General features: G+C 39.9%; 39 protein-coding genes across 67 annotated transcripts; 16 read left to right on the top strand and 23 right to left on the bottom strand.

Annotated features, from left to right (window-relative positions):
- Positions 1 to 7218: 7218 nt before the first annotated feature.
- Positions 7219 to 8057, bottom strand: LOC128258621 (uncharacterized). 2 transcript variants are annotated; one of them, XM_052990328.1, is made up of 4 exons: positions 7911 to 8057; positions 7695 to 7856; positions 7511 to 7636; positions 7219 to 7448 (listed from the first exon to the last, which is right to left on the bottom strand). In XM_052990328.1, the coding sequence occupies exons 1-4, from the start codon at positions 7971 to 7973 to the stop codon at positions 7371 to 7373; spliced, it is 429 nt and encodes a 142-aa protein (XP_052846288.1). In that variant the 5' UTR covers positions 7974 to 8057; the 3' UTR covers positions 7219 to 7370. The 2 variants fall into 2 exon arrangements, 1 of the variants encoding a protein (XP_052846288.1); XR_008267979.1 differs by lacking the exon at positions 7219 to 7448 and having other exon boundaries at positions 7507 to 7646; positions 7695 to 8046.
- A 4218-nt stretch (positions 8058 to 12275) lies between these two features.
- On the bottom strand, positions 12276 to 13220 carry LOC128258616 (cuticle protein LPCP-23). Its single transcript, XM_052990324.1, has one exon. It carries the CDS (start codon positions 13154 to 13156, stop codon positions 12329 to 12331), a length of 828 nt encoding a protein of 275 aa, XP_052846284.1. The 5' UTR covers positions 13157 to 13220; the 3' UTR covers positions 12276 to 12328.
- A 1233-nt stretch (positions 13221 to 14453) lies between these two features.
- On the top strand, positions 14454 to 15301 carry LOC128258618 (cuticle protein 76). Its single transcript, XM_052990326.1, has one exon. It carries the CDS (start codon positions 14533 to 14535, stop codon positions 15238 to 15240), a length of 708 nt encoding a protein of 235 aa, XP_052846286.1. The 5' UTR covers positions 14454 to 14532; the 3' UTR covers positions 15241 to 15301.
- A 1123-nt stretch (positions 15302 to 16424) lies between these two features.
- On the bottom strand, positions 16425 to 19638 carry LOC128258617 (protein late bloomer). Its single transcript, XM_052990325.1, has 6 exons — positions 19518 to 19638; positions 18313 to 18429; positions 18076 to 18255; positions 17883 to 18017; positions 17137 to 17316; positions 16425 to 17088 (listed from the first exon to the last, which is right to left on the bottom strand). The coding sequence occupies exons 2-6, from the start codon at positions 18412 to 18414 to the stop codon at positions 16960 to 16962; spliced, it is 726 nt and encodes a 241-aa protein (XP_052846285.1). The 5' UTR covers positions 18415 to 18429; positions 19518 to 19638; the 3' UTR covers positions 16425 to 16959.
- On the bottom strand, positions 18674 to 19396 carry LOC128258620 (uncharacterized). The gene is made up of 4 exons (XM_052990327.1): positions 19272 to 19396; positions 19049 to 19216; positions 18868 to 18990; positions 18674 to 18809 (listed from the first exon to the last, which is right to left on the bottom strand). The coding sequence occupies exons 1-4, from the start codon at positions 19332 to 19334 to the stop codon at positions 18732 to 18734; spliced, it is 432 nt and encodes a 143-aa protein (XP_052846287.1). The 5' UTR covers positions 19335 to 19396; the 3' UTR covers positions 18674 to 18731.
- On the bottom strand, positions 19080 to 20260 carry LOC128258622 (uncharacterized). 2 transcript variants are annotated; one of them, XM_052990331.1, is made up of 5 exons: positions 20121 to 20260; positions 19904 to 20071; positions 19720 to 19845; positions 19518 to 19654; positions 19080 to 19216 (listed from the first exon to the last, which is right to left on the bottom strand). In XM_052990331.1, exons 1-4 carry the CDS (start codon positions 20181 to 20183, stop codon positions 19586 to 19588), a joined length of 426 nt encoding a protein of 141 aa, XP_052846291.1. In that variant the 5' UTR covers positions 20184 to 20260; the 3' UTR covers positions 19080 to 19216; positions 19518 to 19585. The 2 variants fall into 2 exon arrangements, with proteins under 2 accessions (XP_052846291.1, XP_052846290.1); XM_052990330.1 differs by having other exon boundaries at positions 19095 to 19229.
- Positions 20261 to 29187: 8927 nt separating this feature from the next.
- On the bottom strand, positions 29188 to 32776 carry LOC128258644 (pickpocket protein 28). The gene is made up of 6 exons (XM_052990363.1): positions 31990 to 32776; positions 31056 to 31316; positions 30792 to 30996; positions 30463 to 30733; positions 30147 to 30405; positions 29188 to 29627 (listed from the first exon to the last, which is right to left on the bottom strand). Exons 1-6 carry the CDS (start codon positions 32538 to 32540, stop codon positions 29381 to 29383), a joined length of 1794 nt encoding a protein of 597 aa, XP_052846323.1. The 5' UTR covers positions 32541 to 32776; the 3' UTR covers positions 29188 to 29380.
- A 1455-nt stretch (positions 32777 to 34231) lies between these two features.
- On the bottom strand, positions 34232 to 67300 carry LOC128258120 (probable basic-leucine zipper transcription factor Q). 2 transcript variants are annotated; one of them, XM_052989542.1, is made up of 9 exons: positions 66992 to 67300; positions 44108 to 44559; positions 43927 to 44034; positions 41225 to 41303; positions 38690 to 39573; positions 36647 to 36784; positions 35830 to 36290; positions 35587 to 35772; positions 34232 to 35270 (listed from the first exon to the last, which is right to left on the bottom strand). In XM_052989542.1, exons 2-9 carry the CDS (start codon positions 44250 to 44252, stop codon positions 35184 to 35186), a joined length of 2088 nt encoding a protein of 695 aa, XP_052845502.1. In that variant the 5' UTR covers positions 44253 to 44559; positions 66992 to 67300; the 3' UTR covers positions 34232 to 35183. The 2 variants fall into 2 exon arrangements, with proteins under 2 accessions (XP_052845502.1, XP_052845501.1); XM_052989541.1 differs by having other exon boundaries at positions 35587 to 36290.
- LOC128258121 (uncharacterized) lies at positions 36948 to 38216 on the bottom strand. Of its 2 annotated transcripts, XM_052989544.1 has the most exons (2): positions 37895 to 38216; positions 36948 to 37831 (listed from the first exon to the last, which is right to left on the bottom strand). In XM_052989544.1, the coding sequence occupies exons 1-2, from the start codon at positions 38144 to 38146 to the stop codon at positions 36974 to 36976; spliced, it is 1110 nt and encodes a 369-aa protein (XP_052845504.1). In that variant the 5' UTR covers positions 38147 to 38216; the 3' UTR covers positions 36948 to 36973. The 2 variants fall into 2 exon arrangements, with proteins under 2 accessions (XP_052845504.1, XP_052845503.1); XM_052989543.1 differs by having other exon boundaries at positions 36948 to 38216.
- Positions 50012 to 50936, top strand: LOC128258122 (serine protease 1-like). The gene has a single exon (XM_052989545.1). It carries the CDS (start codon positions 50043 to 50045, stop codon positions 50823 to 50825), a length of 783 nt encoding a protein of 260 aa, XP_052845505.1. The 5' UTR covers positions 50012 to 50042; the 3' UTR covers positions 50826 to 50936.
- LOC128258124 (uncharacterized) lies at positions 51935 to 52787 on the top strand. The gene has a single exon (XM_052989547.1). It carries the CDS (start codon positions 52278 to 52280, stop codon positions 52743 to 52745), a length of 468 nt encoding a protein of 155 aa, XP_052845507.1. The 5' UTR covers positions 51935 to 52277; the 3' UTR covers positions 52746 to 52787.
- On the top strand, positions 54593 to 57161 carry LOC128258123 (ras-related protein Rac2). Its single transcript, XM_052989546.1, has one exon. The coding sequence runs from the start codon at positions 55306 to 55308 to the stop codon at positions 55882 to 55884; it is 579 nt and encodes a 192-aa protein (XP_052845506.1). The 5' UTR covers positions 54593 to 55305; the 3' UTR covers positions 55885 to 57161.
- A 23829-nt stretch (positions 67301 to 91129) lies between the features above and the next one.
- On the top strand, positions 91130 to 93738 carry LOC128258078 (carboxypeptidase B). Its single transcript, XM_052989472.1, has 3 exons — positions 91130 to 91408; positions 91793 to 92683; positions 93408 to 93738. The coding sequence occupies exons 1-3, from the start codon at positions 91341 to 91343 to the stop codon at positions 93703 to 93705; spliced, it is 1257 nt and encodes a 418-aa protein (XP_052845432.1). The 5' UTR covers positions 91130 to 91340; the 3' UTR covers positions 93706 to 93738.
- Positions 93739 to 94984: 1246 nt separating this feature from the next.
- LOC128258392 (probable G-protein coupled receptor Mth-like 6) lies at positions 94985 to 96357 on the bottom strand. The gene is made up of 4 exons (XM_052989978.1): positions 95847 to 96357; positions 95688 to 95793; positions 95447 to 95623; positions 94985 to 95373 (listed from the first exon to the last, which is right to left on the bottom strand). Exons 1-4 carry the CDS (start codon positions 96312 to 96314, stop codon positions 94985 to 94987), a joined length of 1140 nt encoding a protein of 379 aa, XP_052845938.1. The 5' UTR covers positions 96315 to 96357.
- A 504-nt stretch (positions 96358 to 96861) lies between these two features.
- LOC128258075 (carboxypeptidase B) lies at positions 96862 to 98505 on the bottom strand. Its single transcript, XM_052989468.1, has 3 exons — positions 98386 to 98505; positions 97423 to 98319; positions 96862 to 97366 (listed from the first exon to the last, which is right to left on the bottom strand). Exons 1-3 carry the CDS (start codon positions 98463 to 98465, stop codon positions 97057 to 97059), a joined length of 1287 nt encoding a protein of 428 aa, XP_052845428.1. The 5' UTR covers positions 98466 to 98505; the 3' UTR covers positions 96862 to 97056.
- A 359-nt stretch (positions 98506 to 98864) lies between these two features.
- On the bottom strand, positions 98865 to 101054 carry LOC128258077 (carboxypeptidase B). The gene is made up of 3 exons (XM_052989471.1): positions 100899 to 101054; positions 99403 to 100305; positions 98865 to 99203 (listed from the first exon to the last, which is right to left on the bottom strand). Exons 1-3 carry the CDS (start codon positions 100970 to 100972, stop codon positions 98906 to 98908), a joined length of 1275 nt encoding a protein of 424 aa, XP_052845431.1. The 5' UTR covers positions 100973 to 101054; the 3' UTR covers positions 98865 to 98905.
- A 73-nt stretch (positions 101055 to 101127) lies between these two features.
- On the bottom strand, positions 101128 to 103475 carry LOC128258076 (carboxypeptidase B). The gene is made up of 2 exons (XM_052989470.1): positions 102428 to 103475; positions 101128 to 101467 (listed from the first exon to the last, which is right to left on the bottom strand). The coding sequence occupies exons 1-2, from the start codon at positions 103402 to 103404 to the stop codon at positions 101161 to 101163; spliced, it is 1284 nt and encodes a 427-aa protein (XP_052845430.1). The 5' UTR covers positions 103405 to 103475; the 3' UTR covers positions 101128 to 101160.
- A 665-nt stretch (positions 103476 to 104140) lies between these two features.
- LOC128258074 (carboxypeptidase B) lies at positions 104141 to 110191 on the bottom strand. The gene is made up of 5 exons (XM_052989467.1): positions 109335 to 110191; positions 106051 to 106726; positions 105278 to 105388; positions 105042 to 105196; positions 104141 to 104540 (listed from the first exon to the last, which is right to left on the bottom strand). Exons 1-5 carry the CDS (start codon positions 109430 to 109432, stop codon positions 104249 to 104251), a joined length of 1332 nt encoding a protein of 443 aa, XP_052845427.1. The 5' UTR covers positions 109433 to 110191; the 3' UTR covers positions 104141 to 104248.
- A 3894-nt stretch (positions 110192 to 114085) lies between these two features.
- On the top strand, positions 114086 to 116381 carry LOC128258069 (carboxypeptidase B). Its single transcript, XM_052989456.1, has 2 exons — positions 114086 to 114764; positions 115297 to 116381. The coding sequence occupies exons 1-2, from the start codon at positions 114228 to 114230 to the stop codon at positions 116278 to 116280; spliced, it is 1521 nt and encodes a 506-aa protein (XP_052845416.1). The 5' UTR covers positions 114086 to 114227; the 3' UTR covers positions 116281 to 116381.
- On the bottom strand, positions 114764 to 120806 carry LOC128258061 (nuclear valosin-containing protein-like). Of its 4 annotated transcripts, XR_008267936.1 has the most exons (10): positions 120529 to 120805; positions 120215 to 120338; positions 119312 to 119638; positions 119204 to 119254; positions 118813 to 119150; positions 117503 to 118750; positions 117110 to 117442; positions 116818 to 117042; positions 116579 to 116753; positions 114764 to 114774 (listed from the first exon to the last, which is right to left on the bottom strand). XR_008267936.1 is itself a non-coding variant. In XM_052989448.1 (9 exons), the coding sequence occupies exons 1-9, from the start codon at positions 120583 to 120585 to the stop codon at positions 116682 to 116684; spliced, it is 2772 nt and encodes a 923-aa protein (XP_052845408.1). In that variant the 5' UTR covers positions 120586 to 120806; the 3' UTR covers positions 116481 to 116681. The 4 variants fall into 4 exon arrangements, 3 of the variants coding, with proteins under 3 accessions (XP_052845408.1, XP_052845407.1, XP_052845406.1); XM_052989448.1 differs by lacking the exon at positions 114764 to 114774 and having other exon boundaries at positions 116481 to 116753; positions 119204 to 119251; positions 120529 to 120806; XM_052989447.1 differs by lacking the exons at positions 114764 to 114774; positions 120529 to 120805 and adding an exon at positions 120396 to 120528 and having other exon boundaries at positions 116481 to 116753.
- A 531-nt stretch (positions 120807 to 121337) lies between these two features.
- Positions 121338 to 126469, top strand: LOC128258067 (ceramide phosphoethanolamine synthase). Its single transcript, XM_052989453.1, has 4 exons — positions 121338 to 122202; positions 124315 to 124818; positions 124890 to 125056; positions 125412 to 126469. Exons 1-4 carry the CDS (start codon positions 121617 to 121619, stop codon positions 125934 to 125936), a joined length of 1782 nt encoding a protein of 593 aa, XP_052845413.1. The 5' UTR covers positions 121338 to 121616; the 3' UTR covers positions 125937 to 126469.
- A 286-nt stretch (positions 126470 to 126755) lies between these two features.
- LOC128258083 (akirin) lies at positions 126756 to 131426 on the bottom strand. The gene is made up of 4 exons (XM_052989483.1): positions 131075 to 131426; positions 128876 to 129238; positions 127947 to 128303; positions 126756 to 127878 (listed from the first exon to the last, which is right to left on the bottom strand). The coding sequence occupies exons 2-4, from the start codon at positions 129111 to 129113 to the stop codon at positions 127868 to 127870; spliced, it is 606 nt and encodes a 201-aa protein (XP_052845443.1). The 5' UTR covers positions 129114 to 129238; positions 131075 to 131426; the 3' UTR covers positions 126756 to 127867.
- A 351-nt stretch (positions 131427 to 131777) lies between these two features.
- LOC128258070 (SH3 domain-binding glutamic acid-rich protein homolog) lies at positions 131778 to 136879 on the top strand. Of its 6 annotated transcripts, XM_052989458.1 has the most exons (6): positions 131778 to 131833; positions 131925 to 132170; positions 133144 to 133548; positions 134667 to 134744; positions 134975 to 135032; positions 135087 to 136879. In XM_052989458.1, exons 2-6 carry the CDS (start codon positions 132126 to 132128, stop codon positions 135911 to 135913), a joined length of 1413 nt encoding a protein of 470 aa, XP_052845418.1. In that variant the 5' UTR covers positions 131778 to 131833; positions 131925 to 132125; the 3' UTR covers positions 135914 to 136879. The 6 variants fall into 6 exon arrangements, with proteins under 6 accessions (XP_052845418.1, XP_052845419.1, XP_052845417.1 ...); XM_052989459.1 differs by having other exon boundaries at positions 131788 to 132170; positions 135093 to 136879; XM_052989457.1 differs by having other exon boundaries at positions 131788 to 132170; positions 134975 to 135038; positions 135093 to 136879.
- Positions 136773 to 140638, bottom strand: LOC128258062 (translocation protein SEC63 homolog). The gene is made up of 4 exons (XM_052989449.1): positions 140196 to 140638; positions 138766 to 139475; positions 137440 to 138694; positions 136773 to 137312 (listed from the first exon to the last, which is right to left on the bottom strand). Exons 1-4 carry the CDS (start codon positions 140317 to 140319, stop codon positions 137134 to 137136), a joined length of 2268 nt encoding a protein of 755 aa, XP_052845409.1. The 5' UTR covers positions 140320 to 140638; the 3' UTR covers positions 136773 to 137133.
- A 543-nt stretch (positions 140639 to 141181) lies between these two features.
- On the top strand, positions 141182 to 144011 carry LOC128258066 (uncharacterized). Its single transcript, XM_052989452.1, has 7 exons — positions 141182 to 141410; positions 141464 to 141651; positions 141714 to 141848; positions 142223 to 142752; positions 142814 to 142903; positions 142962 to 143131; positions 143200 to 144011. The coding sequence occupies exons 1-7, from the start codon at positions 141307 to 141309 to the stop codon at positions 143816 to 143818; spliced, it is 1836 nt and encodes a 611-aa protein (XP_052845412.1). The 5' UTR covers positions 141182 to 141306; the 3' UTR covers positions 143819 to 144011.
- A 1144-nt stretch (positions 144012 to 145155) lies between these two features.
- Positions 145156 to 148239, top strand: LOC128258064 (uncharacterized). The gene is made up of 7 exons (XM_052989451.1): positions 145156 to 145388; positions 145449 to 145618; positions 145681 to 145815; positions 146183 to 146721; positions 146783 to 146872; positions 146931 to 147100; positions 147152 to 148239. The coding sequence occupies exons 1-7, from the start codon at positions 145285 to 145287 to the stop codon at positions 147990 to 147992; spliced, it is 2049 nt and encodes a 682-aa protein (XP_052845411.1). The 5' UTR covers positions 145156 to 145284; the 3' UTR covers positions 147993 to 148239.
- Positions 148240 to 148629: 390 nt separating this feature from the next.
- Positions 148630 to 151070, bottom strand: LOC128258068 (protein ST7 homolog). The gene is made up of 2 exons (XM_052989454.1): positions 150620 to 151070; positions 148630 to 150555 (listed from the first exon to the last, which is right to left on the bottom strand). Exons 1-2 carry the CDS (start codon positions 150756 to 150758, stop codon positions 149081 to 149083), a joined length of 1614 nt encoding a protein of 537 aa, XP_052845414.1. The 5' UTR covers positions 150759 to 151070; the 3' UTR covers positions 148630 to 149080.
- A 658-nt stretch (positions 151071 to 151728) lies between these two features.
- LOC128258060 (uncharacterized) lies at positions 151729 to 155362 on the top strand. Its single transcript, XM_052989445.1, has 6 exons — positions 151729 to 152993; positions 153050 to 153531; positions 153601 to 154289; positions 154346 to 154556; positions 154619 to 154765; positions 154824 to 155362. Exons 1-6 carry the CDS (start codon positions 151883 to 151885, stop codon positions 154974 to 154976), a joined length of 2793 nt encoding a protein of 930 aa, XP_052845405.1. The 5' UTR covers positions 151729 to 151882; the 3' UTR covers positions 154977 to 155362.
- Positions 155363 to 155609: 247 nt separating this feature from the next.
- On the bottom strand, positions 155610 to 158268 carry LOC128258063 (uncharacterized). The gene is made up of 2 exons (XM_052989450.1): positions 158118 to 158268; positions 155610 to 158025 (listed from the first exon to the last, which is right to left on the bottom strand). The coding sequence occupies exon 2, from the start codon at positions 158018 to 158020 to the stop codon at positions 155762 to 155764; it is 2259 nt and encodes a 752-aa protein (XP_052845410.1). The 5' UTR covers positions 158021 to 158025; positions 158118 to 158268; the 3' UTR covers positions 155610 to 155761.
- Positions 158269 to 158370: 102 nt separating this feature from the next.
- On the top strand, positions 158371 to 175082 carry LOC128258079 (cAMP-dependent protein kinase type I regulatory subunit). Of its 6 annotated transcripts, none has more exons than XM_052989476.1 (6): positions 168204 to 168341; positions 169347 to 169479; positions 173240 to 173599; positions 173808 to 174182; positions 174253 to 174389; positions 174918 to 175082. In XM_052989476.1, the coding sequence occupies exons 2-6, from the start codon at positions 169471 to 169473 to the stop codon at positions 175000 to 175002; spliced, it is 966 nt and encodes a 321-aa protein (XP_052845436.1). In that variant the 5' UTR covers positions 168204 to 168341; positions 169347 to 169470; the 3' UTR covers positions 175003 to 175082. The 6 variants fall into 6 exon arrangements, with proteins under 6 accessions (XP_052845434.1, XP_052845433.1, XP_052845437.1 ...); XM_052989475.1 differs by having other exon boundaries at positions 174250 to 174389; XM_052989474.1 differs by lacking the exons at positions 168204 to 168341; positions 169347 to 169479 and adding an exon at positions 158371 to 159035.
- LOC128258082 (histone-like protein 18C) lies at positions 159176 to 160271 on the bottom strand. Of its 2 annotated transcripts, none has more exons than XM_052989481.1 (2): positions 159850 to 160271; positions 159176 to 159788 (listed from the first exon to the last, which is right to left on the bottom strand). In XM_052989481.1, exons 1-2 carry the CDS (start codon positions 160129 to 160131, stop codon positions 159417 to 159419), a joined length of 654 nt encoding a protein of 217 aa, XP_052845441.1. In that variant the 5' UTR covers positions 160132 to 160271; the 3' UTR covers positions 159176 to 159416. The 2 variants fall into 2 exon arrangements, with proteins under 2 accessions (XP_052845441.1, XP_052845442.1); XM_052989482.1 differs by having other exon boundaries at positions 159176 to 159785.
- Positions 175083 to 177011: 1929 nt separating the features above from the next.
- On the top strand, positions 177012 to 178392 carry LOC128258081 (uncharacterized). Its single transcript, XM_052989480.1, has 2 exons — positions 177012 to 177479; positions 177546 to 178392. The coding sequence occupies exons 1-2, from the start codon at positions 177170 to 177172 to the stop codon at positions 177923 to 177925; spliced, it is 690 nt and encodes a 229-aa protein (XP_052845440.1). The 5' UTR covers positions 177012 to 177169; the 3' UTR covers positions 177926 to 178392.
- Positions 178393 to 179038: 646 nt separating this feature from the next.
- LOC128258084 (uncharacterized) lies at positions 179039 to 179842 on the top strand. Its single transcript, XM_052989484.1, has one exon. It carries the CDS (start codon positions 179277 to 179279, stop codon positions 179496 to 179498), a length of 222 nt encoding a protein of 73 aa, XP_052845444.1. The 5' UTR covers positions 179039 to 179276; the 3' UTR covers positions 179499 to 179842.
- Positions 179843 to 180009: 167 nt separating this feature from the next.
- LOC128258071 (COP9 signalosome complex subunit 3) lies at positions 180010 to 182652 on the bottom strand. 2 transcript variants are annotated; one of them, XM_052989463.1, is made up of 9 exons: positions 182483 to 182652; positions 182126 to 182374; positions 181793 to 182058; positions 181538 to 181732; positions 181296 to 181472; positions 180691 to 180822; positions 180448 to 180630; positions 180318 to 180385; positions 180010 to 180259 (listed from the first exon to the last, which is right to left on the bottom strand). In XM_052989463.1, exons 1-9 carry the CDS (start codon positions 182535 to 182537, stop codon positions 180244 to 180246), a joined length of 1341 nt encoding a protein of 446 aa, XP_052845423.1. In that variant the 5' UTR covers positions 182538 to 182652; the 3' UTR covers positions 180010 to 180243. The 2 variants fall into 2 exon arrangements, with proteins under 2 accessions (XP_052845423.1, XP_052845424.1); XM_052989464.1 differs by having other exon boundaries at positions 181796 to 182058; positions 182483 to 182651.
- A 470-nt stretch (positions 182653 to 183122) lies between these two features.
- LOC128258073 (zinc finger protein 583) lies at positions 183123 to 185050 on the top strand. 2 transcript variants are annotated; one of them, XM_052989465.1, is made up of 4 exons: positions 183123 to 183504; positions 183561 to 184086; positions 184143 to 184523; positions 184579 to 185050. In XM_052989465.1, the coding sequence occupies exons 1-4, from the start codon at positions 183206 to 183208 to the stop codon at positions 184711 to 184713; spliced, it is 1341 nt and encodes a 446-aa protein (XP_052845425.1). In that variant the 5' UTR covers positions 183123 to 183205; the 3' UTR covers positions 184714 to 185050. The 2 variants fall into 2 exon arrangements, with proteins under 2 accessions (XP_052845425.1, XP_052845426.1); XM_052989466.1 differs by lacking the exon at positions 184579 to 185050 and having other exon boundaries at positions 183561 to 184090; positions 184122 to 184397.
- A 140-nt stretch (positions 185051 to 185190) lies between these two features.
- On the bottom strand, positions 185191 to 244618 carry LOC128258058 (uncharacterized). 9 transcript variants are annotated; one of them, XM_052989438.1, is made up of 24 exons: positions 244013 to 244618; positions 243799 to 243961; positions 243258 to 243731; positions 242692 to 242848; positions 242432 to 242626; positions 242248 to 242361; positions 202150 to 202857; positions 198863 to 198999; positions 197106 to 197293; positions 196928 to 197031; positions 196612 to 196857; positions 195733 to 195863; positions 194367 to 194549; positions 193200 to 193229; positions 189515 to 189706; positions 189035 to 189444; positions 188761 to 188976; positions 188368 to 188701; positions 188044 to 188310; positions 187801 to 187984; positions 187537 to 187743; positions 187274 to 187475; positions 187113 to 187206; positions 185191 to 185745 (listed from the first exon to the last, which is right to left on the bottom strand). In XM_052989438.1, exons 7-24 carry the CDS (start codon positions 202844 to 202846, stop codon positions 185716 to 185718), a joined length of 3852 nt encoding a protein of 1283 aa, XP_052845398.1. In that variant the 5' UTR covers positions 202847 to 202857; positions 242248 to 242361; positions 242432 to 242626; positions 242692 to 242848; positions 243258 to 243731; positions 243799 to 243961; positions 244013 to 244618; the 3' UTR covers positions 185191 to 185715. The 9 variants fall into 9 exon arrangements, with proteins under 9 accessions (XP_052845398.1, XP_052845400.1, XP_052845399.1 ...); XM_052989440.1 differs by having other exon boundaries at positions 243795 to 244618; XM_052989439.1 differs by lacking the exons at positions 243258 to 243731; positions 243799 to 243961; positions 244013 to 244618 and adding an exon at positions 242895 to 242973.
- On the bottom strand, positions 242688 to 244462 carry LOC128258391 (probable G-protein coupled receptor Mth-like 6). Its single transcript, XM_052989977.1, has 4 exons — positions 244459 to 244462; positions 244013 to 244392; positions 243258 to 243510; positions 242688 to 242848 (listed from the first exon to the last, which is right to left on the bottom strand). The coding sequence occupies exons 1-4, from the start codon at positions 244460 to 244462 to the stop codon at positions 242688 to 242690; spliced, it is 798 nt and encodes a 265-aa protein (XP_052845937.1).
- Positions 244619 to 245753: 1135 nt separating the features above from the next.
- On the bottom strand, positions 245754 to 246495 carry LOC128258325 (uncharacterized). The gene is made up of 2 exons (XM_052989884.1): positions 246026 to 246495; positions 245754 to 245968 (listed from the first exon to the last, which is right to left on the bottom strand). The coding sequence occupies exons 1-2, from the start codon at positions 246105 to 246107 to the stop codon at positions 245793 to 245795; spliced, it is 258 nt and encodes an 85-aa protein (XP_052845844.1). The 5' UTR covers positions 246108 to 246495; the 3' UTR covers positions 245754 to 245792.
- LOC128258388 (uncharacterized) lies at positions 246418 to 246706 on the top strand (the record flags this gene model as incomplete). Its single annotated transcript, XM_052989976.1, is given in 2 exon segments — positions 246418 to 246492; positions 246494 to 246706. Coding segments are annotated over 2 exon segments (288 nt in total), but the record flags the coding sequence as incomplete, so codon positions are not given.
- Positions 246707 to 250812: the final 4106 nt, after the last annotated feature.

Raw genomic sequence — 250812 nt, 5'->3', positions numbered from 1 at the left:
TGGCAAATAATTTAATGCGAAATCATGGCCGGCCACGCCCCTGGGCGGCAGTGTGTTGCACATTTAAAATGCAATAACCGGATTAGATTGTGTTGTTGCCATATCGGCATGTCCTTTAGCCGCACTCCATTGTTGCATGTTACTCTGGTATTTATAGAGTTTTAACGCAATCGCAATTTCGGTTGACATTTTGCGCTCTCGGCCATTTCCCCTTTCCCATTTTCCATTTTCCAACTTGCAACCAGCCTCTGGCTGTCGATAGACGTCTACAGGTAGTACGCCCCCAAAAGTACTTCCAAACTACCCCCAAACTCCATTCAAAAAACAGACATGAGTGCCCCATTCCTCGGCTGTCTGCTTTATGAAAAATGCATTTTGTCTGTCGTCACTGGTCCATGAAGCGAACTGCGGCCGTGTGGCTAATATCATTTCATTTGGCTTTTGAATTCATTAGTTGAAGTTCATATTTCACTTGGGCATTGGCAAATATATATTCAAGTGGCTTAAATAAGTCGCCCTTATTGGCCACTAAACGTACAATTGAGGCCTTCATTTATTATGCCAATTCAGTTTGGAGAGCCATCCCATATCTGATGTATTGAACAGTTTAAGAAGAACGCTTTAAATGTTGTTAAAGTCAACATATTGCCATTGCCTATCCATTTCTTACTAAAGTTTAATAAATAAAACAATTTTAGCAGCAAATAATTTTTTGTCTGTAGAAATGTCTTGATGTAAAATGTTAGCAATACCTAATCAAATCAAGTAGAGTGCTAGTCAAGCCTGAAATATAATTCCCCTCTTTACCTACTAACCCATGTAATAAATTGTTTCTCTCAGATTGTTAAAAAAAATCTCTACATCCCTGTCCATATCGAAAAACTTTTAAGAATAAATCTCATAATTTTGTATGCCTTCCATCAATCACAAATTTGACACTTGCAACACCTGTGGCTGTGTTAGCCGCAACATCCCTGTATTTTGTCCTTTTTTCGGGGTAGTATTGATGTTCGTACAAATTAAACTGAATGCAAATAAGTCAATTTCGGTTGAAACATGAAGCGAAATTAATGTGCTACAAAATAAATACGACAAGATAAATGTTTTTGGCACTGAGCGGGTGGCAAGAAACAAGATAAACTGATGGCGGAGTATCTCACGGATGTGTGGGTGTGCTAATAAAAATACACGAACACGAGTCCTGCGACGCGTCCTTGTGTAATGTGTGAAAATCGCTCCTGGCTCTGGTGTGGTGTGTGTGAATGTAGGTGTGTGAGTTCGGCACGTTTAGCATTTCAAAAGGCGTATTGTTTATTTTTTTTCCTTTTCTCTTGTTTTTCCACATTCAATGTTATTTATCTGCGTTTTTCCTACTCGCCAAGCGCCTCCGATCTCTTCTGCTTTGTAACCCAAGTTCACTTTCGCAGTTAACTTCTTTGTAGTTTCGTTTGCTCATTCATTTCCCTTTTCCCACATACTCGTACACATGAAAAGTTATTTTTTCGTCCCACAATGAAAATGAAAATGGGTGTGCGGAGAATAAGCGCGAGACTGGAAAACTTGTCACGTGATAAACTCGGAAAGCAAAAGAATGTCACGTACTAAGAACGCAGCGACAACCTTTGCCACTTAAAGTTTTAAGTCCGCAGAACAGAAATATGTTTTAATTCCATAATCAGCTTGCACTTGGCCAAAACCCAAAATCAATTCCCCATTGTTACGCTTCTGTCCTCAAAAAAAAAGAAAATCCCAACACACTTTCGGGTATGATAAATGCTGGTCACGTAGATTTTAGTCCCTTGGAAAAGTGGGGGACAGCTGTTTGGGTGCACTTAGCATTGCTACATAATTTCTGATGGCGTCATTTTAAGAATTATGAATGCCACGTGACTTCTGCTGGGCAAATAAAAGAAACCGGAAATCAGGCAACAGGATTTTTCTGTGTTAAGCTTAACCGGAATAATCGGACTTTATAATAGCTGAGTCAGTGTGAAAGTAGGAAATTGGTATAGAAATTTTTATAATTGAAGGTAGATTTACATAAATATACATTTTTTTAAAATAATATAATATATATAGTTGAATTTTAATATATAAATACAACATAAGGTAATGGTATTTTATAAATTTTAAACATACTTAAATTAATTAAGATTTTTATGTTTGTTTCAATGGATTTTATACAGTATCAATTTAACTAAAGACAATGTTGTAAGCAGAAAGATATTACAAATTAAGACAGTTTTGCAAATGTTTCAAAATTAAAAGAAATTTTATATATACGTTAACAAGTATTCGCCAGCGATTTCAAGCCAATGCCTTTAGTTTCTCCGACTCGCAGGTAAATTGTAATATATATCGTCTGGGTGAGGGAAGCCACCGTCGGAAAACACCTCGGTGACCGGTCAAAGGTGTCACACATAAACCATTCAATCTGACAGTCAACTGGGGAGATACAGATACGACCAGGCACCGGGAGCGGGATGTAGTGATACAGCAAAGCGATAGACAATGACAATGCCCAACGTTGACCGCAGTCAAACTTTCGATTTTACTTCGTTAACGTGGCGAGTTGGACACGTTTCCGCCCCTCCGCTTACCTTTTCGTGTTCCGCAATTTATTTTTTCTGCACATTTGTCGAGAGGTTTCCCTTCGCTCCATATTCATTTCGGTGGTGCAAATTGCGCACGAAACATGCGAGTGGTGAGTGCACAAAACCAATTTGTAATAAAGACGACGATGGCGAGGAAAACAGGGAAAAAACGCAGTGCCTTCAATTCATTGTTCGTTGTTGTTGCACACGGTACTTGGAGATTGTGAGGGTATATTGCGTTTTGAGGAATCACAACCTTAGTCAGATATATTCTTTATTAATTGGCTTAAAAATTTATATCGTTTCTCGCGGGAATTATTTTAAATAAAGTATTTTTCATTCAATTTTAAATAATACTATAAGTGCATTCTGCGTATGACAAGTCGTAATAGAAATGGAAATCGTAAATAGATCATCAAACTATTTTTTTACAGAAGTCTTGTTTTAAAATATATTTTATATATATTTAATATTTTTTCGTATTCTTAGCTATACCGCGGAACATTAATTTGAGTGGGATTTTTACTCAGGAGCACACCATTATTGTGGAAAAGTACAATTGCATCGTGGAAATTTGAAAAAAAATTTTATTCCTGTGTTTTCGATCTGCATAATTTTGATTTACAAAAAAAGTGAATTAAAAACATCACTAAATTTTCTTACTGAACTTTAAAGATTTTTCCCATATTGTCTTAAAAATTTAGTCACAACCGAATCCTAATACATGGAATATTAGAAAACAAAACTACCGATTTGTTTTTCTGCCTGAAATGTTTAATATATTTTATAATATTTTTTGTAAGAACTGGTAACTTGAAACCTAATAAAAGAATAGGTTGGTTGTGCCAAAAATGCTATCCTTTAAGATATTTTATCTTTCAAGCCTTTTCTTTTTATTACTATTGTTTTTAAACTAATTTGTATGCAATGTAAATCAAAGCTCCGCAAGGGAAAACGGTAACCGGGTATCCTTAAGTCGAAAAGCCTGACTTCTGCATTATAGTGGCTAAAGGATAGGTGTCTGAAATGGCTTGGATGGACGTTGTGGGATTATGCGGCATCAGAAGATGTTGACACATCACGCAGTCGCCCGGGCATTTGAATGTTTTCAATTAACTTTATGTAGATAAATAGCAGCAACTAGCTCCGTTGGCTGTGTTGTCTGAGCTGGCTTTAAGGACGGCCAGAAGGACGCAACAAAAATGAAACATTGCACGGCTGTAAATTACGCCAGAGGTGAGGGGAAAAGGGGGGAGCTGGCGGAAATTGCATTATCAGCGTCAAAAGGCAAAGGATTCCCCCCATTTGGTGGCATGTTTTGCCGCCGGCTGCTGCCGCTGCCACTTCCTGCCCGCGGAGACAATGAGTTGTGATAGCACAACTTTTGCAGCGGCGTCGCGCGTTGCTCGTTGCGCATAATTACCGTTATGGCGGAATGGGAGCGGTAGCAGTTACTTTGCCGCCCGCCCAAGACTGATGAGCTGTTTATGACTTGACGCTTTCGCAGTGCATTTAATACCGTTATTGTGGCGCATTTGTAACTAGCAGTTAATAACGGTGCACCTAGGAAAAGGATACTTAAAAAGCTTTAAAAACACAATCTAACTTCGATAATTTAAAAATAATAATAATAATAATAATAAAAATAACAATTTAGTAGTCCTCAAATTTAATGTCTTAAATTTTAAAAACATTTTTTGTTATGTTTTAATTCAACAACTTATAGCTTAAAAATTCAATGTTAAAAACAATCATAAAATAAAAAATTAAAAAAAAAAATGTTAAAAGAACTCTTAGGAGAACATTTTATATTTTATAATAATAATAATATTAATGCTTTATTTACTTACGATATTTATACAAAAAAAATTGCTTTCAAAAATAAAAGTTTTTACCCATTACTAAATTAAATTTAGTACAAATATTGATTTAATTTTGTTAAAAACTGTATCCGTTTAACCGTTTATAAAAGTAGTAATCTTAAACAAGTTAACCTTTAGATCTGTAAATGCTAATATACATTTCTTATTTCTGTATTGTTTTTGATAGGTCAACAATGTATACTTTGTAAGAAAATGTATTATTATAACGCCAAAATGTATCATATTTTTTTTTCTCTATTCTTGGTGCAGCTGCAAAATGGATTACGTTCGCTGGCCATTGTTCATTCCGTTTATATGAAATTTTAATGAATTGTAAAGCCAGGACATCTTGGAGCAGCACACATGTGCTGCTGCTTCTCTATCAGACAAACATTATCGCAGTCTCCACTTCAAGTTCAATAAAGTTGAGTGCCTGGCACAAATGGAAATTTTACGCATACCCATCGAAGTGAAAGGGAAGTGCGGGAAAGTGCCCTTTAAAATCACTTTATTACGTCGTCGTGTGGGAGTATTTTTTACCCCCAATGTCGATGCGGACACATTTGTTGGGGGCGACAATTTATAAGAAAATTCCTATCGAACTTCGGCATCGTTGGGCAAATGTCTTTCGGCCGATAAAAACGTACCCGGCACGCGCTTTAATCATGAAAAATCATATTGAAAGCGCCGCCCTGCAAAGGCTGATAGCGTTAGGCGTTCGCCAGCTAGTGGGCGTGGCAGCCATTAAATGAATATTTCAACAAATTTGCTTTTACAAGTATATTTAAGAGCAGGCCAACGAGACTCACAAGTCCACACACAAAACAGCTGCACAATTTCCGTTGAAAACTTTGCACTGCAAAGTTTTTGTGTGCGACTTTTGACAACAACAGGAACCGTGAGGGGAAAAGTAAGTTTGAGAGATGATTGGATTCGGAATACCCTATTCTTAATGTTATTAAAAACAACTCATTCTTTGAGTATATTAAAATAATAAAGTTGGACTTAACATTCATTAGTTTATTTAACATATGATTTGAAAACTTGAATGTTTTATTTTGGGACAGTGTCAAAGAAAAGCCTTACATATTTGTGAAATTTTTGAATCTTAATTTTTTTTTATTTATTTAATAAAAAATTGTATTTATATATTTAAAAAACAAACTTTAATTTCTGTAAAATTAGGCAACAAGTCTTTTTGATAAGCTCGTTTCAATTTTATCAATCCTTGTATTTTAATTTTCTAAAATGTCAGTAATACCTTAATTATTTTAAAAAAGAAAAAAAAATTTGTCTAAATTTTTGTTTTAGTCATTATGCCCGGCAGTGTATACCCTTCTATGACAAGTTGGAAGTTTCCGCCGCATGCATTTCAATTGCGTAGCCGTCGCCGACGACATTTACATGGCAAGTCATTGGCCAAAGTGTCCCCCCCACTGGTTTTCCACCCAATGCCGTGGAAAGCGACCGCCGCCTGCACAGTGTCTTACATCTCTTTGACTCTAATAGATTTTAATCAGCCGCAGGATATGCGACTGGACGACAAGGACAACGACAACGGCAACGACAACGTCGACGACATGCTGTTATGGCCCCGAATCGCTTGGAGACAGTCAAAATTCCAGCCCAGAATCCGATGAGAATCGCCGGGGGCTGATCAGGCCTCGCCTTTAATTACGCCAGTTGGGGAATTAAAAGAAACGAAATACATATTTTTCGGCATATCTTTGTTCGCATTTAAATTAGAGACCACCACGAAAGAGTGTTTTGTTTTTAGCCAAGGGCTTTGCGAATTTCTGTGTAAAAGTGTCAGTTTAGAGAGCGTTTTTCCACACAATTTCCCGGCCAAACCTTCGGGGCTGCGCACACACACCTCTAATGAGCCCCTTCACATTTTTGAATCCTGCTGCATTTTCCAGCACTTTGACACGTTCCATTTTTCCAGGAGGGTGTATGCTTTTATTTGCGTAATTGGCCAAATGCTGAGTGATGTGGCCAGCGACTTTATGGCTGAACAAATTTAATGCCCTTATCGGCATCCGTTCTTGGCCATAAAATGACCCGCATTTTCACCCATTCCATTTCCGTTGCCAATAAAAGTGTCAAGCGAAATGCGTGCGTAATGAGCATCGGACTTCAGGCCAGGACTTCTCTGCCCTGAATTCTGACCGACTGGCAAAAGTGTTTTAAAATGCAAAGTATCGTTATTTGTGCGCATCGTTAAATTTCATTTAAAGCTGCGGAAACGGAGCCAACCGATGACCCCGGCGGGGGTCACATCCTGCGTCAGTTCTGCCCGCGCTTATCTTGTCATTGTGATCTTTATTGGCTGCCATTATCGTCCTGCGGGTGTCCATAATTCCGCATGTAATTTGATTACCCGCACAACCCACAAATTGTCACGCCCGCCTGATATCAACAACTTCATCGGTACTTTGAATTCACTTTCAGGGGGTAAACTTTTAGTTAATGTGGGAAAATAAGTATTTAAATGAGAGGCTTAAAGCGAATAATAAAAACGAAATGATTTGTACTTTGTCAGTACTTATTTATTTAGTCCAAAAAATAACAAGGAATAATGAAGTGAGACATTTTATTTATTAATTGCTTATATATAGAGATTCCATCAAATTTATTTTTATTCAATTTAATCATTTTTGTTATTTTCAAAATAAAATTCAAATTCAAATTTAAGACAGACTGATTATTGAATTTTTTTTTGTTAATCCAAAGAAAAATATGGAAATGTAAACGCTTAAAATTTGAGAGCCAAAAAAAATTAAATGAAGATAATAATTACTTGAGTGGAAACCAGTCTATCAAAATGTAATTTGTGATATCAATACTAAATCGAATTAAATTCGATGAGTACCAGCATAGTTACATTATTAATATTATCATTGTTGGGCATATACTATTGATCCAGTTGGAGCTGTTGAGAGAGCATGTGCAGCCGCATACAGAACATGACAGTCATAACCGTACATGTTATCTGTAATGGACAAATACTGGAAATATAGGACTTGATCTATAATATTGCCGACTTCCTATTACCGAGAGCGCCGTGTTGAGCTGGAACCATAGGTGAGTGATGGTTTTGGTTAGAATATCCTCCAGATTCCCACACACTATCCAAATGACCACCCTAATCAGGCAGAACGCCACCAAAGAGAACATCAGCTAAAGACATCTGCAAATATTAATGTTAAAGATCGAGAACAACGTGTATGTGTCGCACCATCCTTATTATTTTGATCCTTTCCATCAAAACGCCAAATATTCCGACGGTCAAAAAAACCAGCACAATAAGGCACGCCAATATGTTTAGGCATAGAATAAACACATTGGATTTTGATTTAAAGTTCGTAATGCTGTATACCATTTCCATGATAATTATCGCCTGCGGATTTGGTCATGCACATTCGATCATCGAGCACCTAGGTATCCAACTCACTATGGTCACGGCCAGCAATAACAGAAGTGATATCTTGAGTGCTAGAGTTGGACAATTGCACATACTTATGAAAATATTGAAGAATTACGAAACAGATGACAACTTTTTCATGTCTCAAAAAATTGTTCAATTTCGAATCACAGATATGATTACCAGTGTTTACTTAACTATGGACACGACGAAAATTTTACAATCATAAAGTTAAAAATATATGTTTAATTAAAGCATACTTTTAATAGAAAATATATAATGTATATATATAAAGTTTAATGCAATAAAATGCTATTATAGCAAAATTTTAAACTTTATTTCTCTGTCATTGATATTAGTTCCCCCTTCTTTCAAAATTTTTTAAAACAATTTTTAAGCACTGAAAGCGTTTTTCAATATGTTATAAATGTCATTACCTTATAAGATCTTAATAAGCAATTTCAATCAGTCAGTATGATTTACCTTACTTAAAATACATCGTACTATATGGAATCACACCATATCTCAAAAGACCCAGACCACGACAGCTAAATTGTCATATCATAACCCATTACTTGTTCTGTGGTGTTTATAAAAATGTCACAACTTTTTCAACTTCAGCTAGTTATTTACAAGTGCTAAGCCGCAAGATGTTTAAGTGGTGGTAAGGGGATGGGCCGGAGGTCCTTGCAGTCATGTCACATGTGTGTCGGAGTCACAGGGACGACAAAACGGCCACCAGCAATGGCAATGCCAACATCAGTGTTGACAATTTCCAGTTGAACGCACAAAAGCCGGGACATCGTCCCCCATCCTCGGGTCCTGTTTGTTGTTTGTTGTTTGCCGTCTTGTATCTTGTATCTGGTATCTGTCCTATGTGTCCTGCCTCTCTGCTAAAATAATCGCCACAATAATCTGTCAACGACAGCTGCTGATGTCATAAAAACCTTTTGAAGATGTCGTTTCTGGAGTCCTTGCTGGGGCCCACAAGTTCCCCCGAACAGGCTAATGATAATTTGCCACATTTAACACTCAAACCAGCCGCAGCAACAGGACCTCCTGGCTGCGATAAAATCATTGATGAAGCCAAAAGCTAATTGAATGTTAATCGCTTGGCATTGACATTGCACGTGGCAGCAAAAGACGGGGTGGAGAAAAGTCACGGAAATCCCATGAAAAAGGAGAAATAGAAAACCCCCCCAATTTAAACTTTCCACAGATGTTCTCCGATAAAGCTCAAAGGTAAGCAGTCAATTTGCATAAAGTGATGATAAATCAACAGAAAAAATGACCTTAAAGTTCTTTTTTTCCTCAACTGCACGTATTTGTTTCGTTACGCAGAGCAAATAGAATACAAACAGTCTTTAAATTAAAAATTAAAATTTAATCTACCTCAGGATGCGTACCAGTTGAAAATGGGGGAATTCGGGATGGCTTTTTTCTTTGTCTGCCTCCATGACCTATCGCGATGGAGGGTCTGTTTTTTTTTATTCTACTTCTGCTCGAGTTGGTATCGTATTTGATTCAGAAGTAGTAAATTTTTTAAAAATTGTTATATAAAAAATAAACTTACAAAATAATACTATTTTTGCCCTATACTTTCAATATTTTCATGTATTTTTTCGGGGGTTTCTTTTTCAGTAAAATTGTTCATATGGGACGTAGAGGACTTGTTTTTAAGCTCTATCAAAAATGAGAAGCTTGTGGCAATTATGATTAAATGTTAAGAAGCACTGGGAAAATAATAGGAAAACTAAGCTTAGTTTACCAACTGTCCAAATAAATGTTTTTGAGAGTTTCATAAAAGCTAATAAGACTACTATACAATTTTAGAATTCCTATAAAAACATGGTCAAAATTTAGTGTGGCATAGCTAAATAAACTTATTAAAAAACTTTTAAACGATTGGTCTGCAATATTCCAAGGTTTATTTGTGGCTTTCGATTCTACTTAATATATATGCCAATTTATTTTTAAAATAAATGCGGTCACTTGTCGTCCTTAATTTTTGGTGAAAAATGCGAAGGCTTTTTGCACACTGCTGTAATTTGCATAAAAAAATACCATGAAAAACAGTAGGCCGAAAACAAGGCAACGAATTTGCATTTTCTGCTGCCGAAATGTTTCAATTGCATTGCATTCAAAGAGCGACTGCCGCTGACAGAAGTCACATTAAATGCAGTCACAGTCCTGCAGTTATAGTCGTAGTTACGGACACAGAATTCGGACCACGGGACGGCCTTTTTGTGGTTCCGTGGAGTCAAAGTTGCAATAGAAATGCTGGCGTAGATGCAAATTCAAACAGAGGGGCACAACAGCCACAGCAGATGCATCAATTGTCTAATTGTTTGCCGAGACAGAGTCGTCAAAATGTCCATCAAAATGCGGGGAAAGGGGCAAGGGTGCAAAACCCAGTATGTCCTTGCTCGAAAAAAAAATGTACACAGCAATATTAATTTAATAATCAATGGAATTTCATAATGTAAATATTAGGCCTTGTATGGTTTGGCTTTCCGAAAATGTTTGTTGATGGCAACATTTAATTAATATTTTATCTAATCTAATTTTATTTTTCTGTCTATTAGGAAACGAAAAAAGTTTTTTCTTGATATTATAATTATATATATATAATTATATAATATATTTATGTATATATATATATATATATATATATATATATATATATTTATTAAAATTAATATTACAATCATTTTTTAAAAAGATATGCTAATACTCATTTTTTCATGTGCAACTATGGCAATAGGAAACTGTGTCTGTGACGGCGTCTGGAGTGTCATGCCCGGCATGGACCCGTGGGAAAGGTAAATTTGATTTATGACCTATTATGCGTCTTATGTCCAGCCATAATTTAATTATACCAGGACACACAGCCGGCCAGTCAGACAAAACACAAAATACCAAACAGCAAACCCACATTGTCTGCAGTTTTTCAGCCACACACACACAATCTGCCACACATAATGCTGTTATTTAAATCATGAAAATTCGCTTAGCTAAATTGCATTGCAACAATTGCAGGGTGGAATTGGACCTGCCATTTTCCTCCTTGTCCGTCTCGTTTTAGGGCAAAAACTAAACCGACAGTCTCAAGCCGAAATGTAAATGTAATTAAAGTGCAGTTAGGCTCCATTTTTGGGGGTGTATGAGTGTGCTTGGCATGCGGAATGAAATTGAAATAAATTATTGACTAATTGTCAACTCAGACGAGGACAATCTGGCACATTTTGGCATTTGGCATTTGGCATGGGGCGTATGCGCAATCAAATCGCAAATCAAAGCTCCGGCCAAGAACAACAAATGCATCTAATTGGGCTGACAAAAATTCCAAGACTGGGGCCTCGTTCTATGCTTTTTGGACACGTTTTCATTTAATTTGATTGTTATTGTCTGGCCTGTCAGGTGGTCTAGGGGGAATTTAGCAGCTCCATTGCATGTCTAATTAGTGTCATCCCGTTAAAAAGCTAAAGAAACTAAATAATGTAGTAGTAAGTAGTCTCACCTTATTTTTGTTTGATTGAAAAATAATTTAAAAGGGTACATTAGGGTTTGTTTAAGTAAAACAAGTTTAATTATTAATATAGTATAATGTTTTATATTTAAATAAATGTATATAAGTGTATATACATATATTTAATTTAAACATATAAATGACTTTGAGTTTGTTTTAAAATAATTTCCAATTATTAAAGTAATGATCACTAACTAGTCTAACAAAAAAAATGTATAACAATTTTCTTTGCAGTAATTCTTATTCTGCTCCCAATTGAGGGTCTTTTTATAACTTTCTCTATTTGTTATTTGATTGTTACCTCACTTCTTGTATCATTTACCTTTCATTTCGCAACTCGAGCGTTGTTCAAGCAATCCCGCTAAAATATCACTGTCAAAACACACGTTTGATCTGTTGAACTCTCCCTCTTTGCCGCCTGTCGATGGATCCAATTGAACCCATTAAACTCGGGCCCATTAATGTATCACATATCTCTACGAAAATGTCAAGATTAAGCTTCGGGGGCCAGCGTGTAAGCCATTTATGCGGCGTTGCGGTTATGCGAGCATAAATATTCGTTAATTAACTGACAATAATTATAACAAGTGTACAATTGGGCCGAAAGGTTATGGATTGGGGAAAGGTGTGCGAAAAAAAATATCAAATCCAATTAAGAAGCCATAAAACACGACATGCCACGCCCCCGCTGCTTATCACAAAGCCGCTTACCCCGCCCCCACTTAAGTTAAGACCTCACCGAAGGCCGCTTCTCAGCCGTGATGTGGCAGAAACAGAAACAGAGACAGAAACCAGTCTGGCCCATTGTTCCCCGGAAGGTCTAGTCTGCTCAGCTCATGTTTAATTTGCAACAATCGATCTCCGTCTTTATTGACCACCAAACATTAACAATTGCTTAGACCAAAAGGCCAAGACTCACTTAGAAACCCCAGTGGGTTCCGAATCCATCGAAGCTCATGTGCGACACACTCTCGGCGGGCGAGTAGTGAACCGTCTGGGAGCTGCCATAGCTGGACACGCCCAAAGCTGGGGCATTGTGGGTGTAGGTGGTGGCCGAGGGTCCGTGGTTCACGTTGGTGGTGGCCAGTGGTGCGGCATAGGACACGGTCTTGGCCAGAACGGGAGCGGGAGCGGCATAGACTGGAGCTGGAGCTGGAGCGGCATAGACTGGAGCTGGAGCGGAGTACACGGTCTTGGCCACAACAGGAGCAGGAGCGGCATAAACCGTCTTGTGCAGAACGGGAGCAGGAGCGGCATAAACAGTCTTAGCCACAACGGGAGCAGGAGCGGCATAGACAGTCTTGTGCAGAACGGGAGCAGGAGCAGCGTAGACCGGAGCATGGGCAGCATAAACTGGAGCTGGAGCGGAGTAGACGGTCTTGGCCAGAACCGGAGCAGGAGCAGCATAGACGGTCTTCTCCACGACAGGAGCAGGAGCATGGACCAAGGTCTTGGCCACAATGGGAGTGGCCTGGGTGTACAGCGGTGCGGCATAGGTGGTCTTGGCAATGGCCGGAGTGTAGACATTGTTCTGGATCCTGGTGTCGCTCTTCCTCACACTGGAGTACGGGGTGTCCACCGCCTTGGAGTAGCTCGAAACAGTGCCGGCAAAGGAGCGCACCACATCGTGCTGGGTGGAGGCCACGGCATCCACCGACGGATTGGCAATGGCCACATGGCTGGCCAAGAGACCGGCATTGGCAACGGCAACCAGGGCGCACAGGGAGATAAGGTAGCGGAAGGCCATGGTGAAGCAGTGGGATGACTGGACTTTTTTTTGGACTCGTAGAGCTGTAGTTGAAAGCAGGCTGGCTGGGCTGCGACTGATGCTGATTTGGCCAAAATGTTGCGGCTTTTATACGCCTCTGACGCGTGCCAGTTTCTGTTGGTTTTTCGGTGATTTGTTCGTGATTTTTTGGCAATTGAACGGCCCACAATGCGATGGCAGTTCACCTGCGTAACCGCTTGAAAGCCAATTTGCAGGCATAAATTAAGCGCGGTAATTAGGTTTCGGAGTGGGGCCCAAAGCTTCAGGGCCCCCGTGTAAAATTAATAACAATTTGCCAAATAAAAACACACAAAAATAAGCAAGACGAAGATGTGAAAAGAGAGCAGAATTTGCGGCGGTAAGAAGCATCCCAAGTTGGCAACACAATTCAATTTGGAGCAGCGTCAACTTTGGTAATTTCAATAAATATTCATCATGCGCCCGTGAGCAACAGAGCAGGAAAATTCATTTTCCAAACTTGGTCGAAACAAAAGGAAAACAAACGGGAGCACAACTGCAAATAAGACGAAGTGTTAGATGCCCTCTTCATCTTAATTTAGTTGTTAAGTTTTGGGTGATCCACTGAAATATGTATATTAATGTTTTAGTCAATACTCGGCCTTGTTTGCTATTGTTTTTATGGATGTATGATATTTTTTGTTTGGCTAAACCAATTTCGCAACCACCTTTGTGAAACCTACTAGAACTTTCTGACTTTTGATCATTAATTTCAACTTTAGAAGGGCACAAAAACTTCTCAGCTCCCCCTCAGAGTAAAAACAAACAAAAATCATAAACAATGGACTGGTGCCAGCACCCCAAAGTAAAACCGCTGACACCCCTGCTGATAAAGTTGACAGCAACAAGGAACATCCCCCTATTGAGCGGTTGCCTGCCTCATATTTGCTGCTCGAGTAGAACTCAATTTAATGGAAAAGAACGCCGGAGAAAATAAAAGTTTTTCGTTGGCTGCCTCTGGAAAATTTATGGGCTGCTGATAGTATTCAAAATAATTCACTTTCCTGATGTCTGATATCTAAAACCCAGGGTGTGGGGCACTTGAGCTGGCCTCCAGTCGCGACGGAGGCAGCGAAAAGAGCGCAGTCATTTGTCGACCCATTGAACCAGTTTTGGGGCTTAGGCCTAAGTCAATCTGTCATACGGCCGCACACACAATAATTTGCCAGTTGGCCGTGAAATTTGGCAAGACATTTGCGCGCTTTTTGGCTATAAAAACCGCCGATTGGCCAGAGTTTAGCATCAGTAGCCACTGCAGCTCACTACAAACATCAGCAACAGTTTTCTGTTTTCTGTCCTCCGTTTTAATTTGTTAAATTAAATATTCAATCCTAGCCATGGCTTTCAAGTACGTCCTGCTGTCCTTCTGCGCTCTGGTGGGCGTGGCAAGTGCTGGCTACCTGGCTCCGGCCACCACCACCTATGCCGCTGCCTCCATTCCGGTGGTGGCCAAGGTGGCCCAGCCGCACTACGACGCGGTCGGCACCACCCAGCAGAATGTGGTGCGCTCCTTCGGCGGCACTGTGTCCACCTACTCCAAGAACGTGGTCACCCCGTACTCGAGTGTCAGCAAGGTGGACTCGCGCATCACCAACAACGTGTACACCCCGAAGACCCTCTACTCGGCCCCTGCTCCCGTGATCACCAAGTCCTTCTACGCCGCTGCTCCAGCTCCGGTGGTGGCCAAGACCGTTTATGCCGCTCCTGCTCCCGTTTTGGCCAAGACCGTCTACTCCGCCCCAGCTCCAGTTTACGCCGCTCCTGCTCCCGTTTTGGCCAAGACCGTCTACTCCGCCCCAGCTCCAGTTTACGCTGCTCCTGCTCCCGTCTTGGCCAAGACCGTGTACTCTGCCCCCGTGGCCAAGGCCGTCTATGCTGCCCCAGCTCCAGTTTACGCCGCTCCCGCTCCCGTTCTGGGCAAGACCGTCTACTCCGCTCCTGCTCCGGTTTACTCCGCTGCGCCCGCCGCCTTCGTGAAGTACTCGCCCGCTGCTGTGGTCGCCCACGCCAGCTTCGATGGATTCGGTTCCCACTGGGGCTACTAGGGTGTGATATCCCAACCTTTGTTGACACTTTGTTGATTTGTCCGTACGAAATAAAAACAGTCGCATTGTAGCTGCGTAGAACACGAACTTGCTTTTAAAGTAATTACAATTACCTTTAATTATAGGTGTGGGTGGTGGGATAAATGATGTGCAGATGGAGACCACTAAGGTCCAAACACGTCATGCTTATTAAAGTGTTCCATTTTTGTTAAAGAGAAAAAAATCACTCTAAATGGCATAATCAAGATCCGTTACCTAACAGTATTCACAGCATTCAACGAAGAAAGAAAGCAACCTTCGGAAAGTTTTTATAACCATCACCCTATAGCAGAAATGAAATACTAATTGTTCTTTAAAAACAAATGGTAGTAAATGAAGTGAAATATTTTTTCTAAATCTAATTAAGTCTCAGAGTGCATGCAAATGTCTAAAAACAATGAAATTACCATTAATTTTCTTTTATTTACAGATTGTTTCCATAACAGATAATTGAAATACGACGGATATAGGTAAATTAACTCGATTGAAATTAGGATACCCTCTGCAAAGGTATACAATACCCATTCCTTCTTATTTTATGATCGTATTTTGCAATATATTCCCCATATATAAAGTATTTGCCACCACAACATAAAGTAACACTTTCACCCTTTTAGTTGCCTTTAGCATGCCATTTGTCTAGTGTTTAATGGGCCAAATGTGTGCCAAGAAATTTTCTGGCCACTCCAAATCCCTTAAAACCCTGGGCACTCACCTCGAAACCCCCTTACATTCTGCTCTTCTATTTGAACTCTTTTTTTTTTGTTGGTTGGCGAGGGCGCAAATATTTAGTGTAAAACTTTCTGTTTGTCTTTGTCGGTGCGGGGTGCAACAAAAAATTGTTGGCCAAAGTTTAATGAGCCACATGACCCTTTGGCCTCCGCCTCTGACTCCGACTCCGACTCCGTCTTTATGTCATATCCCCCCATCCATAAACTTTGCGATGGGTATTTCAGCAGCTTGACCAAAGTGTGGTTGTTGCTGCCGTTATTGTTATGGCGGCTAAAAAGTTTGCCCAACACCCAAGCACACGCATAAAAAAGGCATTAACGATGTGGGCCGGAGCAAACTATTTAGCCATAAAGTTGGTCGTTCCGCCGGACAATTTTGTATGCATATTTTATGGATTTTCAAATGCTGCAAAATTGTTTTCCACGGCTAGAATTTAATGTTGACAACAATAAAATTTATGCGCGGAGCGAGGGGCATAAAAAGAAAATAAACTCCGGCGGATGGGTGGTGGATTTGTATCGTCCTTGAATACATTCTGCTTAACTGCATTTGCATATTGTCCGGATTGGAGTCCAATTCCGTGTCCAAATCCCCGGCTGTCCCGGCATTTGCAATACTTTTTCAATTGCCCGACATGCTTTGTTGATTTCTTTATTGGCTCATCCATATGCATGCCATCGGACGGGATTCTGGACATTGGATTTGCGACTCAAGTGTTTATCGTTATTGATTGCAGTCCGTGAAATATGACGATGGCCAGCAGCGTCCAATTTGTCTAGCACGTCAATGCCAATACCCATTTCCAGGGCGGGGTGAAATGCAAACCGAATCCAAATTTCAATCCCACATGAAAGTCTGCCGCTTAAGCCCCAGACGGAGCTGGGAAGTAACACTAAAGTCCACTTACTTTCGTCTCTTTCGGATTACTCCCCAACTCCGTATGGAACTTTAATCCGCACTTACATCACTTTCATCACCATAGACTTCGGTGGTACGCACGGACCACAGAGTGCGACGTCGGATCTCGCTCCTTATCAGGATAACTAGGTACACCACCAGGACCAGGACTAATGCGTACTGAAATGACACTTAAACTTGGTCCTGCATTTTGTGGTAGCGACTGACCTGAATTAGTACAGAGATCACCTGAATGATCGGCACGATTGGTGGCTTTAAGGAACGGGTGGAGCAACCAGCTTTGTACAGGTCTTCAGGACTTCCACTACGATCCTTGTAGCAGGATAGGGGTATCATCTTCTCAAGCAGCACGTAGTCGCCGGGTCCAACCACGCCGCAACACTTCGACTGTCAATGATATGATATATGCTACTGTATTAACAGGGAATAAGCAATGATATAAGCAGTTTATTAAAGTTTTCTTATAACAAAGTAAACCTTATTAAAACTGTTGTTACGAACTAAAGTAAATAGATATTTAAAAATTAAAAAGTTCTTAAGAATTACACCGGTAACGTAGTTACAAAAAAATATTTTTTGCTTTGATTTTCATCTACTGCGGTTTTTAGTTAATTTATATATGAATATATTTTATTTTTTTTTTTAATTTTTCAATTGATTTTGAATTGATTTTAAAATCTGAAAATTTATTTTAAATGTAAACCATGCATTTAAATCAAGTATTTTCAATCAATTTTAAATCAACTATTTGAAATATATTATTTTCCTCATTAATAAAAATATTTAATTATTAAATATAAAATATTGAATTCTATACTCTTATATTTATATTTTCTATTACATTATTTTATTAGAGTTGAAATATAATTTGTTTGTTTTATGATTATGATGATTTTTTCAATAGTTTGCCTAATTAAATCTCCTAAATTAAGATAAATTAAGAAAACTCTTACATGAAACTCAAAGAACTCCAGGCTTTTATCGTTCATCCATAATCGAAGTACATCGGTTATAGCATGGTATTCCTGTGCTAACAAAATAGTCAGCATCATCTGCAACCATGTGGCCAAGAATAGAATTGTCACGTACTGAAAAAAACACATCTCGCAAATAACCTTCGTACAAATTTTTTTACGTATCACTCACAATGCGCAATCCGCTGGATAACTCACTTACGACCAAGGGTAGCGCCACGATCAGCAGTGGAACCATTAAAATAGACAGGAACATCGCTATAATCATATAGGTCTTGAACAAACACATCCAGCAACCAATGTGCTCCTTAAGCCTTTGATAATATACATAAGTATCCGCAATGGTGAAAATCTACTGGTTGGCGGTTTCCCTCAGTACTTTCCCCTTTTATAGTATTCTACCACTTACGAAATTGACAACCCAGAGGAAGTAGAATACGTATCGGCAGATCCTCAGCTTCAAGTCGTGCCACCGCCTACGAATCATTGACGACCTTCGTGAATCCGCCATACTTATCCGTATTATCTAAAAACAAATATCGCTAACAGTGTGTTTACCTAGAATGACACTGCATCCACAGGTATAACGACTTTAAAATCAAACGCATTTTATTCGATTCACATGAAGTTTCAATAGCAAGAAATATTTCTTTAGTTCGAAACTTGCTATACCATTTCCGTATGTCCAACTGCTGCCGCTAGTTATTTTCCATATAAACTTATCTCTGAACAATGATAGATATCGATGATGACACTGCAACCTAAATTTAGGCGGACTTAATGTAATGATAAGACATTACCCTTTAAATCTGAACTTTTAGTCGACATTTAGTTAGCAAAATCTTCGTCGATGGACAGGTCATGTAGACGGATGTAGTACAATATTATAAAGGCCATGCATAGAAACTGTTCTGAATAAAATTGCGGATTTATTGACCAAAATAACTACGAACTACGGACATACCGAAATAAACCAGCACGCAATGAACCAGGAATGAGCTGCTGTCTTATCGGGGTTATCAATAGATACATTCACAAGTAGGATGATCAGTTTGGCCAATATGTAAAATATAAAAAAATAAAGCACCTGAAAGTACATAAAAGTATTTAGCTTACTAATTCAAGTCTACATTAATCGGACGTACAACGTATATAATCAGCACAATTTTTCGGATGGTCGCATACATTAGGGGAATAAGAGCAACCGTTATGACTATAGACAGCGCTAGGCTTATAATTAAAATAACCTGGTTGGAGCCCTTCACCTCATTCCAGATAGAAATGTCTTTTGCTACTTGAGCAGCATTAAATCCCTGCGGAAGGGGTCTATATTTTGCAGATAAACATATTTAAGTTCATTTATCTCACTGCGGTTATAGGTATTAAAATCAAAAGTCCGATTTTGAGTCCCAGCGTGGGACAAATGCACATTCTACTAAACAGATAATTTTAAAATTTTTGCCTATATTGGCAGAACTGACACTATTCTCATGTAAAGAACTAAAAAAGATTTTTTGAAAAATGTTATTAATTCATTTTTTACTATTTATGTGCGAGAACGTAAATATTTTAAGCATGCTCTAAAAAAATTATAAAAAAATTGTATGTACTTACCAATTTTTATGACTTGTTGATAAATGGAACTGCATAATAAAAAAAAAGTATTTCAACCAAATCGCAGCTTAATCGGATTGTCTTAAGAGCTCTTTTAACCGAATCGAGAAACAAAGATTTGAGAGCATGCAGAGAATCTGTTTTGAATTGAAATATTGGTTACTGGCGTTTAATATAGTCTAATACACTGAGTTGTCCATACGGTAAATATCCAACAAAGAATAAACCAGAAGTGGGCGGCTGTCTTTTCAAGGTTTTTTTCGGTGGCTACACACACGATAAAAATTATGCTTTTTGCTATGCACTTCAGTATTAAGACCACTAGTGACTGAAAATTTTACCAAACAGTTGGTGTATTGATTATGAATGAGCTCAGTTAGACGTACCACGTTTAGAATCAATGCATGGTGTCGAATTGCCGCATAAATTGCGCCTAAAAGGGAAAATAGTATAATTACGCATAAGGTTATACTTATAATTAGAACAATATGATGATGCCCCGTCAGTTCATCCAGCAATGTGATGTCTTTTGCAACTTGTCCGGCATTAAATCCCTGCGGAGATGTTATAAATAACTATTCAAACAAAATTGTGTATACTCACAGCGGTAATAGGTATAATTATCAAAAGCGCTATTTTAAGCCCAAACGTCGAGCAAAAGCACATCTTACTACAAATTGAACACAGTACAAATTTTAAATTTTTTTGAAGCTTAAATAACTGACAATCTTTTCATGTATTCATGTGGCATCTAAAACAAATATTTCAATTGTTTATGAGGGGCATTTATTGACGGTGATTAGTTTCAGCGTTAAAAACCTTTTCAAGAGATTTCTGGAATTTGCATAGATTTATTCAGCATCACAGCTTTTGACCGCGCTTGGTAATGAAAAGGCGTTTGCAGGAGGAAAAACTAGAACTAAACCCACACACGTCCTTGCATAGGAAGATGCCATGGAATTTTTTAATCAAACAGTTGCCATTAATTACTGCAAAATTCTGTAGCCACATAACAGACATTTTTTCGACAGCCAGCCGCTAGAATGAATGAAAAGAAAACAGGATGCGGCGATGGCAAGCGCTACCAAGTCCTTTTCCGTGCGGATGTTTGTCTGTGTGAGAAAGTATCTGCGAGATGGTTTTCTGGGTGGGAATGTGGGGATAAAGCAGCTGAGAAAGGAATGCCAAGAGAACCAACCGCAGACCCGCCGCCAAAAGAAGCAGCAACTAAAAATCAAGTTAGGTGCAAACGAGCGCCCGTCAGCGGCAGGCGTTCATTTACTTGGCAAAAAGAATGGGGGCGTGTCGCGGTTGCGATTTCGTAATGAATAATTTATAATGCACGCCGCCGATGGCTTTTATTTTAGTGAGCTCTTAGTTGAGATTAAAATTTTGTGGCTCTCCAACCAGGCCGAATTTAAGTTCATGCCTTACAGGATTCGCCGGCTGATAAATGTGTGTGGGTTGGTGTCAAGTGCACGCTCGTGAATTCAATTTGATACACAAACTGATTTATCGACTCCCAGCAGTGGCAGTAGCAGCATATCCTTTACACTTGAAAATAAAGTTGAACTTTCAATTTAAAACAACATTTTAAAACTGTTTTAAGTGAATATATTACGCGTATATTTTATAAAATAAAACAAACTAATCTGTGGTAGAAATGCATAAAGCTAATATTATGTTTGCATATAAAAATGTAATTGTTTTATGTTATCTAGAAATAAAATATAAGTTTTTGTAGTACAGTAGGTTTCTAAATGGATTAGCCAAATATCCGAAAATATTATTAATTTTTAATAAAATTATAATATTTCAGTGAATGTATAAGATATATATTTTTTCTTCGATCAAAAACTATAAATGCTGCTGATATAGGTTTTATATGTTCTTCTATTTTAAAGGAATAGTTAATTCAAAATTTAACATTTTGTTTTGTAACGAAAACTTCCTACTGACTTTCCATGCTAAGTAAATGAATTTTTTGAGTGCATCGTTTCAACTCAACTGGCACACGCCATTCATAAGTCAGTTGTCGTCTGTGCGAGTGGAGTCGAAAGTCGTAGACGATAAAAAATTACATACACTTGTAACTGGTGTCCTCGGGCCCGAGTCCTTGCCGGTTCCACTACTCCGGAGTTATGTCCGGGTCCCGACTTTGCCTGTGCTGCAGCCTCTAACAAGGTTAATTTGTTGCGATCGCAGTGCTCTGTCATTTATCTTCGCTGTCAGCGGCAAGTCCTCGCATTGAACGCAGCTTCTGGCATCGTTCTAATTTGAATTTAACAAGCTCACTGAAGGCGGGGTTGCGGGCATGTGAGGATGGGTGGGTCCATCAGACCATCAGTCTATCGGGGAGCATTGAAAATTAAAAATTTATTGCCGGGCGGGGTGTCAATCATCGAAGCCATCATTCAGTTCAGTTCAGAAAGTAATAAAGTAAGGAAGACAGTAGCGAGCGACTCGAAAAACAAATGACTTGGGATGATTTTTATTATAAGATACCCTTCAAGCGTACAATACAAATTTTAATCTTCAAAATCCTTCAGAGATCAAACCATGATTTTCCGGTACAGTTGGACCCTTTTATTTAGAAGTTACACTCAAAGTTGTTTACTTTTAACGCATTTTTTTAATTTTTTATATCCAATTCTACTTAACTGATTTTAGTCATCGATAGCTTTTTTAGAAGAAATAGAACGTTCTTCAATTTTCAAATTAAAAAATGCAAAAACTAAAATCCGACACCATAAAGTATATTCTTAAAGAATAAAAAATTTGTAGGCAAAAGTCTAATTATTAATGTTTTATTTTTCTTTTATTCTTGTCAATAAACTCTTTAGTTCTTCAAATAGCAAGTTTTCCTTATTTTTCTGTATTAATAAATATTTTTTCACTATTCATTCATTTTTTTTTGAAGCCACAAGCTCCGTTTAAAAACTTGTATAACCCAAAGCGAGATAAAAAAAATCTTGCTGAGCATTCTGCCACACAGTTGCAGGCACACATACTTCATCATCATCAATCTGCGTTTGTGAGTTTTTAGAGCACCCTCATCCATCCTGTTCCCTTTTTAGCTACCCCTCTCTTCACATATCCCTTTCCAGGACTCCACACTAACCATTGAACGTTTCAATTTCACTTGTTGGCTTCGATTGTCGCCTGTAGTTCGAAGTTGGGGTAACAATTGAAAGCGACACTTTTATGGTTTTCAGATTTGTGTGATGTTTCCTCTTTCACCCAATTTTACCGCACTCTATTCTGTTTTTTTTTTTTTTGTCGACGCTAACGTTTTTCCCTTACTCTGCTACGTGCTTTATTACATACGAACTCCCTTCTAAAGCGTGTGTTCTAATTGAGAAATTCTTTGGCAAATTGCAATGAGTAACCAAATGCCTTTAAGTATTTTGCCCTCACACTTCCAAAGCATCGCACATTAGTTTCTATAATTTTATTTATAACGCAGCCAAGGTCTCGGGCTCTTATTTCTGGTAAATAAAATTTTGTTGCATATATTGCGGCTTCAAATGGCAACCACAAAAGTGAATGAAATCGTAAAATTCTGACCGTGCCAGACCGCATCCACACCCAGTGAGCTAATAACGTTCACTCGAAAACCGGATGCGCCGCAGACCCGCCATTGAAACCACGGCTGACCCCTTTGTCCAACAGACTTTACTTAGTTTTTATGCAGAGAAAAAAATTAAACAAAATTGTATTCACCCTTTTATGATCATGTTAAAAACAAGAAAGAAAGCAAACTTCGGCAAGCCGAAGTTCATATACCCTTGCAGCTATTGCAAGAATTAAACATTTTTGAAAACATTAAAATTATGATTTACTTTCGTATATGTTTAAAAACATTGAAGCTATGATGATTTGCAGCTCAATTATTTGATAGTTATTTTATATATTTTTATTATTTCTAAGGGAGCTATATGATATAGACGTCCGATTTTGATAAAATTTAAACCATAATTCTGAAATATTTAACCATTGCTATATGTCGAAGAACTAAACAAAAAATTAAAAAACAGAAAAGTTATAATTTTTTTCATTTATTTTTCCGATTGTTCCTATGAGAGCTATATGATATAGTCGTCCGACTTTGATGAAATTTAATCCGTAAATCGGAAATATTTAACCATTACTAAATGTCGAAGAACTAAACAAAAAAATAAAAACAGAAAAGTTATAATTTTTTTTCATTTATTTTTCCGATTGTTCCTATGGGAGCTATATGCTATAGTCGTCCGATCCGGCTCGTTCCGACTTATATACTACCTGCAATAGAAAGACAACTTTTGGGAAAGTTTCATGCAGATAGCTTTAAAACTGAGAGACTAGTTTGCATATAAACGGACGGACAGACGGACAGACGGACAGACGGACAGACGGACATGGCTAGATCGACTCTACTAGTGATGCTGATCAAGAATATATATACTTTATAGGGTCGGAAACGTCTCCTTCACTGCGTTGCAAACTTCTGACTGAAATTATAATACCCTCTGCAAGGGTATAAAAGAGCGGATTTAAGGTTTATATAACAATACAATCAAAAACTTAAAATGGAGCATATGGGTATTCTTTGAAATATTATTCGTCTAGGGTGAGGCAGAGATTCAGTTAATTATTAACGTAGATAAATTAAATCTAAATAGGGTTGATAGGTGTGATTTAATTGTGCAGCCTTGTGCCCAATACGAATCTTATTGAATAAAAATAATGTAATATTATTTGGTAAAATAAATAATAATCATAATTTAGAATTAACTGAAAATTTAGTTTTCCGGAAGTAGTTAACCGAAAAAGAACAAAAAAAACGAACTTGTATTTTGTATCAACTTTTTATCAGTGTAGCCCAATCTAAGCTTTCAAAAGAGCGTGTGTTCCGGGCTTGTATGCATTGGCATTTAAGTGCCGAAACAAATTTTGGAAAGAGCTCGCAGCCAGAACGTCTAACATAACCTCAATTTGTATGCGTTCTTTCTTCCATTTGGATTGTTTGTTTGCCTTAGTCTCTGGGAATGTCTAGTGCCGTCTCTTTCGGCATGGGATTGCAATTGCACTGCCACCTCTTTCGCTCTTTCATTTTTCAAACCCGCAACCCCAACCACTGTCCTTGTCCCGCATCCGCGCTGTGTAAATATTTGATTTTTGCATTAAAGTCAATTTGCTTTCATGATTCCGTAATTCATTGTTTACTCACGCCAACTTCTATTACGCCTTCTGCCGTCCGCTTTGATTGTTTATTTTTATACACCCTCCGTCCCCGCAGGCACATGGGGTTTGGGAAGACCTTCAGTCCCGGTATCCCGGAATCCCGCATTTCCGCTGCACTTCCACATCCACTTCCATATCTACATCCGAATAATATCCACAGACACCGACACCAGACCGGGCTCGGCGATATCCGCATCATCTTTGTTTGTTGCTCGCAGCCAGGATTCCTCCGCCTTTTGTCTGCCCTCGCCCCTTTTTCCCTGCGATTCCCAGCCACAATCCGAAATCTCCACCAGACCCATCCAGCCTGTTTTAATATGCGCACTCAACGTTAGAAATTAAATCTGGCTCTCAAATGTTATTTGCGCTTTTCGTTTATTTATTTATTTATTATTTGCTTACGCGGCTGCCAGTTCTGTTAGGCGGCCGCCTCCTTTGGTCCTTGGTTCTTGGTCCTGGCCCAGTTTTCATTAGGTAATGCATAATAAGCTCGAGAACTTGCGCCACTGAATTTAATTTATATTATTTTACTCTGGGTGCAGATTTTTTGGGGCTGGTCCCAGGAAAAAGCAATTATAAAACTGAATATGAATGGCAATGTGGAAAATTTCGGTTTCAATTGTTGGGACCTTAGAAAATGGGATTAGGTTTGGATTGCTGCATAAGGGATGTACTTTGCAGATTTAAAAACAGTATGGGAATGCGATGTCATCTTTTGAAATTATCAGAAAATACAGAATATATAAAACTAATTAATAAGAAATTTCAAAAAGAATTTTTAACGTTATGCTGAAATCAAAGATCTTTAAAATATGCAAAATGAATTAAAAACTATTTAATGTGTGTAATGTTCTTAACAATTAAAAGAGAATATTATTTTACTAATAATAGTAAAAAATTTTAATAGTATGCTTGTGTTTGCCTTAAATATAAAACATATTTGTATTTAAATGGCAAATCTCAACCAGAAATAATAAACAATGTTACAAGCAGTTGCAAGCTTATGTCCTGACACTATTATTTTCATCTTATGACCCACTTACCATCAACGATTTTATGTTTACGCTGCTCCACTCTCGGCATCGCCATGAACCACAATGGGGACTCGGCGGAGTCAAATCAATACGTCGCACCATCAATATCCTTCAGCTATCCTCCGGCATCCTTCGTCAGCCATCAGCCAACAGCCATCGATTGCCATTATTATAAGAGGCGCGTCGCGTGCAATTTTAACGAGCTTACGCATTTTATCGAAGGATCTGGAGGAGCTGCAAAATAAACCCAAAGACCCTGTCATCGCGTCATCATCAAGCGGACGATGTGGCTGCAGTAAAAAAGAATCTAATTTAGTGCGCGGTTTGCATACAAATTCAATGCCAATACCAATACCGCAGCGAATCCTGCGTGACAATGAGGCTATATGTGTGGGAATATGGGGTTGGTTAATTCGCAATTGGTGTCACGATATACATTGATTCGCCATTTCGCTTATGCATTTTTCATTAATTGTCTTGTCCCATCTTGTCGCAGTAAATTGCCAGGAATCTCTGGCTCGCTATAGCAATTTAATCAAAAATTCTAATTCGTATCCCAAAGTTGGGCACAAGTTTTTAATGACTTTTCCAACTCCGGCCAAAGTTTTAGACGCGCAACAACTGCAATTACTGCAATCGATTCCCGGGCTCTGGGATCCGGGCTTTCCTGTTTCCAGGCTCAGGTGTTGCTCCACAGGACTTTCCAGGACTTAGACACAACAGCAAACAAAACAACGTTGAGCGCAAACCGCTAATCGTGTTACACAAAACTTCGCCTCCAGAGGCAATCGAGTGCGAAATTCCACATACGCCCCGTGTGACGTGGCGATAGCGAAGGCATTCAAGTCATTTCCGCTTAAGCAATCAGTTCGAGGCAGCAGTCGTCACCCCGATCCCCCTGCAACGCCAGGTGGGCATGGGCCTGGGCCTGGGCCACCACTTGACATGACAGCCGCGTGCTGTTGTCGCTCCGCATTTGAATGCTTGAAAACGCCGCAAAACGCTGCTCGGCAAACCGACATAAATACAAACAAACATGGCTGCCTGGCGGCCACTTCCTCCTTTCCTCTGGCCATAAATTGCCGCGGCTTAAACCGTGTAGTCTGAACTAGGAAAAACTTCGGTAAAGTTGAGAGAACTATTTTTATATTATTTGGTACAATTTTATAGAACAAAAAACTTTTATATTGGATTTAATTTTACAAGCTTTTATTTAAATACCAAAAAATTAGCTTATTTCAGGGGCCAAGCAATCCTTTGTGTGTACAATACTGCATTAAATTACGTTAACCTCATTAACAATAACAAGTAACAATTATTAAGCACTTAAATTATTTTAATTTGCAAAACAAATAAAATAAAATATAATAATCACAACAACTTATTTTGTCATTTGTCATACACGAACAATTGTATCTGATCTTAATTTACTTTATTGACTAACGCTTACTTTGGTAAGTTATAAAATATATCCATAGGTCTATTGAATGTTCACTTAAATTTGAGGTGTAAAATAACACGTTCTACCATGCAACGTATATCTCTAATATTGTTTGATATTCACAGGAAGTTTTTGACTTATAGACCGGAAACAGGAAACCGGAAATTTAAAGCCCTGCCGCGTAAATCAAACGATTGCCCAATGCCGCCCGTCGTTTACTTTGTTATTTGATGTTGCTATGCAGTTGAGACTTTTTGTTGCTCCTGCCAGACACTGCGGACAGTTTGAGTTGCATTGTGCAAAAGTTTAATTACAATTTGTACTTTTTTTACGTGCAATTTCAGCAAAAAGCGAAGAAAACTTTTTATTGATATTGCTCGCGAGTGCACAATGCCCCACCGACCTCCGGCTCAATGTCAAGTGTCATGTTATCCCGGACTTATTCATGTCTGCCATCACATCACAAACTCAACCGGAACAGGGCAGAAATTACTTGCAAATTGATTACTGACACTGCCAGCCTCGACTTTGAGTTGCTTTTACTGCTTAATAGTCGATGTCACATTATCGGCGTCTGGACCGAGTTGATAATATACGCAAAATTCCCAAGCGACAGATACTCAAAAAAAAACAAAAGTCAGTTTCAGCCATTCATCTAGAGTTGATAAATGAAATAGCAAAGTATTTGTAAAGGTTCAACAAAGGACAGTAAAGTATACAATAAAGTATACATTTAACATTTAAGTTAAGACAAGTTAATTTAATTTTAACATGATTTTTACAAATGTATATTTTTAACACTACTGAGAACAAGTTTTTGCAAAGTATAATTTTATTTATATTATACGTTAAATATATATTGGTAAACGAGATACAGGATATAAATTCAATTATAAAACTGTTCATATTTAAGTGTCAATTAAAATCTAGTAAGGCAGTTTAAAATTATTCAGTCACTGTTTTTAAATTTATTTAAAACTCATTACTTAGAGAATATTCTTTGCCAATATATGATGTTTTATGCTATATTAGTTCTGTTTGCTAAAAAATTACTCATAAAAGTTATTGAACAGCCTTACAATATATTGAAACCACCCTAGGTCTGTGAGGAATCAATAAAGCCCTCGAGAGAACCTTGGCAGCCATCAACGAGAAATTGTCATAAATTCATTTTTATATGCGAATCAAATTGACAGGCACGTAAAGTAAAAAGTGGTCCACAAGAGCCACCAGTCGGTGGAGAATGGAAAGTGCCAAAGTGCGGACACGGATGCGGACTGCGGACTGTGATTCCGTGCGATGCACTCGCCGCGTATGGGCATGAAAATTTCATTAGGCATATGCAAATGTGTCAACTTTATTTGCAATATTTCGACACATTTCGACACTTGTTGCCGTAATAAACTGGCTGTATATTTCAGTAGTTTCATGGCACAACGAAGGGCACAACTGTTGCGCAAGTGTTGGTGAAAAATTCGTGGGGCTCACAATGCACACAGCACACAATTGAATTAAACTAAATGACAGCCATTTTAAAGTCTACTTTGTAGCGACTGCATTAGCAGTAGTGCCTGGGTTGGGTGTGCATAAATTGCTGCTATTGTTTAAATATTTGCCAACATAATTAACTTAATTCAATTGGATTTCCATTAGAGCCGCACGCACAACTTGAACGAAGGAGTGCAGCGTTTGCCTCGGTGTTTGCCCAGCCAAGGTATCCATCCCCCAGACCAGGATGAGGATATCCTCTGCAGTTTCAAAGGATTGGCATTGGCGCTGCATAACGTATGAGCTGGAAGATGAGATGCGTAGCTCCCCTTTGACTTTGTCTACGACTTCGATGACGTTGTCTATTGACTTTCCAAATCGAACCGAATTGAATCGCATCGCTTCGAAGGCAGCAGCAAATCACACAATAAAATAATTGATTCCATTTCAAATGCACACACAAAGAGGAGATTTGGCAGTATGCGGGTCGTATCGGAACAGACAGACAGAGGACTGCATTTAGACTGCCGTCTAGTGCTGAGTACAACTTTATTTTCATTGTTTGCAGATTTAACATTTAACGCAACACAAACACGGAGCAGCAGAGTCAGCTCGACTTTGACCCCCAGTGCAGCACTCTGTGTTATTAATGGGTTGTGCAGGAGGTCCTCCGATTAGGCATCCTTGTTGACCGCCTTCAGCAGCTCCTTGCGCGTCTTGCGGCGCATCCTCAGATTGGAAATGAGCCGCACTGTGCAGAAGTATATCAGCTCAACTATGCTCAACATGGAGACACCCATGAAGAGACCAAGTAAGCCACCACAATTGGCAAGGAAGTCGGTGGTACCGTAAAGCTCGGAGCGCCGAGAAGTCAAGAACTGGGCCTCCTTGAAGAAGATCGATACTCGGGACATCTTCATTCTACGGGAAATAATTGGTAAACAGGGAGTGATATGCTTTATTTGAGGCCATCCTTAATATTAACGAAATCCTTAACTAAGCTAGGAAGGCTGCCTTTCATAAAGCAATTTATTTCATATTTTACTAAAATAAATGGAGCATTGAAAATAACTATCTGACTCTGAAATCAAAATTGTCTATATATTATTTAAATTAAAATCAAACTGGCTGTATATTTCAGTATATTAAACTGTATAATGTGAAAAATTTTATTTTCAAATTTAAAGTAGCCAAACAATGCAGTGATTGAAAACCAAAACGAAAAACTTTTAAATTAATTACGAAATATTTGAGTTTGCTACGTTTTTACCATTGTATATGTCTGTTTGTCTGTCCGTCCGTATAAAGCTAGAAATTTGACATATAACAAGCAGTATCTAGTTATATTTCAAAAGTTTGTCATGTCACTGGGACATGTTTGAAGTCTATGGGTTTAAACCAAATTTTTTTGAAATGTCTATTATATAATGGCCGACTTACCCTTGTCTCTTAGCATGCTCCTCTTTGCCCTCCGGCGTATCTCGATTAATCACTGTTTTGTAGTCAAAATCAGCTTGGGAGATTTCAGCCTCGTAGGCGATAGATGTGCATGATGGTAGACAATTGCACTCCGTTTCACCCCGAGAGTTTTCCCCTGAATTTTCCAATCCCTGGGTAAATTCCCTGAGTAGCAGCTCGTCTTCCGCTTGGTTATAGCACTTCAAGCTGGCATCACCACAAACAGGCATATTGACATTGCCTATAACCAAACTAATTAGAAAAAAATTTTAAAAAAACATACCTGGATAAAACTAACGTGGCATAGAGAACTTGACGCAGCCGCACTTGCTCAAAGTGAAATTAGCCAGGCACTCCAGTTCGCAATTACTCTGCGAATAGATGTTAAAGTAGCGCAGTTCTCGTTCCTTCTGAAAATAACACTGCCGCCGATTGGGTTCATAGTGCTTTAGACCATCCGAAGTGGTGATGATCTTGGGACGTATGGAAATGAGCACTTCCTGGTCAAAGGGTATGCGGAAATACTGCTTGGACACTTGGGCCACATCTCCAGGAGTGTGTAACAAAATCTACAATTTATTATTTTCAATTTATAAACTTCGTAAGGGAAGCTTGGTAAAATCCCACCTTGAAACCCTGAACGGGACCACGGCACAAGTCATCGAAATCGATCTCCGCACCACCCATAAATAGATAAAGACCAGCTCGAGATCCGGGACCCAAAACTCGATTGGGATATGGTGATGTATCAGCACTGGCGCTATAGCCGTCCTCCACATTCCAGTCCATGGATAGACGGTTCTCCTCGCGGAATATAAAGTCTGGTATTATGCTGCCACAGTGTTTCTGTATCAGAATATTAGTTCCTCTTAACGCAAGACCCATTCTTACCCTTCAGCTCGAAAGATCTCCGCTGGACTAAGTGAGTTGAAACTGTAGCAAACACCATCTTCAGTCACAAATTTGTGGAAAATTTCATTGCATTTGATCGGGGAATTTCGCCACTTGCAATTGAGATAGGTGTCATCGAAATGAGGAGATACCTCCGTCAGGGCATCGATGATCTCCATTCCCCTTCTGGTTTTGTTTCCTATGTTAACATCATGCAAGTGTGGCTCACAAACCTGTGCCACAGCGCCATATAATCCCTTTCTGCAGTAAAAATATAGGGATATACATGAATAGTTTCTTACACTTAAGAAAGCCAAATTACCTTAGTTTTCAGATATAAAAATGATGATTATATTCCATACATTTTACAATTTTTTTTTTTTATATATATTTTAAGTTAATTTTTAGAAAATGCAAGGACTACCCTCATCAAGTTTTTTCTTAAATTTTAGGAAATTACATTAAAGTCTTTTTTTATTTTGGTGTTGACCGAGGTTCGATTTCTCAATGTCAAGATAAGGTTTAGGCTCGTAAAATGTCAGACATAGTTAAGAACAAGATAAATTGTTTTTAAAACAAAGCTAGCTTTTTAAATGTAATGTATATCTGACGCTTGCTTAGTGAATATATTATCAAACAATCATCAGTATCATCATTATTATCAAAGAACATCGGTCAAGACAAAAACTGAATTGTTTACGATGTTTTAGCTTAGCAAAAAACAGACAAAATCTCTGTAAGGAAATCGTACTGGCAAGTCAAAATTTACTGTTCTTCGTAATTTTCTGACTAAAAACGTTAACTAGAACATTGCAATTTAAACAAAAAACCAGACCAAATCTCAAATAAGAAATCAGAATGTGTAAAGAGGCCTAAAGATATTTTTGATTTTGAGAAATCGGCCCTGAGAGTAGGTACCAGTGCCTCAACTTACTGCTTATCGGTCAGTTCCAATATGCCACTGACATTATTCCCGAAATCGCGGAGCTGGTGATACGAATCCGTGAAGTTGAATATCCCACGGCGAGTCTTAGTCTCCGGACAAACGGTGACGGAGGGAAAAGGGATCTGCCACACGGGCGTGGACTTCTCGGCGAAACTGACAATCACCGGATTGTTGTTCCACTTGTCCCAGATATTGAGGGTCAGCTTGACGCAGGTGAAGACCGACAGGACGAGGACACTGATCCAGAATAGTCTCTCCAGCCAGGGTCGCTTCTTCTCGCCCAGATACCGGATGCCATGGATAGTCGTGTAGTCGCAATACTCGTGAATGATGGCCTTGGCCGCCTGGAAGCCGCTGCCGTACTTGATCTGCTTTTTGGTGTCCACCTCGTCCTCGCTGTCGTCGGATACGGTTTCGCGGAATGCCGGCGCCATGCGGGCCATCAGAGCGGCCCGCTTCCACTGGTTGGCGGCCGAGGGCAGTGGACGGACCGCCACCTCGTGACTGGGCGTATGGGGCTGTGTGCTGTCCGTCGACATCCGGTCCGGCGTGCTAGAGGTACGTTGACTAAGTCAGCGCTGCGCACGCAAGACTCCGGCTTTTATATACGCCGTGCGGCGAGGTGCGGCTGTCCTGGGAGCTCCTCTTTGGATGGTGGAGAGCCCCTGGAGGATTGCGACTGCGGCACGCATACGATTCCACGTATTTTCGGCGTGGGTAGGTGGCGTTTTCGGTGGCGCTTTCAATTACTTCATTTCGCTAAGCTGGCGTAATTTGCAAGCTCGCACTGGAGTCCCCGAGTCCCAGGGGCTTGCGAAAAACCCTCCAGAAGCCCCCCTCGTAATTGTCAACTCCGACCCTGTGTCCGGCTAAATGTTACCTTTGAGCCTGCACTAGGCGAGGCATTCTAATTAGCCAGCGCGCACTTTAAGCTCGCCAAGCCCCGAGTCACCATCGCCACATCCTCCACTGCCAGTGCGGCACCGCGACAGGTGCAGCCGAATGGCCGAGACCAAATTGAAAACGGCCACTTTCCGGCATCCCGGACTTATGCATTTTAAATCCCGGCCTCCACTCGACGCCACTTGACTGCCGGCGCTTAGCTCGACCTCGAAACAAAATGGCAAGCGACTGCAGACGCCGACAATGTCGAGTCAAATCCTCAGGTCAAACACGGTGCCAAAACGGAAGTCGGGGAAAACTTTTATCAACAACTTGAGAACACCCTCACCAACTATTAAAAACTTTAAGTCTTTACAGCTTGTGGAACTATAGCTAAGCATTTCTTTAGCTTATAATGTTAAATAGTGTGCCTTGATTTATTTTAAATATTTTACATACACACAACCGGTGTCATTCTATTGGCGCGGCAAATAAGACAGAATGAGCGGTGGGGTTATTTATCTGCTAGCACTGGCCAACTTATGAATAATGATTTGTAAATAGTGGTGGATCGAATACATTTTTTAAATAAAATTATCTAGCTATAAACAATGAATGTTTCGTTTAAAATTTAAAAAAAAATTCCATTAATTAATAAAAATTTACAATACTCATATTTTAAATAAATATTTTTGACGATTTTTCCGTCATCATTAATTTAAGATAATGAAAAAATTTACACAAGGTCAAATAATCAAAAATTGCAAAGCAGCAAACACAAATTAAAAGGTAAAAAAATCACTATTTCGTCAAAAATAATCAAAAACGTTGCTATAAAAACATTCCGCTGCTAATATACCCTTTAATAAGAGTACAGAACAAGTCCAATGGCCAGCGGCAAGGACAAAACAAAAATAAAACTTCGGCAGGGAACACCGCACAACACGATGCGACCATTTTGGTTGCGCATTTTAATAAAGTGAACTGCATTCGGGGGCATTGTGTCTAATTTTTGAAGGACCTGGTGCCAGCGACCAAAAAGGAAGAGCTCAACTCACCCTTTGTTGCAACTTTTCATTATTGTGACGTTGTGCCTTTAACAATGTTGGCATTGTCCTTGCACTTGCTGTTACCTTTTCCTCTTGCCAGCCGTAAATATTTACACACTTCTTTGTCTGGCAGAGTCTGGCGATCGTCATTTATTTTAATGAGCTGCGAAATAGAATTTCTGATGCGTCGTCGAAAATGAAACTGAGAAACGTGGCTTGATTTAAGAGAATAAGTTCAGCAAATGCTTTCCCCTTCCGGCGAAACCCAGTAAAAGACTCAATTGATTATATATCTGCATATATATTTTTTTTTTGGTATTCCCATTTGCATAATACATTTCTTTTGTTGGTTTATATGCTTTAGCTGGAGGACATTGAATTGAATGTTGTTACTGTTTACAAATGGTTTGCTTGGTAAGTACATAATACGTTGATTATCCTATTTACATAGCCGCTACTTTTGATATAGTTGTTACAGAATATGGTCGCTATTAATATTACGCATATTTGATTATGATTCTAGATAATATAGCAAGTTTATCCGAATTTGTTTTTGAAACACCTGTTGTCACTATGCTACTTTTGATATACAATTTGCGTGGGCTATTTTTGCTTTCGACTATGATTAAGTTATTCCGTAAATAATATCCAAAATATAAACATCGGTTAATTAACAATGACCTTATAATTTCATAATTTGTAACCTTGTAATTGGTATTAACTATATACAAAGCTCGATTACCGTTCAATATGCACCACCTACAGGCGGTGACAGTTTAAGCTTTCCATAATTTTACCTATACGTTCACTTATGCAGTTTTGAAACCCAAATAAATACTCCCGTTTGAAACGCTGAACCCAAAGGACATGCAAACAACACAAACACAAAGGCGTTTACAATTACAATTACAATTACGAATACAAATACATTACATATAAACGTACACATGGCTGTAATTGATATAGCTACCGCGCAGTACACCATTAATGGCTGCTCGTATTTCATATCTATAGCTAATTTAAAATGATATGTTTTCCGTAATTATTCGTTATCCTTTCCACTTGTTTTTGTTTTTTTTTCTTTCTTTTTCTGACCTCTCAGCCTTCCTCCAAAGTTAGTCTGTTACAAAAATACTGAAGAAATTGCACTTTTATCGGATTACGACAGCACAAAACACCACTCCAAAAGGCAGCCCTTTTGAGCCGGTTTGCCCTGCTCAGGGGCATTTGACCCTGTCTTCGACCTTTGACCTATTGTGGTGCGAGAGCCAGGCTCAAGCTGTTCGACATCAGGCTCAAAGCATTGGCAGTGGGTGCTGCGGTTGGCCCTGACGCTTCCTGGAAATGCAAGAAAAAGGAGTTCAAGATGTTTAAAATTGGAATTCATTTTAGGATTTTTGAAAAAAACTCTCTATTTAAATCTTAATCAAATTAAATATACTTTATGTATAAGTAGATGATTAATTGAAAAAGTAAAAGGACTAAAAAAATACGCAAAAAACACAATACAGGTTGTTTTTTAGTTTTCCACAATATTTTTTTGATTTAAAGTCAATTTAAAGTATTGTGCGAAAATAAACTTCATAAAATAAAATAACTTGTAGATTTGTATAGGTAAACTTAGTTTAACTCGCAAAGGATCATCCATACTCACAATGCTTAGAGTGCGAACAATACAGGCCCGTGTGGCCGGCGGCTCATCCGCCTCCAGGCCGGGAGAACTGCCCCTTGAGGAGACGGAACCGTTCAGCAACTTGCCGTTCAGATCATCGGAGTGATGGGTCTGCTGGGAGCTGCTCGACATGCGGCCATCCAGCGAGAGATCATCCCGGTGCTGATCCTGCAATGGAATCGTTAGGGAATCTGTGCCGGGAGAGTGGATGGCCATATCACCCACCTCCTTGGGACTGGGACTTGGGCTGAATTTGATGTCAAGGCAGTTGCTGTCCATGTCGCTGGCAGTTCCATTTTCAACCGATCCCGATGCCATAATGATGCCTGTTCCCGAGGGCGACATATGCCCGTTGTTGTTGCTGCTGGCTGTGGTATCGCTGTTGTTGTTGTTGTTGTTGTTGTTGTTGCTAATTTTGTTATTGTTATTGGGCTCCTTGTTAAGTGCTGATGAGGCTGGCATCTGCAGCTGCTTTGTGGCAGCCTCATCGGCGGCAATCGTTGCATGTCCATTCTCCACGGTTGCCATTGCAGTTGCAATGTTGCCGTTGCTGTTTGCCTCATCATCGCCCAGCTCGTAAATGTTAACCATATGTGCGGCCTGGGCGTGGACCATCAAATCCCAGGGATTGGCGAACGCATCCTTGCAAACGGCGCACAGCAGTTTGGCGCTCGTCGGTGGCGTTTCTACATTTTCACAAGGGCAACATGCGAGAATTAATTAGTTATTTAAGTTGGAATTTGCAGAGGGCAGACATCGGAGGCTCTGGCGCATAAATAACTCAATTTTAAATGCATTTGCAAGCAGCCGCAGGACTTGAATCCGCACAGACATCCTGCTGAATGCTCGAATGCCGGCAGATGTTGCTGACTGGCAAACAGAGGCCTCCAACTCACAATCAGCCTTAGACAAACACTTTGGCCGGCATCGGGGTTTGGGGCAAAAAGTGTTTAACAATCATAAATTAATTGCCAACAGACAAGTTGCCACACACCCACACTCAAGCTCGCAGCAAAGCTTCAAAAGCGACCCGCCCACTTACTTGCACTTGCCGCAAAGGCAACATCCTGGCACTTGCATGTGAACCTCAGCTTGCAATAACTTTTCTTGTGGTCCAATAACTCAGACAGCTCGCCAAAGGATTCCCGGCAATTGCCGCAGATTAATGTGTCCGGATTGCCTGTAAATATGCAAAGAGAATAGCTCTTAAAAACGTGTTGCACCTAAGAAAAAAAACTGGAAAAACCAATGAAAAAGTTCTAAGCTTAGTTGCAAAAAAAATCTGTTTAAATACTGTAACTTAACGTCTTTGTTTCCCCCTTCTCAAATACATTTATTTAATTTAAGTTTTTAAAAAATATAATTATTATTAACTTGATCGTATGCTAATGGGCCATATTTTAAGCTCAGCCTGCAGGAGTTGCTTTCTGTCCAGGATCTTATCCTTTCTTCGTTTCTGTCGACTTTGTGAATCCAGTTTTTGATCCTTTAACTGCGAAAAGGGCATTGGAAATGGAGCTGCGCCCTGAGCTCGTTTTCTGCGATATCTCAGTAAGTTGGTAATGGCATTTATACGCAAATCAGGCTGAATAACGTGCCTACCACTACGATGTTGTTGATGCAAGGACTTTGACTCCTCGGTTTCATCGTTTTCAATATTCAGCGAAAAACTTATGATATTGGGAGCCTTTGCAAGGGATTGCTTCAGTGGCTTGGTGCAACAGGGTAGCTTTTTTGTTGTAGATTTGGTTGTACGAGTCGTCCTAGGCTTATGAGTTGTGGACTTGGCGATACTCGGCTTGGTGGTCTTTGTTTTGGGGTTCACTGTAGGTTTCGGCTGAGTTGTGGTGGTCTCCTCGGCCGGCTTGTTCTTAACATCCACGGAAACTGAATCTTCCTCCTCAGTTTTGTCGGGTTCCCTTGTGGTTTCACAACCATCTGCTGGCGGCTCAGCATCGCACAGTTCTTTTCCCACACTTTTATCCGGAGCACAGCCCGCCGATTGCCCCTGTTGTTGCACCTGTTGTTGCAGCTGCTGCCGCTGGCCAAAAAAGTCGGACAACTGTTGCAGCAACTCCAGTTGCTCGGCAGTGGGTGGTGAATCCAGTGAGTCTTGTGCCTCCAGTTGTGGTGACTCCTGCCTTGTTGACAGAGGAACAAAGGGCGGCTGGAAGAGGTGGGGCGCCGGAAACTCCTGGCTATATCGATTCAACTTGACCTGCGGCATCTGGGAGTGAACAAGGGATCTGTGAGCTGGCGGACAGTGCCTCAGATTGGCGACGTGCTCAACCTGAATCTCCTGCTGCGGACTTTCGAGATGCTGTTTATTCTCCAATTGTGGCGTATACCTCATGCCGAATCTGATTCCGGAATTGGACTGCTTGTTGGCCAGCAGACTGCTCTTCAGGCTGAGTATTCCCTTTACGTAATCCGGCGGCAGGCGCTGTTGTGGCGGGGATTGGGCCAGGGCGACACTGGATATGGCTGCAATGGTTGCGAGTAAGGCGATGACAGCTGCACCTCGTGCTTCACGTTGACACATTTCTCATTTTCAGAGAAGTTGTCGACAGGCGACAACATTTTTGACACCTCAAACCAGGTAAACTAGACGGAAACTTATAGCTAAACATTGTTAAGAAAAACAAATATATTAATATAAAAAACTTTAAAAAAAAATAATAATAAAAAAACACGATAAAAATAATAAATCAAGGCGTTTATGAAACCTTCTTCACACGATCTGAGTTTTAATTTTCAACAATGATATTATTCTTCTAAATATTTTCTAAGGCTTCTAATATTTTAATTTAAATTTAAAACAAGCAAACATTTTTAGTAACCAATCTCTTACAAAAAGTATATTAACATTAAAAAACAATCATTTTTCACCTGACTTTTTAAAGTTAAGTAATTAGTACCTACTTTACGTAACAACAATTTTACAACCTCTTAAAAGCTTACTACCATTTTTTTTTTGATTTGGTCAATCCCTAGATGAAACCACTGACAATCATTAAAACATACTTTTCAGGTTTTATCCCCCAATTTTTCAGCATCCCTTGAGCAGACTCAAGTCAATACTCACTGTAGACTTTGAATGGTCCCCACTGCTGATGCAAACTTAATTGCTCCTGAGCATGTTGCTGCTGTTGCTGAAGCTGCTGCTGCTGTTGTTGCTGCTGCTGCTGTTGATGTTGCTGCATCAATTGGCTGTGCAATTGTAGTGGCGTTGCCGCCTGATGAGGCTGCGGTTGCTGTGGGGACAATGCCAGAGTCAACGGTTGCAGCAACGGCTGCTGATGTTGCTGTTGCTGTTGCTGCTGCTGCTGATGTTGCTGATGCTGGTGATGGGTGGCGAAGGCGGCTGCGGCTCCAACCGGATACGGCTCGCCGAGCGCCGTTTGATTAGCCATTATTGCTGGCTTTGCATTTTGCGGCGATGTCGTCGCCTGGACAGCCACGCTGCTCTTCAGCTGGAACGCGAATGGCTGCTGGTGGTGCGGATGGTGAGGATGTGGGTGGTGCTGCTGCTCCTGTTTGTATTGCGACCAGTGGAGGGATCCTGGAGCCGCCGTCGCTGTTGTCGCCACAGCCGCATTGGAGAGCAGATTCTGCTGATGCAGCAGTAATTGTTGCTGCGGCAACAAATTGGCCATCGCCGCCATAGCAACGGCAGCCACCTGCTGCTGGTGCTGCTGCTGTTGCTGGTGATGTTGCTGCTGCTGCTGCTGCACCTGCTGCTGTTGCTGATGGACGGCGGCTGCCGCTGCGGCGGCCACCGCTGCCGCACTGTGATGGTGCTGGCCGTGCTGCTGCTGTTGTTGCTGCTGCACGGCCACCGCCAGACCGCTTCCGTTGGTCATCAGACGCTTCCGCTTCTTGGCCCGCACTCCGTTCGAGCCGCCCCCACCAACGCCACCGCTGCCCCGCAGCAGCGCCGAGGAGCAGTAGCTGTCGTAGAAGTAATCCCTGCACAAAGAGAAATTTAAATGTATTTTAATCAATATTTTATAAATATAATATTATTAAAAAAAAATTATTCTTATTTTTTGTATGTTTTTCTGTTTGATAACAGTATTATAAGTGTTTATAAAATATAATTCAAGTTGCAAAAATTAAAAATTAAATTAAACTTATCCATGATTTTGTGTCAGTGTGTCAATAAGACATTATATACATAGATAACCCGTTTAGGTAATTGTGTATCATTTTGGATTATTGGTGTTATCTGACTGAAAGGAGTCTTTTAAAGAAGGATGACTTACAATGAAATACAATTATCACAACGCTTATTTAATATTCGCTTTTATAGTTCACACATTGATTAAAGCAAACTAAATAGATTTAAAGAATATTAAGAGTTTTTTTTTTTAAATTAATGTCATTTTACAAATAATTTTATTTCAATGCAATTTGTAATCCTTTGTTTTAATTTGCTTTATCAACCTTTCCCACTTGTCCAGATTCACTCGAAAATGTGGACACCCTCTCATTAACTGCAAGTGAACAGCCTGCCAACTGTTGCCCGACCCCTTTGTCAGTCAGTCACTTCCTCAACCCGGCCATCAGTCCGTCAATATTTGTTTAGGCTGCCATTGCCGCCGTTTGAATTGTCATTTGGCAATTGTGTTTGTGTTCTGGGCCTCCCGTTGGGTTATGTTGCCAGTGATTGATACAAATGCCGGAACAGGACGATGGCCCGAAACCCCTCTGGTAAGGCCAACCAATTGTGGTCAGATGAGTGGGTGAGTGGGCAGATCCTGGCCAAGAGGAGGGGAACAACAATTGTGGCTTTTTCGGTCAGTTTGTGTGTGGTCAATGGGGCGGGGAAAAGGTGAGCAGCCGTTTAATGACAAACACGGGAGCACCTGGACATATTTGACATAGTTGAGAGTGTGGGGGGCTGACATGTTTGCGTTTTAATTACAATCAAGTCGATGTCAGTTGGGTTCCAGTTGTGTTCCTGGCCGATGATGTCCCTTTTAAAGCCAACGCATTGCGCATTTCGTTTCGGCGTCATTAAGCTTAAATTAAATATTTCCACACGAGTAACGAAGGTCTGGAGCTCAAGGCCCGAATAAATTGTGAATGTCGCTCAGTCATCATTAAGGCCGCGCCACGACAAAGACAAACAAGTGCACATGTCAGCGCCAGGACATTATGGCATACATTGCAACTGTCACTCACAGGATCCACAGGATACTCCCATGCAGTGTGTGTGTGTGTGTGTGTTGATGTGTTGACGCAGCACTCGAACACCGACTGACCCTCTCTGGGGCGAAAAGTAAAACCGAAATGGAGACGAGAACTTGGCCTGAAGTGTTCCGGTTGGGTGCAAAAAACCCAGCTAGCCGTTGACAGCCAAATATTTTATGCCGGACGGGCGTTGAAACAAAGGGCGACCCCATCGCCTGATGAATGGTTCCTTATTTGTTTATTTATTTGTTGTGCGGACCCCAGAAAACAGCCGAGAAAGCCACCCGTTAAATGATATGTAAATAAAGTCTAAGCGAATGCCACATGGCGGCGTTAAATTGAGCAAAGTAAGCTTTTAGATTAAACTGAAATGAGCCAAAAATTGACTGGAAGTCCTTGGACTAGAGTCCTGCGTAAGACTCACCAATCGTTTCCGGTCTTGCTCACATTCTGCCGCTTTCTTCCGATCTGATGCGCTTTCGGTTCGGCCACCATGTTGACATCTGCAAAGGAAGGAATTTCAAAATGGAAAATTTTTAATAACAAAAGGCAATCTGTTTTATGTCCCGAAAATATAAAATACAAATTCGTAGTCCTTTGAAGTCATTGTCTAAGCAGTACATAAAAAGCTACGAAAGACAAAGGCAGTCCTTTGTTCTCATATTCCTTTCATTATGCAAATGAATGTTCGAGCTGTAAGTGATTAAAAATGTTTTGTGTTTTTTTTAATGTGCATGTCCATTGGCCAACTGCATTCCATGGTTAATTCAATCTGGCTACACACCAATCATTAATCTTAATAAAAGAGCGCCAAGCCCGGAATTGTCAGTTCTTGTTTATGCATAAAAAACCATGTTGCAGAGACTTAAGCCAGAGATAGTCGAAGTGTGTATGCTCTTAAATAACAAGTATATATTGTCTTGCTTAGATTTAAATAGCTTAAGCAATTGCAGTTAAACTTTTTTTGCAATATTGTTTTTGAATTATATTAAGACTTCTGTCTATTTACCTAAAAGGGTATTTGTGATGGCCAACCGTATTTGATTTTCCATTGAAAAGGGTGCGACACAGGCTGTTTATGGCTAGCTATTTGCGGGAGGAAAGAATTTGGGGAAGGGACACCCATTCGCAACCCAAGCAGCTCGTTCATCATAATTCATGACAAAGTTTGAAGTGCGACGGCTGTGCCTTGGAAAATAAGAGAGGGAAACCAAGAGCTATCTACAAATTGGTGGGTTCGGTAAAAAAAAAATAAAAAAAAAATACAAGAAAAAAGAGGGCGTGATGGCTTTGCCACTTTCTTTTCTCAGCTCTTCTGTTTCGTTCCTGGCTTTCTCGTTATTTGTGCTTCCTTTTTCCTGCCTCACTGTCCGATTGTTGGGCTGGCAGGCTATAATTAAGATTAAGGATAAAAGCGTAAGAAGGATTTGCACAAGTTTCAGTCGACCAGCAAGCCAACACCCCGCTTTTCCCCCAGTGTAAATCTCTTTAGTTGTGCTGGCCGCATTTTCCAGCGCTTCAAAGTCAATGGCGCGTAGCAATGAAATATTACGCCGGCCACTCCGTTGTTGGTTCTCTTATTCCTAATCAGTGGAATTAGCATTTCACATTTTGCAGTCCGCATTTGCATAAGCGGGATTCATTTTTATGAGAGCTTCTGCATTCCGCTCTGTTCGCCGGCGAAGGGGGCGTATGAATATGAAGCATCCGCAGCGTTGCCGCCAGCAGCAGAAAAGCATCATCAGCCGACACAGAGCACTAAGTGCATTAACTTGTTCTCCACACGAGACACGCACTGGAGAAAGCAAAAAAGAAAAGAGGCAAGCGAGACTTGCAGAACCGTCAACATGGCAGCTGCAACTGGCGTTAAATTATTTCATTAAACGCTGAGCGGTGAATGCCGAACGACTAGACTGTCAGATAGTCAGGGAAAATTCACAGATACAAAAGACAGTCGACTGTCTGGCACAACATTGAAATTTCATTAAAAGTATCGTGGCAAGATTTATGTCGGCCGCACTTTAAGTTTTTGCGGCCGGCAGCGACTTCCGCCCGTCGAAATACTCAGACATTAGTAGTGGGGTGCCCAGAGATATAGCCACTACACATGCCAGGATCGGGGCTCCTTCATTACCATTGCTTACTATGTAAGCCGTGAGCCGTGAGCCGTAAGTCAGGACAGGCCAACCCATCTGCACCGCCCGTTTTTCCCGGCGCCTTTGTGGCTTTTTTTCGCGCGTTTGTTCGATTTTAGTGCAACGCTTCCGCTGCCGGCGGCCATTAACCTGACGACTCCACTCCGCCCAACTCCTTTTGGGCCCACGTAACTGGCGATATCCCACGGACATGCAACGAGGGTTAAGGTCTGGAATGTCTAAGCAAAGCAGCAGCCTTCGTTAGCGAGGATTTTAAGGCGCACGCCAGTCGCACAGTTTTAAGACAGCTTTTTGCCCACTGTTAGCTGCATGTGAAATATTAAAGCAGTGACTGAAACACTTGTTAAATTAATTATACAAATGTTATTTTTCAACAATTAAATATATTGAAAAATTACATTTACTATCATAAAAGAGGACAAATTAAAATACGATAATAATAAATTTAAAAGGGTTTAAATAAAATTGAGAAGCGTTGTCTATCCAGGAAATTATTCTTTTTAAATCTTCTTCAAAATACAAATTTTATTTCTTTCTTTAAAAATTCTACATTTCATTTAAAAAAAATATCCAATACTAAATAATATAACCCTTAAACATTATAGTTTTATTTCTATACCAAGGAGTCAAAAACTGCAGTCTAAGACCTATTTAAAACCTTTTAAGCCACAGAGGTTTGTTTTATGTTTTCGTGGTAATAATACTGATCTTATTGATAAATGTGTCATAGTTTAGTTTCTATAATATTTTTTTGGATGTATATAGAAAGCAACTGCCATTAATGATGATGTTTCTGATGTTTTCTAAAATTTTAATTAATTTCATACTGATATTTTCCTTGAACATTATTCAAAATTGGGAGATTTACTAATTTGTCGAGGCTTAAAATATTAATTTTATAAAGTGTCGCTAATCATATTTTCAGGTCATCTATCCCACGCACCCTGGAGTAATCAAAACTAGAACTCACCCAATGTCTGGCTGAGAACCGTTTTGCCATCCTCGCCGTGGCAGGCGTTCCGGGCATCGAACGGATTGGTGAACTGCACAAAGGCATAGCCCTTATGCATGGAAATGCCTGCGGGAGACGCAAAGCCAAACGTGTATTAGGGATATCTGGGACTGGACTCGGCTGGATGACAAGGACTTACCCGCGAGGCGGCCATAGATCTGGAACATGCGCTCCACGTCCGTTTTGGAGCACTGGAAGGTATTCAGATTGCCCACAAAGATGCGCGAGTTGACCGCCTGCGGATCCTGCGAGTTGGTCTGGTTGGACAGCTTGGACAGCTTCATGGTGGCTGTCGAGGACCCCAGTGGCGTCGTCACAGGACCTGCCAAGGACACGGGCACGGGCGCAGCCGCGGCGCACGTGTGTCCAAAGTACAAGAACGCAATCCTGTTGTCCTTGTTTTTAACGCTGCGTTTTCCTTTTTTCCCCTTTTCCCCTCTTTTTTTTCTGTGGCTTAGAAGCGGCTTTTGTCGACGGCTTATTGCATTTGCAGTCGGATTGTTTTCCCCCCGAACTCCCCAGCAGATTTTTCACTTTTTAACGAATCCAAAACTGTGAGCGGCCGCAGATTGTTCGGTATCGCCGGAAAATCTGCAAAATAAGAGAAAATCGGCATCGTACAATAAATAAAAATCACATTCGCATTTTGTTTGTTTGTCGTCGCAGGGCTTAAAATCAAATGGATATCAACGGGGATATCGGTTTCCGTCCCTTTATTTGTGTTTCATTTATATATGGGCGTGGGATTTTGCGTTCTCTTGTTGGTTTTTGTGTATTTTAATCTTAACGCAAGGCAATTAAAATGCAAAAATGCCTCTTTAATTGAAATTAAATTTTTCCACAGTCAATACTAAAATCTGTTTTAAGATGGTTGGTTAACCATTGCAATGGCTATGCAAGCTGTTGGGTTTCTTAAAATATTTGTAAATATGTTATGTTGGTAAGACTTTGTAACATTTTGTGAGCACTAAATAATTTGAAAGCGATATACATTCTGCCATTTCCCTGACGCTTACAGATATTTCCTCTCGTTTTTATTAGCTTCATCCCTAATTTTCTCTTCATATTTATGTTCGTTTGCTTTTACTGGAAACATGTTTTGTGCTTGTTATTAAATTAAATAACTTTTAAATGGCTCACGCATACAAGGACTCGCCCAGTTTCACACCTATTATCCTTCCTTTGAAAATGGAGGCAAAGGAATAACAAGGGGGAGGAGGTGGCGAAGCAACAACAACAACAAAGAAACTTTGTTCTCGCTCGTGTAAAAGTGAAAAATTAAGCGTTTTTATTGCGCTTTCGATGGCAACAGTGCAGTGCCTCCTTGTCTGCCACTCTGCCTCTCTCACTCGCACCCACCAACACCACCACCACCACCATTGTGGCACCATGTGTGTTGAATGTGTGTGCGTGTGTGGCTCCTTTGCATAGTGTGCGTGTGGGGATGTGGGTGATAAAGGGCATTAAAATGTACAAAAGACGTGCATGAAATAAAAATAAAACATGCAGCCATAAAAATAAAATACTCGTGTACTAGCAAATTGTTAATGTGATTTTTATGCAATCCCCACCCCAATAGAATTTATTGCGGATTTATGGGCGCGCCAGTTGGTGTTAATTGTGAAAGCTTTTGGCGCTTCAGTTTGAATCTAATATAAGGGGAAAATAGCTACTCGAATGTAGAAAAAATAAAAACTCACTTGATATGAAAAAATCATGCAGAATGTTTTTATATCTTTAGGGATCTCAGTAGTCTGATACTCTTTCTATTGAAATTAAATAAATACACTTAATAAATAATACATTTATTAAACCTAACAGTTAAGTACAAAACTTTTAATTCCCCTTCTTCAAATATTTAGAAATCATACACTAGCATTTTTGTGTATATTAAAAGGGACAATTAATAAAATAATAAAAAATCCTTGTTAACTCTTTAAATAGTCTCTTAAGCCTTTTAACATTTACTTATTTTAATATTTAGAAATCAACATATTCGCGTATGGAGGAAGTCTATTATTTTACCTGCAGCATACAGTTTGTAAATATTCATTGATCGGTATCTACATCTATCCCATCAGCTTTATTAAAAGCGTTTTCGCATTGTGTGGCATAAATCAAACGGAGGAACCAGAAAAGGAGTCACGAGGAGTTGGGATATTCATGGCTTTGGCTGCATTGTGCGCCAGTTATGAGTGAAAGGCTCTTTATTTATTATAATGGCATTCCTGCCTGCCAGTCTTCTGTCTGGTTTTCATCTATTCATTCACCCATTCAGGCATTCATTCACTCATTCAACGGTTTCCATTTTTGTGTCGCATTGTCCTTGCAAATGAAGAACTACGCCGCTGGCAAATGCACAGAAAACAAAACCAGCAGATGTGTCAAGTTGATAAGTTTGAAATTAAACAAATAAATTTCTTTTCACTAAAACTCTAATCGACTAACAGATCAAAGTTAAAACATGTATGCAGATATTACAGTGCAACATAACATGAGATAACTGATAAGAGATGATAACAAATGTTTTGTAAAATATAATATATATTATGCAATAATTTTTTTATACATAAATAGCTAAAAAATAGTTTAAGATTATTAGATGGATATAGGTGTTTAGTAGATGTTTATCTTTAAGATTATTAAAGGACATACAGGAATTCCTTTTGGTATTTATTTTTATTAGCGATATAATTCAATTTATTTTATTTTTATATGTGGCGAACACATTCTTTGCCATGCAGATATTCTTTCTCTGCAATGATATAACAGCTTCCTTGAAGGCTGATGTTCGTCATTGTGAATATCCACAAACAATAGCAACAACCATAAGGAGTAACAATCCCTCCCTAGTGAAGTCGTATTGAATAAACGTTTGAATATGCAACAGTTTCGGTGGCCTACATTTCGGGGCTGTCGGCATATTAATGAACGCAACTTTAATTAAGACAACAATAACAGCAGCTGACGTATTTAAGGTGACTGCGTGATCCTGTGGCAGTAGAACTTCTCGAGAGCCAGCAAGTGGTTAGTTAACTCGGCTTAATTATAATTAACTGCACTACGGAGCGAGTCGACAGTCCAAGTTCAACCGCTAGAAAATGTGCAGAAATTGCCGTAGTTCTCTCGTTCGCCCATTTCATTCCGTTTTCGTTTCTCCCTTCCCCTTTGGAGTCCTGCAGCCTTTTTAGGCCCAGGACAAAGGCTGCCACCGTTTGCACTTTTATTTTCCAGACGCCTGAGCGCAAAAGTAAATTAAGAGGCTTCGTGGCAAGTGAGTAAGTAAAAGTCGTCGCCGACTAAACTTCAGGATGCCACCATGGGAACCTTCTTGTGGGCACATGTGAGCTGAACTTTATAATTGAGTGTGGAAAAAGGATTCGGAGTCCGAAAAGGCCGGATATAAAATGCTCTTAAAAATTGGTAGCCCTTCCGACGAAACTACATTTATTAGGCCCTTTTTAGATACATTTATATTTAAATTAATGCAACTAAATCTAAATCAAACACCTCTTGATAAGGTAAAGACACGATAGCAGCTTCCCATAATTCTTATATCAACATTTGTGACGAAAGACATATTATTGCTTCCCTTTAAATATGTATATACGTTTGTTATATAGAATGCAAAAATAACACAAAATCGTTTATGATTACTTACTTTTCGTCACAAAATTGAAAAACAAAATTTTGTTTAAAAAAGTTCAATCGTCACTAGTCATGGTGTGTTTTAGTTTGATTGAGATTTAATTGCAACACCTTTGTAGGAAACTCAGTTACTCGTTAAGTGAACCATTTGAAATGTTTGATATGCGTACTACTTAGCCCAGTCAACGGACTCTCCCGCCAAAGTGCTTAATTACTTTTGCGGCATCCGCTCAGGATCGGGATGCCTAATGCCCCGCATTGTCTACGGCTTAAAGTCAACGACTCGGTGGACTACATTTCGGTGCTTCTTTTCCAAGTATTTTTCTCTCCCATTTTTCCCATCAGACGTGCTATAAATAATGCAGCAAGCCATTAAGCTGGCGAAGTTGTTGAAGTTGTTGAAGAGCCAACGATGCGATGCTGTCAGGATTATCGAAGCCGAGCGATCAAATGTCAAAGGACACATTTCGTCACCACGCCTGTTGCTATTTACTGCCTACCTCGTATCATCTTGTGTTTTCATTTTCCATCCGTACATATGTTTATATGGCAGACAACTTTTCATTTCAAATTGCTCGGGGCGAATGGGGTGGTGTTGATGGCAACCCTAATAGCGCAGCACAAAAAATGAATAGACGTCGTGGCCCATTGAAAGCCGAAAAGTCAACAAAAGACGGCTCACACCCACCGATCCGGGCCAGATAGAGCGACAAATAACCCCAATTGAAAGGGGGCAAGGAAGGCCAACATGGAGGAGGAATGATGATGATGCCATGTGTGTATTGACAAGCCAGCAAACAACTTTATTCATAAGCAGTCACACAGGACGAAGTCGGTCCAGGATGTGGCAGACCCGCAGACGTGACCCCGAACAGAATCCGATCCGTAGAGCGTGGATTGCATATGCATGCACTGCGAAAATCATACGCGTATTTTTATATACCTATGAAAATAGTAGTAACTAACCATTCTAATTCGACATTGAAATCTTAAAATTGAATACCTACTCATCTTCAACACATAGATTTTGTATTAAAAAAAATATGATTTCCAATCAAAAACATAAAATAAACTTTATTTCTGTTTCATCAAATTTTGTTTTAATACTCAACTTCCGAATATTACAATACGAAGTTACAGAGTTCTTTATTATACCCGTTACTTAAAGAGTCAAAATTTTCAAATTTTTTTCGATTTCGAAAATATTAAGTTAAACCATAAATGTTTAATTTTTTAGTATTTTCCACCAGAAGGGGTCTCATAAAACCCGATCATTTTTAGGAGGCAGCTCTATATTTAAATTTTTAAGCCAAGTTTTGGGTATCTATTAGTTGGGGCTAATCTAACCATTTAAATAAATTGTGTATACTTTTTTAAAGGAAAACAATACGGGGTATTTTTCTGAGTGCATCATCGTGTGCCCAGAGATGACTTCACGTCTGCTGGCGATAACTCTGCTGACTTTATGGAACTCGGACCAGACCAGACCGTTGTATGAAATGCATACGTTGTACTGAAGAGTTTAAAATTCCGTTAAGAACTCAACATTTTTGATAAGCGGAGAACGTGTCACCACCCGATCATTTTTGCATTGTGTTTGCTGTTAATTTATCGTAATACACAAAGCGATTTGCAAAAGAGTGAGTGAAAAAAAGAAACAAATATTTAAATGTATTTACAGGCGTATTAAGTGCCAACTATTTGCATAAATAACAAGAAATTAATAACAAACACACGGCGCCATGGCAGCAGTCGCACAAAAGTTAATAATTGCTGCATGTCAACAGGCTGTGGAAATGGGTGGAAAATGCTACTGAAATGTGTACCACATATACATAAATGAAAAATATGCCAGGAGGTGGCGGAAAAAAATAAAACATTGGGCTGGAATACCATTTTATCACTTGACAGTAAATGCGTTTTATTGCGCTGCTCATTAAATAAATTAAATTTACAAACGAATAAAGTGAAACGGGAAAATCGGAAAAGCATTTAAACAATTAAATCGCCAAGAAGTTCCTACTTTAAGTTTCCAAGTTAGCCACTCTGCGGGTATTCACATGTTGATCATTTCAAAACAAAAATGTAATTGCTGACAGACACTTGTATTGAAAACAAAATAAATTAAACACTAGATTTTTTCTACACTTGAACAATATGATAAATTGAATTGGAAAATTCTTAAGTTAATTTAAACCTCTGTCTAAATTCAAACTTAAGACTAACTGCAACAAACGGTGCAATGTGAGAAATACCTAAGATGCTAAATTTTAATCCGTGAAAATTGTATCGGTCATCCGTTACTGCCAAAATAAATTGTTTTGACACAGACAAGTTGTTTTTAAAAGCTTAAAAGAATTAGAAATTTATTTAGTCTGTATTCGTAGTGATTCAGTTAAGTATAAGAAAAAACATATTGCTTAACGATGAAGATCGTCCTTATGTTGCTAATTTTAACATCCCTAGTTTTTGTCAGTGCGGGCGAAAAGAAGGCTAAGCCTAGAATCTACGGCGGCTATAGTGCCCAACCCTTTACAGTGATTTACATGGTTGGAATCCTCGTCGCAGAAAGTTATAGCTCTGCAGTTGAATTTGGGGCCGGTACAGTGATTTCGAACCAATGGGTCCTCACTGTCGGGTCGCTTCTCAAGTATGAGTTTGTTGAAGTCCACACCGGCTCACGAAGACCATGGTGGGGATGGAAAATTTTCAGGGTCTACAGTGAAAACTATTACATCCACCCAAACAAAAAGCACGATCTTGGATTGCTTAAATGTCCGTATATGAAGTTTGACAAACGATTGCATCGGGCACTAGTTCCAAATTTGATGATACGAGATTACCGCTGGACAGGAAATTTGACCTTGGTATGCGGTTGGGGAAAAACAAGTAAGCACTCACAAATTGAAAATTGGCTGAATTGCATTCAAGTGAAAATTATATCAAACACTGAGTGCGCAAAGAGTTATCCCCAAGTGGAATCATTTAATGTCTGCACCTCCGGAGCCGGCAATAAAGGCGTTTGCGAGGGGGACATCGGCGGACCGGTAGTCACACTGGACGGCAGGCCCACCTTCGTCGGGGTTATTCATCTTATGCCAGGAAATTGTAAGGGTGAACACCCATCGATTCACATACGTACCAGCGATCATCTTAATTGGATAAAGGCTCAAGCCAATGTACATTTCCCTAGTCACTTTGGAGACTGATGATGTTTTAAAGAATCATAAACTCAAATATTTTTAAGATTTTTGGCACTAAACAAGCAAATTTATTTACGAAATTTATTTTTTTGGCACTTAACTAAATAAATTTGTTTCGTTTTTATTTAAATTTAATATTATTCTAAATATTTTCACCATAATTTTTTTTAATTGTGAGATAATCCTGACTATCCACTTTAAGCCAGCCTAAAAGTATACTGTACATTTTAAACTGGCACCATTCTTACTTAATTTGATAATTTGTTTCGTTTGTAATGTTATAATTTAATGCGATTTGGGTATATTACATGTAGCCGATTTTCGCACAACCGTTAAAGTGTTAAATTTATTGTTATTGTAGCCTCTGCTCGCAGTTGCAGTTTCAGTATTTGTTTTATTTCGCTCTTTTCGGTTCAGACTGCGGTTCTTTAGCGCGCATTCATTCATTATCGCCAGTCCTCATAATATTTACGCGCATGTATGTGTGTTTATATATGGTGTGCGGTCCGCCTGGTGTGGCAATAAAAATGGCTTGAATATTTTTCAGTTTGTTATGCATTTTCCTGCCACTTGGCAGCAACAACAATTATGAATAACTCGCTGCATAATGGCCTGCAAGCTGTTCCTATGGAGTTTCTGGATCGATTACTGGGGGGCGTGGGTGTTCGCTGTACCGGGTACATATACATATATCACTTCGCCAATTACGTGGCAAAGGGAACTGAACAGGGAAGTCCTGGCAGTCCCGACGACAGTAATCAAATAATTGTTGCACTCGCTGTCATTCGTATCGCTCTTTGGCTTTAATTATTTGCACAATTTTCCACTCTGTAATGGACACGTCGTAATAAGGATATGCGAATAATGGCCTGAATATGCCAACGATTACCCGATTAATTCAAAGCCGCTTATTGTTGCATTTCTTTGGAAACCGTTTAATGTTTAATTTTTTAAATGATATTGTGTTTCATGAAGTTATACAAATTTTGTTAATTTTAAGTTGAAATTGGTTTCTAACTTTGAGTTTTTTATAAACTATAAAAATTAAATTTTTATGACAAAGTAGTCGGGAATTTAATTTCGAGATGTGTCATTGGGGCCTGTATGTCAAAACCACCAGTTTCTACACTGATTCTAACACGAGTACACTGGTTGAGATCCCCAACTAAAAGTGATAAGTTACAAATCAGGCCATACCAAAAACATTTTTCGTTTTTATTTTCAAAAATTTTAATAATGACGTATTGTATGTGTTTATAATTTCATAGAAATACGAATAGAAATCCTTGCACTCTTGCTTACGATACACATATATGATTCGCGTTGACTAAACAAATCGTTAACAGTGCTGAAGTGTTTACTTTTATCCAAACTACGATCCCAGCTTTTTCGGTTAAAATATATTTGGGTGTGCCGTTTTTCTTTCGTTCAAAATTTGGTTCTATTCCTGGCTTTGTCATGGTCAAGGACATGTGCACTGGTTCCAAGACGCCAGTGTTCATCAGCCACTGTGCCCCGTACAACTTTCTGAGGGAATACCGCCTAGGATGCGATGATGGCAAAATACCAGCGAAGACCCTAATTGAGGAAGCCGTTAACGCCTGGCAGGCACTTGATTCCCAGGAGAGGTCCTTGTTCGAGGAGGCCTCCTATCTACCGGCCCGATTCGGTCAATCCTCCAACTCGACTGTAAAATTATACAATGATGTTCTAGCAGCCCAGCAGACCATTGTGCGTCGGATGCCCAGTACTCGCAGTCTCCGGAAGACCTCTCAAAAGTCCAAAAAGATTCGGAGCGGTATTGCCAAATCGCATAGGACAAAAAGTAGCAGAAAATGTGTGCAGCCAGCAAGTTTTGATGACGACCAGTGTTCGGAAGTTATTGGGAAATGTTGCGGCCAATATGAACTGAACAACTCGAGATAATTGTGAAGAACAGGAATGGAAAATATAGGTACACTACATGAATTTGCAGTTTTTTTTTTGGGGTTTCGTGTTTTGCATTTTCAATAGTCCAAAAAAATATTATTTGGTTTTAGTTGGCTTATTTAACAAATAAACTTTTAAAAACTTCATGTATTCTCTGCTCTGTGCTGAATTACATTATTTTTGATTATTCCTCTGTGTTCCTGCAAATATATCGTATATATCGTAGAATAACACAAAAAAAAGTGTAATTTGATAATTTATATGAAAATCGACTGTTATTCTTGCGTTGCTCCTCCTTTAAAATGCTTCCATTGCTTTTTATTGCCCCTGATCTGTAGATAACCTTGCGCCTCCCACCCTCTTGAAATCGAATACGAAATCGAATGATTCATCCACACAGAAACAGAAACATTTATTTCATTTGAACGGACTTTCATTGGCGATTTAATTGTTGAGGATTTTTAACAATAAATTCCATTAAAAACTTTTTGAAAATGTATATTATTGAAATTAATAATCATGCTGGTTATTTGGATTGTTGAAGAGCAAATTTTGTGGCGCCTATTTAATTATCCAATTACAGCAGCAACATCAGCAGTGCGAGAAATTAACTTAAACGCGGAAATATTTGCCGGCGGCGCTTTAAACATTTCGATGTGAAAATCCATTCAAAAAAGGGCGTAGCTAGGAGGAGTGATGGAGGCGGTATAAGCGGAAGCCAAAACACAAATACAACAATTTTCAGCTATCGTTTTTGGCTGAATGCGGATGCGCCGGATTCGGTTTGGGTTCTGTTTTTGGTTTTCGGGTTTTACTGTCGATATTTTACGCTGTTTGCCGTTGTTATTTGTTTGTTATTCCTTCGGTTTTGGTTTTTGCCAACACACGAATTATTGTGGTCCATTAAAATAGTCAACGGTAGCAAATATCGTTTGCCGTCGCCTTTAGTGATGGAAAAGTTATTTTTTTATCCACTATTTGGTACAAGTGTAACCTAAAAGACAATGAAAACAATTTGACGAAACAATTATATATATATATACCTGATTTCGACAATCTTAAATTTTCATTTAATTCTTTTTTTTTTTTTATTTATAATTATGTTCAAACCCGATTTTATTTTTGTTAACATGTCAAGTTTGGATGAATCGCAAAAACTTTTTAACATCACAGGAATATCTGAACCTAATAATTTTTTAAATATTATTCACAAAAAGTTTGTTATTAGAATTGATAAAAAAAAATATATTTATAAAAATAACTAAAAGGTGCTTACATATAAGATATATGTAAAAATATATAGATAAATAAAATATCTCACAATATCAGAAATATATAAACCCAGATAAGGAAAGTAAGTACCTTAGTAGGTACTGCACATCTCTAAAAGCGGTGCCAATTATTGAGTGAAAATTGGCTCAAAATAACAGGCGAGGGCAGGGAATTTCGTGGAAAATCGGCGAACAAATATAGAAAACTCTACAAAAAAGACCAAAGCAAGGTCAAGTAAAGAGAGCGCTCCTCCCCCTCCCCCTCCCAATCGCTCTCTCTCTCTCTCTCTGTAATCACAGTGCTCAGTGGATTGCCACGACTAACGTCACTGTAGGAATGACTCATTATGGCCCGTGACTAATGTATGGGGAGGCCACTGTTCTCGCTCTCTCCCTCTCTCTCAGAGATCTTTGTGTGGGAGAGAGTGTGCGCAAAGTACTTTACTTAGGCGGCTGGCGTTTGAGAGCGAGCGAGATAGCCATACTACTAGTTGCCCTCAAACAAGTCGAGAGAAAACTACAGTAGAAACAAGAACAACAACAACAACCCATTGAGCGGCCAGCAGAGGCAGAAATTTACTTCAATCGCCGCGAAGATTTCACAGCGTTTGGGCGTGTTTTTTTCGTATCTGCTCAGCAAATCCACATATGCGGGGCTTAATTAATTTATAAATACATATATAAATACAACCGACAAACAGGAAGAACGTCGTCACAGTTGTGCATTCAATCAGGAATATTGATTGAAATACTCTCGCGATAAACTAAACTCCACTTCCAATTCGCATCTCTCTCTTTGTACCTGTATCTGTGTTTGTGTGGGAAACATTTGTATTTGTGCGTGAGCAAATTATTGTATAATCGCCAAAAAAAATAATAAAAGCAAAAACGCCAACGCGAGAACAAAAAGCTACAAATCAGAAATACTTGCTAAGCTACGAAATTAAGCAAAAAAAAAATTGTATGACTAAAATTTGTGTTTAATTGTCTGGAACCTAGTAATTACTCCTAAGCAACTGCTGAATTTCTTGATCATCAAATACAAAAAGTTTTAGAGCTTCAGAAAATTAAATAAGATTTAGTAAAACTTCAGTGAAAAAAAAAACTTGTTGACCTACTGAATTTAATGATTACCAGTGATTATAACAAACTACCTGCTTCAAAACCATAAAAAAAAAACAGTTGAGCTTCTGGAAATCGACAGAGCCTGCAGGTCTACTGAAAAATCCTCTGCATAAATAAGCCCCTTCAGCTCCTGATTTCATCGATACCCACTACACTACAAAATGCAGGCCATCAAGTGTGTGGTTGTGGGCGACGGAGCGGTGGGTAAGACCTGCTTGCTGATCAGCTATACGACCAACGCCTTTCCCGGCGAATATATACCCACCGTGTTCGACAACTACTCGGCCAATGTGATGGTGGATGCCAAGCCCATAAATCTGGGACTCTGGGATACTGCGGGCCAGGAGGACTACGATCGTTTGAGGCCCTTGTCCTATCCCCAGACGGATGTCTTTCTCATCTGTTTCTCACTGGTGAACCCGGCCTCCTTTGAGAACGTACGGGCCAAATGGTTCCCGGAGGTGCGTCATCACTGCCCCAGTGTTCCCATAATCCTCGTGGGAACCAAGTTGGATCTTCGCGACGACAAGCAGACAATCGAGAAGCTGAAGGATAAGAAGCTGACGCCCATTACCTATCCCCAAGGATTGGCGATGGCTAAGGAGATAGCCGCGGTCAAATATCTGGAGTGTTCGGCTTTAACCCAAAAGGGGTTGAAAACGGTCTTCGATGAGGCCATCCGCTCGGTGCTGTGCCCCGTGGTTCGAGGTCCAAAGCGACACAAGTGCGCCCTGCTCTAAAATGTTGAACCCACCAAAAAAGAAAAACAGAGAGGAAACTCCAAAAACTGGAGAACAAAGCGCAAAATTCTGTGCAAAAATTTCATATTCATTCGCTTTGTTGGGTTTACAGTTACAGATAGTGTGAGTGTGAGGGTGTATCTGAGTATGATTGGGGTGTGAGTGAGGCGGCGCGAGTGTGTGTGAATGAGTGAGCGTATTTTTGTTTTTATTGTCAGCTTTATGTGGGGGAGCAGCAGCCAGAAAAGGGGTGGGGTGTCTCTGGGGGGCAGATCACGCATAAGCAGATACACACATAAACATATAAGTATGATATTGTGCATACACGGGAAAATAAAATTATGGAAGAACTTATTCAACTCAAAATTAAGTAAAATCTTATTTACCTATGTGTAGTTTTCAAAACGATTTTTACCTGTAAGCTGTTTAAAAGTTTACAAAATATTTACATGGATGGGAAATTTTGTTTGGTATAAATATTTAAATCGAGTTGAATATAAGTAATACCATATTTAAACAATAGAATGTATTAAAAATTTAAATAGATAAAAGCATTTGCCTATCGCTTTTGATCAAATAACGAAAATTAAATTTTCTGCATTTGGATTTAAGTGAGTTTGAAGTTTGTACAAACAAAAAAATAAATTAAATATCGAAAATAAATGTAGTCAAAACTATTATAAGATTTTAATGAACAAACATTTAAAATTGTATGTTAAAAAACAAGTGCTTTGTTACAAAACAATTTTGTTTCCTGTGTTTGTGCACACGTTTGCGTCTAATGCAAAAAGAACTTGCTCAGCGAAATGTATGACAAATAAAATTAATTGTATATAAATCTAGCCGATTTAAAGCCTTCAGCGCCCCAAACACAGTCACTATAACCAGAACCAGATAGCTCTTATCTGGACGGGGAGTAAGACCCAGGCAAGGCCCCGCCTATGGCCAATATCTGAACAATCGAACGGGGAATCGGGGAATTTGGCAAGCCGACAAATAACTTTCATTTATATAGTTTTTAGTGCTACGTGTGAATGTGAGTCTGATCAATGGTCTTCCCACTCAATGCATTTGCCTGGACTTGATTTAATGTATACTAAATGCACATTTAGCCTCTACTTGATGTTAATTTATATACTGATATTTATGTTAAACAAATGCATAAACTTTGCCAAAATGTTTTTATGAAAGAGCAAAAAATATTAAAAAAAAAAACTTTATTTATATTAACACATAATTTACCAATAAAGAGTGTAATATTAATCAACCAAAATAAACGATTGTAAAAACTAAATACAACAATGTCGAATGAATAATGTTGGCAGCATAGTGCATTGGCGATTTATGGGGCCAATGAAAGAAAATTGTCGATGCTGAAAGGTCGCTAGGATGGCATTTAACCCCTGAACTGCTGCATACTTTTTGGCGACTGCGACAAATTCAACACGCATCACGACTTTAATCTTATCTGCCGCCGCATTTGTCACAAATTTTAGATAATTATTTCCGATTGCCGGAACCGGCCGGAAGTTGGGATTTTCGGACCCAGTTGACTAAGCAATTTGCCAGGTCTAATCATATACAATGGGCTACATCATATTTTGTTATTTCTTTATGCTCCGCTTTCGACCAATTCTATCTATACTTCGATTGTCATAATGAGCCAGCTGTTGATTGATTGCCCTGGGCAGTGGGTGGTTGGGCGACTCTGCGGTTGCCGTGTGTCAGTGGCTCGTTAGTGGATGGCCCCCACACTGTTGTGCTCAGTGTGAATTTGACAAATAATTACATAAGACAACCTGCTGTGCGAATTTTGCCAACAAACAAGTACCCATGCACATCCCCATCCTCCCGCACATTTCAATGGCCTCTGATGGATGTTTTACCCTCCCATCCATGGTGGTTTTGTCTGAGACGCGACGAATCGCATAATTGACCCACATTTTGAACAAACACCGCGGCCAGCAATCAAAACAGAGAGCCCAAAAAGATAGACAGACCTATGAAGTCAATTTAATTAGCAGAAAAATTTGGCTCGCATCGAGAGCTGCTCCTCTAGAACTTGCACTTTTGGCGCTACAATGCGTCGAAAAAGAATCTGCTGAGTGAAGAAGCGTTGACAGGCGTGGAATGTGCGGCATGTTCAGTTACAATTACCCCACCACATTGTATGGGAGCACATTGAATCCGAATAACAAAGTATTCAAATAGTTGGGATATAATGCATAAATTGTTTCAAAAGGGAAGTTTCTTTTGTTATAAACTTAAGCAATGCAATGATCATAGCAAAAATGTATATCTGTGCTTTGCTAGTACGATCAATATAAAAATTACCAACTCTAACACATTACATATATGTAATAATATAAATTTTTTAAATTCAACCAACTAAAGAGTTTGCTTTCGTGAGTCATGCTTTGTTTTTCCCAATGCTAAATTATTAAATCGTTTATCTTACTTCAATTCACTTGAATTGCGAATGCTTAAAAAATGTTACAAAAGAGGAATAATTCATATTCTACAAAATATCTTAACTTTAAAGATTCAAATGAAATTATCGTATTTTCTTAAATGCGTAATTTTTCCCCAATAAACAAAAACGTTTGAAAGATTACATAAAAAAGTCAATCTGAATTTATCTCGAATTCTCTTTAATTTCAAATCCCCAAACACAACTAGAGTTTTCGGATGTGTGCGGGATTATCCCCTGATTATTCCCTCACCCAATCGAGGTGGAAATATGCAGAATGGCCAATGCGGAAAAAAGGACAACTGCTGTGCCATGCAAATCCATTGACAAGTGTCGCATAATCATGCCCCATGCCAAATGTAAATGCAAATGGCCAAAATGCTAAATTTATGCACTGCATGCGTGAAATTAAAAGGTTCCCCGGCGGACTTATAGTACATTTTGGGCCTGATATTGGACCAGGTCCTCCAATATGCCCACTTTCAAGCGGTTAACAATTTGGCTAAATCAATTATACGCACGGCGAACAGCGCGGATTCGAGTATTTTGTGTTTCGTTGGGATTTTCAGCTTAATTGAGAGATTTCCACGGAAATCGTGGCCGTCGAGAAAGCCCAAAAATTTAATACGAAAATGGCTGATAAAATTCCTCGCTGCCCACAAATTTCGTACAAAATGCCAATAAAATACGCTCCAGCGCAAAAATTCCATGCCACATAAGAAAAAGGTAAATTCAGGTGAGGCCGGCGGCGGGGCATTTTAAAAATATTTCACACTTCCGGAACGGCAAAGTGGGGGTCTGGAGGATGCTCCACCTGAACCTCGGATGCCAACAGGATATGACAAGCTCGGCCATGGTCTTCCACCTTTCAGACAACGTTCACCAGCCAAACCTGTCATCTATTTTCTCAGCAAATTTTCAGCGGCAACTTCCTGCCAGAAAACACATATCCAATTATGATGCGAATACGAGTTGCAAACGGAGGATGGGCGGATATGCTGAGTATTCCAAGCTGCCAAGCAAAAAAAATTAATTTGTGTGCTGTTGCTGATATTGTTTTTGGCTGTTCATGGAAAAACAGAGAACTGGTTCATGAAAAATGTAGGACAAACCGATTTTATGATACAGATGATGATACAGAGAGCACGCAGTGTAGAAAAAAATAAACTTTGAAAATCATAAAAAAATCAACAAAGCTGATATTGCAAAAAAATTATTAACAAGTAAAATCGATTAGGAAATTTTTATTTTATTATTTGTTTGTTGGGATGTTGATAACATTAGTTTATATTTTGATTTAGAAAAAGAAGAGGAAACTTAGGGAAATATTTTTTATCACAAAATTAAAAACCGTTAAATATATTTGTTTAAGCTAAAATAAATAATTTTAGAGAACGACAGGCCATATGGAAAAAGTCTGTATGAAAATGATAATTTAACATTAAGCCGTTGAATATTTAAATGAAACAGCACTCGGAATGCGAAGGGAACAAACAAAAGCATAAGGACACAATTGATATGGATGGCCAACAGGCAGGACAGGACATTCGATGGACAATGGCGAAAGGAGCGATGCCAGCTTGTGGCGTAGCCAATATCCGTTGCAAGGATAACGCACTCACACACGCCGGCGTGTGTATCTTCCTTGGACTTGTTATTGATAATCTTTGTCATGGCTCGACGTGAGCATCGACAGCGGCTAACAAAAAAGTATAGAGATAACGGCGTGGCGTGGAGCAGGCAAAATTATGCAGTCAACAAAATTTTTATGTTAAATTGATAGGGCTTACAAATAAACAAAATGTTTATTTCATAAGCTAATGATAATTATAATTGGGAAAATTAAACATTTAAAATAGATATTACTTTTAAAAGTATATTATTTTTTTCATATTTTCCAAGCACTTTAAAATATCTTTTTGTTTTAAATCAATTGAAATAACTTAAATTAACATATTTAATATGCATTACATTATTCTTAAGTTTTGCTTAATTTGGTAAAAATTCAATCAAGGCAAATTGTAATTAATTTTAAGATTTTTATGTTGTAAACAATTGATGTTACTGTAAATACTCGTTCAAAACACAAATTGCACATTCGAAATACAATTTAATAAGGGTTTCTTAGCTATGCTTAAGTTATTAATCAATAAGTTTCCGATAAACCATTTCAAGGACAATAATGAAATAAATAAAGAAAACTTAGAATTCTGAAACTTAGAATTTGAAAAGTATTTTAATGTAATAGTTCCATTTGTTTTGGTAATATTTATGGATATGTATTGTAAATGAAAACAGGAATTATAATATTTGTAGGCCCCAAAAAAACATTTTTTTTTGCCAGTGTATACGAAGGGCACCGGATGGCTGGTCGCAGGAGCCGGCCGGCGGAGTAATGAACTGCGGTAGGACCAGACAGGCGACGAGCCTTGTTTGTCCCGCCGATCGATGCAGCTGGAGTCGAGTCGAGTCGAGTCGAGTGTATTAAAAACAAAGTCACACTGTGTGTCCTGCATCCTTGTTCGCTGCCAAAGTCAATGAACAGCGACGTGCGACGTGCAACGTGGGCCGGCTACCAGGATATGAAGCGTGTGCGAAAGTTTTCCACAATTAGGATACCAGAACGCCGCTCCTCCCTTTGGCAATAAAAAAGTTTAAAGTTGCGTTTAAATATGCATTCCATAATTCATGAATTCAGCACGGAGCTTTGATTTTTTCCAGTCAACGCCGACAGCAACACGTTTCCGCCATTTTGTTGGCTGGCTGGCAACTTGTTGCATTTTCTGCATTTGAATAGTGAGAAAATGCGGGGTGGGGGCGGGTGGAGAAGTGGAAGGAAAATGTTGACATCCCGAACACGTTGAAATTTCCGCCAGACAACGAACGATGCCAGAAGCTGAAAACTTTGCCAGTCTGACATTTAAATCGCCCGAATGCGTGTGTATTAGATTGCAGGTGTGCATTCTGTATTTGAGTGTGATTCTATGTGATGCTTTTCATTTTCAATTAAATACAATTACATGTCCAACTGTCAGCTTTCAGTTAATAATGAACTAAAAAAAACATAGGCCAAAATCCCCCAATGGGTGCCACTTAGAAACGCCCCAGGTAGTTCTCAAAAAGCATCCGACTTTTTCGCTTCACTCTATTTTTGACCACATCCCTCTGTAACACAGTTCAAAGATTTTTCCTATTCACTTGCCTGTTTATCTTTAGCTTTTTAAAAATATATAAACAAAACACACACCGTCACGGCTTGGTTTGTATTTACATTCGCATAAAATAAATGTTGGGTAAATAGAATCACTGGGTGATCGAATCAAATGAAATCAAATGAACTTACTTTTTAATATAATTTCCTCACTATTAACGTATCTAGAGCAGACAAAAATTATTCACCCTTGGCGCAGATTGACATTAATTGTTTAAATTGAAACGGATACGCCCGGCTGGGCACCGGAATTCTTATAAATTGTGTTCTGGCACAGGCGAATTCCATCGAAGGATTTACGCATCGCCATTCTGGGTTTCGAAGAAATTTGACTATGGCTGGCTATGAGTTCGGAAATTTACTGGAAGGGTTTAAGTCATTACATTATTTGCTAGAAGAGACTAATTCGATTGCACCAAAAGTAGAAACATAGTTTATTTTTATACTATTGACAATATCTTCTTGATCATTGCCTCTTCTTGTCTTATTATTATTCTCAGACAAATTTTAATCACAAGACAACCTCTCGTAAATTGTCACCTACAGCCGCCAAGTGCTTAAATTATTCAAAAATGTTTCGCCTCCCAAAAGCTCATGCATTTGACGTAAATTTCGGGGTTCCCCGCGTCCTTTTTTTACGTAACTGATGTCTCCAAGGACACTTTATCATGGCTCGCGAGGCTCAAACAATTGTTGCAAAGGGAGCTCAGCGGCTAAGTGGTTTTATTTTAAATCTTTCACGTTCAGCTCGGAGTCGAAAAAATGGGAGCGGGAGCGCGGAAATCTGCAGCCTTATGACAACAAGTTGCTTTCAAAAACTCAACAGTCGCGACAAGTTGTAAGCGGAATAATTTGGTTTTTCGGTTTTTCAGCTCTCTTCATTTCGTCTTCTGTTTTTCTGTAGCTCAATTGTTTGGTAAATGTCAGTCTTCATTTGTCAGCTACATCCCAAGTTGGCTTAAGTGGCTTCGTTGTCGGCTGGAGGATACAGATATAGCAGATTTATGTATAAGAAGCGATGTGCATCATGGGACTAAGCTTTAAAGGTTTTCCACTTTGCAACGCCTCTTTTGATGGACATTTAAAATTACATTGAAATTGAAAAATTTCCGGGGAAACACTTAAATTGGATTATTCTTGGGCGGAGCTAATACGAATCCTATAAATATTTAGCACGACTTTTCAAGGACTAATTCGGATTAATTTATCAATCGATTCGCCTTGACACGAAATGTCAGACTATGGATTTATGGCCCAACATTACGAGCTGCCTTGCTAATTATTTAGCTGTGTTTCGCCTTGGCTTTTACCCACTCGATAACTCGCTGCCTTTGTTTCTTGGCAGTGACTCGAGCTGGAATCAATAAAATCCGGTGGCACATGAACCCAAACACGTAAACCCCAAAAACAAAAGCCTGCAAATGTGCATGGCATCAGCCCAAAAAGGCCAAAACAACAATAACCAAAACCGAGTGAAAGTGAATTTCACGCCATAGGCTAAAATGATTTTCCGGCAGGAAGGCATCAATCAGAGCGAAAAATACTTCGTTCTGCTTACTTATTTATGCGTCCCTGGCGTATGCGTATTATTTCAGCTTTTTATTACAACCCCATTGAATTCGCAGAGCTGCATAGTTGACCCTATAGCTCTTGATATGAATATTTATTCAGTCTAATTTATTGAATACATTACAAGTTGATCAAATTTGTTTGCTATTGTTTCTTCGAATTAAAATGTTTTATAGCTGAACTTATTATGACGAAAGTTATTTTAAAGGTTAAACGAGTAACCTTTATATCTTTAAAAGGTTTTCTTTTTCACTGTATTATTAACCGGCAATTAGTGCTGTCAATAACTTCTGCTAAATAATAGATTATTTTTATCATCATAGAACATTTTTGATTATTTTTCTGGAACATTTTAATTTAATTTAATTTTAATTTTTTGTTAATGCTAAAGTTTTTTAATCATTTCTGAGCTGAAAATAACAAATGTATTTATTATTACTACAACCTCTTAATATTATAGGTATAAAGGGGTTTCTTAAACAGCATTCAAAAAATTATTTAAAGTAAAATTGATGACAATGGAAAAGGATTTACATCTTGAACCGTTGAAATATTTCAAAAGCAATTTAAGTGAGGTAAAGTTTATTTTTTTTTTTTTCGTTTAAGAAAAATAACCCCAGACATCTGTCCCACAAAGGAATGCTAATCAAGTGGGAAGCCGGAGCAATGAAATTATCGACCGATTTCGGATTTAATTTCCCGTTCTCGTATTCGTGTTCGTGTTCGCGCCCCCTAAGCTCCAATTGAACTCTTTTGGTCTGAAACTCGCTTCCTCGTTGCTGCCAGCCAAATGGAGCATGTAAATGCTAACCACTGGAATCCAACACCCACCTTAATCCACACCAAGGCAGGCGACCTTGTGGCAGGGGGGGTGGGGCCATCTTGTTTAACTCAAACAGCAATGGGCCATTTGCTGTTACATTAACCCACTATGCACAGCTCATAAATTAGAAGGCTCCTCAACACCTGCGAATTGCAGTTGCAGATGCATCAGCGCCCCCGGGCAGATGGCTTAAATTTGCTCGGAATTTCACCCCGACCCTCCAATAAACACGGATTTTCATTTTGACTGCAGAAAACGTTAAATAGTTTTGTGGTTTTTGGCTGTATAGATGAAAAGTTAATACGGGTGCAGCCTTTGATGCGTCAGCTGCCCAAAATCTCAATGGTCAACTCAGCACTGAAAAACTATGGTGCTGTAGGGAAGACTAATTTTATTAAACAAATATTAATAGTATTTAAATAATCAATTAACAAATTTAATTTTGCATAAGTATTTAAACGTTAAAATATTTCCGTAGCTTATCCAAATATTTATTCTTCCCATTGGAACTAAATATATTTCTAAATTTGTTATTATAATTTTTCAACCTGAAAAATAAACCTTTTATTCTGTGAGTATACTCCGACATTTTCTACGCAGTAGTTTAGGTAACTTCAAGCTAGGTGACGACGACGAAGTTGTTGAAACTTTTATAATATTTTTACAATTCTGGCGGGGCAAGGTCGATGAAATCAAACATAAGTTAAACTACTCGTATAAATTAGAGGCACATAAATAAACAAGATCGAGATGAATAAGTTTTGGAAGCTGTGCACATGTGACCTGTGAGGCAATCGAAAGTTGGAGCAACTAAAATGCTATAAAGTTTTTCACACGCCAAACGCCGAAACATAAACTATGCGTATATTTGAACGAATATCCCTCCGAGGTATATGGCCCAATATTTGTTTGAGCAATCGTCACCTGTAGATCGCCAAGAACAATGTCTAGGTACCATTTCTATCTTTTTCCATCTGCTTAACATGCTGGTCTTATGGGAATTGCCATAAAAACATTGTCAATGAGGCGTAATAGGTTTTTAATAAACCGAACAGCAGCAGTCGCCATTATTCAGCTGGAAGAGGAAGGACTTCACAGGAATCCCCATATCATCGAACTATTCAACGCGGCGTGGCAATAACCAAAAATCGAATAGCCATAAATGGGGGAATTTCTAAATAAATATGTGCCGTAAAAAGTCAGCCCCCTTCTCAATTTACCACTGTGTGTTTAACAACATGTTAACATGCTGACTATTGCAATGAGCTTTACGTATGCGGGCGTGCCCGTAAATCAGGCAATCGACTGTGAGCCGCAAGCCAAACATTAACCCCGGAAAAGCCCCAATCCATTTCCCACAGGAATGGGCCTTTTGCGGTTTGTTTGCCCATAATACAATTTAACTTGCGGTTAAGCGCGCGTTTGCATTTGGTTTGATTACCGAATCCGATTTTGGGTTTAGTTTGCCCTTTTTAGGCCACCTAATCAACTGGCTTTCACAGAATATTATTATTTTAGGAAGGTTTTTTTGTTATTTTCTAAGTTACTAAACATTCAATATAACATGTCTAGTATATTAAGTATTATGATTTTTTTTTAAGTTCTACAGCCATTTAAAGAAATTGTTTTAGTTCCCTTAAGTAAACAGCCAGCGGATTCTCGGGAATAGGCGGTTATTATTATGAAAAGCTTATAATTAATAAGATCGTCTATAAAAGAATGAAACACATGTACACTGGTATTTAACTTTCTTAAGAACACAATTTATTGTTATTATTATTTTTTTAATGAACGCCTTACGTTTCCGGGTAATAAAATCATGTTGATAGCAGTCAAATTTTAATTTATTTACTTTACCAATTCTTTTAATGGCAATCGGAAATTTCAATACTCTCGTATTCAGAGGACTTTTAAATTCCCTTATTTTCACATCAGGCTATAATTTCTTTTATTTTTGGTTTAATGCCCTTTTCCTCATAATAAATTATAATTATTTTATTTATTATTAACACATGTTGTTTTCTGATCTCTAAAATTCAATTCTACATAATTTGAAATGTTTTAATTTCTGTGTGAACAAATTTTATAGAATCTACAAATTTGTGAAAGAAAGAAATTTTCTTCCGATTCTGCTCATTTATCTCTCCACTCGGCCTGTCTGTCTAGTTATTATGCTGTTATTTATATTTCTGCGCGAAATTCTCTGTGCCCCCAAATGTTGCACAATTTTCGAATTTTGTTTTGTTTGTGTTTTTGTCATCAAACATGTTGCGTGTTTTGCCGCCGTGTGCAATTTAAGCGATGACTGGGCTCAAGGGGGTGCAGAAATGCGGGGGGCTGAAAACTTTTGCCACGTAAATGATTTGTTTTGTCAATTATTTTGTTAGCCAACATGCAACTACGGCAAGTTCTCAGCTGATAACATCAAAACAAAGGATCGCCCCAAAGGAATAACTTTTCGGTCTGCGATTTAATTGAGAGGCGTGGCCGGGCAAATTGCATCAAGATAAACAAACAAATCCAAATTCGGCCAGTTAGGAGACGGAGTTTACAAGCCTCAGATTAAATGTCTGATATTGTCTGATTTTCCGCAGATTTTATTAAGTGCCGGGGATCGCTTGGGATGGGTTTGTCTGGGGCATCTGTTTAGACGAGTGAGTCCACTTGCATAAATATTTATCGCACTCGCCGCCAGCTGATTATTTATCGCCACCAGGCCAGCCTGACGCAAGATTAAAAAATAATGAAACACATGTGAACTCGACTCTCTCGATTTTCAAATTAAAATTATTGCACATTTGCTATCCAAGCGGCTAACAAAAATAACAGAAAATCAGAGTTATGTGGATGGAGAACCCGAAAAATCCGCAACTGAACAGGCAATTGAGTGATGGATTGGCATTGGCCCCACTACCATTCAGTTTTTCTGTTTTTTTATGCCTTGTCTTAATTAACATGCGCGACATTCTGTTATTTTTTGTGACATATTTTTAGGGTCTGACGTTAGAGTACTAGATATTCGGGGGGAAATTACCTTGAAGCAACTGGAACACGAACAATTTAAAACTCACACTCACTACAGCACTAACAATATCTTTGGTTAATTCATTGGCGAATGATGCGCCTGGCCAGAGAAATAAATTTCCCAATTTATTGCACTAAATTTGTGGCACTAATTGCACTTAGCCGCAATCGCGATAACTCAAAATAACACACGCGGCACTCAGGATTCCAAATAATCAGAAAAATATTCAAAACACATAGAGAGATCTTTTGAAATTCTTTTTTAGCGGACTCTAAAGCGCATATGACCGTTTCAGCGTGCGGGCCGTTGCCAACTGAATCGGTGGATGGGAATCGGGAAATAAAGCCAGCCCCGAATCGTCAATACAAGGCTCGTGTATCTTTCGGATTTTCCGCTCGTTTTGGTTCGCGTGTCTGTCGGGTTTTACTTCGTGTGGAAAAGCCGGCAAAACAAAATGTAAATAACAGTGGGCAGGGGGGTTTATTGGGGGATTGAGTGGGTTGAGAAGCCGGCTTTTGGTCTCAGTGTTGAGCTTTGCAGATTTTACGCCTTACGACCAAACGTCAGACGAATGGATGCCCCCTGTCCCCGATTACACCCATCACCCACCGACTATCACCCCCACTCTTCTGTTTGCTTTGCGGCTTTTCGGGGTTGTTAGAGAGTGTGCCTGTGTGTGCGAGAGTTTGTTTGTAGATACTTCGGCTTGCCCTGCAATTGGCGGGAAAATTTGTGGATGCTATTCGCAGAAAGCCTTTGAAGGTATCAAAATGTTAAGAATTTTTCAAATCCCTTATAAATTGTACAAAAATATATTACAAGTTAACCCAGAGAAATAATGTAAACTATTTTTAATACATTACAGTACCTATTTATTTTGAATACTTTAAAACCATTATCACCTAACCTAAAACTACAACAAAAAAAAATACCTAAGTTATACATTTATTATATTTCTTTCATATTTTGACCAGTATATTAAACTCTTACTTAAATAAATAAAACTATTTGGATTGTTGCATTAAGAAATTCTCTACGAATTTACGCTTTTAATTAAAATTATAAAAATGTAAATACCTATACATTTTTTGTTCATTAAAAGATTGTTATAATTCCAATACATTTCTAGCATTTTTGTTTTCTATTTAACTGACACTTTATATAAATCATCACCGTTAATATAAATAGAGGTTTTATGACGCTGCACGAAGTATTCCAAACATTTTTTATAAGTTTCACAACTATTTTAATAATTATTTGTTGTCTAACTCACAATCCACCATGTCAACATGTTGCATGCGCAATAAATGTTGCCAACACACATTGCTCATGCGCCTTGTTGTCCCATTCGCCGAGTTCTTCGTTGTTTTTCTTAGCCTCCCCCATTCCTCCCACCAGCACCACTCCCTGAACACCCCTCTGGCCCACCAATTTCGAACACCATAGCCTATCCCAACCAACACGAGCGACCGCCTAACGCTGCCAAAGTGACAACCTTTCAGTTTTATCGCTCCTACATAGCCATGGTTTGTATGTTTGTCAGTGTGTGCTTGCCAATGTTTGCGAGAGTGTGTGCGTGTGTGTGTATAAATAATGTAACAGTAAATTAGCGTGTTTGACACACCGTGGGCGTGGCCAAACGGTGCGTGCGTTGAACAATCTCAATCAAGTTTATATTTGTAATTGCGAATAAGTAGAAGATAAAAGGATACACTGGTAATGTCATGACCCCAAAGAAAAATCACTTCTTACAGCTTTGTTTTTAAAAAATTAAATCAAGAAAAAGTGGTTTATAAATCTAACAGGAAGGAACATGTACCAATTTTTATTGAGCGTATCGCGCTATAAAGCTGACCGATTTGTTAGAAAGCAAACCTTTTTATGCATATTTTGAAACTTAAAACGACCTCGGGGAAAATGATTTGATTTATTGCTTATCTAAATAAGGATTTTAGTACATTTTACATTATAACTTTTAACAACTATACGTGTCTTATATATGTAGTATGCTGTTGATAAAAAATTTTTTTTATTAATTTTGTGAACTTGAATGCATTTAATAACCTATAACTAGCTATGTACATCACGAATGCTATGAAAAAAAAAATGTTCACTTGAGCTACATTATTTAATTATGATTATTTTATTATTTTGGCACAACTCAACAAAATAATAAGCAGATAGAAATATTTTTCGTCTCATTAAATCGTAAACCAAATGATGTGACTCAATTAAGAATCATTATATACCCATTCGTTTGATTGAATCAAATTATTTATGTATTTTTCATCTGTTCATAAAATCGAGAGGAAATTATTTTTATATTACCGTCCCTGGCCAATTACAAGTTGCAACAACAATGAGCATCCGCCGCTGTTTTTCGTTCAAGATATACTGAAGCCTAAATAAAAATTGAACATTGGGAAAATCCTAAGAAAAAAAAATGGGGAAATAACAACACCAAAAATATTTTAAACGAATCGACCAATGTATACTCATTAATATAGACTGAGTGAAAAGAGTCTTCGATTAAGAAAATTAAAAATTTATATAATCTAAAAGGAGCGCTTAAATTCTAAAAATCACATTGTTAGTATTCCCAAAAATACAGTATATATAAATAAAATCTTATAGTCGAAAATCAACAAAAACTAAAAGCAAGCAAGTAAACAAGCGGACAAAGCAAAATGTGCACTAGAACAATAATTAAAAGTCAAGTAGGAGCGGTATGAGAGGATAAGAAATACAAAACATTCTTCCGACTGCTTCTCCCCTACCAACTAGATCCATTTCGTAGAACATCGAATGGGCCAAGACGTAAATAAGATCGTCTTCCTCTCGTTTTTGGGGGAAATCTTGAGAGTCGCCAGCAGGCGCCACCAAAGGGCACTCGGTGAGATGACGCGATCGCAGAGTTCGCCTCGCATCTCACTGATCACAGACTTTTCGCACCTGTACAAATCAGTTGTTGTTGCTAATGTTATTGTAGTGTCTGCTGGCCAAAACGTATTTTTGGTTCATTGCCAAACAGGCGAACAGCAAAAAAGCGACTGAATATCCCAAAAATGATTATGGGTAGGAGTGAATAAGTTACTTGTGAGCATACAAATTTTATTATTTTTTTTATTTTCTATGTGTGTTTTATTGGTTAATATCTGTATTTTATATATATTCCCCGAAGGTATATTTATTTTTAAACATTTTGTATTATGTTGCTTCCTTTTTTCTGTCAGCATTTCAATTTTAATTTTTCATATTTGATTCTAGTAGCACACGCACACGAAACGCACTGTACTTATGTCTAAAGCGTTGATGCGTGCAAGTCAATAATTTTTTATGCACATTCATTCCCAAGAACTAATTTAGTTTTCTTGACTTTATTTATTCCTTTTGCTTTATACAAGCCTTATCGTTGTTGTTTATTGTTGCTTTGGCCCGCTGCCGTTAATAACATTAAACTTCCTCAAACAAAGAAAGCAAATCAAGGATTATTTATACCCAATCTTTTCATGGGGGTTAGTGATGATATTAGTTATATTTATACTATAAACATTTACATTTATTTAGTAAAAAATATATTTTTTGTACACTAAATGTATTTGTATAAAAGTTAATATATAATATTTATATTTTTTTTAATTCAATATTAATTACAAAATTTCACGCAATAATAAGTAGAATAAAAAACATGTTTTTAATTACTTAGCAGACCTAAGATAAAACCAATTAAGCAACAATCGGCCAATGAACTTCCCCTTACAGCCAAATTGCCTTTGAACATTCTCCAGTACGATCTACTTCAGCACGTACAATAAATCTGTCTTTTATCTGCCTCAATTAATACGTTTGAAACAAAACCTCGGTCAATTCGCCGCATTCTGTCCCAAAGGGATTTCGTGGGCCGTGACTTCTTGGTCAGCTGGGGGACAGCGATTCTCTCCGGGATTCCCAAAGTGCGGTATGTTTGTGCCTCCACCATTTATGGGAAGAATTCGACTGTAAATTGGGCAACAGTAATTCATGTCGTGCGCTGAAATATGCGAAACATTTTTAAGACTTAATTGTTATGACTGTAAATTATACTTGGCGGTGATATATGGTCTCTTCAATGGCGCGATAATCATATATTTTGAATGACTGAGTGGATATTAAATCTTTTTGAAAACGCTTGTGCAATTTTGTATTGCTTTCTAAATTGTTTTTGAATTTAATAGTATAAAAGGGGAAAAATGATTGCAGCTTCTGTAAATGTTAGCTGTGGTTTATCTTTAGAAAAGTACAATTATTCGAAACTTAGTTAAATAAAAAATCAAATATTCTTTTTATATTGCATATTGTATATTAAAGAACCTTTTTTCACTCTTGCATAAACATTTTTCTAAACATACTATAAACGTTTCGTAATAATTTAGTCAACATAAATTAAAGCGGTTTCTTTAACATTAAGGTTCTTCATATGCACAAATGTTAATCCACGAACACATCCATCTCAGCTGGCTTAGCATTAAACCCATTTGGCCTAAATGGATTCCCGTTTGCCTTGATGAATGCATTTTCCTGACGGCACGAAAGCCAAGGAAATATCACTAACGAAAGTCATTCGAAATAATTGCATAATGAATAGGCGGTACAAAGAGTGGGGTCAGCGGGCTCCATTCCTGTTTCCGTTCCGGTTCCAGTTACCCCAAATGTTCTTGCTGGCGAGCTGCGTGTGGTTAATCAGTCCGATTAATCTACGCAGGACGAGTGCAAGTGTTTTTGCGAAGACGGAGGACACGAGCCAGCGAGCGGTTGGTCCCTGTTGATGATAATGTTAATTTGCACATAAGTTGCACGTGTAGCGGAACGGGAGCAGGTCTCCGGATCAAGGGTCTCTCCTGCAATTAATTTACTTTGGCAGGACATGCGACCGCCTGCTGGGTGGAAGTGGAACCCCAGGGGGTGTGGGTGGGTGTCCTTGCCTGCTGGCCAGCTCATTACGGCAGCCAGGGGCCATTGTCATATGGAAAGTCTTGGCCGGATGACAATGTGAAAGCCGCATTTAATTGGCATTGGGAATTCGCCGGCGTTGGTAAAAGAATGGAGTGGAATGGAAGGAAAATGACAGGCCAACAAACGGAGAAACGACAATGACTCCGCTTTTGACTTCGACTCCGACTCCGGCTCCTGCACTTATACGTGTCCTCCTGCAGCGCTAGTCACAGTTGGAGACTTTTGATTGGCATGTCCTAAATACGGACAGTGCGTGTCACAACTGCAGTGCTCTAGAAAACTGTATTCTCATTCTCATTCTAAGAGCCAGTTTGATGTCAGAAAAGAAATCTTAAGATCTTAAATTAAGGTAAAAAAAAATTAAGTAAACAATTTTTATTTAAAAAAATAATAAAAAAATTAAGATTTAAAAATGAATGCCTGAGTTTTAAAAATTTATGATAATAATTTCAGTACATATGAATAGAAAACAAATTTGTATATATTTTAAACATCATTCATCAAAATATATAAAATCTGTCTTAAATTATATTAAATATATATATATATATATAATTATATATATACAAATTGTTAAGAAATATGCCCAAAAATTACCTCGACGTGTAGTGAAAACTTTTTGTTGAGTCAACGCAAACGGAAGTGCAAATCACGAGTCTTATTAAAAGTTTATTTTTGATCATTAAGTGAATAATGCAAATAGCATAATGCACGATATATGCGAAGCTTGAATATTTGGTCAGGGGCGCAAAGGGAGGGGGGCGTAAAAATAATTTGCATTTCATTTAGCCGACAAAATTTTTAAGTAAATTCTGTGGCTGCGGAGAATGCGGATTGTTCCTAGCGATTCGGCGGAAATGACGGCTATAAAAGGCAACTGCCGTATGCGGGATACGTGTAGCTAAACAACCGTAAAATATATGCGTACCCCAGTCATTTTGCCACCCCTCACGCACGCACAGTAAAGACAATTAGTGTAAGGAAAGCGCGCCTTTGCCACACCCCCTCCCTGCGCCCACTTCGTGACTTTTGGCGCTTCATGCAGGGTATATTTGGCTTCCTCCTGCAACTTCTCAAAAAAATAAACCCACCCTCCTCCTTTTCACACATGAACATTTCTTTATTTGCACAATGTGAGCTGAACGAAAGAAATAAGGTGCGGCTCAGGCCATAAAGCGAAATTAAATAAAAAAATACTTACATAAAAAGCCGAGAGAACAATTCAAATGGGGGAAAACCCCAAAGACAGCACCGTACTGACAGGAGATTTAATTTTCGTTTCTCAAATGTGGTGCGTAATTTGCCTGTTTTGCGTTCCTCATTTCGAATTGAGTTTATTCTGGGACCTAATTAAATGCTTTGCTTTAAAATTGCTATTACGAGATTGTGGCTTTGCTTTGGTTACATGTACATTGAAAAGAACAATTGGATTTCCTTCAATATGAGTGTGTGCATCTCCAGGGCGAGCAAACTCAACACAAATAGAAAACTCAATTAAACCGTTTACATAGATAAAATAGAAGTTAATTGCTTGAGAATGTTGACTTTAGAGAAAAGCGTTGAAAGTGTGAATTTAAAATATAGTTTTATATAAACTATTTTAGACATAAAAAAAATGTGTAAGAACGAATATGTATCTTAGAAAAGTCTGACATTGCAATATAAACTTTTAAACACAAATGCAAATAAACCAAAAAATGAATCTAGCTTCATCACGCCGAACCTTATATTCTTTTAGATAACACAAATGTAAAATGTTGTATAAAACGACTTAAGACTAAAAAAAACTCTACTAGTGCTGTTAATCATGTCTCTTTTACTGTGTTGCAAGATATAAAATAATATATATAGAAATTATTTTTGCAATAAATTAAATATTAACTTTGTAAATTGGAGTCGGTAAAATTGAGATTTGAGATTTTAAGATAAGCCGATTAGTACCCTTTTTTATTTAAGTTAGCCTAATAGAATCGGCATTGGTAGTTTGTTAACAGGTTCAGAGAACAAACATTTAAATAAAATCAAAAACAAAAATTCACTTAACAAGAAATTATTTCACTTTTTTTTTTAAATAAAGAACTTATTCCAAAATATACATATCTTGATTTATAATATAGCTCAGACAGCCTGAAATGAGTTTGCCAATTATCCAAGCATCATCTATTACCAGATCCCAGACTATCCCAGCACGTCATTGCCACCTCATAGCAAGTGGTATAAGTCCCAAGGCTTAGGCCAAAAAAGTGCTTCAAGAATTAATGAATTCCCAGAACTTCTCCCTCTTAAAGAGAACTGCCTGTAATCGAATTAGTGGAATTAATTTTTGATGATATTGAAATTAGTTGCAGGCAGCACCACAAATTTCAGGACCTCGATCTGGAGGGGGTATTATTTGCGCCTCAGGGGGTTGGTAAATTATATGCGGGACTCGAACTACAAAACACTTTGGGCTGTCCCGCATTCCTCGATGGCGTGTGTGGGTGCATAAATTTAGTTTGACATCCCGGGCGCTGACTTTTGGCCCGTCGCCTTTCATTGTGCTCTTTTGGACCACTTGATTCTGGCATGTAGGTAATCCCCTGTCCTCCAGTAACGACGGCTTCCACCTTCATTATTAATGACTCTTCGACATGTGTGTCAGGTTCGCCAAGTTTTGTTGAAAAGCAATTTTATTTACTTTTATTTCGTGCCGTTGCAACAGAAACTGCTATTGCCTACTGCTACTATTCCTGATGATATTCGATTTGTGCTTATAAATGGTGGGCTGCTATGTGTCATGTTATTATTTATTGTGTGCTGCAAATTAAATGCCAAAATACGTTGAATATTTAATGCAGGTCTGCTTAAAGTTTTCCCTCCCGCACCACCACACATGAGTTGGCGTTGAAGTTTCTGAATTTCGCTACATTTCCTACATTGTCCTTGTCCTTGGGGCGCCCGCCCAGTTGCCCAGTCGCCCAATCACCCAACCTCCCATCCGCCCACAAGGACATGATAGCACTCTAACTACAGGAAAAAGAAAGGAACTTCGAAGGTGCGAGGGAGAGCGCAAGTGTTTGCATGTCAGCGAGTAATAAGCACAAGGGCCATAATAGTTTTGCCAGTTATTTTATTTTTCTCTCTCCCCAGAAGCATTTGCGCCCAAAATTCCGCCACGATTACGCGGCCCTGACTTGCAAGCCTCCAAGAGCCAACTGCTCCTACTACAGATAGCACAAATTTTTATGAAAATAAAAAAAAAATAAAAAATGTAATATTTTAAACTTTAAAAACCATAACCAAAAGTTATTTCACAAAATAAAATGTTTTATTTTTTCTCTAATTTGGAAAAAAAGTATATTGTCATCTTGTTTATAGTTCTAAGTTGAACGTTATAATAAAAGTCCGATTTGATTTGGTTTTTAAAAAGATTTTTACAATTTGACAATTTTGTTATAATTCAATTTTTATTGACATAATAGCAAGGGTAAAAAAACTAAAAATAAAGACACAAATTTTAAATAATAAAATAATAACAATAAAAACATATGTGGCTTAAGGAACTGTTGGTACTGACAGATACATAACCTTGTTTTTTACTGCTGGTACTTACAGATATATGTTATTGTATTTGAATGTATTTAAGGTAAATCAATTTAATTGATGGGTATGCAATAGTTTTTCTGTGTAGACTAGACCAAGTCGAGCAGGCCAGGCCAAAAGAGAACAGACGCCTCCACCTCGTTGAGCGTCTTGGGAGGCAGACATAAATGTTGGACATTAACGGGTAATTTTCTTGCAATTTTGTAGTCGTTAGCGTTTTGTGGCAAGGACGATGACGACGCGCCGCGTTGACAACAGCAGGCAAAAATTTAATTTTCACAAAAATGTTCGCCACAATTCGCATAAATTGTGCAGCTAATTTTGGATGGCGGCAACAGGAGCAGCTGCATCCGGCTGAGGAGATTTAAAATAAATACACTTATTTAACTTAGCAGCTTTAAAGCGGCGGAGTGGCAAAAGCAATTCCGAATGGAAATCCATTAGCGGCGGACAAATTTGTAATTTCCGCTGCTGGGCACACGCACGCATGACATCCAGGGCACAGCTGGACACTCGCCGCCCCCTCATCGCTGTTTTTGAGGTGTGTTCGGTCAGGTAATTTCATTTACCTTACTCATTTAGCACGTTTCTTTGAATGAGGGTCGCGACAGGGGGCGGTGGGTGCCGGTGGGAGGTCCTTTTCCGGCTGTTTGCATGATAAAAATCACATACACTCCTTAAATTTCAACAGCACGCGATGTCGGATGATTATCCTTGAACCAAAAAATAAAAAAAAAAAAAAGAAAGGGAAACAGCATGAGAGGAGCGCAACCCACACCTATTCCGTGGCTTGGCCTTTGTCTCCTTTCTCGGCCAGCAGACACTCAACCTTTTTGACTTTCCTGATAGAAATTAATGCTCTGGCTTTGTCCTCATAAAATTTTATTTGGAAATGTCTGCTTTTCATTTGCCCAGCACACGCAAGCTCCTGAAATCCAGCTTTAAGCAGGACGTTACTCCCCCTTTCCAATGCCAGCCACTTTTTAATGAAATTCCATAACCTGGTAATCAAAATCCAGCACCCGGATGACCTGAAATATGCCCCTCACTTGCCAGAGTGTCGCCAGAGCGGCGACAAGATTGAACGGAAGTTGTAAATTATTCAGACTCATACTTTTAATTTAGGAACCCAGAAAATTGCTCATCTCAAAAGGTTTGGACCAAATACTAACATTTTAGACCATTAAAAAACCATGTTAATAACATAAGAATATTATAATGAACAAAAAGTATGCTTTAACTTAGGGCATGACACAAATATTATGTAAACTAAAACTTAATGTTTTGTTTATTTGAGGGAAATTACCTTTATTTGTATTATCCCTTTTCTTTAACCAAAGCTAGTTTTAAAAGCATACAATTCTTCTGCTTCCGTGTAAGTTTTAAATTTATAAAATAAAAATCAATTACTTGTAAAGCTCATCACACTTTCTAATAACTCGATGATGAAGCGCAAGCTAAAGCTATCTTTATTTACTTTGAAACTATTACACTTTACTTGAAATATTTACAACAATTTACATTCTAATGCAAGCCAAATTTGCTGCAAATCGTACTTCAAATTAAACTAACTCCATTCCAAGCCATAGCCTGCCAATCTGCAATCTGTTTCCACCTCAGAGACCAGCTCCGCTGGGTTTTGTGTCCCCGTTCTAGGCTCAGTTTAATTTACATTTATCCACACGTTTAACCAGTTTGCTGCTCCCCGACTCCAGGTGGAGTTCATTTGCCTAGTCTGGGTCTGGTTCTGGGTCTGAGTTCTGGTCCGACTTTTGGTCCTGCTCCTGGCCAGAAGTCCCCGTGGTGCCTTGGCACGCAGACACACACTCTCGCACAAACAGGAAGCGCCTGACACCGTACAAAATGTTAAACACTTTGGCAACATTTGCTTAAAACTTTTGCCAGTCTCTGTCTATCCACACCGAATTTCCAAGGGAAAGGGATTTGGAGGGGAAGCGTGTGCTTTCTAGTTGCGGTTGCTACACACAAAAAGTCACCCGGCACTATGCAGTTAAACCAACAACAGCAGGTGCAGCAGTTGATATACACTGGGAAAAAAAAAACGTCTTAGTTCATGACTCGGACTGTTGTTTTGTTTTTATGACTATGATTAAAATGTTTAAGGTTTTTTTTAATTAAATAATGACGTTTATCTAACTCAGTAAGCTTTTATATGTAGGAAGTACTGCACCTTAAGTTCAATAATTTTTTATGAATTTATGGTTTTTTATGGTATGTTAAGTATTTATAGGGATACCAATATATTTTTTGGCTTAAGAATCGAGTAGTAAGGGCTACTAAGCTGACATGTTTTAATATTTTTTTATCTTTTAATTATTTTGTTGTGAGGGGGTCAGCGAAATGATAATCTGTGATTATAAAGGTAGGGAGGGGGTTTCGGATGATGATTACAAAATCATGCTTTTTTTGAATGGTAGACAATGGTAAAGTTTTTTTAAAAAAACTGTGTTTTGAAGTGTACCGAAAGCAATCGAAATTTAATCTTTAAGTACGCAACGATTATTTTAAATATTTATAAATATAGGAATTCCTTTGTTTTATTAAAAAAATATTTTTTTAAATGATGATGATACGTTGTCGTACGGGGGGAAAATGATTATATTTGATCATGCGGGGGGAATAAGGGAGGTATCAAAAACCGCCAAAATAGACCCTATTAAAATATTTAGAATTGATTTAGGTAAAGTGTAAGCCAAGAGATTTAAAGTGGAAACATAAATTGAGTTTAAGTAATTAAGTCATACAAATTTTGTGCTACTTAAAAAAAAGCTTATAATTTTTTCCTAGTGCAGCTGCTACAACAATGGCCAAAAGGTAAACGTGGCAAACAAAAGGTACGCCCGGAAATGGCAAAGCTGCTTGACTACAAAAACAACAGCAATGAGATCCTGCAGCAGGAATAGGAGAAGGGAATCAAGAGCCTTATTCAGGAGCTGGAACAGCAGACGGCACTTGGCCACTCATTGTCGGTCGCCATGGTGAATCCTCAGGTGTTTTGCGCACAGTTTACTACGTTTTTCATTTAACCAACATTGGGTTCAGGTCGTTTGTCCTGCTTTTTCCTGGCTACTGGATCCTGCCGCTTTGTTGTTTGCTGTTTGGTTTGCGGTTGCCGGCGGACAGCCAACGACACCTCTTGTTGTCCGAGCATAATTAAAAATTCACATAAATTTAGCTTAGCGTTGACACACACACATTCTAATTGGGTTAATTATGTGTCGCCTGGACCTTAAAAATGTCAGCCAGTCTGTGTGGATTGCACGTGTGTTATGGTAGAGTTGTCAGCTTCATCTGGACAAGAGCCGGGTTCCAAGTACATTAACAGCAAATTATGGTGTCGCATATGAGGTTAACGAAAGGGAGTTTAAGAGAGGTAAAAGCATTACTAGTAAGTACATGATGTTCGGGGAAAGTAAAATGGCACACATGTAATCCACTGACAAGTAACACTCTTATTTTGACAAATTATGTACTATTAATTACAGCTTGACCTCACCTAATCCCCTTTCTACCTGAAAAATAATTCCGTTTATATTAATTTAAGCTTAAAAACATTTTCAGCTTTATATATGTCAGTTAATTGATATATTTAGCTAATCTTCTATTTATATATCAATCATAAGCTTTTAGCTAATTAGAATTATTAGTATTATGTTTTGGTACGAGTAAGTAAAAGATATAAAGTCTATAGATTATAATTTTGAACTCACCCACAAATAAATGTATGCTTTGTGAAGTGATTTACTTTCTGTATACAATTTCCTAGTCCAAGTCCTTTAACCCTTAATGCTGATCCACTGTTTCATGCTTAATTACACATACGCCCCGTTTGACATGCTCCGGACGGTTGTCCGTTTTTATGCCCACCTTGTTGCATAATTTAGGCCACAATTCGGCTTGCCAACGGCTTAAGTAGCCAGAAAAGTTTTTATGTGCCCGGGTCTACGTGTGGGGTCCCCAAAGACCAAACCTGAAAGCAGGCAATAAAACAGATTTAAGTCTGGAAAATTACATGAAAAGTGTGACAAGATGGCCCATAAAATAATGAAACATAATAATAATAATAATGCGAGGGCTGCAACTAATCCCAAGGAAACGCTCTTTGACACTCGAAGAAAGCAAAAAGCGCACAAAAGTATGCAACATATAATGGCAAATGTCAACAGCTTGTGAAAGAGGGAAAATCGGGAGAAATGGGAGAAATGGGGGACTGGGAATGGAGAAGCCAGCCAGGGCGAGACAAAATTAATTACTCGACGAGGAAATGTAATTACGAAAATATTTAGCCCAAGCTCAGCGGCATGCCAAGGCAACAAAATGCCATTTGTCAAGCGGTGTCCCATCGAGCAGATTTCTTCGGGTCAGGCTCGGGGGTAAACCTTGATATCCTTGATATTTCCGCGAGTGGGTGTGTGAGTGTGTGTAGCCAATAATATGCCGCATACCGAATTTAATGATTTATGAGACACGGCAATTAATCAAATTAATCAAAATATCATTAAAGTTTGGCGCAGTGCAGCAATGCCTTTTTAAATGGCTTCGGAATAGATTTCATTTGGTATCCTATCCCCCACCATTTCTCATTTTATATCTCGTCACTCTTTCATTTGACATTTGTGCGTGCCATATGCACATTAATTCCGCACAAGCAGAACTTTTCCGGACGGCGTGTGGAAAAAAGTTTACTTTATGGCCCACTTATTCCAGAGGCCGGAACGATGCGGTTTTCCTATAGCGCCTGTTCTGCGGTAATTATCCACTCACCGTCGACCAACTTGCGCAATTGCGTTTCTATGTAAATCCGTTTGGACGGGAATTCGGAATAGGAACCGCTGTTGCAATCGCCATGTAAATGCCAACCGATGGCCTCGTTGGATCTCTTTGAATAAAGATCCTTGGGTTAACTTTAAGGATTACAATAATTTTTAAATTTATAGATGTTATTTATTTGTTTAGCACTTGAGAACTTATAGCACTAGCTGCTGGGGTCATCAACTATTTATACTTAGTTCAATTAGTGTAAATTCACGCATTTCCTGATTTTAAATCCAAATAGAACTTGGTTACTCCTATAGTTTTAGGTTTTTGGGTCTTAAGCAATTTTTTATTTAATTTCAACGGGAATGTAATGATTATTACAAGTTTACTAAATTTCTAATATTTGCATCTGAAGGAAAAAAAGGATATTTTATATAAGTTTAAGTAAGTCAAATTAGATTTTTAATTAAAGGTGACTTAAATGAACGAATTGATTTATATCTGGTTTAGAGTGCAGTTACTTAAGGTTACTTATATGATCAAATAGTTTTAAATCTGGTTAAGAGTGCAGTACGGCCATTTAATTAAAATCAATTAATTATATATATAAAATTTATCGGAATCACAAAACATTTCCGGACTAGATTTATGTAAAAATAGTTTTAAATTTCGGTATAAATCTAAATTTCAAACAATTCAAAACCGAGATCTGCCGTTCCTTAAGGATTTCACCCGCGAAGTATGCCACAAAATCTTTTTGTTCCAGCCAGCCAAGCCGAGAAAATTCAATTCAAGCTACGGCACGGCTGATGGCTCCGATGGTGATGGCCATGTCTCGCTTTCAGTGTTGACAGCTCCGCTGACATGCTGGCCATAAACAAGGCCAATGCCAGAGGGAAAATCATGGGGATCGGCGGGATAGGACGCAGACCGAAGGGCTTCAGTTTGGTTTGTGTGCTGCCGCCAGCATTAAACCGCAAAATTTAATTCCCTTATCAGAAAGTGACAAGCGTGCGTAGTTAATGCAATTTTGCAGCGCATTTAACATGACATTACTGCCGTCGAGGATGAAGGAAATCTTTGTGATGACGGAAAAGAGAAGTACCAAAACTACACAGAAAGACAAATAAAGCAAGAAAACCGGATAATAAACGTCCCTGAATATGTTGTCTCTTAAAAATAATTGCATTATTATTCTCCGGCAGATTAGTTGCTATTTAACACTTAAAGTTAGTTTAACTGCAACTCTGCTTAAAATATTTTGACATTATCTGCTAAGCCATATTATACATTTTAGCATTAAAAATATATAGTTTTAAAATTGAAACAAAATGCTTTATGTGCAAGGCTTCAAACAGACCGATCCGCAGGGCATTTTCCATTATCCAACGGAAGTTGTTTACTTCCAGGATTGGTTTTTTCACGGCTACATTTCTTCTTTGTCTTCAGCCTGAAAAAACCGCAAAATGCGAAGCTAAAACTTGCCCACTTTTGGGCCAAATTACAATTCCGCTGATTGCATTGCCCACTCTAGCCAGGATTTTCTTTGGGTTCCAGCTGAAAAGCGCCTTCGGCTCATTCACATTTTCCACGCGTTATTCACACTTTACGCCTAGATTTTGAGCGCCATGAATCCTCCAACTGTTTTGCATATTTGTGTGTTTGATCCTTGGTCCGAATTCCAGAGTCCGAAGTCCGTAGTCCGTAGTCCGTAGTCCGTAGTCCATGCTCCCGAGTCCTTAGTTTGCCGTGCTGTTGCTGTTTTTGTTTCGTTTGGTAGTTTTGCATTCATTGCGAAAGAGATAAAAATAATGAACATACCAAAGGCAAAGTCGAATGGCGAAAAAAAATAAAGACAACGAGCAACTACACAGAACTACAGATAAAGCTTCTCCTGATCCGCCAACGCTAACTTCTAGCCCCCATCCCGTCCACTTTTTGTATGTGCGTGCCACGGACCTGCGATTCAGCAAAGTTTTTGTTAGCTTAGATTTATGTTCACAAAATGCATACAGGTACAGTAAGTGCCATTGTGAATAAACAATAAAAGGTTTTATAAAAACCAAAAAGTCTTGACTTATTCTTTATTCTTGCCAAGAGTAAGGGACCCAAAATATTTTTTTACCAGAATAGGTTCTTGAATCCAAAAGCAAACTAGTTATCTAATTTATTTTTCAATTTTCCCATATTAATAATAATATGTTTTTCTCATCAAAGAAGTCTTTTTGTTTGTTTTTTAAATAGGGTCTTTTAAAAACAGTTCTTATGATCCTCAATTCAAAATTTTAAATCTTTTATAAAATACAAACATTTTATATAATTTTTGTGGTTTGTATTATTTTAAATTCCTTTAACCCATGTTTTCCAGTATTTCTATACGTAAGCGTCGCCTTCAGTTTGAGTGAGAAATGGGCGTAACCCAGCTGCCCAAACACTGTTTTTCCCCGTTTTCCTGGGCGCCGTGCATAAGGCAAATTGCTTGTAAGTTCAACTCGTATTTTGCATTGTGCCTCACTTCCGACAGTTAAATTAAAGCCATTGTCTGAGTTGGTGTGGCCGTTAGTTAGTTTTGTGCGCCTAACGTAACAATTGCCCGGCATTTTTAACTGCAACAAACCGCTGGAGCAGCAACAACAACAACAACAACAGCGAAACCGGAACAGGATTAGAACCAAAAACAGTTGAAATACGACAGCGAAAACAATTTGTTAAGCTAGAAGTGTTTTGCAAGCCTTCTTGAACAAGTTCCTCACCCCTTTCCCAGGGAGAATTTGAAAACTGAGTAGGTTTTTGTGATTGGGGAGGAGTTTTTGGTTTGTAATTTGGTTTTGGCCATGAAGTGTGGACTTCTGCTTGCGGTTTTAATTAGTCAAGCGCGCGTCGAAAGAAAAACTCTAATCGAGCGCTGAAAATCTTATTGTGGTCTCTGCATTAGACGGAAATTACATTGTTTAATTGAGGAAAGATAGAGGAAATATATGTAAAATTGTAAATTATTTAGATCTAAGATTTGAGGATCACATGGTTTTTAGGCCTTAAATTATTGAAAATCTCAACATGCTTTCAATTAAAATCGTGCTTTTACTATGTTACAAAAAATATTTCATGTTTTCCAAAAATGAATTTATTTTTGTTTCTATTTTTTTATTTTGTTTTGACACTGTAATATCAACACCCAAAAAAAAATTTCATAGAAACTAAACTATAGTTACTCGAATTTTTACTAAGATGAGTGATAAAATAATACCACGAAAGTATTGGATAAAACTTATGCGGTTTCAAACATAAGTTTTAAACTCTTCGGTGAAGCTAAAAAGTATGGGGGTTACATTATTTAGTATTAAAATAATACTTTTACTTTAATACTATATTTACTGTAAAAGTAAAGTTTTTTATTAACTTATACAAAATATTCACATAAATAATTTAAGTAATTCGTATTTAATTGCATAAATATATATTTCATATGTTGGACTATTAGGATCTGGACCTCGTCTTTGACGCAACGTAAAGCCCACTCAATGAGTAAAGTAAACTTTAAAAAAAAGATTAATTATATGGTAGTGGCACAAGGCGGTTACAAATAAGGAGGTTAGTGCTTGGGGCCGCACCCCACCACCCATTAACCCACCAAAAGCACCACCCACCGCAGACTGCCACCACGATGACACAGAAAGTGTTGAGCTGCAAATGAGGGAACAATGCGGCCAAAAGCATTGCGATAAAAAAAGAAAAAAGAAAATGCCAAGTGGAAATGCTTCGAGTGCAGGCCATGCGTGGCGCAAACAAACTCGGAAAATGCAAAACGGATGTGTAAATAATTTAGACGAGTTGCCAGCATAACCGGGGAGTGTGTGTATCTTTTTAGTTTATGTATCATTAAAAAATACTTACAGCAAAACAAAGAGAGAAGAAGCGGAGCGTAATGAAAGGCAGTGGGAAAAGCGGAAAATGTGCCATTTGCCAACTGCAAGGCAAACAGACTCGAGGTCCTATCCTAAAGGATATATGTGTACATTACATACATGTATATAGTAGTTTCGTACTTTCCCGGAACGTGCGAGAAATGCAATAATTATATGCACACAAAGACACAAACACCCAATGTTACTTGTTACTAGTTACTTTTTTGACATGCTGCAAATTAAACAGGGGCAAAAAAGGACAAGGAACGGAAGGAAGAAAATGGGAGAAAGAAGGAGAATGACGGTTGCCGAACTAAATTACTTTTTGCAGCAACTGCATACAATCAAATGCAAAGGGATTAAAAACCAACGTGTAACTTGTAACAGCGATATCACCTCTAGATATTGCACTGACAAAAAATTAAGCTACAATAATCTACACTTCACCACATTCAGTGCTGCCAATTTTTAAGCAGTAAAGCTAGATAATGTTAATAAAAAAAACCAAAAAAAAAACAACTTTATAATTTATTTAATTTTGTTATATGAAATTGTTCTGCTATGGCCTTCAAAAACAACCAGATTAGACGGGAAAAAAGCGGAATTGGCAGCCATTTTTAATCCAACATTTACTAAACACTTTTTAAGACTTTTAAAAGTTTTGTACTCTCTAAATTTTGTTAGCCAATAATTTTAGAAAATAAACTAAATCTAAAACCTTTAAAACTTCTTATAACTTCCAGTGCACTAAATTCTCAGTTGCGGCGGCTTGTCAGTCTGGATAAAGAATGTGGGGGCTATCCAAGTGGGTACGACTGGGTGCAACCTGCAAACCTCCGGCGGAATTTGCATACCTGATGCTAAAAAACTATGTTAATGTGTGAGCTATCCGGGATTCAGGATTGTGGATTGGTGTTAAAGTTGGAGTTGGCAAGCAAGTCGCAGCCCAAAGGAGAACCAGCTGTGAGTCCGTCGGCGGGACAAACCGCAGACATTGAAAGTGTCGCCCTCTCCGTTCGTCTGCCTGTCTGTCTCTATAAATCTCTACGGATGTGTTGTTAACTGCCGCCGGGCTCCTGAATCACTCCCCTGGTTTTTCCTCCTCTTAGACGAGCACAAAGGGGGCGTGGCAGGGAGGCGCCTCAATTTGCACGCTTCGTTATTCAATTAGACACTTGGCACACAAACGGCAGCGATTGGCGAGGAGAAAGGGCGACGGGAAGAGCACTGACTACAAGGGACGCATAATTTTGATTGATGGCCCAATAATGGCGGTGATTTATCATATTTGCATGCTAACATTTAAGCCAACCAATGGCGGGTCTGCACTTGAAGCCAGCCAGCGAATATGTCGGAGAACAAGCTGCAAACTATAATTAAATTTAACCCCATCAATTCAGATTTTGTTTGATATCATTGAACTGCCTTTAAAATTGTGTTAGAAATTTAAATATAAATTGAAGAACTCTATTATAATCTGAACAAGTTAAGTAATTTACTTTGACAGCATATATCATTGTAACTAATCATTTTGCGAAAAATATTTAAATAAAAAAAAGAGAAAACATTTTCTAAAAGCTTTTTTTCTTTTATACATCTATAAATTAAATACGCCTTAATTATGACAACCACATTAGGCTACCACAAATCAAAATTGATTAGATGTTTTTATAATTAGACTGAAAGAATGATGATCAAATGTAAAACTCCATTAGTTTGAAAATTAACAGACAAAAACTTACTTTCTGGCATTGGCCACCGAAAAGTATGCTATACAACTGATCAGATGACACCAATACAAATACTGCAACTGTAATGTGTGTGCTAATTGGTCTTTTGCTCTCTGCAAACGAAAGCGTTGCTTTAGCAACAGCCACGTGCTGCTGTGGCTCCTGGGCGTATACGCAATATCTGTAGTTTTTATTGCACTTTCTCCGTATGTGTGTTTCTCCACTGCAGCTGTATGTCTATAAAATCCAGTTTAAGCCGCTTTCCTACCTGCGAAATGTATGAAATTTTTGCAGCCACTCAACAACACACGCACACAAAACCAGCGACAATGCGACTCACACTCACGCACTAGTACACAAAGAAAAAATTCATCTTCTTCTTATTTGTTAAGATCAATTTGTGATTTATTCGTTTTTATAAATTATTATTATATTATAATGCTTTTTAAAAACATTTCTAAATTTGAAATGAAAAAAAACGGATCACAGAGTTATTTTAAAAAAAATGAATAAATGAATACGACAAAAAAAATAGGAGAACATAACTAATTTGTACTTTACATAGATTTTAGAACAAATAAATACCTAATATAATCATAACACTGAATTTTAATTATATTTAATTGAAAACAAATGTATCAAAATATTCAACACAAAATCTATGCAAATAAATGAAAAATAATATTGCCTGTGCTGGAATACAAAAAACCAAAAGTGAAATGCATTTTTGCCAGCAGCTTTAGCTGCTGCCTGTGGCTTTGCCGTCGGCTTGGGACGCTGGTAAACACTCAAATCCAATTAAATTTAATACGACTTACTTGGCTTTGTTGCAGGCGCATGTGTGACAAAGGGAGCGAGGGGAAAAACAGAACAACGTGTGCCGTTTGTTTGGCATTTGGTTGCTCTCGTTCTGGTTTTTCTTGTCGATTTTTTCATTCACGTGTTGTTTTCATTTATCCTCTTTTCTGTATTTTTCTCGTTGTACTTTTTCACAGTTTTTTAACTAGTACTTGCAGTACTTCCGGACACGGACATATTCTCGATCTGGCTTAAGAACTTTGTTGGACAGCTTTAGATGATTAATTGAATAATTTTTAAATGGCTATTAGATATTAGGTTATTATTATTCTTGGATATATATATTTTCCTATATATTTTTGGATTCATAACAAGAAAACAAATATATTAAGGCCTTTCATAAACTTACAATTTTAATTAGGTTAAACACGTACACATAAATTAAAATAATTTAAGTAGAGGGCATCCCTTAGTCGGAAGGCTTTAAATAATTCTTACCTGTTTTGTAATGATTTTACGGCATCTGCTTTCGTTCGGTATACCCAAATGCTTTGACTTAATTAAAACAACATTTGGCAAATAATGTTGGCCCCTTCAAGTAAGCTTAAGAGAGCTAATTGAGTTTTGCCAACGAGACGGAGATTTTGGTTCTGCGGGAAGTTGATAAAGTCAATTCGCCGTAAACCGGATACCAAAAAGCAGTAACAAAACATGAGGCAATTAATATTTCTCCGACTGTCAATGAACGATGCAATACGATCGGGTCTGATTTGTTCAGTTTGAAAGGGGTTATTTATGCAGCAACTTCTTTCCGGTTGTCGTAGGACAGGGTGCAGCTGGCATTATAAATATGCATGAGCTCTATAAACTGCTTGGAATATGCATAGAAGTGTGTAACGTGTCAGGAGCTGCAATCTATGTCATATGCAAAACAAAGTCCTCGGAGGAGGATACACTAGTGGTGTCAGTCGTACATTTTCCACGAAGTCTACAAAAAAGTCTTGTTTTGCAATTGTTTCAGCTTAGAAGAATTAATTAAAAAGACATTACTGTTCAAAATACTTTGATTTCAAACATTTTTTATCACTTTTGTTTGTTTTAAAAGAAAAACAAGAAAGTATTATTTCATGGATTCTCCTTATTACTTAATTTTATTATTTCCCTGAGTTAAAGTTGAACACGTTTTGCAAATTCATATTTTCGAGTATTATATTTTTTGTATTTTATTTTGCAATTTTTTATCCCAGTCCCTTTAGACTTTCCAGGGTGCGTGAGCCCACTCTTTCACCGTTTTGGGGCACCGGTTTTGGCACTTTCCCTTTATTTACAGCAGGAAAATTGTTTGGTGGATTTGCGGCCAGCAAAAATGGTAGCAAAAAGATCAGGCAGAGCGCAATCAAAAGTCGTTTCATCTTGAGACAGATCGAACAGACAAGTAACTGACAATTGAAAGGCGAATCGGTCTTTTATACGAGCGATTAAGCCGCCGAATACATTCGAACAAAGCACTGCTTCGGGGCCAGTTTGAGTTCTAAATTTAAGTGGAAATCGTACTCAGCGTGGATTTCCGGCTGGCAATTAAGAAAATTGGCCAACACAACGGTGGCTGTGGCTGGCTGGCAACGACTACATAATGGATTGTAAATATTTGACACCTGCCACCCACTTAACCCCAACCCCTCGATGTGGCCTTAATCCAAACGCAAAACAATGCCAACAATTTACTCTGGCTAAACTTCTACCCTCCAAGTTCTTCCTCCAATTACTTTTTGCACGATTTGATTTTACATTTAACGATTTTTCGCACTTAATTAGAAGCCAGTGTCGATGTCAGTGGCAGGCGGAGGCGAAGGCGAAGGCAGCCAGCCGAGGGGTTGCCATGATTTGATTAAATGTGAAGATGAATTTTAATTAAATTCCACCCCAAGCCTTTGACTTCTTTTGGCTCACCCTTTGCGGCCAAGTTTTTGACACTCAACACCCTCGAAAATGTTCGCCATATAATAAAGCAATAAAAGCCGCAAGTTCATGGCAGACTTAGTCATCGTAATTTATGCAAAATGAAAATTAAAGATCCGCAGCGCAAAAGTTTTTAATGCAAATGACAGACTAATGAATTTCAAAAACTACTTTACAAGCGATTTGCCTCTCGATCTTGGCCATCAATTTCAATTAATAGGTTTTAAACCCTGACTGTCATCAATCCCTGCAGCAAATAGTGAATAATTTGGCATAATTTCCCTTAAATGGGCTGCGGGATAAACAATGGCACTTTGTCAAGGCAAATAAAGCCAGCTGGAAGACTTTAGCTAAAGTTTTTGAAAACCCAAAAAGTAAACACAAAGGAAAACAAATACAGCCGAGCAATCACACACTCACTCATTCAACAAATTTTTTACGGGCAGTCACATACAGTCCACAAAAAAGTACAATATGGGCAGCAGCTCCTGCCAACAGAGCGAATACTTAATTCGCTTTTTCTATAAATTGTTCACACACGCATTCTCGTCAAAGAATATATTTTATGTGTTATATTAAATTTTTATTGAAAATATATTGTTTAAATGATAAATAGTGGGATTTTTAGCTATAAAATATATTGAAATTTAGAAATTTAAGCATTTAATTAGTAATGGTTTTAAAATTTGCTTATAACCTTGAGTTGTGTGTTTACTAATTGAGTAATTTTTTTCCCTTTTTTTAGCTTGAATTGCCATAAATGCCATTTAAGCTTTAAAAGAGAGGTAATCATATTTGCTTGATAGAACTATTCTATGTCCAATTAATTATGTTCTCCTGAGTTTTAGATGCTATTAAGGTAATCGAAATAAAAAAAGCAAGGTCTTTTTATTTTGCAAAGTTCTTCTTCAAATGCCCTACATTATTCGTGTTTGATTTCAAAGTTTTTAAGATAATGCAACAGATTGAAATATAAATCAAAGATACCCATCATTCCGAGGGAATATGCAAACTTTTCCAGAACTTGGGTTGGGAGGGAAAATTTAGAGGTGGAGAAGGAAGAGGTCCTGTCGCTTCCAATGGGCCATTCAAAATTACGAGCCAACAGTTTCCGCAGTGTTTTTTGTCATTTCCATGCGCTCATTGTCAGTTTTAAGTAAGCGACTTCCCCGTTGTTGTTTTTGCAGCAGCCAAAAAGTTTTGTGACCAGAACTCTGCCTACAAATGCAGACAAATATGGAAAAACTCATGAAATGCAATAAATTTTCAAATATATTTTGTGTGCGCGGCAGCAGAGTTTTTAGTTTGTCTGTTTGTGATTTTTTCTCCATTTTTTGCCGTTCAGATTGTTGGTTAGTTTTCTATTTTTTGCAGGCCGTGTATAAATTTTCATTGTGCTGAACTGCAAACTTTTTTTTTGGTGCAGTGCACAGACCGAACTGATAAAGCTACGTTTCGCAAAAAAACCAATTCAAATACCAAAAAAAAGGAGAGAGAGATAGAGACTGCGACTGGCGCACTCCAAGAATTGACGAAGTCTCAGGCTAAAAGAACCATATAAATCAAATGTTGATTGCGTAAAGTCAGAAGACCAAATTTACGAGTCGCTCCAAAGCCAACCAAAAATAACAGATATCTGTGGACGATGACAAATATGAATTTGATTTAAAACTAGCTGCAAATAGTCAAGTTGTGTTTTTTGATAACATGTTTTTAAAAAAACATATTCCGATCTTAAACGTAAAAAAAGTTAAGTATAATTGAAAGGAAAATACGTAAAACAAATAATTAAGAAATATAAATATAATGAGCCAGTTAAAGTTAATTTTTTTCTTTTTTTTTTTTCATTTGTAAAGTGCTTATGGTAACTAATTGACTTACAAGTCTTTTTCTGTAATTTACTTTTTTTATAATTAATAATTCTTAACAAATTAATCATTTCTAAAATAGATGACATTAATATTAATTTGTTGATTAATATGCGTTTACTTACTTTCCATTTTAAAATTAATTAATAATTTATAATTATTTGATAAATAATGTATGTTCAATAAAATGTTTGCCTTTTTGATGAGCTTCAGTGACTTATTAAAAATTTTTTTATAATTAATAAAAGTGTGTTAAAATGTTTTAAAATACCTACAATGGATGAGAATAAATAATTCTACATTTTGAATATCAAATTTTTCAAATTTAATTTCCCTTTAAAGCTTTTTGATTTCTACTGATTTTCAATCATTCATTCAGATTTTTTACCAATCCTCAACGTTGAAAGTCATGACTTAGTCGGATGAAAACATTTTTACTACGAACCTGCCTGTCACCCTTGTGTCAAAGACCGTAAATTTGGAGCGATTTTCTCCACAATTGCCCCGTCGCCCGGCGAAGACACAACAACAAACGAAATCATACATCACCCTTCTTCTGGGCAACTGATAGTGCTGATAGCTACTCCATTCCGATCGCGTTCTTCTCCGATAAGAGGACGAAGTGGGTGTTGGGCCGCAAGCGATCGGTGATTCGACTTGGCTTGGCTGGCTATATAAGCCAGAACCCAACGGTGTGGGCGTCATTAGAAGCCCTGGGCCAAAACGGAACGGAGCGGACTGAAAAATGCTGAAACTATTCGCACTGGTGCTGCTGCTGAGCGGCGTGGCATTGGCAGCCGACCACTACGACGGGTGAGTGATGGCAATCCGAATAGTTTGCACAATGCACGAAACTTTGGACATGTTTTCTTTAAAAAGTGAAAAAGTAATAGATAACTTCAATTAAATTAACTGAAAAAAACAAGTCATATAAAAGCCCTTTACTTAATAAATGGTGCAAAAATAGCTTTAAACACCATTGAAAATGGCTTACAAACACTTTTGTATTTTACTTTTTTCGGTAATTTGTTTGATAATTTTAAATAACTTAACAAAAATTTAACATGTTTATACATTTTTAAATAACAAATAAATTAAAACACTATAAATAAAAAATGTAGTTTTTCCCTTTTTTATTTTCTTTGCCACTTTCAAAGCAAAGAACTTCTTAATTTTAAATAATTTTAATTTCTAAAGCTACAAGATCTACGACATCAATACCCGAAATGCCTTCGAGAAGCAGCTGCTGCTGCGTTTGTCGAGCAACGAGGAGTACGACTTCTTCGATCTGCCCCGCTCCCTGGACGCGCCGAGTCGCGTGATGGTGAAGCCCGGCGATCAGGAGGGATTCGAGCACCTGTTGGCGAAGTACAACGTGGACTTCTCGGTGCTCAGCGAGGACTTGGGAGTGTCGCTGCGTCAGGAGCGCGAGGACAACCAGAACCAGAGGCTTATGAATCTGCGGTCCGCCGGACGCAGCATTAGCTTCACCGCCTTCCACCGCCACGCAGAGATCAATGCCTATTTGGATGAACTGGCCGCCGCCTATCCCAGCCGAGTGTCCGTGCAGGTTGCCGGCAAGTCGTACGAGAAGCGGGACATCAAGACCATCACCATCACCAATGGCGATGGCAAGACTGGCAAGAATGTGATCTTCCTGGACGCCGGCATCCATGCCCGTGAATGGATCGCTCATGCCGGAGCCCTGTATGTGATCCACCAGCTGGCGGAGAACTATGCTGCCAACGCGAACCTGCTGAAGAACTTCGACTGGGTCATCCTGCCGGTGGTCAATCCCGATGGCTATGAGTACACCCACACGAGCACCCGTATGTGGCGCAAGACCCGGAAGCCCATCACCAGTGCCTGCTACGGCACCGATGCCAACCGCAACTTCGACTTCCACTGGGGAGAGGTGGGCGCCTCCAGCTACTCCTGCTCCGACACCTTCAAGGGCGAGACGGCCTTCTCCGAGCCGGAGACCCAGCTGCTCCGCGATCTCCTGCTCGGCCTGAGCGGACGCGGCAAGTTCTACCTGACCCTGCACTCCTACGGCAACTACCTGCTGTATCCTTGGGGATATACCTCGTAAGTAACACCGTTTAATAACCATTCATAGCTTTATTTTATGTTAGGTGTGCTTGACCAACTGTAAATATGTTAAAGTATTTTATTAAGTATCTATGAGCAAATCACTTGCTTTATATATTCTAGAAAGCTTTTATTTTACATGAAAATTTATACAAGTGTTTTATAGTGAAATCCAATCAACTTGATATGTATAACCAGCTTAGTTGGTTAATATCTGTCTATCCGTTCGTCTGTGTAATCACCCACTAAATGTACTTTTCTGCAACTTACTGCATACAAAAAAGAAATTCATAACCCGAAAGTATCAAAAAAAGACTTATGTGATTTTGCCTACAGTTTTAGACTCTTTGGTACACAGAAAAAATCGCAAAAAGTTTTATTTGTACAAACACGGTTGAATCATTTAAAAAAGTAAAACTGTTTATACAAATTTAATTTTATTTAGTGCTTCTAAAATGCTATGTTTTACTTTTTAAAATGTTTTTGCCTTTTTTTGGCACTTAAAACGACGAATTTTAAAGTTCTTTTTTCTCTGTGTACAGAAATGAAACTTAAAAGTATATGGTAATATTATATTCATCAAAACATAATTTTTACGTTTTTTTTCTTTGGGTGTAAATTTTAAAATATTGCACAGACAAATGCCAAAGCTTCTAATTAAGACTAAATCGTATACCGAATACTCCCCGACTTTTCTCTCATCCATTCAATATTTTCGCAGGGCTCTTCCCAGCAGCTGGCGCGACATTGATGAGGTGGCCCAGGCTGGAGCGGCTGCCATCAAGAGTGCCACCGGGACCAAGTACACCGTGGGCAGTTCCACCAATGTTTTGTATGCGGCTGCCGGCGGTAGCGATGACTATGCCTTCGGAGTGGCCAAGTTCCCGGTGTCCATCACCATGGAACTGCCTGCTGGCGGTACTGGGTTCAATCCCAGCACCAGCCAGATCCAGTCCTTCGTGGCCGAAACCTGGGTGGGCATCAAGGCCATGGCCCAGAAGGTTACCGAAAAGTACTAGGCGAGTGCAATAAACGCAATTGATATTTCCTAATCGCAACGTCTTCTTACTAATTGGGAATTCTACTCCCGTTCTTGGCATTTTCACGCTTGGTAAGATAGGCGGGCGTCCCATCGGGAGGCCATATCACTTGACTTGTGACATTGACACACTGGGCTAATTAGAAGGGGCACTCCACTCGGGATTCTTCGGACTTATCGCGGCTTGCTAATTGACTTCATCAAGTGCGGTGGATTTCAAGTGGTACCCTAGATTATCACCATTACGCAGAAAAAGACAAATCAACTATTTTTGGCTTACTTTAAAAAGTGGAATTAAAATAACGGGTAGATAGATTTCAATACTTTTTTTTTGTTGAATAGCCTTAAGATTGCCGTTTATTTGTAGAAAACCACTTCGTTCATATGAGAGGCTTTGCTGTAGGTCATCCGATCGACGCAATTTTTCAAAAACAATTGCGATGGTAAGGTTCTCAATGGCGACTATATTCACGTGCTTTAGGTCACTTTGGATGGTTGACTTATGTAAGAAGAGTATTTCACAGTGGAAAGGTAATTTTAAAATATTTAAATATTTTTGCTCTAATAGTTACTGGTGCAAATTAAATCAAACTATTTTGTTTTCCCCAGATTTTTAAGTTTTTTTTTTTTTGCTGAACCATGAAAGCAGAGGAAGTGAGACTGTTATATTAATTCCCAGTGAATCTAACCTCAGGCATTTGGCACTGCTTTATTTTGCTAAATATAAAAGAAATTCCGTTGAAGTCGTAAAATTGTCTGACTGCATTTATTTAACTTAACTTATGTTTTTCAAAGTTTAATGTCTTATTAAAATGGAGCCAAAGGTAACATTCCTTAAATAGGTTTTCAGCTTAATTGATGATAATTCTTCAAAACCCTTTGAGATTGAAGTTTGGCTAGCAGGATGTTTTGACTCTGTGAAATTCGACAACTGGTTCCTTTCTCTCATCCCGATTTCTGGTAAGACAATTATAAGATTAGCTGAAGCACACAACTTAATTTTTATTGACCCACCTGTTAATGAGCCCTTTAAGCGTTCTGCCCTTAAGGACGAACAGCAAGAAAATAGGTATCCCAAAGGCCGCATGATAGTAGTCGGATAACCAAAGGACATCGTAGGCTTGCATTATACAGAGAATTAAGTCCAGGCTCCAAGTCACTCCCAAGAGCGTAGTCAGCCGCAGCCACATTACAAAACTTTAATCGGAATAAGAAAATTATGATGATCAGCAAACTAATAGAAGTTATAAAGCCTTACCTCATGCACTTTCCAGAAAGAAAGGCAACCCTTTCTTCACTTCCCTCTCTTTATTAAGGATAGTAATTGATGTGAGGATATAAAGGGATGTATTGAAGATGGTCAGGATCAGCATCGGTCCATAGAAGTAGATTAGAGTAAGCCAATCCGGGTCTTTGATCGTTACAAAATATTGGTTAAGATACCATGTTTCTTTCTTCCGTAAAACATTTATTACAATGATAACTCCGGTCAGGACAGCCGCAGTGTTCCACACAAAAACGTTGTAGAACACGAAAGGAATTTCCCGGTAAATCTTACTTTTGTCACTCCCAAAATCCTTCCACAACTTATGGTTTAAGACAAAAAACCAAAGAAATGAAGCCAACCAGAAGAAGTGTGTTATGTAACCTGAAAGATGTTAAAAACGTATTTGCCTGACTTAGTTTTAAGTTTAGTTTTTAGTTTAAATTTAACAACTTACAAGCTGGTGAACGAAAGTTGTCCAACAAATTCCAAGCATCCAGCATCCAAATGAAGCATTTCATGAACATGCAAATGAGGCAGCAGATAAAGCACTTGCCAGTCAGATTTCGAAGTTTTTTCACGTATAGATATGCAGAGATCGTGAGGATATAGCATATCATTGAAGTTACGGCGACTAGATAGGGAGAAATAATGAGAGGTAAAACCTGATGAAATTTTTAGAATTTGTATTTTCTTACCCTCACGCACCCCCGCTCGCAACTTCGTTAAAACTGAAGACATATAGGTAAGGCTATCCCCTTTGTGTAACGTCCAGTTGTAGTCTTTGGATAGGGCGGTTCCGTTCTAGGAAGAAATTTTGATAGTAATGTGAAGCAGATAAGAATTGCAATAAAAACCTTTAACACAGTATAAGGAAACGGCCCCAATCTGTTCCTCTCCTCGCAGGACTGGTCCCTTAATACAATCAGTTGTGAGACATCGGGCAGCTCCTCCACCGATTGATTTTTGAGGGTTTTACTCAAGTGGAGACGGGTAAGGAGAAGTTCCTTTTCGAGGACATCGCTGCACTTGCCGTGGGCCAACATTTTTCCGTTGGGACAGCAGAACCGAACGCAAGCCTTCAAGTGACAAACACAGACTCTTGAATGCTCTTTTACTAGCTCTTTTTTTCCGTCCGCCCGCAGCTTAAAGTTGTAATTTCCCTTCGCCATAGCAGATAGCCCTTTAGACCCTAAAATATCCTTAAGTTGGTGATCCGCTCCATCCACCGTATCGAAGTAAGAGCAGTTTGAAATTTCTGCCCTTGACGTGCTCACGATCATAAGAACAATTAGAGAACCGAAAAATTTCTGTGACTGCCACATTTTGGGGCTTGGAACTTCCTATGCGGAGAGCAAAAATCGACTGACCCTCCATAAGCTCAGTTCACCAATATAAAAAGCTTTTGCTCCAAGTATTTAAAATTTAAAACGAAGAAACTGAGTCAGCCTTTGGGACTATAGTCTCTGCTGTGCTGAATGAATTTGGTAAACTCACATGGGAAACCCACTTGAGATCCAATGCCCGCATTCTGGTCTCTCATAAAGTCTGATACAAGACGCTGATTGCGCTTTATTGACGTCATTGTGAGCAACACTTGTGATTAGAAATTCAAAAATAGGCGTCCAGGGAGTTAAAAACTGATTATTAAACATAAAACTAATGAGTGAATTGCGCTGGTGCTGGAAACCAAATTAAGTTGTGGGATAACCACAGTTCACACAAAAATGTTCTTTAAATAACAACTCTGTTGAATAAACTTTCTAAAAAATACTAAAAAGTCAAGTAATTTCTCTTGGCCTTGACTTTTTGAACCGAATCAAAGAGAAGGGTAAACTTAAAGTCATGTAAAAAATAAGGTTACATTTCGTAGCTCAGTGTATTTACAGTTATAATCATATGAATTGCTCTTTTATCTTTTGACACCGTTTGCTATCCTAATAAATGTGTGATTGCTAAAGTTTAAAAAGACGTTATCTAATCGACAAAAACCAAAAATTTATATTGCATTGCACTTAATAAGTTCCAGATAATTACTAAGTCGGTTTCTTGTAATTGAATGCACTTTTAGGCCAGGGGATACTTTTGAATAACTCTCCGTGCCATGGCCGCAATGCCCACCCAGGTCTCCTTGACCAAACGATCGATATCCGATGCCGGGGGATCAAATCCATCCTTGCCACCGAATGGTAGTTCCATGGTGAATGAAATCGGGAATCCCGCATTAAAGGCATAATCATCACTAGCTCCAGCAGCCGCGTAATTTATGGTAGTCGTAGAGGGTCCAAACGTGTAAATAGTGCCTGTGGCCTCCAGAATAGCTTTTTTGCCTTCTGCAGCTACCTCATCTAGATCGTCGACGGTATCGGGAACAGCGCTAAAAAATATATCATTAGAGATAACTTATGAAAAGGGAACAAAATTGGAACTCACTCGGTCCAGCCCCATGGATATAGGATTAGCGAGCCATAGGAGTGCAATGTAAGATACATTTGTCCTCGATCCGCGTAGCTATGGATGAGATCCCTCACCACCAGAGCCTCCGGTTCGGAGAAAGGTTTCGGTCCAGCGTAAGTGTTATCACACGGATCCTCCGAGGCGCCCGCCTCGTTCCAGTGGAAACCAAAGTTTCGATTAGGATCGGTACCGATGCAATCGGAACTGCTGGGTTTCCGGGTCTTCCGCCAGAGACGATTGTCGGGCAAAGTCTGGGTGAACTCATAGCCATCGGCGTTGACCACCGGAAGAATAACCCAATCGAAGTCCAGCAGGAGATCCGCATTGCTTTCGAAGTTCTCCACCAGCTCATTGATTAGATGAACCGCAGCTGCCGGCGAGATCCATTCGCGAGCATGGAAGCCGCCATCCACGAGGATCACATTTTTATTACGCCGTGCATCACCATTAGTTATAGTCACGGTTTTCAGCCACCGACCCTCGTAGCTTTTGCCCACGGGCTTCACGAAAACCCGACGTGGATTGTCCCTGGCCAAATCCTCGATATACTGGTTGATTTCATCATGAGTGTAGTACCTTTCCGTACCCAATCTTCCATTGTAGGGGAACCACTGACGCAACATCCGGTTCGTTTCGAATTGGCGGCTCAAGGTTAGGCCCACATTCCGGTTGAGAACGTCATAGGCCGCATTGTTCTCAGCCATCAACTTTACAAAGTTTACCTGCTCGTCGGGATGGACCATCACCTTGGCTGAATTACCACCTTTAAAGCCGGAGAACACCTCATAGTATGACTCATTCTTAACCAATTCGGAAATAGTAAGTTCTAAGGCTGCAGAACGAGCTTTACTAGACACCTCGTATACTTTGTAACTAAGAAAAGAAATAAGTTAATTATAAAGTATAATTTACTTTATATAGTTTTTTTTTAAATAATACCCATCGTATTTGTTGGATTTCTGTAGTCCAGCAGACAAGCTCAGATAGCTGAGTGCCAGCAAAAGCCACCAAACTGTCATCTTTCCAAGTCGCAAGCTAAATGAGCAATACAAATTTAAAAGGCATCAACTTTCGTTGATAGTTCCCCGGCCGACAACTTCGAATCGTTATCAAGAAATCGAACTATATGGATGGTTGTAAAATCAAGAGAAATCGATCGACGAATCAGATTGTCGGCACAATAAAAATAACATGCAATCTAACAGCTTGGTTCCCAATTACGTTTTCCTAAAAATTCTCCAAGAACTAAGTGAATTTATTCCGATTTTGATTGATTGCTTATTTGTTTAACCATCAAAAAGTTAGAGATCAAAAAGATAAATTAAATATATATTGAGCGTAAATTGGTAGTAATTCTAGGACTCACTATATCACTATAAAAATTGACTTTTATAAAAAATAAAAACAGCAAAAGTAAATTAATATTAATGGCATTTTATTGAAAGCTTATGATATGATTTTAGTACATCTCGATTAGCTTCTCGGCCATGGCACGGATACCGATCCAGGTTTCGGTGACGAACTCATCGATCCGGGTGACTGGAGGATTGAATCCGATCGAGCCAGCTCCTGTCAACTCCATGGTGATGGAAACGTTGAAGCCGGCGTAGTAGCCATAATCATCACTGGCTCCAGCTGCAATGTATAGGACGTTGGTGGAGGATCCGTAGGTGTACTCGGTCCCAGTGGCGCTCTTAATGGCTTCGGCTCCAGTGCGGGCTACTGCATCCAGATCTTCCCAGTTTTCGGGCAGATCGCTAAAGAAGAATAAGTATAGGTAAAAGCAATTGTAAATAGTGCAAACAAAACGTTATGGGAAAATTTTTGATTTTTAAGTGATTTGTAATGTACATTGTTTCATCTTAAGTAAAAATAAAAAAATGAAATATGTATTTAAGTGGAATCCTAAATACTCTATACAACAAAAAATTTTGGTCTTCAAACTGGTTGACTTACGAAGTCCATCCCCAAGGATACAGCAGATAGTTTCCGTAGGAGTGGATGGTGAGGTACATAACGCCCCTGTCCGCCAGCGAGTGCATCAGATCCCGGACGACAATGGTCTCCGGTTCGGAGAAGGCGGTTGGGCCGGCATAGGTGTCCGCGCAGGGATTTGAGGAGGCACCCTCCTCGTTCCAGTGGAAGGCAAAGTTCCGGTTGGGATCCGCTCCGTAGCACGTCCGTCCGGCATACTTATACGGCTGGCGGGTCTTGCGCCACATGCGAGCCGTGGTTCCGGTCTGGGAGTGCTCATACCCGTCGGCATTCACCAGGGGAAGGATCACCCAGTCGTAGTCCTCCAGCAGATGGGCATTATCCTCGAAATGCTCCACAAGCTGATCGATGACATAGAGAACCGCCGCCGGAGAAATCCATTCCCTGGCATGGAAACCGCCATCCATGAAGATCAACTTCTTGCCGGCCTTTCCATCGCCATTCGTGATGGTGATGGTCTTCAGGACTCGCTGCTCATAGGACCAACCCACGGTCTTAACGTACACCCGCTTGGGAAAACGGTTGGCCAGGTCATCGATATAGTTAATGATCTCCTCGTGAGTGTAATAGCGCTCCGTGCTCAGGCGACCCTTTCCCGTGATGGGCGCCAAAAGACGCTGCATCTGCCGCTGGGCAAACTCCTCGGCAATGGAGGCTCCCAGGTTGGAATTCACTAGGGTGTTGTCAATCTTCTCCCCCTCAACCAACTGCTGGAACTGCTCCAACTGGTCAGGACTCACGATCACACGAGAATGATGTCCTATCAGGCGACTCTCGCTGATGAAATCAAATCCCTGCAGGCTGAGCTGGTGCAGCAGTTGAGCCTGGTCAGAATTCGAAGGAGTAACCTCGTAAATGCGATAACTAAAATAAGATTTATAAGGTAAATATTAACGAAACATAATTATTACAAAAATATTAAGTAATTAGAAAACTTAAATTCTCTTTTTTTCTTCCTTTTCTGTAATCCAAAAGTCATCAAATCGGGTTAATCAAAATTAATAAAATTTCGTTATTAAGTTTGTAGTTTGTAACATTTGGAATTAATAAAGTGAAGCAATCTTTGTATTTTTCATATATTAATGAACAAATTGGGCACATCCCTATAGGAAACAATTTAAAGAATTAACTACTTTGTTTGCTAACTGTGATTATTGCTTATAATTTCAAATACCTTATGCAATTTCTTTCTCGAATAATAGTAATGTTTTGCTTTATTAAAGTATATTTTTTCTTTCTATGTATTATGAGCAGAAGTTTTAGTTTTCTTTATAACTTCTTCTTATAGTTCCGAAATCCAAAAAAACGTTCTAGCAAGTCTCCGTGTGGCACTTCGCACTTTTATGATTTGTGGGCGTTAGAGTAGGCAGGGCACCGTTTTAAAATAAACTTTCGCTGCTTAGGAAATACTAGAATCTACTCTACGAGCACCTCTTTTCTTCTAACCCAGTACTTACCCCTCATAATCGTGATCGGCGGCCACTAGAGTGGCGCCCAAGAATAGTACTAGCAAACCCAGGGAGAACTTCATCTTGGCACAGACTAAGCAACCGCGTGGCAGCGGCGATCCACTTAAATAGCTGCCCAAAGCCAGCCGGCCACATATCTAATCGGCAAATGGATCAATAAATAATAAACCACTTCAAAACTCCCGCACGAGTAACCCGCAAATCAGAGCTGGCGCAATTCGTCGCTAATGTCTCTTTATTTACAGCCCGATTACGCCGGATAGGACCTTATCACCTCCGCGGCCATGGCCCGCACTCCCACCCAACTTTCCGTGACCAATCGCTCGATGTGGGAGACCCAGGGATCGAATCCCTGGAATCCTGCCGCTGGCAGCTCCATGGTCATGGCCACCGTGGCATTGACCACGCCCAGAGCAAAGTCCGCCGTGTCGCCCGACGTCGGATATAGGACGTGGTAGGTGCTCCCCCAGCTATATATTCCGTTCGTGGAGTGGACGATCGCCATGCCGCCCGCATCCGCCACAGACATCATGTCCTGGTAGCGTTCCGGAAATTCTCTGGATAAATAAAGAAAGTAGTTATTGATTAGACGATATAAGTATTTGTTCATACATTAAAAAGAACTGTATTTGAAGAGAAATCGAAGAAACATATTTAACCATACTTCGAATACATATTTTTTAAATACTGTCAGAATGAACCCAGAAAAACAAATTGATCTAAATGCTAAATAAACTTAATTATAAATTGTATGTATATTAAGTCATGTTTTTCCCAAATTGTGTGGCCTTAGCTAACCTTTTAGTTTAGTTTATTTAATTTGTTATGCCTAAGTGTAGTATTACATTGGACATACAATATTTTACTAGATACATTAAATTAATAACTTTTAAAAAGACTTCATCTTTAAGAATTACTCATCGAAACTTTCCAGAGTTTGTACCTAATACATAAAGGCCAATAAATAAAAATGTCAAGTAAGGGCTTTCTTACGTTAGCAAAGTGACAAGTCGATGTCAGTTTGCAGGTTTGTTTTTGTGCAGATAAAGTCAATGGACATTTACGTTCCATAAATAATATCGTTATCGGTTACAAGAGATAATCAAATTTATTGAACTGTTAGGCGCAACCAAAACAAAATCATTGGTCACAGTCTAAGATATACACTACTTTTATTATGATGATTTCCAATGTTTTAGTAACCCTTTATTGGTAAATATCAACTAAAAATCTCTTAAAAAGCCAAATAAATAAGAATAAGGTAAAATCGAAAACAAATCAATGCAATCTAAATTTTTTAATTATAAAAAAAAAAGATTTCAAGGAGTGAACTGTGCTATCTTTTGTGAACTTTACAAAACTGCAAAGCCTCCTAACTTTGTTCTAAATAAAACCTTAATATCTTAGCATTTCCGCATTACTTAATATCCTTTTGGGTATACTAACATCAAAAACTTATTTCACTTATATGTACATTTATTTCGAATGATCTTTAAGCAAATATATTGTAGACTTACCTGGTATATCCCCAGGGTAGGAGGAAGTAATTGCCGTAGGAGTGCAGTGAAAGATAAAAGTTAAGACGTCCCCGGTAATTGAGCAGAACATCTCGCAGGACCTGCGACTCGGGCTGGTCAAAGGGTCGCTCTCCTCGGTAAGTATCCTCGCAGGGATCTGAAGAGGATCCCTCGTCGTGGCCCCACTCGTAGCCGAAATTGCGGTTGATATCGGTGCCAACACATTCCGGATTATTTGTGGGGCGACGGGTCTTCCGCCAATAACGCGAATCGGTGTGAGTATATTCATATCCATCGGCATTCACCACTGGCATTATCACCCAGTCGTAATCTTGTAAGAGCTCCTGGTTTTCCGAATAGTTATCCAACAACTGTTGGATGATGTAGAGGGCCATCGACGGCGATATCCATTCCCTGGCATGCACGGTGCCATCGATTAGGATCACCGGCTTGTTCCGCTTCCCGTCTCCGTTGGAAATGGTCAAAACTTTAAGGGGTCTTCGCTCGTAACTCCATCCAAATTGCTTTACCTGAACTTGTTTGGGAAACCGTTCTGGTAAACTATCCAGGTATTCGTTGATTTCCGAGTGGGTATAAAATGCTCCCAGGACATCGATGTGTGGCATTTGGATGATCTCTTTTCTCTTTATGTTCTCCGCTCGCTGGGCCTGCACAAAGGGTGCCAGATCAGCAATCAGCATGCGATGTTCCAAGTGATGGCTACTAAAAGTTTTAACCGAACTATCAACTTCTTCAGGCGGAATCATTACCCTTAGGGAACTATCATTCGAATTCCGATAGGTCCCCAGAAAATCCCAAAGTGGCTTTTCCCTAGACAACTTTCGTATCAGATTCCGGTCTTCAATTCCGTGAGGCTTTAGCTCGTAAACCCTGTAGTCCTTGTAATCCTGCCAAGCGAACAAGACCAAGGGGTGCACCAGCAGTAGAGTTAGTAATCCCAAGAGCGACGCAGCCATTATTGCCCGAAAGTCCGATATTGACTGAGTTAAAAACGGGTTTCAGGGCTAATCGCCTTACCCATTTTTATCACTTTATTGGAGACGCTGCCGCCTACGGCTACGGTGCCAATAAGCCGCACCGTTTATATGCTCCAGTTTATGACTTAGACCAAACTAAGTTGTTCCCCTTCTGTTTTTCAGGGGCCGAAACAGCTGTAAAAGAAACTAGTTCCAGTTAATATAACAACATAAATGTTATAATGCATCAACAGATCATAAGAAATAGTAACAAAAATAATAATTATGGTTTTTAAAATTATAACTAATTTTACCGAAAGTAATATAACATGTATTTCTTTTGTATATTCTAAGCTGAAACCACTTTTTGTATTGTTTTGTTGTACACAATATAAACAACGCTTTCCAAAATACAAAAAAAATTTAAGTTCAACTTTAAGTAATGACTATAAGTCTGTTGACCATTAACCATTTAAAGTAAGGATTAAAAGCTTTGAAAACATTTCATCACAAATTTAAGAAATTAAAAAATCACTAAAAACTACGAATTTTCTTAAAGTTTGTTTTAAGTCTTCTTCTTCTGCTTAACTTTTTTGGGAACCAACTTTATATTAATTGAATTGTTTTTTTTAATTATGAGTGGAATTCAAAGAATTATAAGAAACTTATAAAATATCGGAAAAAAGGCTTTTAACTTTTTCCTTTCAGTTAATACAAAAAATGTTAAGTCCAATTATTGGTCAATATTCATCTCTTTAATGCTTAACAACGAGGTCACTAATTATTTTAATTTTAACAAACAATAAATTCAATTGCTTAAACAGCTTAGGAAATACGGGAGCCTCTAGTAGAGGCTCACATGCCGGATGAACTCGATGAAGCCGGCGAACGTCTCCTTGCAGACGTGGATGATGTCGTGGGCGGGCACGTGGAACTCGTCACCGGGCAGCTCGAGCGTGTAGGACAGTGGGATTCCCAGGTTGCCGTAGGCGAAGTCGTCCAAACTGCCAGAGGCTTCATACAAAATGGAGGCGGAGGTGCCCGTGGTGTAGCGGGTGCCACGGTACCTGCCGATCTGGTTGGCGGCCCTCAGAGCAACTGAACGCAGCGTTCCCACGGTGGGTGGTACGGTGTTTCTACACAAAGGGAAAATATCATTAAATATTAAATAAAACATTCTTTCAAAACCGGAAAAATAGCATTTCTGTTTACTTTATATATGACGACTGGTAAAATATCACTTCAAGTTTAATTCAATCTACAGAAACATTAAAACATTTTCACTATGACTGTACTTCTAAATTTAATGAATATTTTTTCCGCAATTAAAAAAAATAGTTAAATGTTACAATTATGACTATTATTTCTAAATCTCCAATAATAAAGAATTAATCTTCAGTTATTACTCGATTTCAACCTCAGTTTTTCGAGCAGTGCAAATGAAAAAGAATTAAATGACTGCAATGGCAGAAATATTCGGGTTTAATTGCTTTTAGCAAATAATTGAAAAGTAAATTGAATTTCTTTCCGGGCCACCCGCTAGCCGGGCCTTCAGCCACAGCCGCCGGGGATTTTCGGACGTGAAACATGGACATGGACATGGAAATCAGGGAGATTTGCTGCCCGCCCACACTCACTTCGCATAGCCGTAGGGATAAAAAATGAATTTGCCAAATGAGTGAACATCCAGGCTGAGTTTCACACGGTTCCGATTGAATTCCAGATATCGCACCACGGCCGAGGTCTCCGGCTCCGAATTGGGCGCTGTTCCTGAGTAAACCTCCGAGCAGAGCTGTCGTTTTGGATGGAAAGGATTCGGGGGTTTACGTGGGTCAATGGCGAAGGTCAATGTCGGGGTCAACAAGTGGCTTACGTTCTGGCTGGCGCCCTGATAGTTCCAGTGGTTGCCAAAGTTCCGGTTGATGTCCACGCCGGAGCAGGAATGACCCGCATAACGATGACGGTTCTTGCGCCAGAAACGGTCCTACAAACGATTTGATTTAAATATTTGTTATTTTAATTTCATCCTAAAAGTTTATGTAATAACAGCAGTTCTCTATTTTTAAAATGAAACCTCTCACCAAGGTGTACTGTATTATTCTTGAACACAAGTGTCTAGGAATTCTTAAAATAATCATAAACACATTTAAAACACTTTTAAAATGTCACTTCCCTTTGAAATAATTAATGTGTTTCCCCTCATTTTCGTATGAATACTTAAAACATTTACGTACTTAAAGATAAATGGACAAGTCTCTTGCAAATATACAAAAACATCACATAGGCTTTGCATTATTCATAAAGTTATTAATTCATATTTCAGATAATATTTATATTGCTTTCATTTTTTACAAAAAAAAACACATTTTAATGTTCTGTTGTCCTTGAATAAACTGTAATAAAGGCCATAAAATGTGTGCATAATATTTTAAAAATTAAATTTTGCCAAATTATCTGGAATAATTTTCTATTAAAAAAAGTTTAGAGATTTTTAATTTGGAGCTATTTGTAGGATGATAGGGAATTGTTTAATGTTAAAATACAATTAAAAATATGAATTACAGTTGTTTTCGGCAATAATTATTAAAAAAAAGCATTTAAATTTTATACACTTTGAAAATTTTTTTATGTTCCATTATTACATACCGTGGAGTGGGTGTATTCATAGCCATCGGGATTGACGAGTGGCACCAGGAAAATCTCCACATCCTGCAGGACCCTTGTAAAGGCTCGCAGATTACTGAGCAGTTCGTAGGCCAAATAGAGGACCGTCTGCGTGGTGATCCACTCCCTGCCGTGGGTGGCTGCCTGGATATAGGCCACTCGACGAGGTCGTACCCGGCTGTTCAGAGAAATCGAGAGGGCGGCTATGTGACGACCCTCATTGGAGCGACCCAGGGACTCGTAGCGACAGTACTGCGGATATCTGGCGGCCAATCCGCTCATGAAGCTGAGCACCTCATGGTACCGCGGATAGTGCGAGAAGAATCCGCGGGCCTGCCGACGAGCTCTCCGACGTGGACGTTCCGCCTGCTCGCAATCCTCCAGCTGGCACTCCTCGTACTCCCCATCGAAATCGTCCTCGGCAAAGGAACTGTTCGCCTGCAGGGCGGCCATCAACTCCATCAGTGGCTGCATCTCGTAGTTCACTCCCAAACTGGACAGACGCGCCTCGAACTGGCTCTTCCGCTTGGGGCTCACTGTCAGCACGGAGGAGTTCCTGGTCAGGAGCCAGAAGTCCAGCTCCGCGTCGTTCGTCTGCAGATCCACCATATACCGGAATGCATCCTCGCCACCATGTTGCACCGTGTATTTGGTGTAGCTAAGATCATAAAATATTAAAGTAATTTTTTAAGCTTTCAAGTAAAATTTTGCAAAGATATTATTTTAATGGGTAAATAAGACCCATTAAAATATTGTAGTTGGAAATATTTCAACATTTTTAGCCTTGAGTTGATACTACTAATATGTTTAAATCAGCACCTAAATATTATAATTTAAAAATGTTAGATGTATCTAACAATATATATTTTAATGTTTACTTTTAAATTCCTGGTGTAATTTGGTATTAACTGCATTCCCATTTTTGTCTTTGTAAAATTAATCCGTATAAACTGTTATAAAATCCAATAACAAAAATTACAAATTAAATAAAATATTTTAAAACTATTTCTCTACGACTAACGGGCTTAAATATGCTTGAAATTTAGAACACTAAAATATTTAGTTAAGTCTTATTCAATTAGAGCATAACTAACTCATTTATTGTGCGGCAATACATTTTTTATCACTTATTTAAGAAGATAAAGTGTATCTGATAGGTAATTTAAAGCCACAATTCGTAGTGAGTATGTCAAGGTTGGGGAATCTGTTGTTTTGAAAAATATGTGTTAATTAATTCATTGTAGAGATACGTGATATTCAAAAAAATAAATATTTGCATCCAGTTGACAGGCATTTAATTAATCTAATGGCAAAACATTTGGCTAGTTTTTGGCAAGCCCTTTTTTCGTATGTGTATGAGTGTGATATGCTTATTAGCGGATCATAATTAACTGATACCACGCCAGATAACAATAATCTAGTTGCGGGAAATCCCGATGATTGCTCCACATGTCTCAAACTAATTGGACAACAAATTAATTTATGGCTCGCCCTCGCCTGGCGTCAAAATGAGTTGTTGATTCATAAATTTATGCAAAGCGACTGCTGGCCGCTGTTTGTTGGCTCTTTGCCACCTCGCACGAATCGGTGGCCAATTTATCATCTCTTGAAATTCCACAACGGAAAACACACACAAAATACAAGAAATAATGAAGCAACACCAGTCTAAAGTCCCTGCATATTCATCTTGTCTGCATTATGGAATTGTGGGTGGCAGGGGGCATATGATATGGTATTATATGGCAGTCAAATGCTAATCACGTGAGACGGACAACGGCGTTCGATGATCATTTAAAATGGTACCCAGCTGTTGGTTAAAATAAAATAGCCAGCGCATTTTTCATCTTTTACATCTATGAATTTGTTTTCGAAAATTTCCCAAAGCATTTTTAACCAAATCAGAGCCTATTGTCCGTTGAAATTCGACCTTGTGAAATCTGATAACACTCTGCATGTATAGCTTTATATTTTTGAACTTGAAAATGGTGATGAAATCGCTGGCTTGCGTTGATCGGAAGGAAGCTTGTAATTTAGTCACGGAATTCCAGACAGTGAGTCTGAATTTCTGCCCCCTACAGCCACAAAGCCCTCATCCATCACTCATACGCCACATGGAACAGGCAGACAGGAGGGGGAGTGGCATGTTTGGCAAACATTTCGCACTGCGATCGCTTGGCAACTACAAATTGTGCAAATTATCAACGGAATTGTTGAATGTACAACTGTTGGCCATTGACCAAACGACAAAACGTTTAGCATCGCTTATTATGACGACTTCTAATCACGGCCAATGACCATGGAATCAGCAAACGGAATAGAGGAAATGTTAAAGTAAAAACAAAAATTGTTTAGTTTACTTAAAGATTAAAAAAACAATGTGCTACTAATTATTTTATCAGACTTACATACAATACATTATTTGTTTATAGAAAATCCATAGACATTGCTTACATAAGAACAAATATCTAGTCTGTTATTTGAAACTTTTATATTTATATATATTTACATTTGATGTATCTGTTAAGTATTTCAATAGAAAAAGACTTTAAGAATGTAAACTCTATATTTTATAAAATAAAAGTTTAAAAATATGTATTCTAAATAGGATTTAGTTTACTGTAATATTGTTTTAAATTAAAAAATTTGAAACACTTAAATAAGTTTATCCTAAGATTTTAAACAAAAAGATTTTGTACTAAATTTATATAAGAGGCCAATTTTTTTCTTAAAAAGCTTTGAATTTAAATACAAATACCAAGATGACTTAATTAATAGGAATACCAAATTAAATTAAGAAAGTAATCTGGGCATAATACCTCGGATTTCTATTTTGCAACACATAATTATTTTAAAAACCTTAACACCAGCACAATGCTGCAAATTTTTCGGGAGACTTTTAATTGGTTCTGCCAATACTATAGCTATTTTTGGCTGGCCTCCATCGTGGCCATACCGTACTTGTCCTACAGATCCAAACAGACGGACTTCAATATGGTGGACGGCTTTATCATGTACGCAACTGTATTTATTGGAGCCTATGGATTGATTCAGAACGACAGGCGTCGTCGTCCTCGCTAAGCTAACTGACAGAGATGCGAAAACCCGTTTATCAGCTAGAAACACTTAACCACTGACCGCATAAAAAATTCAATTAATTACTTGCCCTAAAGAAGACCCGCCTGATTGATGGGTATTACGTATTATTTTTTGCTACTTTTCGGTTACGTTGTAAATTATAATTAATGCGAGTAACCGCTGATGATTACCCTTCATAGCCGGCCAAGTTGTTGCCGAGGCCGAAACCCGCCAATCCGACGAGGCAGAAAGTCAAGCTCCACACGATTCCCTGCCACATTTTTGCCATATATATACAAGCACTCTGAACACTGAGATGCTTCCACGATCTTCGGCTAATTATGTATTAATATATGCAGTTGCATGGACAAGCACACGTTTTTGTATATTTTTTATGCACTTTTGTTTGGCTGTTTGTTTTATTGTTTGCACGCTGCACTTGTGGCGATTAGGCAAGAGTTTTCAAGAGCTTTTAGTTGCAGCAATTAGCTAGTTGGTCTTGGGTTTGGTTTTGGTTTTGGTTTCGGGGAAATATTATAAAACACAGCTCAGCGGACGCGATCCGTGCGTTTCATCTCCGGTCCGGCGGAAGACTGATGGGCGGTTTGAAAAGCGGCTGAGAAAGAAGACGAGATGCTGGCCAAAAAGCAGAGACCGAAAAATGGTTTCGGATCCGAGTTGATTGTTTAGAAAAGTGAGTGTCAAGGTCGGGCTTTGCGACCAGTTTCTGAGTTCCGAAATAAAAAAGCGGCAAGCGCGTCACGAGATTGGATAGGGGCACGCGTCGCGTCTATATATGAATATGTCGCATAAGAACTTTTTGCTATTTTTGCATAATTTATTCACCGGTCCGATTCCCTTTAATTTGAACTTTTTCTTTTCTTTAATTGATTGCCTCTGAATTGTTTAATTAAATACGAAAACTTGTTTTTCTATTATTTGATCACTTTTCTGTCGCACTAACAATTTGTTCTTGCTGGATTATTTGTGGATTTTGCATCCGCATTTGGCGGTTCGTGAATCGATTCTGAAGCCGTTGCTTGTTTATTTTCTGGTTTTTATAGAGGAACTCGTATGCTGGCGGCTTCCTAATGTCATGATGATGAGTGTTCTGTTGCGGTTCGATTTGAAAGTTCAAGATGTGCTCGTGTCTTATCCAGATGGGCCATACTTTTGGAGCACTGAACTTTCGAATTTTGGTTGTTGGCCAAAAACAGACAAGGTCACGGGCCCAAAGTAGCCGGAAGCAATAAGTTGGGGTACGGTTTAGTTTGGTTTGGTTAGGTTCATTACAGTTACCATACAGTCAATAAATACGCATTTATTGAGTTCATTAATTCGTCAAGAGATCATCATTGTGATCGCCGCCAGAAGCCAGGTCACTCAACGTCCAAACTCATCATCTTAATATTTATATTTGATCGCTTGACTTTGCTTTCGGCTCGGTTCGCTCCGTTCGGTTCGCTTTTGTGTGTAATTATAACACTTGGCTATAGCTTTGGGCACTTCCGCCTGCAGTTTTTTCGATTGGGAGTTCGGCAGATGATGTACAAATGAGCCGCCTCTCGCATATTTCCGGTGGTTTGGGTTCATCGCAGAACTAGTTTGTCTGATATAATTTACATTTAAAATGTGTGCTGACCACTGCTGGCTTAACGACTCCTCCTCGGCTTAATGCCAGCTCTCTGGTCGAGTTCTAAATCATTTTAGTTTATTTATTAGCCAGGTCCAGACACCGCCATAGCCATCAGTAGCTCTAAGGGCATTCAACTTCTCCAGCAAATTAATTCACTATCTCTGCTTTGCGATCGCATTAACTTAAAATCTTATACACATTCGTATAAGGAGGGATCTATTTGTTTTTTGGTATTGTTCAGCTCAAGGCATGCTTTTGTTATTGTCGCGTTTTTTGCGGGACTATTTGCATCTGAAAAGCTCTGGTGATAATAGATGCGATTGGCCTTAACCATGAACATGAAATCTTTTATCTCTTCTATGGGAACGGAACTGCGGACTGCACAGAAATAAATTTTAATGATCGATATAATTTTTTTTAATTCAAGATTTCATTTGATCTAACATTTTTCATTTTGGTTATAAGCGAGATGGTTTAAAATATAGATATATAGAAGAAAGAAAGAACATCTCAAGTTTTCTTCTAAAACAGTTATTGGTAAGTTAATAAAAAAAAGAATAATAAAATCAGATTATGTTTGTTTCTACTTCATATAGAAATATTTTTTGAGCTTACAAAGTTTAAAAAATTGTGTATTATTGGGATTTAAAAAGTTTTAAATTATTTCAAAAATTGTGTATTATTGGGATTTAAAAAGTTTTAAATTATTTCAAAAAATTTTGATTCTTTTTTAATTGGAAACCTATTTCTTGCTGTGTATATGCTTTCTTAATAGAGTGTATATTGGCACGTTGAGTGGTAGATCTTGTTGCGCTCGCACAGTAATCAAAATAATCAGAATATTGCCTCACAAACTATGCCAAATTGCACAAAGTTAAATTGCCCTGCCACATGACAAAAAGCCAGATTGTTGGGGCAGGTCCAGGCCGAAACTTTGCGAGCAAATATGAATTTGTTTGTGCATAATTGTTTGGAATTTCGTTAATTCGTAAACAGTTTTATGCTACATTACATTTCGTCATCGCAACTCGAACGAAAGACAGGAGACAGCCGTCAGGCGGTGAAAAAAGGACCAGAATTCAACAAAGTTTGGCCTTTTATATTTGCCAACATGCTAATGACATAATGCATACTTGAAACGGGTTTCCCCTTTAACTTTTACCCCTAAAGAGGAACGACCAACCGACTGACATACTGACTGGAAAAGGCTTCACTTGCTCCCTTCACCCATTTTGTATGAGACTTTGCGTGTTTATGCCTTGTTACACTAAAAAAAAAGAAAAAAGCTTTTCTTAAAGTTTTTTAAATTGATGAGGATATCCTGGCTGTTAAAGCTGTGTTTTTTTTCTTTTGTAAGAATTTAGATTTATAAACAAACTTTTAATCCATATTGAATACTATTCCTAAGCAATGTATCTTCTTAAAATTAACTAGGCATTAAATTTTGTATAATTTTATTTATGTTGAAAAGGAATTCATTTTAATATTCATTTATATATTTTTTTAGTTTTTAGCTATTAATAGCTAATTTCAAAGAATTTCAAAGGTTTCAATTTTTTTAGAAAAGAGTGTATAAAACTAAGAAAAGAGTAACAACGTATTATGTAGACATAGCCAGACGTAAATATATGGCAGTCACTGTGTCAGGAAGTTGACTAAAAGACCGTTAAATGAAAATCAACACGAACATGGTTCCTGTATAAATCAACTGGTTGCGTTGCTCCCGCTATATGCCATACATATTTATACCAATTTATATGGATTCAGTTAGGGATACGGCTCTACATTTGTATGAATTTTTGTGTGTGGTTCTACACCGACCTGCCGCGCACTTTTGACTTTTGCGTTGACATGACATTTGCCGGGCCATAAGAAATATATTACACTCGACAACAAGTTGGCGGAAAAGTTGATAGACAGCTAGTTTTATGGGCATCATAAGGCGGAATCTTTGTTCGAACAGTTAAAATGGACATAAAAGACAATTGATGAATAATAAAGTGAATTTTAATTATTGTTTTATATATACGAGATTCAAAGCTATAATACTTATAGCTTAAGCAAAAACCTTAAAAATCTAAAAACCTTTATATTTTTATATCCCGTCAACCTCTTTTAAATAAACAAATATTGGTTTAGTATTTTTTTTATCTGTTATTTATTTGTATTTATTTATCCGTATCTTAGCTCTTCTGTTGCAAAGTGTAATCAGGAAGCCCAGATCCACAAATGAACTTCCCTGCAAAACGCTTAACCAGAGCAGAACTAAAACTGCTCCTCCTCCAGGTCCTTGCTCGTTTCCCAGGCTGCACGCCAGCTCCAGAGGTTCCTGTTTATTTGCATTGGAAGGTGCCTCCTGCGCTTTTGGACGCCCACGCCGCTGCTCCCACTCCGGACTTGGCTCCTGTTCCCAGCCCACCAGTCAAGCTACCCCGACTTACTGTCTGACATTTAGCATATTTGCGTTCTGTGGCAGCTGCAGCCGGGCTTGGGGATTCCGAACCGGAATCCAAATCCAATTCCGCATTACATGCTACCGTGCCCAACTTATTAAACGTTGTCGCTGTCCCATTTACCCACTGCGAACTCTACACTCACAAAAATATTAAGGCATTAACTAGGCTAACACAAGTTAAACTAAAAAACTTGTCTAACTTATCTATGATTTATTTTTACTTTTACTGGCATTCATTAATAACATCGAATTTTAGATTCTTTATAGCTATATGACTGAAATAAATAAAAAAAATCCAAAGTAGACCCGAAAAAAATTCTATAATTACAAAACAAAACTAAATATGAAAAAATTATTTTGCTTTTACTAGTTTTACTTTCCGACTTTATTTCAGAGCTCTCTTTAGTATGTTGTTTCAAAAATTAAATCTAATTTAAAAGCCAAACCTCCTATCCTTATGGAAATGTTCCAAATAATTCCAATGAAAAAATTGTTGTAGGTTAACGCAAATGAAATAATAAATAATAAAATATTTTTGAATAAGAATTTATAAAGAATAAATATATTTACTGAGAATATGTTTAATGCATTTTAATAGTTTCTGACTCTAACAACATTGAATTAAAGTCAAATTTCTTGAAGTGTATCAAGAGGAACAACTCGAGGGGAGTTGGACTTTTCGTGGGAGTACGATTGTTGCCATTTAGGGGTACAAAACCCCGGCGGCGTCTGTTTGGGGTCCGCACAATGGAAGACAAACCCAAGCAGGGCACACGGGTCGCTCTGCTCGTGGTCGAGCGGCTCCACCTGAACATCAAGTGCCAGGTGAGGGTGCCACCCAGCAGGCCAGGAATCATCCGCTCAGGTGCCAGTTCGATGCGGAATCTCAGTTTCCGTTCGAGTCTTACCCACACGATTGGAAAATCTTTAAAATTCTATAGTGATAAATAGTGTTTTCGTGTTTCTCCTTTTCAAAAATCCTTTGTTTTTTCTATGATGGCCGCCAAAACCAAACGAAATACACAGACGGCCAACGACCGGAACCGGGATACACCCTTTACGCCGGTGCGCCGATTGGTAATCCCACGACCGGATATCCTGCATTCGTACCTGGAGTACAAGCAAATTAACCAGTATTTGGAGTATCTGGCCCAGCGGTATCCCTGCTTCGTGCACATGTACACGTTGGGTCAAACGCACGAGAAGCGCGAAATTCGAGCCTTGGAGATTAACTGGATGAACTCGGAAAACGTCGAGTTGTCCACACAGATGCGTGAGCAATCGCCGCCGCCATTTGTGGCCAACGGACGATCCAAGGCTCCGGCGGTCCACACGGGCGAGCACTGCCGGAAAACGGTCTTCATCGAGGCGGGTACCCATGCCCGCGAGTGGATCAGCATCTCCACGGCCCTCAACTGCATCTACCAGCTGACGGAGCGCTACACCAGGAACATAGAAGTCCTGCGAAAGCTGCGCTTCATCATCGTGCCTCTGGTCAATCCCGATGGATACGAATACTCCCGCACCAAGGTAATATTACGAAGCATTCGACCACGGTAAAGCACACTTCCGTAAACAATCTGCTTTCAATATTTTTAAGCTGCTCAGATAGTTACAATATGCGATTTTGTCAGCGACTTTTTAGTTTTGTCCCTGTGCCTTTGATTTCAAAAGTTCACTTTTATATTTCACGTTTGTCTAGTACATTTTAAATTCTTAAATGCCAATAAAGTAAAAAAAAAAAACTAAAGATGAGCCTTAACTATTATTTGTCTGTATACTTTACTATTAACTTTACTACTTGCAACTTTTGATCACTTGACTAGCCCATATTTTGACTGAAACGATCGGTGCTGGTATCATGAAAAAAAGGTCAAAGGTTTTCTTTTTTATGGTTTACGTTTAAGAGTAATGACAAAATTCGAACTTTTAAGGTAGCTACACCGATATAGCGTCAATTTCCAAACAGAAATTATTTATGTACCAATAATATCTAAATACTGAAGTTGCACCGTTTATAAACAGATTTTCAAACCAAAAATAACCCCTAAATAACCTGCAGAATGTGAATTGGCGCAAGAACCGGCGGCCCCACAAATCCAGCAAATTTGTGGGTACCGACTGCAACCGCAACTACGACATCTTTTGGGGCAGCGGACCCAGTAAGATAAACCGGAACACGTATAAGGGCGAACGTGCCTTTTCCGAGCCGGAGACGCGGGCTATACGGAATATACTTGACCGGATGAGTCCCAACCTGCTGTTCTTCCTGTCGCTTCACTCTTACGGCCAGAGCATCATGTATCCATGGGGCTACTGCCGCGAAAGTCCGCTCTACTGGAGAGAGCTGAGCTCCTTGGCCAACTCCGGAAAGAGTGCCATTAAGTCGTACAACGGACGGGAGTACCGGACGGGAAGCATCAGCTGCCTCACCAAGCGCACCATAGCCGGATCAGTTGTGGACTATGTGTACGGAGTGCTGAAGGTGCCGATGGCTTTGGTGATGGAGCTGCCCTCGCGAGAACTGGGCTTCCAGCCGCCGGTGGAGATGGTGAGTCAAATCGGCCACGAAAGCTGGTACGGAATCCGGGAGATGTGCAAGCGATCCTATGACCTGCGACTCCAGATCAAGCGCGAGAACGAGCCACCATTGCCACGTCCGGCTCACTACGAGTCGCCGCAGCCCAATAACGATGGCATGGCCACTGTGAGTCCGAGCCTGTCAACGGAGGAGTCTACGGCTGGTGGTGATTGTGCCAAGACCTTGGCCAAGAGGAAAAAGCGGGCGAAGCACTCGGTCGTGGCGCAACATGAAGCCATCCTCCGCCTGCATAGGGGTTCCAAGACAAGTGGACCACAGGTCCTGCCCGAAGGACTGCATGCGCTACCCGCCGGTCTCTTTCCGCGGCAATTGGCCCCGACAAATCCACCGATGAAGCGATCCGGCCTCAGCCGCGATGGTCGAGGCGGTGGCGATGGGGTGATCCTTACCAGTCGTGGCAAACCACCCATCTCGTCCACCATGCCGCTGGGGGTGTTTCTATAAACTAAAAGTTTTCCGTTTGTGATTGGTAGATTTACATTTTAAATTAATGTGTTTCAAATTAAATGTACAATTTGTCAGTTGTACAAAATTTTTTTAGTATAGTTAACAAACCGATTTACTAACACAATGTTTTAAAAAAAAGTGCTTCAATTTAGTAAATATAAGGAATCGTGCAAGATACTTCATAAAATAAAAGTGAAAAACCCTTGCTCTTCAAAAAAGTAAACTAATTACTTTTAGCGCTCTACCCATTTTGCATGGTAGGCTCACAATGGCTAAGAAATAATTTGATTTCTTGATTTGTATTGAAAATCATACGTAAATTCTCGCAAAACATATTCTATTTGATTTGCGAGTGTGCTTATCGACTAAAACAACAAATCCATTATTGTTGAGGGCGTTTACTTATCATCGAAGGTGGGTACCCTAGGTGCAGCGTATTTCAGGCGCAGTTTGTCGTACACTTTGCGATCCTGTAAAGTAATAAATCAAAAAAATTAGAGGGGATTAAATGAGATTATTTAAACCTTTCATTACCTGTTCGTTAACTGAGGGTCGAAGCTGCTGCAGAGCCTCTTTGAAATGCTGGCTGCGTACGCACAGATCGTCGAGTTTCGTGTCGCCATCGTTGATTGATTGGCGCAGGGAGAACATAGAGGCCTGCTTAACCAGTCCTGCCAAATCTGCACCAGTGTAACCCTCGGTTTGGGCAGCGATCTCATCCAGATCTACATCGTCGGCCAGCACAGGACGCTTTCCGTTCTGAAAAAGAAGGAAAAATACACTTTAGTAATGATTCCCCATTAAGAGCAAAGATAAATCATTTTACCTTGGTAGTGGCCTTTAGAATTTCGGCACGCTCGCTCTGCTCGGGAAGACCCACGTACAGAATGGTGTCCAAGCGACCCGGTCGTAGGATGGCAGGATCAATAATGTCCGGTCGGTTGGTCGCCGCCAGGATGTATACACCCTTGCGCTCCTCCACGCCATCCATTTCGGTCAGGAGCTGATTGACTATGCGGGTCCCAGAATTGTTGCCATCGCCTCCATCCGAGCGCTTGGGACACAAGGAGTCAAACTCATCGAAGAAGATGACACAGGGGGCAGAGTTTCGAGCACGTTGAAAGCAGGCCCGCACAGCGCGCTCACTTTCGCCAACATACTGTTAAGTAATCCAATGGTTAGCAAGGAAAGAAAAAAAACACAATCTCAATGAGCTCACCATGTTCATTAGCTCTGGTCCCTTCACCGATATAAAATTAATGCCAGCCTCATTGGCAATAGCCTTGGCGAGGAGCGTTTTACCGCAACCCGGCGGACCGCACAGCAGAACGCCAGAAGGAGCATTCAACCCGAGACGATCGAGCATCTCCGGATATTTAACTGGCGCCAGGACGGCCAGCTTAAGCTCGTCGCGAATGTTTTGCAGGGCTCCAATGTCGTCCCAAGTAGTATCCGGCACTGTAACAAAACCCTCACGCTTGGCCGAAGGCTGCATCACCTTGATGGCGTCCACGAAATCAATGAGAGTTAGGCAGAAGTTCGGGTCGGCGAACTCCTCGGGTGGATTGTCCAGAAAGTTGGTCAGCTCGGCCAGTGTAGGTTCGTAGTATTCGTCGTTCGAGGAGTCCGCTTCCTGTTCCACGGGTTTTTCCGGCTCTCTAACAGCCTCTTCATCCACCTCCATGGCGGCATCCACGGGCTTCTCAGGTGATTTGCCGTTGGTCGTTTTCTTGGGCGTTTCGGTTTTGGGTTTTTCGCCTTCTGGGGTCTCCTTGTTGGTTGCTGCCTTATCCCCATCCTCCTTTGGGTCCGCTTCTGCTTTCTTGTCAGCTTTCGGATCAGCCTCTGTTGCTTTTTCAGCCTTGTCACCTGGCTCCTCGCTTGGCTCATCGTCGTCCAACGTGACTGTGGTCATATTCTTCTCGCTGGCAGCGTGCAGCTCACGGAACTTCTTCATGGACCTACGCTTCACAGCCACGGCAGCAGCCCGGCAGACAAGAGCCATCAGATCAGCACCCACATAGCCAGGTGTCAGCTCGGCAATCTTATCGTAGTTAAGCTTGGGATCAATGGACAAACCCTCGCACTGGATGCGCAGGATCTCACGACGCTCCTTTCGCGAAGGAATATGTATGGCGATTTCATGATCGAAGCGACCGATGCGACGTAGACCGGGATCCAGGACATCGGGTCGCGTGGTGGCCCCAATAACCACCACGGACTGGCCAAATTCGTTGGCCTTTAGGTTATCCAAGCTGCTGATCAGCTGCGACACAATGCGCCGCTCCATATCCTTGGCCGCCCACTGACGATTGCCCCCGATGGCGTCGATCTCGTCGATAAACAGCACACAGGGCGAAAAGCCCATGGCCTGCTCAAAGACCTCGCGAATGCGCTCCTCCGACTCGCCAGAGATTCCGCCAATCAGCTCAGTAGCCGGAATTTCCAGCAGCGGCATCTTCAATTGCTGTATAAAGAAGATTTTGTATGAAGGAGGCAAAAAATATATATTTTTGTATAACAACATACCCCACTAATGGCACGGGCTAGAAAGGTCTTGCCACATCCTGGCGGACCGTGCAGCAAAAGGCCCCTCGAGGGGAGCAGTCCCAATTGAAAATAAAACTCCGGCGACTTAATGTGGATCAGCATCTCGCACAGCTCCTTCAGGGTGCTATCCATGCCGCCAATGTCGCGGAAACTCTCAGTGGTATGCTGCACCTCCAACTCCTTCTTGTACTTCCGGGGGCGGTCGCGAGTTGCATTAGGGTGCAGCTGTTGATACAATCCGGGCGCATTACGATGATCCTTGCGTGGACCGGCGTCCTCCGAGTGGTTTTTACCTCTGGCACCCATGCCTATGTGATCTAAATAGAGCGATTTTAATAATTTTCGATGAGTTATGCATGGATTTTCTCACATTTGTGGGTCGATTCCGGACCAGAGCCTTGAATAGTATTTGCCTTAGCTGCTATGGGAGAAATATATAAAACAATTATAAATCCCAGCTTGGGTTGCCCTAACTTACATTTCTTTGGAACCACCGTGGTCTCTGGCAGATCGTCCATCAAACGTTTCAGAGCGGTTGGCTGACTTATTGGCGGTACAGGAGCCTGGCCTTCTCCATTGGTGGTGTTGGTATTGGAGTCATCGTCGTTGTCGTCTCCACTGGATATATCGATGGGTTCGGTTATTGGCTTGGCAGCCAGTGGTTTCCTTGGCTGGCTGTACAGGCTGTTCATCATGTTGTTCATCACACTGTTGGTGGGTGGTGCCTCCAATTCCTCGCTGATGTTCTCGTCCTCGGAGCTGCTCACCTTGTCCAAGTTGTAGCTATCCGAGATAATGGAAAATGCTGAGGGGAGAGGAATCGAATTTTATTATTTATATGTTTCTAGGTTTATATCAATTGTTTCATCGATGGTATAATTATAGGTAGTTCAAAAATCGTATTGGCCGAGAGAGTTTGACTACATGTTTAGATTATAAGGTCAACTAAATTTTTTTAAAAACAATTATATTAAATTTAAAATTTTTTGGTATAATGCAGTTTTAAAAATATATTCGTACAATACAACGCTGTCATAGCTGTGGCTCTTATGTATAATTTAGTAATTTTTTAAAAAATGCTATCAATGGCATGAAGAAACCCTCCTTATACGGATAGAACATAATAATATTATATAATATTATATAGAACATAATAACATTCTAACATTTATACATTTATACATAGGTAAATTTATAACTTTGTTTTTATTCAAGAATGTCGTATCAAATTGTAAAATATGGTTTTCGGAGTGCAAATCATCAAAAGGTCAATGTTTTTAAACGCGTGATTTCTTTTTAAATCTGAGTGTTGTTATCTATAGCATAGGACTAACTAAAACACCCCACAACAGTTTACAAACCCGATTTGCCCATTGTTTACCTTGGTGCACCAACTGCCTGAACGGACCGAATTTGCGACGCGAGTATTCCGGATACTTTTGCATCAACTCCCGGGTCATCTGCTTTACATCCAGATAGGTCTCGCCGATGTGCTCCTCGAGGTACTGGAATCGAAATGAAAACGACAATTAGCACACGATGCGGACCGCCTGCGACCTAACCTTGTTTTTTCTGTGCCCAAATTCGCCGCCCTTGCAAGGGTTTTTTTGTTTTTTCATGTGAATTTGCCGGCTGTCGGGCAGCTGGCAGGGTGCAGGGACAAATTTGGCCGGAAAACTACGAATTTTCGCCCACCTTCTTCACTCGGATCGTTATCAGATGGTCGTGCAGCAGCGGCTTGGTTTTCTTCATATTATTCGAGGATTAAATCTGTCTAGACATTCGCAGCAGAACTATTAATTCGCTTAGCCGCTCGCAAAATGCAAACGACGCCGTCGCCTCGATATCTTCGCTTCGCGGAATGTTTCCACCTACTTACTTCGATTGGAACGCGAATTAATCGAAAGTGATTTATGTTAATCGCGCTAGAATGTCAAATGATTTGGAAATTAGGCCCGGCTGTGCTGCTATTAAAATCATTTTGAGTGGCTTATATTCTTGGTTTTTACATTCTCAACTACGCCTACTGCTCCGAATCATCTAGTATCATTTCATATTTAAAAAATGGTTTGAAACAGGCTTAATTTAAATCAAAACAGAAGCAGGTTTCGTTCCAAATAAATTGTTAATTTTACATTATTATTCAATCATTCAAAGAATGCTTAAGTGTTTTTTCAGCAATTATTTTAAAAATTCTAATTTTTTTTAAATTAGCTTTCATTACTCTTTCTTACTTTTAATATATAGCTCCTATTTTAAGCTTATACCTTAAGATATTAGAAAAAAAATTGTATATCTGCTTAGCCCTTTTTGTTTGTGTTTGTTCCATTTTGTATTTAGCATTTGTATTTTGCGTAAAGAGAAAATATCCTAATTATTTTCTAAGAATATTAAAACATAACTAGCTTTGGGCTAGTGTAAACACTACATTAAATGTTACTTCTTAATTGCTTATCGATAACCAGTGAACGTTCCCGCCCGCTATCGATAGCACCGCGAGACCTCAAAATCAGCTGCTCGCAGTTGCTCTCACTCGCTCTCGCAATCTGAGTAGTCGCTGGATTTTACAAGTAACCAAATTAAATGTGCTTTTACATCAACAAACGCTGGACGCGCAATTAGAGATGTGTTAATTATGCGTCGCAGCAGCAGCCAGCAGTGAAATAATGACGCACTTCATCTGAGTTTGGCAGCACAGTTGTTAGATTGGATAAATCGCAAAATCGGTAGAAATAAAAACGCCAGAAGAAGAACGCCGTACCGAACGGAAAAAAGAAAGCGCGATGTGCGACGGTGAAATTGGCGATCCGGTGACGGTGACTCACTCACGTTCAGAAGGCGGTGGATTGTCGTCCGAGCCCCCGGCCCTGGTCTTTGATCCGGCGGAGAAGCACCTGACCAATGGAACATCCGAACCGGAGCCCGTGGATCCCCTTATGGTGGCCTACTGGTCAGTGGAGGATGTGACCAACTGGGCCAGCTACACGGAGCACTTCTCGAGGGTTCTGCTGGACTGCCTGCGCCAGGAGGTCATCGACGGCGAAGTCCTTCTCTCCCTCACGGAAGAAGATGTTCGGGATATGCGCTATCGCCTGGGCTACAAACTTACCTTTGGGGAGCTCAAGAAGTTCTGGGTTGCAGTGCTCAAGCTACAGCTCCTGGTCAAAAACAGCTCCGCGGAATCCGTAATGCTGGGCATCGGGAACTCGGCCTACATGCCACTGGTGACCCCCGGTGGACCACCCTCCTCAACCACGTGCCCTTGCCCGCAGCCCGAGTGTCCCAGCTATGTGTCTGATTGCGATACCTATTTGCGCATGGGCGGACGCTATGTTCCGCCGGAATACTTCAAGACCGCCATGAGCTTAGGTGAGTTCCACATATGCCACATATGCCACACCTGCCCAACTGCCCCCCTTCAATTACGAAGGTCAATTGTTCATTGATTGTTTCTCTGGGCTTATCGGTCGTGTGCCAATTGTCGAGAGCTTTTCGCTATATAACGCAATTCATCAGCCATACACTTGCTTGCGATAACTCAGAAATAAGAGGTTTCCCCATGGAAATTGATAATATATGTACATAAATAATAACATGAACATTAACGTGTACGTATACGCTAAGGCTGAGTACCAGTTTTCAACGATTTTATACACTTTTTAAGTGATAAAACACGAATGAATACGTCAATCTTTAAATATAGTTTATGGACTTTGTGACACATATTAACAGACGTACGCATGTAGTTGACAACATAACGATTTACTCTTTCAAGGGGTATATACATATTTTCCTTACAATTTTAGAAGCTAAATTTTCGATTTAGTGTCCGCTGTTTAACTTTTTCATATGTGACACTTGTGTACCGTAAATACTGTGTATTTTAGTTGTTTTCTGTTACAAATAAACACTTTCCTTGTGTTTCTTGATTTAATAAAATACATTCTAATTGTGTGTTTGACTGTCTTCCACCCATATCAATCACTTCCTAATTGATAACCCAAGAATAATATGTTCCCCTAAAAGTTCAATGTCACGCACGCTATAAATGCCTGATTAAAGCGTCATTATAATTCAAATATAGTTTCTAAGTAGTCCCCCCAGTTTTGGATTAGATTTTCAACCCATACTTTTTCATTGACAAACCAAACATAACATGCTTTCTCTTCGAGTTCAATGGTTCAAATACTTATACTATTCCTAAATACGTCACTCTAGCTTTAATTATAGTTTCTGGGCGCTGGTGACGGCGTTACTTTTATTTATTTTGAGCACTTTGGAGGTTACGTGTGGAGACGCCGCTCGCATTTATTTGAGTACTCATTCTGGCCTGGCTTACTGTTTTCATTGTTTGTGCAAACTTATGTGCCTTTTGTGTAACTTTGCGTGCATTAAATATCAAATTCCGATTTGTTTATGATACCCTTCAAACGGCTGACTTGCTTTACGGGAAAGTCAGCAACAGTTTAGCGGCAAACGAAAACATAAGCACAGTTTTCAATCGCATTTAAGTTTTATCAATTAACTGGAAAAATGCATTTCTTTTTGTTTAATTTAGAATTTTTTTTGCCACAATCAGGTTTGTTATCGTATTACATTTAATTGAGCAGTTGAAGCAACAGTTATCGCTATTATTCATATACTTTATTCTTGCTTTTAATTATTTGTTGAAATATAAACGCCTTGGTTTTTCATTTAATAACTAAGTCTGAAGATTATGTTTTTCCATAAACGGGAAGTATATTAAATATTGAAATGAGCCAAGTCCGAATTTAACAATGGACTTATCTAGGATAATTTCCTATCAGCGCCATTATTTTTCGATAATGCATTTATCATTACCAGGCTGTGTTTGTTTTCTTTTGTCATGGCCATTTCAATAGATAAGTCCAAATTTTGGCAGATAAAGCTACCAAATAGATTATTCTTTGCTTGGGCTGTGAGTATCATAGCTTCTGAAATAGGGGCCAAATTTGTCAACTAAATAAAATAAAAAACAAATGATGACTTTCTTTGTCATAAAGGTACGAGCTTTATATACTGCAATTTTAATGCGAACAAAGCTGATTATCAGAGAATCGAGAAGTGTATATACATATTTATCTGATCTGTTCTCTCGCTTTAGTCATCTTTAACCTTTTCATAAAAAGCTTTTTTAATACCCTTTCCCCTTTTTTTATTTGTTAATGAATATTCTTTGTCCCATTAATATTATAAGTTGGACTATATAAGCATACCTAACTAAAAGCACTAAAAGCACTTAATAAATAGGTATTTACTTAACTCATAAATTAAAAACTAGCCAATGCAATCATCATAATTAAATAATTTCCTTGTCATAATATTAATATTCCCTATATACGTACTTTAAATTCAAATTAAATTTTATCGAGTATTAAATTTTAAATTCTTTCATTACCACGGTTAAGTTAATCACAGTTGGAGTCCGCTATTAATATTATTTTTTCTTACCACTTGCAGGCTACTCATTTGTGGTCACCTGGATAACCTCGTTGACGATGGTTATCGTGCACGAGCGGGTTCCGGACATGAAGCGCTATCCACCGTTGCCGGACATATTCCTGGACAACGTGCCGCACATTCCGTGGGCCTTCAACATGTGCGAGATAACCGGCTCGCTGCTGTTCACCATTTGGGTGATTGTTCTGATCTTCCACAAGTACCGACTGGTCCTCCTGAGGCGATTCTTCGCATTGGCCGGTACGGTTTTCCTGCTGCGCTGCGTAACCATGCTGATCACCTCGCTGAGTGTCCCTGGAACGCATCTGCAGTGCAGCCAGAAGGACTTTGCCATCGATGATCCGAACGTGGACATGGTGGGTGCCTTGATCATCCGGATGACGCGGGCTTACCGCATCTGGAGCGGCCTGGGTATGTCCATTCAGGGCGTGCGTACGTGCGGCGATTATATGTTCAGTGGTCACACGGTGGCCCTGACCCTGCTAAACTTCTTTATCACGGAGTGTAAGTTTTATTTAGGTTTCCCTCCATGGAGGGGTTCTAAAAGCGTTCTAATTTATTTGTTATTCTCGCAGACACGCCAAGGAATCTGTACTTCCTGCACACGCTCACCTGGCTGCTCAACATGTTCGGCATCTTCTTTATCCTGGCCGCCCACGAGCACTACTCCATCGATGTGTTTGTGGCCTTCTATATCACCTCCAGGCTGTTTCTGTATTATCATACTTTGGCTAATAACAGGGTGAGTAGTTGGAGAAAATAACAAACCTTTAGAGATTAATTTCCTATAGATCAGGACGGGATAAGCCTCTCTGAATATTTTGAAATTTGTAAAACTGATTTTATTTTTAAAATATATCAGTTAACGTATATGCTTGCCGAAATCTTTTAAATTTCGATAGCTATACCGATTTCATATTTATATTTGTCCATTTAGAGCTTAAATTTATAAGCAAACCGAAGCAAGTCGAGCTAGCACTAGTGATATAATCTCGATTTTATTGTAAAGACGGCTTTAGTTTGTAACTTTAAGCTAACAGTTTTTAATTAATGATAATATTACAGAGATTCCAACTAAACGTTACCCTTTTCAACAGGCACTCATGCAAAGCGACTCCAAGAGGACGCGTGTTTGGTTTCCCATGTTCAGCTACTTCGAGAACAGCGTCGATGGTATGGTGCCCAATGAATATGACACACTGGGTTCCCTAATCGATGGGATTATTGATCAGATCCTCAAGGCCAAGGAGCAATTAGTCATTACAATAAAGCGATGCTGGGTAAATTCCCGGCTGTCCGAGAACTCGACGGATATTATCTTTGGCTCCGAATCGGATCAACGTCTGCACAATGGAACGGCTGCATCCGCCTTCTTCAGTCCTCACCAGTCGGTGGTGGGAGGATTGGGACACCACAGCAGCAAGACGCATCTGAATAGTGCTCAATCCACGGCTGCCACATCCTTGATTGCTCCGACGCCTGCGCCTTTGCCGGCAAATAGTTTACAGCCGCAGAAGAAGGCCTTCAAGGACGCCAGCGTGGATCCCTTCTCCAGGACGACGTTTGCCGCGAGCCAGGAACCCTCCAAGGATACGCCGCTGAAGGAAAAGAAGCAGCTCTGATTTCCACAGCCACTCGTTCTTCCACATCCGTTTATCGATGCCGTTCTTCGAAAAGCAAACATGCAGAAATCAACCATACCGACTGATATTTTTATTTCAAAATTTCCATTTTATCCTTTCCTTTACAGCTCCCTCTCCCTTTCCTCCTTGTATTATTGTATGCACTTCTACCATTCGTAGTGCCTTCCGGGTCGTATTCCCCCCATATCTAGAACCATGTGGTGTCCCACAGAGCCCTTCCTTAGTTTTACGTGTGGAATTTAAAAATCGAAGTTTTCTTAGCCGGGAGACGCTCCGCATCGGCTGCTATTTGGTAAAGATGATAAGAAACCCTCCTCTCATTCCGTTCAAATGAGTTTTGAACTAAATGTATTTATTATTGAAGACTTTTAATGCATTATTATGTAATTGTAAGCATGTGAAACAAGCGTATTTTTAGTTAATTAGTGATAAGTTTGGAAAGTTTCTGTTGAACGCACAAAAATCAATAAATCAAAATGAATATTCTCAAAGTCTGGAGAAACCACTGTAAAGATTGTTTTATTCATTCATCAGATGATAATTTATTTTAATCCGGTTTATCTGAAAAAAGAAACCCATTGTTAAAATGTCAATCAATCTGAACAAAATGTGTTTAATAATCATGGCTCAAAGCTTTCTTTTACCACCAGCTCACTTTTAAATCAACCTGAACCAATTACGCTTTATTAAGAAATTTTGGGTGGGTTATAAATAATAATGGAGGTTACAAACGGATGAAATTTAAAGATCATTTCACAAACAGAATTAAAAGCTTTAAAATGAAAAGACCAGCGGGCGTACAATTCATCATTTTATTTTTGTTTGTTTTAATATAAAAATGGCATTTCTTTACTAATTTTAAGTTTAAATTACTAATGTAAAGTATGTATGATTGCGGTAATTGAAAAATATATATATATCATATATTCTTGCATATATTCTTCAAGATGTGAAAAAAATATTTGTAATGAACATGAAACGTCTTCTGTCAAGCGTATATTATTTGAAAGCGTTCAATTTGACTTAATGAATTACTTTTTTTTGTTTATTTTTTTTTATTTCGTATTCATTTTCCATACGCTATAAAGCAAATCGAAAGTTTTCAGTTGCTTTGTGTGTTTACATTGCTTTGCCATAATTCGCATCAAAGGAAGAAACAATTAACAAACGATACTCGATAAAATAGATAAAGTCAAGCGCTCGTTTCTTGCCTTAGTACAACTTATATGCAAAAATAAACTATGAAAAGTGTTCTTCATGAGTAGTGAGTTCTCTTTGTTGATGATTTAATGTTCGCTTCTTTCGCACAGGGCATTCCGCTCATAAATTACTATTTCAAAAAACAGTATAGTTTGATACGTTTTACATAATATCTTATATGCTACATGTACCTAACATTATATTTACCAATTCTGTCGGTCTGCTATGTACGAAGCTACGTTTGAGGTTTCATTGAATCGTTCTCTCTACGGATGCACCATATGTCTGCAGTGGCTGTGTGCTTATAGTTCTTCATATCAGATATTTGTCATTTTATTTAGAATTTTCGTTATGTGAAAAACATAAATTTAACAAGATTTGTTGGTTTCATTCTTTTTGTTTGTTTCTGCTTGCTGTTAAATAATTCATCCCTTTGCTGCTAACCGATACAATATATATGTAAATCTAGGCATAAACTATAACTGCTTTCTTCGCGTGTATTTCAAAATATATTAAACACGATGTATGTTGTAGTTTGTTTTTTTTTTGTTTGTTTTTTTTTTTAGTTTTATGTTGTTTTGTGTTTCTTATTTGTTGTTTGTTTTTAGTTTATATGAGGGCTGTTGTTGTCGCGGTAGATCTACCGTCACATAAGATCGTAGTGCAATTATTAATTTCTGTTTTTCGAGGCTCGAGCTCCCCACACAGTCTTACGACAGGTCTAAAAAGAGAAGATTAATCATTATTAATTAAGATAACATCGCAGAAAGGATATCGATTGGAACTCACAGCTAGGCGCTGCCTCGTAACGACGCTGTATCTGATCGTATGTGAACTTGACGAAGGCATCGTACTGCTCGGCCAGCTTGGTGGTCAGCACGGACTCGTAGCGCTCCCTGAGCTGGTTCTCCCGCTCCTTGATCATGCTCTCGCAGATGAGCTGCACCTGTTTGAACGTGAACAGGGCCTTCTCGCCGTGGCGCATCAGGTTCGGTGGGCTGTCCGGGCGACGCGGACTCTCCGGTCCCATCTCCGATCCGCTGGACTCCGAGTCCTGCATGCGTTCCAAGGCCGACGAGGTGATCGGCAGCTGCTTGCGCTTGTGCAGTCTCTTGATCTCATTGCACAAGTTCTCGGCCATTTTGTCTGCAATTTCGGAAAGGTTTATTTAAGTTTGCTTATGGTTCTACTTGCTTATAGTTCAGAATAAAATAAAACAATATACAGACAAAACATTTTAGAAATTTTAGTTAGCAAGTACATGAAAAAAAAATGTTTACAAGAAAAAAGACATACACTCTAACCAACTTACTTTTAAAATTTTAATTGCTAAAAAAATGTTTTATGTATAAATGGAAAATTATTTTTTTCTAAGTAATTAAGGCAGGAGAAAGAACTCGTTTAAAATCAAAAACCAACACTGTATTGTTTAACATATATTGGCTTTTTAAATCAAATTCGCTTTTAAATTTACAAAAATGATATTCATATTCACACTCATCTATTTGGTAATGCTAATAGAAAGTTTTTTTTAAGTTTTATGTTGAAAAAAGGATTATAAACGTAGTACGTGGGATAACTTTAGTTCCTAATAAAGCAAATAATAATTTTTCCCTAATATTGTCAACAGCTATTGCTGGAAAAGGCTTAATTTTCCACAGGTTAACCCCACTAATTGGACCTGTAGCCATAAAGGTATCCCATCCCGAATCTCTCACCTGGTGACATTTTGGCCAGCGAGGCCTCGCTGAACGGACTTGGCTCAGTGTTGTCCTTGGCGAATCGGTTGGTGGGCGTGTGGGGCAGGCCCGCCGAGGTGCTAGGACCGTCGCGGGACGGGGACGATGGGCTGGCGCTGCTCCCGGCCTGGCCGAAAGGATTGCAGCGCCGGCGCTTCGGCGGACGCTGGTTCATCGACTCCCAGTCCAAAGCGCGTTTCAGGGTTGCACAGGCCATCGCTATGATTGTGGTTCTTCCTTCTCGGGGCTCTTCTGATGGATGGCTACCTTGATTGTGGGTAGCTGATGATTATTGCCTCGATTTCGGATACTGGATGCTGCGAATGGATAATGAAGCGTCGGCTGCAATGGAGATACAAACAATGAATGAGTAAAGGGAAGTGAACACCTTGCTGGCAGATAAAAGGCCACAAACTTGTTTCAAGGAAAAACAGGATTCACAGGCGTGTTACTCACGCACACGCAGCCAATAAAAGAAAATGGTGCAACGATTTATGGCCTGCCAGTGCTGGCAGTTTGGCTTTCTCTGCTAAATATAGCTGTTAAATAAACGCGTCCTTATCTTATCGCTTCTGGGTCGTGATTTTTTAAATAATACAAAGTCATAAGATAACTAGTTTCTTCAATGCTACAGCTAGAGGGGATGTATTTAAAAAAAAACAACAAAACGCAGTTTTCTATTTAATAATCAAATAAGCTATACCATTTAAAAGGGGTTTGGTAAGCAAAATTAAAAGAGGCACAGGTAAAATTACACGATGACTTCCAAGACCTTACCTTTTACCACACAAAAACCTGCATAAATCAAGACTTAATATAGTAAAAAAAATGTTATTTAGCTATAATTACGGCCAGCCAATCTTTTTTCTAAGCAAACAATTAATAAAATTAAAACGTCAGTAAACGGCTTTTAAGAAACCAAGTTCGCCTAACTTTAATAACTCTGATGACGTTTAAGACAAAATACTCATGGCAAAAGAGAAGTGGAAAACTTAATTCGAACAAATCATGCGAGTTATTGTTCCCATTTTCGCATTCGTCACGATATTATCAATCTTAAATTAGGTACTTCAAGAGTTTTAACCTTAAGTTGAAAATTTAAGAGTTTAATATAAAATAGTAAGATTTAAAAAATCCATAAATGTTATATTTTTGTTGTTAAACATTTGATTGCTAAATGACTTTTAGTAATTCTAAGCTTATTTTTGAATTTTGCATGCTCCTCTAAAAAATTAGTGATTTTTATAAACATAAATATGTTATAAATTAAATATGTTAACTATAATAATTTGCAAGTAATTTATATAATTATTTTTTTTTAATAATTTTGCCATCTTGTAAGAAAGTGAAACCGCTTCACATCAGTCACGAAAATTCTATCAAACCTTCTACTATTCACTTTAGTTAGTAGTACATTTTAAGCCTAAAAATCAAATATATTTTCTAGCTCGCTTTTTTTGGCTAGCACCGGCAGCTCTGATGCCCTGCAAGCAGCTGCTTGAAGAGGGCGACACCATATCGGAACCCGATTCCCATTCCGAATCTTTGAACAGAAAGAGAAACCAAAGAAATGAAGTGGCGCAGCGCAATTAAATAAAAACCACCACGGACAAAGGCAGCAGTAAATGCATAGCAATGCAGGACTAAAAAAGGAGCAGAGAAAAGTGTAAACTGTAACGTAATATCAGAACAACCACCTTTAAAAGGAAACTACGCAGGATAATAAGCGTGTTCTTCTCTCTCCACTTTCTGCTTCTTCTTCCACTCTTCCCACTATCTTCTTCTTCGCTGCAAAGGCCAGCTGTACCAGCTGTTTTTAACACTGAACACACACACTTCCCTTTTGAGTAACAGCAACACGTGTGTGTGTGTGTTAGCTTCTCTCTCTCTACAATTAATTTATACCTTTTTTTAACAATGTTAAATACGCTTTTAGTTTTTAGCGATTTACTCTTTACGTGACAAATACCAAAGATTAGTTTAAAAAAAAAGCCAAACGAAACCGAAATGGCAGCAGCTACTGCGATCACACTAGTTGTCTCGCTCCCGCCTGCACACGCACACCGTTGTGAGTTGGAATGTTGATTTCATGAAATTTTAAAAATGGTCGAAACGCATATCATTATCAGCTTTCCAGAAGAAAAATGCCCAAACCACTTTTCACACCATTGCACTTACGTTTTATTTAATTTTGGTTTGTTTCCGCTCGCTTTTCACTTTCTGCACCACTTCACACGCGCTTTATTTACTTTTTTATTGTGCCACTACTCCGCTGGCACATACGCACGCACATTCACGTACCAAACTCCAGTTAAGGTGGTTAATCTATATTTTTGGGTAGAAATTAGTATTGCTATTGCTTGCTGGTTGTTTGAGCAGTATTTCAAAGGCCACTAAAATGCACTGTCGGTAGGTGTTTGTCGTCTTCGACTCGCTTGCTGTTTAATTTACAAATTTTCGTCTCGGTTCTTGGCAAAAATGGACGACGATGCGTGCGTGACGACGGAAACAGTGTGACCGCAGATGGAGCGTTATAATTAACCGCGCTGCTCACGAAAAAACCTTAAAAATACTTTTTAATTTAACTGAAAATATACCATAAATTTACCGTTTAAATACCAATAACAAGTATTTATATTAACTACTTATAATACAAAAATAACTATATAACTGGCTGAGCTTATAGTTGTTACAGGTTATGTCAAAAAGTATAATACTGATTTATCTCGGCGGTTTAATTTTAGACATAATAAATATATAGCTGATTTACTGAAAGACAATTTGTAATATATTTATGAATAGAAAAATTAAATACAAATTACTTTTATCACAGGTTAACTTACGGTATTTTTAAATGATTTTTGTAGTATATTTTCTTAGCCGGATGGTATTTTAGAACCATCGTCCAGCGATCACACTATTCGGTTCAACGACAAAGTAGGAAATAATTTCCACTCTTGATAAATATCAAATAGTTTTGCACTTTTATAAGCAACAACATCGCACTTTTTTATCTGCGTCTTCGCAGTTTTTAGATTCAAAAATCATCGACCTTGCCCAGTTCGTGTGCCTTCGTCACCAGTGAAAAAACATTACGTAGGGGCGCAGGACGGAAGAAAGTAGGAAAAGAAAAGATCTAAAAATATTTTTAATCGCTGTGAAAGTAGCCAGAGGATTTTAGTCGCAAAGTATCATAAATATACTCTGGGAGGACATATTTAACTGCAAAATGGTCTTGAAAGTCTACGTCAGCGGAATGTCCGGCAACAAGGAGGTGAGTTTGTGGGCGTGGCGTTTTTAAGACCGGAGATAGTGTCATGTTATTGGAATGTTTGGCCCTGTTATTTGCAGCAAACAAAAAAAGAGAAAAAAAAAAACAAAACCAAAGTGGTGACGAATGCATTGCTAATTCTAATTCTGCTGCATTGTGTGTATGTGTTGTATGTGCGTGCGATGATGACGATGATGATGTAGTGTGTGGTATGTAAGTTTGTATGTACAGTCAAAGAAAAACAAGTGGTATTTTCTCGAGTGTGCTTGCGAGCGTTGGTGGTTGCAAGAAGCAGCACAAACACACATTTCATTGCCCATATAAGCTTATTCCACTGTGAACTGTAAATTGTTCATGGAAGAGAGAGATTTCCATTGATCGCAGTTGCGTGGGCTGCCTGTGTGGGCGTGTGACTCATTCGCTCTCCCCCCTTCCCTTGCTTTTTTCCGTCGCCTTTGTTCAATTGGCAAAGTCTCTCCCAATAAGAACAATAACATAACGGTCATTGTGCAGGTCACAATGCTTTTGTTTTTATTTTATTTACACTTCTAAAAAAAAGTATGCACGAAATCTGGTTATAGCCAGTTAATTAGTTGTGTTCAACAAACCACTTTAATTAGGAGCTTTATCATATCGGGAGACATTGTTTATATGTGTGTTTATGTTATATAGCGGAGGAGTGTAAGTGGGTGTGCATGTGTGCGTTTGGGCTTGCCGGTAACATTTTATTACCGATAAGTCATCGCTGTAGTTAACTGTGTTGACTAACAGTTTGTAAGAAAGTTACACTGAAATAAATTTAAATTAGTTTATGGGAAAAATGTTGATTTTATTACTTTAAGGCTTTAAAAGACATCTTGAAATAAAACATAGAAACATCAAAAATTTAAAAATATTTTCTTCAACCTTAAATATTTATAAAATCAACAACATAGCTTTAAGTTTAAATTTAACTGACACCCATTTTGTTTTGTAGGTAAAGAAGCGCCAGCAGCGCGTGCTGATGATCCTGGACAGCAAGAACATCAAGTACGACACGGTGGACATCACGGAGCCCGGCAAGGAGTCCGAGAAGGAGCTGATGCAGAACAAATCGACTAGCAGCGGCGGAACGGTCAGCGATCCGGAGCCCCGGCATCCGCTGCCTCCCCAGCTGTTCAACGACGAGGAGTACTGCGGTGACTACGACGCCTTCGACATGGCCAACGAGATCGACACCCTGGAGGTGTTCCTCAAACTGGCCACCGCCGACACCACGGCTGTGAGTACCGCCCAAATCGAACTGAAGCAGGAGAACGGCGAGGCCAAGAAGGAGGAGGCGGAAGCGGAGAAGCCGGAGGCCGGCGATGGCGATGGCGATGGCGATGCGGAGAAGGCCGAGGTTTGAGCTTCAGCTATTTTCACGTATTTTCCGTTAACTGTTACGACGTCACAATACGAAGGCAGTGATTATCTGCAGCAAACAGCAATAGAATTAACAGCAACGTCTTGAAACTAAAGCCCTTCAGTTAACAGCAGCAATAACCCCTAATGTTATCTAACAGCACAGACACTACCAACTCTCTATATCTATATATTTATAACACCTGATTTTGGTTTTTATGCCCATAAGGTTTGGGGAAAATGGAATGGTTGAAATTGGACTTTTGTGGAAACTCACAATTTGTAAGTGGTTTCAAATTCATTGTTCAATTTATGCAGGGTTTACAAATATTAATTAACAATTATAGGTATTGATTGAATTTGAATTCACTGATTGAATTCATTTTAGAAAATCCAGAGAAATTTTGAAAATGTATTTAAAGATACAATTCTTTATGCAAACCAATTCCCCAAACTTTATTAGGATTAACAATCAAAAATCGACTTGTCTATTCTTCTTATTATGTTTAATTTTTTAACGAATTCATCATGACGACTGCGGTTCTTAAGCTAAGTTTACGAGCATATTAAGCGGGGGCGATCGATTGTGTTAACCCCAGAGGAAAAGACAATTTTAATCAAAATATTTATATTCATTAACTTACATCCAACACCTTTGTATGTACCATTTATACACCACCTGTATGGACTCGGAATACACGCCAGCACTTAAGCCTAAGTTGGATTAGTGTAGAGAGCTGAAACTTTTTGTGCAGCCGTTATGTTAATGCTAAAACATAAAAATGCGCTGTCCCTGTAATAAAAGGAAATATATTTGTATTAACTAAAAAAAATCGTAACCAACAGCCAGCTTGTTTTTCTAACACTTTTATAACACACCTAATCTTTAACAGCATAGCAAAAACTAACTGCGAGTTGCCTAGCGAAAGAAATGCACTGCAAACTAAACATACAGATATCGAAATTAAAAAGTTTTTAAGCGCTCATGAAAAATAAGTTTTTCAACAATATAACATTCTAAGCTCTCTTGAGTATTATACGTGCCCTAAACAACGAACTTTATAAAACTATTTTGTAATGTTAATTCATTACTAATAATTGCGTGATTCTCCAAAGAACGAAGACAAGGACGGCGAAGAAAAGGAGAAAACAGAAGGCGAGGATCAAGAGGGCAAGGAAAATACTGAAGAAAAGGTAATAGATCGTTAGATCCTGCATGTACGAATCATAACACTAGATTTGTAGAGCTCGCAGAAGCTAACAACAGCATGATCTTGCACTGCAGTAGACCAGCTTAGGTAGAAATCCCACTGATCTGATCTTGTATATACATTTCCAATTCCCTCCAAAAAAAAAAAACAAAAACTACCATTCAAAAACCCACAAACATTCGCACCCTCAACAAACCAACCACCCACTAAAAGACTGAGACTGCGGAGGTTGAAGAATCCGAGGATACCAAAAAGGAGGATACAACTACAGGTAAAGGTAGAAGAATGTCTTAAGGCTCTAATCAAGATTTTTACACTGATGAAGAATTAGAAAAAACTGAAGAAACCGAGGGAGATGAAACCAAAGAAAAATCTGAGGAGGAAGGTACTACAGAAAAATCCGAGAAAGACAAGACCGAAGAAAAACCAGAGGGAGAAAGTACGAAAGACGGTAAGGATGAGAGCACCGCGGAAGGTGATGCAAAAGAAGCATCAGAATCTTCCTCTGAGGCCGAAGAAGAAGATGAAGAAAAATCAGAGAAAGATGATAATAAAGACGAAACTGAAGTAGAAACAACCAAAGAACCAATTGGTGAAGAATCAAAGGATGAAAAAGCCAAGGAAGAAAGCGAAGCAGAGAACACCAAGGAGGAAACCGAAAAAGAAAATACCGAAGAAGAAACAGAAACAGAAAATAGCACCGATAAAACTGAAGAAGAAAACACCAAAGAGGAAAATGAAGTAGATATTACCAAAGAAGAAAAGGAAGTAGAAAATGTCCAAGAAGAAATGAAAGAAGAAAATGTCCAAGGAGAAACGGCAGTAGAAAATGTCAAAGAAAATGAAGCAGAAACTACTCCAGAAGAGGTGGAAAATATCAAAGAAGAAGAAACTGAGGAAGAAAATACCAAAGAAGAAACTGACGTAGAACCTGAATCCAAAGAAGAAACTGAACCCAAAGAGGATACTGCGCCAAATTCAGAAGAAACCAAAGAATCAGAGAGTTCAAAAAAAGAAGACGAAGATGTGGATAAAGAAACCACCGAGAATGAGAAACCTGAAGGAACGTCAGTAGAAGACACGCCCCAAAATGTAGAGAGTAGTAAATCTGCCGAGGAACAATCTTCCGAAGAAAGCGAGGAAGAGGAATAACCATCAACTACCAAAATCGATTAAAACGACAACAACAACCACACACTGACATCCGCATCACAAACACCAATGCACCCAAACACACACTCGCACATAAAAACGCACATTTAGCCAAATAATACCGAAAAGTTTTGTAAATAGAAACAAGAAAACATTAATAACGAATCTGGTGACGGGTAACGAACCCTAGACTAAGGCTTTATGTGAATTTAATTTTTAATTTACCCATTTCGCCCTTCAAATGTCTGCCCACAACAACAACAACAACATCAACAACAAAAGAAGTTAACAGCGACTACAACATCATCAGCAGCAGTGAAGACGCCCACCTCCTCAGATTCCCAATCGGACCTCTTATTGGACAGCGAACGGGCAGCGGCTGCACAGTAGGCGTCGACGTTGGCAGAGGCAGCTGCGTTATAATTTTTACTCGAAATTATTATTTTTAAAGACATTTGGGCTTGTTGCGGTTTTTACCTATTTATGCTGATTTTTAATGTTTTGTGATTTTTTTTAAATACATTTAATTTTATATCCCATTTTTAGACTTTATTAAAATAAATTCACTACCAGTCTAGAATTATTAAAAAAACTGAACAATTAAATTATTTTAAAAGTGTAATACTAATTGAAAAAATCGGTGAGCTTCAAGATCGTTAAGAAGAAACGATCGTCAGAAACATTAACAACAAAATATATTTTAAATGAAATACATCATGTACTGATTAAAATTATTGTGATGATTAGTAACAACTTAATGGTTTAAAGTAAATTCAGCAAATTCGATTTAAAATATGTGTGGAAAACCCTAACAAGCCCGATGATAATTTTCAGTTTATTGACCACACAACAAGAGTAATAATATCAATAGACTTTTGTATTTACGTGTCTCACTTTTAGTTCTTGTATCCAAATAATTAAATATACAGTACATTATAATTATGTTTAGTACAGTACACGGTAAAATGAAGTTATAGTTATTTACGCACTAGTCCGGGGTCTTTTCCATTACAAAACTAGTAAAAACGCGAAGGAAGGGGTCGCATTATTGGTGTGCCTCCTCCGCCACGCAAAACTCATTTACTAAAAGGAAAACAAAGAGGCTTTTCTTCCGTCCCACAGAAATAGAGAAGAGGAGGTTGAGGTTGATTGGGGGCGGGACGTCCGTCCATCCGTCCGTCCATCCATCCGTCCGTCCGTCGATCCGGCGGCCTGTCCATCTAGTCGCTGTCCTCCTCGTCGGACGTGTCTGTGGTGTAGTCACTCAGGTTCTCCTGCTGATCGTTGTGCTCCGGCTCCGATTCGCTCAGATCCCACTGGGGATGGTCTGTCGGTGGTGCAGGCGCCTTTTGCACATCCAGTTTTAGCTCCTGCTGCTGGTCCATGCCCAGATATGAATCTGAAAGATGGAGAAAGCAATCAATAACCATCGCACCAGAGAACAATCAGAGTTCTAAATGCATCAACATTTATCTTAACTATTAAGACATGAAATTTTGAAGCGTTTCCCCTTTTTAGAAACTCACCCGATCTGAGGCACACGGTGAACGTGTAGACGCCGGGCCAGCGTGGGGCGGTGAACTTCAGCTGGATCTCCTCCTTCTCGACCAGATTGGTGACGTGGTAGGGCGCCGTCAGCAGGGTGCGCGACTTGCGGTCGCAGATGTAGGTCCACCAGTACTCCTGCTTCTCCTCGGGGAAGTAGGGGCAGTGGACGGTGTGCGACAGACGGGACTTGCCCTCGAGCCGCTCCCTCTTGTTAAGCTTGGCCTGCAGTCGCTCCCACTCCTCGTCATCGTCGTCGTCCAGCGAGGAGTTGTTCTTGCCCTTCTCCTCGTCCTCGCTGCCACTGCCGGCAGCCGACTCCACGTCGCTGCCCTCCGCATTTCCAGCCTCAGATTCGGCATCGGAGTTGCCCGCCGTTGCTTGATCCTCGGAGGCCGTGGTCGCAGACGTGGTTGCCACCTTGGCTGGCACCTTCTTCTGGTTGTTCTTCTGGTTTTGGGCCGGTTTCTTGCCACCCTTACCCTTGCCTCCTTTGCGTGGTTTTGCCCAGGCGGATGCCTTCTTCGCCGGCACAGCGGCGGCCGCAGCTTCATCCTCATCCCCGGCAGCCTCCTCGTTGGCCTCGTCCTTGATGCCCTGCTTTTCGGGCGCCTTGGTGTCGCCGAACAGCGTCTTCATGTCCTTGCGCTCCAGCGTGACCGTAACCGTAACTATTGCTCCGGCGGTCACCACATTGGTGTTCTCGTCGTCAATAACCTCGCAACGGATGGAGAAGTCGATCAGCGGCATCTTGCCCAACACCTTCATGGTGTTCTCGTACTCAAAGTCCGATAGATTCTTCAACAGCTGGCGGCTCTCCTCCGGCTTTAGCTGGGCGAATTGCTGCAGGTTCTTCACGTGCCGCTTTTTGTTCATGAAGTACAGGTGATCCTCGGTGAGGTGGGGCAGCTGCAACAGCGGCGACTTGAACTCCCACAGACCCTGGATGATCATGGGCGACATCTTCATGCAGTTCTCAATCGTTTCGATGCTGGGCAGGCGGGGCACACGGCGGGCATAGGCCATCATGACCAGTTGGTGGACGCACGAGACCATTTCCTGCACCAGATAGGGGCACTTCTTCACCACAAACTGGCGGTCACGCTCCAGGGTTTCCGGATTGAGGGGCATGCGACTGAGATGGGCATGCAGGATGGCGCGTGCCTTGATGGAGTACATGCGGCACAGCGGATGCTCCTTGCACTTTTCATTCAGATTGGGTAGCTGCCGGATGAGCTGTGTGTTTTGGAGGGGGGAGAATTACTATTAGTCACTGCTCGGTGGGAAAGATCGAGGCATCCACTCACCGCTGGCACCTCGTCGTTGTCCGACTGCCGCTCCTGCACCTGCGAATTGTGCCGTTTGTCAAACTCCAGGCTGGCAGCCAGCACCATAAGTGCCCGCTTGAGCAGCATGTGCGGCGTCTTGTGGATAAAGTAGAAATACATTTGGGTGGTGTCCAGGAGCACCTTGTCGCCGCTGAAGCGGATCGATCGGTACCACCAAACGCCCACCGCCGAGGGCATGGCCACCATGAAGACCAGCCCGTACAGGCCCAGAACCCAAACGCTGTTCTCCTTCTCCACGATCCACGAGGGCAGAGCAATGCCAAAGGACATGGCACCCGGACCATCCGGGTTACCATACTTCTCGTAGTTCTCCTTGGCCACATCGTCGGTGAGCGCCTGGTACGCCTTACTCAGCATCATGAAGGACTTCTCGTCACCCGTCTCCTTGTCCGGATGCAGCACCTTGGACAGCCGGTAGTAGGCCTTCTTGATCTCCGCCTGCGACGAGGTCGGCGGCACATTCAAGATCTCGAAGGGATCGAAGCTGGCCATCTCGTAGTCGAACTGCGAGACGCGGTACGTGAGGAAGAGCAGCAGGGCCCAGCCCAGCACAATGGTCAGCTTGATGGTCCATGATGTCAGGGCTCTGTACGGCTCGGCATTGGCCAAGATGGTCTTCTTTTTGAGGCAGTCGGCGCACTGACATTCCTCCTTTAGCTTGCCTTGATCTGCAGGAAAATATGGGAATAGATGTTTTTAAAAACGATGTGATACGTTTCATTTATATAAGTTAAAGCCTATATTTATGAAGGTTAATTTAGGGTTTTAATCGTTATTTGTTCCAATCAGACTACTGCATTAGCCTGATTGTTTTTTCCAAAAATACGAATTTTTTCTAGAACTAGGGAATTCATTATCCTAAGAACCCAAAGTATTTGTTTTTTTTTTCCTCTTAAATTGAATAAGATTGAACTATTATTTTGAGCCGGTGCAATATTTTTAACCGGAAATGCCAGCATTACAGAAACGGAAAAAGGAAGAATAGTAAGAGAGATTACAATGTTGTGAGTGCAAAGTTCACACGTTTCAAGATCAAAGATAACTTTTTTTGATCACCACCGATCACGGTGACAATGTCGCGTTATCGCGATTTACAACGCATGAACGCTCGTGGAGTGCAGAGCTGTTCCAGTTGGGAAGTGAAGAGAGAGCCCGACTTGCGGTAATCGCAGCTTTCACCCATACGAAGACGCTGAGCTGACGTTGTTAGAATAACTTATTGGAACGTGTCCATTTGCAATGCGGAAGAGCAAGTGAGAGGAGAGGGGTAATCACATGTATGCCTATGTCTTACTAGACACACATACACCCGCGCACAGCTGCAGGTGGAACGAAAAAACAAGAGCGAAGAGAGTGCGATTAAAATCGGCGGGGCATTCGGCACTAACCTTCTTTCTTTTTACGTGGCCAATAGTAAATGGTGGTCGGTATCAATATTAGCGCCAAGAAAGATAACACAAAGTAGTAGAAAGTTCCGCCGCTCTCATCATACTGGAACTTTTGACCCGCCATCTCCGTTTGCGACTTTTATATATTAAGTATTTTGTCTGGCTTTCCTTTCCGCTTTCCCTTGCACTTTTCCTCCGGCAGCTCCAGCTGATGTCGCAGTGGAGTTATCGTTTTAGTCGCTGCTCCCCGTTAACTTTCGATCAACGGTCAGCGCTGCGGGAGCGAAGCGGTTAAGGGGGCGGGGCAAAAGCTGTTGCTGCTGCGAGATTAAGCGAGAATTGCACGCCGCGAATTTAAAAAACTTTGTATTTACACCGACGCATGAGACTGACACGTAGGGTTGTTTGGCTCGTGCCTGATCCGATTGGCGGATCTGGAACCGGAGCCAGTTCGATAGGCGTACTATCGATAGGCAGGTGACATCTCGTATTTCATGGGGCTGCCAGGCAAGTTAATTGTACACAGAAAAAATTTTTTGATCCGTTTTTTTTCTAGTTAATTCTGAATTTATACTAAGCTTAAAATAATTATTTATTTACATCCCCATTTTGTTGTGGTTGCAGTACTCAATATAACAAATATTTTAATTTGTACATCTTTTGTTGACCCAGACTTTATGTCACTTAATCTATGCCAAAAACGTGTCAGGTAAATCCAGCTTTAAAAAAAAAATTCGTTTGACCAGGGGCATAGTCGAAAGAGAAGTGAGGGTTTGGGGGTAAACGGTCCTCCAGGCAGAAATTTAAAAAAAAACTTGAAGTAAGCTCTTATTCGTTATTCCAAAACATTAACATTATTAAGCTTATGCCACAGTGACTGTTGACTACTGTTTTTGGGTGGTGGAAATCCACTATAATGTGACCTGTGGGAATCGTGTATTATCGTTTGCTTTCGGCTGGAGTCTTTGCATATTTTCCACACTATCGATATTATGTTGCTATCTATGCTTTGACATCTCTAGGCTGCTCAGATATGTTGGTGAATTCCCGAAAAAAACTTTATTAGCTTGTTAACTGTGGGGACGAAGAGGTTAAAGTAAGAAAATCCGACATGGAACAGGCTGAAGAAATTCGAGTGGCCAATAGATCCGTTCGTGAAGTGCAGCAAAACTTTGCAGAATCTCTTGGTTACGCGGAGGAGATCATTTGGGACCTGTAAGTACTGCGCAATTGGCTTTCCGGCCCATAACCTAACAATTTCGGATCAGGTTGTCCCAGGAAGAAGCCGACTTGCTAAAGAAAAAGCTAAGTGAACTGATTTGTGATCCGATCAACGAAACAGCATTAGCCGGTAAAACTCCGGCTTATATTGAAAAATATAACAAAAACCGCAAGAAGCTCATCGCGGATAATGAAAAAACGCGACAGATCATTTTCGATGCCGTTTGGGAGCAGCGTAAGCAGGGATCCAGATTATAAAGTCTAATTGATTGCATAAGCCCTTTGTTTCCCCTGCAGGAAAATACACCAACCGACAATCACTGACGGCCATCATATACGTAATGGTGGTTACCGACGAGCAGGACGTTAATCGCGCCGAGGACTCAAGAACTTTCTCCTGCCATCCAGTCTTCCGGGCCCGTCGATGTGTCTGTGAGTCTCTGCTAAAATAAGAAAATATAGCTTGTCTCTATCGAACTTAAAGTAGTATATCTTTACGCAAACATACACACATGACTTCTGTCAATTCTGCTGAATTGGGAAAACAGCGCGTTTAAGATAAATAACATTGCAAAACACTATCGTATGCACTTTTATTACAACAATCCTTCCAGCAGAAACTGAATTAAATCTTTTAAGCAGCTATGGCAAATATAAATTGCCTACCAAAAAATAAGACATGACTACTTTTTCTGGTCGTTCTTAAACAATTCTTTAGGTTATCGTTAAAAGTTATGGTTAAAACCTCTTGGGGTAATGACCCCTTTATGATGATAATGATAATGACCCGTTTATTTTCCCCACAGCTGGCCGCAGCAACGACAGCTCCGATTGCTGCAATTTGTTCGTTGACGAGACCGGTCGCGTCTACCAGAACTGGGAGCAGTATGTGGCCACCAATGAGCTGCCCGCCGGAGTGATGGTGGCCCCGGAAAAGGGAATCTACCGCCTGGTCAACGACCATGTGTGTCTGGACAAATATGTGACGCCTGCGGGCAGCACCGAAAAGAAGGTGCTACGCTACTTAGACACGGGTTCGGTGGTTGGAAGCTTGGCCGCCGCTTCTGTTCCCTTAGCGGCTCTCTTAACGCTACCCGTGTCGGTTCCGGTGATGGCCGCAGCCGGAGTCGTGGGTTTGGCCAGCGCCGGATACGCGACAGCTCGGTCCAGCATAAGACTGGTAGACCGCAGTCAGCACGAGCAGTCCATCAACGTGACGGACCGCGTGGCACGTGGCCATTGGCTGGGAGTGATCGCCGGAGCCGTGGGATTGGGAGCGGCAGGAGCCACCACTGCACTGACAGCGGCCACTAACGCTGGACGCGAAGTGGGAGCGGTGAGTCTCCAGAGACACATTGCACTGTTGTCTTAAATAGTTAAACCAAACTGTTTTCTAGATCACTCAATTGACGGTGAATGGCATGAACATCTCCTCGATCGTGGTATCGGGCACTGGAGTCGCCAACGGGGTGTTGGATTTGATATTGGTAAGCCACATGGAGGTCTAACTCTTCCACCAATTTGATAATCTATGCTGCCCCACAGAAAGTCCAGGATGGTGACGACATTACCGGCATGGATGTGCTGCAGCTGTCCGCTTCGCTGGTGCTGTTCACGCATAGCGTCTACAATTTCAAACTGGCCTCGACCATCATCAATGAGTCGCCCCACAGGAACGTAGCGGGCTACCGGAACACACTGAGTAGTCGCATGAGGTAAATAATGACGAGATAGTTAGTCAGAGATGAATCCTCTAGGCGTTACTTATAATCTGTCCTTGCAGACGCACCTTCGATAAGATATCCAAGGAGACCTTTCGACTTTTAGGAAACTCTCAAGGCAAGATGGACATTATACGCAGCGCGAACGAGATGCCCTCGCAGTTCAATGATCAAGAAAGCGATGCTCACTTGCTGATTGGCCCTTCATCGCAGCCGCGTCAGGAGCCCAGCACTTATGCCGCCGGCGTGTACTGCTTGCAGCTGAGTTCAGTGGTCATAAGAGGGGTGACTGTTGTGCTGAGGCAATACGGCACAGCCCTCTTCGAGCACGTGGTCAATGCCGAGAGCTTTGCAAATCACATTACCAAAATGGCCGCAAATCTGGAGCCGGATGTGTTTGACTTTATCATGAATCTGACTCGAACCTTCATGGACACCATGCTGGATGAACTGACCTCGGTGCTTAAGTTCTTCATCCCCACAGAATCGGTGCTTTCTAGCATTCTGCTGCAAGTGTGGAAGAACTATCGCCATCTGCCTTGTAAATTGGTGGAGGAGCACACCGGAGCCATCCTCGCAGCAGTCAGGCGGTACTTCCTGTCCCTTAACCCGAACTCGTACACCGATGTTATCCAGAAGTGCCCCACTTGTGTCGGCACCTTCAGCATTTCACATTTGTAAACATATAAATCCCTTACTTAAAATTATTGGGATTTAAAAGCCATTAAAACAAGATTATTGGTGCCTTATTTGTGAAATCAATATTTGACTATCTGTGCACAATAAGGATGCACAACTTAAAAAAGTTGTTTTAAAACAAATAACTCTAGATATTTAAATAAAATTTGAACACAAATTTACCATTACAAAAACAAAGTAATTTTATGATATAATTATCTTTTGGAGAATATAACATAAATTAAGTGTTATAATTTCAAATTCATTTTAAATTTTTATGATAATAAAATATTGCAAGATATTTTACTTTGGCAAGCCGAAGTTAGGAAAAAGCAAACTCGTTTTGTTCGAAACTGCTCTTTCAAATACGGTATTTTCTGTATGTATTTTAAAGCAAAACAATCAAGACAGTAATCACTGTCTTTTCAGGTAAATAAATTAAATCGATTAAAAACTAAAAAAAAATAGTTCCAGGATTCATAAACAAAAAACAACTTAACATTTTTTTTTTCTTTGCATTCCATTTTTATTTTCTGATGAACTAATCGAGTTTTGAAGTCAAACAATAATTCAAGATCATATCAATACCTTTCGATTAATAATAATAATATTCAGTGTTGGGAAAGGTACTAGTTTTTTGGATCTATGATAAAGATACACATTTGTACAGGTATCTAGATAAGGAAAAAATAAAAAAAATAGTAAGAACAAACACATATTAATAAATATATTTTAAATTTAACCACTTTGATGTATGTTGTATATACGCTCTGGCTATTGAGTCTGGTTGTAGAAACATGTAAAAAGAAACATCATTAAATCTTGCATATGCAGAATCATATCTTGTTTTATTAGAATATTGGCGAAAATAACACAAAAATATATTTAGTATTATTAAGCTAATTTGAAAAAAAGTATAAATTAAAATATATAAGTTCCTTAATACCTAACAAATCGAACCAGAAATAATTTGGTAATAATAATATTTCTTATATCAAAAATACGTTATTGTAAATAAGCTTATTTTAATCAAAGTGATTAAGTTTTAAGTTAAAGTTTGAAAGTGGAATCAGGCTATTTAAATAAAGTGCATAGTCTGGCAACCTTATGCGTCTTTGAATAAATATTAATGGTCTATCGATGTTTTATGGCCTTTTCGCCTTTTTTTAGGAAAAAAAATGAGTGAAACCATTATGTTAGTCATTTTCACCAACTCGGAACGCCCAACAAGGTGAAAAATGGGGAGAAAGAATAAAAGTAGAGGAAAACTGAATTTCCGGCAGAAAAGTAAGACCTCTCGAGAGTTTGGCAAAAATGTTCACTTTCTCTCGCTTGGCGTTTTGGTATTTTGAGTGCGATCATGGGATGAGTAAGGCGATGTGTGCGCATATAAGTTGGTGATTTCCCGGTAATAACTTCATTAGTTGTGAAATTGCGACGACGAAGAGGCTAAAATTGGAAGATTTAACATGGCAGAGGCTGAAGAAAACCACGTTGCCAACCGGACCACCCGTGAGGTGCAGCAAAACTTTGCTGAATCCCTTGGATACGCTGAGGAGATTATCTGGGATTTGTAACTACTGCGCAATTGGCTTTCCGCCCCGAAACATTACATTTGCCGATCACCTTTCAGGTTGTCCCATGGACAAGCCGACATTCTGAAGAAAAAGCTAAGCGAACTCATTCGTGATCCACCACCACCTGAAAAAAAAGAAACTGCAAAAGATGAAAAAAACCGCAAGAAGCTCGTCGCGGATAATGAAAAAGCGCGACAGATCATTTTCGATGCCGTTTGGGAGCAGCGTAAGCAGGGATCCAGATTATAAAGTCTAATTGATTGCATAAGGCCTTTGATTCCCCTTTAGGTAAATACACCAACCGACAATCGCTGACGGCCATTATTTACGTAATGGTGGTTACTGACGAGGAGGACGTTAATCGCGCCGAGGACTCAAGGACTTTCTCCTGCCATCCAGTCTTCCGGGCCCGTCGATGCGTCTGTGAGTCTCTGCAGGAGTAACATTCAGCATAAGGAATCCGCTTGGATAGGGTCCTTGTCCGCGTAGTTTATTTTTATTCAGAGCTATCAGTTTGAAATTATTTTTCTCTTTCGATTTTATCTTTAAAAAATATTAATTAATGGTAGTTTTTTAATCGTCACAACTAAAGTATTTACTTTTAAAGTTCTTAACGACTTTTTTAGTTTTAAAAGAGATCACAAATTGTGATGTTTGCCTCTGAACATGATATTCTTGTCCGATTTTAATTCCATTCGAAATACATCCGAAATAGAAAATACGAACAAAAAAAATTACATAATTTTATAGTGTTAAATCTTTGCCACTAATGCGACCTTTTTTTCCATAGCTGGAAGCAGTGGCCGCAGCAGCGACAGCTCCGATTGCTGCAATTTGTTCGTTGATGAGACCGGTCGCGTCTACCAGAACTGGGAGCAGTATGTGGCCACCAATGAGCTGCCCGCCGGAGTGATGGTGGCCCCGGAAAAGGGAATCTACCGCCTGGTCAATGACCATGTGCGACTGGACAAATATGAGACGCCGGCGGGCAGCACCAACTCGAAGGTGCTTGGAGTTCTGGACACAGGATCGGCAGTTGGAGGCTTCTTAGCTGCCTGCGTGCCCGTAGCGGCGTTGCTGACGCTGCCTGTGTCCGGTCCGGTGATGGCCGCAGCCGGAGTCGTGGGTTTGGCCAGCGCCGGGTACGCGACAGCCCGGTCCAGCGTAAGATTGGTGGACCGCAGTCAGCACGAGCAGTCCATCAACGTGACGGACCGCGAGGCACGTGGCCATTGGCTGGGAGTGGTCGCCGGAGCCGTGGGATTGGGAGCGGCAGGAGCCACCACTGCTCTGACAGCGGCCACTAACGCTGGACGCGAAGTGGGAGCGGTGAGTCTCCAGAGACACATTGCACTGTTGTCTTAAATAGTTAAACCAAACTGTTTTCTAGATCACTCAATTGACGGTGAATGGCATGAACATCTCCTCGATCGTGGTTTCGGGCACTGGAGTCGCCAACGGGGTGTTGGATTTGATATTGGTAAGCCACATGGAGGTCTAACTCTTCCACCAATTTGATAATCTATGCTGCCCCACAGAAAGTCCAGGATGGTGACGACATTACCGGCATGGATGTACTGCAGCTGTCCGCTTCGCTGGTTCTACTAACGCACAGCGTTTACAATTTCAAACTGGCCTCGACCATCATCAATGAGACGGCCAACAGAAATATAGCGGGCTATCGGGAAACTCTAAGCAATCGCCAGAGGTAAATAATGATGAATTCGGTGAGTTTACATGTAATTGACTATTCTTGCAGACGTTCGTTTGATAAGGCCTCCAAGGAGACCGTTCGGCTGCGAGGAAGTGCTCGCGGCAAGCTGGACATAATACGCAGTGTCAACGAGGTGCCCTCACGTCAGCAGTTCAATGATCTGTACAAGATCAACCAGAACCTGAACCAAGAGGGTGTGCGCTACTCATTTGCGCCCGAAGGCCAAGGATTCCTGCTGAACGGCGAGGTACAGACGTCGGCCTCCGATCTTCGGGCCAGTGTGCAGCATAACCAGGGACCGCACGTCCTGGGCCAAGTAAGTCAGCCCATTCCCGCCAGCCATGCGGGTTCGGGAAGGCTTCAATTGGACGGCCTAAATCAGGTCTCCCGACTAATCGGACCGCTGCCCACATCGCAACCGCGGCAGGAGCCCAGCACTTATGCCGCTGGTGTGTTCGTTTTGGAGTTGAGCTCCGTGATAGTTGGCGGTGTGACTTTCGTGCTGGAGAATTATGGCAGAGTGCTTTTCGAGCATGTGATCAATGCCGAGAGCTTTGAGAACCTGATTAGCGGCATGGCCGAAAACCTGGAGCCTGATGTGTTTGATTTTATAATGAAGTTGACACGAACCTTCATGGACACCATGCTGGATGACCTGACCTCAGTGCTTAAGTTCTACATTTCGACGGAATCGGTGCTCTTCCGCATTTTGCAGCAAGTGATGAACAACTACCGCCACATGTCCAGTGAATCTGTGGCGGAGCACACCGGAGCCATTCTCGCAGCAGTCAGGCGGTACTTCCTGTCCCTCAACCCAAACTCGTACACCGGACTCCTTCAGAAGTGCCCCACTTGTGTCGGCTACTTTAGCATTTGTCCTTTGTAAACGTTGAGCCATCGAGCCATGTGTGATTATTGGTGCCTTATTGTGAGAACTAACTAACAGTGCACAATTAGAATGCACAGCCTTTTTTATACACTTTATATATATATAAATATATACTTTTTTAAATTCTATATATAAACGTAACTAAATGTGAACAGAAAATTACAATCTATGTGATAAATATTTGTTTATGAGCACAAATTGACATTGATGAGATCAACACAATAAATAATTATATTAACAAACTGTACAATGATTTTAATTTTTGAGCTGCAAACAGAAAATAAGTAATTTATCCGGTTGGCAAATGAGATGGTGTGAGTCATTTTGCCTTCGAATTTCGTGACTTTTAATGAAAAATTTGAATAATATGCGCAAAACTATCGTCTTTGATTTGCAAATAATTTACGTATTGGGATTTTCTAAAAAAAATAATGGGGATTTCCCCATTTTTAAACAAAGGTAGGTAAAAATTTACATTTTTGTTAAGACCCAATCATTATCGATAAGGAAATTACATAGAGCCCTTGGTTACAAGAAATTAAATTAAATATTTTTCAAAGAAATAAGCTGGACGAACTTATAAACCCCTGAGGACAAAACTGAAAACGTACTTAACTAAATAAATAAAGAGAAATGAATGATAATTTCTGCATTTTAGTTTACTCGCTTCTCGTTCTTGTTTACAATAATTAAAATAATAATAAAACTTAAGAATAATTTAGTTTCTTCTTGCGTGGCTGCTGCAAATTCGTTTCGTTCACCCGGATCACTTGGAAGCTGGAACTATGTAGTTGTGTGCGTGTTTGCTTTCTTTTCTTTTCTTTTGCTTTGTTTATGTTTATTTCACGAAGACAACACAGACATATTAAGATCCAAAATATATATATGTATTTATATATATATATATATATATGCGTTATGTATTAAGGGTTTGTGTTTTGAGTGGTTTCGGGGTATGTTGCCCGCTGGTGTTTCTCAACCAGATGGAGATGGATGCGTGTGAGTGTGTGTGGTGTTTCTTGATTTGTGTGAGTGTGTGTGACGTCATTCGAGGGTGGAAAGTGGAGGAGCATGTGTCCTCCAGCTTAGACGCGCGACAACTGCTGCAGCAGATTGCACGGCCAGAACGCCTCGATGCGCTCCTTGAGCAACTGAAACGGATACGAGATCCAGGTAAGTACGGTCTGTGCCAAATGGCCCATCGGCTCCGGATACTGGTGGGTGGCCAGGGCCAGCAGGGCGGTTATGGAGCACAGTCCCGCCGTGAACAGGATGAAGAAGGGCAGCTCCTTCTTGGGATAAACGGACACCTCATGGAACGCCGGCAGCAACTCACGATCGGCGCACTCGGTGCACGTGGGATATGGATAGAAGAGATGGCCGCGCTCCAGCGGATACGGCAGCATGCGAAACGTGCCCTCCCAGGTGCAGTGCAGCAGATTGAGGGCCCCCTCCACCTGTTTCCAGTGCTTCAGGTGGAAGAACGCATAGGCCAATGCCTCCGAGTCGCCGCGCTTCAAAATGTGCTCCGGCGGCAGGATCAGCCGCTTTGTCTCCAGCAGATACTTGGGCACATGCGGATTGAACTCCACCGCCCGATGGATGGCCTCCACGGCGCTCATCTCCGCGGGACTGAGGCCTCGCTTGGAGGCTATGTCCGGCGAGAACTTGTCGGCCACGGCACGCGCCTTCAGCAATGCGGCCGTATAGCAAATGGTCGCCGACTTGGGCAGCGAGATGTCGTCGTACTTGGCCAGAATGGCATGGCAATCGGCATAGGCCTGCATCTCCAGCAGTGTCTCGATCAGGTTCTCGTGTATGTTCAGCACACTCATGATCGAGGGTATCTCCTTGGTAAGATCGCGAAACATCTTGGCCGCCTCCTTTAGTTTGCCCAGCTTGCGGGCGCACATGGCCAGCCGTCGCTTGATGTAGATCAGCACATTGGTGTCCCGGCGATGCATCCCATCCGCTATGGCGCCCTGGTGCTGTGTGGCCTGCGACTTGCGGTAGTTGATCTCGGCCACCTTTAACGCCGTTTTCAGGATCTTCTCCGCCTCCATAATGGTCATGGCCTCCTCTTCGGCCAGGAGTATGTAAGCTGGTGCACATTCCGCATTGATTTCCAGCGCACTGTGAGCGGACTTGATCCGCTGCATGGGATTGCGTTCACGCCAAGCCGTCTGCATGATCTCGTACTCCTCCTTGCGGGCATCGCCCTCGCAGGTGAAGAAGGTCTGATGGTCCTGGGCACTAAGATTCATGTCGTAGTACGTCAACGGCTCCTTGCTGGTGGCCCAGAAGAACCGCTGGTACTCAGCGCCGCGAAACAGATTGAGGGGATTGCGCCAGACCTTGCACTCGGGCATTTGGGTGCCCGTACTGGTGGTGGCACTGCCACCGGCCGATGCACCTGCTCCTCCTGATCCTCCACCCCCAGCTCCGCCATTGCTGCTGCTGCTGGAGCCACTGCTGCTGCTGCTGCCGCTGCCATTGCTCGACTCCGACTGGCCATCGCTGCCGTTGATCCAGGGACTGATGTGGTTGATGGAGACTTGCTCTGCAGGACGGGAAACAGCATTTCAAATGGAGTTACCTGGGGAAGGGGAAGCCCCACTACTCACCTATAAACGAAGTACCATACTTGCGAAAGTACCACCACTCGAAGATCAGGATCAGGCCCGAGATTAGGCTGGAGGTTCCAGTCAGCGCCACGTAGAACTTGGGCGTCAGCGTGCTGAGAAACATGGACGAGTCCCACATCCTGCTGCCCCCTGCCTGCGAAGTTCTGTATTCGACGCTCGTTTCGCTTTTGCCCCTGCTCTATCCGGATTTTGCCGCTTGCCGGGATTGGACTACGTGCCCACGGGTTTGCGGATACTCTGTGCACTCGCACTGACCGCCGCCGAGGGTTGGAACAATTAACGGTTGCCTTTTTTGGCGCTATCCTTGCGCGAATCCTTGCTTCAGATGAGACTTTTTTCCATCAAGTATTCGAAACGGGGGGTGAGCGGGGGGTTGTGTTTTCGGACCGGTGTGACCAGGCGACGCGAACAAATGCCAGCGCAGTGTGACCGCAGCTCAATTTATTCGAATAACATACGAATTACTGGTCACCCCGGACTAATTGGCGGAAAACAAATTTTCAGGTTGAGTTAACTTTGTGAAAAACAAAAAAATAAATTATTAGTAAAAGTAATTTAGTAACACTAATATTACAATCTAGTTTTCAGAACGATACACTTCTATCCTGCGTTTTTTTTTAATTTTAATAATTATTTTTAAATTTAAATCAATTTTGATCTACTCAAATATAGGTGCTTATTGACAATGTAAACAATTTTCGGTTAATTTTTTAGCACTACATTAAAATGTTTACATTCCAATTTGAAAAAAAAAATCGTTTGCAAGTACTGGAACAAACATTTTCGTAGATATATTTTGTTTAACCGCTACTGCTCCCTTACGATATTTTGGTGTGTTGGCGAAATAATGATTAAAATGTCTAATTTATTTTATATTATTTACTAATTGAATCGTTACAAGAATGCAAGAAATATTAATTTTTAATTTGCTTATGAATAGTTCTTGCTAACTATTGTTTTGAATGCAGAAATATTCAGAATCTGTTGTAACATATACATAATATAATTTATTTATAGCACTTGTGTCGTTATATATCTGACAATTTCGAAATAGCTATTTTGCTAATTCCGATAGTCACACGCCTATCGATAGACCCTTAGCCTGACCTGCGCACCACTAAAAAATGGCCGCTTTGCAGCAAGTGCACTTTTTTTTGTATTATTAATCCGACCGAATCGCGCACGAAAGGCCCTAAATTGGAGCTCGTCTTAATCCGAAAGCCATCAGAGGGCAGAGGCATCATGGAGCAGGTGACGGACAGCGAACTGCGAATGCCGCAGCCAATCAAAACAGAAGAACCTCCTCCAGAGGTGGAAAAAACTGAGACCCTAGAACCCAAAACAACGGCGTTGGAAGCACTTGAAAAATGTGCGGGTCCCGCTGATTTGGAGGACGAGCTGGCCAATCTCAATGGCTCGGATGAGGGCGCCGGCCTTGACGAACTAAGCTCGTTGGAACAGGAGATAGCCAAGCTACACCACATTCGACCACCGGATGCGGCGTCTGAAGCTGCAGATTCCGTCCCTCCGAGTGGCGGAGCGGATAATGGTGGCTTGGAGACCCGGCTGGCAGGTGAAGACTTGACCAGTGGCTCCCCACTCGTGGAAGATGGCAATGATTCGACGGGCAATGGTCAGGTCAGTGAGTCGCCCCTGGAGGAGGTGGACCTGATTGCCCTGCTCAAGGGCACGGACACCAGTCATGAGCAAACCTCCGGCGACGAGAAGTCCGCCTTGGAAAAGGCTCTCTCCGAGTTGGACGGTGTGGAAGGGGACGTGGACGTGGGTGTCACGATCGAAGGCGAAGGCCAGTTCGAGATTATGGAGATCGACGACGACGAGGGGGACTCATCCGCCCGCAAGCCCAGTCCCAAGGTGCCAGTGCACAAGCCCAGCAAACCTTCACCATCCACCACCTCTAAGACCACTATTCCCAAGCAAAGACTGTCCCCGGAGCAGGCAAGAGCAGTGGCTCTGGAGCAGATGGCCGGTCTGAAGAACAAGTCGCGTCGAAAGGAACCGCCGCCTGTGCTGAAACCGGTGGATATTGTCAGCTCACTAAATGACGATTGGGATGACTATGACTCCGAGGAGGAGAAGAAGGAAGTGATAACACTGCTTCCAGCACAGGTGGTGTCCAAAAAGCCGCCTTTGCCACTAAAGAAGGTTCCATCTCCTAGCAAATCCAGCCTGAACTCACCGATTTTGCTCTCCAACAAGATCAGCGGGGTTAAAGTAATGTTGAAGACGGTTAGCCAAAAGCAACTGGCGGCCTCAACCAGTCCACCTGTGGAGAAACCCAAGCCAGCAGGCATCGTGTCACCTGCCAAGGAAACCGAAGAGCCTACCACTGGTACAGTTAAACCAGAAACTGCAGCCAGTAACAAACTTAACAAACTCTATTTATAGGCTTCAAGCGCATGCGTGTAATAAGAAAGAAGATCATCTGGGATCCGGATGTGCCCGAGACGAAAACGTCCTTTGCGCAGTATGCCAGCACGAAGGCAGCGGTCAAGGCGTCTTCCCCGGCACCTCCTGCACCGAAAGCGACGGTCAAGAGCATCTCTCCGAACACAACGATGAAGAAGGAGGTGGCACCCAAGAAGCGGGCAGCAACGCCCACCGCGCGGGCCACTAAAGCTGGAACACCAGTTGGAGCAGCAGAGAGAGGTCCCTCACCGGTCAAGCGTCGCTCGCAAACCCCCAACACTGGCCTGGCCAACGGCGGAACCCAGAAAAAGAAGAAGGTTTCTGAGATCGATCGCCTGATGGGCGACGAGGGAGCGGCCAACATGATCCATGCGGTGGAGCATGAGCAGCGGGAGATGAGTGGAGGGGAGATGTCCAATAAGCCGCTGATGCGCAAGCGATCCATGACCATAACCGGAAGGGTGAGTGACAAGCTCTATATTACTCCAAAAAGCTGACGATTGTAACGTCCATATTATACCCAATTCCAGAACCAGACGCAACGAGCTGCAGTGGAGCCATCGCCGGCCAAAAAGGATTCAGCACATCCCTCCGCCAAGAGAGCGCCTGGTGCAGCCGACTCCGTTTTCACCAAGTCAACTGCGACCTCCTCCGCCAGCAAGCCCCGCGCCTCCGACTCCTGGGATTATGTGTACAAGCAGCGCGCCAGCGAGGAGTCCATGATCATGCGACGGCGCTCCAATAGCTCCTACTCCAGCAATGCCTCCGTTAGCCGCAACTCGCTGGACAACAAGCCCGGGGCAGCTAATCTATCGGATGATGCTGCCGAGGGCTCTGATCCTTCCTTCAAGTTCCTCAAGCCCGTAAACAAGACGAATCAAAGGGGCGGCGAGGCGTCCGCTGCCGTCGCCTCACACACGCTGGCCAACGATATGAAGGCCAACAGCGAAAAGCAACTGGTGGTCTTGCATAAGGTGGACAAGGTGGCCCACCTGGTGATACATACGCACCGCGGCAAATCCGGCCACACGTACAGTAGCCAGCTGCTGGAGCAGCTGAGCGACACGCTGGCTAGTGTGGCCCGCAAGAGCGAGTACAACACAGTGCTGGTAACCGTGGAGGGTCAGCAGTTCTGCCAGGGCATTGACTGCCAGGAATTGGTGCAGGGATCGCTGGAGAAGCGGAGGAACAACGTCAGTCAGCTGTCCTTGGCTCTGAAGTGCGTAACACTTACTTAATTTGACGGAGACAAAACTATAACATACTTATTTTCAGAACCTATCTACGCACTTTGGCCACATTTCCGAAACCCTTGGTGGCGGGCATTATTGGCAACCTGATCAATCTGGGCGTTATGCAGCTGCCCTTTGCTGACTACGTGGTAGCCGCCGATGACTGTTGCTTTGAGACTAATTACGCCAAACTGGGCCAGCTACCCGAGGGCTATGCTCTGTGGCATGGCCACGAAAAGGTGTCCAGTGAAGTGGTAAAATACCGAATTTCCTCTGTAAAATAAGTTTTCCAAAATATCATTTATTTCTCCCCTAGCATTTACGTTTGTTTCTGCTGGGTGAAAGACTGTTTGCACCGGAACTTTTGGGGCCACAAAGTTTCGTTAACAAGATCTGCAAGGCCCGCAGCGTGAATGATGAGGCTCTGGCCATAGCCAAACAAATATCCACCAACTCAGCGGAGGTAAGTCCCCATCTTTAAGTCTTTCCAAGACCATAAACTTAAGTTCCACATTCCGCAGATGTATCGCGCGCTGAAAAAACTCAATCACTCAGCAAAAAATGCAGCCAACTTCCCGCGTCTGGATGAGGAACTAAAGGTTATAGCCGAGCAATGGTTGACGGTGAATTGCTTGGCTAATTTCAAACGCTACCTTAATGACGTTGATTTCTAAAGCTTAAGCTAAAAATGATTGTATACCATATGCAATGGTAGAGAAATTCATATACACACACAATTTTAAAATTTAAATCATACATTTAGTTGAGTCCATTTAGAAGTTTTATTCTGGACCCTTAGACTATCGCCCTAAGAATTTTTTTACATTAATCCCCAAAACACATGTGTAATATTTTGTATCCTATTGTAAACTAGTATCGCAATGTAAATTGTATTAAAATTTAAACCAGCGGTATCTTTAGATTCTGTTATATCATAATTCGAAATAAAACACGTTTGATTAGTTTTAAACGTGCTTTACATAAAAATTAAAGAGAAGGTTATGACTGTTGTAAAAGTTTATGAATCCTGAATAAATTCCTATGAAAAATGACCCATAGAGCCATGGTTTGAACTTTTCTTTTTTCCAGAAAAAACGAACATTATTCTATAACTCATGAAAAGCTCATGATTTCTTTTCTATAATTGTACACTCACATTTTTATGTCATCCAATTATTGCATTTTAAAATATCTATGCAATACAATTTCTGTGTAGTAAGACAAACTGTTGAAAATATATAAAGAAAACAATTAATTATAATAATAATTAATTTGGTAAAATTGACCTGGAAATAATGGTTTTAAAGCAAGTCTATTGTTTACTGATTTATTTATGGGAGTCTAGAAAAGGTTCTATTAATGTACATTGTAAAGCATGCAACTAGATTAATCTCATGTCCGACAGCTCGCTTCCGGCTGGCTAAATGCAGTCTAGACTTAGACCCCGATGCGGATCCGCCTAGTTGTGCTGCTCGTCCTCGTAGTAGTGGGGTAGCTCCGCCTGGAGGCGCAACAGCCGCACGTAGGTCAGAAGCTTCCACTCGCTGAGCGGCTGGTCCTCGGGATGCACGAATGTGGACATGTAGGTGACCAGCTCCTGTGATCCATCCTGGTCCAGATCGGCAATGAGCATTGAGTGATCCTGGTTGTTTAGATCGGGCTGGCACACCACTTCCTTGCGCTCGTGGCGGCAGAACTGGATTATGTTGCTTTGGGAGGTGTTCTCGATATGGGTATCGGCGCCTACGAAAAGGACTAGGAGAACCGTTTCCGTAATCATGTTCATTTTGTAGCTGCCCCCGGCGGAGACGCCACTGGTTTTGCTCAGGTTCTTAAAGGGCACCCCGAACGTTTCCCTCTTTTGCTTGAGGTGCTTAAAGATATCGAACTCCTGGTGGGCAGGTGGGAACTCGTGGTCCTCCGCTTTAGTGCTCCTCTTTAGACGTTGATGCTGTTGCTTCTTGGCCTGCGCCTTCTCCTTGTCCTTGATGGCGTTCATGTTCTTGGTGTGATTGTTGCTGCCACTTTTCTGCACGCTGTTGCTGTTGCTGCTGGCGGAGGTCTGCTTGGATGGCTTCACCAGGCCGTGCCATTTCCAAAACTTCATCACAAAGCCGGACATCTGGGTTTTGGTGTTCTTGAAGTGCCACTGGGCGGGCACCATGCCATACATCCCGCTGTCGCTGAAGTTCCTCACCACGTGCGGCCTGCCATCGCGAACCTCGCTCAGCACAAAGGTGACATTGCAATCCTCCGGACAGCGACCGCGATTCTCAACCACTAGTTCTCGTCCGCTCAGGGAATAGATGTTCCGCTGGGCATTCAAGTCCCGCCGCTGGCCGTGGTTCCTATGCTGCGAGATCTTTGCAGTGGACAGCCTTTGACCAGCAATTGACTTGTTGGTGATGAGGGCGTAGATCTCCGCCAGACTCTTGGAACGCTGCTGCTCTGTGCCATTGGCCCGCTGGCAGATGAAGCCCACATTGCCCGCCTCCAGCCTGACGTTGCTGAGCCTCTCGCAGTCGTGGATGCGGAAGCCATCACCTATTGGTGATCCTTTGCGTCCCGACAGCAAGCGCAGAACATTTCGTGCTTCTAGTTGTCCCGGAGATTCATGCTTCACCTGGGCCAGCGATTTGGTGCGCTGTTCCAGCGACAAACTGGTGACGAGCAGGAGATCAAGCACACCATCCGCATCCAGATCGGGCAGGATGACGGGGAAATCGTAGGCATCCACCTTGTTGGCTGAACGTTCCTTGTACCACCAAAGCCATTGCCCGGAGACTGGATTAATGGCGCCCAGTTCGCCGTATTCATCCAGCACCAAGCAGTCTGATTTCGCATTGCCATCCATGTCAATGAGTGTGCAGTCCAGGGCCACCGGCTCGTCCACCATCTCCACAAACCAGGCCACAGCTCCTGAGGAGCCAATCAAGCAGATGATGCCATTGCGTCGCTCGTTACCAGGTCGGAATTCCGGGAAAAAGGCATCACCGCGGTACATGAAGATCAGGTTGTTCTCCCAGGCTCGCAGTCCGCCAACCACATTAACTCCTCCCTTGAGCTCCGCCCTTGTATAGTTATTAAACCAGTTGTGGGTCTTGATGCGATCCACCACCGCTGGGCAGGATCCTGTGCCGTCTGGATTCCCGCAGGGCACTAGCCACACAAAGGATACGATGGCCAGGAAGCAGAGCATCAGGCTGCCAATGAAACAGCACTTTCTGGCCGGCGACATGGGTGTCCTTTTGGCCGAATCCTCGCCAGCCTGATTGCCACCCAAAATGGCCACGTTATCCGCATTGGAGTCGAATTCGCTGTTGAAGTTGGACAGCTCGGAACCCACGCCGCCATTATCACTCAACATGACGGAGCGGAAGGTATTCTGCATATTGGTGGCGTAACTGCTGCCCTCCAGTTGGAACTTCTGGGCGGGATTCGCGGCGGAATTCCGGGTCACGATTCTCGTGGCGGTGGGTGCTCGGGTATGTGGGGATTTTAGGGCCAACGTATTTGGCGGAATGCGTATCCTTTGCGATTGGAGCTGCTCCTGTGGGTGCTGATGAGTTAGCTGGAGTTTTTGCTGCAGTTTCTGGCGATGATTGGCGGCGTTGTGGATCTCGATTTCCTCGTCGGATTCGGAATCGCTCATTGCCTGACTTAATGGAGCATAGATGCCCTGGTGGCCAGCGGCTGGCAGGGATTCGGTGTGCAGCATTTTGGCTGTAAGAGGAAAATCCGGAAAAATCAATACTTTTTTAACCAAACCCAAAGACAGCTAAGGAAAAACATTTACAAAAACTAAATTAACTCACCTCCTTTGATTGGCTCGAGCACGCTATAACATCTAACATCCACATAGCTACTGCTTTTGATCTTTATTGGATTAGGCGAAACATTAATTTCAGTAAAACACCCTTCGAAAAAGCTTTTCCGCAGTTTAAATTCTTTCAACTGCCATTCACAATGGCAATGTCAATGTTATCGACAAGGCAGTGTTGACACCGCCACCAAAGTTATCGATATATGCGTGACTGAGGACGCCCACCACTACATGCAGCCAAGAAGAAACAACAACAACAACGTCTGTGTTTTACGTGCGTGAAAATTAGTTAAGTTTTTTTGAAAAAAACTAAGTTAGCTCAATCTAAGCGTGTTTTGGATCAATCCATATGCTGCGGGGGAGTGCGGGGCAAAGGGCTTTAATCAGCAGGACAGGTCAAAGGGGTCCAGAAACGTGAATTTAGCGAAAGTGAAAACGGGGCAGTGCTGTGGAAAACTGAACAAAACGGTGCCAAAAACGCAAAGAAAAGCTGCAAAAACGAACGGGCGATAAAGCAGGGGGTGTAGTCAAACGCGGACATAAAAGATAAAGTCAAATTATTTTCGGTTTCAACCGATTTGCCATCGAAACAGCAAGAAGTAACCATCCAAGAGCACACCCACACACGCACTCCTAAAACAAATTGTGTACATATATATTGCGTAGTGCGGCGCTTGAAAAGCTGTTTCCATTACCATCTCTCCATCGCGAACCCACTCCAAAAACCACTCCGCACATGTCCTATATGATGGCCAAAACGCTGGAGGAGCAGAGCCTGCGGGAATGCGAGCACTACATCCAGACTCATGGCATCCAGCGCGTCCTCAAGGACTGCATCGTCCAGCTGTGCGTCTGCAGACCCGAGAATCCCGTGCAGTTCCTGCGACAGTACTTCCAGAAACTTGAGCGGGTGAGTCCAACATCCCTCTAATAAATATCTTCACTCTTTTGGGCGTGAGACTGGGTTTCACGGATTGAAAAATCATTATTTTGCTATTTAATACCCTAACACACTACAGTTTGATATGCACTCTTTAATTTAATCAATTTAATCAATGTCTACAAGTCTCCAAATATGGGCTGCCACTACGAGTCCAAAATAAAAACTTAACAGACTTATACTTTTATTAATGTTTGTGGGGCTTTAAAGAATCTAAGTTGGACCTTCCTGGCTTGAGAACTTCTTTTTCCCGGGGGTTCTCCAACTTCGATTCAAGCAGCGCTGTCTGTTCTGCCTGGATCCAAATATGGCCTAAAAGTTGGCGGCGTAATGAGTCCCGCTTCTCTACGGTTACTTGCAGTACCTTGGTTTGGGGCACGCAGGTTTAGCCTTACGGCTCCTGGGCCTCGGTTTAGAGCAAGCCATCTTCTTCCTTGGCCTGGGGCATGCTGGCTTGGCTCTGGCGCACTTGGGCTTGGGCTTGGCGCATCTCCTCTTAACCTTTGACATCGCCCTGGGTTTGGCGCATCTCTTCCTGGGCTTACGGCACTTGGGCTCCCTCTTTTGACATTCGTCGTCACTGTTGCCATAGAAAGCGGCTGTGTCCTTTGAGGTTCCTGGTTCAGATTCCATTTGGTCATCGCTGTTCGCAGAGCTGGGCAGCTTGATAGTGCTAGTGCTAGAGCAATCGGTATCACCCCGTATAGCTATGGGTGGGCTCTGCTAAAAGGTTGGATGTTTAATTATTAACCAATATCGATTGAATATCAAGGTTATAACTTACCACAGAGTACTGGCGTCGATCGCTGACGGACATATCGTTCCATCGGTTCGCAGCCGCCTGCTCAATTTGCGAATCCGTGTAATAATCTTCGTAGCGAGCCCAGTACTGCCCCAGGAAGTTTATGTAGGACGACTCATCATTATTATCGGAATTACAAGCAGCCTGTAAATCGCCAATGCCATCGTAGTTGACATTAATGTCAGACTTGAGTCCATCTGCATCTCTGAGATGTTCTTCCAAAGTTTTCTTGGTCTTACAACCTTTGAACCGCAGATAACTCATGGTGCACCTTTATTTACGCTAAACTAATTTTTTCAATACGAAATTTTGTTAAAAAAAAAATATATCAAAAGAATCTATAAATTTTTGGGTTTTTTTCAAGTAAAAAGTTATGTGTTCCTTACAAGACTATAAAACAAACTGAATGTATGTTGGACTCAGCACAGCCACGTGAAATTTGGGTTTGAATAAGGGGTCAGAGATTACTATGCCCTGGTTCTTTTATTAAACAATTTAATACATACGGACTATAAATTTATTTTTAAATTGCGAGCTGCTGCCACCAGAAAATATAAAGATATTTTTCTGTTCCTTAAGTTTTCTTATAATTTTGGTTAAAAAACTGAAAACGTCAAACTTACTTTGACTTAAATATTCGCTTATTATAACAAACGTAGAAGTTTTACCGCTTTTTTTTTTAAAGACCCAATATTAAAACCACAAATGGCGCTAAGAATATAAAAAGGCTCATCGATTTATTTTAAAAAAATATACAGGTTTCGGACCATTTATACATTTTATTTTTTTTTATTTATTTTTTTAATGTAAATAACCTTTAACTAAGGACCACTCTTAGGCATATAAGCAGAGATATGTTTGGTAACCATTGTGGTTTTTTTGATTTCGGACGCGATGTTTACCAATGACAAAAGTAAAGCCGAAAATGGGCATTTAAGTTTTTTATCTGAAAACCTTTGGCTAAAATTTAATTACGTGATATTTTGTTTCATCCAAAAGCATTCACAGAAGCCATAACAATTAACCGAAAAATTTAACAAAATTTTGCTGAAACAAATATTTATGGTCGCTTCTGTTCAAAGTCGTGTATCTAAGTGGAACAGTAAGAAATGGTCTCTTATGTTAACGCTCATCAAAATTTGAGTGTTTCTTTAATATTGTATTTAACAACAAAAAATATTTTTGTCAGCGTTTAGTTTTTGCGGCTTTTTTGACATTTTCCTGGAAATGCCCATATACGACTATGCGTAAAATAGCTGACATAAAGAAAAATCTGATAGTATTAAAATATTCAGACTGACTATATCATATTGTTTCGATCGATCGGGCTGATCTTTTTTCCCTCTGTAAATTTATATATTAGCATCGACTTGCTGAAGTTAACTTCTTTTTTTCTTTTTATCAAAAATTCTGCCCCGTTTTCTACCAAAAAGTATTTTAAAAAACTGTATACATTTTACAAATTGTTTAACAATAGGATTGCCTAGAAAAGTTTTTTAATTTATCATGTGTGAACGAGTTTAATAGCGGGTTTTTCAACCCCTTAAATGTAACAGGCGGAACCTGGTTGGTCATCTAACGGTCGCCTAAACGAAAATCAATACAGCCTTTGGTCTATTTTTAAGCGAAGTGTTAAATAAAACCCGTCTAAATGTGGATTTTGAAACACATGGTTTGTGGGACTTCTCGTTCAGAGGCCTGCATCCTTTCGAGAAAGTGCAGTGGCCAAGGAGCTTTAAAGTTTATATTGGGTGGTATGTTGCAGCCAAAGCTTGCAATGCTGCAATGTAAATATAGCAGCGCACCTGTGGAGGCTGTGCCCTCTGACCCCTTCTTCTCCTCCTCCTCCTCCTCCTCCTCTCACCGGTAAAGCCACTTTCTCCACCCCTTTCTCTCTGGACTTTGAGTATGTGTGCCTCTCTGGGGCCAGTTGCCTGTTGAATGTGGGTCTCGCTGTCAGTTGGATTAGCATCCTGGCGCCGTGCAGAAGCCTCCTGCGGTGGATAATAGCCATTACCTCCTTGCTCGCTCGACTTTTTTCCCCCGCGCGCGCAATGGGTAACCAGTTGAGTGTGAACAGCATCCAGGATGCGGTCATCGATCGCTTTCGCTCGGTGGCTCTGACCACCGATGCCAACGGCGCCATGCGAATCCGTTCGTTTTCGGAGGGAGTCGTGACCACCACCCACCAACATCAGCAGCATCAGCAGAATCTGCCGAATCCCCATTGCAGTGGGCGTGGTGGACGCATCCTGCGCGAAAGCAGCATCGATGGCGGAGTGGCCATGTTTGATGCTCTGCTCCGGGACGATCATGAGCATCGGCTGAGCTTGGACGCAGTGCATCGGATGCGGCATGTGCGGACTTCCTGCACCACAATTCCCGAGGAGGACGCCGTCAGTGATCGCAGCCTGCAAATGCATCTGTCCTCAATCGCCCGGGAGCGTGAAGTAAGTTGGAAAGTTGCAAACTGCGGGAAACGGGTAACAAGTTACTAGCGAATTCGCTCGGAAAAGCTTTTAGCGGAAAATCTTCAAAGTGTGGGAGTGTGCGCAAGGGAAAAGCTTTGATTTCGTTCTGCGTTGGTGTGTTTTGCTGATTCGGTGTGTTACTGCAAATGACGACGTCGTTAGTTGTGCCACCAATAAAACAAAGGACTTCTATTGAGGAAATCTTTAATACCCTTTAGTATTATTTAAAAAATTACAATCTTTTATTAAAAATTGGAACTTTTATACATATTACAAAATTACAATATTATTTGATTTTATTTCATAGGGAAGTAGTGTGCCTCTACTGAAAATATATATATTATTAATACTCCAATCTTTTTTTTAAACTTGTCTTATCTTTGTTAGAATATTGCAAAAGATTTATAATCTATAGCCCACAATTCGATAGTTGGTATACAAATTTCTGTCGGATTTTATTATAGGGTCTACGTTTGGGAGATTTATAACATTAAAAAGTAGCTACTGCCTTTCTTTTTATTTTTAAACAATTAAAAATTTGGCATTATTACTTGAAATGGTTCAAGAATATCATATAACAATACAAGATCATTTTTGAATTAACGAATTAATATGTAATTAAATTAATTTGCTAATAAAAAAGTCCACTAAATTGGAAAGTCCAAAATTTATAAATATAATTTAACTGTATCTTTCGCATCTTTCTTATTGATAGTCCTAAATCGAAGGGCATTGCAGCCTTCTTTCTACAGCGGCAGCTTTTTGAAAGTTAATGTCGAATTTGCACTTGAAACTCGAAGGGGACGCTGCTCCTCTCTTTGTCAGTTTAGGTCCTTTTCTCCAGCGAAAGCTTTTCCGCTGCGTCATAGCTGAGTGTGTGTGTGTGTGTGTGTGTGCGAAAAACTTTACTTTTTGGCCATCCGTATATATATTTATATACATATATAGAAAGGTTTGCTGTGCGTGTTGGTGAAGGTCATCCTGTTGTCGTCGAGATTGTGTTTGTGTCTGTGGCTGCCAGAGTTTGCTTTCGTCCTTTCGGTTGTCTCAGTCACTTTTTGGCAACCGTCAGCTGCCCATCGTCGTCCCTTTTTTTCGCCAATTTAACTGCTCAATTTACCATTTACCATTCACCTTTTGCGGTCGTTACTTCTTTGACTTCATCGGCTGATTGATGAGCACGCGTATTCCGGCGCTCCGATCATCGAATTGTCCGGTTTAACGGCCGTGTTAATGCCGCTTTTACGGCTTTCATCGCTCCGTCCGGCGCTGTTTACGTCGGCTTCTGATTAACAGCCGAATCGTGCCAAAAACTACGCCGGATACTTTGTCGCCAGTGTCCGCCGATTTGGGCCATAAAATAAAAACAAACAACAATCAATTGTAGGCCAAACGAGGGCAGGAAAAGTGCTAGCCCGGAAATAAAAGGAAAATAAATTCGACCAGCGAAATGGTGGGTAAACTGTCAAGTCTTAAATACGGTTAATTTGGAAAGCCATTCGGATAGGATTAATTATTTTTTATCATTACATTACAATTAAATATTTTATTAATAAATAATTATTTTTATCAACAGCTTAATCTTGATAATATTCTTATTTATTTATTTCAGCAGCTATTTGAAAAACATTTTTTTAAGTTTTTATATGTGTAAAATGTAAAATTACATTCTAAATAATTTTAAATGGTGATAGCCATTATATTTCTGCTAAGGCTTAACTATATTATTTGAAACAAATAAGTTTTCGCTTTTTAATACTTTCAATTGCCCCTCATGGGTGATTAATATAGTAAGGAAAGTAGTTGGTAATTGGTTTTTTTAAGTTTTGCTAATTTTTTATTTTTTAAAACGATACATACCTACATAGCCATTGGTTTTAAGATTAATATATTTTTCTTATAGTTGAAATTCGTCTGAGGTTGAAATACCGTAGGTTTTCAATTTAAATTTACGTGTCCACCCTACTTTATTTAAACATAGTTATCTGTGAGCCCATGTCTACTCGTATAATTAGGCTAAGCTGATCTGTGGCCTCAAAATATATTCCCAGAAGAGAAAAACCATCTAAACCATCAAAGTAATTTCATTTTTATAATTTTTTAATAAAAAACCTAAAAAACTGTATCTTATAGAATTTGGTTTGAAATTTAAATAAATGCCATGCCATTGTTCCTTCTGCCATCCCAACAAGGACGCAAAAGCATTTGCCATTATAATTTTAAGATGCTGTTAACTGGTAAACAATTCGAATGACAAATTGTCCCATGAAATCTGACCTCGAATTATGCTCACTTTACTTGATTAAATTGTTATTTTTATTAGGAATTATTTCCATTTTATGCATTCGCAACGCAAGAAAACAATTTGTGTGATATTTTTAAGTGGCCCGAAGAAAGTGATTTATGCTTTGAACCCTGGGGATTATGCGAGATTCTCTGGATATTGAAATTTGGCACAAAAGCTTTTGTTATTTTTGTCCTGCCATCGAACTTTGTGAATAATTGTGTAGCGTGGAGGTAATATAATCACCGCTCCACAAACCGTTCTCCACCTGGTTTCGCATAAATAAATTATCGTTCATTTTACGCTTGAGTTGGGGTCGGCATTTATCGAGAATCGAAGTTTTTATGTAAATAACACTCACAAAAATATATAAAAGACCATTGGGGTTGTGTAAAAGTTTCTGGCAAAATACGTATCCGTATCAGCCGGATGTGGCGACCTTTTGTGTGTGTGTGTGTGTGTGTGTGTGTCGATCCATTAAGTAGCTTATAAACGCAGCTCCCTTTGAGTGTCCATGAATAATTCGCCTAATAAAGAAGGCTCAGAATCGACGGAAACACTTCCAGGCGCAACAGTTTTCAAATTAAAAATTCCCCAGCAATTTTCCTTGGCCAAACAAACCTGTATATCCTTTTGTCCAACTGACGTCATTGGGTAATGTTGAAGCGTTTTGGTCAACACTTCGGGCTTCAGCTGTCAATTTGCTGGATGGCTGCTCGTTTGTTGACAGCTGTGACGACGATTGTGGCGTGTCCTTTTTCGCAGGACTTTGCCTGGCCATCAAATGGGCAGCTGGATAACCCAGAATCGATGGGTGTTCGCCTTTTTGTGTGTCCCCAAAAATAATGTTTATGCAGGCCAACGCCAACAAAAGGTTTTCTCCAGCATAACTGATGGTTTCAAAATGGAAAAGGTGGAGGGCAGTTGTCGGGGGCGTGGCAAAACAAAAAGTTCACTGAATTGGAAATTTCGCTGAACCAACTTTCGAGGCGCCGGAGGCCCGGTAGAAAAGCGGATGCTGCACGGATGTTTTATACGGGCTGCTTTTCAGCCATAAAGTGGGAAATTTTAAAGCGAGCGCGAAAAGTCTCTCGCGAGTGTGAGAGAGAGTGATAATTTCAGCGTCAAGTAGGGTGCAAAATTTTAATTAATTCGATTATAAACGCAGTCACACATACACACACCTAAGGGGAAGTCGGGTAGAAACGAGCAACCGGAACCGAGCAAGCAAAAAGCTTTTCTGCATTTTAGTGCAGCAGGTTCCTCCTACATCCTGTCCCCATACAAAATCTCACTCTCTCGATTCCATAAAAACTTTGCCGTTGACAAAGTCAATCCAAGTGTGAGGCGTTAGAAAGTTATGACCAATGTTTTGCTTGGCCCACATTTAATGAGTTCTGCTGGGGCTCTAAAAGGAATTTAGATAGCCGACGTGCCAAAATGAAAAAGGAAAAGGACAAATTTAAAGGTCTCCATTATACATAATTAGTTTCTTAAGAACTGGAAAATGACATGAAACCCAATGTCACGTTTTTGCTTGAGTGATTCTTTCATCAGTAAAGGGCACAGTTTTTATGAAAATAATTTTTTTTAATCATTGTAAGATTATTTTTATAGAGTGTTAAGGTAGCTTTACGAGGCAAAACAATTTGAAAAGTTTTTTAATATTAAATAATTTAAACTTTCTTTATGAATTACACGATCAAAAGGTCTATTAAAATACCTGAAAATGTATTTTAACTTTTAATTGACTGACTCATATTTTACATGCAATTTTTAAAGTCTCGAAATGGGAAAATAAATCAGTTTCCCAGCGGACTCATGACTGCAGCCGATTGTCGTCGACACTAGACTCTCTTAAGAGGCTTGTCTCCTCCAGGCGTTGCACAAATTGGCATACTTAACCTGTCGTGCCACCTGCATTGCCTCAAGGTTTCGCCCAGCCACATATTGCAAATCCAACTGCCACAGACGTAATCCCAACTAGGCAACTTTAAGGGCTCTTCGCCTCTCGGACACCTTGGGTTCTCAGTAACGAGAGCATTGCCTGGATGGCTTCAAGTGCCTAAATCGGTGCCCTCGCCTTTGCACGTTGCGTATACGCCATGTGGCGAGGCAATAAATCCACAGATATACCCACATAATTGTTAATGTAATTGTTATTGACAATTTATCAAAGTAAGTGCGAATGAATTTGCATGTTTATGGGCTCGTGAAACTATAAATCGCCAGCGTAGCAAATCAAATTTGTTTCCGCCGCTGCCTTGGGCAAATAAAAATAAATACATATGAAAGCCGCCTACAATCTTTGGATTTCTTTTTGTTTTTCATTTCGCGATTTTTGCTTGTCCTCATGGCACTGGCGCTCAAATTGATTTGTTTTGTACACTGCGAGACTTGAGAGACTGAGTGGTGTGCTAAATAGAATAGAGACCCCTTCAATTCTCCCTCTTCACATCCCTATTTTAGCAAATATCGCTTGTGGCCACAATATTTGTGGCGGCCATTAGCTGCTCTTTTGTAGTTTGTATTTGCTCTCCATGATTCCTATTTGGCGGTGTGTTCTTTTTAATATTTTGGTGGGTTTGCGGCGACTTTTACTTTCATTAGGTAGCTAGGGTTTGGTCGTTTTGTGGCTGCACTGAGAGAACTCAAACCAGAATATAAGGAATAAGCTATGCAATTTTAAATCTAAATTACTTATTTTATTTTATTTTATTAAATCCAAATGTTTTTATAAAAAAAATGCATAGTTTTCTTAATTATTAAAAAGCGGTTTGTGAACATCAATATTGCATGTTTAAAGTTCCAAGAAAAAACATCTAAGTGTATTAAATAATTTAAAACTATGGTTTGGTTTGAAGTTTGATTGACCTTGAATATTAGCAATGTCATTTTCGGTCTTTATTAATCCTCTTATTGTTGCTCATTACACCTACTTTACCCTGGTTATTTTTAGGTTTTTTAACATTGTTTTTTGCATTTACATTCATTCATACCTAGAGACATAAGTGTAGAATTTAATTTGCCTATTGCTAAGACCCGTAAAACCATTCATACGCTTTTCTATTATATTTTTGAAAACATACTTACACTGGAAATTCCCCAATTATTAATTCGTATTTTTAAGCAAATCAGATACAAAAAAATAAAAAAAACAAAAAAATTATTAGAAGTCCCGCTATAGTGTTTATGTGTTCAAAATATATTTTTAAGATGTTAAATAAATAAAATGATTGTGGTATGAGAAAGTGAATAACTAATGATAAAGGCAGAATACATATTTTTCTCAGTGTAATTGGCCATCAAGGCTACTGGTGGCCACCACATCTTAGATCTTTTAGCTGCTTCAAAACCTACCACAAACCGCAAAATGGTCGGCAATTCACCCGACCAACACCACATAACGGTAACGCCAACCCACCATCCCACACATAGATACTCACACTCCCACACACACACACACACACATGTGAGGGAAACTAGTGTGGAAAGATGAAGCGGCAGCCGCTGCCTCTGTCTCTGCCGGCGTCGGCGTTGACTGCGACGTTGACTGCGATTGTCGCAAGTTGAACGTGAATTTCGAATTGAGTTTTCAGTTTGTGTCGCGCCTCCGTTTTGTAAATACGCGAAAAAAAAGACATTCGCCGAGTCAAAGTCGCGACTGTTACAACAATAACACAGGCACAACAACGAAATAATTAAAACGGAAACAGCGGGTAGAAAACATACAAAAACAAAAACCATATAAACTTAGAAGAACAAGAACACTGTGTGTTCCTTGGCAATTGGATTAATTAAGCAATTATAAACGCCAGGAAAAACAGCAAAAAATAGCCGCCAGCACAGAAAGAAGTAGCTAAAGCGAAAAAATTAAATTGGACACTAGCGGGAAATTTAAATCAAATATTTATGTGTATAATGCGGGGGTCTAGTGACGCACGTTCTCATAAATATATTTTTAGGATTTCTTTTTTATATAATTTTATATTTTATAGCCGTGGCCGCTCATTTATGCCAATTAAATTCGCTGCGATTTCTTGTTATAGCCCAATAAAAATCATACGCAGTGTAGATCAATCCCTAATTTAATTAGTTTTAAACGTTTTTATCTTTTTTATAAAAAGTAATTTAACTCAGAGCTCTATTCAGAAATATTTTTTAGTTTATCCAATATTTTACATTTTTTAAATCATGTACAAAATAAAAGTTTTACTTAACTTAGTTTTTTGATTTCCAAACTTGAAAGAGATGTATACTTTTTGAAGGGCACTTTTTGGTACACACAGCCTTATTAATGGCCGCTAAAATATAAATAATACGCAGTGTGGTCCAAGTCTTCTCTTAGGTTAGCCCTTCTGTTTTTTAATGTAAGTGGCTTACTTATTCGATACATTTGTTGTTGGGTACCCAAAAGTATTTCCAATTTAAAGAAAATTGTTTCAGAGCTGTTCGCAACATTTTTGAATATTTATTTTTATAAATCTTTGACATTGGATTTGTCATTGCTGCTGGCGGCTGTCTTTGCTCGCATGTCCACACCGCGTATACGTAATATTTTTATAATTCTGTCCGCTCGAGTCTTGCTGTTGCCTTTCTTGTGAGCAGAGCAGAATTATTACAAATCCGAGAGTGAAAATCTTCAAGATTTTCTACAGAAGTCCACGTCGCGCGTTTTTCATTTTCTACACTGTTTGCTGTTTGTTTTTCTGTGTCCATATTAGAAGCGAAGCGTTTTCACAATTTGTTGCACATAAGTAGCACAAGCACTAACACACGGATAATAAAAGAACAAAAACACACACACACGCACACAACCACACACACACCAACACAGGAAGAATAAAAATGCCTAAGGTTTGCCATAAATAAATGAGTCTTGTTAGTGGCTGTCATAGTTTGTAGACCATAAGTCTAGTTTGTACGACTTTTCAATAAGCTCTCATACATCCACACGAACGAAAAATAAAAAAAATAAAATATAAAACACCCTCATAGAGGTAAATGTTTAGTATTCGGTTGCACAATTGTGTGCATACGCTTTTGCTTTTTTCCTGCGGACTGTCCCCCACAGAAGTCGACGGCTCCGCTGGTTTTTATTCATGCTCATTGGATGCAACAATGCCGCCATGTCCACAATTGCAAGCGGCGTCCATTATACTATATGGCATACGCGTCGGCTTTATGTTCTGGGTCCTACCTCACAGCATGGGGCCCTATTTGTCGCCTCATCAGTGATTCATTGTCGCTGTTGTAATTCGCTTTCTTTTTTACGCCCACAAAGCGATCTCATCTCTTAGTCTCAACTACCGTTTGGGTTTTATTTGTGCTTCAAGGTTTCACCGCTACAATCCAATATCAGTAATTCACTTACTTATTCAATTTCACATATAATTCCTTTGCCTTTATCTGTTTTACTATATATTTTAAAAGCTTTAGTTATGACGTCCAAATTAAATGGCGTTCTTATTAACGTATATTTAAATTGTTACATCGACATTGTTGAGCGTAATTTTTTATTTTATTGTTTTATTTAAGTGGATTGATTAAAGAAAGCTTAAGTATTCTGTTGCTAAATTGTCGTTGAATTGTGCAAGCCTTGAATGCCTACTTGTTTATAACTTTCTAAGCAGCCATACACGATTATTAAACATAATTGATTTTGTAATAGGTGAAAATGTCGGGTAATTAGTCTTCATTACCCAACCTTCACCGCATCTTGCCCCACCCTTCGCACATGGCCCCACCCCCTCTTAGCAATTGTCGTCATCTAATCAAAACCTGCATTTGTCATGCTTCCCATAAATGTGTTGTGTTATTTTATTAGCGAGCTAGTTGATAAGGCGGCACCGGTGACAAGACTCCACTTTAAAGTCAGGGCCTACGTGGAAAACGAACGAACCCATCCAATCAGGCAGGGCCAGACCGCAATGGCAACCCATCCGGGCTGGGATTGGATTCAATTTACAATGCGAAATCGATTTCCGTTTAATATGTCGCAGGGAACGTCGCCGAAAGCTGAAGGCCGCGCAGCTCCGCCCGGGAAAATCGCGAGTGATGTCGGAGGGTCAAAGGGTGACTGGGTGGGCTGGAGGGGGTTTGGTTGGTTGCTCGCTAGTGGGTGCTTTATGGCCGTGTCCATGGCCAGGGCCAGGGCCATAAGTCGACTGGGCGCCGACTCCGCGTCTGCACAAAGGTCAGGGCCACATCGCTGGCACACGCGCCTCTCCAAGTGCCGGGTTCTGGGTGCTGGGTGCTGGGTTCTGTGCGCTTTCCCTGGCAAAATGGCCATAAACAAAGTTGCAGTTTTGCAAATGCAAAAAAAAAGGGGGCAATATTTTGATACTGCCACCCAGTAAGCTGACTGCATGATGAGCTACCGTATATTTGCATACTCGGCAGCTCTAAGCTCGGGGTATAGCGAATTATTCATTAAACTTTGCAGTTAATGGACTTTGTTCTAGTGTCGAAGAATTGACTACTTAATTTTTGGACTATGTTTTTCGTAATTCAATTGTATACTAAAGATGTCTTCAGAGATAAGGAGTTTTGTTTAGTTTCAAAATCGCTTTATTGTGTGATTTCTGTAAGTATAAGGGTTGTAGAGTTAGTTTTCATACTACATTTAATGAGTTTCATAGTATTAGTGAAAGGATTGCATGATATATCTTATTATACAGCTCAAATACTATTTTTAAGTCAAGGTAACTTTATTATACTTTAGCCCAATTTTTCGAAAGGTTGATGTTGTCTTTCATTAGATTAGAGATCTAAATCTAAATTAATCTTTTGAAATCTTTTAGAATTAATAAACTTTTTAAAATTGTGTACTTTCTGACTTTACTCTGATAATTTAACAGACATTTGTATGCCAAACGTAGATGTTTTTGGGCGGCAGCACTCGATAATCGTCTGTTTTGACACCTGACTTCCAGTGCGGAGCAGGTTCCTTCAGCTGACTGGCAGCCACCCAAGAGCTTCGTCAATCGATGGAAACGACATTCATTGAGTAGTTCGCTATCGTAGTCTACGATCCATGATCGGATCGCAATTTGGTTAGCTCACCGATTAATTGCGGTTTTCTGTTTTTATTTTCGCTTTGTTTACAATATTCCTACATACTTCAAGCGATTTTGGGTTTGGTATAATACACGATTGTTTAGACAATAAAAATTAACGAGCAGCGTCGATCATTTGAAGTTCTTCGCAGGCCACGATGAGGTTTATTATTGCCGTAAAACTATTTCAGGTGGGAGAATCAAATCAAGTGCTCCTATTTTTATATTGAATGCAAATATTTTGGTATGTTTTGGAAAACCTGTTGCTTTTGTCATTGCAAAATTATAAACGAAACGGAATTTGTTTCGGTGATGATATAGGTGTTTAAAATCATCACTGAAATTATTTAAATTTGTTCTACAAATAGTTACTTATTTTCTATTTCTTTGTGCAACTTTTATATGTTTCAATCTTTTTAACCGCAAGTGGGATTTGAAACAGTATCAATTTAAAACGATTACTTGTACTTGATTTATAGTAAAGAACTTATCCAAAAGATCTAACATATAAAAGGAAAAACATACATTTTTAACATTTACAAACAACTATAAATTAAAAAAACAACAAGAAATAATTAAACCTACAATGTAATTTTAAAACTCATTTGATTAAATTATTTTTTTGATCCACTACAGCTAAAGAAGTGATATTTTCGGACATTTTTAATCCAGATAATGTCTGTATTAGCTACCCAAAATGCTGTCCGTTTCTGAAATATCTTGAAGTGAGCCATCCTATTTATAGGACACTGATCCGAACGCATACCAAATGCAGCCCTAACTGCCAGCGGCCGCCACTTGCAGTCAGGTTGAGTGACAATTAAATGCAAACTAATCAGCATCTTGGGCGCCAGCTGGCCATTTCTGCTCGACTGGGTTGACGTCACAGTGGGAATCGCACTGCAATCGGACAGCTGAAGAGTGCAGCCTTGGATGGTTAGCCTGAATGTGGGAGTATTGTGCTGGGCACTTGCCTCGCCAATTTGCATAGGGACTCTAGGCGCCGGAACGGGCAGCAAAAGTCAGGATGTAAAGCTCTTTAGCTCTACGTTTGGCTCTTTTGATTGCCGACGCGGTAATGGAGCTTATGATTGGCGAATGTGGGCGGGTAGAGCTTTCCCGGGTGCGGCGCATCTCCGGACATTTGCACAATGCTGCAGGAAAACAACCACTGGTTGCAGTTTCCATACACGCATTGAGAGCGACGCACAGTAATCTCGCTTTCAGTCGCCTTCAAAGTTTACTCCTGCAACATTTACTCATGCCTCTGCCACCGAAGTTCCACGAAGTGAGAGACATACCAATTGGTTGAGGAAAACTTATAAACTTTGATATTTTGAAATACCTATTTGTGGGATATTTATTACATATCTTCAAACAAACAAAGTACAATCACCCGTTCATAACTTTATTTTAAACTAATAATTGCCGAACTATGCAGCTTTATAGACAGTTTTTTATAACATTATTTCGAATCTGATAAAGATAATGACCTGAGATTTGTGTGCAATAAACCAAACCCAAAATACTCATGACAATGTTATTTTTATCTTTGGCAGGAACAAGTAAAACTGGATGCCAGTAGACAGGTAATCAGCCCCGACGACTGCGAAGATCTCAGCCCGATGCCACAGACAGCAGCTCCACCGGTGCGCAGACGCGGAGGAATCTCCGCCGAGCCCGTCACCGAGGAGGATGCCGCCAACTACGTGAAGAAGGTGGTGCCCAAGGACTACAAGACGATGAACGCCCTGTCCAAGGCGATTGCCAAGAATGTGCTCTTTGCCCATTTGGACGAGAGCGAGCGTTCCGACATATTTGATGCCATGTTCCCAGTGAATCACATTGCCGGCGAGAATATCATCCAGCAGGGCGATGAAGGCGACAACTTCTATGTGATCGATGTGGGCGAGGTCGATGTGAGTACATAGATAAGTTTCTACTTGGAATAATTTTTAGCACAGTTATCAATGTAAAAGAAAGTACAAATATAAATTGATATTTTAGAAAAATACAAAAAAATTAGTTGAAATATTAATAGCAAATTGCTAGGGAGTTGTTAATTTGAATTGTATTTTTGTATTTATGTATATGAAACCCTATTAACTTGTGTTTAACCTTCCTTAGGTTTTTGTTAACTCCGAACTGGTGACCACAATCAGTGAGGGCGGCAGCTTTGGCGAACTGGCCCTGATCTATGGCACTCCACGCGCCGCCACCGTGCGGGCCAAAACCGATGTGAAGCTGTGGGGCATCGACCGCGACTCCTACCGCCGCATCCTGATGGGCTCGACCATCCGCAAGCGCAAGATGTACGAGGAGTTCTTGTCGCGCGTCTCCATTCTGGAGAGCCTGGACAAATGGGAGCGCCTCACGGTGGCCGATTCCCTGGAGACCTGCTCCTTCGATGACGGCGAGACGATTGTCAAGCAGGGAGCAGCCGGCGATGACTTCTACATCATCCTCGAGGGCTGTGCGGTGGTGCTGCAGCAGCGCTCCGAGGTGAGTGACCGAGACTAGCACTGTCACCTGGAGAGATCCACACTAATCAAATGGGATATCTTATCAGCAGGGCGAGGAACCCGCCGAGGTGGGCCGTCTCGGTAGCAGCGATTACTTTGGCGAGATTGCTCTGCTTTTGGACCGACCACGTGCGGCGACCGTCGTGGCCCGCGGGCCGCTCAAGTGCGTCAAACTGGACCGCGCGAGGTGAGTACGATTTTAAAGTTTCACTAAAATAATAAATTGATTAACTTATGAAAAAACTATTTAAAACCTTTTAATACCAATATTTATTGGCTGATATTGTTGTCGGGTTTTAAGAAAAAAATCATTGGACTAAGAAGAATTAAGAAGATAAATTCAATTTAATTTATTGCTAAACCGTTGCACATTCGAATTTATTTTAAGCGTGTTCCTAATTGTACCATCTCAAATAGGCACGGTAGTCCTAACACAATTTTCAAATCTTATATTATACTTTTAAATACAATCTTGCAAAGGATACTAAAATTTCAGTCAGAAGTTTGTTTAGTTAACTCTAAAAGTTTACCATAATTGTTTCAAAAGGCATAATAAATTATTTAAAGTTGTTAATAAAAATTTGAGCATTATACAAAAAAAAATTGATCGTAATTTGATCTTAAATTATAAAAAACTTTTAAACTTTATAAATAAGCGAAACGTGTATTTTCACAAACTGTTATATAGCAACTAACACCCATTTTTTTATTACAGATTCGAACGCGTTTTGGGGCCCTGCGCCGACATACTTAAACGCAACATCACGCAGTATAACAGTTTCGTTTCGTTGTCCGTTTAAGCCAGCAACAACGACAACAATCACTACAAGAAATCAACAAAAAAGAACAGCAGCAGCAAAAAAAAAAAAACAAACAACAACCGACAAACCAACAAAACAACAACGCAGCGAACGTCAAAAACAACATGAAGACGGATGGGAAATAAGTGGATGGAAAAACAAACGCTCAGCAGCATAAACCAGAAATAGTAAACTATATAAGTGTGTAAAGTTAATTGCCGCAAAGCCATGGGATTCTCGATTCTGTCAGATTTACAGAATGCGTGGGGGGCTGAGGGCTAAAAAATGTTAATTATCTGATTCTGTGTGTTGTGCTGAAGTTACATAATTGTGTACGTGTGTGTCTCTGTGCAAAGGTTGCGGCGGCATGTTCCCACCCCGCAACCCCCTTCATCGGAGATAGTTTTCCCCAGGCTTCATCCATATACTTCTCTTAACTTCTTTAAAACTCTTTTGGACCTTTTTGTATAACTTATGGAACATGCTGCCTCCCCAAAAACAAAAACGTTTCATTAAATATCCAACAGACATCTGAATGTTTTTTAACAAAGAAATAAACGAGATGAATATATGTGTTTAAAAAAAAAAAAAACAAACAAAAAAGGCAACACACACAGGCACAAAACACAGACACACTAACTCACACACTCTCATACGAGGCATAAAGTCATGGCAAAAATAGGAAAGAATGAAAAATTGTATTTCGCTTGTATGATTCGTTATTTTTTGTCTAGAACAAAAACACAACGGCAGCAATTAATTAACCATTTTAATTTTAATTTTAGTAAATTATTTTTAAACGTGAACGCAGAGCACATGAAGTCAGCGTGTCAAAACTATTTAATTAAATATTAAAATCAAAGGAAAATTCATATTTTTCCACATGTTTCTTGTTTCTTCATTGAACGATGTTTCGTATTCTAAACCTAGTTTTATGATTTCTTTAATAACTAATTTAAGCTTGAGCACAGCAAATGCCTAGTTTAAGCTGTTATACTAGAGGTATTCCTGTTTAAAAATTAATTTCGACATCTTTTTACAAAATTGTTATCATATTAGGAAATTACATTTATGTGAAACCAGAGGCGATTAAATCATTGTTTTTGATTCAAGAATTTTATCAATCAAGATAAATTATATTATTTAAAAATGCTTCTACGTTAAAAAAAAATTGGAAAAAATTTTGATTAGTAGTAATTAGTTCATGGGATACCTCTAATGTTTAAATTTGAAACTGATGTACTAGGCATTTCTAACAACTGCCAGCTAACGAGAAGATAACTTTACAAGAATTTAAAATATATATTTAGTCGCAGAGTCTGGGTGTGTGCGCGTGTGCTGGGTGTGTGTGTGCGTGTGTATCTGTGTGTACAAATGAATATTACCCAAACGAGAAGTTGCATTTACAGCACTCAGAAAAAAGCAGCCAACAAAACAATTTATGTGTATATATTTGTAAAGCTTATATCTGCTCGATAGATCATGAAGCATTATCTTTAGCTGTTGCTATATCACACACACACATGCACCCTCATCCACCCACAGACACACGGTCATGATGAAATATAAATCGCAAAATTACTTGAGAAAAATAAGGCGATTGCAAAATGCACTTAAAAGCTACAATTTTGACAATTTTACAGAATATGCAGAAGCATGTAGCACGAAGTCTGTATTGACTTTTGAGCTATGAAACACTGTTAGTACATGAGCAAAATGCAAAAGGTTGAGCCTAGAAAATTTTTAAGGGGTCTGCGCCGTGTGCAGACCACGCCCACTTGGGGCGTTGATGGAACCCGCCGGCGGGTTAGGAAAAAACAAAAAAAAGGGAAAGATATAAAGAGGGCATTGCAAAAATAAACATTAAACCGAAATGCTGACAGTAAAATAAATGGAGATCAAGTGGAATACAATTAAATTACAAGCATAATATTATCATTGTAAAATCGTATGTAAAAAACCAAGGCAGAAAACTATAAAAAACTGACAACAAAACAAACGACAAAAAATGAACAAAAAAATCCAAAAAAGAAACTAAGAAATAAATACATTTACATAGATGTTGCAAAAATCAAGCGAATCGAGGCCACTCCCATGGATTCCCGAAACCCTCTCTGTAGATTTGCGTATCCTGTCAGTGAGCTAGCACTTTCGGAGCAGCGGCCCCATGTTTCTGGACGTCATCTTCTTTATACCCACACTGTTCACCTATCTGCTGATTGGGCTGCTCATTGTCATCCTGTGCTTCGTGGTGGTCTATATAAGCCACAAGATCTACGTCTCTGTGTACGACAACCTGCCACTGGCCGCCCTGCCCGGAGTATCGCATCAACAGCTAATGGGACTGCGTCACTCCAACCATGCGATGACCATGCGAGAATTCCTGGAGAGCTCGCTCCGGCACCCACGCTCCAATCAGCCGAGCCTGCGCTCCCTTTGGATCCAGAACAGGTCCCAGATCCTGGAGTCCTCCTCGGGTAAGCTCTGCGCCGGTGAGGCACTTGCTCGGCCAGCTCTTCCTTCTGGGTTTGTTTCCTCTACAGTCCTGCGGATAGTGTTGTCCCTGGAGCCGTGCTATCTGGTCAGCGCGGAGTTCGATGTGAGTTCCAGTCGCAGGCCCGTTAGTTTCTTGTGCAACTGCCGGGATGAGCCCGTATGCGCTGCCGTAGAGCCCCGGCCCTCGGGGTCCGTACACATAGTCCGGTACTTTGACCACCTCTCCAAGATCCCGCGTCTCAAAGTCATGCTCAAGTGCAATCAAAGGCGGCCGGAACCGAGGCCCGATAGCCGGACGCAGCTGACCCTGAACGACGTGATCCTGGAGGCCAGGGAAGCCCAGGATGCCCAAGGTGCCCAGTGTACGGATAACGGTGCCGCCTGTCGTCCCGTCAGCACGCGACGGAGCTCCCGGCTGCCGGATTAAGGGTGTGGTGTCTATGGGATAGGGGGGTTATAGGCCCTCTTTTACTGGCTGCTGTAATGTGGTATAACTCGTTTTATTAAATTGTATACAAAGATCAATGGGGTGGAGGTTCCAGGGTCAACGGGTGGGTTAGTGGGTCGGGCCCTGAGCTCACGCCAGCTTATGGAAATCGCGTGACAACGAAGGTGAATGTCAGTGGAGCAATGGAGTGGGGATGTATCCAAGCAGGGGCTTAGTAACGAACAAAGGTTATTTAAGGTTTTGAAAAAGCATGGAAGGGTTTCCCTATTGAATGTTTAAAAATAAGATCGAATTTTCAAAGAATTTATGGCAACATATAAATTTAATTCTTGGTTGATTTTGATATAGTTGATTTTGAAATGGAAGTGAGATTATAATACTTTAAAATAAATATGGCGCTTTTAAAAATAAAATCAAATAATGGGAATTTCCGGTTCTGAAACAAATCCACATAAAAAGGCCAATTTTCAAAATTAAATACTTAAAAGTAGTAAGTTAAGTGTTAAAAACAACTGAAATGTAAATATTTTATGACTACGCCCATGTCCCACAATCTTATTTTGTATGGGCCGCATTTTTTGGGGCTTATCATTCTGACTATAATATTCGTTATCAATAGATAAAAACCTCTCCAGACCGAGCCGTTGGCGTGGCTATCGTGCCTAATTGCCGAAATCACTGGATCCCCATACCAAAGCTCGCCACCACGAGAGACCCGAAGCAATTTGCTTGACGCCATTTCGTTCTTTATTGACGCGACCAATTAAGAAGGCAACGTTGTTGATTTGATTGCAAGGCGAATATGAATACAACTGGAATTCCTACATATATGGGTTATAAATAAAGCTGGTCCCCGAAAGGGCTGCTCAGATGTGGAGAGCGGCTCCCGATCGAGAGGAACTCCGAACTGAGAAACGTTTCTAATCTTGGCCCAACTTACAGATTCCATTGCACAAGAAGCTTATCAAAAGTGAAAAAATAAAACTGGACGCACAACAAGTAACAACATCTACACAACGCCAGCAGTCTAGCAACGAAGCGTATACGTAATGCCAAGCAAAGTTCCATTCATTTAACGCGCGCTCGCTCGTTTCAGTTCTCGGGCAGGTGTCAAGCGACGTACACGCGAAACGCCGACGCGGTCACAGTTCCAGAATATCATATACATGCTATATATGCTCGAGTGGCTAATTAACATACGCGTTCCGCCCCGTCTCTTTACCTGAACCTGAGCTGTCTGGAATACACTCATCCACAATATTTTGGGGAAGCGAGTACAAAGTCACAACACAATATTTTGAAACATACTCTCCGACATATATATTTGTGTATGCAAAAACGGATCGCCATGCTGGATCCCATTTCGGACACACCGCTGGTCTTGGCCTACGTATTTATGTCGCTGCTAGTGCTCATTCTGTGCTTCATTTTCTTCAATGTGGTCCACAAGCTGTATCGCAGTCTCAACAGCGAGGTATCAGCGGTTCCGATATCCACCGCACAGCCGCTGAAGACCTCCATCATGGAGCTAGACGCCATGAAAACCGGTTAGGATGGGCGCAGCGGCAGAGGCAGCAGCACCAGCACCATCACCAGCAGCTGGCTATGAGAGGCGCGAGAATCTCAGTGCGACGTCGGAGCTCCGGTTTTAATTCGGGCGTTCGGAGCACGAGACGCAGCAGCTGCAAACCACCCACTCGCACGGCAAAAAATGTTAGACGCCTGTTGATACATATATAAACAAAAAAGCAATTAGACATAAATACACGAAACTAGGCTTACGAGTAGAAATTAACTAAATTTAACGCTGGTCCTCTAGTCAATTAATTGTTTGATTTTGCCCTAAGGTTAGGTTACATGTACATTGATATTGTAAATAAAGTGACTTGAACGATAGCTGAACAGCAATTAAGGTAGATTGGGGGCAAGTACAAAGCACTTAACCGGTCGGGACAGTAAATGTCGCCTGATCGATGCGTAGAAAAGGCACAACAGCCTTATCGTTGCAGTATCGAGACGTATAATTTGTGAGTCAATCAAGAATGTGATAAGGAACCCCTGACTTAGTCATAGATTTATACATAGTTTATTTAAAATAGCATGTTCATCTATAAATTTGCAATTAGAGCGCAGTTTGTTGTTGTGGTAGCTGGATGAGTACGGACTGCAGGAGTCCTCAGCTTTCGGGCCCAGGGCCTCGCTGCTGCGACAAGATGTGGAAAACGATGTTGGGGATTGGATGAGCGTAGAAATGAAAGCAGCAGGCTGCTTCTGGTGGATTTGCGGCGGTGGCATCATCAATCTGTGGGATCGCTGTAATAGAAACGTAAATTATAAACTTTTCTTAGTAGATACAGATTGAATACCTCACCCCGAGAAAGTCTTTGGATGCTGCGACGTAAGATCATCATCCTGGCTGCCAAGTGCCTTTTTCACATACTGCAAAAACAGGATTGATATGAATTAATTAAGAATTTCCCATAAAATAGTTTTAAACCTACCAGAGGGTTCAATATAATCTCCTCCTCCATTTTGTTGATTTGTTTAACTTGTTCCAGAACCTGAGTTATGTTCGTTTGCACGTTGAGGAACATGTCTGGAGAATTGTATTTCTCTGGATCATCTTTGAACAACACCATGCCATCCTTTTGATTAATGCTGGCATAAATTTCACCCGATTTGATCTAAGATTAAATTTTTAGTTGCTTTAAGTTAAGCATTAGATTAAACATGAAATCCCTCACCATGTTGAGGATGTAACGCTCTGCTTCAACTGCACTGGACAGCTGGACACGACTGGCCACATCGCTTAGGGAGAGGGTCAAGAAGGTTTTCGTTAGCCGCTGGATGTTCCGCTTGTACAAGGATGTGGCCACCTAAAAGCCAATAAAATATATTTAATATTTTCCATTGCCTATATCAGCACATAAATAAATAAAGTATTATTTAGCAACACTACGACGTTATTTCAGCGCGACCGGAAATGATTTTATACCGTGTACGATATTAACTTTGCTCACCTTTCCGCATAAATTTAAATATTTTGTTTATTATGAACGACAAAAAGCATTAAAAGTATGGTTTATGGCATTGTTCCGCCTTGAAAGTATTTATACGTCTCAATTAAAAATCTCCTTTTTTATTTTTAAAAATTCTTTTGTTATTCTTTGATCTTTCAGAATAATTGTAATAGTCATATCTTTTAATTGACAAAACCTGGACGTATGCTTATTTTATGTAAACAAATTAGTTGAATGTCTAGTAACTAAGACAGCCAAACAAATAAGCTTTAAATAATAAGAATGGTCATTACTAGTTTCTTAACCAATTGGACTTTTCAAATACTTGCCTGCTTGGCCAGACCCATGTTGTTATCACGCGTAAATGCTTCACTGTACTTGAGTATGATGATGCGCAGCTCTTCGCTGGACGAATTGGCGTACACATTGACCAGGTCGTGGTAGTGATTGGCCATCGGCTTCATGAAACGGCCAATAACCTGTGTGTTTTTTGGTATATACGCTATCTACAACCGATAGATTACAAGATTAGGTTTATATATGGCAGGATCTAATCTGCTAGCAATGTCACCTTGCCCTCAACGATGAGTGAAACCATGAGAAACTTTTTGTAGGCTTCCAGCATGATGTGCGACATGGCCATGGCTGGAGTGGTGATGCAGACCTCGAAGAAGTACAGGGCACGTTCGTAGTTCTTCACCGCCGTGTAGATCATACCGCCGTAGTAGTAATACAGCAAGAAGTACTTGGCATCGTTGTTGGCATCCTAAAAACGGTGGACACAACTATGAGTTTATAGGGTTCTCGGGTGAATTTTGAGCCTCACCACCGTGTGCTGGGACTGCTGCTGCTGCTGCGTCTTGCACTCGGCGGCCACGGTGGAGATGTCCGTGATGTCCGTGTCCAGATAGTGCAGCACCACACTGAAGTGTTTCGCCTTCAGACTGAGCAGGCAGAGATCGGCATGGATGGGCGTTAGCTGGGTGTCCAACTGTCGGATCTGGTCGATGGCGCGCGAAAGGATCCGTATGCCCACGATGCTGAGGTTCTTTTGGACCACAAACTCGGTGAACAGATGGCATGTTTCGTAGACTGTGGGCAGAGGATAGAGAGTTGACTTGGTGTGTTTAAGGGGCAGTAGAAGGAGTATATAACCCACAGGCGCACACGGCAAACCGCAGCTGCTCCGCATTGTTGCGCTGCACAAAGTCCCGCATCAGCAGGATGAGCTGCACCGGCTCCGGATTCGCGGTGGATGCACTGTGCAGCTTCGCCAGGAGCACATAGAGCACGCCCAGCGAGTGCTGCTGCATGTCGAGGGTCTCCAGCACGTTGTCCAGGATGCTCCAGTTGCGGGCCAGCAGGGATAGCGTCTCCGGCAGCTCCTCGGCCAGCTCCCGATAGCTTCCTGAGATGAAAGCCGCCACCAAGATCAGTCGAAGTTCGCATAAATAACAAAACAAAGGGCGGCGAGTACGGGTTTTGCGTTTCCCGCATCGCCGGTTGGCCAACTTACCGGATGCACTCAGCGTGCGCACCTGATTCACATAGTTTTCCAGCGCGCTGCCCATTTTAGGAAACTCCGAGACTTCTTTTTGGCCTATTAATTTGCGAAAATGTACACGCTAATTCCTATTGAAAACTGCATAGAAGTCGCACAGCCAGTGTGGCCGTAGCGGGAGCGGCTTAATATACCACATTGCACTGGATAATATACTAAACGTAAAATAGGGTCATACAGTATGTAAGGTTTGAATTATTTTTTAGTTATAACATATGTTTATATAGACTATTTAAATTGTATGTTATTTTTATTTAAATGTTTCGATGATTTTTGTTTTTATTTTAAGTGTACAAATATATTACGACCAAAACATGATAAATTTAACATCTAAGAATTTAATTATTTGGTTAAAATAAAAAGCTACGTTTCGATATGACAAACAAAATATATAATGTTGGTCACTTGTTTTTTTTTATTATTATGTTGTTAATCCTTCATCTTATAATATATTATTGCAAAACCAAACGATTTGAAAATGTTCCACCAATTTACAAGAGGAGTAAATGTTCTAAAAATTGTACCAAGCTAATATTGTTCTAAAGCTAATCACACATTCGAATTTCGATAGTCGATACTTTTTAGAGTGCTCATATCTCCAGTGTAGAAAAACACTTGAATAATTTTGCAAACAAGTTGTTGCTGTTCTGTTACTCCAAATCCCAAATTAAATGTGAGATGGATAAATCTCCACGTATTGTTTATGTGTGCAGCTTATGCCTACGACAATATGATCTCCAGGAGGATCTCCGTGGACACATGGTGTATTTCCACGGCTACGAGCCCATTGCAGTGCCCGCGGCCAAAAGCAAAACAGCGAAGACTTCAATTAAACAACAAACAGCAGCCGGTAAGACTAACCAGGATAAACAAACCATTGAGGAGCCACTGGATGATCCAAATCCAACGCCAAGTGAACTGCAGCCCATGCCTTTTAAGGATTTCCGACTGGTTTTGAGGGCCACTATGCTGGAGCCGTAGGTATTCACAGTAAATCCTGAGAAATCCCTTGCAAATCCCCCATTCGTTTAAGGTGCTCCCTGGGCAAGGACTGCCCCTTCAAGTTCCAGGATGCTGCGAAAATGCAGCTCCACTCCAGTTGCCACAAAGGCGGCAGCTTCTCCTGTTGCGAGTGTGGATTGGAGCTGCCCAACTGGCGGCGGTGCTCGGCTCACCTATGGAAAACTCATCAGGTGGATGTGGATCTTCTGGAGTGTCCCGCCCTCAATTGCAACTACAAGTCACCCATATCCGCTCTTGTTTGGAGACACATGCGGGTTCACAAAAAGTGGCGGCCCAGGGTGCTCCGCTCGCTGGCTGCCGTCCAACGCAGGAGGAAACTCAAGGAGCAGCCCGGGGAGATGGCCGCACAGCCTACAGCTCCTCCACCGGCGGCCAAAAAGAACAAATACTATGCGGAGAAGACCTGCGAGATTTGCAATCGAAAGTTTGTCAATGGCAAGACGCTCTCCAAGCATGTGAAAACTGTGCACAACAAAATCAAGCCATTTATCTGCAATGTTTGCGGCAAAAAGACGGCGCGAAAGGCTAGTTTGATAGTAAGTCTTTGGGTTTATTGTGGGAGCTTAGGAAGCTAACTTAATTCTTTTCCCAGATCCACATGCGTCAGCACACAGGCGAAAAACCGCTACAATGCGGCGAGTGCAAGTTCTCCACTCGGGATCCCAGTGTACTGCACAAACATCGACAGCGCCACGATAGTCAGGAGACCAGGAGTAGCCTAAAATGCAGCCAATGCGAGTATTTTTGCATCCAGGCTAATGCCCTAAAGCGTCATATGCGCCTTAATCATGCCGACGCATATCGAGATCTGTGCTGCGATCTCTGCAGCTTTACTTCTATTAATGCCGAACGTTTGCAAGCCCACAAGCAGGATCATCGAAAGGGCTTGATCACGAATTGTGAGGACTCCATGGATGCCACACGGGCCGCCGGATTCAAGTATCCACGCAAGTTGGGCGACAAGAATGGCGAGGTGAGCTTACCTTACTACCCTTGCAAATTGTTAATTTAACTTTGAATAAGTTTAGATATCAGCAGACTGTTTTATGCCGCTGGAGAGTGTGGATTCGTTGCCCCATGAGCCAGCTGTCGACACTGGTGGAGTAACCATACCAGCCCCTCCATCCGAGGACACTCAATTTCCCACGTATTTAAAGGACTAAACTTATTAAATTTCAAATTGGGATGTAAACCAGAATTTTTTTTTTATTTCTCTTTGACTTCCCCTTTTATTCAATGGATATGTAGACACTTATCAGTGCGTATATTTGTTTATATACCTAAGCCTGTGCCTATTTACAATTTAATTAGTTTATTGTTGGCGTGTCCGTTGCGCTGTAAAAAGTTATGTATTAAATAATGTTCTCATGCAGTTTGTTTGGGGATTTAAATGCTCGTTTATTGAGTTGTTCAGTATTTCCATTTAATTTTAATATCATTTTAGAATCTGATATGATTTTTTTCAACATTCGAATTATTTAGTCATGCTGGTTTACCGTGTTCAGTTTTAATTATCAGTTATGTTTTAGTTTAAACTAATTTAAAATTTAAAAATCTACTCTGCTGGCGATAATCATCCGGTTTCAGTTCGGTTTCAAGATCAGCGCTTTTAATCTATGTTACGACAGAAATGTTTTCAATTGTTTTTTATTTGGGCAGTTTCGCTAATAACTTGTTATGCTTTTAATATTTAATTTGATTTCAATTAGTTTAGTAGTTGAGCTTTACGTTTGGTTTAATATAATTATTTACGCTTGAATGTAATCAGCTGCAGGCTGCAGGTTCTAAAATTATGCACCTCCTGTCCTTTTGTTCGCTATTAGTAATTGAAATAAGTTACCACCAAGTTACAAAAGAATAGATTTTAACGTTTATTGTCTGAGTTTGATTCGATATCAAAACATGTTCACTATTTGAGAGTGCAAATGAGGAGTACAGTTTAATGACAAATAAAACGCTCAATGTAAAATTGTTAATATCATACAGCTTCTATTTGTTTTATTTACAGTTCTTAAAATGAAGAAGAGTATCAACAAAAATAGCATTTCGACTGATTCACACTCTGCTGAGCTGTCTTTTCGGAGTCCCTGATCCCTGCTCCCTCCTTTTTGGCCAGCCCGGGTACTTGGCTTTGCTTTGCTTTGCTCTGCTTTGATCCCCGAGCCTTAGATCTTGGTCTCAACGACGGCTTTTTTCTTCGACACAAACAGGGATGTTCAAAGAGAGAATACAAAATAGAAAAGGATGCGATTAAGTCAGCTGCCATTGAGCCCAGAGCCAACATACGAGGACTACCATGCAAAGATTGGATTGGTTTTGAATTGAATTGGTTTGGTGGTGAGGGAGCAGGCGCTAGATGATGTGTCATGGAGCGAACTGTGCACTTTGGAGACAACAACATTAACAACAATGGGCGTGAGCTGACTGAATGACTGCGATTCGACTGGGGTTTTGAGTACTTTGAATACGACGAGATACCACTAAGTTGTTGGCTTGATTTAGCTTTGATTATGCTGATATTATCCATGATCACTACAACGTCTATTAAACAACTAACGAATTCATCTAGCTTCTATATATATTGACATATTCGACTAACCACTGCTTCGTCCCCCTGGCGACTAAATTACGTTTACGATGCCATCCATCAATCTTAAAATGTAAAACATGTTCCACTTACGATCTACACTTGGAATTGTCGATTAATCTCACTTCCATCCGCTTACTCCTTTGGATTTTTACCATTTGTTTTATTTTGTTTCATTACTTTTTTTTTTGGTTTTGTGCGCCGCATAATAAATGCTGTGGGAGTTTCTGAAACATTCCCCAAAAAAACTAACCCCTCCCATCTGAACTCGCTTAGTCGGTTTGATTAGCATAGTACGATACACTTAAAGGCTATTAGGAAACAGTTGTATCTACATAGGTCTATGAGTACTCTGTTGGAACCAAATACACGAACCTAGTGGAAGTATTAACTGGTCAGATCTGTCCGATTTCTGGTCCTCGTCCTCGTCCTCGTCATCGTCCTTTTGTGTTACGCAATCGTTAGTATGTACAGTGTGGGTCGAGTTGGGAAATCATATCAGAAATTCATACAAAAAATCCTAGGCCTAGAAAATTGCTTATAAAATTGCGCGACACTAAAAAAAAAGGACACGAGTCATCCGAGTCTTGCGATCTATAAAATAGAGGTTAATACAAATAGAACCAACGAAATCCTGCGATCTGTAACGGATTCGCTCTCATATAAATGCATTTTAAAAAACAGGTGAACGATTTTGATTTTGATTCTGGTTTGGTTTGGTTTTTGGTTTTGCTTTTGGTTTTGATTTCGAAAAAGAGTTGCCTTTTCATTTGATCGTTTCATTGTTGCGTTTCGCATTCGCGTCAGTTGTAATTGTGGTTTCTGTTTCTGTATCGTTTGGTTGGCTTGTGGTGGCGATTCTGGTGTCTGTTCCGGGGCACAATTCTGCACGTTACTGGCCGTCGAGCATCAGACCGTGGTCACACGGTCGATCTCCACGTAACGCACAGAATTGTCGCTTTGTCAGCAAATCACCTCCTTTTCATCCAAAACGGCCGTGTCCATCGAGCTGAGCGATTTAAGGCGCGTCTGCAGCACCGAGGAGCCGCGCAGCTTGCGTTTGATTTTCCTAAAGGAGGGAATATAGAAATTAATTTATTTACTGATTAAATTACAAATTTGAATATACAACTCACTTGTAGGCAAAGGCAGCGAAAGCACAACACGAGAGCACAAAGATCAGGCAGAGGGTGGCCAGGATCTCGGCGGGCAGTTTCATCAAGGCCGAGCACTGGAGGAAGGTCTCATCATCTCCGGAAGGACAGTGGACAACGCCATCGCACCAAACACTTGCATTCACACAGGCAGACAGTTCTGCGCACTTAAATTGGCAGTCCTCTGCGAAATTGTATAATGATAATAACGATTCTACTTAGAGAAAGGTAAAGTAAAGACTCACCTGCAATACTAAGCGTGGGCCTGGGAATCAATTCCATCCAATTAAAGAAGTACTCGCCATTGCCAGGACGCAGAAACTCCACGCTAATGGCTCTGGATCGATTGATGAGCGCAAAGTTGGGTCTCTCATTCCAACCGGAGCTGAAAATCTCCACAAACTCATAGGCACTCGAGTCGGGACTCAGTGGGCAGGCCACAATGGTTAGACCTTAACGATTTAAGAGTTATTAAAGACTTAAGATTATAAGGATGGAAAGTAAATTACCCTCCGAAGTGGTCAGCACAGCCCTTGACTTGGTCTCACATCGCCAAGTGTCTGTTTGAACATAGGTGGTGTTCAGTGTCTTCATGGGATTGTGTTTGCTCAAGAATATGGCCTTCAGTCTCACATATAAGAACTTATTGCCATTTGATGGCTCAATCAACCATGGTCTTGAGCGGCACTCCACCTAAAAGAGATAAAAGTAAAATGTAATTTATGCAATCAAAGGCTAAAGTAGCTACTTACATCTCCAAAGGTCATGTCTATGGTGCCACTGGGTCCGAACTTTCGGCGACCATCCTTGCAACTTGTCGGCGCCTTGACAAACTCGAACATGCCCTCGAAATTAACCGTATCCGGATCGTCCAAGGTGGTCATGTTTTGGGCAATGAAGTGCACCTCCACATCGCGACTTGTGGAAGTGTACTCCACAGGCAGGTGGGATTGGTTGGAGGAGTTGCACATGCAGCCGCGATGCAGTAGTATTGAATCGTGATAGGGGCGTTCAAAGATCTGTAGGGACAGCTATTCAATTATAAAAGAACTTGGATTTAGCTAGTTTATATCTACCTCGATTCTGACATTCGTATCGCCATAGCAAAATGAACGATTGATATCCTCATCCACTCGGGAATAGCAGGCTCTATTCGTGGTTGTCACCTTTCTCATCTTGATTCGGACCCTCTCGCCGCGTTGTGCCTCGAATTTGTAGATGCATTTCAGGTTCCTAGTGCCTCCTCTTCCAAACAGAAAGATGTTGCGCACACTACGAAAGATGGCCGGATCCTTGCGATCCATCATGCTGCTGAGGAACTTCCGGTTGCAATCATGTTCGCCGCCACCATAGGGTAAACCATCCTGATGCAGGTCTATGAACTCATACTTCAGCTTAAAGTCCAGCGGTCTAACAAAGGGGGGTTACCATGAAACCATATTGTAAACTATACTAAAAGGAAAACCCACCTCAGCACTGTGGATTCCGTGTTACGCAGCTCCAGGGTGATGGCATCGCTGCTGGATACATAGCTCTCGGATATTGTGCAGGGCCTGGCGTAGGTCTCATTGATATTGGAGCGATCGCAGGTGCGTGGAATAGTGCCCCGGCAGAATCTGGCAATCACATTGGTGGCGTTGTGGGCATAGTGGCCCAGGGTATTGTAGCTACTCGTCTCGCTGGCACTAAACACAAAACATTTATCAGATATTTTTCCATATATTAGTATATCCAGGCGGCTACCAGTTCAAGTCCTTGCAAACGGGCGCATCCCTAAGAGTTCCATCCCAGATGCGCAGCATGCCGCTGCAATCCTCCTGCGTTTGCAGCACTCCAATGGCCCCCACCGATGTCTCGTCTATCTGGCCAAATTCCGGATCCAGGTTAAACTTCAGGATGGATATCCACACCTTGAACCGGGAAAGTGGCTGGTGCATGCCCGATTGACTGCTCGTTCGGCGCGACAAACTGAGGTGGTCAAAGGTCTTGAAGACGCCCAGACCCTGCAGATGGTACAGGCACGTGGAGTTCGGGGCCAGCGAGTGCTTGGGACTCTCCAAGATGCCACGGCCTGCTCCGCGAATCCAAAACTCGCAGGGCTTCTTGTTCTTCGAGTACGTGGGACTCTGGATGTCCACGAATTGAACTTCAACCTGTGGCGGGCAAAAGCAACATCAAGTGGCTGCATCCTTTTGGAGCCCTGCATCCGGAATATCCACTCACCTCCAGCTGGAATCCGTAGAGCGGCAGGACCTGCGACGAGGTGCCGGTGAAGGTGCCAAACGGCGACGTGTTGAACTCGACCAAAAGCTCCGGGCCGCTGGAAACGGCCGCCGGCACCGCCTGACCGCCGCCGCAGAACTTCAAAATGATGGGGTCACGTGTGGTGTATCCATCGTACACGGTCACGTAGTCCTGCGGGTGCGGAAGGACATCCAGTGTGTGAGAGAGAGAGAGAGGGGAGAGACAGAGAGACAGAGAGACGGGCGAGAGAAGAAGGAGAACAGAGTGGGTGAGGAGAGAGCGAAATGAGTGAGTCGGGCGACAAATGTGGGCGGTGCTTGTTGATTTCACCATGTGGGTGGCACTAACTAACTACACAGTAAAGAAAGACCCCTTAATTTGTCGGAAATGTTTTCTTTTGTCTTAAAAATACAGATTGTTTTGCATTTTAAATATCGAAATAATTTAAATGGCAAACAAATATTAAAGTTTCAATTACAAGGACAATTAAAATAATATTTTTAAAACCTTTTATTTGATAAAGGTAAAGTTAACAACCGTTCATAAGGTAATGAATAAACAAAGAGATAAAAGCAAAGTCTAATATTAATAAAACAGATCTCTAACAAAAATGGTTATTACAGTATAATTAACCCCTAAGAAAGCGGTTAAAATAGTCCCTTTAATTGCTACTTTTATACTTATTTAATTATTTACAGCTAAGAAAATTTTATTTTTTTTTTAAATTTTAAATGTAATTTTGAAAAATCGTTGTATATTTTTTGTTTTCTACAAGTGTTTGATTCTTAGTGTAGTAATTGAAGCTGAAGGCCGAATTTGGCCAAAAAGGGAACGAAATGGGCTGAGTCGAACTGAGTGCGAAAAAACGGTAATTGCTGTAAAGAAGTGGACCCAAAGTGCAGCTGGCTCTCGTATTACTTAATGGCCACTGTACGTATACGTGATTTTTGGTTACATTCCGCTTCCCAGGACGATGGAAAGTAATGGTGCGGTGTGTTAGCGAAAAGGGGCTTATGAGGACTTGGAGCAGGTCTAAGTAGTTGAGCACAATGGCTTTGATGTGTCCGGCACTTGGTGCCCACTAAATGTCGAACATTTTAAGCTCAATTTAAGTTTGTTTGAATGAATGAAAGATGTTTATGCGGTTTTTCTAAGGGCTTATTAGAAGTGCTTCGTGTTATAAAAGGCCTTTTACTAAAATTAAGGCTTTGCGTAAGTTTAAATAGTATTCTAGCTGTTTGTGCCTGACTTTGGTTGTGATAAGAAAGGTTTTAATAGAAGAATAAAACGAACTTAGATGATACTATGCTAAATAAAAATGATTTTAAAGTTTGTATTATATCCCTTTAAAAATTAAACAAAATATGGCAAAAAGTATTTATCGAAATTTTGATTAAAAATTATCGTAGATTCAAAATTATTTTTATATTTAAAATTTACTGAAGGTAGGTTAATATAAAACTGTAATTTCATATAAAAAAAAAAAAATAATACTTTTTAACACAAACCGAATTTCGATTATTTGTATTGGCCGTGGCACTGACTTAACACATTTATACATTTCAGCGACTTCTTCAGTACATTGTGGTTACTCATAGGTAGTAGGGTAATACCCAAATTCGCAGTTCCCATAAAGGTAACATGCTCATTTGTGTGCGGTTTCTACTGGCTTTGCCGTTTGGCGCATAATTGTACGCATTTTAATTGAGTTGGCCTTGCGAGTTGGGGGTGTATATGGTTATGGTGCCCATGGTGGTAATGGAATTCGGACTGAGTCCCTGTCCATGGGCATTTCCTACCTTTGGCCAACGCATGACAAATTAGTTTTGTGGCCAGCGACTTTTTGCATTAATTTAGCTGAGGTTTCTGTTTCCTGGTCGCCCTTGTTTGTGCAGCTGGCCGCAAATTTAAACTATGCCAGCAACCGCAGACCAGATTCCGGGCCGGAGCCACAGCCCGCACAGCCGTGCCAGTGGTCCAGGTAATTTGTGACCACAAATTTATTGAAAGCGCGGCATTTGTACAAATTAGTGGAGACACAGATGGGGGATATATAAGGATAAATGTGGAGATTACCTATTTTCCCCCAATTTTTCTGGTTGCATAAATAAGCAGAAGGGGTTACTAGGCTCACATGGTATAAAAAATATATATAAAAATATTCATTGCTTTAAAAGGAATTTGCTTATAACAATGGCAAAAGCACATATATATTGTTTTTTTTTAAACATACTAACTTTCTTGTTTATTGATAAAAATAACTTTTATTTCTGATCACGCAAAGCTAGTTTATTAATTAATTTATTTATTAATATATTTAGCACTAAAGTTCTTGTTTTTTAATTTAAAAAGGAAATTTTGTGAAAACGCAATGCTAGTTCCCTATTTGTATTTAAAGCAATTATTTGAATGAAAATGTAATAAAAATGCATATAAAAATCACAAATTGATAGTTTATTTTAATGGATTTTTTCCATGTGTTGACTCCTGTTCCCGTGCCCAGTTTCCCATTCCTTTCGTGGAGCTCAGGCTGCAGGACTCTCGGCATCCGGCGATTATTCACACATGCCGCACCAAAATGGCCAGCACTTTTGGACATTTTGGCTTAAGAGCGCGAGACAAAAAGTGGGAAAAAGTTGGTGGGAAATGGCAAGCGGAGGACAATTTGTAGGCAGAGTGCACAGGCCCAGGGTCCTGCAATCCTTGCAAATGGTGCTAACGTCCGAGCGGATTGCTTTCCAACTGAATAAGCAAAAAGTAAAGGGGTTAGCCGGCTAGGTTTCTCGGGGCTAGGAGAGTCCAAAGTGGAGGTGGAGGAAGGGATTTGCGCGCCTTGCTGCCACAACGAGCATTTAATGGGGGAATTACTGAGAGCTGGGGCCGGGGTCAACCTGCCCTGTCAGAGGGATTTTGTTGCGAAGCGAAATTGAATAGTTGCTGATGACTAAATGGGCAACTAAAAGCAAAATTCCTCGACACGGAAATCGTCAAAACGTTTTAGTGGAGTGGAGATTCTCATCCTATGGGGGATGGAATGTCTTTGACCGCTGTGGCAGATCAGCTTAAAGCGCTCTGAATGGAGCCCGGAAGTGGGATGTACACCAGGAGTGGCATCCTCTCTCTGCTCTTCTGCTTTTGTATGATGAATGCCCGGGGCAATTATTTACATGGGACCCCGGTACGTTCGTCCGCTAATGTCCTCGATGTCCTCAGACCTCAAACCCGCCTTGTGTGTGCGATTTATGATGTGCGTGCCAAGTGTTCATTAATATAAATCCAATGACAGATTCTGCCCCTCGCGTGTGTGCTAATGAATATATTATCTAGTCTATAGATATTCCATAGATGTCGATTTACCCAGATCATTTTGATTTGCTGTTTGTTTGCTGGGGTTTTCGGGGCAGTGCATACATTTAGCTTGATTTATTGTTTTCGAACAGCGAGAGATGGCAAATAATTGTTACTAATCGTGGGGGGAGACATAAGGAGAGAGTGTTTTGGGGGTGAGGTGGGTGTTTGGGTGTTGGGTTGGGTGTCAGAACTCAAGTGCTCACTATGTCTACTGCTAAATTGGTTTGTGGCAACATGAGTTTGAATTGATTTGAATTGAATTGAATCGCATTGAATTGAACTGAGCGAGGCATTTTCTTTAGTCTGGCATTACCGTGGATTTCCATTTGGGCTTTACATTTTCCTATTGGAGAAAATATACATACATTTATAGGTACTTCAGCATTTACTGGTTATATAGCGAAGAGTAGTTTGGTGCAGTTTAAATGAAGTGGTTTTCAAAAGAGAAATTGTCTAGGGGTTTTGGGTTGCCTTTCACTTTCCACTGTCCAGAATTTCATATCATATTCTCTCTTGTTTCCTCTTTAAATCCTACTTCTGGTTATTCTAACTTTTTGCATTTTCAGAAAACAAGTGGATTCTTAAGGGAGAAATTTTCTATTGAGTTAATCCAGGAAAAACCAATTAGTTCCCCTTTTATATAAAAATGTTTCTGGCATAAATAGTTTTTTTTTTTCTAGTTACCTTACTTAAATCCCTCTCTAGTTTCTGTTTTATTTTTAATACAATTAAGATGCCATCATTCAGCCCTACTTCTTGGAGCAAATCCTTTCACCAGCTTATTTCTACACTTCGTATTCCTCATACTTTCCGTTTTGCTGGCTTATTCCCCATTTATACTCCATTCTGCATACACAACACTCATTAAGAGCTCATCCAAAAGTTGCCCCTTTTAAGTTGGGGGCTTTATGGACTCCAGTGCGAGTCCCGCTCCCCGTTGGCAAACAAAAGAAAGGCTACGAAATTAACACTTCCCGCGACTGGCCGGGGAAGCCTATCGAGTGCTTAAGGCAATGTCGGACGGAGGACTTCGTCCTGGAACTCGGACGAGGACATGGACATCGGACATCGGGCATCGGATGTGGAGGCGCACACACAATGCCGGGGCAATGACAGTGGAAAATCGGTGGAAAATACGGGGCGGTGGGTTGGAAAAAGAAGGGAGTGCAAACAACTGATTTCAGATTTTTGCTCATTTCTTTTTCAATTTGTCGTTTTTTGCGCAGTTTTCCCCCGCCCCCCCAGTTTTTTCGCCCGAATTTTCCCGCTGGCCCTGTTCGTCGGCCAATGGCCAACAGAGGAAGTAATTTTTATGCTGGATTTCTCGTTAAAGTTGGCAAATGCAAACACAGAGAAGTTTAACGCAGGGACATTTACAAATACAGATAAAGATACAGGCGAGATGCCCAGATACATATACAGATAGATAGAGAAAAAGATAGAGGCGAAGGAAAGTGCATTTAAAGGCAGATTTAATTACCTGAATGTAATCGCAGTCATTCCATGTTTTCAGCCTCGGCTCGAATTTCTTATCCTTGTCGCTGGCACTCGGTGGCGGTGCCATTTTGTTCGCCGTGGCCGTTTCCTGGGTGGAAATCCAGACCAGATTGCCCTTGGGCTGTTTGACTAGAATCAGGGCGTGTTTGCCATGGGGCACGTCGTGCTGTGTGGACAGGAGAATTAAATGCAAATTAATGAGCCGCAGCGGACAGAATGTTTTGTTTGACAGTCCCATTCCCCCTCCCCGCTGAATTAGTAGAATTAATTGGAGCATTTAAATTACGCAAAGTTCGCTCCGCGGAATTTTCTGGTCAGTCTTCTAACTTGTGATTGATCTTTGTGTTTTGCTTTTTATTTATTTTCCTTTAAATGGAACAATTAAGTAAATTAAAAAAGCAACTTTCTATTTTTATTTAGATTTAGAAAGAATACAAAAGTAAATATTATTATTTTGGACTTTTGCCATTTTTGTTAGCTTTTCTTTTAACTTATTTTTTAGGAACATTTTCTAAAATATAGAAAAATATTTCTATAAGTGTAAAAACAAAATTATATGGTTTCTTCAAAACTTTTTATATATTGATTCTCCACAAAAAAATATTTGAACAAACATTTTATTTTATGCATTATGTTGATTTAAGACAAATTTATAATTATCATTAAATTGTCATTAATTGTATCGATATATTTGACAAACAAAAAGTTTATAGAGCATTAAAAACGATTAATTGTTTAAAAATAAGTGTATATAAAAAGCTTCACTATACCGAATGTCGGTCTTAATTCCTGGCATTTGTGTGGTACCTATACAGGTATAAGCCGGCGTTGCCCATGACATTGAACTACGTGACTTCCAAATATAGCCTCGTTTTACTTTTTATGCTCTGTACAAGCTGAGGAGCCAGTAAACAATTTGTAATTTTAAATGGACGTCCCCAGCATGTGAGACCTTTAGCAGTTGAATGCCAATGGCAACGATTCCGGCCAGGAAAACCCCCGTCGGGCTGGAGCAGACATATTAAAAATGCCAAAGAGGCTGGGATCGCTTCAGACGGCAGTCTCTGCTCCTCCAGTTAATTATAATAAAAGCCCATTCTATTTTGGAATGTAAATTGCCATTTAATTTTTGTTCTCCCTTGATTTCTGAACTTTGTTGTGGCATGAATAAAAATAAGGCACAGCACTTTACGCTCTGTCTGTATTTTTATCACCCAGCAGCAAGAATGCCCGCAGAATTCAGCGTTGGTACGAAGTGTCTAACCTTTTTGGCCTGGCACAGCTTGTAACCCGGAACATTAGACTAGCCTGGCTGGAGTTTAATTTCTTTTTAATTGTTCTTTGCTCACCTGTCGCACTGCGTAGTAGCAGGTGAGGTTGCGGGGATAGATGCCGGGAAAGTTGGGCGACTGCAGCCGGCAGGGCTTCTTGTCGCAGTCGCTAAAGATCCTGGAGCAATACGTTCCGGGTATAAGGTCACCTGCGAATACGAGAAACAGATGTCACACCCAGAAATAATATTTAATGAGTCATTAAAAGTTGTCTAAGCCAAGGAAATGAATATATTTAATTAGGCAGAAATTTTTTGGCGCACACATTTAACATCTTGAAAAATAGGATTCGTTAATAAAAGGTTTTTCAGTTTTGGTTGTTGAATTTTTAGAAATTCCATTTACACATCGAATATGTTGAGTCTATGTAACAAGATTTATTTATAACAAAGGTTGCTGTAAAAAGTGATATTTTTAACTTTCAATTTTGATTTGATTTCCAAAAATAACCAAATTTAATAACCAATTATGTCAATAAATATATTTACTTTTCTTAAATTGAAATTTTATAATACTTTCGCAAGTAATGTTTTGTTTGTAATTATTTCGTTGTGGAACCAATGTAATGTGTTATTGTAACCTAAAATTCAAATATTTTCTTAAATTAAAATTTACAGCATTTTTCTCAGTTAATGGTTTTGTTTTATCATTTAGGTTTGGGAATAGATTGATTTTTAAATATGTCCTAAAAATATTTTTTTTTATATTTAATTGATCTATATAGTTTAATATTTTTCCTTAAAAGGGAAAATTAAAAGTAAAACTATCTGAAACCTTAAGAAGCAGTTTGTTGTCCGTTGATCTTTAAATTCAACAGAATTTGTTAATTAAAGTTTCGAAACATGGAAATCATTTTTATAACTTAAACTGATTAATTTTATTATTTTCTCAACTCACCCAGATAGTATTTGGGCTCCGTGTAGTTTTGCTCGTCCTTGGCCAGTGACTTTTCCAGTGAGGCCATGAAGGTCTTGTTGTTGGCATAAGCGCTGAACAGACTGAAGTCCTGGCCATAACGGTCCGAGCGGGCTCCACTGGAGTTGGTGAAATCCTCCAGGACACCGCCACCTTGCTGCTGCTGCTGCTGTTGTTGTTGCTGTTGCTGATTGAGGAAGCTGCTGCGGTTGTGCCACTGGGCCAACTCTGGAAAAAGGGAAATCAGTTGAGCGGATTTGGGACTCGGCTCGACTTCAGTCCCCGTGGTCGCACGCACCTGCCAGCTTAATGCCCCCGTAGCGGGTCACCGAACTGTCCCTGGACAGAACCTTGTATCTGATGCGGAAGTCGAAGTTGTATCCACTCTGATCCCTCGCCAGTCTGTGGGTGTGGGTAATGCATAAACGTATATCGGGGTCAGTGTTAATTATATCGGATTCGGACCCGGGACGCACCTGTTCAGCCGGATGGTGAATATCAGGGAGCGCGTTTCGCTGTAGAAGAGCACTGGTCCCCAGGAGCTGCCGCACCACATTCCGCCAATGGGCGTCCGCGCCGACTCCGCTATCTGCATATAACCGTCCGGACAACCCTCATGAACGTACGAGGTGAACCTGCCAATCGTGAAGCTGTCCAGGGTGACCTAGGGCGATTCGGGCAATGAACATGTGAGTATCTTCTTTTTAGAAGGCCTAAATTGCCCATAAGGCTACACTTTAAATAAAGCATGAGTTCTCCTATCGTGGGAAACACTTGGAAAAGACTTTTGTATATAGATAGACTTAAAAACTTAAAAAAAATCTTAATTTCATAGATTGCTATTAGATATAAAATTTCAAACCTTTTATAATTTTAACTTATTTCAAATTATTATTATAAAATAAAAAGGACCAGACTGATTTAAAGTATATTAAATTTTTTACAGCTTAATGTTGGTTTATAATTATTAAATGCTTTAGTCAAAGTTTTTTTTATTAGTTGGTAATATTTTAAATTTCATAACAAATATTTGTATTTATAAAAAATGTACTCTTAAAGATTTTTCTATATAAACTGTTTTAAAATTGATAAGATCCCCACTTAACTTGTTTTTAAACATTTTTGTCAATCTAATAAGGTTTTGAGCTTAATTCGAAAGTTGCCCTAAGATAAATAATTTCAGATTTTTAGGAAACTTAAGAGACTTTATAAAGCTTTATTAAAGATTTTCATCTTTAATAACTGTTTTGATATGAATAAAATCACTATTTAATATATATATAATATATAATATCTCTGTTTGTTTTTCAATTACATAACATTGCCTGAACATCTAGGAAAGGGAAATGTTTTTACTCCTCCCAATTGCATAAATCTGCTCGGATCTAGTAGAGTCTCCCTGCTGGGCATAAAATATTTGCAGGATGTGCCGAACGGGGGGTGTCAGTAATAAAGTTTCGGTCAGTGCTCGTAGCTCAGTGGATATCAGTGCCGAATGCTCTTGGGACGCACTCGAGCATGCCAAAGGCTTTGGCTGGCTGCCTGGTGCTGCTCCTTTGGCCCCTGCTCCTCATCCTCCAGCTGCTCCTCTTCCTCCAGCTGCTCCTGCATCCTTCATTCCAATTGGAGGTGTGAAGTGGCGTAATAACTAACAGGCGCCGGCACTTGCTTCCTGTTACCCCGAAAATGGGGAGGTGGTGCAGCATTTACTACGCTCTACCGAGTGGCTTTGAAATCAATATTGCTTTTGCCACCCACAATCCGCAACCCATTTATACAACCTACCACTTCCCCACCCCTCCCTCCATTTCAGGCAGCGCCATTGTTGTTGCTTATCTTTTAATGGCGTAGTTTATCCCGTTACAAAATGAAATGTGAAAGCCAGTGGCAGCTGCAGAAAGGGGAGGACTTCTGCAGTTAAAGGTACACCAAAAGAAAAAATGCCCTATGTCAAAATAGGAAAATTAGCTGTAAAAAATGCGATACAGTATAAATCAGTCAGGACTTTAATCTTTTACAATCACAATTTTAAAATGTAGTAATTATATTTTATAGTAATTGTTTGTCAACCAACTTAGTTTTTTAAACACGCAAAACATTTGATTAAAGTAAGATTTTAATAGTAATTATTGCTCGAATTAAATGCACCTTTTGGTTTTTATTTAAAATAACTTCACCTTATTAGTGTAAGTTTTTTCTTCTGTAGCTTGGTTTGAACCCTGACCCGACTCACCTGCACCACATCGCCATGTTGGCCACCTGCCGCCGTGAAGGTGAGCACACACACAAAGGGCACGCGATCCTGTTTGGGGCGGTGCAACTCCAAGGAGTACGTCTGACCGATGTCCCCGTAGTAGGTGCGATTACAGCCTGCAAATATATATATTAAACGCAATTATCGTTAGTTCGGCAATTAGTTTGTTTGCCTCGCGAGTAACCAGGCAACTGAAACTGATATATATTCCCTCGCAAAACCCAAAAAAGGGGGATATCTCCGATTTAAAGCCATTAGTTGCCCGGGGAAAAGGGCAATTCTCACGCCATAAATCATCGCCATACCAAGGCAGATGCTAACACAAAGTATCAAATTAACATAACATTAACTTCATATGCAAACTGATTGGAACGCAAAGTAAACTAATCCATTTACGTGAATAATTTAAGGTACTTAACTTTTAATGTATTCGCATTTTGGTAGAGGGTGGAAAATGTGTGCCGAACAATTTGTGGTAAATTTATTTAACTTCATCTTTAAGATGAAGTTAAACAAATGTTGTTTACGGCTTTGATTGTGGATTATATTGCTTTTATCAATTGAAATGTATCAAGTTAACTGAACATCACCTCTTGCGCAAACTACTTTTTCAGGCCGAGACAAATTTATTTCTTCTTCTTAGCCATTTTAAGTTAACCCAACCCAAAACCTTAAGCAAGCTACAAAGGTTAATTGTGGAAAATTGTAGCTTTATGGAAAATTGTTGCTTTGAAAGTTTCCCCCACAAGTTGATTTTCTTGGCTTTGAAGCAAAAAGCTTCAAGCTTCTGATTGCGAAATACGTTTTCTAGAGTTTCGTTTTTATTTTATTGTTTTCCCTATCGTTGGTTATCGCTTGCATCAGATTATTTTAATAAAAAGCATGCCCAGTTATTTTTGTGCTTGTGCTTTGAGTAGATACTCTGAACATTTTCCAATTGAATTGTTTACGTTTAGCGAATGAATAAAAAACCAAAGACTAACCCTTTTCCGAGCTTTCACTCGATTACGTATTCGCATTCGGAATTCCTTTTCATAATTGAATGACCATAAACTGGAATGATTTATGCTTGGGCGATTTGCATTTATGGAACTAAGTCCTGCCCTTTGTAGTTTGTCCCCAAAATAAAGTGAGAGTCATGGCAAAAAGTAGTTTGCATGGAAATTGCCAATTTCTTCTGGGCTCCTTCAATATCCCGTCCCTCTCCTCGGGCATTTCAATTAGTTTTATTAAAAATGCATACGAATCTAAAAGAGACAGGCAATGCGGACAGCCCCTGGATAAAATAATTCAATTCGAATAAATTGCTCAAGTGTTGGTAGTTCCTACTGCTCTAATTGCTTTCTGTGCATTCAATCAAATTTATTATGCGCTCAGCCATCAGTAGTCAATTAGATAATTATGGAATTGCATGGGAAATAAATTATCAGTCAGTCAGGCCTTCGAGCGATTTTCTGGTGGGCGCAGTTCGCGGGGCGTGTTCATTAATTGCCACTGCAACAATAACTAATAAGCATTTACCATTTAATTATAGTTTTAAGTGGCACAAAAACCTTTGTGTAATCAAGGTTGCAGTTTTTGGATGTTTGGGTTGTGTGGAGTATCGCAAATCAATTTTATTTAAATAAAATTGGGATTTCTAAATATATGTGATACAATTGTTCGATGGTTTGGGTAACAAAAAAAAATGTTGGTATGTTTTTGATTGCTTACCAATTAATTACCATTATTTAGAATTTGGGTTTAGTAAAATTGTGTGTATATATGTGCATTTTTAATGTGTTTATCTGAACAATTATTTTCCCTTGAAAAATAAGATACAGCTTTTATGTCGACCTATAGATTTTATTTTCATTGTCTACAGGATCTACAAGGTCTCATAAATTTATTTTTATTTGAGGACCTTTTTATTGTGCGTCTAAGCAATTGCTGATTTAAACTACAAGTGGGACAAAAGTTTGTATATATTTGCCTCCCAAACAAACACAAACTTATTTGCCCGCTCGTTGTTCAATTAAAATCCCCACGAGTTGTCGCTGTCCTTGTTCACTATAGTGATTGTCCCAAGCTCATGGCCGCCCGCCTCATTGAATGTCATTGAAAAATACTTAATTAAATTCATCAACGCTTGACATGACGCGCCCGGCGGCAACAGAAACAGCAGAAGGACATCCCGAGGGGGAAGGGGAGGCAAGTGGGAGGGGCTTACTGGCAGCCAATTGGCAAAAGTGAGAAGTTCACTTTGCCGCCATTATGAGGGCCAATGGAGGGCCCAAAGTGGGAGTGTAATGGGTGGCTGGCTGGCAATCTGTGTGGTGCTCCATGTGCGAGTAGGGAGTGCTTAATTACATTTACACATGGAGGCCGTGTTTACAGGGGCGGCCAGTGAATGGATGCAGCGGAGGGAGATGATTGCCGGACGGTTGTTGGGTTTGACAAGCTTGATTGCTTCCAGGTTGGTACCTGCGCTTGCACTCCATGAGGATTCAGGCTGGAAGCCATTGGGACCCTCACAAATCGATTTGGCGGGGGATCTATGGCCATGTTTCGCCCTTTAATAACAGTTTGCGGGTATATTCATTAAGCAAGTAGATTGGTGATAATACAAGGATTTAGGCTGTTAGGCATTCTCTGCTTTCATATCGTGAAACAACTTCGAGATAAGTAAGGATTAACCTTAATATCTCAAGCATATGTTCAGGCACCGTTGCGTATACGTAATAAAATTATATTGAAAATATATTTAATGTTTTTTTGAAGTCGAATACCTCCTTAGTTTTTGTGTGCATCTGATTAAAAACTATTTTTATTTTTTGATCCCACAGTCAATATACCCGAATTTTTAATTACCTCTTCTTTGCCCATCAATCGCCTGGTAAATTGGACAAACAATGGCCTTGGCAGGCCATTTCAGGTTGTTTCTCATTATGCTCCGCTTTACATAATTGTTTCGACACATTGTTGCAGCGCCTTCGCTCCATTACTGAACTTTTCTCATTTTCATCACAACCAGAAAAAGTTATTTTTAACTGTTGTTTCTTTTAATTCAGAAAACTAACTAATTTTGTTTATTGCATATGGTTTAAGAACTCTTTGTTTCAAACGGGCTAAACTTTTTGAGTACCAAAGAAAAAGCTTCTTGGAGTGGGAGAATATTGTTGCCAGTTTTTAAAAGTCGAGTCCTTATGTTTTGTTTTAAGTAAGTGATTGGCTTGCTGTTTAAATGAAAATTTATTTCTTAACACTTGGTATTCAGTGTTACTTACGTGTGCAAAATCGCGGCTCATCGCTGCCGTCGCCGCAATCGTTCAGATTGTTGCAGTACTTGCTCAACGGCACGCATCTTCCATTGGAGCAGCTGAACTCGGCCAGGGAGCAGCCCGCCGCGGAGGAGCCGGCTGCCAGTTGCAAATTGGCAGGTTTGCCGGGCCCCAAGGAGCTGGAGATGGAGCTGGATGGGGAGCTGGATGGGGAGCCAGCTGTTCCGGATGCGGAACCGGGAGCAGCTCCTCCTCCAGCGGCAGCAGCTGCTGTGGCAGCCATGCCCAAACTGATGCCCAGGCAGAGGAGCAGCGTCAGAGTCGCCGGAAGTGGATGTCGCCGCTGCTGATGTTGCTGGTGTTTCGGTTGCTGCAATTGCTGCTGCGATTGCGACTGACAATGGTCGCTGCAGCTGGAAGTCATTGTGGATGTTGCTGGTGTTCCTGTTGCTTTAATTGCACGACATTGTGTTGGATTTGTCGTCGTTTGTAGCACTTTCAGCATTTTAGCCACATTTCTGTGTCGTTCATTTGGCAGCCATTTGCTGTGCTGCCTCAGTTTGCACCTCGTTTCTCTCAGTCTGCTGGTTCCATTTGTTGTTTTTTTGTGTATTGCTGGGGCAGTGTTTGTTGCAATTATTCGTTGTTTCAGTTTCTTTGGCCTTTTTCTGCTTTTGTATTTCTGGCGCCATTTCAATGTCATTACTGTTGGGTCTGTAAACATAAAAGATATCAAATATTTCGTTAGTTTTCTTTTGGTGGTAAGAAGTTTTTCTGAAGATGAAATAACAAGAGTTTAAAGTTTGTTGTCAAAAGCAATGTTCTTAAAAATTCTCAAAAATGTTAATAAATACCAATTAGTAAAAGCTATTTTGCATTTGATGGAATTTATTTTCTGTTAAGGCATTTATTTAAATAAATAATACTTATTTATCAAAAATATTTTGATTTGCAAGAAAACAAATAACTATTTGCCTCACAATTTCAATATAACTAACCATGTGAAAAATTTTAATTTTCGTATAAAATTCAAAGTTATAAAAAAAAGAGAGTTTTGTCTATTTTCTTAATCTAACATGGTTGCTAGTTTTAAATTCCTACTATATTTCCGCGAAAATTAAAATGTATGTGCCGTGTTTTAAATTTATTGGAAAAATTAAAAATATAATTGAATTCCTAGCATAGTGATTAACAATCAGAGATTTACAGAAGCAACGTTTTCCCTCTTGGGGAAATAATTTAAAATAAGCAAATGCCTGGGGCAAACCAAATTCCACACGCCTCGCTGCCCGATTACACGCAAATTTATGGCCAAATATTTATGGATGCGAATATATAGGAACATTCGAATAAATATCCACGACGCGGCCAATCCTTCGACCAATGAAAATCATAAATATTTGCAGCGTAAACAATTTCTCCTCATGTTTTTGTTTTTTACAGCGATTCCTTTTTTTTTAGCGGTGATTTTTGGTTTTATTTCTGGTTTCACTACGACTTACTCGCATATTTTTCACGCCGAGCTAAGGACGAATTTTCACGCACGTTGCACATTATGGAAAGTTACGAGTATTTTTTTGCTATTTCTTTTTTTTGTTTTGGTTTTTCGTGTTGTTGTGCTCGCTGAGCGTGTAACGGTTTCATTTTGTCCTTGTTTTCCGACTTTTCCACGATCCACTCTACACAATGGATATATGCATGGCGGTCTGGCCCGCCAGTCGGTCGGAATTGATTAATGTGTTTTCGGTGCAACGATGCCGGGTTTGTACGAAAAAGGGGTTTTTCTGGAAGGTCTGCCGTGCTGTCGATTGCAGCTTGCCAGTGATAACGATGAGTAGAAAAACAACAGCAGTCTGCTCTCCGCTGCTCCACCTCTGCAAATGATTTATGAATGTTGTTCGGGGCCTTGCAACGCATGACCCCAAAACACTGTCCAACAGCAACGCCGCAGAGTCGGCTAGTCAATGAGTGCCACTGGGAAATTATAGCGTTCGCGTTCCCGTTCCCGTTCGCATTCGGCCAGCGAGAGCGAAAATCGCGGAAAAGCAGTGGAAAAAATACTAGTGGTTGCATAATTTTAAATTAGACGTTCAGACATGGAGCAGACGACCCGGAGGGAAACTACCAGGGCATGGTAATAGTAATGGTAATGCGTTGGGGTAAATGGAGGTTTATGGGTGAGCGTAAAAGGGCTGGGAAATGGCATTGGATTCGGGGACAGATTCAGCGATTCAGCGGTGTCAGCAGACAGCAGATGACGCCGGCAACCAGACGGAAACTGATGCCCATGTTTTTTCCAGCCAGCTTGTTGCACTAGCGAACACGATGGGTTCATTTCGAATCGAGAGAAGTACAAAATCCCTGGCAGTGAGGGAAATTTTTTGGTAAACTCTTCGAAAAGTGCAGTTAAATCAGTTGCTATTAACTTTCTTTTTATGTAAATTGGCTTTAATTGCGTTTTTTTTTTATTAACCACTAATGTGGTTCCGAGTAGTTCAATATTGATGTATAAATGTAATTTCCTGAATATTGTTTGTAAAAAAATAAAAAAAAGATAAAAAAATAAAAAAGAGAAAAAATAAAAATAAGATAAATGGTCTTTTTAATGGGTTATATTTAAAATTATGTAGGCAAGGGTAAATAATATATAAAAAATGGCTTTATAACTTTAATTTAAGATGAGCAAACATTTAACAAGAATTCTGAACTAAAGTGGGAAAAGTGGCTTCATCTTCTGCTTTATGGTGTTCTTAAGATCTTGACACTCTAACCAATATGCCTGGGGCAATTGTAGCGAAGCCAGCGTGTTGTTTTTAACATTTTTATGATCCAACCACTTTGCCACTCCTCCGAATTTCCCATTTCGCCTGCTCTTGGCCATTACAATGTCTGGCGTCAAAGAAATTCGCCACAAAATCGTGCAGTGGAAAATATATCCCCAAAAGATTGGTTGAAAACTGGACGTTGTCTAGTCGTGCATTAAATTGCTAATAAGTTTTAATGGGGCCAACTTTGTCTTCAAAGCCAAATGCGCTGTCTTAAAGCAAAACATTTTCATTCAAATGGCTTCCCCTTAACTGAATGTCAAAGCATTTCTGCCATTCTTCACGACCCGAGAGCGTAAACAGAAGCTGCTTTCTTTTTTTTATCACTGCAGTGGCTTATCAACCAAGACCCTCACATCCAGATATAGCTATCCCCATATCTGTTACGAGCCAGAAGATGGATATGGAGCTGCTGCCGCTTTAATGGATCCCAAAGGGATGGCGTCGATATCAGCTTTCGTCAAGCAGTAGGATGTGCGAATGCCCCCTGTTTGCTTCCAAACGTTGACTTTGATGGCCCCACATTTTGCCAGGCTATATTGCCAGCACCTCCACATATGCAAAATAGTTGCACATAAAAAGTGCCGAAGGACTTGAGACTTCTTGCAGCCAACGGCTGCTGTCAGTTGTCGTTACTGTTGCTGCTGCTGCTGTGTTGGAATTGTCGGTAGTCATCATCGTCTTTATCATCATCTGGCACTGGCACTGGCTCCCGCTCATCCGCAGCAACTTTCTGTGGCAAGCCGGAATAGGGTTTGATTTACGGTACACGGGGAAAAATACTTAACGAAGCTAACCCTTTAATATAAAGGGTTTGAGTTTAAGCCAAACGAAGGCATTAAAAACTGCAATACTCAAAGTCAAAATCTCTTTAAAAGTTTACAAAATAGTTTAAAGCTGTCACTATTTAACATTCAAAATTTTTATTTAAAATACTTTTTTTTTTTAAATGCATTAATTATTAAGAATAATACGATTTAAAGGATTTCTAAGTGATTAAGGTGATTATTTTTCAATTCGACATGTAAGCTTCTAAACTTTAACATTTTTCCTATGTGTACGTCAATCGTTCTCCCTTGCGTTGCTTTTGATTTCCCCCTTTGCGAAGTTTGCCCCAATGAAATTGGAATGGCGCAGCGGAAAGGGAAGTGCAGACATACGCACACACTGTCCACACCGCCTGCATTTGTGGGCGTGTGACTTTAAATTTTGTTGCATATGCGAGGGCGCTCTGGCCTCTGCGGTTCAATGCATTCAATGCCGGCCCAGACGCCTCATTAGCGCTGCGATTCGCTGCCAAAATGCCAAATGATAATTGCAGCAATTTGGCCACGAAAAATAAGGCGAGACAAATTGTATCGCACGACTTGAAAAGTTGGTCGACGCAAATTGGTGCCAGCGAAGACACGCCTTTTGGGTTTACTTCGAAGTTGGCATCGGGGCTAAATTGTAACGAGCTAAGCGCACACTCATATGTGTATTCCCAAGTTGCCCCTTTGCAAAAAGTCAAATTTCTTTTCGCCACGTCAAACTCAAGCTCACGTCATCAAAGTTTTGGTTGGCAATGTGTGCGCCATTACCGGAAATGCCTCACTCGAGTGTGTCTGTGTGTGTGCATGTGTGTATGCAGAAAGCGCGTCAAAGTTATTTAAACACCAAAGCGACTTCCTTCATCTCGAGTTGCTGCGAAAAAAAGGCTGTCACATGTAGATATTCTTTTGCCTTTCTCCCTCGTTTGGCAAAGGACTTTCACTAAGCCGCTTAGTGGCACGAAGGCTGCAGATCCTGAATCCTGGCTGAGAGCCTCTGTTTGCGGGCGTGCTTGTTTACTTAACATGGCTAATGAAACTCGAGAGTTTGGAGCCTTCATTTCTTTTGGCAAAGCAGTTTGTTTTAAGTGGAAAAAATTTTATTGAAAAAGGAACTTAAACATGTTTGTTCTTCTGCGGACAATATGCATTTATTTAGACAAACAAAAAAATTTAAATGGAAATAGAAAAAATACTTCAAAAATAAATCTATGATTGCAGAGCCTTTTGTGTTTTTAAAAATGTAAGACGGGCAGTAAAAACTCATTTTTCCATAAACATATTAACATTTTCTTAATTACATTACATTTGTTGTTGTCATTTATTCGCCTTAACTTTCTTGTGCTTTGCACTCAGCTTGTTAAGTTTCACCCTTTCCTTTTTTCCATTTCCCTTTAATTTTAAATTTTCTGGGAAGTCATAAAGGTGGCACATAAGCAAATTAAGTTCACTTAAATGGACATTTGTGATGTCAGGATTTAATTACTCCGACAACACGCAACACTTGAAGTCTTCATGGGGATTTTCGGTCAGAATTGATGGCACTTTCCTTTCAGCTGTCACTCTGCAATAATAATGCGAACATTCAAAATCGTTTCAGTCAGCCTGGCCACCCGTTTTCGAATCGATTCGGACGCATTCCATTGTTTAGCCTTTGATTGTCATTCACTCGTCGCGGCGTTAAAGTGTATTTTAATTTGATTTCATTGTTCGCTGTCATTTGCCGTCATTTGATGGCCGGAATGAATATGAATGAAATTGGTGGCAATGGAGAATTTAGTGGGGTGGTCTTCGGCCTTTTTTGGGCTCCACTGACATTCATTTCATTGCGTTTCAACAATTCGATTAGCACCGAAAATCAGGAAAGCTTGATGCCTCGTTGCCGGTCCTTTCGAATGACACGGCTTTTTAATTAGTTTTTAGTTTCGGGTGGACTGCCATTTGCAATGGGATGGCTAATTAATATGACAGAGGCAGGACAGGAAGAGGGAAATTAGAATTTCATTTGAGAATTCCACTGTGATCACGGGACAAAGCAATGGGAAATTTAATGAGGGGCATTAAGAGCCTGAATTTGGAGTAGTGTGGACCTACCTAATGGAGCACATACGAAATGAATAATTGAAGCTAATCGAAATATATTCACTATTTCTACTGACGTCAAAAGGGAGGCAACAAATCCCATTTAAATTTTCATTTACCAACGCAAAATCACCGCATTCAATTTAATAATGCACGACCCATGTGTCTAACAGCTGTATAGCTACCAAAAAATCAACAACCTGTTCGTTTTTATATGAAATCTTAATAAAATAAAACACGCTCGCATGCCGCTGGCTTTTTAATTAAAAATTTAGCAAGCATGACGTGGGGCGGTTCAAATGTGAAATATCAAGCATACGCCGTGTTGTTCCACTTGAATTCGATGCTTACTTTGTGAATGAATTCCGATATTGCGTGCATGACGAGTAAATATTGGAAAAGCCCTTGGCGAATTCGGAAACCTTTGATTGATATGCGTTTAAATCGATTGAAGTACCCGTGCCCCCAAACTTGGCATCTTGTGCATATGTCATTAATTTCAATGCCCAGCTATGCACACGGGCGGGACAGCCCCCGACATAACTGTCAGGCCTGTCACTTGTCAGCACCGCGTCCTTCGTCTTTCCTCGGCGCCATCAACAATTCATCGTCGTCATCTCTCTCCGGTCGATTCCGCTTCATGCCGCCGATGTTTTTGTTATTATTTCGCTCGGCAAATATTCAGAATGTGTGCGTTGAGTCTTCTTCGGGCGCATTGCATGAATTACTTTTGCCTTTGTTAAGAGCAAACACAATGCCTAAGCTGATGATGGGCGACTGACGCTGATGCTGATGTGCGTGCCAGGGATTTGTAAGTTGTGAAACATTCAAGGATGCGCGACCCACATATATGTGCACAGGAAAAAATAAACTAAATCGCATAACTGATATATTTTTACTTATTATGTTTATGTTTTTAAATATTATTTATATACACTTTGTAACAATTTTTTAAAGTGTATTCTTAAAGTCTTTGAGGGCATTTTATTAAATAGAATTTATGTGTTTTTAATTTGTATATGTTTAATACTGTATATACAAATATATTTTTGTCATACCTAATTTGTTACTTTACTTTTACAAATAATTTAATATAAATCATTAAATAAATCCCATGAACATGAGCTGAAAAAAGCTGAGTAAAGTTATATTTTGAATATACCAAAATTTATATTTTCATTGGTATTTATAAAAGTTCAAAAGTAAAACCCCCAAAAAATTTTAACCCACACAATAAACCTCCCGGTCGAAAAGTACTGGTTAAACAAGTTTAAGCACTAAGGACAAACTTTAGTTGATCTTCCATGAATATTAACCAAATTTAAGTTATTAAAAATGTCAATTGAAGACTTACTCGTTCTGTTTTTCCCCAGTGCATTTGGAAAAACATCCAAGACAAGGCCTAGCAAATGGCGATGGTGGCTGAGAAAATTCCCCTAATGCAAAATATTTAAATCAGGATGAAGACCGAGGCGTTGTCGTATTTGGTATTTTGTAGCTGCTAAGCATTTGTCACAATATCCTCTCGCATCTGCAGGCGCTGGCAAATGGGAAGGAAAAGATTTTCCCTACAACTTAGCAATGGCGCATAATTCCAGCTAGCGAGTGTGAGTGCGTGGGAAATAATGTTTCGCTTCATTTTATTTAAGGAAAATTTGTTTTTGCACACAATAATTTGTTTTCTATTCAAATTTCCATCAGAAAAATGTCTGATGTGTGTGTGTGTGTGAGTGGGGGTTAAGGTGTGGCTTTAAGGGGTCTCAGGCCTGCTGTAATTCCATTTAAGTGGCGAAAATCAATGCCGAAAAGAAGCCGCTGAACGTTAGTCACTTTTGGCCCGAAGTCAGATGAATGGCCCACCCACAGAGCCGGATTTTTTTGCACCACCCACAGTACTCCAAGTGGCACCACTCAATTTTTGCGGGCGAAGTGGAGAGCGGCGCAAAGTGGCTTGCCGTTCAGGATTTGCAACAAATGGCAAAGAAAAATCGAAATAGAAATTGAGAAAAAAAATCAAATTTCAAGTGCTAGTCGAGAGCTATTTGCATAATGCGACTGCTGCATGAATAAACCATGTCGAACCAGGCTCTCCCAATTCGCGGTGTATCCACTTCTGCCCCGCTTTTCTCTTTTCCACTTTTCCCTCATCATTCCACTGTCTGTGGAAGTAAAACGTTTAAATCAAATCAGGCGGGGAATGTTTTTTATCCCAGCGAAAGCTGCAGACAGCGGAGGTTATGATGCTGCCCACATATATATCCTAAAACTCACACTCACACTCACACCTCGACAATGGATAAGGCTATACGGAGAGAAATGGAATTTAAATTCAAATGGAGTAAATTAGTTTCCAAAGCTTTTGCATTAATAAGTTCATATATTTGGTATATAAAAATTGGGTATATATTCATTTCATTGATAAATTGGCGTAACAAATGTTCGCTAATAAGCTATAAACCCAAAGTGCCTAACATTTTTTAAGCTTTAACCATTTTCTCTGTGTACACGATTATGTCCCTAACGCTTGATTGAACATTTTTCGCCCAGAACAGCTGCAAAGTACCTTTTTACATCCTCCACTCCTCATTTCCCCGCCTTTGAGGACAATTTATGTGGCTTTAAGGACAAAAGCGTCTGCCGATGGGCCTTTGCCCTCATAAGTATGCCATGAAAAATGTATAGCGGCGCGCATAAAAAAACGGGCATAAAGGAATACCCTTTGGAAAACTACACACAGAACTGACAATGAATATCAAATGTCAATGACAGCCGCAGCGTGGAAAACTATTCCATAGGACGCACAGGACTCAGGCCAAATATGAAATAAATCACTGGACGGGTTATTGACACGTAAGCAAATATTTGCAGCCACCAAGGAAATGTCAACTTGTTCCCATCGACCGAGTTTTCCCTCTCCCTCTCCTTCCCCCTCCCCCTCCCCCTTTTCCTTTTCGTTTTCCACCTTTTCCCGGGCAAACACGTTAGCATGCAAAGCAGTGGGTAAAGTTCCAAGAACTTTCCTACGGAAAACTGCCAGCCTGCTCGTCAAAACTGCGCTAGCATGTCGACAGCAAAGTCCACTTAATCCAAATTCTGTAAAAATTGTCAGCGCCGGGAAACGGGAAATGGGGAGCTGCTTTTCCTTCAACGTTGACTTTCCCGGCGATAAGAACGGCAATGTCAACCAGCCGACGTGTGTGTGACTCTGTGTATGTGAGCACCTTCGAGTGGGTGGGTGTGTGCTGTTTGCTTGGCATGCCATGTCATCAATTTCGCCTTGAATTTGTTTACTCGTTTGGCCTGGTGACTGTCATTCCTGCGGAGGGGTCGAATGTCGGGGAAACGAGGAAAGCGAGCAGAAATGAGGTGGCTATTTGCTGTAATTTAGGTACGAACAGGATATGCAATGTACTTGTCTATCGCTAATAAGGCAATTGTGAGCCAAGGACTAAGAGCTGTATTAAACTGGAGTAGAAGAATTTCCTTGCTCTTCTAATTATAAAATTTAAAGTCTCAGAACACTTGCGTTCCTTAAATTTTTTTGTAAGATAAAATGTGTTTAAAAACAGAACACACAAAAAAAAAAAAGGCTTAAAGAATTTTCTAAAATATTCCTCTAATATCCTAGAATATTTAGAAACATACAGGGATAAATATTCATTATTAATTTTTAACGTTTATAATTTGCAAGAAAACTTTAAGATTCCTTGACAATTTTGCTGGAACTATGATAAATTTATTAAGTAAGAAAGTAAATACATTTTCCCATCAAATAACAAATGGCGAAATGAAAACAGGAAAATGTTCTAAGAATTTAATAAGATAGTTCATTACAATATTAAAAAACCATAAAGAACAAATATTATCTTATACTCTCCCCTTTTTTTTTTATATGCACGAAAACTTTTAAAGTATTAATTTACAATTTTGTGAAGTAAATAATTCGTGAGCCAAATTTAAAGTAGCTAAAATGAAAATAACTTGAGTTCGTTTCCGATCACACAACTAATGGCAAAAGGGAAGGCAAACATTTTTCAGGCTAACGATGCTCCGTCAAAGTTCAACAAAATCATCGGGGCCACGTGGATGTCTTTATCGCAACTCATTCCCTTTTCCTCTATTTCTGTGAGTTCACGCATTTCCCTACCTCTGTAAATCGTTCCGTGCATGTCCTAGAACCTTGGGTGCCACTCCGTCATCCAGCATCCAGCATCCTTCAACTCATCGCAACCTTTCTCGTCCCCGCAATCCACGGTTAAGTGATTGGGGAAATGTATTTGCATAATTTTTACAGATTTCTCAATGGCTGTCATGCATAATGCTTGGCAAAGGACCTGCCAGCAGTTGCAATGATAGCCCAGGGCCTGGAGCCTGGGATCCTTGGTTCCTTGGTTAGGCACCTCCTACTTCTCCACCTTTTCCGGAGCCGGCAAACATGCCAGTTAAGCTTCTCCTTTGGCGATGGTGACGGAAGTTTTTGCATATGCGAATATTTTATGCAGATTTATGTCAACTTTTTGGGCTACGTGTCCTGCATCCTGGCCACGTGCATTTATTGAATTAGTGTGTGTCGGTGAGCCTGCCAGCCAGTGTTGTAAACTGCCCTAAAATGTTGTAAATTTTTCGGGCATCAGCTTGTCCTGACACCGGGTGGAAAATTCAACGGGGAGGAGTGGGAAATAAGCGGAGAGCATGGGCCCAACTGTCAGGCAAACAACAAAAAGTTGTTTGTGCCCTACTCAGGAAAGCACCTCCTTGCCACCCACTTACCACCCAACCACCCACACACGCATGTACGACAACAGACATTCGCAATTGTTGTTGCCGATGTCGCCTGTCGCTAAAGCCTGTTTCCTGTCGCGCTGCGACCTATTCCCCATCTCCTTCACTTCTCTCCTGTGACCAACCACTGCCCATTTTCCCCGTATTTTCCTTTCTTACCCTGTAATTTAGGAGTAACAAAGGTAAAATGCCTCTGTGGAAATGTATGCTGCAATGAAAAGAAATGGAAAATCCCTAATAGAAAGATATACTGCGATAAACATACTTTCCACACTTTCTGCTGTGAATTTTGTATTTCCAATCTTATATATTTTTTCGAAATATGAAAACAATACTTTAATTTTTGTTGTTAAATATAAAATATAAATAAGGCAGATAATAAAGACATTTAATGTTTGTCATTAGTTATTAATTTATGGAAATTGTTATAAGAATATTGATATCGGAATTCATATTGTTATAAATGTAGATAAAACCTGGGATAGATGGATGCTCTTTAAGCTGTGTCAACAAAGGCTAGAGGATAGCTTCTAGTTGAAACATTCGATCAAAGCATTATTTCTTGTTATTTTTTGTTATAACGAAAAGAGAAAACTTATCTCCAACTTTATGATGATTTCCACAAAGAGAAAACCGAGGGGAATGGTTGGAAAAAAAGACTTCAAGTCGGAGGAGCTCGAGATAGAGAATGAGGACGGGAACAAGTTTTCCTTCTTCAAGTTGTCGCAGCGACTTCTTGTTTGTGTTGTGCGCTGCTTTTCCATTTCCTTTGTGTCCGTGTGTGAGTTTCCCCCTCAAGTCAGCCGAAGACTGAAGTGGGACAACACTTAATTTTGTGTAAGTACTCACTCAGCTCATTAACCGAGCCAAAAAGGAAACTGGGCCTCGTCTCGCACCGGCAAATGCAAATACCGAATTCAAAAGCTCTGGCCCCCAGCGCAGGGGAAATTAAATTTAAGCACCGAAATGGTCGAGCAGAAAATAAGAGGCAGCCGGAAAGGCATGAGGAAAATGGCTAAAGCAATTTACCAGCGACTGTGGCGCATCTTCTGGCCAAGTGGTAAAATGGGAATTACAGGGAAGGTGGGAGTACGAATCCGTTTAGTAAGCGCCAAGTGAAGCCATCAATCAGCAGAACACACTCACTCACGAACGCAATCGCACGCAATCATTGGGAATTAGGCGGAAGGCGTGGGGATTTTCCGGGGGCTTTCGAGATGCTATCGGTGGCCATAACTCAGCTTGACGCTCCCCGTCAGTTTGTGGTCAACAATAAAGCCAAAACTGCAGTTTCTGCCGCCTGAATTATGGCAATAAAATGGCATTCAAAATTGCGGAAATGCCAAACCATGAATTTCTTTGTAGCAACTGAAAGGAAGTTTTTGGCAATGAACTGCAGTCTCTCAACAATAAAATTGTAATCCCATTGATATTGAAACTATTGAAAAATTTCATTCTCTATAGATAAATGGTTTTTACTCACATATTAACAATTTTTTAGATTTGTTTCTAAATTGAAAAATTTCGTTCTCTTCTTATAAATGGTTTTCATTTACCTATTTCAGCTATAAAATTGATTTAATTCATTTGTTACCAATAAATGGTTTTAAAAAGGAAACAATTTCGAATAAATTTGTTTAGCATAACTCACAAAAAGAAAAATTAATTTAAATTCTTTAACTTTTAAGAAGGTTGTGTAACATTTTGCAGGCTTTAGTTGTTATTTGATTCTTGTCATGATAAATAAATTGCCATTCAAAATAGGAAAAAAACCAAAAATTTTTTTGCTATTAAGCTGAAAATTTAATTTGATATTTGTACCAATAGCTTATGTATCAAATAAGATGTCAAGTGAATTTACTTTACCCTAGAGAAGCAAACCATTTCCGGAACTCTTTGCGCCAGATAAACGACATGTGACAGCTAAATAAATCCGAAAGATTTTCTTTGACGTCACCTGTGCAACTTCCCACGCTTGCTGTCTTTTAGGATATTAGGTATCTGCATCCTGTGCACTTTCCATGAGGCAAATCAATACGAATTTTCGTAAGCACAATAATTCGTCAAACGTTCTCTTTACTTACAGATGATGGTGAATTATGTGTCATTTAAGTTTAATAATAAATAATAAGAAAATAAATATATGGCTGTATACGGCATATTGGAGAAAATATAAATAAATATAAATTTTGCATAGCATCAATAGTTTGGGTTAGGGTTTAATTTAGTTATTTACCAATAAAATATTTTTAAATTTTTTATTTACAAAATTTTATATTGGATTTTAAGTATGTTGAAGGTGCGATCGTCACGAAATTTTTACCTCGTTAAGAGGTGTTTTTGTTTGCTTAACAATTATCGTATTTTATTTCAGTATTTTATTTCATTTGATTGTATTTAATGTATGTTCATGTATCACTTGTCCAACTTAAAATGCTTTTCATAGTTTCAAACATGAGAAAGATATAAAACCACTTCAAATAATTACAATGCACAGGAGGGCAGCTGAAATTACAATATGTTAAGCCATCCGAAACATGAAAAAGAGAGCATCACAATAGAAAAGTATATGTAGATATGGAGACCGCAAAGCACACATAAATATGTACATATAAACAAACAAAACCACAATGGCGAAACAACATTTCACTTAAATTAGAAGCGAAAATGGCGGAAAAATAATTCAGAGGAAGTCCCCGTCTGGGAAGCAGAACCACACGATTTCAGACAATAATATCTGTGTCAGCCACAACAAAATAACAAAAACAAAAAACAAAAAACTGAGCAACAACAATGGTGAACCGAGGGGCATGCCACACCCCTCAACCCACTTCAACCCTTGGCAGCCAGGTAAATGGCGGCTAAGCGCTAGAACTCAAAACTTAAATCTCCGTGTAATATTTTTCCATAAAACCCGAGGAGTTGGGAGTTCTGGCCACATATTTAATGCTGCAACTTGAACTGCCAAACGGACCAGGCCAGCAGGTGCTGATAGAACTCATTCGAGTTGCAGTAGGAAATGTTGTATGGCGCTGCAGGACGAAAAGGAGCCGGAGTGTGAGAAGCCGGAGCCGGAGCCACTGGAGTAACTGGAGCATGCAAAGCACATCCGAGTGGATGCAATGGGTCTCCGGGGAGCGAACGGAACGGCCACTGCACTGGTGCGACAGGTTTAAAGGGGTCAGCCGGCTGAACAATGCTTAAAACGGATCCAACTGGGCATTCGCTTTCTGGCCAGGAAGCGACGGAGGCGAGTCCCCAGGAAAAGTTGCCCATTCAACCAATTAGCCAGAGATTATTTCATCGATTTTTGTTAACTCCCCAGGCACACGAAATTGACAGGGGGCATGGAGGGTTTCAAGTTACAAGCACAGGGAAAAAAAACTATTTTTGTGCTCATAGAGACAATAAAAATCGTTGGAAATAATTTTATTTATATATTTTGACTACTATTATATTATTTGTGGCGTTATCGTTATAATTTTATATAATATTATTTTTTTCCTCGTAATTCGCATTAATATATAAAAGTATAAATATTGCAATTTAAATTTTAATAGAAAGAATAATCCTAAATTGTAGTCAATCTCACAATACATGAACAAAGTTTTGTATTCTTAAAAAAATATTATTTTTAGAATTAACTCTTTAATTATTTAAATATCATAATTTGCACTTTAATGCCATATTTATAGCTTTTGTTTTTCTAAACACTTTATTAAATGTAAAACATATTTAAATTTATAACATAAATTACGGCTATTTTAAAATGGTCTAGCTTTTGAACAAGATTATGCAAAAGCTGACCAGTCTAGGTGGTATTCATATTTTTCCCTGTGCAAAAGAAGACAAAGCCACTTTTGCGTGAGCCCAGTACAAAGACAAAGCCAACGCAGCAGGGGATTCCGAATTCCCATCCAGCCGGGATGCCGCCTGCTGCTCCAACTGCCTTTTGTGCGGTCCAGGATACCCAGCACTGCATGTGTGATAAAAAAGGATAAGAGGGAACTTTAGCACGCCCACTCCAAAACACCCTGTCAACAGGACTACAGGACACCGGGACAGCAGGGCACCATCCGCTGCCGAAGCCAAGACAATATGCTCACGGCTCCATGGATAACTTCGTGGTTTGACAAAGCGACGACGACGGAGTTGGCGTTGGCGTCAGCATTGCATGAAAAATGGCACTTGATAAGGTGCCTGAGGGTGTGGCTGTGGATGTGGGCGTTAGGAAGGACGAAGGAGTCATCCTGCCGAGCAGGAAGTGTGAAGCGGCATGCATAACAAAATGGAGCAGCCGCCTCTAAAAGTCTGGCTGTATGTGCGTTGCTGCTGTTTTGGAAGCAGCGAAGTTGCATTTTGCCCCGCGGGCTGCCATTTGTCTCTCCACGACTTCCTTTAACCCTCTTTTTCCCACTGAGTAAATAGCAAAAGGCGCGTAAGGATCTGCAGGATCCGAGGACTCACCCATTCACCCACTGCTGTGGCTTATGGCCGTAAGTAAGTGGCTCTCGGTTAGTTCGTTTGCGTTGCTACTTCCGCATCACGGACGCCGTTGTTGCGGCTGCTGCCGTTCCAGCCAGTTCTGTCTTGGCCGTATTGTCCTAATTTGGCCACGTTCCGTTTCCCAATTGGCTCAGCACTGGGTAAACAGATAGCAAAACATTGGGGGGAGCAGCGCAATGGTGACCCCTTAATCGCCGTAATCAACCTAATGGATAATAACCAGCGGAAGTCATAATTGTGCAACTGCAACTGTCAGCCATTACTGTCAACGAGCATTACCGAAAGTCAGCGGATCGAATCTGGAGCAGAGCAAAGAGGTCCTTGCAGTCCTTGCTTATTTATTGCCATCATTCTGCAAATGGAATGTTTTCCTTTGTCTTTGAGAGGGCATTTTTGTTTTTTATGTCAATTTTTAATAGTTAAGGCCTCTTTTCAATCATAATAGTTTTCTTCAGAGGGTTAAAACATCATTTATGGTTTTTGGAATACATTAACGAGTATTAAAGATAAATACTTTTACTCCCTAAGCCATTGCAAATAGTTGCACTATATTATGCAAATGTTCTTGAACTGCATTTCTTAAAAGAAAAGAGTGACATGAAGGAATTTGTTTTTTAAAAAGGTGAAATAGATAAGATCATATGTAACTTTTGATTAGCCCTAATCATTATCGCTGTCATGCGAAATTCACTTGGATTACCCACGAACAAAGATTAAATCCGATAGAAATCTTTAGGTATTTTACGACCAACTGAGATCAAGTTCAATGCACGACCTTCGGGTGACAAAGTGCCTCCGCAATTTGCAACATGATTACACAATGGCGCCGCCTCGCAGGATGCTCATTGTGTGTGATGGCCTAATCAAGGACAGCTGGCTAAGAAAGCCATCTGCAGTTGGCTATTGCAGCCCGTGACTGCACTGCCAATCGCTGCAAATCAGCGCGGAATTACCTCATCGATGGGTTAAAAGGAGGGAAGGAGTGGACGACAGGAAGACTATAGCATACTTTTCTGGGCCCCCAGATGCGCACGTTGCAAATTAACTTAATGTTGGATTTTCTGCGGGGCAGAGGAGCTCGAGGAGCAGGACGCTTCCTGGCAAGTTTGCTTGTCTGCTTCCGCTTGGCAAAAGTGTCCTTGAGTGTTGCTAATGCCGCTGCTTTAAGGGAAGGAAACGGAAACTGCCGACGAGACAACTAACACATACACTTAACGAACGGGCTAATGGCTGACTCCTTGTATCCTTGTCTCCTTGGCACTTGGTAACTTTTTGCTTGTTAAGTTTTTAATAAAATAAGAGATTCCTCATTTCCCCGACCCCATTTGCCTGGCTTCGAGTGGCTGCACTTCATCTATCCATAGATAACTTGCCGCAAGAAAACATCAACAGCAATTGAAGCATTCCCTTCTACTCACGCCAGTAAGCGGATATTATAAATTTTCAATTTCATATCCTTGCTCTTGGCTATCTGGCTTTCAGCCTTTTAGTCGGCATCTTGGGTATTTTCGCAGAGCTCTAATGAGTTTTCCCTTATGCTGAAGCGCTTAAAATGAAAATATGTTTGCTTTGTGGTCCTGCATTCTTCGCATCCTCCCCACACATACTCATACAGTTGTGGTCAATCTTACAATACTGTAGGCTAGTATTTTTTTTAATTTTCTGATTAAAAATTTTAAAGTGAAATGCTTAGAAACTTTTTTTGTTGTCTTTTATAGTTTCTAAAAAATTAACCATAATTTCTGTTAATTCAAAGTGACGATAGTACTAACTTAAAAGTTATCCTGATAAAATATATTTTGCTTAAAATATAGACAGCTTTTTATTTATTTCATATAACCCACTATTTTGGCCGCAGCTGTAAAAGCTCATACACTGCATTTCGATGCGAGACTCCTTCCCAAGTACTTCGCCACTTTACTACGTCCTTTTTTTTGTGCGATCTGATGAGAGCGTATCCTTGAGTTCTTTCTTCAGGTCCTTTTGTTTTCTCCCCGAAGGATGGGGAAGGTGCTGAGGCATGCAGAAGCTGGGTAAATGCAAAAGGTACCGACCGTCTGGCAAGGAATGTGCAGGCGGTGGATTTATGTTCCATTCATTCAGCATATGCTGATTGCTATTTTCTCTTTGTTGCCGCACTTGTGAATTATGCCATCGATTTGGGTTGCCTTTGCTGATGTATCGCACAAATGGAAACTTTTGGAAGTGCTCTTCAAAGTCAAAATAAAGTTTGTGTTCGCATGCCAAGAAGCCAATGCAAAACTCTATTTTAAAGTCAATTTATTTTAATTTTTGTTAATATGTTATTTAAACATAAAATAATTATAAACAAAATGGCAAACAAATATTTTAGGCATGCCTACTGATGATAAAAACCAAAATGGGTAAATTATATTTAAAGCCAACATAAATTCATTAAAGTCAGTTCTCCAAAATACAAAAATAAGAAAAGGAAATCAAATACTTTTTTAGCTTTTAGTTATTTAACTCAATATGTGCAAAATATTATTAAGAAATGAATTCAAACCGAAAAATAAATAAAATGACTAAACGATTCCTTCGAAATGCCAAACAATATCAGAGCCTTTTTAAGCTGCAATATCAATTTGACTTTTACTGACAAACTGTTTAAAGACAATGAGCTAATAATATATATTGAGCTCAAAGGAATTTGTTTTTCCGCTCCTGTTATTCAAGTAATGGAAAATGAAAAAGAAAGGAAGCAAACTTCGGCAAGTTCATATACCCCTTCGAAGTTTATATACACTTGAAGCTATTCCAAAAACTAAATATTCTTGAAAACATTAAAATTTTGATTTACTTGCGTATATGTTAAAAAAAGTGAATCTAAAATGATTTTCAGCATAATTTTTCGATAGTTCCTATGACAGCTATATGATATCGTTTTTCGATTTTAATAAAATTAAAAGCGCAATTCTAAACTGTCAAAAAGAATTTTAAAAAAAAAATACAAAATAGAAAAGTTACTTTAAGAAAAAAAATGTTTATATATTTTTATTGTTTCTATAGGAGCTATATGATATAGTCGTCCGATTTTAATTAAATTTAAACCGAAGAACTAAAAAAAAAATTTAAAAACAGCAAAGTTATAGTTTTTTTTTCCGATGGTTCCGATTTTTGATGAAATTTATACACGCAATTCTGAAATATTTAACCATTACTATATGTCGAAGAACTAAAAAAAAGTTAGAATCAGCAAAGTTATAATTTTTTTAAACTACTTTTCCGATTGCTCCTATGGAAACTATATGCTATAGTCGTCCGATTCGGCTCGTTCCGAGTCATATACTACCTGCAATAGAAAGACAACTTTTGGGAAAGTTTCATGCAAATAGCTTTTAAACTGAGAGACTAGTTTGCGTAGAAACGGGCGGACAGAAAAACATGGCTAGATCGACTCGCCTAGTGATGCTGATCAAGAATATATATATATATACTTTATAGGTTCGGAAACGTCTCCTTCACTGCGTTGCAAACTTCTGACTGAAATTATAATACCATCTGCAAGGGTATACAAATATAAAAAGAGAAAAAGTGTTCATATTGCATTGGCGGGCTTCGCATTCCCATTTCATTTACTCCGTCCTTAGTGGGAGCTACGCAAGTTGTATTTAATTTAATTGCGCATAATTTGTATTTTTTATTGTTGACGTGACGGGAGACTGCAGTTGATAAAATCGGAGGTGGAGTTGGATGTGGAATATGAATTACTGGAAAAAAGGAAAATGTCAGGCGCGCAAAAATGTCAACACGACATGCAACAACATGGACCGCAACAACTGAAACTGCAGCAACAATGGGGGAAAGTATGCAACTGGTAGAAGGAAAAGGCAGGTGGGCGGCATATGGGAGTGTGGCCCTCTGCTACATGCTATAGTACATGGTTATAGTACAGTAGTTTGCAGCTGCCGTTGACACAGATTTAAGCTGGCAAAAACACACACACACTCACACAGTCATATGCAAAAATGTGGCCATAAATAAGCGTTACATACTTTTAAGCATGCATTAAATGAAATTGTGGGCGTGGCAGATTGGCATAGGGGAGGGAGGGGGTTCGACTATAGTTCCATATCAAGAGGCGGCTTTTAGACGATCCGAGTGCTGCCCCAAATCGATTTTGGATAGGCTATTACCGCACATATTGCATAGGCCACACTCGAGGGCGCTTATTTGGGTGGTGACGCCCACGAAAAGGGTTAGCGAAGTGGGCCACCCAAATCGATGCGACTTAGAGGTGCTTAAGTAATTCAGTCGGCTTGGGTGATAATGGCTCAGAATTACTATAGCTTCCTGACACGACACATTCGCCAGTGCTTTCGGGTATCGTGAAGATAGTCCTAATGGGGCAGTTACAAAACTAGTTGGAAATATATATATATGTCTTTCTAAAGAAACAAAAGACAATATCTAGAAATATGCGATAATATTTTGTTGTCCAAAAGAGCTATATTCACAATAAACTGTTGATCTTAGAAGATCAACATTAACTTCTGTTAACTTCTCCTACCATCTGCAAAATAAAGTTTAGGTACGACGCTGATATTAGGTTATTTCAATGATTTTTTTTAATTTTTAGCCAAATTCAGCTTTGTTCTTACTTATAATTTTTGCAGGTTATGTTCTTACTTAAAAAAAAAAAAAATTAAATCAAATATAAAAAAAAGTCGATAATTTAATTATAAAGCAATTTTAAGCGATGGAAACGATATTTATAGTAAAGTATTTACAATTTTGTAAATAAGCCGGTAGAAGTAACATACTGGGTTTCTAGGAAAATAATTTTCCCACCAAACTCTGCAAAACTCCGAAAAATTATTATTAAAAGTAATTAAAAATTGGCCAAATTGCCTGCAGACTAGGACATCTCTCTAGCTGAGGACCCGACTCTAATTGCAACGTTTTGGCCAGCATTTAACGGCAATCAGCAGAGCAAACACCATTTGGCAGTGCTGTCCGAAGAGTTTTGCCAACAGGGCAGTGCCTCATTAGGACCTGCCACCTCCTGAATCCTTTCCTCAAACTGCTGCAGTGCATCTGCTGTCACTCGAGGCGTGCGAAAGTTGAATTTTAATTTAAATGTGACCAACTTTATGACTCCGGAATGAGTTCAACAGGAGAGGAAAGGCTCGAGTTGAGGCAATGATGTTTGCACAAAAGTCCTATGGTCGAGGAAACAAATCAGCACATACAGAAACAACTGGGAAACGGATGCAAATGATGTACTCACACACTCGTACTCCGGCATTACTTTGCATAACACATATTTCCGCTTGCTGATTTCGATTTAAATGCAGTTGTGCTCTTTTTATTGAATTTCATTCGAAAAAATTTCCGCTATTTGAATGTAAATTCAGTGGAGCTTATTTTATAACCGAATAAATAAATATTTCTGTAGCTGCTTCTGTTTCTGTTGGGAGCGCGTGTAATCATAAATAAAAAGCAAATTGTTTTGTGGCCATAAAAACACTGGCATATCTCTGCCGGAGAAAAACTTGTTTATTTGCAGGACCCTCTGTATGTGTGTATTTGTTTTGTGTTTAAAAGAAAATTTCTCTCATTGCCAGTTTGTTGTTTTTCGCCTCTTTGTGGTGCGTAATGGGGCAGCTGGTGCACAGGACTCAGGATTTGCGGACGGAGCAGGTCCCGGAGCTTTATTAGAGCTAACTTGCTGCTGAACGTGCCAGGGCAATCCGACAGGATATATGTAATAAGGATATGCTCCCCATTAACACAACGTCTTTTCAGGCAAATCCTCCGGCAAATAAAAATAAACACATAATACATAAACAGAGGACAAAGGAAGCCGATGAAGCTGGAAATGGCGGCATTTGCCTATGCCTGCCATAATTCATACCCAACAGTCCAAATAAAATATAACAACACAAGGATGCACAAGAAAATATATTTTAATTTTTTTGTCATGCCTATTTTTTTTAGCGCTCCATAGCTAATTGAATTTAGTTTAAACAAACTGAGATTTTATTTGTTTTAAAACTACTTAAGAACTTAATTGATGAAAGTTTCATTGGGTTTTTTAAACATAAATGTTAAGACTGTATGGTTTATGATAAATTGATATAAATATAAATAATATAACCAATTTTTTTCCTTTTTTTTAATAAGCACTCTACTTGATTTTAAGATAGTTTCGAATTGGGTATTAACAATTTAAACTTTATTGTATTGTATATTAAAAATGTTCTCTTTTCGAAAAGAGAATTTCTGAGTTCAACAGATAGAGAATACTAACTGTTTTAAATTTTTGGAGTCAAAATCTTTTGAAACACGGTTTCAATTTATTCACGTTGCTTACATTTATAGCATTGAAATTATATAAACAAATATAACCTATTAACTTTTTAGTCAATTGTTTTAATATTTTTGAAGAGATACAAATAACTATTACTTAGATAAAACATATTGACAAAGTAATCTTTTTCACAGTGCACCAAAAACGAGAAACACGCAGAGTTTGATAGAACAATTAAATTGAAATTGCTACGCTCAACACACACGCAGAGAACAACAATGAGACGAACGACAAGAGACGTATCCACAACTCGTTTATGCCACAATAATAATTCGAAGACATTTGTATAAATTTGCAATTGCATTTTATTGGCCCGTCCTGTGCGTTATAATATTTGCATATGTGTGTGCGTTCGGCATACATAATGTGCGTCCTTACGGCTGGTTGCGTATACGCAACGTGGCAAATGGCCAAATCAATGCAATCAGTTCGAGAAATTGACCAAATATTTTTGCTAAGACAAAGGCATTTTGCTTGATCAAACCATTCAATTATATACAGGATACATATTTCGGACACGAATGGTGTTTTACATATGTGTATGATACCAACTGGACCCAATTTTCATTTTAGCCTGATGTTCATTTATTTTTCCCATTTGGCAGCCACAAATTATCATCAGCTGTCGAGGCTTTAAAGAAAACTGTTGACAATGCAGAGACAGCAGCGGCACCACAGCAATTTCATTGACACACTTTTCCCCATTTCTTCTCCGGCGGAAAAACAAGAGAAAATGTTGACTAGCAAAATCGATGGCCTGAAAAAGCCGGGCGAAAATAAAGCAAAATAAAAACCGAAAGCAAAGTCGCAGTAAATCGCCCTCCGCATTTTGCCCATATCCCTCGAATCTGTGGCAGTTGTACGTGTCATTTGGCTGCAGTTTTATTTGCTTGGCCATAATGCAGGTTTATGTTTATAGCCCTGCTCCGGCGGGCTCCTTGCTTTTCTGCTGTCCCAGCTGCAGGAGCCCCTGACTCTGGCCATTGAAGTTAGCTGATCTTGCACTCGACTGAGCGGAAAACACACAAAACACAAAGTTTGGGGAAAAACAATAAATGGGCCAATGGCTGTGCATTTTCGACAGTGAATTTATGCTATCTTATTTTGGAATATAAAAGAATTGGCTTGATACAAATTCAGATAGCTTAAATACTAATTATTAATTTAAGTATTTGAACATGTAGTATTTTTATAGTAGGGGTTTGTGATTATTTTTAAATAAAGATAATTTTTTGTTAAAAAAAAAAGAAAATTGATGGGAATGAAATAAAAAATAAAATCTTAAGCTTGAAAAATAATTTAAATTTAATTTGTATTAACCCAATAATAAATAATTTAACCCCTATCCTTTTTAGTTTAATTTTTATACAGAAGTGAACAAATTTGTAATTTAAGGCCTTATTTTAAATCCACATAAGCTTTATTTTGATCCTTTCGTGGAATAAACCCGTTTAAAAATATTTTATACCCAATAGCTTAAAATTTATGTAGCAATAGTTAAGTTTCTATGATCATTTTAATTTTGGGGTGTAGAATTAGGAAAGCAAGACGATTCTAAAAGCCAAGGTTATTCGTAAATTAAAACCAGAAAAACTAAAAACAATTATGACTGATTAGGTACTTGTTTTAAAACTAAAAAAAAATTTTTCACTTTAAATTTAGCCAAAGGTTAAGGTTTAAGGACCGGCTTAGTGTAGACTAAGGCCAGGAGAAGAGATACCTTTCACGATTGAGCTAATTGCTTGCATGTATTCCGTCTTTTCTTAAAAGGGCAAAAGAATCCTGCGTTAATTATACAAAAATAAACATTTCTCAGCATTTTATTATTTTTAAGCTGAATTAAAACCCAAGCTAATGCCCTTTCACTTCGGGGAACGCTCTCCCGCTGACCCTAATCGTTGGCACATGACGCCGCAGCGACTTTCACGATGCTGCAAAATGTTCAAAATAGATTTTGCTTGGCATTTTGCAGGCCAGGCCGGAGGTTCAGTAAAATCGGGCTGCTGCTCCTGCCACGAATCCTCTTGCGAAGTCGGGACCTGGACTTGAGCACGTTTCCCTTGTGCTGCCGAGCAATGAAATGTTCTAATGCCATTTGCAAGTGGAACGGAAGGGAAAGCCGTGAGAGAGTGGAGGGCATTTTCACAGGCTGGATGTTGGCTTTTCAGCTTGCAGACAGACGGGCGACATTTTTTTAGGTACGATATAAAAATGGAAAGTTGGCATAAAAAGTAAACAACAGATGCAGATGGCTTCGTGGACCGGGGGCGGAGTGGCACCGAAGGTAGCTAAACGGAAAGCAAAAGCCAATGCTGCAAAAACGAAGGAAAATGCCAGTAACTGCAGCTGGAGGAACGGGGGAAGTCACTAAATCAGGTCAGGGATTTGGTTGGTGAATGCTTCTCTCTGCAGTTTTCCTCTTTTGGTGTTGCTTTGTTTCGTTTTCTTTGGCTTTTGGCTTTCGCCCGTTTTTGTTTTTTTTTTTTTTTGGGCTGCGCTGGGAAAAGTGAAATTGAAATTACGTATACGCCGCGGTGGTTCCGATGCAAGCATTAATTTAATTACAGCCAGCAGACGACAAACAACAAATTGAACTGAAAAGCCGGCCAAATGAGTGCGCCACATATTCAAGTCTCTTTATGCTTTGTGTGTCACTGGAGCAGTCAGTTGGCAGTTGGCAGCTGGCTAAAGCGGGAGGTTGGCTTGGGTTGGCCCGAATGGTTGGGGTGTTTGCCCGACAACCGCAAGCTGCATTTTTAATTGCGCACACGTGCGAAGCAGCAGCCCCAGGATAACTCAAGCAGCAATGGCGTGGCCGAGGGGAGCAGCTGGGAAAGCCACCCGGAGGATGCGGCAGCTCTACTTGAACTCATTCGGCGTGGAAATTATGGCACGCTCAAGTTGATTTTGACAGGCAGCAGGCGCAAGTATTCCCCAGCACACAACTGAAACTCAAACTTACACACACACACACACACACACACACTGCCATACGCATCCTTGAATCCTGGAAAAGTTTTGCGAAAATGTTCGGCACGTTCGGCGGCCCCTGCCTAGACCGCCTAGATCCCCTACCAATGCACAGCAATAATGTTGAGTATTTTTGGATGGTTTTTAATAAAAAACATTTTTTTCGTTCTTAAGGCAGTTTAAGTTTGAAGTTTATTGGACAATTAAATTCATATTTTTTGTTAATTTAAAAAAATTAATGTTTGTATTTAAAATAATTAAGCAAAAAGTTATAAAATTTTGTGATCTTCTAAAAAAATGTATTTCTTATCATATTTTGTTCGCTATGAAATAAAAAGGCTTATAAAATAAAATAAAATATAAAAAAAAGTTTTAAAGTCTAAGTTTTTAAGCAGTTAAAGCATTATTTTTTTTTTGTGTTTCTAAATCATGTTATTATTATTATTAATTCAATGTTGACCATATTATAAGTTTTAATAGGAATATTAAATATATTTTCTTATTGGATTTTTCCAAAATTTGTACATATAAAAATTTATTTTTTAACGTGTGGCAATAAGTGTCTAACTTGAAAATGGCAGAGCTGGCTGCTACCCCTGGGCAGGGTTTTAATTGATATGCAATAAACATTGGCTACCGAACGGGAGACAGGCAGTCGAATCGTGGAGGAGCTGGATGTTTGACTGACAGACAAAAGCTGGCACAACTCCGACAAGTAAATCCGGGCAGGACTCTAATTTTGCCCGCACTTGCCACTTTCTCAGCTTCTGTTTTGTTTCCTTTCCGACGCTCCCGCTTCCGCTTTCCCTCCGCTTTTCCCTCCGCTTTTCGTTTTCCCCTCGCCTGTCAAGCATTCAAGTTTAATGCGCTTAGTTGCTCTGACTTCATCTGCGCCTCTGTGTCTATTTCTGTTTCGGCCAGGCTCTGCACTGTCTTACTTTGTTTCCTTTGATGCTCCTCCTGTTGGGCATTGTGTAACGTTTAAGAAAATTGAATTACAATGTATTTTGGTAAATTTAGCAAAAACTGTTGCCTCCTAATTGAGTCTGTGTGGCCGAGGCTCAGAACGCTTAAGATGTACGCAATGTGAATTGTATAACAAGCACATTAGACCATAATTAAACGGCCAGCTTGAGCTGCTCAAACTGCTGATAAAACAGGAAATTGATAACTGTTAACTACTCAGTAACAATGACTCAGTAATCAGCATCTTCTTAAATTCTAAAACTCCTCTCTCAGATTCTATTGAAAATAAGTTGTTTGATTAAATTTACATGGACGAAGCCTTAGGCAAACAAAGACTTTCGATTAAGCTCTTTCGACTTCTCATTTATTATGCATTTACATAGACAGTGTACTCTTAAGTGAAAACAGATCGAACTGAATTATCGAAGAATCTTAAGTAACAAAACTAAAATATAGACATCCAAATGAAAGTAACTGAAGGCATGAAAAGTGTTAAAGTTTTTTTATAAGAATAATATTTTGTTATACATGTAATAACTAAACTTCCTTATATAAGTTATAATGGGATCATTTACTTACTCATTCTATCAGACGCAACAAAGCTGGCTGTTGAATTGGTTGCCTTAATGTATTGGCTTTGGTTGAATTTTATCACGTATACGCCTAGTTGCGCATTGTTGGCTAGCACCAAAATGGAATGGTTGAACTTAATAGTAATATTTGTTGGCTAGCACCAAAATGGAATGGTTGAACTTAATAGTAATATAATTCACAGTTTAATTTGAAGTTTGCGTTTCGTTTCGCATTTCAAATGCTGAATTACACACAAACCAGACAAAGGGATAAAATGGGAATTTGTTATAACAGACAGGACACGCACACAGTGAGACAAATGCCAGCTGCTGCTGTTTTAGATGTAGTTGTTTTTTTTAGGTTTTCCCACGTTAGTCCTAGAAATTTGTCGCTGCTTTTGATTGCCATTTAAATGTGCATATTTAATTTGTTTATTTATCGGATGGAGCAAGGCCTCCAAAAGACAAAAGCACACAGCTGAAATGCAATTTGGGTTTTAATTTTAATTTATTTATGGCCATTTATTTAAATTCTACCAAAAATATTTGCCGGAGACCATTTTTATTTGAACAGCATTTTGCCTTTTGTTGTTATAATTTATGTAAATTATTTTCGAATTTTCCATGCTTGCTAATGGGGCAATTCGGCATTTCCCTCTGACTGCCATTTCAATAATTCATTATTGATTGGCAGAAGTTGTGTCGAATGGATAAACTTTGACTGAACTCGGATGAATCGACTAAAATTGAATTCAATTTCAATGATAATTCGTGTTGCTTAACTGTTACATCGACTTATTTAAGCATTGAAATTGAAAAAAAAAAGAAAAGCAAGAAAATAAATATTATCAATTGGGATAAATCGGAAAAGTGTAAGATTTAAGCTCCACAAAAGCATAAACATATAAGCGTTCTTTTTTAATGAAAATAGCTAGAATTAAACAAAGTTCATATTTCCTTGTACACGAGTATAAGTAATCCGCATAATAATTCTTATAATGTTTTAATCTGCCTTTGAGGTAAGGGTTTTTTCCGTCCTCTTTCGACTTTGTGAACGGAATTTGTATGCAATAAATAAATTGTTTTTCTGGTTTCTTATGGAATTTTTGCATCGCACAATTAATATGAACGCTCGCTCCTGTAATTCTTGTTTCGCTGCCAGCAAAGAGATTAAAACAAAACGGTTGATTAAAATTTTATGACGACAGTTTATTTACAAACCGCTGCTCCAATTTCATTTTTCCACTAGTTATTAACTTCTCTTGATAGTGATTATGAAAATGCCAATTTAATTACAAGTCAGCATGATACGAGGTTCTAGACTTTTAATTATCCTTTTCTCTCTCCCAAAATGAGAGGGGAAAATTTGTTTAAGTTTTTTCGTTACAATTAATTTTACAGCATTACTATAACAATTTGTATAATAAACTTTGACCAGAAAAAACATTTTAATGTTTTTTTTTTTAATTTGTTAGCTTTTATTTAAGAAATATTAATATTTAAGAAATATTAATGCCTACAAATTTGTGCATTCGAAAGCTTTCACTTTTAAGATCTTACTTAAATTAACAATTTAAAAATTATGAAAAATGAATTTATCGATTTTTATTAAAAAAAAAAAATAATTATTATTTATTTTTACAATTTTTTAAACTTTTATTCTGTCTAATATACCCTCTTTCTTAGACTTTCCAGTATTAAAAGTTTAAATGTCATTGTAATTAAAATAAAAATGTCAGCTTCAATAACTATCGATTTGTTAAATGAATATGGCAGCCGGAATAATTATATTATGGTCGGGTTGCGGAATTTCCATTCATTTTGGCCACATTCCACAGAACTAAAGCCCAATTTGTGCTTTTTTATCAATTTAAAATAATTAAAATTCCGCATATAAGCCTAGGCGCAAATCCTTTTCGAAATGGCAACCTTTTTCAACCGCAAATATTATACTGTGCCCCTGACCCCCAGCCGATTTTCAAACGTCCTTCTCCCTTCCAAAAATTTAGGGGCACTTGAGCGTTGCTAAGCAAGATTTATGAGTCGCTGGAGGGGGCGTGGCATTGGCATAGCCATAGCCTGTGCACTGGTTATTTATTTTTTTTGGTATTTGCCAAGGTCTTTCGCTTTGTTTGCCATCTTTTGTGGCCTCCGAGATGTTTTCAACTGGCCTTGCTCTTTTCGGGCAGCCCCAGCCTCCCTGACCATTTGTTCTCATCTACGGGCTGTGGCATTTAAATAATTTAAAACATTTGAACGTTTTGGGGCAATTTGGTTAATGGCCTGTGCCTGCCAAAGGGTTCGAGCTTTGGAGTCCCCAAACGAGCTCGTAAATAACGCCAAGCCAACGATAACGATTGGGCTGCCTCAGCTGCCTAATGTGCCAATTCAGATAAGTCCGGGATTTGGGAAAACAACAGAAAAACTTAGCTTAAAGAGCCCAGCAGCTTTAAGAACTTGTGACGCAGGTCCGTGCAATGCTCTCTTATGTGGCGCACTAGTTCAAGGACTCGTCCAACTCGCTCCAACCCAATTACGCAAAAACTACACAAGCTTACTTTATTACACATACCGGTACACAGGAAAAACTAACGAGCAATGTTATTTATTTAAATTTTGTGTTATTTTCTTAGAAAAAAATAATATATACAAAGTATCACTGTCTAAAAATGTGTCTAAAATTAGGTGTGACTATAATAAAAAGTCTAAAATCTCTCATTTTAAATATATGTTATTTTCTTTAATATTTATGGTTTTAATGCCTAACTATAATTTATTTGGTTCAGTTATTCACTTTTAATAGTTTAAAGTCAAATAATAATAATAACAAATAGCTAAATATTTTTAAAGAAATTCTTTATTTTGATAAAGATGAAGTAAATGTATTTGTATTAAGTAAACATCATTTTTAAGCTATTGGGATTAATAGTGCTAACTTTATAATTTAGTTTTATGGGCTTTCAACTTCTAAATAAAAAATTAAATTTTTATTTTGGAACAAAATGAATTTACGATTGTTTTGAGAACATTTCGTACATTTTTTAAAATAGTATGGGTACTTCAATGGCTTTTCCCCCGTGTACGGTCTTCAAATAAATGGCATCCAACCTGCCCTGGCAACCTTTAACCCTAAAAATGCGACCCGACCTAGAAATGTGTGTTTGCTCGCTTTCGCTCACCATAGGGGTATCATTTTTTGCACAAAGCTAGCGTGCCATGAATTTTTGTTTATGCTTGCGGGCAGAAGATAAACACTGACACACTCTCACACACACTCATATACTGTCACATACAGTCGCATACAGTTACACACGGGTCGCGTAAAATGTGCCAATGCCAAAGGATAACGTGCGGTGCACATATCCTGACTGACGACTGTCGACTGGCAACGACATAACCACAAGCAGATAGCGCAGCTTATGCAAACGTTCAAGGACATTACTGCACCGATGTGTTGGTGCGAGGCTTTCCAAGGGGCGCCTGCAGGTTATGCAACACTTTTGTGTTTGCCTACTTCGCCTTTGTGTGTGCTAGATAGTGTGTGTGTGTGCGTGTGTTTGAGTGTGCCATTCAGTTGGCCCAAACTCTGGCTTTAATTGCAGGCAATTTGTCAGGCTAATTTGCTAAATTTGACACCTCAGCGAGCGCACACACTTGCAAATTAATGACGTCAAAAATAAAACTCTCCCTCACCCTCTCTCTCTCTCGTTCTCACTCTCTCTTCGGTCAGCTCGTTATATGTATTTGTGTTTGCGTGCGAACAGCAGCTGTGTATGTGCGTCTGTGTGTGTGTGCGTGCTGTTTTCACTTTCACTTTCATTGATTTTCAAGCATCGCAACAAATGCTGGTCACCATATAGAAACACCACTCACTGGATTTTCCACTGATTACTGGCAGATTTATCACCTTTTTTTTCGCCGTGCGATTTATTGACTAATTTTTCGCGGGAAATATTTTTCCTATTTTTTTTATAAACTTTTACTGAACACTTTCTCTGGTTTTGCTCGGTCGCGTGGCTTCGTTGCGTGGCATCATGGTCCGCTGAAAAGGCAGCCCGCAATTGTCAACGTCGAACTGCGCTCGCTGCCAAAACTGAACTGAGCTTCTGCCAAAAGCGTTGCCATGGCCAAAGTAGTAGCAGCAGCAGAAGCAGCATTCAGCTGCTAAAAACTGGCTGTTAAATACTGGTAACAGTTAAGCAGTTGGCGGCGCATGCGCTGTTCCAATTTCAATTTTCCTTTTCCCGCCTTCCACCCTCCTCCTCCCCCCTTTGACGTCACAGTTCGCATCACACTGTTGCGTCCCGTTTTTCACTCTCTTGGCAGCTTTGTTTACATTGTTTGGCTGCTTGCTTGCTGGGGTATTTTCCTATTTTCGTGCTGGCACCTATAAATAAAGTTACGCATATCCCACGTGGGCCCAAGCGAGGTGAGAAGCCATCAATCGCGAGATTGATTGGGGCTATCTATTTTTAGTGCTAACAGGAATTTTATCCGAAGCATCCATTATTAGCATCACATTAGTTCAGGTCAAGTTATTTGGTGTGAACTCAATTGAAAATAAGTTTAGCTTATACAATCATTAAAAATAATACATAAAGAAAATATTAGCAAAAGTTTTCTTTTCGAAATTAGTTATATAACGTATTGGCAGCTTGGTTAGAACTTCGGATATCGAATATTTCTGAGTATCTACACCAGAAGATTCTTCAGAACCTCAACTTATTAGTCTTCCACGTGTCGGGCAAATTACTTTGTCCAACTCAATTTAAAGGCCACAAATGCCCCAAAGAATAACTCGAACACGTTTTCTTTTGTCACTATGTGTGTTTTTGGGTTAGCAATTTTCACGCTGATTGGTTTCCAGTCATTTTTCGTTGTTGCCTTCGCCTTCGCCTTTCATTTATTTTGTTCTTTGGCCAAACACAAAAAGTCAACGAGCCAAAGCCAAATGTCAACCACCCCCTCCGCACTTTCGCCCGCATCCGCTGAAGGACTTTCGGAATTTAATAATGAAATAGCCCCGTCCTTGGCCTGCGAACAATTTTCAATTTTCCACTTTCAGCTTTTGGCGTTTGGCCTTCGGGCGAAAATGCGTTTGATAAATATCCCAACGAAATCGAAACAGGTCGAACTTTATTTATTTATAGCACGTTTGGACAGTAACTAACTACGGAGCTGTAGTTACTGTACTACATCAACTAATCAGTTGCAATAACTAATTAAAAGTTTTTCCTGTGCGTATAATTTCATTTCATTGCTAACATTATTCTGTCGCAATCGATTACACACGCACTCCTTCCCTTCAGCCATGAAGTTGGATGTGGGCCATAAATAACAACAAGTTAGGCACTTTCCCTATTAGAGGCGTGGCATGTTGTGTGGGCGTTGTGGCCTAAGTCACTTGGGGCGAAAGTCGAGGAAATGGCTGAGACAAAGTCGAAAGCTATGGAAGGATGCGAAGGATATTGAGCCGGGGGCTCGTCGGCGATTTTTATCAATGAACGATGGGCGATGAGACAAAGTTATTATGCGAAATCAGTGGGCGGCCTGTCCTTGTTTGTCCTTGCGTGGGAAGATTGTTGCTGCTCTCGATGTGATGTGTGTCATTTGGCCGAGGATATCAGCTGGGGTCCTTAAAAGTCTTCTGTGAAGACGATTGAATAACCTTAGAAGACGGATATAAGAACTGTGAAACCAGAGATTTATAACTATTAATTGAATTTAATTGTTTTATAAAAACTTTTCAAAGCTTTCGGGTAAATTTGATTATTTTTTAAAAGGTCTACTTACTATAAATGAAATTAGCTTTTAAAAATTATAGTTTTACGAAGTCTAGTCTATTTAATAATCTATTTTATATTTTATTTATTAACTCAAAGTAAATCTTAACAATAGTATAACTAACTATTTATTATGTAAATATCGAAGGGCTTTTTTATGTTCCTACTTTTTATTAAAAGTAAACACAAATATTTTATTCATATTTTGTGCGATGAAGTAGACACTAGAAATAAAATGCAAAGGAATATGGCGGTTTTGAATCTCCAAAATGTTATAGACGCGAGATTAGCCAGAGACGAATTAAGTTAAATAATTTGCGTCGAAGTATAAAATTGTTTCCATTCCGGTTTAAGAACAATTTGGCTGTATGGAGAGGGAATATAGGCAATAACAAGGTTGGCCAACCGTTTTCCACCACCGTTAGGCCGAAATCAATTTTAGGATTTTCAAGGGTATGGCAAATTTGGACTGCAAACAAGTCTTTTGTGGCTTGTAACTTCTCCTCCTCCCAGAGTTTTCACATCCCATCTGGCCTGCCTGCCTGCCACTCAGCTGGCGGCCATATCGTCCTCGATTGAGGGCCAATCGAATGGAGATACTGACAGCGCTCGAACTTTTATCATCAACGAATCATAACCGATAGCGGCCACGGGGCGGATTTTCGAGCATTCAACTATCTATCCGGTAGTTAGCAAGTTTTTTTTTGGCGGGTGTTGAACGTTTGCTGCTCATTAGGGCGAAACTGTTGCAAGACTTTTAGCCATGGCCAACTTGCTTTTGGCGGGGATTGAGTGAGTGTGTGTGTGTGTGTGTGTCTGCTTGGCGCACTTACACTTAATTGAATTCTGCGGGCGTGGTGGAAGGTTGGGCGGGTGGTTGGGTGGGTGTTGGTGAGCCCCTCAGGCATGCGGCATGCCAAAGCGTTTAGCAACCAAATACGCTTTGCTCCCGATTTGCCGCCCGTCTCTCACTCTCGCCGCTCTTTGTTGTTGCTAGAGCTCACATCCTGCCTCCAGCGCATTCACATGCACATCCTCATACTCATACTCATACCCAGCCGTATCCTCATCTATACCCAGTGAACCAGGGTAGAAGGAGCCACTGAGCGAGCGAGCGAGCGGCTCTAATTCAATTAGCAAGTTCAGCGCCAAAGCAGCAAATGGCTCGTTAAACACGCTTTGTTTTTGTTGTCCCGCATCTCCCCGTCCACACAGTTAAACCATATTTTAATGTACTTAAAAAATTGTTTTCGTCTAATTTAAAAATGTACCATTAATATAAAATTAGATAATTCACATATTAAAATTTAATCATTATTAATACAAGTTTTGATTTGTCACAGAGTTCTTCATTTGATGAATTTTACTATAATGTATTTATTGACAATGTTTTGATTGTTTTTGTTGTTTCCTTTAGTTTTTTCGTCTTTATATTTAAGTATTGTTTTATACCTTTTTTATTTATTTTAATATTTTTTTAAAGACAGTTTTATTCTATTTTTTTTTTAACTAGAAAACATTAAGAATATTAATGCAGAATAGAAAATAGAAAATATCTATTCATAAATAGCTACAGCACATGTTCCAAAACGAACATTTTTGAACCGAATTTTCATTCCCTTATTTTTTATATTTTTATTTCTTTAAATTTCTTGTAGTTATTTTTTTCATAAGGCTTTCAAAAAAAGTTGTGTCTAGTTTTTTTTGAGTGTATTCTCTATACATTCAGCATTTGGCTGCGCGTCTCATGGCGTTGGGTTTTGTCCTCCTGCTTAACGCCACTTCACTTGTGTTTGCTCGTTTTTTAAACATGTTTTATTACACTTTTTTCGCTAGCTGGCGCCGTTTTCATGGCACCGGAAGTTGCCACACACACACACACACACACACACACACACAGTTTTAAAGTGTGTGGCAAAATGAGCAATGAACAAATGAGCAAAATGTTATAAATTGCCAAAAGTCCGCTTTAGCGTTGCCTCCATTCGTTTCCTCAGCTGTTCTTTGTTCTCAGCGGTTTTTTGTTCCCCTGTTTGCTTTGGAGATAATGCAAAGGAAAATCTTGTTCACTCTGGTCACTGACCAAATGTGTGGACTCAACTCCCGTCCCCCGGGATAATTATGAGCTATGTGTGGAATGCTGTAGCCAGAACCTTACCTACGTTTAATTTATGCACAAATAACCCGAGCAAATTATTCGCTTTGTTCCGCAAATGTTCCTCGAGTGAATTGTGTTTGGTCAGGAAAGCGGTGGAGAAATGTGGGAAAACTTTCGCCAGCGTTTTATCTTCCAGTCCAATATCTATGGAGATTAACAAGCGTGTGGTGTGGCTTCCGTTTTCCGCACTCTTGTCCTTCGTTTCTGACCATAATCGCCTTTTCTTTCCAGTTGCCGCCATATGCCCATCGTTAGCTGGATTTCCCGGCTGTCTGGGTCGCAGGACCAGCAAACTGGATACAGATTCCCCAATCCGTTTGCCCTTTTCTGGTACTTTTCCCCGAATTTTCCCTTTTTGCTTTTCACACATTTAGTTGGGGATTCAGTTTTTGCCTCTTCCAATTTTGTTCCATCACTTTTTTTTTCCCCAGTAGCTGCTGCAACAAAAGTCCATTATCCTTTTCGGCGTTATCGGTAATCAATTTCAGTGGACCATCGTAGTAAAAAAACTTTATATCCTCTAGCAGCGAACCAACAAAAGCGGTAGTTGCAAAAGTACCAAAACCAATAACAATTGTTAGTTTTGAAATATGCACGACCCTCACCCACACAACCACCCAGCCACCCAACCACCACCCACTCACACGCATGGGGCCTAACAAAAGCTTTTCAAGTGCTGTTTGCTGTTGCCCACACAGAAAAAAAAGAAAATGTAGTTTCACCAAATGTTAAAAAAGTATTTTTAAGAGTTTTTATCTCATTGAACTTTAAGTAAATGACATGAAGTTCAAAGATTTTAGCCATAATGGAAAATTGGAACACCAGGAACCATTTTTTTAAGAATTTTTTTTTAATTAAAATTTTAGTTAGAAATGGTAACGCGTTTGTTTTCGAAGAGCACAAACACTGATTTATTTTTATATCCAAATTTTCTTTCTAGCAAACAAGTCTGAAGTGGACCCCAATAAAAAATAGCTTGGTTTATTAACCCTAAATGAAATCACAGTCCAAGAATTCTATGATTAATATCAATTTTATTTTAATATCCAAAATTTAATATAATAAATTTGAAATCCTTATAAAGACAAATACCAACTAATTTTTGATACTTTAGTGAAGATAATGTAGATTCGCTTGAATCATATTTTTTCTTCGTGTATGCAGCGAGTTTTGTGAGCGCATTTTGCACTGCAATTTCAGTCGACCCCGACGAATAATTCAATTGCAATGTGGAGCAATTTTCGTTGTTGTTGCCTGTTGGCCGCGTTGTTGCTGTTGGCCAGTCACTTACATAGTTGTCGAGTTGTTGAAAGTTTGATTTTTTTTTCCAGCGTTTTGCCATTGCCGTTGATTTTGCACTCGCAATTGGCTACAAATTGGCTTGTCGAATTAGGAGAGAAGGCTGCAAAGGGGGGAGTCTAAATCAGGACTCAGCCTTGCGCTAGATTTCAGCAGCAAGTGGTTCCTAATTGAATGCGAACAGCTGCAGGAGCAGCTCGTTGGAGCTCGCTTTCCCAGATATAATTACGTTTTCCATGTACACTGGTATCTCATCCTGCTCGTCGGATGAATTATGCAGATGCCTCTGCAGCTGCTCCGGCTTTTGTCTGGCTGTTCATTTCACTGCAGTCTTTTATGGCTGGCGAGGAGGATTGAAAGGCGGTGTCAGCGGGGAAAGTGAAACTGTAGCTCTCGCCCCAGTGAAAAGCGCTTTTCAATTTGGCGGCTTGCCTCAACACAACTCAAACCATTTCAATTGGGCTCTCGTTTCGGCTTTCACTTTTCAATTAATTCTTGCGGCAGCCGCGCTGTGGTATTTTATGTAAGCGCTCCCTGGTTGCTATTCCGAATGCCCTGAGGTTGGCCAAATGGGTCGGTTAGTTCGACCAGATAGCATGGAAATTGTAGGATCTCCTAGGAAATTATTTAAGGCATATTCTTGACTTTAATAGCTTTTCTGTAATCTTTCTCAGTTTTAGTAATCTTTAAATTATTTTTAGAAGAAAAATGATGCAACAATTGATTTAATTATTACCATTTATATTTCAGGATGATGTCTTAAAGGGTGTAGTTCTAAATATTTAATTAATATTCATAATCCTTTCATTTATTTTTACCTATTCAGGATTGTCGAGAGACAGAAACAACTGAATGGCTTGTTCTACTATTATTTTTGGCTGTGTCTTTTTTATGTGGGTCAGTGCGGAATTTGGCTGGCGCTCAGAAAAGTGCCAGGTCACGTGACTATTTGGGACAATTGCAGGAGGTAGAGTCCCGGGAAAAGCTGGCCAGGCCCAGGAAAACAATGTGGGGCGAGTGTGTCGATTAGCCAAATTGAAAATGACAAGCTAGAAGCGTCTGAAACTGGGCCAGGGAGCAGCTTATTATGCTGAAGATGATGCAGTGAAGCTGCGGGAGAAAACCAACTAGAAAGTGGGTCAAATGCTTAGCGAATGGCAGCCAATAAGGGCGGATTGTGGGGTCGAGTTCGAAAAATGAACGGGTAAAAGAATATATATTGGTAAATCTCAATTTTCAGCGGTCCACTCGGCGTATGAGTAATTTTCTCTAAGCGGTTTACAGCGCCCGGTCCACTCCGCAGTATTTTCAGTCCGACCAACCCGGCTTCAATGCAAAATCCGATATACGATTTATTTTGGTTAACTGCACATCCAATAAACTACAGAAAATCGGAACAAGAGGACCTCTGCAAGGGGAGGGGCGCGGAGGAACTTAATCGGGGGCAACACGGAGAGACGATGTGTAAATATTGACTTTTGAAAATCGAAATCGTCAAAATGTTCATAAAAGTCCAATGGAAACCGTTCAGCGCAGCAAATATTTGGCTCTGCGCACAGACATGACTCCACATCCTGCCCTCTTACTCGCATCAGGATTTTTTGGGTCTGTCCTGCGGATGTGCATGACCATAGCAACTCTGACCAGCAACCAGCAACAGGGATTTCGCCTGCATTCGCTCCCTTTTCCTTTCTGACTTAAGCTTGCTGAAAATCAGAGCGTATAAATAATGAAAAGCGATTTAATTTTTAACAGCTGCTGTTTGTGTGTTGTGGAATAGAGTGGCGATGGCATCGCGTGTTTGGTTCGGCTTCTTTTCTCCTCGCATGCTGACCATCTCCACCCATTTCAATCATTCCGTCCCAATTCAAACTCGAATACAAACTATTCTGGAACGACTTAAATTCTCAAATTTCACACTTCATTTAAACACGACTTGCATCCATGGCTGGGCTTTAAAGGGATTTGTATGGCGTTTCGCTGATCAAATTTCCGGACATCAATTATGAACATTCACAGGTGGTTGCGGTTTGTGGCCAGCAGGTCAAAGGTATGGCGTTTCATTGACTATTTTATGTTTCAGAATATTAATTTTATAATATCTTGAAACACGCTGAACCTGAAACTGTAGCAAAACCTATTTAATAATCCATTTTCCTTTTTATATTTTCCACTGACGGATTTTAATTATTAATTATTCAAAATCATGAGGCGTGAAATTAACCAGTTGTCCTTTATACTTTGACGTAAGTATTTTCTGTCCCCCTCTCCACATTCCTTCTTCTTGTTTCATTATGTGCTTTAAGCTGACACATAATGAATGCTGCGGTTTAAGCCGAAACATTGACTTTTTAAGCAAACTAATATAAACATGGCAATTTGTGGGATCAAATATAACGTTTAACACACATTTTTTTTCGATATTTTAAATATAGTTTAAAATGAACGAAGAGATATTGTATTTGTTTCGAAAAACAAATATATTCTGTATTAAAGGTGGGATTTAGTTTAAAATGGCTTACCACCGGCAAAAATGGTTCCGTGCAGTATAAAAATCTGCTTCTCTTGAGCCCCATCTTTCAGTTCATGTTACCTTAAAACTCTTTGACTTTTATGACCTTTGGGGCTCAGTTACATTTCCCCCAACCACGTTTGTCTCCTAACATATTCCCTGCACTTGTAAGCTGGCTTTTATGGGCTTAATGTCTGAGCCATAAACGAAAGTTCTGCCATTATGCAATTTTCATTTTATAATTTAATAGCATAGTTGATTGAATCAGAGGATGCACCTGGACTGCTTACAAATATAACAGAATGCTTTGTCTCTGGGCCGCCTTAATTGGTAATAAAACTTGGTCGTTAATGTAAGTGATTCATTTTCAAGTTTAAGGCGAAGAACAACTTAGTTGCCAGTTCCCTTAGCTGCTCGATGGAATATAGCTTACAGCAAAGTTGACATTCATTATGGCGGGGCGAAAAGAAGATGGAGACAAGAGCGGAAGCTGCTTGGTACGCCATTTTCTTCCATTTCCGCCATCATCGCTGGGACAATGGCAACAGGCAAGGCGCTGCGCTGAATTAGCACTGGGGAGTGTCCTTTTTTGTCCTGTCCGGTCCTGGAACTCTGGAGCTCCTCTGACACCCCCCCCCTCCTGGTTGCCCCCTGGCTCATCAAAAACTGTTTGAAATGAGTTTTTATTAGTTTTTGTTGCTGCCATTTTTTGCTGTCACTTGTTGTTTCCTATCTTTTTCTCCGCCCTACATTTTTGTGTGAGTGTGTTGGTTTTTTTTGTGTGCGTGTTAATTAAATTTCAAATGCACAAAAGAACTAACGACACGTTGAGAGGAGAAATGGCGAAAGGAAAGGGGATGGATAGCGGTCGAACAATACTAAACCCATTCTCGCTTTAATTGCATCCATGTGTGTAAATGAAAATGTTTGCTGAGCAGTGCTCTTCCTCATACTTTCCCACACACCCCCCCACCCTGTGTTTTGGCATTTTTGCATTTAAGCAACAAAAATGGCAACAACAAGGAGAAGTGCAAGTTCAGCGGCAAAGATTTAGTCGGACCAACGCCAAGTTTCTGGCCATAAACTTTATTCCGGGGCTTCCGAGTAAAATGTTTTCCTCTTTGCAGCCTCTATTTTTAATCATTTTTTTTTTTTTGGTTTTTGTACTTGTTTGGCAGCATTTGTTTTGTTATGGTTTTAATTAAGTTTTAACTGGCGCTGGACCAGAAATGCACCACACCAGATCTGAGCTCCTAGCTGCAGGAGTTGGTATAATTCACACACAACACACAGAGAAATATCTATATATTCTAACGTTGATGAACAATTATTTTAATTAAATTATTTAAGGAGATAGAAGTGCCATCATGCCAAGTGTCTAATTTAATCAAATATTAAAGACGTATTTTTAATTAAAGTATGGACAATGTTGAAACAACGAAGGGTTCTTTTCTTCATGAACAACTGGTATAAACATATAAACATTAAGAAACATAGTTCTTAAAAAACTGTAGTCAAAAATAACATTTAAATGTCTTAAAAAGAAGATGAAAATAGTATTTGTATTTTTTTCAGCTTAATAAATTTTGCATATTTATTTCCCCGTCATGTTACTGTGCATAAGCCAGGAAAACACACAATGGAAACTGAAACCTTGCCCATGAGGCTGCTTTTAGCTTTCGGTTTCGCTTGGTCTGGCCGAGTCTTTTGCCAGTTTTGAGGATGGGAATGGGGCTTTTCCGAGGCTGCTGCTGCTGACAGGCGCCGGGGAAATTGATTAATGTGACTTGTAAATGGCGCCAGATGGGAAATGGAATGAGAGTGCTAGAGGGGAGGTAAGCCGATGTAAACGGTCTAAAAATGTTTCATGAAAACTGCAGCAATTTGTGGCAGAAATTGTTGCGCCAAAAGTGTCACATGCAATTGTGCCCAAAGTCAGGCGCATGTTCAGAACACTCTCAAATGGCAACATCTATTAGCCAAGATCCTGCGGCCTTGGGCTGCGTTTAGTTAATAGCCTACACCATAATTAACAGCCGCCAAGCAAACAATTTCAATGTTTGCTTCCAAATGAAAAATGATTTTTGGCCTTTGTGGCCTGTTTCACGTGGCAAGGCATCATAAATTTCCGACCCGCTCTCCCTGTTCAAAAATTTCATTATGCGAAAGTGAGTTCCGTTAATGTGTTTTCCCAGAAGGCGGCGAAGGAAATGTGGAAAACTCAAGAGGAGCCCAGTAGAGGCAGACATGCCAAATTATGCAAACAGTAAACATTAACGACACGAGAATGGCTGGAGGATCGCAAAAGTAAGAAATCATAATGAAATACGTGACAGATAATAACTAACATTTACTAACTACTATTTAATTATAACTTTTAATATTTACATTAAAATATTAACTTCAAATATTCAAAAACATTTTTTTCTGATTTCAGCAAACCAGGTTGACGATTACTTAATGTAATAAATTCTACTCGATTTATATGAATTTAAATAGTTCTTACCTTAAAAAGTATTGTTTCTTAATTACAGAATTTATAATAATAAATTGCTAGTTAGTTTTGGTTAGCAGCTTTCTCTAAACATCGATAAGTGGGCTGATCCTTGTTACTCGAAGTCTGGTAAAAGAATAATAAGCTGACTGAATTATATTATGTAACTATTTTTATACAGCTGTACTTGTACTACCTTTTCATGAGAATTCGAAGCGTTCTTCGCTTAAGGACGAAGAGCACAAAAATCACTATACCCAAGGACAAATGGTAGTAGTAGGCGATCCAAAGAACCTGTTGCAAAAGTGCGTTTCCTCGAAAAAAATAGGGAACTATATCCAAAATCCAAGTCACGCCCATCATGACACCAATTCGAAGAAAATGTAGGTACCTGTAATTTGAATGTACTTTGCATGAAAACTGTCACTTATGAATTATAAAGTATATCATTCTTACGTCTGGCTCGCCGAGCTCAGCTTAACCCTAATTGATTTTTTCACTTTTCTTTCCGTTTTCCACATGTTAATGATCGTGAGGATAAGAATAACCCCATTGATGTTGCACAGGACCAGGATTGGTCCAATAAAAAAGATTAACATACCCGAGCTATTACCTGAAAATAAAAAGTAAAATAATGTTTATACCAAAAAAAAACATACCTCAATTTAAGCGCTGTTAGTTTTTTAAAACATAGGAAAAAAATAGCAAACTTTGGTAAGCCGATTGATATATAACCTTGCAGCTGTAATATATAGATATATAATTAAGCTTAATGGCTTAAAAGTATTTTCATATATACCTACCCGTCAAGGTTTAAATCATTGCGAAAGTTTCACTTAGATAGATTAAACGGCAGGTTTTTCTTATGTGTACAAAAGGGAAATTTCGATACGATCAATAATTATTTAATAAAAGCGTGTTAAGCACACCAAAGTTACTCTTGATCTACTGTTCCCAAAATTTAAAAAAAAATCTGTTCGGGAAGAGGATCAGTTGGCAGCACCTTTCCAATCAAAACTTACGATACAGCCAGCACTGAGCGAAACCAACAGACGGGGTCCATTTAAGTGTAGACAAATCATTGCCCCATATCCGATCGGTTAGAATAACGACAGCGGTCAGGAAAGTCGTTGAGCCCCAAACATATACGGAGTAGGCCCGGAACCGATAACGAGGATCATTTAGACTCATCGACGTCAATCCCTTTCTCGTGCGATGACTGACAACAAAAAGCCAGAGAATTGAACCCACTGCAAAGAAATATCTTAGTGTAACCTGCAAGAGACCATTGATGTTATGATGGAACGTATTAAATTTCAATAACTAACCTGCTATAGTGCAGGTCTCGTTCAATAAATTCGCATATTTAGTCAAAATCCACATAAGGTGGTGCATGGTCACGCAGATTACATAGCAAATAAAGTTCATATTCCGGTTTCTATTTATGAGATACACAGCGATCGTAAGGATATTGCATACCAGCGAAATCACGACGACTTGTAATAAAGAATCATATATTAAAAAAGTTCAAACGTTTTGGTTTTTTATTAGATTTATACCTACTTGTAATTTCTAGAATCGCCTCCTGCCAATTTTCGTAATCATGGCACTTGTGTCTAACAACTAACACACGCTTTGAAAGGTCTGATGAATACTGATTGACATAGAGGCAGAAAGACTCTTTGTTCATGGTAAAGTTTTGGGATTGAATACCGAAATTTCCATCCTAAAGGGCTCTAATTAGACTAGGAAACCAATGGAAAATTGAAAGGCAAACCTCGAACATTATGAGCTCATCATCTGACAGGTCAAAAAACTCGTCGCAAAATCCAAACAGATCACTTTGCACGGCAATATTGGTGATAAAAATTCGCTTCTCGATCGTTGGTTGGACCTCAGCTAGCTCCTTCTTCACTTTATCACTGCACTCGCCGTTTTCCGATATCTGATTTCGTGGGCAGCAGACTCGCATACAGGGTCTCAGTTTACAGACACAGGCCCTTAGATGTCTTTTCACACGCCTCTCGTTTCCGCCCACCAGATGCTCAAAGTCATAGATTCCCGTCAAGTGGACGGGTATTTGGAGGCCATGGTAATTATAGGATCCATTTGTCAGTGGAACGTGTGATATGTCCACAGTATCTGCGTAATTGCACCCTGGAATAATTCCGCAAGATTTATTCAGAATCTGTAGCACGAGCACTAAACTGAACAATTTCGCACCCATTTGATACGGTTATCAAAACTGGACTGACTCTTGATAGCATAAGTTTCCAAATATATAGTTTTATTTTGGAACCGACGGACTTTGCAGCCGATAAGCACTCATTGCTCATGCTCTCCAGGGATCATAGGCACGATAATTGGCATTTTAAGACATTTATATTTACGAAACTAGTTTTGAAGTTGTAAGATAATAAAATGACGTCAACATTTGCTTTTGAATGTTATAACATTCAAAAGCAAATGTTGACGTCATTTTATTAGTTTTATCGAAGGAATATGAGAATTGAAGCTGAACGCTAATAAAGTAAGTGGCAAAAGATTGCATAAGAAAAAAAAAACTGCCTCGTTGTGTAGGGTCATTTATAATATAGTTCTTTTATGGAGAGGTATTGAAGCATTTAATTTATCAAAGTTCTGAATTATTACAACTTTCAGACTTTTACTAGCACCGCTAGCCAGCCAGAGTTTTCTTTCCATTTGCTTGTAGCTGTCTTTAATTTATGCCAATAAATTGCTTATGCAATAACAACAGCCATTTCCAGCAGAGGCCAATGTCATCCGAACATTTAAATGCCAACACTCTTCTCTTGCATATAAATGCTGGTTAAAAATAAGTTAGCTGACTTCGTATTGGCTTCCTACGCAGTGCTGTAACGCGAAATTTGCAATTTCTGCATTAAGTCAACAGGGCGAATGGGTGTTTTCCAGGCAGCCAGAGGGAAAAGTGGGAAACGTGGGAAAACCCGGCAGAAACGAGACATTTGCTGCGTTGCTGGCGTGACATTTGTTTGGTTTTAATTTCGGTTCAAAGGTTGCCATGGCTGCCAGACTCCCCATTCCCCCCTCAACCTCCACGTGTTCCACCCTGCGGCCAATGAAGTATTCAGGGTGGACCAAAACACTTGCTGTCGTCGCAACTGGTAAACGCAAAATTGAAATATTGCATGAATTGCAGGAATGCACTAAGCCATGAAGTAACTACCGGGCCCGACTTGCCGTCTCCCAGTGGAAATGGGCATGGCCAACACACGACGTGGTGCAAGTATTTAATAAACATCAGCAGGAGGCGGAGAGTTCGCCGCCCGCCCCCTTAACTCACTTTGGTTGCGGTTGGAGGGGCTTTTGATGTCTCGCTCGGGTGCATTTAATAAGCTGCCAGAACGCCAAGGGAGGAGCAGAAACAGGTCCTTTGACTCCAAGTCAATGAGGCTGCCTTGGGGCCTTCTATAAACAGGGGGCACAGAACCGTGAACATCGAACTTCGTGCTTTGACATATATATCGACAAAAATGTAAATTTAAAACTATATGATTTTTATTTGTTATTTAATACTATTCTATTGGATCAATCAATTCATTTTCTTCAATTTGAAAATCATATTTCTTCACACAACACACTTCATTATTGTCACAATCTCCTACAGGCCTTATGATATAGCATTCTTTGGCCTCTAGGCAAGTGGCTAGAAGCGAAGATCGGGTTTGGTTTATATTGGTTTCCGCACAACCTAAAAAACAAAATGTTTCTATTTATTTCCGAGCCGCAGAAAAGTGTTTCAACTTACGCAGAGGCTTGTATTGACGTTCATGTAACAAGCAAGCCCTAAATGTCAAAAGTAAACAAAAAATAACAGTCTGGACGATCATTGTGAAGTAACTAAATCAAGATATGGAATACTTGCTGAATAATTGGATATTTAAATAAGGCAAGCGGTGAAAATTGGTTTGTTCTAGTTGAATATGCCAACTTATGTAAGGCTTTTGCCCTGAGCTCCATAATTTATATGCCCTTTCGATTGGTTATGCAATCTATTGGATTCCTGTTCAGTTTACTTTGTGCGGCAAGTGCGATTGGAATACAAAAGGAAACTGTGTTGTGTTTGCGAATGCTGGTAAAGAAAGACAGAGCCCACTGCCAACTGCTACAACCATCTAATGCCGGTCCTTTTGGATTTTCCAACTGCTCTGGCTGGCTGCCAGCTGCTTGTTTGGATGGGTGGGAATCCACAGTAAGCCAGGACCGACCAGGACCGACCAGGAACTGCGAGGAAGTGACGAAACGAAGGCATCTGGAGCAGCAGCAAAAACCCAAAACTATTTGCACTCAACAGCGGCAACAAATGTTGCTGCGGTGTTGCCTTGTGCTACTTACGGCTGCCATTTGATGGCGATGTCGATGTCGATGTTTTTGCACCGACATCCTCGCCGGAATCCTGGAGTACTCCTCACCGAACCGAGCCGAGTAAATATGGAGGCGCCTGGTGATGTGTTTACAAGTTTGTGAATTGTTGTCATTGTCGTCATCTGGCTATCGCACCACCCTTCGCCCTTTCAATCTTGGCCAGCACTGGGTCTTAGTCTCAGCCCGCTTTTCATTACCAATAGCAGACCCCCTCCCCTGGCCCCAATGCAAACATCAATCAAGCTGCATTATGCAAATATTCGCTCGAAAGTTGCAACAAAAGCGCATCAAGCGGGCGGCAGTAAGAAACGACAATTGGGAAAAAGGAAATGGGTGTGGATTTTGGGGGGCCAGAGATTGGAGAGCAGCCTGTCAAACGTCAAAAAGCAGTTGCTATCCGTTTCACCGCCTCTCGTATCCCATCATCCATCGCTGCTGTCAGTTGCATTGCTAAGACAACAAGAAAGGAGGTTCATCAGTTACACTGAAATAAAATAATAACTGATAAATTAAAAAAGTTATTTAATAAAAATTTTTAAGATTCTAAGTTTATATTCATGGCCTATAGTTTCCCTAAAATTATAAATATTTTATCTAAGTTTTTATACATTCCAAGGATTTTACCAGTGCAAAATATATGTAATTTGATAATACCAAATTACAATTTATTTTCGACACGACATATATGCCTCCCAATTGCTAAAATTTATTTTAAAAAGTTATTAAGGTATAGAAATGTCTTTTATTAAATGTATAATATATTTATTATTATAAGTAGTATTTTAATATTTTCTAAAAAGAATATATAAATGTATTGTAAAATACTTTTAAAGGGTACAAGGGGTCTTATTACTGCATTTAAATATATTTTCCTAACATTAATACTTATTAATACATCTTAAAACTATATTTTTCGTTGACACGATATATGTGTGTCCCATCCTTTGCTTAAAATTGTTGCAAACGTATTTTTAAAGTATACAAAAAATATTTTTATCTTAAATAACAAAAGAGTTCAAATTTTTAAGAAAACCTGAGAATTATTGTCAGCAAAATTTAATTGTAGAAATTCAGTTTACTGCATTTAACTATTACACTTTTACCGATAGTGCACACTTTCTAAGTATACAAAAAATAAAGAAACAGGAGAACGCCAACGCAAGACAGCTGCCAATAGTTAGACTCGGCGGGATTCGTTTCCAGGGATTCTCCTGGTCGCCGTTCGCCTGAATTAAACGATAACGAGTTTTGGCTTTCACCGCTTCATTTTGAAGCTAAAAGCATGTGAAGGGTTGCTGCCTGCCAGCGCCAGAAAAGCTAAGAGCCAAGAGCGAAGAACTGAAAAGCTGAAGAGCCAAAGGGCCAAAAGCCGGCTTTTGTTTATGCGTAAAGTTTTGCGGCTATGGAGGAGTAGAAACGGGAGCTCGAAATATATGAGGATTGCATTCGGGGGCAGGGCGAAATTAAAACGTCTGCAGCAATTTATAACAACACTTTAAAGGGCAGCTCTATAGGGGTCTTGCCCCCGCCGATCCCGCACATATATGTATGTACAGTATTGAAGTGCCATACAGCGAATCCATATTCCCGAATTCCATTTCATTTCCCTTGCAAACTTTCTGCGGGAGTGGAGTTCCAACTTTTTCGCTGCTGACAATAAACAATGTCAGGGCGAAAAAGGAAAACAGAAATCTTTCAGGACTTCGAGACGGGGGCGTTTTTGGAGCAGGGGGCGTGGCTGATCTCGCCTGCAGTTTGTTTAGCTGGCAACACTTTGTCGGAAACTTTGCATAAACTTTGCGTTTGGCCTTATTTTTTTTTGGAAAAATCCTCGAAGGAAAACTTTGCAAATTACTTTTACGATTTCCGAACAAAATGCAAAACGTACAAGAGCAAAATTGCCGTGTGCCGTTAATTGCAAGCAATTTGCGATGCATTAAAAGTTAATGCAAAGTCTAAGTCCGGAAAATTCCCAGCTTAAATGCAAGGCCGTCGAAATAAGCGATTAAATAGTTTTCCCCCAGAAAGTTTCCAAATGACGAAACCCTGTTTGAAATTAACATGCAACTTTGATGCTAAAACAACTACACTTTACTCCGCCCCAGGGTCCACGCCCACCTTTGCATAATCCTTCAGCTGTTGTGTTGTTCTGCTGGGGGAAATAAACAATTTAATTAGGCGGTGCGGTGCGGCCATGTGTCTGCAAGTGAAATCAAATATGCGTAAACATCGGCTACAAGATTGGGCCACCAGCACCCCCGCCGCCCGATAACTCAGGTCCCCACCCACGAATCCATATCTAAGCACGAGGCAGGCATGCGTAATTAAATTTACATGAATTTGATATTGAGCACACAACACACACACTCACACACACATCTATAGTCACACATGGGCAAATTGCGCGGTCTGCAATTAGCATTGCCTACTTGCGAGCGCAAAAAGCAGTAAGATCAAATTTCTATTGCCTGCTTTTGAGTGCAAGGCTTGGAACAGAATTCAAGCATTTGAGTGCCTACAGTTGAGGTCACCAGAATAGCAATGCGAACTCTTAAAATTGTGTTCAAAAGACCACAAATAGTCATATAGTATAAGACTTTATGAGCTCTGTGCAATCGATCAAGAGCCGTCATTTACGATCTGTTACTTAAATAAATATTTGAAAAAATATAACATTTTTAATTCAGAACTCAATTAAAGAGGTTGTTTCATTCATTTGACAATCCCTAACACTTGAAAAGAGATTTATACATAAAACTCTTACCGATTCTTTTATCAGGACTGAAGTTAAGTTCACACAACATAAACAACAATGTTCATAGGCACAATAACAAAATAATACAATTGCCTTTCCCTAGCAGTGGACTTGCTTTCTATATAATTTATATATAAATTTCAAGAAGGTGGTTTATGTGTTAACCAACTAATTCTGTAACATTTAATTTGAAAAAAAAATATTTTTTTGGCAACAGACTGTCAAACTTAGTTCTTAAGAATTATTATGTACATATTTTGTAATTTATATTAGTTACCACTGTAAAGTATGTGGCTTATTCTAGTTAGATATAGAAAAAAATGCATCAACTTGTAATTTTTCTACTCAAAAAACGCATTATGAATTAGCTGCAATACAAAATATTTTATTAAAATAATATATGTCGACGACAAAGTATTTTAATGTCGTGGTAAGCACTATTTACGTCGCCACTATTTTGACCCTAGCTATGACTCACAAGTACGTTTGAAAGTGAGACAACGTACTGACACAAATGAACTGTGGCGAAAGTTCATTGCGAGGGGAAAAGTTTTGGCATTGTGTGATTCGCTGCTTCTCCCCCCTAATTGGCTGTGACCCCGCCCTCTTGTCGAGCCCAATGAATCTCTAATTTGGCGCATTTCAGAGTTCATAATAATTAAAATTACGCGCTGTCTGCAATGTTGTTTGTCCCTGCTGTTGTTGTGCTTGTTATATGTATTATTTATGGCTTGCGAAACTTTGTCCTTGCGACTTTTGCCTTTGACTTGATGCCAACTTTTCGGTTTTCGTTCGTGGCATTCATCAACTTTTTGCGTAAACGTCACCGAATCAGACAGGCAGACAGGGGGACAGCGAATGGGTTATAAATAGAGATATAAATCTCTGCTTTTGTCACATTCCGTTTCGCAAATCTGATTATGAAAAGCGCTTATTTTATGTGAATAATTGCACTCATTGGTGGAAGCTGATTGAAAAACTTATATGTAGCAGCTAGCTGTTGGAAATGCTGTTGGAAATTCTGTTTGACAAGCATACGAAAACAAAAGCGGCGTTTTGTTATAATTTTTGTTATTATTATTCCAGCTCTTGACAGTGTCAACAATTTTGCGCTTTTATCTGTTTGCACAGCAGACGGGCTCCCGCTTGCCTCTTCCATTCCCCCTTTCCACCGATTCAGTGTGTGTTTAACATAAAGCGATTAATTGCTTTTCATTAAACGTTGCTCGTATTCCCCATCTCATTTGCCCACACTGCCATTTGCCAGCTGCGCTTATTTAACTTTTAATTTGAAGTCGCGCGGAGGCAATTTCGAAATGTGCTTACCTTGGGAAAACGACTTATGCCAGAAAGTTCAGAACACTCTTAAGCAAGTCTAAAACAATTGGAGATAAATTAGGAGGATAGTAAACTAA

The sequence above is a fragment of the Drosophila gunungcola genome, assembly GCF_025200985.1.
Source record: "Drosophila gunungcola strain Sukarami chromosome 3L unlocalized genomic scaffold, Dgunungcola_SK_2 000003F, whole genome shotgun sequence".
NCBI lineage: Eukaryota > Metazoa > Arthropoda > Insecta > Diptera > Drosophilidae > Drosophila > Drosophila gunungcola.
This window is presented reverse-complemented; position numbering and strand designations above follow the sequence as displayed.

Excerpts from the sequence above, each read along its gene's own strand:
- LOC128258622 (XM_052990331.1), bottom strand. The coding sequence starts at position 20,183 with ATGTGCTTTTGCTCGACGTTTGGGCTTAAAATAGCGCTTTTGATAATT. Across the intron at positions 19,846-19,903 it reads ATGCATTGATTCTAAACGTG|TCACTAGTGGTCTTAATACT; the intron begins GTACGTCTAACT and ends TAAAATTTTCAG. Across the intron at positions 19,655-19,719 it reads TTCTTTGTTGGATATTTACC|ATTCTCTGCATGCTCTCAAA; the intron begins GTATGGACAACT and ends AATTCAAAACAG.
- LOC128258644 (XM_052990363.1), bottom strand. The coding sequence starts at position 32,540 with ATGTCGACGGACAGCACACAGCCCCATACGCCCAGTCACGAGGTGGCG. Across the intron at positions 30,997-31,055 it reads GAGATCTTTCGAGCTGAAGG|CATAATACCAGACTTTATAT; the intron begins GTAAGAATGGGT and ends ACACTGTGGCAG. Across the intron at positions 30,406-30,462 it reads CGTCAAGTTCTCTATGCCAC|GCAATGTCAATATGCCTGTT; the intron begins GTTAGTTTTATC and ends GTTTGGTTATAG.
- LOC128258618 (XM_052990326.1), top strand. The coding sequence starts at position 14,533 with ATGGCTTTCAAGTACGTCCTGCTGTCCTTCTGCGCTCTGGTGGGCGTG.
- LOC128258124 (XM_052989547.1), top strand. The coding sequence starts at position 52,278 with ATGGTCAAGGACATGTGCACTGGTTCCAAGACGCCAGTGTTCATCAGC.
- LOC128258122 (XM_052989545.1), top strand. The coding sequence starts at position 50,043 with ATGAAGATCGTCCTTATGTTGCTAATTTTAACATCCCTAGTTTTTGTC.
- LOC128258070 (XM_052989458.1), top strand. The coding sequence starts at position 132,126 with ATGGTCTTGAAAGTCTACGTCAGCGGAATGTCCGGCAACAAGGAG. Across the intron at positions 134,745-134,974 it reads AGGAAAATACTGAAGAAAAG|ACTGAGACTGCGGAGGTTGA; the intron begins GTAATAGATCGT and ends ACCCACTAAAAG. Across the intron at positions 135,033-135,086 it reads AAAGGAGGATACAACTACAG|AATTAGAAAAAACTGAAGAA; the intron begins GTAAAGGTAGAA and ends ACACTGATGAAG.
- LOC128258066 (XM_052989452.1), top strand. The coding sequence starts at position 141,307 with ATGGAACAGGCTGAAGAAATTCGAGTGGCCAATAGATCCGTTCGTGAA. Across the intron at positions 142,753-142,813 it reads CTGGACGCGAAGTGGGAGCG|ATCACTCAATTGACGGTGAA; the intron begins GTGAGTCTCCAG and ends ACTGTTTTCTAG. Across the intron at positions 142,904-142,961 it reads GGGTGTTGGATTTGATATTG|AAAGTCCAGGATGGTGACGA; the intron begins GTAAGCCACATG and ends GCTGCCCCACAG.
- LOC128258078 (XM_052989472.1), top strand. The coding sequence starts at position 91,341 with ATGCTGAAACTATTCGCACTGGTGCTGCTGCTGAGCGGCGTGGCATTG. Across the intron at positions 91,409-91,792 it reads GCAGCCGACCACTACGACGG|CTACAAGATCTACGACATCA; the intron begins GTGAGTGATGGC and ends TAATTTCTAAAG. Across the intron at positions 92,684-93,407 it reads TATCCTTGGGGATATACCTC|GGCTCTTCCCAGCAGCTGGC; the intron begins GTAAGTAACACC and ends ATATTTTCGCAG.
- LOC128258071 (XM_052989463.1), bottom strand. The coding sequence starts at position 182,537 with ATGGGCAGCGCGCTGGAAAACTATGTGAATCAGGTGCGCACGCTGAGT. Across the intron at positions 182,375-182,482 it reads GCGCACGCTGAGTGCATCCG|GAAGCTATCGGGAGCTGGCC; the intron begins GTAAGTTGGCCA and ends CTTTCATCTCAG. Across the intron at positions 182,059-182,125 it reads GCGGTTTGCCGTGTGCGCCT|TCTACGAAACATGCCATCTG; the intron begins GTGGGTTATATA and ends CTCTGCCCACAG.
- LOC128258391 (XM_052989977.1), bottom strand. Across the intron at positions 243,511-244,012 it reads ATGAGCTCATAATGTTCGAG|GTTACACTAAGATATTTCTT; the intron begins GTTTGCCTTTCA and ends GGTCTCTTGCAG. Across the intron at positions 242,849-243,257 it reads CGCTCAGTGCTGGCTGTATC|GTAATAGCTCGGGTATGTTA; the intron begins GTAAGTTTTGAT and ends TTTTATTTTCAG.
- LOC128258620 (XM_052990327.1), bottom strand. The coding sequence starts at position 19,334 with ATGTGCATTTGTCCCACGCTGGGACTCAAAATCGGACTTTTGATTTTA. Across the intron at positions 18,991-19,048 it reads TTGTGCTGATTATATACGTT|GTGCTTTATTTTTTTATATT; the intron begins GTACGTCCGATT and ends ATGTACTTTCAG. Across the intron at positions 18,810-18,867 it reads TTGCGTGCTGGTTTATTTCG|TTTCTATGCATGGCCTTTAT; the intron begins GTATGTCCGTAG and ends TATTCAGAACAG.
- LOC128258067 (XM_052989453.1), top strand. The coding sequence starts at position 121,617 with ATGTGCGACGGTGAAATTGGCGATCCGGTGACGGTGACTCACTCACGT. Across the intron at positions 124,819-124,889 it reads AAACTTCTTTATCACGGAGT|ACACGCCAAGGAATCTGTAC; the intron begins GTAAGTTTTATT and ends TTATTCTCGCAG. Across the intron at positions 125,057-125,411 it reads ATACTTTGGCTAATAACAGG|GCACTCATGCAAAGCGACTC; the intron begins GTGAGTAGTTGG and ends CCTTTTCAACAG.
- LOC128258616 (XM_052990324.1), bottom strand. The coding sequence starts at position 13,156 with ATGGCCTTCCGCTACCTTATCTCCCTGTGCGCCCTGGTTGCCGTTGCC.
- LOC128258325 (XM_052989884.1), bottom strand. The coding sequence starts at position 246,107 with ATGATCGTCCAGACTGTTATTTTTTGTTTACTTTTGACATTTAGGGCT. Across the intron at positions 245,969-246,025 it reads ACGTCAATACAAGCCTCTGC|GTTGTGCGGAAACCAATATA; the intron begins GTAAGTTGAAAC and ends TTTGTTTTTTAG.
- LOC128258081 (XM_052989480.1), top strand. The coding sequence starts at position 177,170 with ATGTTTCTGGACGTCATCTTCTTTATACCCACACTGTTCACCTATCTG. Across the intron at positions 177,480-177,545 it reads GATCCTGGAGTCCTCCTCGG|TCCTGCGGATAGTGTTGTCC; the intron begins GTAAGCTCTGCG and ends TTTCCTCTACAG.
- LOC128258084 (XM_052989484.1), top strand. The coding sequence starts at position 179,277 with ATGCAAAAACGGATCGCCATGCTGGATCCCATTTCGGACACACCGCTG.
- LOC128258073 (XM_052989465.1), top strand. The coding sequence starts at position 183,206 with ATGGATAAATCTCCACGTATTGTTTATGTGTGCAGCTTATGCCTACGA. Across the intron at positions 183,505-183,560 it reads AGGGCCACTATGCTGGAGCC|GTGCTCCCTGGGCAAGGACT; the intron begins GTAGGTATTCAC and ends CATTCGTTTAAG. Across the intron at positions 184,524-184,578 it reads TGGGCGACAAGAATGGCGAG|ATATCAGCAGACTGTTTTAT; the intron begins GTGAGCTTACCT and ends GAATAAGTTTAG.
- LOC128258061 (XM_052989446.1), bottom strand. The coding sequence starts at position 120,585 with ATGAAGAAAACCAAGCCGCTGCTGCACGACCATCTGATAACGATCCGA. Across the intron at positions 120,339-120,528 it reads TAACGATCCGAGTGAAGAAG|TACCTCGAGGAGCACATCGG; the intron begins GTGGGCGAAAAT and ends TTTCGATTCCAG. Across the intron at positions 119,639-120,214 it reads CAGGCAGTTGGTGCACCAAG|CATTTTCCATTATCTCGGAT; the intron begins GTAAACAATGGG and ends CTCTCCCCTCAG.
- LOC128258075 (XM_052989468.1), bottom strand. The coding sequence starts at position 98,465 with ATGACAGTTTGGTGGCTTTTGCTGGCACTCAGCTATCTGAGCTTGTCT. Across the intron at positions 98,320-98,385 it reads AAATCCAACAAATACGATGG|TTACAAAGTATACGAGGTGT; the intron begins GTATTATTTAAA and ends TTCTTTTCTTAG. Across the intron at positions 97,367-97,422 it reads TATCCATGGGGCTGGACCGA|CGCTGTTCCCGATACCGTCG; the intron begins GTGAGTTCCAAT and ends TATATTTTTTAG.
- LOC128258060 (XM_052989445.1), top strand. The coding sequence starts at position 151,883 with ATGGAGCAGGTGACGGACAGCGAACTGCGAATGCCGCAGCCAATCAAA. Across the intron at positions 153,532-153,600 it reads CCATGACCATAACCGGAAGG|AACCAGACGCAACGAGCTGC; the intron begins GTGAGTGACAAG and ends ACCCAATTCCAG. Across the intron at positions 154,290-154,345 it reads CAGCTGTCCTTGGCTCTGAA|AACCTATCTACGCACTTTGG; the intron begins GTGCGTAACACT and ends ACTTATTTTCAG.
- LOC128258083 (XM_052989483.1), bottom strand. The coding sequence starts at position 129,113 with ATGGCCTGTGCAACCCTGAAACGCGCTTTGGACTGGGAGTCGATGAAC. Across the intron at positions 128,304-128,875 it reads GCTGGCCAAAATGTCACCAG|ACAAAATGGCCGAGAACTTG; the intron begins GTGAGAGATTCG and ends CCGAAATTGCAG.
- LOC128258621 (XM_052990328.1), bottom strand. The coding sequence starts at position 7,973 with ATGTGCAATTGTCCAACTCTAGCACTCAAGATATCACTTCTGTTATTG. Across the intron at positions 7,637-7,694 it reads GGATCAAAATAATAAGGATG|CTGATGTTCTCTTTGGTGGC; the intron begins GTGCGACACATA and ends AGATGTCTTTAG. Across the intron at positions 7,449-7,510 it reads AGCTCAACACGGCGCTCTCG|ATAACATGTACGGTTATGAC; the intron begins GTAATAGGAAGT and ends TGTCCATTACAG.
- LOC128258068 (XM_052989454.1), bottom strand. The coding sequence starts at position 150,758 with ATGTGGGACTCGTCCATGTTTCTCAGCACGCTGACGCCCAAGTTCTAC. Across the intron at positions 150,556-150,619 it reads GTATGGTACTTCGTTTATAG|AGCAAGTCTCCATCAACCAC; the intron begins GTGAGTAGTGGG and ends CCCGTCCTGCAG.
- LOC128258079 (XM_052989473.1), top strand. The coding sequence starts at position 158,862 with ATGTCCTATATGATGGCCAAAACGCTGGAGGAGCAGAGCCTGCGGGAA. Across the intron at positions 174,183-174,249 it reads TGCTGCAGCAGCGCTCCGAG|CAGGGCGAGGAACCCGCCGA; the intron begins GTGAGTGACCGA and ends ATATCTTATCAG. Across the intron at positions 174,390-174,917 it reads GTCAAACTGGACCGCGCGAG|ATTCGAACGCGTTTTGGGGC; the intron begins GTGAGTACGATT and ends TTTTTATTACAG.
- LOC128258074 (XM_052989467.1), bottom strand. The coding sequence starts at position 109,432 with ATGGCAAAAATGTGGCAGGGAATCGTGTGGAGCTTGACTTTCTGCCTC. Across the intron at positions 106,727-109,334 it reads AACTTGGCCGGCTATGAAGG|CTACACCAAATACACGGTGC; the intron begins GTAATCATCAGC and ends TTATGATCTTAG. Across the intron at positions 105,389-106,050 it reads ATGAATACACCCACTCCACG|GACCGTTTCTGGCGCAAGAA; the intron begins GTATGTAATAAT and ends AATCGTTTGTAG.
- LOC128258063 (XM_052989450.1), bottom strand. The coding sequence starts at position 158,020 with ATGCTGCACACCGAATCCCTGCCAGCCGCTGGCCACCAGGGCATCTAT.
- LOC128258082 (XM_052989481.1), bottom strand. The coding sequence starts at position 160,131 with ATGAGTTATCTGCGGTTCAAAGGTTGTAAGACCAAGAAAACTTTGGAA. Across the intron at positions 159,789-159,849 it reads ATCGACGCCAGTACTCTGTG|CAGAGCCCACCCATAGCTAT; the intron begins GTAAGTTATAAC and ends CCAACCTTTTAG.
- LOC128258617 (XM_052990325.1), bottom strand. The coding sequence starts at position 18,414 with ATGGCGGATTCACGAAGGTCGTCAATGATTCGTAGGCGGTGGCACGAC. Across the intron at positions 18,018-18,075 it reads TATCCAGCGGATTGCGCATT|TACGTGACAATTCTATTCTT; the intron begins GTGAGTGATACG and ends TGTTTTTTTCAG. Across the intron at positions 17,089-17,136 it reads TGATCTCTGTACTAATTCAG|TACGCATTAGTCCTGGTCCT; the intron begins GTCAGTCGCTAC and ends GTGTCATTTCAG.
- LOC128258121 (XM_052989543.1), bottom strand. The coding sequence starts at position 38,146 with ATGTGTCAACGTGAAGCACGAGGTGCAGCTGTCATCGCCTTACTCGCA.
- LOC128258392 (XM_052989978.1), bottom strand. The coding sequence starts at position 96,314 with ATGTGGCAGTCACAGAAATTTTTCGGTTCTCTAATTGTTCTTATGATC. Across the intron at positions 95,794-95,846 it reads TTCCTTATACTGTGTTAAAG|AACGGAACCGCCCTATCCAA; the intron begins GTTTTTATTGCA and ends ATTTCTTCCTAG. Across the intron at positions 95,374-95,446 it reads CAACTTTCGTTCACCAGCTT|GTTACATAACACACTTCTTC; the intron begins GTAAGTTGTTAA and ends AACATCTTTCAG.
- LOC128258064 (XM_052989451.1), top strand. The coding sequence starts at position 145,285 with ATGGCAGAGGCTGAAGAAAACCACGTTGCCAACCGGACCACCCGTGAG. Across the intron at positions 145,619-145,680 it reads CGATGCCGTTTGGGAGCAGC|GTAAATACACCAACCGACAA; the intron begins GTAAGCAGGGAT and ends ATTCCCCTTTAG. Across the intron at positions 147,101-147,151 it reads ACTCTAAGCAATCGCCAGAG|ACGTTCGTTTGATAAGGCCT; the intron begins GTAAATAATGAT and ends CTATTCTTGCAG.
- LOC128258120 (XM_052989541.1), bottom strand. The coding sequence starts at position 44,252 with ATGAAGCTGTCCAAGCTGTCCAACCAGACCAACTCGCAGGATCCGCAG. Across the intron at positions 36,291-36,646 it reads TGCCTTTGCGGCAAGTGCAA|AAACGCCACCGACGAGCGCC; the intron begins GTAAGTGGGCGG and ends GTGAAAATGTAG. Across the intron at positions 35,271-35,586 it reads TTGTTCGCACTCTAAGCATT|GAAGCGTCAGGGCCAACCGC; the intron begins GTGAGTATGGAT and ends TTGCATTTCCAG.
- LOC128258077 (XM_052989471.1), bottom strand. The coding sequence starts at position 100,972 with ATGAAGTTCTCCCTGGGTTTGCTAGTACTATTCTTGGGCGCCACTCTA. Across the intron at positions 100,306-100,898 it reads GCCGATCACGATTATGAGGG|TTATCGCATTTACGAGGTTA; the intron begins GTAAGTACTGGG and ends ATCTTATTTTAG. Across the intron at positions 99,204-99,402 it reads TATCCTTGGGGATGGACTTC|CGATCTGCCCGAAAACTGGG; the intron begins GTAAGTCAACCA and ends ATTCTTCTTTAG.
- LOC128258076 (XM_052989470.1), bottom strand. The coding sequence starts at position 103,404 with ATGGCTGCGTCGCTCTTGGGATTACTAACTCTACTGCTGGTGCACCCC. Across the intron at positions 101,468-102,427 it reads CTACCCTGGGGATATACCAG|AGAATTTCCGGAACGCTACC; the intron begins GTAAGTCTACAA and ends TTATTTATCCAG.
- LOC128258069 (XM_052989456.1), top strand. The coding sequence starts at position 114,228 with ATGATGGCCGCCAAAACCAAACGAAATACACAGACGGCCAACGACCGG. Across the intron at positions 114,765-115,296 it reads ACGAATACTCCCGCACCAAG|AATGTGAATTGGCGCAAGAA; the intron begins GTAATATTACGA and ends AATAACCTGCAG.
- LOC128258123 (XM_052989546.1), top strand. The coding sequence starts at position 55,306 with ATGCAGGCCATCAAGTGTGTGGTTGTGGGCGACGGAGCGGTGGGTAAG.
- LOC128258062 (XM_052989449.1), bottom strand. The coding sequence starts at position 140,319 with ATGGCGGGTCAAAAGTTCCAGTATGATGAGAGCGGCGGAACTTTCTAC. Across the intron at positions 139,476-140,195 it reads GCCACGTAAAAAGAAAGAAG|ATCAAGGCAAGCTAAAGGAG; the intron begins GTTAGTGCCGAA and ends ATTTTCCTGCAG. Across the intron at positions 138,695-138,765 it reads ACAACGACGAGGTGCCAGCG|CTCATCCGGCAGCTACCCAA; the intron begins GTGAGTGGATGC and ends CAAAACACACAG.
- LOC128258058 (XM_052989435.1), bottom strand. Across the intron at positions 188,702-188,760 it reads ACGGAATCCACAGTGCTGAG|ACCGCTGGACTTTAAGCTGA; the intron begins GTGGGTTTTCCT and ends CCCCTTTGTTAG. Across the intron at positions 187,476-187,536 it reads GCCCACGCTTAGTATTGCAG|AGGACTGCCAATTTAAGTGC; the intron begins GTGAGTCTTTAC and ends ACAATTTCGCAG.